The sequence below is a fragment of the Arvicola amphibius genome, chromosome 7 (genome assembly GCF_903992535.2).
Source record: "Arvicola amphibius chromosome 7, mArvAmp1.2, whole genome shotgun sequence".
In the NCBI taxonomy this organism is placed as follows: Eukaryota; Metazoa; Chordata; class Mammalia; order Rodentia; family Cricetidae; genus Arvicola; species Arvicola amphibius.
Window position 1 is genome coordinate 18,402,757 of NC_052053.1, and position 234,349 is coordinate 18,637,105.

The following is a 234,349-nucleotide window of genomic DNA, read 5'->3' on the forward strand; positions in this document are numbered from 1 at the left end:
GCCGTCTGGGTGGGAAGACTGGTTGTGCATTCCTCCCTTTGAAAGGATAATACTGTGTGTTTGGCATTCCGGATTCCCTTAGTGCTTATCTGTAAGCTCAAGAACCTACAGCAGAGTCTGTCTGCTGCTTTGTAAAGACCATTCTTGTTATTGATCAAGAACTGGAGAGAGGAGGCCCATGTCTGTTCGAGGATGCATAGTGAGTACCAATCTGAGTGTTTTCAATTTGGTTATAGGAGAGAAGGATGTTCCTGAACAGACAGCTACTACTGTGCCTCAGTGATTGGGGCCCCAAAGAGCTAGCAAAATCCTAAAGCTTTTCAGTCTCTCTAAGAAGATGCTGTTTGCCGACATGATGTTGAAAGCCTTTAAACAAAGAAGGTAAGAAGTCCAAGACAAAAACACCCAGGATTCAGTGTCTTGATACTCCACATGTCCTGCAACACAAACACTGCCATAGTACTCTGAAAAAATCAGTAGGAAAAACAAAGAGAAGGCTGCAGAATTTCTAAACTTTTGGTAAAGAGAAAGAAGGAAACCAAAGAGAAACACCAAGAACAAATTGCCGAGAGACACAGGCTGTCCTCATTGAGAGCTTCTACTTCTCAGTCTGGCTCCAGTCAAATAAATGATCAAACCTTAAAAAAAAAAGAAAGAAAGAAAAGAAAAGAAGGAAAACCCAACTCAGTGGAAACAACCCTACCCGATTAAAAATGCCCCCCCCCCAAATAGACACCTCACAAGTAAAGTAGCATATAGATCACAAGTAAGTGACAAAAAGATGCTCTTGGTTTTCTGTCATCAGGGAAATGAAAATGAGATGCCATCCCACACCCACCAGCACAGCCATACCTTATGACAGTGCCAAATGTTGTTGATAAAGGTGGGGAGTACAGGACTCTCATTCATTGCTTGGTGTGGGAAGTCCTTCTGTATATGTGTTGCTTTATTGGTTAATAACGAAGCTGCTTTCGGCCAAAGGTTTAACAGAATATAACCAGGCTGGAAAAGATATAAATAGAGAGAATAAGCAGAGTGGGGAGTGCCATGTAATTGCCAGAGGAGAAAGATGTGAGCTGCCAGAGCCTTGCTGATAGGCCATGAGCCTCATGGTAAAATATAAAAATAATAGAAATGGATTAATTTGTAATCTACCATATAAACAAACTGAAAAATAAAAACCACATGATCATTTTATTAGATGCTGAAAAAGCTTTCAACAAAACACAACATTCTTTCATGATAAAGGTCTTAGAGAGAGCAGGGATACAAGCAACATACCTAAACATAATAAACACAATATACAGCAAGCCAACAACCAACAAAAAATGGAGAGAAACTCACAGTGATCCCACTCAAATCAGGAACAACACAAGGTTGTCCACTCTTTCCATATCTATTCAATATAGTTCTTGAGGTCCTAGCTAGAGCAATAAGACAACAAAAGGAGATCAAGGCGATGCAAATCGGAAAAGAAGAAGTCAAACTCTCATTATTTACTAATGATATGATAGTTTACATAAGCGACCCCCAAAAAATCTACCAAGGAACTTCTACAGCTCATAATTACTTTCAGTAATATAGCAGGATACAAGATTAACTCAAATAATCGGTAGCCCTCCTTTACACAGATGATAAATGGGTCAAGAAAGAAATCAGAGAAGCATCACCCTTCACAATAGCCAGAAATGCCATAAAATATCTCGGAGTAACTCTAACCAAACAAGTGGAAGACTTATATGACAAGAACTTTAAATCTTTAAAGAAAGAAATTGAAGAAGACACCAGAAAGTGGAAAGATCCCCCATGCTCTTGGGTAGGTAGAATTAACATAGTAAAAATGGCAATCTTACCAAAAACAATCTACAGATTCAATGCAATGCCCAGCAAAATTCTTCACAGAACTCAAAAAAGTACTCAATTTCATATAGAAAAGAAAAAAAAAAACAGGATTGCCAAAACAATCCTATACAATAAAGAAACTTTTGGAGGCATCACAATCCCTGACTTCAAACTCTACTACAGAGCTACAGTACTGAAAACAGCCTGGTATTGGCATAAAAATAGACAGGAGGACCAATGGAACTGAATCGAAGACCCAGATATTAACCCACACACCTTTGAATCTGATTTTTGACAAAGAGGCAAAATATATCAGATAAAAAAGAAAGCATATTTAACAAATGGTGCTCACATAACTGGATATCAACATGTAGAAGAATGAAAATAGGTCCATATCTATCACCAAGCACAAAATTCAAGTCCAAATGGATCAAAGACCTCAACATAAAGCCAACCATACTGAACCTCATAGAAGAGAAAGTGGGACATACAGTTGAACACATTGGCACAGAAGACCCCTTCCTAAATATAATCCAAGTAACACAGACACTGAGAGAAACAATTAATAAATGGGGCCTCCTGAAACTAAAAAGCTTCTATAAAGCAAAGGACACAGTCAACAATACAAAACAGCCTACAGAGTGGGAAAAGATCTTCACTAACTCAACATTAGGCAGAGGTCTGATCTCCAAAATATACAAAGAACTCAAGACATGGGTCATCAAAAGAACAAATGATACAATAAAAAATGGAGTACAGACCTAAACAGAGATCTCTCAACAGAGGAATCTAAAATGGCTTAAGGAAATGCTCAACATCCTTAGTCATCAGAGAAATGCAAATCAAAACAACTCTGGAATTCCGTCTTATACCTGTGAAAATTGCCAAGATCAAAAACACTGATAACAAATTATGCTGGAGAGGTTGTGGGGTAAAGGGAACACTCCTGTAGTGCTGGTGAGAATGCAAGCTGGTACAGCCCCTTTGGATATCACTGTGGCGATTTCTCAGAAAATTAGAAAACATCCTTCCTCAAGACCCAGTAATTTCACTTTTGGGTATATATTCAAAGGATGCTCAATCGTGTCAGAAGGTTATGTGCTCAACTATGTTCATAGAAGCATTGTTTGTAATAGCCAGAACCTGGAAACAACCTAAATGCCCCTCAACCAAAGAATGGATGAGGAAAATGTGGTACATTTACAGAATGGAGTAATACACAGCAGAAAAAAACAATGACATCTTGAAATTTGCAGGCAAATGGATGGAGCTAGAAAACATCACATTAAGTGAGGTAACCCAGACCCAGAAAGACAATTATCAAATGTACTCACTTCTAAATGTTTTTAAACATAAAGCAAAGAAAACCAGCCTACAAATCACAATCCCAAAGAACCTAGACAACAATGAGGACCCTAAAAGAGACATACATGGATCTAATCTACATGGGAAGTAGAAAAAGACAAGATATCCTGAGTAAATTGGGAGCATGGGGACCATGTGTGTGGATTGAAGGGGAGGGGAAAGGCAGGGAGGGGAGCAGAGAAAACGTAGAGCTCAATAAAAAAATCAATAAAAAAGAAATGGGTTAATTTAAGGTATAAGAGCTAGCTAAAAATACTCTTAAGTGATTGGCCAGGCAGTGATTTAAATAATAAAGTTTATGTGTGATTATTTCGAGTCATGGTGGTCGGGAAACAAATGAACAGCCTCCCCCAACAATTGCTGGTGGTAACTCACATGACTGAACCACCTTGGGAGACCATTTGGCAGGCTTCTTACAGAGCAAAGCATACACTTACCATAGCATCCAACAACTTTGTGTGCCCTAGTAATTTTCCTAAGAGGCTGAAAAGCTATGCTCACACAGACCTACACACAGATATTTTCAGCAGCTTCACTCATAACTGTCAAAACTGGGGTGCAACGATGATTCCTTGCACTCGGTAAATGGACCAATAAGAAAGCTGTGATGAACAAAATGTTATTGGAAATTGGAATGTTCCATTTAGGGAGTACTAATCAATGATAAAGAGAAATGAACTTTCAAACAGTAAAAACACATGGAAGTAACAAGGTCACGCCATGATGTAAGAGAACAGAAAAGTGAAAAGCAACCTGAAAAACCCACATACTATAGGACTCTGGTTGCATGGCTTTGTCAGAACTGTAGAGATGGCCAGAGTTATGCAGGAAAGGGTGGCCAGGTGGAGCTCAGGGTACTCCTTGGTCTTTATGATACTTTATGACACTATAAATAATAGATAAGTATCACTATACACTGGTCCAGTAACCGAGTGCAATCTGGTGGATGGATGAGAAGAAGTACACGTTTCTCAGTTGTAAGTACACCACTCTTGGAAGGCTGACTATGGAGAATCTTTGCATGTATAAGGTGGGAGGTGTGTGGGGGGATATCTATGACTTCCCCTTAATTTTATCATGACCCTAAAACTGGTATAAGAATATAAAATTCAAAGAACAAAATAGACATGAAAATACCATCATTGAGTATTCTATCTTCGCTCTGCTCTTTGGAACAAGAAAAATGAAGTTTTGTAGAGTATAGTCAAAGAAAGATTAGCATCTATTCTTGGGAAGACATAATTATTACCTGCTATGGCTTTTTATATAAGTATAATTCACAAACACAAGCAAAGCTAAGTCTTACGGTGTCCAAGTGGGACACCCAGAATGCACAGCCTAAACTGAACTTCCTCATTTGGATGTCTCTTCTAACTCTTGCTTTGGAAAGGTTTCTTCATAACCACAATGGTCAGATAGTTCCCACCAAAACCACACGAGAGCACCTCTTGTCATTGACTTTTTTCACTCCTCTTCCCAGGCACACCCAGAGATGCTGCTCACAACACAGCATCCTTAGGTCACGTTACACATGCCACTCATTGAGGACCACAGAACTATAGTCTCAGAGTCAAAAAGGCTCTGAATTCCTATTAAAGTGTGAGAAAATTTCAGAAGACAAATTTTACAGGGCTGAGGTAATTTGCATGACAACAACCTCACATTCCTCAATTATTCTGGCACAGGTTGAAAGCCTTCCACGCCTGCTCTTGGACAGCTTCACTTTCCTTTCCCTTGGAGGCAACCGGCCCCTCCTCTGGACTTTACCCAAGGCCCTTGTCCTTAGTGCTAAGTTCACCATCATCCCAGGCCTCTGTGGGGGTTTACTTCCACAGATTTCCTTGGTCCCTGGAGAGCCAGGCTTCTTTCCAGCTTGCAGCCTACACCACTGCACTGGACTCTTCACATGGAGACTGTTCTAGCAACTCCTCCTATCTGAGCTGAGAGCTCTCTGACCAGCCTTACTCTGAAGCAGGAGCACTGCACAGTTTACATAAGTATCCTCACCCTTCCCACAAGTGAGAACAGCCTAGGTCTGTTTCAGCTATGTTGTGTTTGTTGGCGTTGGCGGTGGGTTTTTAGTTCCTTTCCTTGCTCCTCCCAGTTTTACAGAATTTGGACGTATCCATTGGGGTTCTCTAGAGGAAGAGAACCAATGAGATCAACATGGATGATACAGATCTAGACAGATATGTGTGTGAATTTACTGAAGTCAGCTTACATAAAAATGGCCTGGCCTCCAGGTTCTCCCACCAGCATCCTTCAGGCCCTACCTGTTACTGGGTATGGCCGACATAGCACTCTGGACAATCTCAGATGTCCCTACTTAGATCTCCTTTTTATCTACAGTAAACTTTCTCCTCTACCACTCCTAGGAGCACTCAAGTCCTTTCTGTTTTTTTTCCTCCTTAGTTTATGACGGGAATCTGGCAGCCCACGCAATCAGCGGCAACAGCAACAGTTAAGTCAATGAACTCAGCAGCAAGTTAAAGGCCAAGGGAGCAAAAGGTGAGCAATCTTCCTTCTGACACACCCATTTTTATCTAGGGTGTTACCAGAAGGTGCTACCCACAGTTGGGGTAGGTCGCTCCTCATCCATTAAGGCGATCAATCAGGGCAGTTCTTTAGGTGAGCCTCCCTATTCAGGTGGTTCTAATTTATAGGCAACATTAAGCCAACCATAATATGTATTATCTCTTGTAATACCTCTGATTCACCTTCTGGATGCCATCCTCTCCCCCCACCCACCCACCCCACACACCAAGGGGCAATCAGTTTCTTTGTTCAAGTCTGACACACCCTTGGCATGGTAAACCTTGCCTCAGAGTGAAACCTCTACTATAGTCTACTTGACCCAGTAAAACATGGAGAACTATAAATCCAAACTTAAATACAGATGTTGATAGCCAAGAATAGGCCTTTATTGAGGACTTATTGAGCAGACAGAGCCCTTTCTGGCCATCAATTCTGGACAGAGAAATAGACGAGCCTTAGAAGTACCTCCATCCTGGGAACACTCATATTATACACCCACTTGTGTTGGAGGTTAACAGCCAAGCTTCTGTTGAAGCTCCCTATGCAACTGTGGAAGGCTGCTCATTCATTGAAAATGATTTTTGCTTCTTTCCTTCTTCCCCCCCTCCCTTCACCTCCTCTGCTCCCTTATCTGCCACTCAAAGAAGTATTTGCTTCACAAATCAAGAATATTAACAAAGACTCCATACCTCAGAATCAGTGTCAGAAGGTATCATCTCTAGAGTTCATACCATGAATGTTCTAGCATTAACTGCATCCAGTCTCTGAATCCTTCAAAATGAATGGCTCCAGATTTACCCAAGACTGAGAGAAATTTGTACCTCCATTCTATCCCAAAGACTATAAAGATAAAACTATCCTCAGAAAAGATTTTATGTTGTGATGTCTTCTTAAGTGACACTCTTTAAAACTTTTAATATTTTTGGAGGAGCTAAAGAGATGGCTTGGGAGGTAAGGGCACTCGCCCAGGGTTCAGTTGAAACCACCAGCTCACCCTGTATGATCTAGAAATCCCCATTCCCGTCTCTCTATCCAAACTCTACCCTCTCAGAGAGTAACCAACAACAACAACAAAGGTACCAAAAAGTCCAGTTCCACATTCTTGGTGACTCTTGAAACTTCGTCCCCTCTTGCTACCAGCTGTCCAAGTCCTCCCGTAAGCAGCGTTCAGCTTTTGATCATACTTGGGCACAAACCCAGCTTGTGGTGCATACGTCATCACTGCTGCCCTACAGCCTATACTCTCCCTGCTTTCGTTGGTGGGGGTGGCCTCTCTGGCCTCCCTCTTTGGAGCTGGAGAACTTGCCCAAGAATGGCTTTGCTCAAATAAACTTATGGTCGTACTTTTTCAATTTGGCTTGATCTGGCTACGTGTTAGTGGAGAAAGCTATGGGGGAGGGGCCGAAAACTTATCACCCAGCCTGATGACTTGAGTTCCGTACCCAGAACCCATACAGTGGAAAAAGGAGAACCAACTGAGTGCCTGCAAGCTGTCCTCTGACTTCCACAGGCATGCTACAGCCCATCTCTGCTCTCACACCCTGTCCCCATCAACATGCTAATAAATAATTATAAAAAATTAAGTTCTTAAAAATGCCGTTTTCATAACCTTAAAGAATTAAAGGCCCTCTGTCTGTTTTTAGGAAAAGCTTCGAGGCAGGAAGGTAGACACTGAAGTTATCCATCGAAGAGCCTGCATATTATCTCTTGGTCTCTACCCTTGTTTGCAATGTGGACTAGACTCTTTTGTCTGCATAGATCACTCCCAGGGCCACTTCAGAGAACTAGCTCTGGTTTATATGTCAAACTCTTGATAAATTTCTAAGCTTACTCTGTACCATTTTAATATAGTAGCATACATAACATTTCATAAATTTAATTTATCATATATTTTAAAATTTTTGTTATGTTTTACTTATTATTAGGGCAGGCACACTTGTTCAGTGGGATTCAAGTGCAAGTCAGACCCACTGTTGGGGTCAGGCCATGAGACTCAGAGCACTGTTCCCTATAAAGCCCTCTTGCAAGCCCACACACTACAGTCTTAGTTTTTCATGCTATGAACAACTTTCAAATACATCAAATCAGCCATAGACACATATTTCATTCTAAGTAAGCCACCTTGAATTTACACACACCTTTCCTATACACATATTTTCCCTGTACATACACCTTCCCTGCACATACACCTTCCCTGCACATATGCCTTCCCTCTACACATACCTTCCCTGCATACACACCTTTCCTGCACACACACCTTCCCTCTACATACCTTCCCTCACAGCATTTCATCTGACTTGATGTTCTCTCTCCGTGTTCTAGGAGAAAAACTAAATTAAGAACGGACATTTTTTTTTATAACAGAAAGTAGAGAACAGATACATTTTCACAGAAAAAAAAAAAAACAAACTCTTGATCACATGACAGGAGATGCTTCCTTAGGAGAGTCTGAGTGGGTCTGAACTACAAGACAGCTGTCAGTTTGTAGTGGACCCATCTGGACCTGGGCTGACTGTAAGATTGCTTTCAGATATTTATAAGTGTAAGGATGTGTGATTTTTTTTCACAGAGTATCATCCATAAAATTTGACCTCTGCAATTTTAGCTTTAGAAGAAAAAAAAAGCTAGGCAAATGCATTTTTCCAGGCAACAACTGAATAAAAATAAAAGTATTTATGAGGGACTAGATGGTGATGCTTTGAACTGCAAAGCACAGTAAAATAAATGAGGTTTTTCTTGACCTCTAGTTTTTTAATTGATTCAGAGGAGAAAAATACATAGCTAACTTCATATGTGCATAATGAGGTATTTGAAGGGAGAATTAACATCCTAATAGCATGTAATTAATGATATTGTGCATGACCTCAAATCAAGAAGAAGGAAAGAGATGACTTTTGCAGTTAAAAAAAAGTAAAAAGGACAGGTTGAAGCCTTCAGTAATTATTTGGCTATATAAAGCCCAAAGCAATGAAGAAGAGTTCACAGTTCTTTTTATAGGCTCATAGTCAACAGTATTAGAAGTCACATTTACATTAAAATACGAGAACTTCTGATATTGTGGCCATCATCGTCTGTAGGTCTTCTTGGCCAACCTTGTGGAAGCGTCAAGAATCCACATTGCGGGCTGGAAATATGATTTGGTAGTTAAGAAAATGAACTAAGAGTGGGGTTCTGTGCCCAGCGTGACCACAGGCTCCTGGACATGTCCACCCAAAGACACATACACAGAGATAAATCCTTTTTCAAAGGTGGATTAACGTGTGCAGCACACCCAGTCTCTGAGGGCATACGACTTCCCCTATGGTATTTAATTTTGATGCTTACTTCTCAACTGGTAAATATGTTCATGATTTTATACCAGCTAACCATTCTTATTTCTCAGAAATATGAGTATACATAACCCCCCAATAGTGTCAAGATTCTCACACTGTCCTGCAATTATGATTGCACATATGAAATGTCTAAGATAATTTTGCTAGGTGAGAGGAACTTTTAAGCTGCAGTCCTGGTGTGATAGGACTCCAGAATGATATATGTACACTTCCCTCCCTCCCACCCACCCAGGGGGGCAGGCATCTCTCTCAGCACGCTAAGGCCTGCTGTGGTAGGTAGTTCTCTGGCTTTTGTTCATCATTTAAAATGAGCAGGTAGGTCAGGTTCTATTCCTACCAGGCCTCGGCCAGCATCCTTTGCCCAGCATCCTGTCCACCGCTAGAGATTCGTGCAGCTGCCCTGCCTAGCTCCAGTCTAAGCGCTACCCTGTCCTGCCCTGGCTCCCCACCAAATTTACCCAGGAAAGGCCAAAACAAATAGCACCACCATTCATTGACAGACATTACAAAACACGTGTTGTTTCGCCAGCAGCTCCAGCAACTCACTAACCCCCAAGGCCTCCAAAGGCGAGGTGAGTCGGCAAATAAATACTGGTTATACTTTGGGCTCTGCTACCTGAGGATCAGCACTGCTCTCCCAGGCCAAAGGTGCAGGATAGAGTTCCTTTGGGGGTGGGAGGGTGGCGCTGGCGCTGGTGCTGGTGCTGCTGTTTGACGTGCCGTTTCATGTAACCCAAGCTCTGACTCAGATCCTCCTGCTTCCACTGCTAAAAGTCCCCCAACCATAGGGCTGCTCTGCCATGCCTAGCAAGAACGAATTTCCCATTCATTATAAGAGCTTGCCTGTGGCCTCTGAGGAGCCATGGGGCTGGGGCGGCGGGGATGGGGGGAAGCGGGGATGACGACACTGTCTTTATTATTTAAAGAAAAATGCGATTGAAAAATATAATTTAGAAAAATCATTTATCTTCGGGTAGGTAAATAAATGACTGCCCAACCATATCGGGGAAACCAAGAGCATTCCCATCGCACTAGCCCGTATTTGTTTGTTAAAACCCACAGTATAATACTTTCTAATCATACAGCCCTTTACTACATTAGAGTAGGGAAGCATCAGAAGGCTTTAGCTGCTGTGATGGAGAAGGCAAGAACGTGAATAAAGCCATGGTAGTTCACTGTCAGAGAGGAAAGATGAGAGCTAGCCTGAGGACGATAACGGGGGCTTACGTCTATAAGAACATGCTTCATGTTAATGTGGCTACCTATAGAGCTTTGTGAGTAACCACATGGCAGAGCCTGTTATTCAGGGCACTTCCAGCACCCCAAGTTACAGCTAAAACATCCACGGATAAGTGTGCGTGCTCGTCAGCTAACTGCTCTGTGCCTCGGTGCTCTTTTCCGGAACAAAGGCTCGTCAGTGGCAGCGCAGGCAGCTGTTTTGAGAATAAAACAGTAACATTAAACTCTAGGAATCTGCGCCTCACAAGCACACACATATGCAGGCCAGCTACGACAAGAAACCACCTCTTTGCTCTGTGCGAGGAGGACACAGGACCCATGAAATCACTAAGGTGCGATGTAACACAAAGCCAGCACCCTGTTTCACCCCGTGGCAGGTTATGGTGAGGATGAGCCAGTCCCACTTGCTGGCTCCAGGCTCGCAGCACTATGAATGTCTCCATTCAACCACATTCAATTTAGCGCATGCTGATTTCTGCCCACAGCTCCCAAACACAGAAGTCCTTAAAGGAAACAAACAGAAGTCTGTTACGCTAACAGATTCCTTACAAGGAGAAGTTGAGCATTTTTGTTTTTCTTTTTTAAAGTAATTAATTTCATTACGTAGTATTTTTCCCATACAATATATTTTGATCATGTTCTTTCCCCTCCCCCAACTCCTCCCAGAGTCCCACCTCCCTACCAACCAACTTCACCCTCTTTCCTTCTCATTATCTCTCTCAAAACGAAAACAAAAGCAAAATAGGAAAATCAAAACAATCTAAAGAAAAAAAGAACAATAAGTCAAAAAAAATGCCAAAACAAAATACTCACACAAAAAACGAAACAAAAACACCAAAACAAGCATGGGGTCCATTTTGTGTTGGCAACTACTCCTCGACATGGGTCCTGCCCTGGTGTGTGGTTGATACAGCCGGTATCACTCCGCTAGAGAAAACGGATTTTCCTCCTCTCGGTAGGAATCAGCTGCAAATAGCTCCTTGGTTAGGGGTGAGGCTTTGTGTCCACTTCCCCTTCTCAGTGCTGGGACATCGGCTAGTTTAAGCAGTGTGGGTCTTGTGGGAACTGTCCCAATCGCTCTCCGAGTGAACAGTCCCAATCGCTCTTGGTTCATTGGTGCATCGGTCCTGTTGTGTGGACGATGGCATTTGGAGTCATCCACCACCTCTGGCTCTTACCGTCTTTCTGCCTCCTCTTGGACTGGGTGAAGTTGGGATACTGCTACCTGTCTCCTCTGTGTCTCCTAGGCAACATTCCGGCCTGTATCCTCCACAGTCACCGTCTGCACTACCAGGAGTTCCATCAGAGTCTAGCTTCGAGTTCCAGCACCCACACACACACAGGGGTTGTCCTACTCCAAGGGGAACTGGAGTGTCTTGATGTGTGATCCCAGATCCCCTGTCTCTTAGTGTCTCTGTTAACTGCCATCTGCATGACTCTGTCCCTATATCTAATTATTCCCAGCCTCAGAAAGACTGAGAGTGACAGCTAGTTCCCAGTCTTCTACTGGATGATATTCACAGTTACATCTGTTTGTTGTTACTTGGGAAACACAGAAAGGACATCGGTGAAGGTCTGGACCCACTGATCACAGCACCACAGACTTAAAAAAAATGTGATCATGAACTTGCCAAATAATTTTAAAGGATGCTCAAACCAGGGCTGGCAGGACGGTTCTGTGGGCACAAGTATTTGCTTGGCAAGCCTGACAACCGTGGCAGAAGAGAACAGAACCTGAAATGTTGTCTGACCTCCATGAGTGTACTAACACCCATACATGGATATTATACATATACACAAAAGGATAATAAAATATTTTTAAAATACATTTACCTTTGTTATAGAGATAATAACATTATTTTATAGAAACAGAAAAGTGTCAAATACAAAGCTTTTATTTTTCTAATTACTATTAGAATGTCTGTCTTGGGACACAAGAGATGGCTCAGAGGTTAAAAGTATTTGTTGCTCTTGCAGAGGACCGAGGTTTAGTTCCTACTAACCACACAGTGGCTCACAACCATTGATAACTCCAGTTCCAGGGGATCTGATACACTCTTCTCACTTATATGAGCAAACAAGGCATGCACATGATGTACATGCATTCATACAGACCAGAGCTCATAGACATAAAAAATAAATTAACCCAAAAATACCTATGTGTTTTCTGTCCACTTCACAGCTGGGGTTTGGAGTGGGAGGATGAAGCATTTATATTTAAATTATGTACACTTCAGCCCTCCACATTCATGCAGACACAACCTTAGCATCTGTCCATTCTGTGACGGCAGAGGCTGAGAGAGGTGGGAGCAGAAAGACAGCATTAATCCCCCGACAATGACAGTCACGAAGGAGAAAAAGCAGCCTCTTGAATCCAGGCTCATCTGTGAGCATGGAAGAAGAAAACAGCACAAGAGAGTGGCAAGGGAGATCCTTGCAGAGGTTGAAGGACATATTCTTGTGAAACACACTACAGCGTCCAACTTCCTTATCCACTTTCCTTGCTAAAAAAATGTTCTCGAAAGAAATGCCTGCTGGGCACCCATGAAACACTGTCTATGACAATCAATACTCAGCCGTCATTTTAAAGATGAATTAACTCCTCCAGAACCAGCTGTACTCCTCACGGTAACTGGTGCTTTGCAAGATCCTCAGAATTATGAATAGTCAGCAATCATTCAAACTGAACTTAATCAACTTGAAAACCTCTAAGACATTCTTGCAAAGGCCATAAACAGTTTCTCACTTAGCCAATCCTACAAGTTCGCATGTCAGCCAGCAGTTCTTACAAACTCATCCTTAAAAGCTTGCATTAAAATGCATGCCAAGCTGGACACAGGGTCACAAATGTATAGTCCCAGTTACGACTGAGGCTGAGGCAGGAACATTGCTTGAGACCAAGAGTTTGAGCTTAGTCTAGGCAATATCGGTAAACTACAAATGAATAAATAATCTTAGATGTATTCTCTCTTTGTTTTCAAGGCTTGCTTGACACTGCTGTTAGTAGCTGTTCCATTGCCTCATAGCTCCAGGAAAGGATCAAATGAAGGTCTGTCATCAAATGATGACACCTTTACTCTCAAGGACAATAGATAGCCTTGTTTTCTGTATTGGAGGCCAAACCAAAGTGAAGCAACCCCACTGAGGGACAGTTGGCAACTCTCTTCAGTGAGTGGAATCCAGGGACAGACTGCCCTGCGACTCCCAACAGATCAGCCTCAGTCAGTCCCACAAGCACATGTGGAGATACCCGCTTTTTAAAATATAAATTTAATAATGTATATTTACAGAGTTCTGCTATAACTTGTGAAGGAGAATGTGTTAAGGCTCTCTCAATTTGGCACACGATAATGAAGAATAAAATGCTATACAATTCTAATTCAGTTAAGAAGCAAGAAGCTAACAAAATATGTTTTAAATAAGTTCTAGAATATCTTGCAATATCCAGAAGAACCTGTTCTAGTTATATTCATGGGTGTGAAACATCGGTTTTTAGTACTTCATTAACATCTTCTCTGTGATGACATACTTTTTAGCTCTCCCACCCATGGTACAGCTCATGTGTTACTATGTATCACACTACATATGAAAACATTACAGCCACTCCCAAGACTTTAATTAAATCTTGTTAAGATCACCAGTACCAGGCCTGGTGATATGACTCACACCTAAAACACCAGTACTTTGGAGACTGAGACAGGAAGATTGCTGCAAGTTTGAAGCCAGCTGGAGCTGCATAGTTCCAGGTTAGCTCAGGCTGCTGAATGTACTGAATGAGACCCAGCTTCAAATGAAAGAAAAAAAGGAGCGAGAGAGAGGGAGGGAGGGTGAGAGAGAGATGGAGAGAGGATCAGTACTTCTGGATGGCTAACAGGGAGGCAGCCCTCCTTGCTAAGTTATCATTCTCTTCTCATCTGTCCGCTGTACTTTCCTCAGGGTTTGTCTCTGGACCTGACAATCCTAAGATGCTGTTTGTTTCATGGGGCATTTAGTCCTGCTTCTAAACGAGAGAGAGAAAGGAGAGACGAGGGGAAAAAAAGTGTAGCTCAGAGATCAAGATAGCAAAATGTTGCTCAAATCCCCAGAAGATCACCACGAGAGTCTCCTTGGACAAAGCTGTCTCAAGGCCACATTTTTCGTGCCGTAACAAAAGGTGAGATAATACAGCACTTTTTGCTTTCTTTTTATTTTAGTCATGTTTGGACTGGTCACATCACTTTGTAAAAGAGTGCTCTACTAAAAGAGTATTAGATCGGTTTTTGTCCCTACCCAAATATTCTACATAAAACATATCATCTGTGCTTACTAAATAGACATAGCTAACACCCACCTCTTGAAGCTATTTCCTTTACCTGAAAAATAATGATAATAGTTTCCTGGCATGTATTTGAAAGAGTATGGGAGATGATGCCCATGGATGTCCAGTGTGATCCAGGACATTTTATGGGTGTATGGTAATGTCTGATTGCAGCTGTTACTCTGAGATCAGTGGTAAGCTGACTGGTTGATTAGGGTTTAGGATTTAACATGCAATCACTGGAAAAATAAAATTTCAGATGAAGGATGCAATATTCCAAAGATTTCAAATTAGAAAAGACAGTATCAGGAAATACTATGTTGTTTAGTTTACCAAAACCATTACCCATGACAGTTTGGTAGTTGTTGGTAAGATGTATATTGGTCTAGAAAGGAAAAAATGGTATGCACAATGTGTTAAGGGCTTTGACTGCCACGGTGCAGATAATATGAAACCTCAAAGGTTTGGTTTGGGATTTTGTTCTGTTCTAGGTTTCTTGTTTTGTTTTGGCTTTTGGTTATATTGAGACATGATCTCGCTAGGTAACACAAACCGATCTCAAACTCGCCACCCTCCTCCCATGCCCCAGCCTTCTGAGAACTGGGATTGCAGGTGTGCACAAACATGCTTGGCCCATCGAGTCTTGGACGTAGGGTGAAGTCTGAATTCTGCTGTAGTTCAAGACCGTCCTGGTGTGTGGGGATAGCTCACTGAGTAAAAGTGCTTACTGTAGCACACGCTTGAACATCTGAATTCAAATGCCCAGGCCTCCATGTAAAAAGAGTCAGGCCTGGCTATTTCTCCGTAACTCCAGTTCTCTTGGGATGCAGAAGTACAAGAGTCTCTGGAGAGTCCTGGTGGCCAGCCTAGCTCAGGTTCAGTTAGAGAGACACTGTTTCAAGGGAATAAGTCAGGAACCGAACAGGATACCCAGCATCCTCCTCTAGCCTCCTCAGGCTATCATGGCTCTGCACACTAGCATAGACATGTGTGTAACTGAAAAGGAAAAGACGAGGTCCACCCAGGAAACAGAGCTTCTGGGGGTCTGGAGAGAAACAAAAGCAAGAGACAGTGTGGGCTGATTTATAACAAAGCAAACCTAAAAAGCTGGAGTACCATGGTAGTTGTAGCACCAGAACAGAAAACAGATTGATCTGGGAGTCATGCTTGAAGCATCAATTACAAAATCTGGCATCCAATGAAAGGCCAGGAATAAGGCCAGCCAATGTAGTGAGATGAACTTAAGAGTTTCATGAGTCTTTGCCCAGTGTGGAAGGCAGAGAACGGCCAGGAAGGACAAGACCCTCTTCTAAACAGTGGGGAATGAAGAAGGCCATTGAAAGCTAAGGATGGATGATCATGTACCACAAAGAGACACATTTACTAACGCCTCAAAATAAGATATCTAAAATTCTTCTACTCAGCCCGGTGGGGGTGGGTGGTGAGGAACGACACTGTTTAATCCCTGAAAAAAAAAATCTGTCATGTGACGATACCTAATTCCAACTGTTTCCTCATTGTGTCCACTCAGATCAATTATTTCCTGTTGCAACTGCATTAGCATAGAAATAGCCAGAAAGTATGCAGATGGGTTTCTGAAGGAAATTCTCTCTTAGTATTTTCTGACTAGCACATTTATTCATTTGAAAATATTTGCCATTTTTTCCCTTTTTAGAGGCAGGGAGAGAGGGTGAAAGGCCTCCTGGTTTCTCTTGCGGTGTTGTGCAACCAAGGGATCTGGGCTGGGTTTCAGCCATCACCAGTGACAATAGAAATCCAGCAGAAAGGCAGACTGGGGAATCACTGCTGGGATCAAGGCACTGCGGCTTTTATAAGAACAGTGGGAAAGATAATCGCCCCATTGACAAAGCCATTGCTTCTCAGCTTCAACACCAGGCATTCAAAGCTGAGCAGGAAACAGCTTCGGAAAGAAAGCACAACCTCCAACAGCCCAGAATCAACAGAGTTGCTTTCATCTCCATTTCTACTGTGTTGGTTGGTGTCTTAGCATTTTGAATAGTTTTTTACATTATCTAAATGCATTCTCAAGGTGACAGAACAGAGCAATTAGAATCCAAGACCTTCCCTGTGAATAGTATCTCTGGAAATGATTTTACTCAGAGCAGATTTTACACAGTAGCATCTAGGGATCATTTAGCATTGTTTCAAGTGAACAGTGAGTTTATTTTAAGCCACAGACACCCTTTAAGAAACGTTACGTATATTTTCTTCTAGCCGTTTTCTTCATAGCCGATCCACTTGTCCATTAGGAAAAGTCACAGAACTTTACTTCAGCTTTTAATTTGGTATCTGTTTGCCCTTAGGCAGCGGAATACCAGTCCTATAAAAGAGACCCGTTTTGTACATCTAAATTTTCTCCATGTTGGACTGGGAGTGCTTACTCTGTGCCATCCTGTACTGTTTGACTCTCCAGGTACTCACAGAAAAGAGCTTGTCTTGGGTCTCAAAAGAGACTTCAGACTTTAAAATACTGATGGAATCTTTTGAAGTTGGACTGAATGCATTCTGCATTAGGAGACGGCCATTAGCCTATGGGGCTGGAGTCAGAACGATCTGAATTGTCCAGCAGGAGCTTGTTGTTAAGTACTTTTCTAGCCGACAAACCTCTCCACCGACGCAAATAATCCCAATCAGACAAAATCAGACTGAATTAAAAGATGCCCATATTTAATGGCTGCTAGCACTCCCAGGTGGCTTCTGGGAAAACACGGAGAGGGAACAACGGAAAAGAGGAGAACACCTGTTCATTTTCTGGGGGGCAGTTTAAATAGCCTGTGGGAGTGGACTTGACCCTCCCTGGGGAGGGGCCACCTTTTGGAGAGCTTTCTTGGGGTGGTGGAGTCTGGACTGTAGCCTCTCCCAGGGGAGGGGGCTTGAAATGGAGTGTTTTGCCCAACATTTCCAATTCCTTGTATATATGGATACCAGGGGACTGGGGTGAAGCCCCCAGCTAAACACTTGTGTGGTTAAACATTTGGTGCCCACGTGGTGGCACCTTCTTCCCAAAGGAGGCTTCCAAACCTTTCACATGTGGGCTTTAGGTGGAGGAAGCACTTTATAACATCTAAAGCTTTAGCCCACTCTGGGATCTGGCTCAAGCTCTCCGCTCCCCAGTTTCACTGGGGTGTAACAACCCTTAATTTCCAGCCTTGGAACTGTACCATCCTTGCTTTCTCCACCATGGTGGGGTGTGTGTGTGTGTGTGTGTGTTTTAGTCAGAGTTCTGTAAAGGAAGGAATAGCACTGACAAAATGAATATATAATAAGATGGGATTTCTTGGACTGACATGCAGGAGGTGTCCTAGTAGCACAACAATGACCATCTCAATCCACGAGGCTAGATTCTCAGCAGTCCCAACCTGGTGCTGGAAGCGGGAAGAAACCCCTGAGAACTGCTGGTCTTTAGTTTACATTGGAATCCTGAAGAAGTTAGTTCTGATATCAGCAAAGGAACGCCTCAGCATCAGGATAGACGAGTTTGCCTGTTGGGGAATATTATTTTAAGGTGTGTTGCTTTTGTTTATGCTGCATTTGTTTAACTGTGTGAAGCTGTGATTCTTTGCCTGTCTAAAACACCTGATGGCCTAATAAAGAGATGAATGGCCAATGGTGAGGCAGGAGCAAGGATAGGCGGGGCTGGCAGGCAGAGAGAATAAATAGGAGAACCAAGGAAGAAAAGGAGCAAGAGAACAAAAAGAGAAGGACATCAGAGGCCAGCTACTCAGCCAGTCACAGAGAAAGAAGCAAAGAAAGGTATACATAATCAGAAAAAGAAAAAGCCTAGAGGCAAAAGGTAGTCAGAATAATTTAAGGAAAGCTAGCAAGAAATAAACCAAGCTAAGGCCGGGGATTCATAAATAGGAACACCTCCGTGTGTGATTTATTTGAGAGCTGGGTGGTGGGCACCCCGAACAGTCAAAAGACTAAAACATCAGCACCACTTGCCAGCCAGCGTGAAAACAAAGAGCTAAAAAGCAAAGTTCCTTCTTCTGCGTCATTTCACCTGGTCTTCCACCAGCAGGTGCCCTCACTTTTAGGGTGGGTCTTCAAACACTCTCGTCAAGGAAATCTCTCAGTGTCCAGTCAGGAGAGTGTCCAGCAATTTGGATTTCCATTGACTCAAGCTGACAGGCAAGATTAGCCATCACAGGATTTTATGAAACCACAAGCCACAGTAAGCCCTTCTCTTGAATCCTGCTTCCATCAGGTAGCCTGCCGACGTGACCAGGAAAGTCACTGCTTTACACACAGTGATGGAAACAGACAATGTCGTTCTCATCTTCTATGTTCCCCTAACCACACAGTCTACAAAGCTGAAAAGTAAAGGTTAAATCAAGGTTATCCGGCTAGCGATTAATTTCTTAATGCTAAATCTAGTGTTCCATTCATTACTCTATCTTTATTAGCTTAGAAGTCATGCTTGGCATGTAGTATAAGTTCAAAATTTGTAGAACACAGATTAGTGTCTAAGCCAAGCTATCATGGCTTCTAAGAAGCTTGTTTAATAAACCATTTGCTCAGAACATAAGGCAGGGAAAGAATTTAAAGAACTTGGATTAAGGTTGCTCTTGGTAGCTCTCATTCTGACCTCCTAAATTAAATTACAAATTGAAATGCGGCTGCTAGAACCCTGCCGCCGGTGTTGCCGCAGCCAATGAAAAGCTTTCCGTGTCTAACGTCATCTCTGGCACATTTATTCTCAGAAATGTGAGTTTCGTTTGCCAAATACTCAGGAGACACTTGGAATTCTAAAACTTGGTGTTTGCGGTCTTAAGAAATCACAGCACCAAGCTCAGAGAAGCGTGGGATATAGCTGGGATGCCAATTAGCCCTCTTCCAATTAGCACTAATTTCAATTAGTGCTGTTGAACTTCAGCTACAAATTAGGGCCTGTTCTTGGCCCTCTCAGGAACCTTATAACATTTAATCTCTCCTCCCTTCAACCCTGATCCAGACTTTGGTGAGGCCATCCCAGTGTTACAGATGATGAAATGTCAGGATGCCAACCTTCGATCGGAGTGTGGTACCCCTAAATCTATAACAACGAAGAGGAGGGGGAGGGGCAAGGATTAGATAGCATGATCAAATTTTAGTACTTATCACAGGTTAGCTAATATGTTTTAAACTTAACTAGCATTATTAGCAAGCAAATAAGTATACACTTAAATGAAAACAGATTTCAGCTGGGTTGTGACAACTGGACTTGCAATGTTTCTATATTGTCTAACAGTTCATTGGAATAAATATTGCTTGTAATTAAACCATATAGTAGTGAAAACAGTGGTTAGATTTCTTTAAAATCTATCACAGATATTCATTTTAATTTGATGCTGGGTATCTCTCATTGTCTGGGGAAACTGATATGATATTAATGATAACAAATACGTTTTCTGAAATTACTGCACCCCATATGCCCTATGTATATATTAGCTTTTTTAAATCCGCACACGATACTTTGAGTATCATGATATTATCCCCACTCCCATTTTCAATATGTGAGCATTGCAGCACAGAGAGGTTAAGGAACTTCTCCAATCTTACACAGCTCATATAAGACACATGCAAGCAGCCCACCTTCTCGATGCAGGTTCTTCAGTCCTACACCCAACAGCCATGGACTCTGGGATCTCTAGAGCCTCATTCATAGTCGAGGGGTCAAACTAAGTTTGTTTAGCTAAATACGTTAAGAATAGTGCTGGTGAATCAGACAGCAGGGTTTTATTATGGAACATGAAGATGAAACCCTTCATCTACCCCCCCAAATCTGGTAAAATTTAAATTAAAAAAAAAACAAAAATAATAAGTTAATTTAAAAAATATATAGTCTTTTCCTCTCATTTAGCACTAGAAATGTCTATGAACAAGAAGGTACTAACCAAATCTTAAAAGTATCCTTTAAAATTCCTAAAGCTAAGCATTTAAACAGTCAAGTCAAAGCATCATCACATGAGAGAAAAGTACCAAACCCAGCAAAGACCAGTCACAACAGAACAGTAAAGTTCGGTGTGTCTGAACCTATACCTCATTTTAATTAGGATACTACACAGTTTTCAAAAAGTTGAAGACCAATATAAAGGTAAAAGAAACATGTCAAACATTTATTTAGCACATTAGTGAAGGAAACAGGGGCGGCTCAACCCAGTTCCAGAGGCGGAAGCAGGAAGGGCCACCAAGCATAAACATCATAAGTGTGTTCTTTAGAGTATGTATAGACCACCTCCCAATTCATTCATGCTCAGAAATAAACAGTGAGAACAACAACATGGGTAATGATTAGTCTTTAAGACACAGGAAGTCCTGTCTCACTGTATGGTGAGCTCTCGGTCTTACAGAGGCGTTGACTCTATAAGCTTCCTTGCTGAGATCAACACAGTGAGAGCCATGCCATACTGAAAACCAACTCAGTCAGAAATTAACTTAAGTAAACATTCATCAACAATGTCAAAAGGTCTCTTTTATTCCAGATTTCTAAAAATTGCTACTTTTGGTTGTCTTAGTCTGAGCCTAAGGAATTAGAGTCAAGAAATTTATCTCAATAAAGTTCTTTGTGGTTTCTACAAGTTAGGGTAAATTCTTTTCTCCTCGTGGTCTCTAAAATATGATGTTTTTGGCCTGCCAAGTGAGAAATGAATGATTTGCAGTCGGTTAGCTCCCTGAAACATATCAGAGCAGTTCTCAGGGACAATTTTCTGGGCATCGAGTTTGCTATCCAGTACAATTGTTTTTTCACAGTGGGTCAGGCAGAACTAACAAAATGGTATTTACTCCTAACACACAGCACACACAGAAATGATTTTGGTTACACCAGTAATTTGATAATAACAACAGCAGGACCAGCCGGGTGGTGGTGGTGGTCCGTGCTTTTAATCCTGGCACTCAGGAGGCAGAAGCAGGCAGATCTCTGTAAGTTCGAGGCCAACCTGGTCTACAAATTGACTTCCAGGACAGCCAGGACTGTTACAAAGAGGAAACCTTGTCTCAAACACACACACACACACACACACACACACAACAACAACAACAACAACAACAACAACAGCAACAACAGAAAGAAAACATAGTTGTAGATACTTTTGTGACTGTGTGTTGAAATATAGTTATCACTTTTATAAAAAGCAGGAAGACTCAGTAACATGGCTGGTCCTGAATACTGAGGTCTCTAGAAAACTGAGTTTCTATTTATGTCTATCTTCTTCCAGTTTGCAAAGGCACAATTCACCAAACTGAGTAGGGAGAGAGCTAGAAGAAAGAAAGGAGGCTTTCTATGCACTCATCAAAAAGAAAGAACATGAAAAATAGTATCGAGTTAGATTTCTCACTCATTTAAATCTAAATCCTAAGATAGCAGTTCATTTTCATCCTTTCAAGGAAAACATCAAACAAATAAAAATAACGTCATTATGTGGCACTCTGATAGACGCTTCCATTGCTTTTCAGTTTGACACCATTAGATATCATAATATATTCATTCATCAGAAAAAAACTCAGTCATAGCATCCATTTGTGGTTTTCTCTTTGGTCTAGGTATTGTGTATTTCCTGTAAACTCTAGGTGAAAAGGAAAGCTCTGGAACCCTGTGAAAGGGACTGTGTTTTAGGCAGGATCTTAAAGAACCACTGGCTCTCCTCAAGATTTCCTCTTGGGGCTGCAGAGATGTAAGGACTTCCCACATCAATCGCCAAGCCTGAGGGCTATATTCAATCACACAGCATGGTGGAAACAGAAAACCAAGTCCCACAAGTTGTCTTCTGACCTCTACTGACCTCTACTCATGGTATACTAGTGTGCATGCCTCGTGGAAAAAAAAAGAATTAATATAGCAAAATGCTTTCTAAAAAATCAAAAAAAGGGCTAAAGAGATGGCTCAGTGGTTAAGAGCATTGACTGCTCTTCGAGAGGACCTGGGTTCAATTCCTAGCATCTACATGGCAGCTTACAACTGTCTATAACTCCAATTCCAGGGGATTTTATGCTAATGAACATAAAATAAGTTAAATAATTTTTTTAAAAAATATATATAAAAAAAACCACATCAAAATGCATGCCTAGGCAGATCTCTGTGAGTTTGAGGCCAGCCTGGTCTACAAGAGCTAGTTCCAGGACAGCTAGGACTGTTACACAGAGAAACTCTGTCTCAAGGAAAGAAACAAATCAAGGCCTCTGTCTTCTGAGTGTTGGGAGTAAAGGTGTATACCACCACTGCCTGGCATACACCTGAATTTTTAAAACTAGTATAATTTCTTATTCAGATTTACTTTGATTCTATATATAAATTTGATTCTTACACACACAGTCTTCCGATTTGTTGGTTTCTGTGAGAAACCACTTTTCTTTTTCTGGGCATTCTCAGAATTTGTATTTTTCTAATTGTTTATCCTCAATAAAGTGACTAACCCAAAGCCCTGCTCTTTTAAGAAATGTTGTAGCAATCACATAATTCTTTCCAAAGCTATGAAAATTGTCTGTCCATGAGGGCTAGGGATTTCCACTATCACAGACACAGAGAACTTCAATCTCTGGTTCTCTACTTTCTGCTGTAGGTCACAGCATGGAAACCCTCAAGCTGGGGAGTCTCTTTGGGCACTCTACAGTGACAGCTTCCAAGAATGGTGAGGCATAACGAAAAAACTGGTGTAAAACCTGGCTTTCATGTCACTATCAAGAGAGTCTCAAACACATGTTGACTTGTCACTGAAGAAAGTAACTGATAAATGTGTTTCAAAAGTAATCATCGTCACCACTATGTGTCTGCCCATGTGTATGATATATGTCTGGCCATGATACGTGTGTGGATGCGTGTGCAGAGCACAGATGTGGAGGGAGGAGAACAGCTCTGTGAAGTCATTCCTCCCACTGTTATGTGGATACTGGGGACCCAGCTCAGGCCGCCAAGCCTGTACCCTTACTTGCTGAGCCACCTCACTGGCCAAATGTAGTTTTATGAGCACACAAGGAGGCACTCAATAAATGAAAGAATGTTGAAAGAAGAGGGCTAGATCAGATACAAAAGTGATTCATGTCCTTAGGGCCTGTCCTTTCTATTAGACAAACTCCACATCTCTACCTAATAAAAATCTTCAAGTTAAAGCCAAGCATAGCCACATACTTGGGAGCCCAAAGTCGGAGCACTGCCACTAGTTGAGACCAGCTTGGGCTGCATGGTACCAGGTTACATAACAAGACTTTACTCAAAAGAAAAAAAATATAACTCCAAAGGTTACCATGTGACTTTATGATTTGCACTGTTTTTCCTTTTTAGCCAGTTTCTTTGTTTAGTCGGCTTGCATTTGCAGCACACGGTACTGCATTCACGGATCCACGGTGAATAGTGTATGGTCAAGAAAGACCATACCTGCTGCAGAGGTAAATTATCATTTGCTGAATCTGTTAGATGATGCTCCATTTGGTAATGAAAGGACACACCATTCTTTTTTGCTTTATAGCCAAGGCTTCAAAATCTTTCTTACCAATTTTAGACATTTATAAACAGAAATTCTGTGTCTTCAATTAGCCCAAGTACTAATATTTCTTTGACAGAAAGTCTACACTGTTTATCAGAAGCTTATCTTCAATCTCAATGTCAGCTGTCACCAACCAAGTGATGCCAAAATGAAATTACCTAGACTCACCGAGGTCAAGATTAGAGAGCTAACCATAGCGTTAGAAAGGAATCCACCAGATGCACTATCAACTGTGGGTGCAGAGAGAGTGTTTGAACACCTCCCCTTTACAGGGGATAATGTAGAATGCAACTTGAGTTCAGGGAAACTCAGGGATGTCCCGACATGTTAGAAGAGGTAATTAAACAGGCCATGGAACTGGCTTCTAGGAGCCCTAGGGTGAGAAAAATTCTGAATAGAAGCTGAAAGAGTTTGAGAAACACCAAGATTAAAGAACTGCTGCCAATTAGTGTACACAGCCCCAGGGGACCGAAAACTGGGGAACAGCCTCCTCTCTGGCACCTGGAGGATGACCGGCTTGGAGAATGCAGTGACCAACCTCGGTGACCCACAAAAGTGTGTGTTTATGGTGCTGGCCATGAGGCGAAGCTAGCCACGACCAGATCTTTACTCCCAAATACCTTGGGGCAACACAGTTTATGAGAGGACTAGAACTGTATAATGTAAGACTATTCATGAGCTCAAATTAAGCAATTATATGTCTGAACCCCACTACTGCCTCGGCAAGATGGGTGACTCAGCCAAATGTGGGCTGTTTAAACAGATCCCGGAGCATTTATACCCAAGGCTGGGGAGGTGGAAGAAAACTGTAACATAGGACAAAAAAAAATTCACGGAGCCGTTCCCCAGATTTCAGGCTTAACCAAGACGTAAGCCTACACTGGTATACATTTTTGAGATCCAAGTTTTTTTTTTGTTGTTGTTTTTCTTTTAAGTACAACTTATTAAGATGTATTGATATATTGACGGTATTTAGGTTCTGTTTTAAAGTCCATGCTTTAAATTAACTAGACATAAACCAGCCATGGTGGCACACGTGGGTGAGAAACAAGACCCTCACTCTGTGATAACAAATTAGTGGAAATGAAACCCTTTTTAATATACCATCTGCCAGAAGGAATACCAGCACAGAAAAGGCAAAACGGCTGGTGCGTTGATTTGGTGTAAGACAGTGGTCTTTAAAGTTGCCAATCGTGGGAACTTCCTGCTCTCTTTTCTCCAAAGGCTGGTACGCTGGAGAGGGGCAACCTTTGTGTTCTTCTAGAACAGCCCCTCCCCAAATTCCCCATTCTACTTGTTCAGCCTTATCTAAAGAACATTCTGGAACGTGAGGGTGCTACTTTTCCTTCCTTCCCTTTTCTCTTTTTAGTGTAGGCTCAGTTCACAGCAGATGGCCTGCAACTATCGAACACTCCCGAGACAGCCAGATAACAGACACCAGCTGGGGCAGAGAGGGGCCTGTGCCTTCTGCTCCTCTGTGACTTTTTGATGGGCTCTAAGTGCACCTCGTACTGAAAATGGACCACAGAGCTTCTTTCTTACTTGTGTAGGATGCCAGCTTTCCTGAAGTGGATACAGGAGGATTAGGACTTCAGTATCATCCTCAGTGACACAAGTTCAAGGTGAACCTGGCCTACATAAAACCCTGCCTCAAAAACACACACACATATAAATACATACATACATACATACATACACACACATATATACATACATATACACACATATCTATATACATATATATGCACATATGAGATATATGTGTATAGCCCAAAAAGGGACAAAGGATAAGAGACCCCTAAACAAGAACAATGGGAAACATTATAAGTCGAGGGAGGCTGCACAACAGGGAAGCAAGAGCCCGCTCCTCTGGCAATGTGTATAGAGAGAATCTGTGTAAAGGCAGAGTTGTTTTAGTGGGGTTTGAAGAGTGAAATACCACTAAGAAACATTGAAAGGAACATGCCAGTTACACTTGGTTAATACAGCAGCACAAAACCCTCGGCCAATGTTCTTAAATGACTTATGTCCATTAATACTCTGGAAACTCAACTTTCAGGAAGTTCAAAGGGAAATACTCTAGGGTTACCCCCAAAGGTTCCCCAGATCTCTCTGTATTCACAGAAACGACCAGTGTTTACTAACTGTCACACGGGGGGAATCCACGTCCTTCTCTAGCCACTTTCCGCTGTGTCCCCATGATGCCTGCTTAATGTCATCTTATTTACATTCCCATTCCAGGTCGATGCAATACTTCAATAGTGCTACAACGTGAGCTGGGAACCTCGTATGCAAATGCGTGCCAGCTGCCTCTGTGTGTTTGTACCCGACTGTGACAACTGGCCAGCTGTGCAGAAAGTTAAGGTTTTCCATCTGTATTGTTTATTTGGCCTTATGAATCCCATGTTAATTCTTTTTTTTTTTTTTTTTTTTTTTTTTTTTTTTTTTTTTTTTTTTTTTTTTTTTTTTTTTTTTTTGGTTTTTCAAGACAGGGTTTCTCTGCAGCTTTTTTAGAGCCTGTCCTGGACCTAGCACTTGTAGACCAGGCTGGCCTCGAACTCACAGAGATCCGCCTGCTTCTGCCTCCCGAGTGCTGGGATTAAAGGCGTGCGCCACCACCGCCCGGCCCATGTTAATTCTTGACAAAAACAAATATCTGGATATGGCATCCCCATGTTTTTCACTGGCATAAGACCAAAGATGCTTAAATGCTAAAGAAAGTTAATCCTGAAGCATGATTATAGCACATTTAACCCTGGCATTCAGTGAGAGTCACGCTACAAATCTTGTAGAGACTGTCAACTTGACCTGCATTCCAGGGATATTTTTCTTTACCTTAGAAAGAAAATTAGTGGATTGGCGAGGTGGCTTAGTTGGGAAAGTACTTGACATGTTCTCATGAAGACCTGAGGTCTGATGACAAGCACCCACTTAAAAATGCTGGACATCAGGGGCTGGAGAGATGGCTCAGAGGTTAAGAGCACTGGCTGCTCTTCCAGAGGTCTTGACTTCAATTCCCAGCAACCACATGGGGGCTCACAACCACTGATAATGAGATCTGGTGCCCTCTTCTGGTGTGTACATGTTAACAGAACATTGTATGCATAATAAATAAGTAAATGAATAAATCTTTAAAAATTATTTTTAAAAAAATGCTGAACAGCAAAGGCCTATAATCCCAGTGTTTCAAAGCAGAGGAAGGAGGACTCCTGAGACTCACTGGCCAGCTAGTTTTTCCCAGATCGTGAGTGAGTTCCAGGTTCAATGAGAGACAGTCTTTAACAACAACAGGAAAAAGGTGTGGGGATTGAGAAAGACACACAGCTTTGATCCCTGACATCCACATGTATGTGCACATGCCATGTACAGCCTCACACACACATGCACCCAGAGGAAGAAAAGGAAAGGAATAGCTCATGTTTGATAATCAGATTAAAATTGATCTCCTCAGATGTGTAACTCTTGGCAACTCTTAATTTCCTGTAAACACTGTTTTAGCTTCATACCCAATTCTCATATTATAGATTTTATTGATACAAAATTTAAGTACTTTCTTACTTACCTGTCATTCATTTTATTCACTATGGAAATCTCTATTAATTTCTAAGTACTTAATATTTTTCTAAATATCATGTCTAATAATTCCTAGAATGTAATTAGAAACTATAGCACCTGTTTTCAAATCTCTTGAACGCAGTGAGGTTTGCTTCCTAGATCAGAATATGGCTGTCTTTGCGAATCCACCATGTGCACTTAAAAACATATTGGGGTCTTGTTCAATAAATATCAACTAGGTTATGGTGGGTTCTAGTGTTATATGGATCATCTATTTAATTTTTTTTTTCTTTTACTGTTTGCTTTTGTCTAGTCCAGTAGAACCACGGGGAATATATCTCCCTGGTTTTGACCCCATAAAGTTCTTTTAGATGCCATGTTTTAAAGAGAAGATGAAAACAAACAAACAAACACAAATCAAAAACAAAACAACAAAAGGGAAAGGGAAGGGCTAAAGGAAGGAACCCCCTGTAACTATCTCCAGGAGTGTAGAATAAAGAGCGAAAGAAATGACTCACTGATTCTGCATTGGAAAGTGACATTCTGGTTTTGTGGTTTGGGCTTTTTTTTTTTTTTAAACTGGAACATGTTTACTTGACGACTGAATGCAACAATCAGGGAAAAAAAAAGAACCTCAAACGCAAACTATCAGGAGCAACCAACCCCACACTTCAGAGTTCAAGGGAGGATTCCCTCCAGGGACAGGAATGTGGGAGAGGATGAGAAAGCCTCTCCCCTCTCCCTGAGGCACCTTTAGCATCAGCAATCAGACTTTCCTCCCTCCCCTTCCCAAGGAAGGTGAGCCGCTGTCTCTTGTTCTGCCCCATCAAGAATAAAGACATTCCATTTGGCGCTTCTGTGGGCTTAAGGCAAGGATAGCTGACTCAGTAATCCTCAGGGGCTCCCACCTGGTGGATGCCATGGCATGGGCATGCTATGTCATCATGCTACTCCGTGCATGACTATTAAATGACGCAAACTGCTCATTTGCTCCTCTCTCTCTCTCTCTCTCTCTCTCTTTCTCTCTCTCTCTCTCTCTCTCTCTCTCTCTTTCTCTCTCTCTCTGTATTGCTATTATGTAGCCTCTGTCTGAGCATATAAAAGCGTGGAGCAAAGACCGGCAGAGTGCTGTGTTTAGTTCCTGCTTGACTGTGTTGACTTCTTCCCTTGGTGTCCCCGTGATGGGATCAAGTGCTGGGTTTATTTTGACCCCATGGCTCCCCTTGTCCGGATTCCAGGCTTCTCTATTTATGTTTGCCGGCTCTCAACAACCTCTGGAAACTTCTGACCAAAGATTCTACACAGAAGAAGGGACACTGCTACCCTCATCTCACCAAGACTCCAGCTCTGCTTTATGATGGCATGGCTCCAAACGGCCTTGCCTTGAAAGCCTCAGGGCAGGGCACAGGTACTCCAAAGTTCTCAAGTTATCCCAGGGTTACCTGAGCCTTTCTGTAATTTCTCTTTGAAAGAGGAAAGAAGAGATTCTACATAGAAGAGATTATCCCCTTACTTCTGACCGTTTTTCCTTATACTTTGCTTCTTCCTCTCTGGCAAGCACTGGATTCAGCTATGGCCTCTTTCTTGAGATAGCACACGGTCTGTGAGCTTAACCTTAAGGTATTGTGTTTTCTACTCATAGGAGAAGAGTGGTATGATATAGAGGAGCCAGGCATGCGCTCTAAGTGCAAGTCCCAGCATTATTGGGTCCTGCAAATGACGAAGCATGAAGGCACACCTTGTGCCAAACAGACTTTCTGTGACAGGTGTTTCAGTGTCCAGCATCCGGGAACACACTTGCTTTTAGCATCAAGGTAGAAATGTGTGTTGTCGTGTGTGTGTGTGTGTGTTTGTGTGTGTGTGTGTGTGTTAGGGGTGCGGATGGGGAGAATAGGTCGTTCTTTGCCTCTAAAATCAGAAATGAGGAGAGTTGTATGAGAACTGCTTAAATGAAGATGTAGCAACTTGCCTCAAATAGCTGCACTGTCGGCTTTCAAAAAATATGCTTATGAGTTCACATAACACTAGATCCAAAGGGCAGAAGACAGAGCAACACCCAGAGCTCATCTTCCTGCTTTACTCAGGGCTGAAGACCACACAAGCACACAGCTATACATATATGACAGTTAGGACTTCAGTAGACTGCCCCAGGGACCAGGGAAGGCAGACTTCCAAAGTCACAGAATTCCATGTGCTTAAGACATGGTGGCTCTGTAAAGTGGCTATCAAAAATAGTTCTTTACATTTCCTTCCCTCCTCTTGTGGGGCATGGGAGGAAGATACAATTAATGTCTTTCCTGGCAATTTGCAAGGATCAACGATTTCACTCCCAGTGTGGATGGACTTTTTCACAATATGTTTTGCAAAAAAACTGATTTTATTCTTAATGTTTATGTGGTATGTCCTAGCACTTCAATAATAAATACATGCTAAATATTGGATTTAATTATTTATTAATTGTTGATACATGTAAAATATTGTGAAGAAATATTAATAGTTTGGGGTATATATTTTTGTTCCTGTTGTTTGTTTGATAAGACAGGTCAACTCTGTAGTCTGGGCTATCATTAAAATCCTCATGTACTCCAGGCTAACCTCAAACTTAGGAGTCTCTTGACATGAAATCCCAGGTGCTGGAAATGCAAGCATGTACCACCACACCCGATTCCGACATTAAATAAATTTTAGGATTTAAAAGTTGAAGTATTACTAAGAATAAGACAGAATCAGCAAAAAGTCGATACATAATGAGAAATAGAAATGAAGACATATAGTTAAAAAGCTTGTGGTGGGCTGAGCATAACAAGCATACCTTTATTCTAACACTGGGGCGGCAGAGGCAGAAGGATTTCTGTGAGTTCGAGGTCTATATAGTATGTTCCAGGACAGGTGTATAGACACCCTGTCTCAAAACGAAACCACAAACAAACAAACAAACAAAATGAAAAAAATAAAACAATAGCTTGAAAGAGCAATATATTGGGACAGGCAGATAAAGAATCAAGGCTGACCTAGGTAGGTTATAGAGTGAGACCATGACTCAACTTTCTTCCTCTTCCTCCTCCTCCTCCTCCTCCTCCTCCTCCTCCTCCTCCTCCTCCTCTTCCTCTTCCTTCTCTTCTTCTTCTTCTTGGTAATGGGAGAAGTAAGAAAATATTAATGAAAACGGATTTCAATGAACTTTCGTAATTTAACATTCTGGAGATGTCTTACTGTAGATGAATGTATAAAGTCAGAAGAAAAATAGTGTTGATTTGATAGTTATTAGAAACAGGTGCTAAATCAGCCACATGGTAGAAAATGCTTCTCATTCCAGCACTGCTGAGGGCTGAGGCAGAAGGATTGTGAGATTGAGGCTAGCTTGGAAAGGAAAACCTGTTTTTGTTTGTTTTTTAAGTAAAATAAAACGGATACTAGGTGAAATCATGAAAAGTTAATAAGCTTCCTCAAATACCAAAATATGAAGATTAAATCCATATTGGGAAAAAATAAACTGAGCAAATAAATTTCACTCACTTAGAAGTAATTCTCTAACTTAGAAGTGATTATCTAACTGCCAATCCAATACACAATGAAAGCACTATAAATAAAACATAGCTGTATAAATAACGTAACAAATAACAATTATTATCATTACTATTTACAGTGCTGAAGGTGTAACCAGGACACTCTAATATGCCAGCCAAGTCCTCCACCAGAGAACAGTAGCCACCCTTAGTAATAAGCATGTCATTATCAGCCAAGGGCTCATCAGCAAAAGGAACATGTGTTTGTTTGCTCATCCATTGTCACAAGGAGGACTTCTTGGTTCTCAGCTCTGATATTCCTAAGGTCCTATATTTTTCTCTGGAAGGTCATGCCCCTGGAACAATTAATTGGACTTATTCAAGAAAAAGTAGGGTGTAGACACTGGTCCATTGAGTTGAAGTGACAAAGCCCTTTGGTCCCTAACCTGAGAGAAAGGCTCAGCTGAGAAATGTATTGTGGTGGCAGAATCCTGGGTGTAGGGATGAACAAACAGAACAACAGGCTTGCCTCCAGTGACAGTGGGGAGTCCTGTGTGTCCACCCTAAGTTCACACAGAGAAACCACTGTCTACTACAGCAGAATGAGCCTGCGCAGTAGGTGCCATCCGACACAGCAAGCCAAGGACCAGCCCTTTCCTAATGGCCTTCGGCCATGTGCTCTACTCTGGCCAGGGAGAGATAGCGTTGCCCATGATGGCTTTGCGATTGTGCTCCTGCCATGTGGCTCAGGAAAGGAAATACAGAACCAGGTTGGTTCACAAAAGTGAAAGAATAAAAACAAAGTCATTTTTTTTTAATCAACTTATATATCAGTTACACAAAGTGATTTCAGATGCAGTGTGTTCTGCCTAGACAGACATGGTGTGGTCAACACCATGCACAGGGGGCTAAAGTGGAAGGATGTCATTGCTCAGGATTAGAGCATCCAACAGCAGAAACAGCTGCTGACATGTGGACATATTTCAGCTTCGGAGAGGAATCTGCTTGACAGTCTGCTGGTCCTCTAGTTGTCTTGCTAACAGTGATATTAAGAGACAACAGACAAAAAATTATTATGGCGCATATACGTGCTCTTTGTCATTTTGAAACATGTGTTGAGTAAAAACATAAACCAAAAGGTGTCATCTGTCCTAAACACCATGCTCTCTGAAGCTTTCCTGCTTCATAGTCGAGCAAAAAGTTTAGTTCCTTAAATAAGATTCTAAACTCTGACCAGAATCTCACGGGTATCTGTACACTTGAAACGATAAATTTATCAGACAGTCTTTGAAGAAAGACGGTAAAGTGAAAGAAAAACTGAAAGAAGCTCACTAGGACTCTTGTACAACACCCTGAAATAAAGGGACATGCTGTCAAACTTTTCTTTCTTTCTTTCTTTCTTTCTTTCTTTCTTTCTTTCTTTCTTTCTTTCTTTCCTTTCTCTCTCTCTCTCTCTCTTTCCTTCTTTCTTTCTTTCCTTCCTTCCTTTCTTTGTCAGCTTAGATTTTTTCTCTATCTCTTTCTCTCTTTCCCTCCCTCCCTCCCTCCCTCCCTCCCTCCCTCCCTCCCTCCCTCCCTCCTTCCTTCCTTCCTTCCTTCCTTCCTTCCTTCCTTCCTCCTCAGTCTCCTTCTTTTAGGATTGAGACATGGGTTGCAAATACTAGCCAAACATTGCACTGCTGAGTCACATCTGAAGCCACAGTTGAGTCTGCATTTCAAACCACCATATGGGCCAGGAAGATGGCTGCATGACTAAAGGCACCAGCCACCGAGTCTGAAGACCTGAATTCCATCTCCAGGGCCCACATGGTGGAAGTTGAGAAATGATTCCCAAAAGAAGTCCTCTGATGTTGTGGCATGCGCAACCCCGAGCCCATATGTATCATGCACACACATACACAAACACAATGTAATTGAAATATTTTTCAATCATAAATTGTACTGAGCACATGTTGGCTCCCTTAGAGAATAATTTCTAGTACAGAATAAGTCCTCTCCCCACACTCTCAGCCCTTGTTTAAAGGAGACAGAACTGGAGATGTTTGGGGGAATGTAGGAGGAATGTGCTGGAAGAATTAATTTCTCAAGGTCACAGAGAAGTTCTGTGTCTTAGAATATGAGTATGTCTCTCCCACTCACAGCCTGACATGTGCTTAAAGAGAAAGGTACAGAGATCTCAGGGCGACTTAAATAATGAGAGAGTGCTTAGCTCCTGCTGCTTTTAAGATTATCACTATACCTGCTTCTATAAAAACTGTACAATGATTGACATTTAAACAGCTAGGACACCTGAGATTTAAGTCATTGGGTTCAAAATGCAAGTTCCCAGTGCCATCTGCTGATTTCATCTCACTGAGTACCGGGTTAGTTCATATGTATACACAAGAGCACAATGACATGGTCAAGGGGAAGAGATAGAAAAGACATTCTCTAGGCATACTTACATCCCGTCTTACGCTTGCTTCAAAACAGAATAAAAAGTTAATTAAAAAAAAAAAACAGATAGAAGATCTAGAAGGGGTCAGGGTGCATACATACCATCTGCATAAAAAAAAAACTTAGGCAAGTTGGACACCTGTTTTTGGCTGAATGGAAACCCAGTTTTATTCCTGGAAGACATTAGTTAATAACTAAACAATGTAGGCAATTATTGTGGGGGAGATCATTATCTTAAACCACAGCCTACGTTACACCAGGGCTGGCCTTGGTAGTATTAGAATTATCTCTGCCATAAACTCAGATCAACAAAAGACAGTTGTCTTGGTTACACATGCTACGTATCAAAATCGCTCTATTTCGCTCATGTGCTTCTCCAGCTCGAAATTGTGATTATTCGTAATTATGCTAAATGCTAGTCATTATAAATTGGCAGGTACGTATCAGCGGTGGCATGACTGTGACTCACCTTCAAGGGTGCCTGTCAGCAGGACTCTTGCGGTGGAAGGAAACACCTAAGTTGGAAAAAGTAGAGAATTATTAATCTTGAGGTGTCAGAATGCTTCCACGGATGGCCGCACTGTCATGAATATGTGGGCTATACAAGTTGAGCTTGGTGGGTTATAAAAAAACATCAAGATGGTGAGAAGTTGGGAGGGGTTTGGGTGGTGGGAGGTCTGGGAGGGGTTAAATGAAGGCATTAGGGGTAATTAAAATCAAAATACATTGCAGGCAGGTTTGCCATTCTCAATCAATGAAAATATATTTTTAAAACTACAAAACAAACAACAACAAAATAATCCTTGAGAGTCAGAATTTATGACTGATGTTAACTATTTTTAATTTTGACTATTTAGAGTTAAATAGGCATACTTATTTATTAACTATATAGTAAATATACATTAATATTTGCATAAATTTCCTTTGTCAAGGGTATACATACTTCATGTGCCCCAGCATTATCTAAAATTTTCCTTCTTTCTTTCAAGGAAGTGTTTCTCACATCTGTGGGCACATGTATGGTGAACAATCAATTTTATGCTTTTACTGCTTTGGGGGTGTTAAGGATTGAACCCACATCCTTGAGCATACCAGGTAAGTACTCTACCAATAAGCACTATCTCTGGTCATTATTTAAAAATTTTTGAGAAGGATTTTACTTCAGAGTGTTGTAAAAGGGTCGCTTGTTGGTTCCCGGCTGCTCAGCCCTGAAATAATCACACAGAAACCATATTATTGAAATCACTGCTTGGCCCATTAGCTCTAACTTCTTATTGGCTAACTCTTACATATTAATTTAACCCATTTCTAAGAATCTGTGTATCACCATGTGGCTGTGGCTTACTGGGTAATGTTCTGGCGTCTGTCTCCTGCGAGACTACAGGGCTTCTCTAAACTCCTCCTCTTTCTCCCAGCATTCAGTTAGCCCCCCCCCCTCCGCATACCTCTATTCCCTGTGCAGGTCCAAGACAGTTTTCTTTATTAATCAATAGTATTCACAGCATACAGAGGGGAATCTGACATCATCAGGCTATACTAGAACTGACTATGGCCAAGACTAGCCTGGTTGAATAATGATTATGGGTTTTCTCATCAGTAAAATTAAGATGATAATGTTATTTTTAGTGTGTTTTTGTGGTGATTAAATAAGATTATCTATAAAGTACTTAACACACTGAATCTAGCACCTCTGAAAGACTTGATAATGACTGTTATTTTCTACTCCTACTTGCAGCTTCTCTCAAGTGCTTAATCTCAACAGAGAGATCCACCCACACCACAGTTCTCAGGGCAGCTACTTCCTGTCAGCACAGAGCCTGTGGCCCAGGACAAGTCTGCACTCTTACAAGATGTCATAGCTTTGAAAGTCAAGTGAACTTACATGGAATTTTCTTGAATGGAAATTCTCCATTATTTTCCAGGTTTTCAACTATGGTAACAGAATGATATGCAGAAAAAAAATCAAACCTCTTTTATGAAAATGGATGTGCTGCCCTAAAAAACAACCGCTTCTCCTCAGGAATCCTAAATGATTGAATAACCTGAGTCTGATATGAACAAGCCTAGGCTTCTACCTGCAGTGGTCTCAGACTCCTTAGAGTTGCTAAAGGGAAAATTCTCTGTAGAGTTTGCATGGCAATTTTCTAATATGCAGGTCACTATTGAAGTCATAGCCATAAGCAATCAGTGGTGATCCAGAGAGGTAGAGAGAACGAATGTCAGAGCTGGAGGTGACTGAAACCAGGAACAACAGACTGAAAAGGTGTGGGGTCCAGAAACGGCAGAGAGCAGAGGATTTCCAGGAGAAGGCAGTTTAAGAAAGCTTTCTTTTCATCAGCCAAGAGATTGTAGTAATGGAAAGTCTTTTGAAATTTCATAATCCTAAGCTTTAACCATTGCTCAGCATTTGTGCACACAGGTTTTTTTAAAAAAATCATTATTTGATTTTTCTCTAAAAGCCTATCTTCAGAAGATAAGAATTTCTTTTCATGTCTCTTGGGTGTATTTGAAGCTCTCAACAGTATTGTCCAAATACCTGCTCCATTCATTACATATTGTTGAAATTATTATCTCTAAGCTGGACCTGGACATTTATATGCATGATATGCACAACTCACAAACATGGTTTCACATTTTTGTATTAGATACATTAGCAACATACTAAGCCAGGCTTAGCTCTGAGGCTCTCCCATTTTGAACCAGAGTTCAGCGCTGGAGAGAGAGTGAAGCTTAGGGAAGGACACTTTCTACATGTTCTCATGCTTCTCAGCTGGCTGTAAAATCTTCTGAAATCAAAAAACTATAGACCATAGTTATGGTCTCACCTATAGACGTCTTTTAACCATTGTGTTAAGCAAAATTTTATTAATATACCCAGTGAATAGTGATCAATTAAAACAATTTGAATTGTATTTAGTTACTAGCTTTCGGGTTGGGGATACAGCTGTGTTAGAGCATTTGCCTAACATGTTCCAAACCCTGGGTTCATCCCCAGCACCACAAAGAGGAGGAGGCAGAAAAGCAGAGAATGCAGAGGAGGAGAAAAAGGAGGAGTGCTGCGCACCGCGCCCCCGCGTCTGCACTCGGTGCGCTTGAACCCAGTTCACTAGATTCTGGCAAGGGGCAGAAGGTTAAAAAACACAAAGACTCACACAGACAGAGAGACAACGACAGAGGTCATCCTTGAATTCCCCAAGAATGCCCCCTTTATTGTGTTCAGGGGGGCAGATTATATAGAGATAGCCACGCCCCAGCCAAACCCACCAGAAACCACTTTCCTGCCATCAGGAACTCCTGAAGGTCTCGTGCTCAGAGCAGCTGTAGGCACTCAGATCAGGGAATTACAAGAAATTCAGGATCTGGGATCTCACTGCTCCCAACAGAGGAGGAAGAAGAAGAGGAGGAGGAGAAAAGGGATTTTTCTAGTTACTAGACATTTCAATTACAAAAATAGTTCTTCTTGGGAGCCTGGAGAGATGAATTATCAGTTAAGAGCACTGGCTTTCCTTTGAAAGGGCCTGGGTTCAGTTCCTAGCTCCCACATGGTGACTGACACACATCTTTAACTTCAATTTCAGGTTATTAGATTCCCTATTCTGGTCTTCTAGGGGAGCCAGACATGCAAATAGTATACAGACGTGCATGCAAGCAACATACCTATACACATACCTATACAACATACCTATACACATATACCTATACAACATACCTATACAACATACCTATACAACATACCTATACACATACCTATACAACATACCTATACACATACCTATACAACATACCTATACACATAAAATAAAATAATAAAGTATGGGGGCTAGGCACAGGAGGCCGAGGCAAGCAGATCTCTGTGAGGTTGAAACCAGCCAGCCTGGTCTACAGAGCAAGTTCCAAGACAGATCTACACAGAGAAATCCTGTCTCAAAAACAAACAAACAAAAAAAACAAAAATAAAACAAAACCAACACCACCACCAAAAACAATAACAAGAAAGGTATTAAAGTAAGTTACTAGTCCATGTTCTTTGCTAAAAAGACATAAAGAACTTAAATATGCTTTTCCATTAAATCGAGTAGTCTTAGGGTAACTAATAAATTCAGGCCTTCTCATTACCTATTGCTTTTAGTGAAAGTTAATTACATCCTTAAAAATATATAGAACATTCAAGCTTCTCATAAATAAATGCAGGAGAGTTAGGGAGCTCACAGAGAAGGTAAAGGGACTTGTGCAAGCCTGGTCTAAATTCAGATTCCCTAGAACCCATGTAAAAGTGGAAGGCAAGGGCCAATACCAACACGCTCTGCTGATACCCACACGCCATCACCCACAGAGAGAGACCATATCTGCACACTTACATGTCAATAATATTTTAGTTAAAAAGTAAAATCACAAATAAGTAAGAGACACCAAAGGTCTTATCACCGCAAACTTGATGAGTCTCTGCCCAGCCAGCCTCAAGGCACCGGGTGCCTACTTCATTATCACTTTTCTCTTGGATTTTAAGATCATCTTAAATCTTATTTGATTGTGCTATTTAAATTTGCTAAGGGATATTTTAAGAGAAAATTTCGATCGGGGTTAGCTAGCTCTATTGCTTTTGCTGAACAGCACATCTCTCAAAGGCAAGGATTTCAGAAAGGAGGGTAGCTAGTGCAACTGAGGGCAGGTGACCGACCTCATGGTCTTCTGAATCCTACTTGGCTTCCCAGAAGTACTAGGAAAAGCAATCTGAATGAATTAATGTATTTTGTGAATTTTAAGATGCATGGGCTGTGGGGATTAGCAGAGCCAGAAGTCTTAGAGAACTCGCCCTGCCTGGAAAGTGTCGGGAAAGCTCAGCAAAGCAGCGAGATATACCCATATTTATAATCAATCACGGGGTATGATGAAAGCTTTGTCAGACATGGGAAAGAGAATATTACTATGGAGTTTTTGGGTGGACAAGTTTAGAAACTTACATGAAACAATAAATTAGAATGAAAAAGATAAATTCACTTAGGGAAAAATGAAGCTGACGAGCTTCAGTCCAGACTCGTTCAGGAAAGCAATCGATCTTGTCTGATTCCAGGTTGTCTTTTAGGGACCCCACTGGTGCCCTCCCTATGACTGAGGCTGGTTCAAGTACCAGAATATTACTGTAAAATTCTGGCCTTGTTTTTAAGTTTACAGACAAAAATGAGTATAAGCTTTTATAAGCAGCACTATAATCTAAAACTTTAAGCACAAAACTAGAAGAAGCACTAAAAAGTGATTCTAAGGTTGTTTTAAATTTTCCTCCATGTTGCTGGGGATCAAACTCAGGGTCCGGCACATGCCAGGTGAGCACTGTGGTATTGATCTGACCTACTCATTAGAAGGTAATTACAGTCCTAATTGTTCTTTATCCTTTGGTAAATTTGATCTCTCTCTCTCTCTCTCTCTCTCTGTGTGTGTGTGTGTGTGTGTGTGTGTGTGTGTGTGTGTACAAGCATGCATGGTCTCAGGGCTTCACGCATGCTAAACATGTCATCTTTCACTAGCCTGTGCTCACAGTCCTTTGCAGGACTTTAACTAATTATTGACTAGAGATACCAATAAACATGTCTCCTGAAACAGTGGCAACTCAGTTCTGGTTAGTAACGACTACCAACTGAGCTATCCGTATTAGCAAAACAAACAAGCAACACAAAACCTAAAATGAAGATGCCTAAGTGCCCTTCAGATAAAGATTGAAGCAATTCAGAGAATGGCAACTCAAGACAACAGATCAGGAGAATCATTTTAAACAATTCAATTACTTCTAGTTATGGTTACAAATGTTTTTCTTTCCTATTACATGCAGTTTAATGTACTGCATCATAGCCATACAGATATGTAAAGGAAATGAGCAAACATTTCCTATAGAAGATATATAGTCAATATGTTATAAAAATGCGTATCTGATCTTCAATCATTAGATGATTAAGTGATAAATCAAAATTTTGAATAGAGATCAGTACAGCCAATATATATAGAACAATTCCTTAAGAAATAAAAAAAAAATAAGGTTGCCCGACAGCCCGCAACCCCTCTTTCAGCAATATTCCTCAAAGAGATGAAGTTGCCACTGGGTGAAGACACCTGATGCCATTCAGGGCAGGCAAGACATGAAACAATCTACGTGTCAACAGACAAATGGACAACTTACATAAAGGAATACTAGCCCGCCTTAAAAAAATAAGAAAATCCTGCTACTGGCAAAACATGGGTCTAGAAGGTACATGCAAAATGAAAAGGCCAGACATGTTTCTAAGTGGAATCTCACAGGCATTTACAAACTTGGCATGTTCTTTCTCCTATTAACAGAACTCAAATACACAGAAGAGGCTAGTAGAATGGTGGCTAGTAGAATGGTGGCTATCACAAGCAAGGAGTGAGTTGGGAAACAGGACTGGGGTTGGGTCAAAGAAGGCAGTCACAGTTAACTAAGTCTAGACACCTAGTGTACAGAATGAGCAAACGTAAAGAGGAACAGGGAGAAAGGAAAGGGCATGGGAGGGTGAATATGAACCCAGGACATGATACATGTATGATGATGTCTTTATGAAACTCATCACTGTGCACAACGAATATGTACAGGTTTTTTTTTTTTTTAAAGATGGCCCGATAAGATGACTCAGTGGGGAAAAGCACTAGTCACAAGAGCTAAGGACCTGTGTTCCCTCCTTGAACCCACACAGTGGAAAGAAAAGGTTAATTCCTTAAAGCTGTCCTCTGACCTCCTTCCATGCATGTGCATGTGTGTGGGCACATGCATGTTTGAAACATTGCTATTGTGTATTTTGTTGATTTGTAAGCTTCAGATTTCTCATCATTAGTTCATTAGTCAACGCTGGTGAATTTTGTAGAGTTAACAGGATGTGGTGGCACAATTTGCATTCAATGCCACCAGTTGGGAGGTAAAGGCAGGAGTACTGAGTGCAGGGTCAGTCTCGGCTCCTAGTTACTGTTCTGTTGCTGCAACAAAACACCAGGGCCAAGGCAACATACAGAAGATACAGAAGATTTTATCTGGGCTTACGGTCAGGATAGCATGACAGGAAGTGACGGGCATGGTGGCTAGAGCAGCTACATTTCACGTTCTTCACAGTAAGCACAAAGTTGGACAACTGACTGAAGGTGACTTGAGGATTGAAACTCTGAAAGCTGGCCTAAGTCACACTAAGCCACACCTCCTAACCGTCCCCAAAGAGCACCACCAATCTGGGACCAAGTGTTCGAATGCCAGAGACTATAGGGGGGGTCTTTCTCATTTAAACTACCACACCCTGTCTCAAATGAAACAAGCACAAAGCAACAGGTAAATTCTTCAAAGTTCTGTGACCTTTGGCCTAGTTGGCTGTCTTTATAAACACTGTTACTAGAAATCCTAACTAGAGGTAAGCTCTTACCACACTAAGGCATTTCCACCAATTACAAAAATACTAAAATTGAGAAAAAAAAATAACTTATTTTTCTTCCATGCAAGAAGCTATGAATGCCCACCAGCGAACCTAGGATAACTACAGAGCCCCACGTTTCACCCCCTGACTTAGCTTTGAAATAGAAGCACATACAAATACAGAAATGATAATTAGGATACTTCTGGTGCGTCCCTGTGGCCAATGTCATCTGAAGAGCGGAATTCACAAATAGATGGGTCATGTCTTAAAAAACAGTATCAGCGTATTCTACCAATTTTTAAAATTCCTCTGACTTTTTAAAGAGTGAGACATTGCAGAAAGAGTTGGCAGGAGGCTCTTGGGTGCTAAAGGAATGTTAGTTACACTTAGTGTGTTCCATGTCATCAACAGAGGGGGACAATTACAATATGCCTAAGAATCACACCTGAAGTGACTAGCAAGACTTAATCCCTATCCCAATCTTCAGCAAAGAGATTGGCTTTCCGTGTGCAGATACAAGGCTTTACTTGAGTAGTATTTCAAGCAAAAGGCGACAGTCATAGCTTCCTAACCAAGCCTGTCAGGTGGCCCAGAGCATGGCGGGGTGGGTGGGTTGGGGGATGGAGGCAGGAGGGTGGGGGTGGGGAGTGAACAGAGGGAGAGCACATGCAAAAGACAAAACCACGTGTTCCTTTTTCCAGCACAAGCCTAAATACCCTGTGGAAGTGGTCCTGAGTCTCCCTGGGGAGGGGTCAGGTCAGCGCTTGGCAGGCTGGGAGTTGGAGTCCAAGTACTTGGCAGTTCCCAGGCCAGGGGCTGGAGTGACACTTCCAACTCTTTGGATAGAGGGGTGTGAGAAGGCTGGGGTCTCACAAACATCAGTGTCCTTGAGTAGTCAGCCAATGCAGACCTTAAAGGGAAAGCAACTCTGCATCATCTTCATTAGCACACTCAGATCATCTTAATCCCATTTGCACGGTTTCCTTGTGGAATTATGAATTAGTAACATGCCAGATCATGGTATGATACTATTTATCCCTAGCTGATGGAAGTTGCTCATTTTATTTATGATAACAGAAAAATCACACACAGACAATTCCAGAAAATATGTGATGATCCCGAAAACATACACAGAAACTCCTAGAAGTATAAGCAACGAAACTTTCTTAAGTAGAAAACCTCATCCTGCTCCCTGTCCTGGGATAGCTGATAAATCCTACAAGCCCACAAAAAAAAAAAAAAAAAAAAAAAAAAAGACTCCAGGAAACAGTTACCTACATGGCTATTTACACACTTAGACCTTTAAGCCGAACTCCTATGGGCTGAACACCTGGTAAGTATATCAAGTATATTATCTCATTTAATTTCTTATGAGGTCACACACATATACGCCCGATGCTTATTTAAGAAAATGCTTTTCCATGACATTTTCCCACCTCTACCACAGTCATTGGGGCAAAACAAGTAAAGAAAAAAGGGGAGGATTAATACTAAATCTTGAAACGCTTTTAACTCATGTTTGATACATACTAAAAACATACTAGAAAGACTTGGGATTTGGGGGCCTCCTTCATGCTAGTAGTATTGCATGTAGACATTTTGCAGGCTATTTTCTTGCCTGGCTTCCTTCTATAGGCAGACAGGCTCCCCCCTTGTTAGTGAGAGAAATACACAGTGTTAAGTAATTCCATTTAATCTCTCACCAGGTGGACCTTGACGTAAACAGAGAGGGATGTGATTGAGCTTAGCCCTGCTCCCCGTGGCTGTATCCAGAGTGACGTGGGTAGTGAACAGGCACAGCTGATAACAAACTTTCACCTTTTAGAGTGCCTTTGTTCGTGATAAGGGGTAACTCCTGGGGCTCTGAAGGCTCCCTCACTCTAGAACACAGCCTTCTGTGACTGAAGTAGATCTTTTGCAACACGACAGGTTCAGGTAGCCAGGGCCTTTGAAGCTGACCAGAGGTGGGCAAAGATATTCAGCATGCTACTTACTTGATACTGTATTTTTATGAGTAAACTTTTCAAATGGCCCACAGTTAGGGCAAGAACTGTAATGTTACTAGAAATTCAACAATAGTAATAAAATTTTAATTCCAGTTTTGTTTCTTTATTAATAACAAAGTTCTGGGCTAGTTGTTTAGTTCAATTTTTATAAGAGTTAAATGTGGCTAAGAAGATTTCTCTTTGCAGGCTGTTCAATGGCTCAAACTAGACACATTGTACTATATGAAAGGACATCATGCCATTAAGTCTATAAATACATTTCATGTATACATAAATATACATACATGCATATATATAAATTTACAGTTCAAACATTTTAAGATTTATTTTATGTATCTGAGTATTTTGTCTGCATGTAAGTATACCCTGAGCGTGTTTGGTGTTCATGAAGGCAGAAAGACATTGGATCCCCTGTGCTTGGGGTTATGAATGACTGTGAGTCACCATGTGGGTGCTAGGAACCAAACTTGGGTCCTCTGCAAGAGCAACAAGTGTTCTTGACCAATGAGGCATCTCTCCAGCCATTGATTTATAGTCTTTAATACAGTGCACTTGAGTACCCAACATAGAGGGGAAAGAGAACACTCAGAGAACATGGAACATTTCTGCTTTCATTACAGAGATAAGGAAATTAAATATTCCACAGCTGAGTGATTTGCCCAAGGTCACCACACAGCAAGAAGCCAGAGCTCTGGGCTTGGAACAGGAAAACGGCTTTAAAGCCCAAGTCTTAACCAAGGTACAACACGTTCTCATTTGCAACATTCCTGAAAAAGAGCCTCTGCTACTCTTACTGCATGCAGAGTCGACCTGCACCCAACTATACTCTTAGCTGAGAACAGTTACTTTCTTAATGTCACCTAGAATGTAAGCGGATCTCCACCCAAATCTGCCTGGCTCCAGCATCTGAGCTTTTAACCACTGCAGGAGTGAGTTAGCCACAGAGGCTCAGCCTCCCAAGAGAAACGGCAGAGGAGTCCCAGGAACCTCTCCAGAAGGAAATGTGCTGGGACTTGTTGGGTGGTTCCTAGATCAGTGGCAGCCTGGCTCAGGTATGCTTTGTGATGAACAGGGACTGACAAGCAAGTTGCAAAGCTCCTAAGACTTAGAAAGGGAGGCCGTGAAAACACTAAATAAGAAAGTGATTTAAGGGTTTCCGAGTTGGTTGATAAATGATCTTACTACATCCTGTATAGGTGAAAAGGTATTTTCCATAAAAAGTTTTCATAATTTATACTAGAGAAGCATAAAAGTAGGAGCACAACTCCCAGTTACAGTTACTCTGACATAAATAGTTCATGACAAAGTCCTAAGCACCAAAATTTAGTTAACTATATCAAAATAAAATAGGTGAAATTTGATTCCATCTTTTGGTACTTAGGTTCATTTTTATTTATTATTTTATTTTATTTGGTTTTTCGAGACAGGGTTTCTCTGCAGCTTTAGAGCCTGTCCTGGAGCTAGCTCTTGTAGACCAGGCTGGTCTCGAACTCACAGATATCCGCCTGCCTCTGCCTCCCAAGTGCTGGGATTAAAGGCGTGCGCCACCACCGCCCGGCTTTTATTTTTTTATTTTTTTATTTTTTTGCTTAGGTTCGTTTTTAAGAAAAAAAAGAATATCTATTTTTGAATGAGGTTTCAATACGAATACTGGGGTATTTGGAATAGAACGGGCTCTTTAATATAGGGATTTACTCATTTTCACTAAGTATATTACTACCAATCAGTATCAGAATACTTGAATTCAGAAAATGAATTCATGTTGGTAAGAAAAATATCTTAAGAAAGGTAGAGAATATAGTATACATTATAACAACTTAGTGTTGCTGCATCAGAATCTGGAGTTGAAATTTGGGTGGGCAATGAAAACCTTGCCCAAAAGTACTCAATATTTCACATGTCCGCTAACTCATGTATGTATCTCCAAGCTTCGTGTCCATCCTAGAATGTAAATGCTGCCTAGACCATGTGTGATTATACAGACTGCTATTTGTAAGAGACTGTAGCATACTAAAATCAGTCATCCTTTAAGTCATCCATGCTTTTGTAAGGAGTCTCAGTAAACTTCTTGGTTCACCATGATGGGTGATTCCCTTTGTAGAATTCCTTATTGGTCTTCTATTGGTGCCACATCTTGGGGGATTGGGTGCTTGCTCATATCCCCTAGGAAAAGCTCCTGACACCCACCAGGAGAAGTCATGTAGAACATGACCGGGCATATACACTTCCAAACATAGGATGAGAAAGGTGCAATTCAAGTTTTCTTTCTGAAAATAGTATCATCTAATCAGAAGTGATGGTCCATGTTCGCAACTAAAACACTTTGAGAAGCTGAGGCAGGAATCTCTAGTTTGAGTCAAGCAAGGGCTACACAGTCATTTCTAACCTAACCTAGATTTAAGAGTAAGAGCCTCTTTCCAAAACCAGGACTAACAAAGAAGAAAAAGGTAGCATTTTTATTTTCCTGTGAAATCTATTTTTTCCCTCAGTACTGAGGATTGAACCCAAGGGCCAGGATATCACTCTATCATGAAGCTGCAATGGAGGTTCCAATCATCAAATGAGTGTCACACAAGTGGCTGGCCCCTGAATAGTTTTAGCCATCTTTATTTATACATAAAAAACAAACATGTTTTTCTTATACTACAATGTTAACCTCTGGCAAGAACAAATATGTCAAATATGTTTTTCCCAACTTTTACATCAAAACATCTTTAAACCAAAACAGCACTTAATTTTGTTGGCTTGGTCAAATATTGAGCCAGGTATATCCTGTCTTTACAAACTAAAAAGGTGATAAACATAGACAAACGTTTTAAATAATCCCGTTTAAAGCCTATTTACAGAAAGAGGAGTGATCTGCCTCTGATCTTGTCAGTACTGAATTAGAACAGCTGCTGGGGTCCAAAGTGACAACTGGCATCGCCAGACAAGAAACCTGAGAAGCGTGGGCTCCCAGAGATTTTAGGGGAAAATAGTAGAGGAAAAAAAGGGGGTTTCCAGGAATGATCGTATCTGTCCCATGCATGATAAAATGATACTAAAACTGCCAAAGGAATCATTAATATTATGACAATGAGGTGAGCATGAGAGCTGTGTGGTCCCAGCAATATTCTGTGTTGTCTCAAAGTCCACTGGTCCTTGCCAGGTGACACTGTCTCCTTGGGCTTTTGCTTCCTCTGGAGACCCGTTAGACAAGCACTCATATACTGGTCCAAACTAGGCAGTGTGGCTCCCAATAATAGGTTTTTATGGAAATGGAGCATGAATAGCTGCTCCTATATAAGCTATATTTTAAAATTGTTTTTATTAACATAAATTTTATGTGAATTTCATTCTGAAATTTTCCCTCATGTTATATATTTAAATGCAAACATTACTATGTCAAAAAACGATGTTCCTCTTACTTTTATTTATAGTCCGGTATTAATTTTTGCATAGTTTTTGAAAAAGAGCATTAAGTAAGATTACAAATAGAAGAGGGGAAGGAAAAGCAGATGTGTCAAAGGAGAACACAGAGTATGACTGATAGAAAAACGTATCTCAGAGTTCCTGTGGCCACACCTCTATGGTTAAGGAGCCTGGATGAAATACGAAGTCTAAGGTAAAATTTTCATTACAATTGAACATAATTACAAGGTATCTCTAGTCTTGGTATATAAAATGACATGCATATTCATTCCAGAATGTGTTAATCCCAAATAAGACCACGACCACAGTCAATTTGAAGTGAGCTTTATTTAAATACTGACCAGGTGGATAGACTCTGGTAGTTCTATGTCCAGGCTTCCAGAAGATGGCCTGAATCAAGAGCTTAAGAAGGAGAACCCAGGGGGCTGGAGAGATGGCTCAGCGGTTAAGAGCATTGCCTGCTCTTCCAAAGGTTCTGAGTTCAAGTTCCAGCAACCACATGGTGGCTCACAACCATCTGTAATGAGGTCTGGTGCCCTCTTCTGGCCTTCAGGCATACACAGACAGAATATTGTATTCATAATAAATAAATAAATATTTTAAAAAAGAGAACCCATAATTCATTGTACCACCCATCAGAGCCAGTCAGGGACAAGTATACATCCTGACGTAATTCCTGCCTGGGAACCTCCGGCACTCCTGTGATCAAGCACTTCTGGTGCAGATGGGTCACACGAATTTGTTTAGGGGACTGAAAACATGTGACTTCTTATTTCCCATAAACACTATCCTTCAGCATTCAGAAGTTGTCTGTCCTTGGGCAAGGGGCTTGCAGATCAGAGGCATTTTTGTCTCATGGATCTCTAAGGCACAGTAATTAAAAATTAAAATTTAATATTGACTGTCACAGAAACTATTAAATATGTACTTCCTTTAGGTTATAATATGCAAAAGTGAGCTGTATAGGAAGATGTTAGCCACTTTTGACGTGTGATTTTTTTCAATTTCCCTTTTCTTTCTGGATATATTTAACAGTGTCTTGCTTTGTAGTCCAGGCTGGCCTTGAACTCGTTATGTGACCTTAAAAATGTGACAACAAACTTGCCTTAGCTTCCCAGAATGTTGAGATTATCGATACAAGCCATTGCATTCAGCTTTTTAGTTGGATACGAAAATACAAATTTTCAAACATCAAATTGACATTTATGGTTGAACAGAAGGCATATTAAAAAAAATGAACATTGGCTTTTCTTATGGTCTTAGTCATTGTTCTATTACTGTGAAGAGATGTCTTCCCCACGACAACACTTAATACAGAAAAACATTTAACTGGAGGTTTGCTTATGGTTTCAGAGGTTTAGACCATTATCATCATGGCAGGGAGCATGTCAGCATGCAGGCAGGTGCTGGAAAAGTAGATGACAGTCTCAACTTGATCCCTACACAGAAAGAAAGACTCTGGACTTGGCCTGAGCTTTTGGAACCCCAAGACACACCCCCAGTGACATACTTTTTCCAACAAAGTCATATCTTTTAATCCTTTTAATTCTTTCAAATAGCACCACTCCCTATAGACTAAGCATTCAAATATATGAGTTTATAGAGGCTATTCTTATTCAAAACACCACATTCCACTCCCTGGCCCCCATAGGCATATAGCCATTTAATAAAGCAAAAGTGCAATTAGTTCAACTTAAAAAGTCCCTATAATCTATCACAGTCTCCACATTGTTTAAATGTCCAAAGTTCAAAGTCTCTCCTGAGAATCATGCCATTCTCCTAATGTAACCCTCTGTAAAACCAAAATAAAAGTCAGACCACACATTTCCAACATATAATAGCACAGGCTATACATTACCATTCCAAAGGGAGGAAAGGAAGGAGAGTGAAGAAATACAGGACCAAAGCAAGACTGGAAACCAGCAGGGCCATCCTTATTTCAAACTACCATACCTATGGTTCTAAACAGTTTACAAAATATTTTGAGAAGCCTTAATGCATTTTTTCCCAAAAATATTCTGTTGTGGAATATTTGTATACTGTGTGAGGATGTGTGGCTCTGATTGCTGTAATAAAAAGTTTAACCATCAATAGCTAGGCAGGAGAGGATAGGTGGGATTTCCGAGGAGAGAGAAGAAGAGACGAAATGTAGGCATGGAGGAGATGCCAGGGAGACATGGAAGAGATTAGACATACAGTGTAGAACAGAGGTAACCGAGCCATGTGGTAGGATATAGATTGATAGAAGCAGGTTACTTGGAGTTATAGAGCTAACTGGGAAAAAAAATCCTAAACTAAGGCCAAGCTTTCATATTAATAATAAGTTTCTGTGTCATTATTTGTAGGCTGGTGGTCCTGATGAGAAAGCACTGATGCAATGTTCACGTTGCTTGTTTCAGCATTTTTCTGCTTCTTTTTTTTATATAATCCACACAACTTAAGCATATGTTTTAGTTAGGGTTTCTACCTCTGTGAAGAGATACCATGACCATGGCAACTCTTACAAAAGTAAGCATTCAATTGGTTGCTGGCTTACAGTTTAGAGCTTTAGTCCATTATTGTCATGCCGGGAAGCACAGCAGCATGCAGGCAGGTGTGGTGCTGGAGAAGTAGCTGAGAATTCTACATTTGGATCTGTAGGCAGCAAGAAGAGAGTGACACCGGGCCTGGCTTGAGTTTCTGAAACCTCAAAGCCCATCCCTAGTGACACACTTCCTCCAAAAAGGGCATACTTCCAATTACGCATTTCTTATGAATCTATGGGGGTCATTTTCATTCAAACCACCACAGCATATAAGTTTATTTTTTCTATTATTACTCTACAGTGAGAATTTTCAAGCTAGGTGTATTGGCTATTCTTGGTTGTCAACTTCCTATATCTGGAATGAACTAAAACCTAAACAGCTAACTAGAACTGTATGGGATTTTTTTTTCTTAAATAAACCATTTGAAGTGAAAAGATTCCCCTTTAATCTGGTCTCCATTTTCTGGTGGCAGCCTATATAAATGACACAGAAGAAGAAAGCTCCCTGCATTGCCAGTTGGCCCTTGTTCTTGCCGGTAAGTCTATTCCTTCACTGGCATTAGAGACTACTACAGAATTATGGCATATTCTAAAGACCAGCTTGGGCGTTCATCCTCATAGACTGAATAACTACTGAATTCTTGGACTTTCCATTTGAAAACAGCCATTGTTGGACAAGCTGGGCCGTCACCTGTTGAACTTCCTAATACATTCCTTTCATATTGGTACACACACACACACACACACACACACACACACACACACACACACACGAAGACACACATTCTTTAAGTTCTGTTCCTCTAGAGAACTCTAGTACATATTCACAGAAAAACTGACATTTGAGATGGTCTTTTGTAGCCCAGGTCTTTAAACTCAGTATGTACCTAAGACTGAGCTTTACTTCCCTATCCTCCTGACTCTACCTCCTAAGACAATGAATGTTCCCTCCTTCTGAGGGCCACCTCACGTTCCATCTCCTGCTTTCAGGCACTGGCCAGTGCCTTTGATCTCAACAGCCATTGCGTGTTGAGACCTCAGTGGGATGTTCTGTGGGAACTTGAAAGATAAGAATGGTCAGAGCCGTGCAGAAGATGGAGGCTGGCTTGCAGATTGTTAATCACAGCTGATTCTTCAGCCCCAGCAAAGGACAGGATCTTAATACAAAATAACAAAGGGCCCTGACAGTCTTTAAACTTCTCTGAAAATCTGCAATGGCTTTTCTAGTTCAAAATTCCAAAGTCCTTGCACAATTCTCCCCCAAAACATGGTCAGATCTGTCATAGCAATACCCCACTGGACTGGAACCAATTTGTTTCTATTGCTGCCATGAAACACCATGACTGAAGTGCAAGCTGAGGAGGAAAGAGGGTTTTGGGTTTTTTTTTTTTGTTTGCTTGTTTGTTTGTTTTTTGTTGTTGTTGTTTTGGCTTACACTTGAACATTTCAGTTCATCACTGAAGGAAGTCAGGACAGGACCTCCAACAGGGTAGGATCCTGGGCAGGAGTTGATGCAGAGATCAAGGAGGGGAGCTACTTATGAGCTTGCTTCTTTAGCTTGCTCAGTCCACTTTCTTTATAGAACCCAGAACCAAGAGCCCAGGGATTCCACCACCCACCAAGGGCTGGGCCCTCCCCCATTGCTCACTAAAGGAGAATGTGCCTTACAGCTGGATCTCATGGAGGCATTTTCTTAGCTGAGGCTCCTTCCTCTGATGACTCTAACTTGTGCCAAGTTGACACACAAAATCAGTCAGTACAAACAGATTGAATTTTGGTGGTATCTACACTGTGGTCTGTGTGGGTTTCATAACTGGGTGAGTAGACGTGTGTTGCCTCTCCTGAGGAAAAGTTTTGTCACACATCAAATGTCTTCAGTGAAACTCTTAGGGTTTCTTTCTTTTGCCTCTTCCACAAATCTTCACAGACTGTCTTTTGTGGCCTGAGTTCTACCTTCAGAAGACAGTGATGAGTGATGAGCACAGAGCCTTTCAAATCCCTCTGCATGGGCATGACAATTGTTGGTGTCATTTTTCCTAACTTAGGTCACTTCGATTTGTACAGCACACCCTGTGGACCTGTTGACAAGGACAGTTCTAGAAAGGATTAATTGAACTGAGAATGTGAGCAGCACTTTCTCTCTTGGGCTACGGGCTCAGATGAAGGAAAAGTTGAAGAAAGGAAAAAGCCAGGCCCCTGCTGGCAACTGCCTTTTCTCCTTTTCCTGGCCACTGTGGCATGAACTGCTGTTTCCCGTGACACCCTCCCTGGCATGATGAATGGACACCTCTAAATCCCCAGAACCGTGAGCTGAAATAAAATTGTCTCCCTGTTTTTGTCAGGCATGCTGGCTTTGGTTCATCTACCAATCCCCTGGGGCTAAGAAGAGTGGGCTATCTCTATCTGGGCAGTCTACAAAACCTTTCTGAAAAGTCAATACCTGAGAAGAAGAACTAAAAATGATTGTATGGAATAGGAGGTGAGATTTCCACTCAGGAAATTAAGCAACATTTGAACAGAGTTGAACAATTTTTTAGAGGGATTGAGGAGCGGCCATTTTCCAGCATTATGTAAAAAGGTTTCTAGCAACCACGATTACTATTTTGCTGGTACGTTATGCAATTCCAAGATTACATCATGGATTGGTAATAAATAAGAACACGGAGTATAGTCTTGTTTCCGAAAGCTGCTGAATGTATTTTAGTGACTTAATCCCAAACAAGAGTAGCGCTTTGTGGGAGTCTGTTGTAAATCCTGGGCCTCTCCAAGAAGCTGTGCTCAGAGTAAGAGCTTAACATCTTAGGATCCTTCAGTTTTGAGTCGTCTCCATCTGCACACATCTCCGCACGATTACAACAGCGCAGAAGGCTGTGGAGACTCAGCGCTCCCCTTTGTTGTGAACCTAGAAGGAGCTGAAACATTCTTGTGCAAGCAAGCCACTTGGATAGGCTCACTGGCAGTGCATGGGAAGTTTGACCTTGCCCTCTGTCCCTGGAACAAAAGGATGACAGGAAGAACTGGTGCCCTGAAAATTGCTCTCAGCAGTTAGGAAACGTTGTGAAAATCTTAGGTTTAGCATCAGCCTCGCCGGGATCTAACAATATTACTAGTATGCAGTAACTTAAGGGTGAAACTAATTACGTGACTGATCCTGTGATTCAAAGTTACAAACTTCTATGTGGTTTCAGTGTTACTGTCTATGCAACAGCTGTAAATCTCTTCACTTAAGAGTCAGGAGTCAGAACGGCTTCAGGAACTTGTGGAACCTGTGTTATTGTTCCAAGTCTAAAATCCAGATCCAGTTCTATCAACTGCCTCATTATTAGTCAAAATGTTGAAAAACAACTTTTAACGATATGGTTCTAATACAGTAATCCGCAGAAACTGCCACGATCCCTACCTCTATTTCATATTCACGATTGTACTGAGACTATAATCTGTAGAGCCACGGAGGCGAAAGACTGCCTGTAACAGACAAAATGCCAAATACTGGGGAGTAATGGGTACTTTTAATTCCAGAATTCGTTGGTGGTGGTTACAATGAATGAGCAACCGAAGAACCTTTAATTAAGCATAGGTTATAAACACCAACTTAATTTTAACGTGCACCAATAACTTGAATCCTTTCTGTTATCCCACAGCACTTGAGGTATCCACTTACTTTTTAAAATTTAACATTACTTTCTGACGTAAGCGTTTGGACTCATCTATATGACTGACTTTAAATAACTGGCAAACTTCTAGGAAAGAAGAGAGGATATGCAAATGTACCTGCTTGTCAGGAGGGAAAACTCCTCTGAGGAGCAGGCTTGCAGGAACGGAAACTACAGACAACAAGCAGGCACTGTCTGCGATTCCTTAATTCCTCTGAAACTTCCAAGAGGGCCACTCAATCTACGTTCAGTTCTTTCCTAGCTTACAGACTGTCATATGAGAAGGTCCAGTCCTCAAATCACAGCTGTTGGATGTTTACATCAAGAGAAGCATGTCTGGGAAGACACTACAAGCTTAAACCTGCCACCGATTAGAAAGATCATAATGTCAGAGGTGCCATTTACAGGCTAGCAACCGCAGGGGTCAGTAAGGTTAAAAAAAAAAAAAGAAAAAAAAAAAAAACCCGGCACTTAGAATGTCAGCCCGCAGGACTCAGTCCGCCAGCTGTCTGCACTTCCGTGACGGTCCAGGTCCTTATTCAGGTTTTGCCGGCCAGGTACCCTCCCTCTGTACCCTCCCTCCTTGTCCCCCACTGTCCCTCACAGGTTTGTGGAGCTTCCCAAAGCAACGCGCTGGCGGTGGGGACTAGAATGCACTACCCAGGAGTTTGCTCTCCAGCCTCGCCGGCGGTACCCTAAAGCCGTGTGCCTCCGGGCGGGGGTGGGGGGGAGAAGGGGAGGAAATTTCTCCTCGCTCTGCGTCCCCGCCCGCCCGCCCTGCCCGTCCCCCCTCTCCGGCTGGTTGCCCTACTCGCTCCGACGCCGACCTCGTCAGCCTCACTTCTGCAGGCGCGAGGTGGCCGAGGCGGCGGCTTGCTCAGGCCACGGCCATGGGGCAGGGTGAGTGGGGGCGCGTGCGCTGCGGGTGGGGGACTGCCACCTTCGGCCGCGTGCTCGCTCTGGACGTCCGAGCCAGCCGTGCGGGGGAGGAGCGGAGCTCGGGGCGGGCTGCGTGCGGACTGGACGGGCCGGGTCCCCTAGAGCGGGGAGCGGCTTAGGAAAGCGGGGGCGCTGCGCTCCGCAGCTCCGCGGGGAAAGTTTGCACGGGGTTTAGTTCGTGCGCGTCGGGCGGCCAGAAGCCAAGCACTGAGGGCGTGGCGACCGTCCCGCGCCCAGCCCGCTCCTCCTCCTTCGCAACCGGGGCCGCTGCGCGCCGCCCCTTCGCCGCCAACTGGCTGCGGGCTGCAGCCGGGGCGGGGACCTGTGGCCTTCGTCGCTGCGGGCGCCCTCGGGCGGGGACCGGCCCGCAGGTGGAAGCGCCCCGGGGAGGCGGGTCCGCCTCCGGCAGCCTTGGATCGAGGCGGGCTCTGGGCCGGCTCACTCCCGCCCTGACCCGCCGGCCTCTCCCACCCCAGCAGTGACGCGCCGCCTCCAAGCCCGAGCCCGCGCAGCGAGCAGCAGTGCGATGGACCGCAGCGCTCCGGACCCCGGACCCCGCAGCGCGCCCCGCACCCCCGCCCCGCACCCCACGGGCTCCGTCGGGTAAGCAGGGGAGTCACCCTCCCGGCGGCCGAGGCCTCGGAGCGTTTCACCAACCCGCAGCGCTCTCCCTGCGGGGTCGCCTGGCTCCTGGGCCGAGCCACACGCGGCGGGAGACTGCGTCCTCCCCGGTGTCCCCGGTGTGGGGGGTTCAGTGGTTTGGGCAGGCTTTGCGACCGGGGTGGCAAAAGGCCAGGCGAATGCCAGGCGTTGGGTGAGGAGTCCGGAGCAAAAGTGGTAACAAAGGGTTCCTTGTTGAGGCTCTGGAACCGGGGGAGCGACACCTGTAAGTGCGCTCCACGAAAGGAAGGAAAAGTTCCACTGGCCCAGTGCTCAGGCCCAGAAGGATCAATACTGTCAAGGTGACTGCAAGGAAGGGGTTTTCTGTAAGCCCATGGAGGGCGCTGCAAGGTGTGCCAGCTGTCAGCCCGGCTTGACAGTTCCGGGAGCAGGCAGGGTGCTTGCCTCTGACTGGGGGTGTGTGTGTGCCTCTGGCCAATTGGTGATGCCAAAACCAAGCGCAAAGTCGCATTGGCAAACAGCTATACTTTTTTTTTTTTAAATCGTCACGTGTCTGAGGAGCGATTGGAGGGGAAGGGGATGTCACATGGTGAGTTAATATTAAATGAAGCATGCCTGCCTGCCAAATATGCTAGAAATCACCCTGTTAAACGTTTGGGTAAACAGTAGTGAGAACAGGTAGTCCTGCAAGGGCCGAGGAGAACTTGAGAGTAACCTTTGTCGTGGTGAACGGTCAAGCTAGTTGACCGTCTTAGTTGAAGACGTCCCGACATGCACCACCTTTCCCATGAGGCACCCCAGTTTTCATTTTTCTATGTTAATCAGAACGTAGAAATGCCGTAAACAGAGTAGGAACATTCCAGAAATAGGAACATTAAGGAACCGTTGACTTTGTAAGCAATGAATGAGAGTCGTTCAGTTTTTTTTTTTTTTTCTTTCCTGGTTTAAGAGTGAAGAAGTCATTTTTCCCTGGAACATGACAGGCGTTTCCTTAGGAGCAAGTCATAGCATGTTTATTCGTCAGAGGCCGTGCGAGCATTGGCAGTTGTCTAGAGGAAACGTGGAAGACTCTCAAGGCCACATGACTAATCTAAAAGATATTTAGTGTAATTCTTACGGAAGGGAAACATGCAGTGTCTGAATCCTTTTTTTTCCTCTAAATTTTGACCTTCTTCATGCTACTGTCCCTTTTGCTGTAAATCTCCACTTTTTTTTCCTTTTGGCCTTGGTTTTTTTTTTTTTTTTTTTTTTTTTTTTTACTGTTTAGATCCTAGTGTGTATCCTTCCATATACCCTTTCAATGTGTTGCTAGGACAAGCCTAGAACAAGACGTGGAAACACCTGGAGATTTGTGTAAGTTAATAATAAGTTAACTGCCTTCCACAAGACTTCAACTCTCACAAAGTAACAGAGTTGCGTTGGTGCCTTTGGTAATAGATTACTTCTCTAAAAAATACCCATGAACACAAAATGCACTTACGAATGCTCGGAATCATGATGTGCTTTGAAGTAAAATGGGTGAGTTCAGATAGCTCCGTGATGAAGAAATACACAAGGAGCTTTCTAGTGACAAGCCTAGAATACCCCAGGTATTCTAGGGAATAGTCAAAGTACACGAGAGCTCAGAGGCTAAACTTTATGGGTTCTTTGAGAGTATGCATATAATTTCTCAGTGAAACAAACGTTTTGCTGTTTCTAAAACTTACATATTTATTTATTTTTGAGTCAGATACTCTTTAGCCCATGCTGGTCTGGAACTTTATCTAGAGTTTGAATTCCTGCCTCCATCTTCCAAGTACTGAGATTACAGGCCTACACCAGCATACCTCACTGAAGAAAATGTTTTAAGGAATCTTTGCCTTAACCTTCCAAACTTAAGACATCTGGAAAAGTGCACCAATACATGAGCTACAATAATACCTATCAGCAACCTTTTAAAAAATGAGTTCCTAGTGGCCTGCCTTCTCCCACTTTCTTATTGGCATGTAATTCTATGTGCTTGTTACATTTGTTGCTTATTCTGTATTAACTTTGGATTATATATATATGTATATATACATGTATATATATATATATATATGTATACACACACACCTTATTTAAAAAGGTTTAAATTGTGGAAAAATAAGAGTATTTAGGAGGTGGCAGGGTGCAATTTTAATATAATTGTTGGTTTTGAAGGTAGGTTCCTTACTGTATAACTAATTATATCATGACTCAATAGCCTAATAGCTAGTGAGGCCTACTTAAAAGAGGTTCTCTGTTGTCTGTAATTTCCCAAGGTGCATGCTGTTGTAACAGGTTATTTGAAAGACAAATCAACGCAGCTACTATTTTACAAAGGGGACCAGAGGAAACCCTCTGTTCAAGTTCCTGAGCCAATTAGGAAAACCTGAAGTTTGAGGTGACTGTTCATTGTGCTCACTGATTTGAATAGTCTCCTGACCATGGTAAGATCTTAAAAGAAAAAAAAAAAAAACCTACATTTTAACAAACCATCGGTGTTGAATCATTAGCCGAGAGCTATAGTTTAGATATGGTTTTTTGATAGAGGTGCCTTGTTTGGAAATTTGACATCCCCCCAATAAAACAGAATTGGAGGTGGTACCGTTAACAGGTGATGAGGTCACTAGGGAAGATTAATGGAAGGGGTTGGCTGCGGGTAGAGAGTACTATTGTAAAGTGAGCCTGGCTTTCTCTACTTCCTTCTGCTCTGTTTCTCATGGTCTCCGCTGTGGTACCTGCACTGTCTGGTGCAGCCAGCAAGCCCTCACCTGATGGGCAGATAGGGCTGCCTGCACTCTGGCTTTAGCCTGTACAGCTGGAGCTAAACACAGCTCTTTTCTTGCAGAAGTACCTAGTCACAGGCATTATTTGATTGTAACTTCAGATGGACCTGCAGTACAGTATTTACAGTAACGTTGGTTGGTCTCCCTCTTCCAGCTTGCATTGTTTTTGTTACGGATTAGCACATTCAGGGAGTAGCATTATTTTAGGAAAACAAAACGTAGCCCCTTGGCTACTACTGCTTCTTTGAAACAATAATTGTGATATTGCATGCCTCAATAAAAGTTACGGTAGTTTAAGTTTTTTTTTTTTTTTCTCTCAGTGTTTTCATAGATTTAACTCACAGCATAGCGTGGTGAAACATCTGGGAGAGATGGGAGCCACCTGCTTAGAAGTTGTGATTGCCTTGTGACCACCTGCTGGGGTCTTTGCTCTAGTGACCACACCCAGTGCATTGTACCCTGGCTTCTGGCTCGCATTCTTAGTCCCTCATCAGTTTCTTAGTTCTCTTTTTTATCCTGTGTAAGTATCCACTCCTAGTCACTGGCTGCATTTCGTGTAAGCTTGGCTTTTTGACTTTGAAAATGCTGCTGAGTTTAAACTTCAGAGCCTCTGAATTTCAACAGCTTTGATTTTACTTTGAGATTAAATGTTTGTTTATTTTTCCCATGGGCTTGTTTGTCTTGAGATGAGCCCTGCTAAGTGGAGGCTGATAGCCAACTTGAGATCTTCCCGCATCAACCTCTTGGAAATTCTGCCTTTGTGTGTACTATGATACTAGGTTAAAGTTCACATGTTACTTCTTACATGGTTTAAACACACACACACACACACACACACACACAAAGAGAGAGAGAGAGAGAGAGAGAGAGAGAGAGAGAGAGAGAGAGAGAGAGAGAGAGAGAGATTAAAAAGCAAAATTGCAAAAAACAATTGATTTGAACTCAGTTCTGGCACTAGTTCCAACAGACCAACCCAATACAGAATGTAGTCAGAGTATTTGAGCCTTGCGGTTAGTTAATGGTTTAAGCTGTAAACAACAACTAGTTATGCTTTAACCAGCTCCCTGCTGATTGACTCAGCGGAGTTGTTTTCTATAAGCAGTGTGCTGTCATTTCCATAGTGAATGCTTTCAGACCCTGCTCTGATTGTAGGAGTTGTCCAGTTCTCAAATCTCTGCTCAAATTATAGCATTGTGAATTCATCTAAGTAATTTTCCTTCTGAATATTCATAGGTATCACATAATACATATCCACATATGTATGTTTATTATCTGACATCTATCATCTATCTGTGTCTATTGTATAGGTTTTCACAGAGATGAAAGTGGGCTGGTTTAATTTGTACTGTGACATGAATATTATTATCACTTACTAGTTTTCTTGATTGGAAATGCTGGGTTGGTTGGTGTGTCTTTGAAGAGACTAGCACTGTTGAGACACTGGTTGGAGAGTTGAAAGGTTTTAGAGGTGAGGGTAGTAACCAAACATGATTTTCCTTTCTGCTGTGGATAGCCAGTGTTAGTAGTTAAAGTTTCTTGTGCTCAGTAATGGGCGCAAAATATTACATAGAGCATTCCAGAAAGAAACAGTTCGTAAATGTTAAGTCACATTTCTTTCTGAGTAGTGTGATGACATATTGTGCCATCTGGAGTTATTCTGTCTTAACCAACCCAGCAGGCGAGTTTGTTTACCCACACTCTATCTCTGCTGGCTACCATTGACCACTTGATAGCCATCTTGGATATCACATAAGCCGATAAAGCACAGTAGTGTTTTAGGGTCAAGAAAACATTATTTGCTGGGTGTCTTAATGCTTGTTATTCCAGGACTGGGGAAGTTGAGGCAGGGTGATTGTCATGCGTTCCAGCCAGCCATTCTGGGCTACAGAGTGAGACCTGGTCAATAATAATAATAATAATAATAATAATAATAAATCAGGAAGAAACACTCATTTTACTTGATAATGGTCCCAATATTCCAGGATTTATGAATGAAAATTGAGATATGTCACAAATAAGTTAAGGGCTCTCTTGAATTGAGAGTACAAGGTGATTTGAAAGAGACATTCACCTCCCACAACCTTTGTTATGGTAATGCTCCATGTTCTTGTCCTTGGTACTAGCACCTCACCATTACTAGTTTATAAATTAAGCTCTCTGAGGTAGGGGTGTGTATAGAGAAATGTAGTATCGTAAGGGTTTAGAACCAGCTCCAGTTTCGGACATCCATGGGAGCCTTGGAACGTGATCCCCACAGAGAAGAGCGTGCTTATTCCCTTGGAGGAAAGGCATCCAAGCTTTGTGTCTAGGTACTCAGGACCGTGGCGTTAATCACTGAGAAAAGGCTGCATGATTGCTGACCTCAGCTTGAGACTTTATCTTTGGAATCATGTGCTTAGGCTGGCATTCTTTAACTTTCCCAGATAAGCTTTTATTTATTTTATTTTTTTTTTCATTTTTGACTTTTCAAAATGTAAATGTCAGAGTCTTAGTTGACCTTGCTTTGAAGGATCTTACTGTTGTGATTCTGAAGCACGTCTGGAATGGACGGGTTCACAGACTCACTTTTGACTTTCCTGGCTTCGTGGCAGTGGTGTTAATTGGAGGGCTGGAGACAATGAAGGAAAAACTTACTGTTTTCTTCTGCCTCTGTTTGGGTGCGTTCTTGGTTCTAAAGTTTGACTGTTGAATATTTAGCCTAAAGTTTCAGCGGAAGAACCACCCGGGTAACTTCAAAACCAATGCCCGCGCTTCCTCACACACCCACCTGTTCTGGTTTAATCGGCTTGGTCTAGACCAAGGAGTTGGCTTTGTGATTGGATGTCATCAATAGCTGATGTTGGGAGGGGAGCAATGCTATTTTTTTTAAAGAACTAAGCTTGATTTTGAGTTTCTAAAGATTCTATTCGCATTATGCATAGTATTTTTTACTTTTAAAATGGTTGCTTTTTTTCCCCTCCCTTTTTGGTTTCTTGAGACAGGGTTTGTCTGTGTAAGCTTTGGCTGTCCTAGCTAGATCCATCTGCCTCTGGCTCCCTAGTGCTGGGATTAAAGGTGTGCACCATCACTGCCTGCCTGTCCTTTTTGCGAAAGTGTATTAACTTCATCTTATACTTGGCTGAATTAACATCTATGGTCACAGAACACCAGTAGACACGGGAATATTGGAAGCAAGACCTGCTTCCAAAGCTGTGTCTTTCAACAGCATAACACACTGAGTTTACAGCTGTGTCATTTATTAGTTCTGGTGTTAGGACTAATGACTCAAAGAGGTGTTTGTTGGTTTGTTTTTGCGAGACAGGGTTTCTCTGTAGCTTTGGAGCCTGTCCTGGAATTACTCACAGTGATCGCTCGTCTTGGCCTCTCAAGGACTGGGATTAAAGGCATGCACTAACACCTGGCTCAAAGTGGTTTTTATTTCACGTGGTCTCAAAGTTCATTCTCATAGTTCTTTTCAAAATAATGTCTATATTTTATATATTTAAAAAATACTACACATTCCAGTGATTATAAAAGTATGTACCATTGGAAAGGAGGTTAAATACTTGGGCTGTGTGTTGAATCCCGCAGTAAACTACTTTTGGTAAATTATGTTTCCAAACTCACAGTAAAGCTGCTTCTCCTAGTAAATGACAATCCTTTGTTGCTTGACAAGGTGTTTATGTCTGTCATATGGCTGTGAAGTTTATTTGCAGCAAAATTTCAAAAGTAAGAGAGCTTACCAAATGAGAAGCATGAAATTGTTTCGTAAAACAATACTCAGTTTCTCCCTCAAATTTCCTCTGAGTGAGGTAAGCAGGAAACAGTAACAATTTTGTAGCATGTATTTTACACAGCAGTGCTAACCAAGCCTCTGTATAATCCACCCTTCCCTTGTTCCCTCCAAGACAGGGTTTCTCTGTGTAGTCCTGGCTGTCCTGGAACTCACTTTGTAGATCAGGTTGGCCTCCAACTCAGAGATCCACCTGTCTCTGCTGGGGTTAAAGGCGTGCCACCACCGCCCAGCTTCTTATTAAGACTTCTTATTATTCAGTTTGTCAGATTATCACTAGTTCTTATTTTTACATGAAATGATTTGGACGGGGGACACTGGGAAATTGGCTCCTGACTGTAACTACTTTGCTGAAGGAATGATCTGTACCGTGTAGGAAAAAAGAAACATGATTTTAGATACCATCAGTACTTTGGTGCCAACTTAACGTTCTGTTTATTCTTAGAACTTAAGATACCATACCTACCGCGTGGGTTTGAAGACTGTGGCCTGACAAATGGTGACCTATATATAGGTCAAGACAGGTCTCTATTTTCGTTTTTAAAATTACAATAAACAATAACCGCGGCATAACATTTACTGTCCTAGATGTCTGGATGTGTACACTCAGTTGTATTAAGCATGTTGCTATGTAGTCATCACCCCCATCTCTATAATCTGTTAAAGTTTATTTTCATTCAGCGAGAGTGGTCTGCTTCCCCCTTTCGAGGCTCCCGGCAACCATTCTCCTTTTTGCCTGTGGTTTTGACCCTACTGACCGTCTCTCATAAGTAGGATCTGATGGTCTTTTGTGACCTGCTTGTTTCGCATGGCTTCAGTGTTTGCATGTTGTATCATGTATGACCACTTCATTCCTTTCTGTTGGTCAGTAGTATGTTTGTATGAAAAGATCCAGTCATTCATCTGTGGATGCTTGGTGTCTTCCGTATTTTAGTTATTGTGAGTAGTGATGTTATAAATGTGAGTGTACAATTAGCACTTAGAGACCCAGCTTTCAGCTTTTAAATAGGTGGTGAGAAGTGGAATTGGTGTCTCATACCGTCTTCCCCTCAGCCCACTAGCCTGCTCTCCCTCCCTCCCTCCCTCCCTCCCTCCCTCCCTCCCTCCCTCCCTCCCCTCCTCCTTCCTTCAAGATAGGCTCTCACTGTGCAGTCCAGATTAACCTGGAACTCAAGATTTGCTTCAGCTTCCCAACATAGGTGTGTTGCTACCATGGGTGCAGTCTTTAAATGCCTTTTAATTGTTTAGAGACAAAGTCTTGCTCCGTAGCTCTGGCTTTTTGAAACTTGTTATGCAGCCAGAGCTGTCATCTGCCTCCGTTTACTGGGTTTCCAAGCACGCGTTGCCATGCCGACCTCTTTTTAATTTTTTGAGGAATTTTCATAGTGTTTTCTACAATAGTTATATCATCTTATATTCCGATTATCAGTAGATAAAGCTTCTCTATATCATCTTATATTCCGATTATCAGTAGATAAAGCTTCTAATTTCTTCACTGCTCTCGACAAGTATAATTTTCTGGTCATGCCTCATGCCAATAGCAGCCAACCTAGTGGTATGACTGTGTCTCATTCTGTGTTTGATTTATAATTTACACTGGTTAGTGACGTTAATGGAGCTTTCAGTTAAGTATCTTCTTGGGAGAATTAGTCTGTTCAAGTACTTTATGTGTTTTTGAAAAAAGTTTTTTTTCTTTTTTGATCCTAGGTATTCTTTGGATATTAATTTCTTGTTCTCCACCAGTGTTTTGGGGAGACTGAACTGGCTGGCACCAGTGCTTTTGCATACTGTGTTCACACTGCAGTTGAGCAGACCAGATTATGATCTTGTAGCCTGCAGAGCTGAAAACATGTGCACATTCAGATGCTCCTTGGAAAACTTGTTTGACCCCCCCCCCACCCCAGCCTCACCTATGAAGTGAAAACACGGAGTATTGATTTTTTTAATTGAAAAAAGTATTTACTTTTAAATACTGAACACAAATGTTAGTTGGCTCTAAATGATTTATACATTCATGAAAGAAAATATATCATATATCAGAGGTTTTGCAGAATAGTAAATTGGTTTTCCTTTTCAAATGAAGACTAGACTTGGCCCTTGGCAAATGGATTTGAATTTTAACATTTAGAGAATATTGGATTAATATTCATTGTCTTATATTGGCCAGACTTTTAGACACCTGTGCTAGGGAAAGCTTCACAAATAATGGCAGATGTGGTACGGTTTTCAGACGTAAATGCCCAGGAAGAAATGGATGTGGTATCTAGTTTTTTCTAATTTATTTACATGTGTGTGTGTGTGTGTGTGTGTGTACATGTGTGTGTGGAGTCACAGGTGCGCCCCTCCCACTGTGTGTGTTCCAGGACTTGAACTCACAATGCTGGCCTTGGTGGCAGTCACCTTTTCAGCTGAGCCATCTCACCAGCCTGTCTAGCATTTTGACTCTGTGTATTTTAGGAGTTAAGTCAAACTGCCTTTATAATTTCCAGAAATATTTTTAATGTTGTTAAAGATATTTCTTAGCCTTGGGCCTTTCAGTGTTCCAACTTTAGTATGATAGCTATGAGCCTTTTATTATTTCGCGACACTGCTTTGCTAAATTTTTCCCCCATCTGTTGTAATAAAAACAAACTAAAAGTATGGGAGAATGAAGTTTCCCAGGACTATTTTTAAAGGGCCAAGGGGCTCCAGTTTTGCATACATGCTCCCTGTCTGAGGAATGCCTGCTTTTGAAAAGGCTCTTCAGTGATTGGTGGGTCCTTAGGAAATGTGAGGCCCGAGCTGGGGTTGCTGGTTTTTCACAGACTGAATTCACAATGCTGCCCATCAATTTGAAGATTTAAGGATGGATTTCAGGCATCTGGAAACTGGAAGTAAATTTTGAAGTATCTTCGAGAGTGCATTAAAGAGGGTGGTGGTCTCAGTTTTCAGACAGTAAAGACTGTAAAGGCAGCTAGATCGATTTGTAGCATTGAGTGGACTTGAGGCAGTGAATACCTCTTTTCAAGACCAAAGTAGCCATGGCTTCCAGACAGTAAATTGTGTCTCGCTCTTCACTGTCATGTAGTAGGTGATATTTGATTATTTCCATGTCTTTACAGGATAGTATGCTTCCTCAGGAAGCAAACTCATAGGCGTGTTGTAGGAATTTGATAGGGGAAATGCTACTGAACTACAAATTTGGGTCAATTTCTCATTTTGTTTATTGTATAGAAAATGTGGAGCCCCATGAAGCCTTTCAAGTGTGCGGCCTTCAGGTTGTGAGAATGAAGGTCATGGCTATGACCGGAGTCCCTCGTTTGCATTTCCTATATTTACCCTGTGTTGCTTTAAATCGGACTGTAATCCTGTATTGTTTTCAAAGTATGGGATAAAATGACACGGTTATTCTTTATAATTTCCTCAGATTTGTAGAAAACATGTCATTTGGACAAATTTTTAATAGAGTCATTATTTTAAAAGAATATTTAAAAGAATTCCCTATTCGAGAAAATTTGATGTTTGGAAAAAGATTTTAAGATATTATTGAACATGAACTTGAGTTTTAATAGCTGGGGTTCATGATATGGCTGTGCATAGTGGCTCTGATCTTGTGTGTAGATCGACTTTTAAGTGCCAACACTGCTAAGTTTATCTTATAGTGTGCTGGCACCAGGGTGGAAAAGCAGTGTTCCCAGTGTGGTTAGTTTGAAAGCTTGATGCTGTCTAAGTTTCTTTTCGCTGTTGCTGTGATGAAATACTCCGATGAAAGCAATTTAGGGGAGAAAAGGGTTCATTCTGGCTTAGGGCTCATCGGTACGGCCCATCCACAGTGGGAAAGTCAAGACAAAAGGAGCCGTCGTTTACAGCTGGAGAACAGAGAGTGACGGAAGCTTGCTCAGCTCCCTTTCTCCTTTTGACTCTGTGCAGGATGTTAGTCTGTGGAAGGGCACCACCCTCGTGGTACACCTCAGTTAATCAAGATTATCCTTCAGGCATGCCCAGAGGCTCGTCTTCCAGGTGACTCTACAGTTTATCAAGTTGACAATTGAGATGAACCCTCACAAACACCAAGTCATTGACCGCCTTTGGGTGTATCTGCTAAGGCCACACCATTTCCGTTTATGGCCTAATGCCATTGCTTCTGTCTGTATGACAAGATCTATTTCTAAGGAAGTAGTTAGGATCCTCAACCCTAGGTGAGGAATTTATGGCCAGCCCTGGAGGATTTCCATCTGTCTACTGTCTGCGTGCACACGAACACATGCTATTATTTCTGCAGAAACAGAAGTCAGAAAGTACTAGATGAGCCCAGGGGGAGCAGCGGTGGTCAGAGCCAGCGTTTTAACAGCTGTTAGGATTGTGTGTCAGTTCAAATAGTCTAGAAAAACAGGAAATTGAGCTGCTAATGGGAAAATGACCGGGACCCTTCCATTCAGGGCTCACTGGATGTGCCGCGCTTCCTAGACCGATCAAATCAACAGTAGTCAGGGTCACTTTCTCACTTGTGAAAAGGGATGGGAATGACAGCAGCGTGAAATGTCCGAGAAGCAGCCTGGTGTCCCTGCCTTGTTATTCTGTGCCCAGTTGCCACTTGCTGTCTAAGAGGATGACATCTGTGTTTTCTGTCCTTCGGCCACTCTCTCTGCTCTCCGTGACTCTGGTGGATGGTTGCAAAATTCGTGAGCAAAGCCTGGCTTTGTCCAGTGCCTTTGTCCTATGTTCCTTCCTATGTGTCATCCCACATACATCCTCCATCCTAAGATGTGTCATTCTCCGTCTCCAGAGAGCAGTTAGATACTCTCGATTTTTTTTTTTTTTTTTTTTTTTTTTTTTTTTTTTTTTTTACCGTGCTTCAAGAGAGTGAAGCTGAAAGTGGCAGAAAAGAATGTCTCTAGGGGAAAAGAGGTACGTTTAAGATGTTGATTTTTTTTTTTTGTGGTTGTATGCTACCAGACTTTATCTCTGCATAAATGCTTACATACAGTACATGAATGCATGCTTGTGTGTATGCACATGTGCATACTGATACATGTGCACATGTGCGTATGCGGAAAAGCCAGAGATTGACCATGGGTGTACATGCGTGTATTTCTCTATTGCTCTCTCCACCATTTTGTTTTATTTTATTTTTTTTGCAAAGTCTTCCCCCCTGAGCCCAGAACTCGCCAGTTGGCCAGAGTGCCGACCATAGAGCTCTGGGGATCTCCCTGTCTCTGCTCCAGCACTAGGGTTACAGATGTCTGTTGTACCACATCATGCCCAGCTTATATGGTGCTGGAGATCTGAGCTTAGCCCTTCATGTTTGTGTGGCAGGCACTTCCTCCGTGACCCGTCCCGCAGCCCCCACACTTTTCTGTTTTCTCTCTTTTGTAGATTTGCTTTTGCTGTCAGAGTGTCTTCCCTATGAACTGTTTTTCCATCTAGGAAAGTGCGAACTGTGCCATCATTTCAAAGAAAAACATTTAACTCAGGTGATCTGAAAGGAAATATACTCACTTTCCCCTTAACGTCCTATTCGGGACAAATTTTCTCTCTTCAGTGTATTTCCACCTCGAGTTCACTGTCCTTTTCCATGTTTTCTTTTTGAAATACAGTCTGCTTTGGAAGGTGTGCTGTTCAGAAGGGATTCTCACCTTCCAAGTACACTGTTAATGTGTTTTGTCAAACTGTATAAGGACTCAGTTCATACAGAATGCTAAGAAAATGCAGCCCTGGGATTTGTGAAGTCTGAGAACACATTTCCAGCATTTAAGTTGAATGGTTTTGAATTTATTTAGAGAAGTTTTTAGGATTTTGGAGTCAAATTCATGATTTCAGGTACGTTTTTGATTTGCAGCATTTTGGGCTTTGCATTTTTACAGATGAGTGGACGACAGGCTTAAATTGATGGTCCTGCTAAAAGTTATTGGAATTAATTGAATAAGTAATAGCCTTTGATAACACAAATCCATTCTCTCCTCTTTTTTTTTTTTTTTGATGTGTTTCTCTGCCCTTTAAGCACATTAGAAGTTAAAATTGGCCAGCTGTAGCAGCTCATGCCTGTAATCCCAGGAGTAAGGAAGGTTGAGGCAGGAGGATTTCTGTAAGCTCAAATTGAGCTAAATGTGTAGTTTGAGGTCTACCTGTTGTTCTGAGCAAGAGCTTCTCTCCAAATCAGAGAGAGAAAGACAAAGACAGAAAAGGGAGAAGAGGCCGGTTGTCAACAGTGGGGTATTTGAAAATCGAATTTGGTCATTCATTAGTTCTTTTATAATGACTCGGTCAGCTAAGTGGCTTAGAGACCACAGTTCTGGATTCCCACAATATTTGAACTGGCTTGGATGCAAAGGTGAAGTAAATCACTGATAGTAATGGTTTGGGCCCCTACAAAGAGAAAAAGGATACCAGAGGCCTTTTGTTTCACAGACAGGGACCAAATGGTGAGCATGTCCTAACTTCCAATCTGTCCATTTTCACTGTGTGCTTTGAGAGATTTCCTATCAAGAAGCGATTTGTGAAAGTTCTGGCGCTTTGCGATCACTCCCGTCGTTAGAGACATCTGGGATGTTTTATGCATTGGCGCAAAGAGCCCAGCCCTCTGTTGATTCTAGCGTTATTCATCATGCAGTGAGATTTGGGTGGTGGGTGAGGAAGGTGTCCCGGTTTATTCAGCACAGAGCTGCTGCGCCATTGTGGCTCTAGGGCATTTTCTGGGAATGAGGCACAGCCTTGCAGGCTCCAGAAGATCCTCTCAGGGACATGTAAGGAGGACAAAGGTAATGGTGCTTGGGAGTCCAGAAGGGAGGTCAAACAGTGTGATGCTGCCAAGGAAAAGCTGTATTTCGGGTGATGCATGCATTTAAATCTCAGGATTTTAAAGGTATAAAATCATGTTTATTTTCAAAATTGTGACTGTTTTGAAATATATATACAATTTGATTTTTTAAAATTTGTGTGTCAGTTGTGTGTATTATTTTCTTTCCCTTAGCCCTTTGTAATTGGCTAACATTTTCACACTGTTTACCTCAGAAACTGGTTTCAGGGAGTTTTAAAGGGGAGAACTGTCTTTTTTATTCTACTTAGGTTAGGTCTTGCTAAATGCAAATGTCAGAATGATCAAACTTGTACTGGGGATGTAGATGAAAAAAGGGAACCAGTAGCCAAGATCATATATTCAGAGTTTGATAAATCAAAGACAACAGCTTCTGATGGTGGAGGAACACTTGCTGGCTGGCCTTGTCACTAAACAAGCAATTCTGAGGGCTTTGATCTATGGCCCTGTTGTGAAACACACAAGTGATCTTCGATTATTTGCAATGCTTTATGCACAAGATTGTATACAGCCTCTTCAAGAGCAATTTATGTAACTTGGGGGACATAGCTTGGTTCAAACCTGAAATGTCTCCCAGAGGCTCATGTTTGGGGAACTTGACTCCCAGCTAGTAGCACTCTTTTGGAAGGATGTTTTGGGTCTAGGCTAGCTGAGGTATGGATCACAGGGGTTGGCCTTTGAGGGCTGACAGAAGCCTGGTGCTACTTCAGGTTCTAGCTCTTGTTTCATGGTCCTTCCAAAACTTGAGCCCCTTCGTGACGGCCATGTAGATTCCCCCCTCCCAGGTGATAGGTATTAATATCAACACCCCTTGGGGGACAGAGTGGCTCTTACCTATAATCCCAGCACATGGGAGGTTGTGGCAGGAGGATTGTAATGAAATCAGATCAAGATCAGCTTGTGTAAGAGTGGGACTGTCTCAAAAGCAACAGTAAGACAACTTTGAACAAGCATAAGCAAAAAAATCATCACAAATCAAAGCACACTTGCAACAAAATGAGCATTTCCTGCCCCCCGCCCTCCAGCCATACCCAGGCCTCATGCATGATCATGCCGACCTCTAGTTTTACTGTTTCCTTGGGATTGGTAGGAAACTGTAATTGAAAATTTTCTCAGGTCCACACAACAAACATAAGTTAAATAGTTAGCAACACAGTGGTTAATAGATTCTGGTGCTAGCACACTAACAAAGTTGTCTTTAAAAATTATTTTTTTTAAGTGTGTGTATGTGTTTATGTTTACATCTGAGTCTAGGTGCCCTCAGAAAACGTGGGATCTCCTAGAGCTACAGGTGGATTGTGAACCATCTTGATGTGGCTTCCTGGGAACCAAACGTGGGCCTTCTGTTAGCACTATAGGCGCTCTTAATCACAGAGCCATCCCTCCAGTCCCAATAAAGTTGTCTTCTGACAGAAATAATACTTTACAAAGAACGAGATGTAAAATTTCATTCAGTTAAATAGCACGAAGATCTTGTTCCATGGTCACGTAGCCTCTTCTCAGGTAATCAAGAGCCTTGTGCCTTGCATGTGAAGCAGTGTGTCTCCTTAGAGTCACGAGCAAAAGTGTGTTTGTGTGTTGTTTTCCTTACCTGGTAATGCTGGTTTGTACCTTGCTTTAAATTTGGTAGACCATAGTACTCGTTCCTTTTCTTTATAAAGTCCCCCCCCCGCCACTTTTTATCTTCCTGTTGGCAGGCATTAGGTTTGCTTCTCCCTGCCTACCCTGCCTTTTGCTACTAAGTGATCATGATAGTACGCTCACATCTACTGTGAGATAGAAAAAAAATAGAAAATAAAAAGGCTGAGGCTGTGTTCTTGGCTGCGACTTTTGCGTAAATATCAGATTTTCATGTCATTTCTGCACCAACTCAGACCAACAATGATTAGCTTTTAGATGGGAATTATTTGAATTTGTGGGGACTTGAGTCGTAAGTTGATGTTGGGGATGGAAGCAAAAGAGCTGCTTCTCTAGTAAAGTAGGAGAAACTCCGCTGCGCTGTCCATTGGAGTGGGTAGAGTACTAACTTCTGTAAGCACGGAAATCAGGCTGTTGCTGAGATGCCGTCAAGTGCAGTACTGTAAAATCACTGTCATAGATTTTCCATCATTCTTGAGATTCTGTGTTAGCTTTGTGGTCCCTGTGGTCCATACTCAGTCTGATACTCACTCTTTAAAAAGTGAAAATTCCTAGTGCTGTTGATTCTATTTTATATTTATGGGGCAAAATTAACAGGACGCGTAGACAGTGCCGTTCTTCTTTAGGTTTAATATTCCTGCTTGAGTCAGGACAGGAAAGGGGCGTTTGATTTGTAAGTCAGGCTAGGAGGTCTGAAATTGAAGTACCTAATCATTCTTTCTTGTGTCAAGGCTGGAAAATCCAAACTGTCAGTGGCCTTGGCATTTTGGTGCAGGACGCCTGTTAGCATAGGAATAAGCCTGTTGACATACACAACAATGGATTGAAACATAAGGTAGAATTATGAATGGTCTATTTGTTCCTGCCCTAGAAAGAATAGACAGAATTGGGAGATGTTAGGAAGGCAAGAAATTAAATGTCAGGCATGGAAGTGCAGGCCTATGTCTAAAGCATTGTGATTCAGAACTCTGAGGACCCCGACAGGAGCATCTGAAGGTCCAAGTCACCCTGGATTACATAATGAGGTTCTATCTCAAGTAACAAACCTGTAATAACTTCCATTTCCCCAGATGGCCAAATGATTACCTCCATAGCACAACCCTGCTCATTGACAGTTCTGAGGATTCTTTTCTCCCTATATTTAAGTGCTGCTGGATGTTTGGTTTGGTTTTTTACCAAAATGGGTATAAAACTACAAACTATAGTTCATAGAAACACATTCATCTGTAGTTTTTTCTTCCTTATTTTTTTTTTTCCTCTAAGGATATTTTGGCAATACACCGGCATTTTCTAGTCTCCTAAAATAAGATGAACTCCTAAGCCAGACTTTATCTTCACAATCAACAACAGCAAAACAATAAAACCTTTGAGGGAAAGGTAGGGCGGAAAAGGAGGTGTTGACAGGCATGGGTATGAGGGTGTATGTGGGGGAGGCGAGAGTAATCTGGATGCATTATATACATGGATGGAATTTTCAGTGAACACAATTCAAAACAAAACAAAAAGCCCTTTGTGAAATGGTAACACATGGACAGGTGATCCTGCAGTCCTTGGTGCATTTAAAAGTGAGTCACATTCCCTTCATTCAGAGCTGCAGCCTACTGACAATTGGCTGGGGGAAGGAACCAGCACACTTGGCTCCCTGGCATTTAACAGCATTGGTTTTGGTTTCAGACAAAACTGGTCCATCCAGAAGTCATCTGGCACTTGGCAGAGGAGCTGGCCCTGGGTCTCTCTGCCTTGTTGCTGGCTGACTCTGGCACTGTGTGACCCCCCCTCCGTTGTAGAAAAGTCTAGTACCACGGAATCAAACTGTGGAAGTAATAGCGTGTACCAGGCATGTGATATGTTTGAGAAATTTCAAATAGCTGTCCGCATTATTAGAAAGCAGCCCATTGTAATCTTGTCATCATTACTGGAACTATCAGGAAGCCAAGGAGGGGCAAGGATGCCCCTTTTTTCATTTGGCTTTCCCAGGAAGGAGAGGATGGGATTTGGCGAAGCTTCCTAAATCCACTGTGAAAAATCCGTGCTGGGCTCATGGTGCTTGCTTTTGGCCTGCTAAAGGCAGAACCTACACTAATCTTGATGAAGTCATCTGCTATTTCCATGGAAGAAAGTGCTATCAGAGTGACTAGGAGATTGCCTCAGTGGCATCTGTATGTGAGCAGAGTAAGAGCGTGACACCATTGTGGCCCCCCAGGTCAAACACTGAAGAGAACATTCTTCCTATAAACGGACTCCTGCCTCTCCTAAACAAGAAGTCGAGGCATGGGGCGCTGCAAATGTGTGAAGCTGTGCATCTGTCTAGAAGCCAACTTTAGTTACTGATAATCACAAAAGTCCCTGCAACTCCTGAATCTTTGACCCCTAAGGAGATTCCGACACACTGTTTAGTGTTTGAGGAGAGCATGCGCCACGCTTGTCTTAGACATTAAAGCTATAACTCTTCCTGTGCTCTGGATTGAAAACCTTAATTGTGCCAGGTGTGGCGGTGCACCTCTGTCATCCTGGCTCCGGAGTAGCTTCGGAGGGAGAATACAAGCTTGCAGGGCAAGTCTGGGCAATTTAAGAACGACCCTGTCTGAGGGGTAAAGGTGCTGGATGACAGATTGTTTGACGAGTATACATGAGTTCCTGGGTTTTGCTGGTCTGTGGAGTCTTTACTGGGACAAATATGGTTAAATGGGTGCCCTAGCTTCCTTTCTGTTGCTGTTTCTCTCTTACTGAAAGCATCTTAGGAAGAAGGGGTTTATTTGGCTTATGCTTCCAGGACACAGCTTGTTACTGAGGATGTGAACCCCAGCAGGAACTGGGGAATGGGAGAATGTTGTGGACGGGCTTTCCAGGCCTGAACTCTGCTAGCCTTGTTCTATGCCCAGGGACCACCAGCCTACAGATAGTGCTATCACAGTGGGCTGGACCTTCCCACATCACTTGAGATAGTCCCCCACAGACACGTCCACAGACCGAGCTGATCTAGGCAAATCCTGGGAAGTCAGGTGACTCTAGGCTGTGTCAGGTTGACAGCAGACGGTAACTAGGACCATGGATTTATATGTTAAGTTGGACTTTTTTTCTTTTGACTCATTTTTGTTTGTTGTTTGGTTGTTTTAACAAGACTGTATACTAGGAATTGAACCTAGGACCTTCTGCGTGCTTGGCAGAAGAGCCTACCACTGAGCTATAGTCCTAGACATTTTTAATTTGTTTGAGACAAGTGTCTATAAACCTTTTTTTCCCTTTTTCTTTCTTTCTTTTTTTTGGGGGGGAGGGGGTCTTCATAACATATGATATACTTAGGCATGGACTCCTTAGCCCTTTAGAATTACTACAGGAACTGGGCGGCTTTAGTTGGTGTGCTTCACAAGATAATTTGCCAAGTGGCACAGACTTTAGACAGCTTCAGATGTCAAAAGAATATTCACAAGATATTTTTCAACTAAGTGATGACCCCTAAATGAGTATTTCTGCAGTCGGAATCCCACTTTTAAAAGGTGTGAGGTTGTGGTAACTTAGGTGAAACTGGGCATGGTGACCACACACACTTTTTTTTTGGTTATTTAAAAAAATTATTTTACATGCCTGCTGCAGTTTCCCTTTCCTCCTTTCCTCCCAGTCCCTCCTCTCCTCCAAGTCCCTCCTCTCATCCCCTCTCTGGTCTCACCCCTCAATCCACTCCTCTGTTTCTGTTCAGGAAATGGCAGGTCTCCCATAGATATCAACAAATCATGGCATATCAAGTTGTCATAAGATTAACACCGCCCATGTACTAAGGTTGGGCAAGGTAAGGAGTAAGGTCCCAAAAGCCAGTAAAGGAATCAGAGACAGCACCTGTTCCCACTATTAGGTGTCCCCAAAAGACCAAGCTATACAACTGTTACATATATGTAGAGTGTCTAGGTCAGTCGTGCAGGCTCCCTGGTTGTCGATTCAGTCTTTTTGAGCCCCTATAAGCCCTGTTTGTTTATTCTGTGGATTTTCTTGTGGTGTCCTTTCTCCCTCTCTTCTGAGGATTCCCTGAAATCTGCCTAATTTTTTGGCTGTGGGTCTCTGCATCTGTTTTCATCAGTTACTGGATGAAGCCTCTCTGCTTACAGCTGGGCTAGCTAGGCACCAGTCTATTGAGTCTAGCAGACTATCGCTAGGCATCATGACACTGACATTTTCCCCCTCCAGGAGTGTTTGGTTCTATGCTAGGTCTCTGGGTCATCCAGTGTATGGATTCTGGGGCTCCAGGTGGGTGACAACACCACCTTTAATCTCAGCACTTGGGAGGCAGAGGAGGTGGATCTCTGTGAATCTATATATTAAGTTGCAGACCAACTACTAGGACTTGTATAATGAGAACCTGTCCCAACCTCTGCCCCCCCCCCCCAAAAGAAAAACAAAACCAAATCCACAACAACAAAAAAGACAATGGTGTTGACTTCCCTGATACCGGTCACAGATGTCATGCCCATTTTCCAGGTGTCATATTAGCAGCTCGCCATGTTCTCTTGTGCTTAGTGGTTACATGCAACTGACATCTGGTACCTTTTCTAAAGTGGAAGCTACAGAGTCACATGACCAGGCAGTGGCCGGTCTGGAAACCAAGCCTGGATATTACATGAAACTATCTGCATCTTGGGATTGTTGCACCTTCTGCCTTGGAGAACCCCTGCGTGGAAAGGCCAGAGTGTAGCAGAGATAACCTTAAATGGGACAAAACACTGAGTTGTTTTAACTTTATTTTTCTTAAATCATTTTTATTGTAAAATTAACATGCTTAATACAAAATATTTAAAGAACTAGTGACTTTAAAAAGTAAATATTTTTGCCTTGTGGAGGTGATAATGCAAGTAACTGGCATTATAGCACTTCCCCGGTGCATTATAATCTTGCAAATTTACATATTTCGTGCAAGAAAGCTCCAGTGGTCAAATACTCTAGAGAGAGTTGGGTGAAGCAGTTTTATTCTCTGTATTCTGGGGATAGAACCATGTTTGTTAAGCAGGATCCTGATGGGAGTTACAGTAAGCAACATTTTACAAATTCATTTGATGAAACATGGGTTGATACCTACCTGGAAGTCCACATTGTTTCCAAAGTAGGTCACATAACATTGTAGACAGAATGCATGCTGCTAGATTGTTTCGTGAGCATTTAGGTTTTTTGACTGGGTGTATTTTATTCATGTTTTCTCTAAGTTTATATTGTTCAGTTACTTAAAAACCATTTTAAAATTCTGTTTGAAATGTCTGTGTAGCAAGTCCTAAGGTACCCCTGTGTGGTTTGGGGTTTTTTTTTGTTTTTTTTTTTTTTTTTTTTTTCGAGACAGGGTTTCTCTGCGGCTTTAGAGCCTGTCCTGGAGCTAGCTCTTGTAGACCAGGCTGGTCTCGAACTTACAGAGATCCGCCTGCCTCTGCCTCCCGAGTGCTGGGATTAAAGGCGTGCGCCACCACCGCCAGGCCAAGTTTGGGGTTATTTTTTAACCTTTCACCTCCTCTTGAGCCTTCGAACTGTTCCCAATGACATCATTAAGTGAAAGGGATGTAGTGAGCCTTAGATTGAGAGAAGGCCGCTTTCCAAGCCTGATGCTGTGAAGGAACCACCCACAGGTTTAATTCCACAGCTAGAATCAGAAAACGGTTGCAGCCTTTAAAAGAGTCTGTGATAGAATCGAGAGTAGGATGCCAGAGAAGGGACGCTATTGGAGGGACTTGAACTCCGGTCTGAGTGCATGTCATTGTCTGCTCCAGTCACAGGTGTTCTTTCTTCTTGGTCGTTTCCTTGGTTTAGAGTTTTTATTTTATTTTTTTTTTTTAAAGAGATTCCCACTGTGTAGTTCAGGTGGGCCTAAGCTTGCCCTCTGAGTGCAGGGGTTTCAGGTTTGTGCCACCAGCCCCGCGCAGATGTGTGCATTGCAGCCCAGTCCAGTCCAGCCATACTGCAGACTTGTGAGCACCTGAGGAGGTGTGGTTAACTCTGGGGTATAGGAGCTTGAAAGACTTCTCAACTCTTAGCCGCCTTTGAAGGGCGAAGAAGCTGGTTCTGTGGTTAGAAATGGATTCGGGAGGTACAGAATTAGATGTAGGAAAAGATGTGGGTTCAGCCTGTTTAGATGATAGTTCATTTTAAGGATAAAAAAAAATCTTTCTAATCTAATGTTCACTGATTTTTTTTAATTAATGTGTGTTTACTGAAGACGAACTTTATCATATACTGGGTTGGTATTAGCACGAACTGCACTGGTTCTGCTGTAATACATCATCGTTATATTCATAGAATAAAATCACTTTGGCTAAGTGGAATAGCTGATTCTGTCTTCTTAATAATGTACACCTTTTGCTGGCAGATGGCTTTGGGATAGAGTTGCTTATGTTTAGGCCTGACACCCTCAAGTTCATCCCTGGACCCCACAAGGTGGCAGGAGAGAACCCATTCCTGAAAGTTGTCCTTTGACCTCCCCTTGTTGTGTGGCATTCACACATGTTTTGTGTGTGTGCTCGCACACACACACACACACACACACACACACGCAATCTTTATAAACAATCTCTGAGGCATGTAAACGATAGATAATACTTTGAGTTTATATAATGAAAATCCAAATCTTTGAAATGCCAGTTACTATGAACATCAAATGGTTTTTTGCTTTTCTGTATTGGATGGCATCATGTCTGGTTCATAAGGTAGAGTGAACAGGAATGGAGACTGTGTGAATGTGTGTATTCTTCTCTGTTTCCCTGGTCAGAACTCTCCTAAGCTTGCTTTTTAACGGACTCTAGGAAGTTAGCACAGATTTTTTTTCTTGGCTATAACCCAGTATCAAAACTGCCTTTCTCAGCCTGGGCTTCTAAAGGCAAGTGTGGAGAAAGCTGGCCTCACCGTGGAGCACACACTGGAAGGGACGCTGAGGTGCCAAAAGGAAAATTCCTGGAGGGAATATTTTGTAACCCAGGAGGAGTGAGGTTCGTTGCTATGGCAGCGAGAGACAGTTAACTTTGGCTTGTTCCTTCCCTGCCAGGCTGGTTGGCTCAGTAGGCATGGGTCACGCTGCCAGTCTGACAGGCCACAGTGACAGTCATTCTTCATCTGAGGAGACTCTGGCAGGTCATCTTTGTTGTCTTCAATGTGGGCCTGATCTTCCTAGAGGGACAAGACACCTGGAGTAGCTGTATGTAAAGAGAAGAACAAAAGGCCTGTAGCAACTCTCTGAGCACACGTTCATGTAATACATGTCTGCAGCCGAGTGATTGATGTTTTGGAATAGCTACCATATCATATGATGTATGCATGATGTTTTGAGGCAGGGTTGCTCTCCATGACCAGGCAGCCCCCAAATTTGCTGGCTGGCCACAGAACCCCAGGCATTAACCTGTCTCTACCTCTTGAACCTTGGGATTGCCTGACTTTCGCGTGGTTTCTAAGGTTTCAGAGTTTACAAGACAAACCTTCTGTGGCCATGGAGGGGGGCTGAGCTCTCTCCCTAGCCCCAGCTCTCTCTCAGTTTCTGCTTAGTAAGTCCGTAGTGGATACTTGGCTTGCGATCATGGGTTCCCAAGTATAAATCAGGCTGTTTTGTAACTCATTAATTCACAGAATGTGATTCTCTGTAAGCACAGTTTTCTAGCCTGTAGCAGTCATTAGAGAAGGCTCTACCCGGTACGATGTAGAGATAATAGAAGCACACCTTGTCTGTATTAAAAAGCTTCATTCCCTTTCCCTGTAGGAAAGAAAATAAGCAACCACACAAGTGGATCTGATCGTTAGGATGCTTCCTCGTCAGAACACCTTGTCTCCGAGCCTAGGATGTCTTCTCTTACATAAGGAGTTTTTCTTTGGTGCTTTTATGCCCATCTGTGTGCACAGACCGGACACTACTCACTGTGTTCTTCAAGTCACTTTTCCCATCTGCAATTAGAAGGTCCATGTAATTTATGTATGTAGTCCTGACAGGCTCTCTGGGGGCTGGGGGGAGTCAGGTGAGAGGAGCTAGTTCACGTTGTTGCGCGCCAAGGTGCCATCATCACTCGGCCAAAGTTCGTTTCCATGAGTCTGTTTAATTAAAAGTTGTTAGGGCCATTTTGAAGGAAGACAACGTTTTTATTCTTTTTTATTATTTTTAATTGAGCTATATATTTTTCTCTGCTCCCCTCCCTTCTCCCCCCTCTCCTTGTACCCTCCCACATAATCCCCACACTCCCAATTTACTCAGGAGAGCTTGTCTTTTTCTACTTCCCATGTAGATTAGATCCATGTATGTCTCTCTTGGGGTCCTCTTTGTTGTCTAGGTTTTCTGGGATTGTGTATTGTAGGCTGGTTTTTTTTTTTTTTTTTTTTTTTTTTTTGCTTTATGTCTTAAAAACCACTTATGAGTGAGTACATATTATATTTGTCTTTCTGAGTCTGGGTTACCTCACACAATATGATGTTTTCTAGATCCATCCATTTCAAATTTCAAGATGCCATTTTTTTTCTGCTGTGTAGTACTCCATTGTGTAAATGTACCACATTTTCCTTATCCATTCTTCAATCGAGGACATTTAGGTTGTTTCCAGGTTTTGGACATGATAAACAATGCTGCTATGAACATAGTTGAGCCCATGTCCTTGTGGTACAATTGAGCATCCTTTGGCCTGTGCTTTGAACTGTCTCAAATAGGAAGACTTGGACATTCATGAAGTTAAAAAAAGAAATTAGGAGCCCAAACTAACTGTTCCTCATTGATTTTCTTCTGAGATAACCTTTAAACATCTTCAAGCACTTTAAATCAAGGATGCACTCTAAATAAGTTGGTGAGAAATGGCCTCAGGTTTATAAATAGTCTGCATCTACTTGTTGTGGAGTTATTTAATCTTCTGTCTTACAGTCCCCTTGTGCTGGATACATTTTCCTTAGACTTTGTATCTGTGAAGCTTCTAATTAAAGTTAAGTTACTATTTTTGTTTTGTGTTTCTTCAGTGGGTCTGATGTTTAGGACTGTCTCAGGATGTGTCATTTGTTTCTCTCACACATGTTCACAGGGTAGACAGAGAGCTCGTTTACATTTTCACATTCATCTTTTTATTTGATTATCCCCCCCCCCCCAACAAGGTCTTACTCTGTAGCTCTGGATGACTTGGAACTGGCTATGTAGAGCAGACTGGCCTCCAACCAATAGAGATTTGCCTAAGGCATGAGCTGCGGTGCCCAGCTAGCTGATTGTCCTAAAAACTCTTATTGTGTGAAACCCATTGCTGCTGTATGTCCTGTTCTTAATATTTTCCAGCCTTTGTGGAAATCATGCAGCTTGGTTTATTGAAACATTTTAATTTTTATTATTATCTTAAAGATATTTCTGTGTATTTTCCTTTGTCTTACTTAAAAATACTTGTATTTTATATGCAAAATATTCCCTTAAAGTGTCATCAGATATCTGCTAGAAATAAAATGAAGGTTATTCTTCTTTTCTTTCTTCCTTTTTTTTCTTACTCTAGAGACAGGGTTCTCTGTGTAGCCCTGGCTGTCCTGGAACTCACTCGGTAGACCAGGCTGGCCTCGAACTCCCAGAGATCATCCTGCCTCTGCCTTCCAAGTTCTGGGATTAAAGGTGTGTGCTATGACCACCCAGCTAAAGGGTATTCTTTTCTTTTATTTATTGAATAATTGATCTTTTAGGATTTATTGAAGTGATGGCTAAGCATACATTAAGTTTATTTTTGTTTATGTATTTGTTGCTTGGCATTATTTAGTTGTCCACCCCCTTTCGTTCTGCCAAAGATACTTTGCTTGAGGTGTCATACAGTATGTTTTACCTTTATGTAAAAATTTTTACAATGTGTGCATGATGTGTGCAGGAATATGCACGCCACAGCATACCGGGGAGGTCAGAGAACAGCTTCCTGGAGCTGATACTCACCTTCCACCTTTATGTGGGGCCCAGAGATAAAACACAGGTCATCGGGCCCACAGGGCAAGTACCTTTACTTACTGAGCCATCGTGCTGACCTCTTAAAAGTATTTTTGTAATGCAGGGTAGGCTATGTTGAAATGATCAACATTCCGTTGTAAAGTTTCCTTGACTCTTTTCAGCCATTTTTTTAAAATCCCAAAATAAATTTAGATTTGGAAATGAGAGTTGTCAGGTTGAATTCAACTTTCGTATTATTTCTGTGGTCTTGACTTTGCCTCCTCAGAAGTGCACAGGCGTATTCTGATCTGTTTCCTTCCTCTGAAGTCTTACCTCTTCGCAAAACTCTCCATTCTTTTTGTCCTTGTCCCTCCCGAGGGCTGCTCAACAAACAGTTGTCCTGAAGCAGCTTTACCTTCATGGTATTGTGGAGGGGCTTCCACCAGTGTCTGCTGGGTGGGAAGTTAATATAACCGCAGTTATTCTATTCTGCTCCAAATGTACACACTCAGAAGGTCGAGGGGGATGGATGCTGACCATCTGCTAGGCCTTCTGCGGGATTCCGGGCATTGGGAAAACTTCAGGTCACTGGCTAGCTGCTATATCGGGGACTTATCAAATTGTCATCTGTGGTAGTGGCAGTCACGGGAATCACCTGCGTTGTAGCAGATGTCAATGTTCTCAGAGTGTTGGTAAGGGACCGGTGGAGGAATGTCAGTGTCGGCACCAGAGTGATGGCACGTAGGAGTGGAGGGCAGGATGTGGACTGAATCCCACCTCAGTGTTCTACGGGATTAAGTTATTAGTTTCCAACATTACACTGGGTGACACAACTCTTTCTATGATTTTTCTGCAGTTAAAAATCTGTCTTTGTAACCAGAATATACTAGTGGAATTAGGATTAATGCCTTCATTCAAGTAGTGAATAGTACCAATAAAGATGTACAATAATAGGTACCCAGAACCTGATCAGTTACTAGGAAACTAGGAAAAAAAATGTTTATTTATTCAATATGTCATGAAATTGTTTCATGCCAGAAATGGGGGGTAAACAGTAGGTATAAAAAGGGCAAGCTTTCCTTGTGGCTAGTTTATTATTGGTTGGGGAGGTTGCCTAAGGCATGCGATGCTCATTATGGAAAGTCCAGTAAAAAAGGCTGATTTGGAAGGCCTGAAGCATCCTGGGAGTGGAAACTCTTGAGCTGCCCTTCCTCCTTCCTTTCACCTCTTCCTCTTCCTTTTTCTTTAGCTTCTTTCCTTACTTCTCCTCCTCATCTTTTGAGACAGTAGCTCAGGCTGTCCTCAAACTTGTGATCCGCCTGCCTCACGCTCTTGAATGCTGGAATGAACAGGTATGAGCCACTATGCCCTGCTCTGGAGCTCGTCTTCAAGGGGTGTAGATCCTGCAGCTGAGGTGTGCAGAGAACGTGATATGCATTCAGTCAGCTGTTAGTTCTTTCCTGGGCACAAGGGGTCTTATGGTGGAGGTGAGGAGTACTTGAAGTTGCCAGACTCAGAAAGGAAGAGAACCTAATTGGGTCTCAGCACATTAAAGCTGAGTGATGGGGGTCCTAGAGCAGTTTAGCATGAGGAAAACAACCTGGGTGAAGGCTGGTGAGACTATGTAAAATTAGCCTAGTTGTATGCATTCTCTGAAGATTACAGGGGACTGAAATACTTTGTTTTACTAGTATTTTTCTTGCTTGTGGAGGAGTAGAATCTTTTTTATCTACATTATGCTGTGTACTTAAAAACACACATACACACGTTATTAGACTTGCATCAGATTAAAAAATTTCACATTGGTTCAATACCTTCCTAATGCTGCGACCCTTTAATATGGTGGTTCTTCATGTGGTGATCCACAGCTATAAAATTATCTTCGTTTTTAGGTTTTTTTTTTTGGTTTTTCGAGACAGGGTTTCTCTGTGACTTTGGAGCCTGTCCTGGAACTAGCTCTCATAGACTAGGCTGGCCTCAAACTCATAGGGATCCACCTGCCTCTGCCTCCCAAGTGCTGGGATTAAAGGCGTGCGCCACCACCACCTGGACAACTACTTCATAAATTAATTTTGCTACTGTTATGAATCATAATATAAATATCTGATATGCAGTATATCTGCTATACACCCCTCCCCCCACAGAAAAGTTGAGAACCAGTTTTCCATGTTTGTATATCATACTTTTGTTGGGGGTTCTGTTCGTAGATTTTGAAAGTGGGTGATAGTTTCTTCTGTCAGCTGGTATGGCCTGCTGAAGCCCTGATAGTCCCGTCTCAGCTGTGGTCTTCCCAACAGAGGCCTGGAGGCTTCCTTTATGCCTCACTGGAATACATTTGCCCAGGCCCTGGTTCCTTGGCTTTCACTAACCACCTTTTCTTTTGACGTGGATTTCTGTGGCCTCCTCTAATTCGTCTTTCATCGACTACTAATCAGAAACACCCAATGCCAGCCTCACGTCTACTTCTGTTGTTTCTGTCAGACCTTGGTGTATATAGCCAAGCCACATGTTTAACCTACACTCGGCCCATTGGTTATACATGCTGGCCGGTCTCTCTTGTCACATTCCCAACTCAAATGACTACTTGATTTCACCCGAAATATTAATTATATTTGTATTATATCACAAGGGTGACATGTTAAATATTATAGAGTTTTAGAATATAATCAGCTTTTAAACTTCTATTTCCTGCTGTTCTTAGTTGATATCTCTGGTTTTTCTTGTAATATTTCTTACACCTACAAGGATATTGGCAAACCTGGGGTCCTTTCACAGGGAGCTCCTTTCCTGTCCTCCAACAACCCTAGTGTCTGTCAAGGCACCGTGGACACATGGATTCCTATTCCTAACTTTCCTTTCTGGCCTCACCTCCCCCAGGCTCCTTCTGCCCACATTCCTTTCACACCTGGGAAGCCAACTGGAGCTTCCTTAGAAATCCAGAGAATTTCACTCCTCTCTCTGCCCATGCCTTTTTCCTCCTCCTCGTGTGGAATTCTACTGGCCCAGCTCAGTTGTCCAGAGGCATCATAGGATTGTCAGCGTTGCCGAGTTCCACATTCCACATTCTTGAAGCTTTCCGGGATCCTTGAACCAATACTTTTCTTCTTCCTGATTGTCTCCAGGGTTGCAGGCTTCTACACAAGATGGCAAACTTAAGTACAAAGATCTACTCAGTTTTTTTTCCACTTTAGCACTTACTTGCATTGATTTTTTTTCCACAGGAGGCTTTCAATAATTGCTTTGTCCATAATTAGGACTTTGATGATCTAATACAGTGTACTTTTTACAAAGGAAGATGCAGTGAAAGAATTCATATTTTTGAAATAGCTGCCTATTTTAGCTCCCCCTCCCCCTTTCCCCTTGCTTTTACTTGCCAGGTAAAGGAATCTGAACATGTACTTCTCCAAGTAGCCCTGCGACTTGTTCTCTAGACCAGGCTGGACTTAAGCTTAATGATGCCTCTGCCTCCCAAATTCTGGGATTAAAGGTGTGTGCCACCATTACCTGGCCTGGATATGTACTTTTAAGATATGCTAAAAAATGATTTGGGGAGGGATGATCCTATTATTTGACAAAACTTTTGCTTGGGAGATGTAACACACACATCTCACCTTAGATAGGGACAGACCAAAGTACAGATACCACCAAAGTTTGACTTGATGAGCAAATGAGGTTTTTGTCGTTACTTAGAGGAATATGGGTGAGGGGTTGCTTGGAGGAGCAGAAATGACTCAAAGACAGTTACAGTACTCAGCCTGGGGAATCTGGAACACACAGCATTGCTTGGAGGAGCTCAACAGGTTGAAGACTGACCTTTCCAAGCGACTCAGTGGTCTAAACCTCTTCCAGGCAGCTGGTCTGGTCTCAGAGCTTTCTTTGTGGCTCAACTCCACTCTCAGCTGTTTTTGCTTATTCTGGAAGACAGGGGCCCAGTGAGTCTGGTCAGTTTCAGGGACTTCCTGAAACTATATTGAGTTGTTTACCTTTCTGTTAAGCAGCTTCCTGCAGGACGGAATGTTTTGGTCCCAGGGGAAGCTGTTATGTAACAGATCCACAGACCTTTAGCCAATTGTGGTTTTGTGATGGTTGTTTAAACATTGCTTGAAAAAATACCATAATCCTCATCCTTGGATATTTTAAGAGCCATGTCCCATGGCAGGGCCTTGACGGGCTTAAACAGGTTTCTCATGTGAGATTAAGGAAAGGATAGAGCCATGTTTTCATGTTGGGCCTCTCTTATTTCAGTGAATGTGTCCTTCCCCACTACAGTCTCCTGTTTTATTTACTTAAGAATTCATTATGCATACATTTCTGACCCAACCTCTCTGCTATGAGATCAAATCAAGTTCAGCTTCAGGGTCTGCTCAGAGTAGAAGTGATTTTAGCATAAGCCCTTCTCCAAACCAGCTTGTTAGCTCGCAAGTGCTTAAGTCAACAAAGTTAGGTTAATCAATCAAATTAATAATAAAAGAGGTTAAAAGATAAATATTGGTTCAGCTACAGTCAGCCGATTTCGTTTCTGCTGTCTTTGTGGCATAAAGTACAGATAATGAAGGAGCTTGTTAGAAAGCGATGATGTTTAAGGATTTTTTAGAGTTGGGGTAGTTTTAAATGGAAGAAGAAAAAAACCTATTAAATATATTTTTATAAACATCTATGCTTGCCTGGTTTTCTCCTCCCTCCCTCCCTCCCTCCCTCCCTCCCTCCCTCCCTCCCTCCCTCCCTCCCTCTCTCCTTCCTTCGCCTCAACTAGTTTTGGTGGGTTTTTTTTGTTGTTGTTGTTGTTTGTTTGATTGATTTGCTTTGTTTTTGTCTACAGACCAAAATGGAGGTGGCATTGTGGAGGGAAAGAAAAACTGACAGACTGGTCAGAATCTTGATGTCTTAGTATCTTCTTCCTCATCAGTGTACAAACTTTGAGATAAATGTGATTGGCAAATTCTTGGACAGTTTACTTATTCCATGTTTAAGCACTGTGTTCCAGGCTACGATTGGCCAGTCTTTATTAATACCTTATTCGACGTGAAGTTTTATGTGGGTTCTGTTAGCTACGTTCTAGCATTTGGTAGTCTGTGAGCACTACTGCTGTGTTGACCCTATTTAGAGAGGGAAACCCGAGACAACTAAATGAGGCATTGCCTCCATTGTAACTCATGGCTGATGCCTACTGGTTTATCCATTTTATCCAAGTGAAAGATTATCTTCTTGTGTGCACAGGAGAGACTTCCCATAGGGAGTTTGGCAAAGCTTTGTAAAAAGCAGCCCTTTGGGCCCTGGGTGGGGGCTCCAAGTCCTTTGATGATACAGCTTCTCTGACATGAGCAGTCCCTGCCTTCAGTTTCTTGTACCTGATATCAGGGCTGGGGGTAGGAGGGAAGGGGTGAAGGAATTTAAAAAGCAAAGTTCTTGTTACCTGTTTTAATGTCGTATAGACACAGATCTGAAACAAAACATTTTTTTTCTTGCTGGGTGGCCTTGGGCAAGTTATTTAAATCCTCATCGCCATTGGTCTCTTGCTTACAAAATGAGGTGAAAACTAATTGTGTGTCTGTGTTTGTGCAGTGTGCATGAAGAACGACCCAGACACCTGATTTTCCGTTCCCTCTCCTCTTTTTCCCCATTGAACAACTCAGTCGTGACCATATTAAATAAAAATCACTGAACAAATTTCAGCTTTTCCATTAGATTTTCTGATAATTTTCTAGGATACTTTAGTGGCCCGAGGAATGTTTTGGGTTCTGGAGAGCAAAGACTGAAGTTGACATTGGAAGCATTCTGTTTATGCTGTACTTGTTTCTCCTAGGTTTTAGGAGGTAGAGAGATGCTGTAGTAGATGAATTTGCTCACCACTTTTTACTGCTTAGCTGGCAAGGGAGTACCAAGTGTACACTAAGCTGAGAAGTAATGAGGAAAAACATCCTTGTGGATGGTGGGAGTCCCTTATGTGATTGGATAATGTTCTGTGGTGCTGTAGCTAAACCAAGTGGCTATGGTTGGGTAAAATCTTCCTCATGAGCATGTTTTATGCTATGATTTCGTGTCCTCTTTATTCCATGAGACCTCTTGTTGGGCACATTGTTTCTTTAATAAACTGAACATACAACCATGAAATCATCATTGTTGATTAAACAAAGATCTTTTATGTCAGTGTGTGTGTGCGTGTGTGTTTGTGTGTGTGTGTGTGTGTGTGTGTGTATTTTAGCCTCTGGTACTGTTTAGCTGCGCTTTAAAAATCAATTGACTTTCAGGTGCCATCTGAGTCCAGTGAAGATGTAAAGGATCCATTCTGCTTGTCAGACCGTTTGATGACACGCAACCAAATGCGTCACTTTTTGCAACCTAATTCTGGGGAAGCTGAAAGTTCAATTTTGTTTTTCTTTCGGAGTTGGAAGTTAAATATTTTGGTCTCAAGTCCTCAAGAAAATTGTCATTTAAAGGAATAAATAGTGAAATCTTTTAAATGAATACAGTAGCCCTCATTTACTTGAGCTTAGTTAAATGCATTTTATTTGGCTATGTCACAGCCATGGGAAAATATAGAAATTTAAGTTATAGTTTACTTTGTTGTTTTATGTTCAAGTGGCTTGAACATTATATTCAGTGTTCAATATATTATAATATAATATATTCAATTATAATGCTTAAGCATGACAGTGCCTTAACTTACCCATACAGTATTAAAAGGATATCATGGCTGTGACTTTAACACTCAAATCAGCTAGCAGTTTTCAGGGGCCTTTTGTACACCAGCTGCTAGACTAAATGAGACTAGACTAGACTAGACTTGTGTTTTATTTTCATACAGCATCAATCTGGGTGCTAATATATTTGTCTTACAACTTGAAAAATTCAGTGGGGACAGTGAGAATCTTGGCGGTCACAGGCTTATAAGGCGGACGCACTGTCTGAAGCCATTCTATGTCCCCTAGCGTGGTTTGTAATCACCGAAGTTGTCTCCCGAATGCTCCTCTTTACACAGGTGTGGAAAGTGCTTCCGTGTCTAGTGAAACTGCCTGGTTGATTTCAGTGTTGGAGAACAAACACGGAGCCTGCAACTAGCTAGCGACACTCCAGTTCGAGTTGATCGTCATGTCTGTTCCAGATTGTGAATTGTTAAAAACTATGACACAGATACGAACTAAGATTAAAGAATCCTGGAGATGCAGACAGAATATGGCCTGCCCACCATACTGTATAAATCACAAGGCCTGAGGGCACTGCCCACCAGTCAGTTCAGTTTTGAATATAGATTCCAAATGTCTTTTTGTAGAAGAGAGGTTCTGAATATCACACACACACACACACACACACACACACACACACACACATATATATATATATATATATATATAATTGTTTCAGTTCTTCTGTAAAGTAGGAATTCACAGTTGAAAGGCATTCAAATGTTCTTGGCTGATCTGGTTTCTCACATAATTCCACAAGTCTCAGAAGTAAAATGGTTTTGTTGTCTCATTTGTGGTACTCGATGTTGATTAAAAAAAAAATAATAAAAGCACGAGTCTCAGTACCTTTGCCTACTGTGGTAGCCAGTTTCAGTTTGCAGCGTGTGGTCCTGTCTACTGCTAATATGGGTTACAACCAAGTGGGGGCAGGAGAGCCAAGCACATGCTGGGGGCGTTTAGGTTTACAATGAAAGCAAATGTGTTTGGACATCTCAGGCCTCTGAACTATTGAATCTCAGAAAGAAAATACTGCGACAGAGGATTCTGAGTATTAAATATGTCTAGAGTTTACGTTGGAGCATATAAGTGAAGTGTTTTTTTTTTTTGTCTTTGAACTTTGAACTGTTGCTTTTTGTATTTTTGCTTTCGAACTAAATACATTCAGTTCTTGGTTTCAGTCTTAACGCGACAGTAGAAACCTGCAGGTAATTCTGGGAGCACCTTCTCTTCACATCCTGTTGTTGACTCCATCCATAGGGTCTTTCAGATAGGGACCTTATAAGCCTGATGTTTCTGGAAGTGAGAGTACCTTTTAAAAACCCGGAGTCTTAGAACGAAGAGCACTGGGAGGAAACGGGTGAGCCCCTTTGCGTTTTGGTTGGGAAAGTTGAACCAGACCTATAGCACTGGTCCCAGATGATGCGATTTTAACCCTCTATTTGGAGTCAAACTTTAGATGTACTTTTCTGTATTTTGCTGAATCCAGGATGTTAGCCAGTGTTATTTTTCTGATTTTCACATACGGCTTTACAAGTTTTAAGAAATTTTACTAACGTGTAGGTATATGGTGTGCGTGTAAGTGTAAGGTTGCACAGAAGCCTTTTGTAGGGCAAGCGTTTTCACCTGGTGAATCTTCCCTCTGGCCCAGGCTTTGTTGACTTTTGAGACACGGTTTTTCTTTTCTTTGTGGCCCTGACTGACCTCAGACCATCCCTCTAGTTCACAGCCTTGCCAAACACAGTCAGATTCCCAGTGTCAGAACTGGGGTTTGCTCGTGATTATGTACACAGTGCATTGCCACTTAGTATTTTTGTGGTGTGGTGTGCACACACAGGCTGGCTTTGAACTTATATTTGTGCTTGTACTCCCCAGTACTGTAGACCTGTACCAATCTGTGTCTTAGTCTTTAATGTTCATCTAATGGAATAGAAAGATGTAAAGGATTTGAACATGGAAGTGGGGATACTGGAGATGGAAGGATTTACATGGGATGCGGGCAGAGACAGAGGGGAGAGGAAAGGGATGGCGAAGGACCAGCTAACACCAAGTCTGTAGTAACACACCACAAGGGAACCTGCTACTTTGCATGGTAGTGCTTTTGGAAAGAGAATATTCTAATTTGTCACGCTACGTCATTCTTGACCAGTGTAACCTAGGAATATTTAAATGCAGTGGCCACGGTAGGGATTACTTCCTCTTGCTCAGAGTCAGGTGCTTCCCTCTAGCTCAGCTGGCAGCCAGTGCCTCTGCTGGCTCTGTGCATTGTGCACAGCAGCACCTGCAGCGCGACATGACACTTCTGGAACCAGACCTGCTCTGCTCTTGCCCTTGGGATTTTCTTTTAAGTAGATTAGATCTATTATGCAAGTTTTGGCTGCCATTTTCTAATTTGACTAATTCTAGATTTTCTCCCCCTTTTCATTCATTGGTTAACATGTCCCTGCAAGTCTCGTAAAGTCAGAACTCTGACAAATTGATGCTTGAAGCAAGGCACCTGTTTTTCATGGTTCTTCATTTTTCTTTAAAAATACTTTTATTTTTTCTGGGGCAGAATTGTCCCTTAAAACTCACTGTGAAACCTTGTCTGAGAGGAACTGATGTCTGACTTCCAATTAGGGAAGTTAAATAAAACTAAAGATGAATTTAGGACTTTGTTGACCTGTGGGATTACAAAGTCATTGGCACGTTTGATGGGACTGATTGCTAATATCGTCACTTCAATGGGTGACTTGTTTAGATGCCTTAAAAAACACTGGAGCGTGTATACTAACGGTGAGACTGCTGTAGTCCTCTTGTTGTGGGTACGTGAACACAGTTGGGTTTCAATTGATTAATGACATTTATAAATGAATCAATTACGAGTTTGTTAGAGATTTTGTTCTTTAGAACTGAGAATGTAACATGCACCGAGGGATAAAATTAATTACTTAGCAGTTCGTTATCTTCATTGTTTTTTTTTTTTTTTTTTTTTTTTTTTTTTTTTTTTTTTTTTTTTTGTTTGTTTGTTTGTTTTCATACTGACTGGTACTAGGAGACCCCACTAATAGCTTTGTAAAGGCCAATCCTAGATCTGAACTATTTTCATTCAGCCGAAGCATTTAATCTTACAGAAGTTTAAACCACAGAAACTCCTGTTTGTATTATCCTCCTCTTTTTTCCCCCCTTTTCTCAGATACCTGATTTCATGGGTGAAATGTCAGGTGCCCTGAATGACTCCAGAAACAGAGTTCTGGCTGTCTACACAGAAAAATTCACTAGATTAGATGGTTTGTGGTGGATAAGTATTTCTTTTCTACTTAGGTATTTTGAAAATAGTTTAGCTGAATGTTAACAAATACCACAATACTTAAATATATACAGTATATTTTCCTTTTCAACTCTGATTCTGCAGATCTTTGGCAACATATTTCTGAAAGTTTTTTTCTCTTAAAATTCAGCATATACTTTATAGTTAAAGGAAGGAAGATTGCAGATGTTGAGAATGTTTCATCTATTTTGTGTGTTGGTATCTTTTGAGGATGGCAGCCTGTGATTGTACCGCCCGCCTCTACTACGTGTACTACGGTACTACTCCTGTATTGCCATGCCTGCACTACAGGACCATTCGTGAGCCTGGCAAGAGCCTGGAGATTTAAACACACAAAGACACACAGACAGAGACATGGGTCATCCTTGAAACAGGAGTGCCCCCTTTATTGTGTCCAGGGGCAGCTTATATAGGGATCCTTAACTGTTAGTCACGCCCCAGCCAAATTCACCAGAAACCACTCCCCTGCCACCAGGAACTCCTGAGGGTCTCGTGCTCAGAGCAGCTGCAAGCATAACATGTTTACAAGAAATTCAGGATCTGGGGGTTCACAGCTCCCAACATGTGGTAACCTTTTTTCCAGTGTTATATGTTGCAGAGTTGATGTCCACTATCTAGTTGATACAGTAAGTACCACATTGTTTGGCTGTAAAAGGAAAGATCGTTTTTACTTTTTAAGAGTGTGGTGTTGTGGTGTGGGGCAATAAGCCAGCTGTTTCTGGTTTAAACAATCTCAGTGACGATTTTCACAAATGGAACAATACAGGGGATAGTACAAAATACTGTGGACTTTGTTTTATATATTAAAGACTAAACTGTAGGATTTTTTTTTTTTAAAGGCAGTCATTCACTGTGTTAGCTTTTTGCATGTGCTTGAGTGCTTTCAAAGTCTAGGAGCCTTTACCCTAGAAAGCTGGACTCAATAGGAAGAAGTAAATAATACAGCCAGCAGCTGAAGGACGGGGTATAAAGTTCAAGTCTTTCCCCAAGATTGTGCTAACAGAGTCCATGCTTAGATCTCATAGGGTTTATTTAACATTGGTTTTATTCGTTCTAGCGTGCAGTGGCTTGACATTAAAGTTAGAGGCAGGTGTTCGTAATGGTGATTTGGAGAAGTGCAGGTAGACTGTTAGCAGCAAGCAGGGATGTGTTACTAGAAAAGGGGCTGAGGACGCTAGTCAAAGAATCCCAAGCTAACTCCAAAAGAGTCCAGTTATATTTCTTTATTATAAGGAGCAAACTCACGGAACAGGAATGAGAAGTCCAACCTCAGGTGTGTAACGTGGGAACCAGAGAAAGAGAGAATGCGGCAAGCCCTGGGTGGTTTTTCTGTGGGTACCCGTATCCAAAAGTTCACACCCTAACCTGGTCCAGCCTCTTAAAGGTTATTGGCTGAAGGAGGTTCCCCATCAGCGATGGCTGGAAGACAGCGATAGAAATCCTATCAAACTTAAAGTCAGAAACCACACAGACCTTACTCTGATGGCTCTCTATTCACTAGGATGTCCCCAGCTGGTCTATGGCTATCACGTACACAGCGTTAAAATGCTATTTAGTAAATTAAAAGAGACTAGAAGGCATCAGACTAAAGTAAAAATGTGCTTAGTGTTCTTAAGAAGCTTGTGAAGCTAATTATAGGCATCCCAGAGGGAAACCTTAGTTTCTTTCCACAGATACAAATTCTCCAGTCCAAAGATATTATTTAAAATAAAGTTCAAATAAAAATAAATCAACGGCTTGGAAATAGTGACCAGATTTCTCTAAGCATTTAGAGTTGCAAAAAAGAAGTCAAAATGAGTAGGTATGAGAATAGAATCCTAGTATTAGTAACAGCTCCTGCTTGGAAGCCAGAAAATGTGTGATTTTCATTATGAAGGTTAAAGATGAGAGAACATGAACTAAGAAATTCAGCCCATTTTGTTGAGGAACAAAGCTGACAAGAAGACGGTAGTGTATATGAAGAGGGGAGGTATAGGCTGGGAGCCATTCATCTCTGGGGGAAGAAAGGAATTCAGAGAAGAATGAATGTTAGGTGGGTGTCAAGGTGTGAGAAAGCTATTTCTGCCAGGCATGGAGCCCAGGCTCCAGTCGAGGGCAAGAGATGGTGAGCACCCGGCCAGCCTGAGATATGTAAAATGTTTCAAAATGAAAGCAAACAGAAAAAACAACAACAAAGACGCTAGATATATCTGGGGGGGGGGGGGTGCTAAAGTAGAATTTCTAGATAAAATGGAAGATATTCAAACCAAACAAAACATTGAATCATGCATCAGCTGTTGATTCAACCATAGAAAGTTGAGTGAGAAAAGTTTATTGTCGGGCAGTGGTGGTGGCTTACGCCATTAATCCCAGCACTCGGGAGGCCGAGGCAAGGGGATCTCTGAATTGGAGGCCAGCCTGGACTACAGAGTGAGTTCCAGGACAGCTAGGGGCTACAAAGAGAAGCCCTGTCTTGAAAAACCAAACCAATCAACCAACCAAACAGAAAGCAGTTGATTGATGGTGCTGTACTACCTTCAAAAGGCTCGGGAGTAAGAGTTCATTTCTCCTGGCATGTTGCAAGGAAGTTGCACAAATTAAAGAAACCACCCCTTTTCATGAGGATAGTGTGAAAACCCTAAATTAAGTTACTCATGGTAAGAAAGATTATTACAGGAATTCATTAATTGTTTAGTAAGCGACTGTTTAAATCCCATGTTAATCAAATGAAAGATGTTGTGCATGGTTTCTTGTCATTTATCCCCTATGTAATAAAATACCCTAGACTTCTCTGAAATGCATCTATCTGGCTGTTTCTCCCATTTCCAATAAGTGTTGAAATCATTTCAATGCCCGAGCTTATGTTCTGAGTCAGTTTAGGCCTTTGGCAATAGAGTTATCTGAACCTGCATCCTATTCCAGCTTGGCTCCTCCTGTGCACAAGGCTTCCTCTTTCACCTATGCCTAAGAGGATGTTTTTTTGCCCAGGGCTGTGCATTTTTCATGCTCTGGGAATGTTGAGCTGTCTGCAGCCCTTTCTTGCCTCTAACTCCCTGAGGTCTGCCCTTTGGGGCCTGCTCTCATGTCTGCTGGGGCTCAACCATCACTCTTCTTTGGTTTCAATTGGGGCAGAGTTAAAGAATGTCTGGCGCTTTAGCTCCCTGGCTGTCCTCATGTGGGTCCCATTATGATTAGATTAATTGACACTGTAAATTTTATAAGAAAATAGACCGAAGATAAAGAATCGTCTGTCTGCCATGGTAATCGAGAAAAGACAGAACGATTATGAACCTGTTTACATTAGGTGACAATAGCCAATGTTAGTTTGTTTGCCAACTTAAAAAAAAAAAAGCCTTTTATGATTGCTGTCAGGCTTTAAAAACACTCAGGTGTTATTAACAATAGCACCTCCATTGAAAGGGCAAGGCGTGCAGTAACAAAATACTTAACAGGAACATTACCTTCTAATTTTGTCCCAAAGTTTTCGTAACTTATTTTTTGGCGTGGGGTGGAGGAACTGTACTGTGATGAGATTGTAAGGACTTGAGGTCTTTAGTTCCAGGCTGTAAGGGAGTGTGTGTGATCACACTGTATTAGGAATAACCTGGGTTGTAGGGTGAGATGGTTAACGCTTGGGAGGCAGAGGCAGAAATTCAAGGTAACCATATATATATTCAAGTTTGAGGCTAACCTGTACTACATGAAATCCTGAACCAGAAAATAAATAAGACTAAACAAACAAACAAAATATTCCCAACTCATGTACAGGTATATTAATCTTTCATCCAGCTACCAATTTAGCACTGATGTTATTGCCTCATTATTACTTGGCTTTGAACAATTTTTGTTCATGTCTTCTTTGCAAGTAAACTTGTCTGCCTTTGTCCCTTTCTAATGTTATTCTAAACTTGTTAGCAATAAATGAAATTGAATGCTTCTTAGAAACTCAGGTAAACTTTTAAAAATTTAGATAAGCAAAATTATGGTTTTAAAATGATAAAACCTCTTTATTTTGTTTTGTGTGTGTTTATTTTCAGACAGGGTCCCTCTATTATATAGTCCTGGTTGTCTTGGAACTCACTAAGTAGACCAGGCTGGCATTAAACTCAACAGAGATCCACCTGCCTCTGCCTCCCAAGTGCTGGAATTAAAGGTGTGTGTCACCGCATCTGGCTAAAACTTATTAGTTTTAAACTACTCAGAGTTCCATTTTAATTGCTGTGGTCTTCTATAGCTTGCAGAAGTGAAGGTATATGTTTTGACTTAAGCCAACGCTGTCCAGTAGACTTTACTTAGTGAGCTTTGAGCTTTAGCAGTTACAGACTCTGCATGACACCTGTGTCCTGACTTTGACTTTGTAATTTCCATGTTCCTACGGTGAGATAGAAGGGCAAAACAGGAGACTTTTCAGACTTTGTGGGTCAGCTAGCCTGGCAAGTAGAGTACTGAACACCAGAGAGAATCCCCCTCCAACAAGATGAACTCCAAGCACAGAAACCCGAGGTTCTCTGACCTGCACACGTAGGCGCATTGACATACACACAAAGCTATGCACACATGCTACACACATCATACACACCGTATATGAACACATATTTTAAGCAAGTAATGGCTTGGTTCTGATGACTAGATGTATCTTTAGGACTTTGTGTTATATCCAGCCCATTTTCGTTTTTAGAGCATACCCTTTCCTCTAGAAAAATACAGTACTCACAATGCCCAATAGGTCCTTCTGTTAAGGATGCTTTGATTTTAGGGACAGGAATAATCAGGAAACCATGGGGCAATATCTACAATCTTTATATCTATAAAAGACTTAATTTTCAGATAGTCAACACAATGTATGGACTTCTTGGTTGTAGAGTTACAGGTATTTCAGGTCATGCATAGGGTTTTGTAAATCCCACCACCATCAGGGTGTACCATGGTCACATTTGCAGAAAAATATTTGTGTTCCTTTATAGTCAGAACTTTTTCCCCGCATAACACCTGTTAAGTCCGGTTCTAGGCTGTTGCTATGATTGACTTTTAAAGTATTTCTTCAAAACATCAGATCTCTTTTTCTTCCTCTCTCTCTCTTTATTGTTAATTTAATGGGAGATTCATCCTTTCTTCTCCAAGCCCCTTGAGAGACTGTCTCTTGTCACTTAAGATTAAGCCATTGAGTTCCAGTTTCTTCTTATAGCGGTGAATTCCTTTGCTGTTCAGTCTAGTAGCTCATATTCTAGATTACTCATTTATTCATTGAATACACTGGGGATGGTTTGCAGCTTTTGATCATTACAACTAGATCATGCATGCAATGGGTTTTGTGTGTGTGTGTGTGTGTGTGTGTGTGTGTATGTGTGAGAGAGAGAGAGAGAGAGAGAGAGAGACTCAGTTTTCATTTCTTCCATGGAACCACCTAGAAGTACATATTATGTAATTATGCTGAATGACATAGTTAAATATATGTTGACTTTTATAAGACATTCCCAAACCACTTTTCAGGATGGTTTTACATTTTACTATACTGCATGAAATTTTATTTGCTTTGCAAACTCACCAAAAAACGGTGTTGTTCATGTTTATTTTTAGCTAGTTTAGCAAGTTGTGGTATTTTTTTCTTGATTTTTTTTTTACAGAAACTTTATTAATAGAATTAATGAAGTTTTAATTTTGGATCTCCCATTAAATTAACAATAATGGAGGCCTGTATCTCTATGCTTTAGGATTTGATGGGATTGTTAAATATATAGGTGGATTGAGGAAGTGTTGCTATCTTTACTGTGCTGGCCCTTCTGATCCACATGGATGATAGGTCTCCTCATTGAGTGGGGTCCTCTTTGGTATCTACTGCCTTGTTATTTAAGCTTCAAAATCCAGATCCTCAACACACTTGATAAGAGTTAGTTAACATCTTTTTGAAGTTGGTACTGTGACTTTTGGCTTTTGCTCAAGAAAAACAAAAGGGCAGCTTCTTCCTGGGTATTGGGCCCCTCCTTGTCTCCTTGGTCTGCTTTCAGCTTCTGCTGCAGCTGAGCTTTGAGCTTTGAGTCCAACAGGGTACTTGGAAGGGGGGCAATTGAATCAGATGCTCCTGTTCACTCCTCAGATTTCTCCCTTTTTTCTTTCATGTGGTGTATCTGTACTGGAGAAACCAAGGAGAGTATATTTGCTCATTTTATGTGAAGCCAGAGCCTGAACCAGTGTCTTTTGATGGCTTGAATCAAATACTTTTGAAAACATTAAAACATTTGTTTCTGTGATCAAGCATTCAACCTCTATATTGAGATCTTGTAACAGTTTTCTCTTGTTTTCCTGACAAGAGAATTATAATGCAATTCTTTTCCCAGCCTGATAACTCAGTTATTATTTACAGTGAAAGTATTTATTAGGAAGATTGTTTTTGGCTGGAATAGTTGTAATTAAATGCATTGTTTTCTTAAAGAAGAGAAATCTTGGTATTGTATCTGAACAACTAGTTTTGAGTTCTTTACAAACTTCCTACTTGAATTCTAGTGAAATGAAAAAAAAATCAGTTTTCTTGTGTGTGAGAAATTTGATGTTATATAATTTAAAATTGCAAAGTAAAAATGCAGTGAAAGTGTAATTTTTCAAAAGGACTGGAGAAATGGCGTCGTGAGTAAAGGTGTATGCCCACAAGACCTACTTGAGTTTGAACCCCAAGACCCACATGGTGGAAGGAGAGAACCAATTCCTGAGAGCTGTCCCCTGATCTACACATACCCATATACCCACATAGCACACTGAAATTTAAATATAATTAAGCGTTTCCTAAGGTACATGAAGAGACGTAAAAGAACTTTTAGAAAGGCAGCTCTACTCTAATGTATGCAAAGTCTGTGACTTACAACTGCTTTAAAACCGTCAACCCTGCAGTGAGGGCACTAAGGACCTTGATGTTGAAACTGGATAAACGCATTTCATCCTACCTTGCTGGCCACTCTTGAGTCTCAGGTTTGTGTAGGTATGCCACCTGCAAGCCAGCATGGAGTTCTGATTCAGTCTGCAGTAACTGACGTTCTCAGTGGGTGTTTTGCGTCGGCTGTCGCCTTGCGTGGAGATCCAGGGATGGAGCTGCATCGTTTGGGTTTTATTCAGGGTAGCTCTGAAACTGAACATCTGCAGCAACATCTGTCAGGGCTGTTCTGTTTCTTATATGGGGATATCTAAGCAAAGGATAATTTTGTGTTTGAGATAAAGGAGGGCTAGCTGATGTGCTTTTACAAAAGAGGGTCAAAGTGTTCTTGTCTTTTCTTTTTCTTAGAAGAAAACTATATCATAGCCCCCAAAGTTGTAATCAGTACTTTCTGAAGGACTGACTGATGTTTCTGTTTTGCCTTATCTTGATGAAGGCTAGGAGTCATGGGCATCATGTGGCTGTGGTAAAATGGGAGTGGAGACATTGAAGTCAGGAAGATCTGTTTGGATCTCAGACTGACAAGTGCTTAAAATCTTCCCTGTTTTCTAGAAGAATCAATTGATTTAATTCGTTCATAGGAATATTTGGTGATTCCAGCCAGAACATTTGGAAAAATAACTCCAAACTATGCCTAACACATAGTTGTACAATTATATAGAGATAACACCTTCACAAGGGGTACCTACTGGTCCAATAGTGGCAGGACTGTGGAGGGGGTAACCAGCCGCTCTTTGATAGTCTTTGAGGCTGTCTCTACATGAGGCATTCTGTATTGGGTGCTGGCAACTTGGCCAAGCCTGTGGCGGGAGAGGTCATAGGCCCTAGGAAGGAATCCATTACTTAGGTTTTGCCAAATGGACATACAGCCAAACTGCCTTCTAAGTATTCACGCTGATACCCATAAGACCAGTCAGTGTCCAGTGTCCCTCTCAGTTTGAATCAAGGAAGCTTCTTTTTTTTTTTTTTTTTGGTTTTTCGAGACAGGGTTTCTCTGTGGCTTTGGAGCCTGTCCTGGAACTAGCTCTTGTAGACCAGGCTGGTCTCGAACTCACAGAGATCCGCCTGCCTCTGCCTCCCGAGTGCTGGGATTAAAGGCGTGTGCCACCATCGCCCGGCTTTTTTTTTTTTTTTTTGCCATGGATAGTGGTTAAAACAGAGACCCACAGATTGTCAGAGTGTTGAGACTATGTGACTATTGAGTGTTCAGTCCTGAGTGGGATGTCTACATGACTTCTTCCCAAGATCCTAAAAACGTCTCACAGGAGAGAGGGTGGAATAATTTTAAGACCCAGAGGGTAGGGAGGAGCACAGTAAAACACTGTCTTCTGGATATGACATTGCTGTGGCCATTATAAACACATGGCAGCTATGGCCACCTGCACAGCGCTTGTACTCAATGGAGATAGGAAAAGTAGAAGAGGAGTTAACAGGGTCAGCAGAAGTGACAGTGGAATAAGTAATGGAAACGGGAGTGAATATGATTGTAGCACAATATATACAAGTATATCAGTATAAAATAATGTTAAAAATAAAAAATGAGAATAAAAGAAATCTTGTCTTCATGGTAATGTTAGAGCTGATAGGAAGTCCTTTAATGACTTACTTATCTAATCAGCATCTTGGCGCAGCCAGGCTGACCTTGAACTTAAGAGTTGCCTCAGCCTTCAGAGTTCTGGGAGTACAGATATGTGCCTGCACGTCTGACCAGCTCAGGGCTGTCTGCAAGATCACTTGTTTTTGCTTAGTCTTGATGGTTATTAAGGAACATGTTTAGCTTAGTTAATATGATGTACAGTCTTGGGGGGGGGGGGTCTTCTGACTCCTAGGTCTGTTTATATGTCCTGAGAATTGAGATGCCTAGTAGGTTTAGGTAAAGTTTTGTCAGGGCAGGAACCTAGGCTCTTTATAAGGTTTTTCATTTCTTAAACTTTTTGATGCATATGAATGCTATCTCAGAATGCCACTAATGTCTGAGGCCTTATCTTTATCATAAGATAGTGACATTAGGCTAGCATACACGACATACTTGGGCATTCTGAACTCTAGGGTGAACTTAGGAATTATGAAGGCTAGGTATACTGTTAAGAGAGATGGAAGACTAAGATAGAATAGGTTAAGTAACAATAGATTTTCTCAGTACATGTATAGAAGAAGACTACTATTTGACATCTGAAGTGGTATGGTTTCGATAAGGAAACAGGATCCAGACTGTTGTGTTCAACAGAGAATTCACATGAAGAGTCATTAGCTGCCTAAAAGAATGATTGTGATATCTATGGAAACACAGGTACCCTAGGGTGAGGCTAGGGAGAACACAGTCACAGAGGCATGACACTTCTTGGAGAAAGTACACAACACACACCCGTTGGAAGAAAGATGGTTTGGCTTAGACAAGTTGACAACTCTCCAGAGAATACCTGGGGAATAGGCAGTCAGCTGTCAGTGGTGTGGACAGTGGTGGCTGCCTGCAAGTTGCAGGCAAGCAGATGCCCTTCCTAGGGTGCTGGATGGTGGGGATGGGTAAGGTTGTGTGTGAGGGGGCACCTAAAGGAAGTGCTGTTCCATGTGACCTTCCAGCAAGGCCTCAGGGTAGCCTCGATAACGCAAGCAGAAGGCCTTTAGAACGTACAAGCCTGTGGGTTCTGGTTTCAAAGTCAAGGTAAAGCAAAAGGATTACGTTTTTGTGCCTGCCCATGACTGGGCCAAGGTCTGTTTGTGGATAGTGCAGGCTTTGCTGGAGGTCCCATATCCACATCCCTCGTGCCCCACCCTGCACAAGGCTGGCAGTTGAGTAAGCCTCCCTTCCGTACCCTTTGAGAAAGGTTGAACTGGCACAATGAAGTGATTGGAGCAGTGTTAAAATAATTCGCTGGCTTATCACAAGGTACTCATTAGAGGGTGGATTTGGAGCCAAGAAGCAGCAAGTCGCAACACACGGCGTCTTTCGTTTTGAAACAGCGAGGGATTATGTCAGCATATTGAACCCAGAAATGATGCGGACTGCAAGCGTGACTCAGTTCGCAGCCTTGCTCTTTGAAGTGGCGATGTGTGATGTGTAAATCTTAGGATTTAGATAATATAAATCTCACCGACTGTATGTGAAGGACACGCTGAACTTTGGTTATCACACCCCTGAGATCTGTGCGAAGCTGCTTGGGTTTGCAGTAGTTGGCTGCAGTCTTGATAGTTGTCATGGTGACGGTCTTTAGGGTTTTTGTTTAGGGGAGTGCTGTAGTTCTTTTCCTTCTCTTCACTGACTGCCTCCTCTCTCATGTAGCCTGGTAGATTGGTTTGCACCAAAATGAGATTTTATTTAGTTTATCCCAGCCATCAAATGACTTTTTTGGTGTTAATATTCTTCAATTTTCCAAGATAGTATCTTGACCTTATGTGAGTCAATTCTCACGTTGGCTTAGTGGACTCTCAAATATTCTTGGTATCTGTTCTGTCCTGGAAATTTCCTCAAATGTTGTCTACCGTGACCAGTACTCACTTTGTGAGGTTTCAAGGTTTTCTTTTTCCAGATGACAGCAGGTGCACATCACTTTTAGCCAGAGAGGGTACCACCCAGCTCCTGGTCTTCGCACTAAGAAAGGAGTGCCTCTTCCGCAGGGATTGTACTCCTAGGTAGGAGCCTGTGAACACTAAAGTACAGAAGGGACGCGGAGGCTTAGGCCAGAGCTACAGTGTGTGCTGTCCCCGAACATCTCACTTCCTTCCAGCTTGCTTGTAGGAATCTGGCAAGTGCAGTTTGTCCTTAATGGACTTCTGCAGTCTGTGTGTGCCGCAGGCTTTGACACACCCTGATCTTTCTGCTTTCTGATCAGGTATCTGTCTCCATAGTCTTCTGTAACACTGTGTTCATCCAGTTCTTTGTTTACGGTTTTCTGCTCATAAGAGAAATCAGAGATAGAGTTTTTGGTGTTGGAACCTGAGTGTGGGTCACAGAGATTCCATGTTTTTCCTGGTACCAGGAATAAAATTCTCTTTGTTTCTTCTTCTGGCCTCATTCAGTCAGCTTTGGCTCTGTCACCCTTCAGCTGTCTTCTGGATTCCATTGACAGTAGGCACTGTTTCTCCTCACGAGGTAATTGGCAAAGATCTTATAATTTGTTTCCCAAGAGAGTAATAAAGATGTGGCAAGCCCAGTGGGTCATTTCGTGAGTTTCCAGGTTGCCTTCCTCCTGTGGTTTTGATCATTTCCTAAGCTCCTGCATCTCTGGCCTGCATGCTCTGTTGATGGCTTCCTCCATGGGTGAGTTTTTCAGGGAGAGGTTCAACCCTGATTTCTGGAAGAGACTGTCAGCTGCTTTACAAAATATTGTAACTTTTTGAGACTTTTTCCAGCTGTTTCCTTGAGATATTGCTGTATTCTTAAATCCTTTCATTGAAAGCACAGATCTAGGTAAAACAGTTTGAAGTTAAATATATGTTGACAAGATATATAATGTTAGTGTCATGAATGAATGTGTCTTAGTTGGAGTTTCTACTGCTGTGAAGAGACACCATGACAAGCCAACTCTTATAAGGGAAAACATGTAATTGGGATGACTTACGTTTCAGGGGTTCAGTCCATTATCATCATGGTGGGAAATGGCAGTGTGCGGGCAGACATGGTGCTGAAGAGGTGACTGAGAGTTCTGCATCTTGTGCAGGCAGCAGGAAGTGAACTCTCACACTGAGTGTGGCTAGAGCACGCATGAGACCTCAAAGCCCGCCCCCACAATGTCACACTTCCTCCCACAAGGCCACACCTACCCCAACAGAACCACACCTCCTAATGGTGCCACTCTCTTTGGGGGCCATTTTCTTTCAGACCAGTACAGAATGTAATAGTATGTTCCATGGGGAGGTCCAGTGTCCAGGGGCCTCTCTTCTTGAGGCGTGCTCTTGAAATGCTTTTTGCTACTTGCCAAGTCAGCTAAACTTGTTCCTTATATTTTCAGAATGTAATAGTATGTTCCATGGGGAGGTCCAGTGTCCAGGGGCCTCTCTTCTTGAGGCGTGCTCTTGAAATGCTTTTTGCTACTTGCCAAGTCAGCTAAACTTGTTCCTTATATTTGGGAGCCATATATATTGAAAAATCATACGTTTTCATCCTGATAAAAGACTAGCATATTTCCTTTAGAGTAATGGTTCTCAATCTTCCTAGTATTGGGAGCTTTAATACAGTTTCTTTATGGTTGTGGGGACCCCAACCATAAAATTATTTTGTTGCTACTTTTGTTACTGGAATTTACTACAGTTATGTATCCTAATGTAACTATCTAATACATAAGATAGATATCTGATAGGTATCCTCCTGTGAAAGGGTCCTTCGATCTCCCAGGTTGAGAGCCCCAGCTTTAGAAGCTGGTGTTAAATGTAACTTTGAAATTACATATATACATTTTAATTTGTCATTTAACTTCAAATGCCACGGGATTTATCTAAGTCTAGCTGTGCATTTTCAACATTTAAGTGCCTTAGATATTGTAGATGTATATATATTCTTAGGAGTTAAAAATGACATCATATCATTCCAACCCCTTTGCAGCTGTGGTGAAGATACTGTTTACATCTATGGGAGAGTTATACACACTGGGCGGTGGATATTGTAGTCAATCTAGAAACTCAAGGGTAAGAAGATTAGAGACTGTATACAATAATGTGCTTAATAAAACATAATTAATGGATATAATCAATAGCAATGCCATGAGAAAAAGTTATTTTTATTTGCTAAATTAAATTTGGGGAAATTGCTTATTTTTATCAGTATGCACTTTGCCATGTGATAGCTCTCCTCCCTTCATGCTCTTCTAGATGTACAATAGTCTCTTGTCGGAGGATTTTGTTTGTATCCTCCAAGCCTTCTGAGAGCTTCAAAATATCATGTTGTTTAAAAAACAATTGTAAATAATTCCCCTTTAGAATGTTATTGCAAAGGAAGAATTTTAAAAGGGACGCTTTAAAGTCGTAGTTTCCCTTTCAAAATAAACATATTTGATTCCTTGATATGTGGAACCCACTTTCCCTAGAGATGGAGATGAGAAGAGCCCTAGGAGGAAGTGGGTTTAGTGAAAACTGGCCCCTGTGATAAGCATTGCTCACAATTCACTTTTGTTTTTATTGGCTCCTGCTGTTGGCATCGACTTAAAGGGCTTTACGGTTCATATTCTTTTCTTAATAATCCCAAGTCTCAAAACACTAGTACTTGTTGGGTGGGGAAAGGATTTGCGAATTTGACAAGGTCTCTGCTCTGACATACAGGGCTGACACAGGAGGATGAGGTAGCCCGAGGAATCTGTGGTATAGCGCTGCCCCTTGGCCTGGTTATCTCTGTTCTCTCTCCTTCCTTCTCTGCTTTTGGCATTGCTCGTCACTGTGCACCTGGCTGAACCCGGGAATGCGCCCTGTGGGATGAAAGCTGCTGGGCCGTCGCTGTGCCTAGCGAAGGGGCGCTGAAGTGTCACAGTTCTAAATACGGTTCTGGGACATTCTTCAGGAGTACCATCCCGATTTCTGTCTGCCCTCCTCCTGCTCTGCCGCATCCCCTTTCTGCAGTGCAATGGAATGAAGTGCCTATGAGTGTACGCAGGGTTCCTTTTCCTCAGGACCCGAGCTTGGTATAGAACACCTCGGAAACTGAAGGTCAGTTTCATTCCATGGGGTACACAGTCTTTATACTAATGCCATTTTCTTTTGTATCTGTTGCATGAGTCATGGCACACATCATTGAAGGACTATAACCACAGCGTAAGAACAGGCACTGTTTGGCACCAGGCTGAGGTTGAGAAGGCTGGGGCTTAGTTTTCTTCTCAGAGGGATTGGTACATTACAAAGTCCGGTGACTCTTTGGTTTAACAAAGAAAGCTTGCCATTGTCTTCTCTGTGTCCCTTCTGTCATTTCTAAGTGTTTATTACCTTGTCCTACGTTGGAAATCACATGAGTGGGGACAGGTTCCTATGAATTATGAGTAAGTGTTTAGTTTATGTACACGCTGTTTTTAAAATGCCATTAAAACTTCACCATATTAACACATGCACACACCCCTGTAATTTAATTGAAAATTGCTTTTCTAGTGGTGAGACTAATTCCTTCCATGCTTCAGAGCAGTTTAAAAAGCAGTGTTCTGCTAGGAGTGATTGTGCGTCCCTGTAGTCTCAGCTGCTTACCAGGTAGAGGCAGGAGAGAAGACCAGTGGGGCAAGTTTAGGGAGACCCTGTCTCAAAATCATTTATACTAAAAGGGGACCGAAGGTATTTTTTGGTGGTAGAGCATTTGTTTAGCATGTGTGAGGCCCTGGGTTGAAGCCCTAGTATCAGAAAGAAAAATAAGGGTATATGTATAGTCTCACTAGCCTCTAAGGAACAGGCAGTTACACTGGTCTCCATTGTTGAGTGTCTTCTCCATTCTGTGACATACATTGCTTTTCATGCTGTTTCTCGCTCCCATATAGGCCTGTAAGCATTGAAAAGGAATTCACATACAGCTTGCCATGGAAACCATGCTTGCTAAAGTCTCTGCAGGTAGACTGTTTTTAGAGCCTTAGTGATTTACCTTGTTCAGGATTTAATTTTGAGCACGGATAAAGATAGTTATGATAATAACGTTTTTGTTGTAAAATTGATGTCAAACTAATATAAAACTACTTGATGTTAAGTTTGTTAAAAATGGAATTTGTCAAGTTTATAACAGAGCAAATAAAAACTGTTAAGAGTTTTTGGACATTTTGAACATCTAAGACAGTTTAATTCCTCCTTTTGAAAATTGTTTTAAAGCCTGGAACTTGCCTCAAAGAAGGATAGCAGAGTTTCTCCTGGGTAAAAAGAAGTTCCATTCATCCTTCCACTTGAGTGTGGAGGGCGCCCCAGAAGGAACAAGGTGCCTCCAAGGCTGACTCATTTTCTTGGCCTGTCAGGTCCCAGTGGAAACAGTGCAGGGCCCCTGTCTCCTGGAGGATTCTGAAAGCTGATTATCTCCAGCAGGAGATAAGGTTGTTGTTCTGTTCTTTCCCCAGTAGAGTAGGGATCTCTGATTAGGAGTGTAATGGAATTTGGGGGTGGGAATGTTTATGGGTGGGAGCCTTGGGTGTGTCTTCCAATGGAATGTCTTCTCCGAGGAGGGATTCCAGGATCTCCGTGGGCCTGCAAATCCCGGCTCCAGCAGAGCAGGTCACTTAATCTTCTCCCTAAATATTTATCTTAGGCAGGAACCTGTGAATGGCAGTGTCCACAGGCAGAGTTTAGGCTCAAAAGTATTCTCTGTAGACGCAAAGAATAAGGAAAAATCTGTGGTGTGGAGAAATGGCTCAGCAGTTAACATCCCTGTCTGCTCTTCCAGAGGACCTGGGTTCAATTCCCAGCACCCACATAGTAGCTCACAACTTACAGACCTACGTGTAGGCAAAACACCAATGCAAAATAGTAGAAAATTGTTGTAAATATTTAATGCTAGAAATTTTATTGAGCCCCAAACCATTTATAATGGTTTTTTTTTCTTAAGGGAAAAGTCTTTTCCTCTCTCAGAACATATAAATGCTTATGGCTCCTTATGTACAGTTTATATAACTGCTATATAATTGTTACTGCTCAATCTGAATTTGAAGAAATCCAGGCTTAAAGCTCCCGTAGTTGGTTCAAGGTTGTTTTGTGATGGAGTCTACATTTGTATACCAGTCTTTTAACTTGGGTTGTTTCTTCATCATGATCTTATCTTGAAACAGTAGCCATTTCTAATTATGTGATGGTTGAAGCCCCCACTTTGTTCTTTCAGGAGCCAGTGGGGATCAACACTTGTGCTGCTTTCTTGATGCTCATTTGCTGTGTGTCTGTCAGGCTGTGGTTTTCTGAATCCAAGCAGGGTGACTTTAGAAGCAGTGGAGGAAGGAACTTAGAACATCTCACCCTCAAATGGGCATTGTGAATGCTGTTTCACTGATTCTGTCCCTAGTACTTCTTGTCAAGACAGCATTTCACTGTGTCACTGAGGTTGGTCTTGAAATCTTGGACTCCAGGAATCGCTCTGCCTCAGGCTTCAGGGTAGCTAGAGCTAAAGTATCTGGCAATATGCTGACTTTAAAGAAACCAGGTCTTTGAAAATCAGGAGTTGAAGGAGGATTCCAACCTGAAGTGCATAAGAGAACTTCCATTCCCTTGCTGGCAAATCATCTCCGTAGAAGACTGGAGAAGTCAATTTACCCAGTGAACTTTGCTGACCAGTAATCTCTCCCTTGGTTAATTCTAACTTTTACCTTGGAGATAGACTAAGCTTTAGAGCATTGATTACAAGTCATCTTCTAGACTTTATGATTATATAATAAAGCACTTGGGAGCTGGGATTGTAGCTTAGTAGTGGAGTGTGTGCTTAGAATGTTCAATTCTCAGCATCATTCAACAACACCACCACACACACATACACACAAACACACACCCTAAAAGTTGGGAAAATAAAGCACTGGGAAAATTGAGCACTGATCTTATCTGTCTCAATGTGTGTCAGGTCCCAGTGTATGTATTTATGCGTGTGTGTGTGTGTGTGTGTGTGTGTGTGTGTGTATGTATGTATGTATGTATGTATCTGTGGCTGCCTTGGAACTATGTAGACCAGGCTGGCCAGGAACTCGCAGAAATCCGTCTGCCTCTGCCCTCACTAGTGTTGGGATTAGACAACTGACATATAACTTTTAAATAGTAAAGAATTTCATGAAAAATTGTAAAAAGGCTGCCAGCTTGGGGCAGCAGAGCTTTTAGGCACAGTGAAAGCAGTACCATCCCATGCAGATGCTGTTTATGTAGCCATCCAGAGACCTGCCACGTCTGCTACCTTCAGCAGGTGGAGAAGGTGCATCCCAAGTATAGTTATGCTCCCAAAATCCCAGAAGAGAACCGCAAATGGGGGCTCACAGCATCTCAGATCCTGTCTTTAATGCATCTCATGTTTTGCCGTTTTCACCCTCATGCAGTCAGTGATTAGAGTGTGGGGTTATTCCTCAGAGGCAGCGCACATTGGCCCTGCTGAACTCACTTCCTTCCTGGTCTCTGACCTGCATATCTGGTCAGCAGAGCCCTGGGTGGAAGGGAACCTGGGACAGGGAATGTTCCAGGTTTTGGTTCTGTCATTCAGGAAGACACACAGGAAGGAAGCTCAGGCTGGGGTTTTTACCCCAGCTACCGAAAAAGTCATAGTGGGATGAGCCCTTGCTGGTTTCCATAGCCACATTTCCTGACCTGTCTCACCCCCCCCCCAGCCATCATAAAAATGTTACCTTTGGTCCTTCTTCCCCTGTCATGCAAAAGATTATTCAATTTCTGCTTTTCAGTTACAAGAGGTTTTATCCATGCCATTGGTATGTTCTCAGTGAAAACATATTAAATGTGATTAATTTTAATAGTTAACTTAAAATTTTTGAGAAGCTGAATATTCTAGCAAGTAGTGCGAGGTGTTGAGATCTTTTAGTACCAAATGCCAGGAAAAAAATTATATGTATTATGTAAAATTGTACTTTATATGTTATATACTATATTTATGATTATATAATAACATAATTTAAATGCATACACACATATATTAATTTAGGGACGTGTTTGAGTCCATGTATGTCTGGGATAATTTTTGGCAGCATCCTTTTGTAAGCATGGGCTACACAGGATGAAGTATATAAATATACAATGTATACGTATGTGTACATATTTATATAATTTATCTGAATGGAATGAAATCGAGATGTGGATCTTGCTGGAGACTTTTGATGGGAGTCATTGTGTGAGAGACACTTACGAGCTGATACTTCATGCTCTGAAGACAGGTGAGGAGGAAGGAAGTTATTTCCAGGCTGAGTTGTATCTTTGGGTGTGAGTTTTCGATCAAGCGCCTACCTAACACTACTAAGTGTCGCTGACTTCCAGAGAGAAGTAGAGAGTCCTCCAGAACGTTCCCCCTCGTGGTCGGGGATGTCCTGAACGAGCTTTGCTTTCACTTCTGCAGTCCCTTGTGTGGTCCATTTTCTTTTCTTCCCAACAGCCTTTCTATTTATTGCACAAGTGTTAGACCCTGGCGCATAATTTCACAGGCATAGATGAATGAAACCCTTTGTTCTTGATTAATGACAAAGACTATTTGTGTTTAGTTTCTTTCTTTATATTTTTATCTACTTCATCTGTTTCTCCTCCTGCTTTTGAATGTAGAAGAAGAAAAGAAGAATGGCAAGTTTAAGGAAAACAGAGGAAGGAAGAGGGGGTGGGGAAAGGCCAGCTGGCTCTTGTGGAAGCATTACTAAGTTCTGTAGTTAGCCCTGTGAGTGTGAACCTCCCCGTGTGGAGAGTAGCCAGTAGTCTTAGCTGAGAGCCTTCCCATTGCCCTTGATTGTTTCTTCTGAATAGCAGAGAGGTCATCTGCAGTGCTGTCTGGGCGTTGGTTAAAACAGGCTTCTCCGCTCTGCCTTTCTGGTGGGCAGTTAAGAAGTAATTAGTATTCTCACCTGGTTGGAAATCTGAATTGAAAAAAATAAAATACTAAAAATCAAGCCCTTTGAGAATCAATATTTGATCTAGTGATTAGCCTTCCCTTGAGCTCTCTCGTAGTTGTTTTGCTGCTGTTCTTGCTCCTCAAAAACGCCCTTGTTTCTTGGACAACACTCTCTCTGTTTAGCCAAGAGGAAATGCTGGATTTTCTGTGTGTTGCATTTTTGCTTTGCGTCCTTCACGCTTGTGAACTAAGTATGAAAATCCCTGAGTTCTGATGCCTTGGACAGTGGTACCATCCAGCCAAACACCATCGAAAACCTTCTTGTTTGCTATCCACTAGCTTGGTCATTTCCCATCAACTCCCACTTCCCCTCCCCCACCTCTCCTAGGTTTTTCTTAGTCCTCTCCAACCTCTTTTGTCAGCTATCTTGTTCAGTTACCGCGTTATGTGTCTAAGAGCATTTAAAAACCTAATCTTTATTATACTTCATATACACAGCAAAGTAGCAACTCTGCCCACGTGGTAAAATATTCAACTTCCAGAGCACAGGTTTGCTTATTTGCTGAGTCATACTACATTTGGTAACTTTTATGTTTCCTGATGTGGGACTGTGTTCAAATTTGTTTTTCTCTTGATGTGATAAACACCATGACCACAAAAGCAGCTTAGAGAAGGAAAGGGCTTATTTGGCTTGTACTTCTAGGTCACAGTGCATCAGTGAGGCAAGTCAGGAGAGCAGGAAGCGAAGCAGGAACCATGGAGGAATGGTTCCTGGTCAGCTAGCTTTCTTATATAGCGCTGGACTACTTGCTCAGGGATGGTACTGCCCACAGTTATCTGGGCCCTCCTCCATCAGGTGGCAGTCAAAACAGTCTCTTACAGACATGCCTCCAGGACGGTCAGATCTAGACAATTCTTCAGTTGAGGTTTGCTTTTCACAGGTGACTCTAGATTGTCTCAGGTTGACAATAAAAATTTGTTAGCACAAGGATTTTTAGGGAATACAGTCTTTGAGGTGACAGAATACGAGCATGAGGATGCCAGTGAACTAGTTAAGGTATTGGATGGACCATTAGTGTAGGCTCTGACGTTTCCAGAGTAATGACAGCAGTAAGGAAGAGGAATTTGCTGTGATCCAGAAGTCCAACTCCTTGGTGGTTGTTGGAGCTAAGTGATTAACATGAACGAGGTGTCATTCACTTGGGCAGTGTGACCCTTGAGAAGAAGAGTGGTGGCCGATGATGAGGTTACACATTAGTGTTCAAGGAGCACAAGGGACTTGGGAAATGCCAGCATTGTCTTGTCTAGAGGGGTAAGAGAGGACAGGGAAGTGTGTCATTGAGCTACATCAAGGAAAAGGCAAGGAAATAGGAGGAGGGAATCTTTAGCGAATGTTCCAGGCCTCCTGAGAAGCAGTGGTGGTCTAGGGAGTGAAACAGAAGCCTTTAAGAGGCTGTGTGGGTTGGGGCTGCTGAGAAAGAACCTAAGAAATGAATCAACTGTGACGATGTATCTTGGATCTGAAGAAAATGGAACTGTAAGTTAACGATTCTCATATTTAGACTCCGCGGTGTGATTTGAGATTCATTCATAGTCTCCCCCCCCCTCCTTCCCCTCTGTGTGTATGTGGTCATGGTTTCATGAGCTTCTCCTGTACCACATTGAAACTGAACTTCACGATCCTTTCCGGGCCCTGCCCTGTGTTGCCTGTCTCTGCGTATGCATTCCACCCATTTTCTAGAAACGTCTTAAGTCCTCTTAGTAGTAGAATTCAGGTAAGACTGTGCCAGTCCTTGCCTCTAGAACGCGGTGCCTTCATCTGCCCTCTTCCCTTCTTCCTGTTTATTTGGTGTGGCTGTTAAGATTTGCAGCGGCCACGTTCTTTTGTATTTGCGACAAGAGTGCATCTTTTGGTGCAGCCCCTTTGCTGTCTAGCAAGATGTGTTGTGTTTTATATGAATAACGACAACTTCTAGAATTCGTATAGTCAGAAAGGACACGAGAGAAGGAGCGATAGCTCCCTCAGTAAAATGCTGATGAGAGCCTGAGTTTAATACTTGAATTCATGTAAGAAGTCGCGTATACCAGCGTGCTTGTATAATCCTCGCATTGGGGAAGTAGAGATGGGCACATCCCTGGGCTCTCTGGACAACTGTCGAGCTTAGTCAGTTCGAGGCCATGAGAGAGACCCTCTCTAAAAGCCAAGGTGGGCAGCAGGCAGAGTGATGCCTAAGGTTAACCTTTGACCTCCACAAGTACATACATGTGATCACACATGCCCACAGCACAAAATAAAATGACTCCTTATCTTAAGGCAGGTCCTCCGAATTTTGATTCAAGTGTAGAAAGAATTCTTGATTGATTTCTTCATGCAGGAGTGAGCTTGATAGTGGAAATGTGTTCATGGTTACGTCTGTCAGGTTGACTTTAACACATTATATTTAACTAAAAAAAATTCAGATTTATTTTCTTTTACTGTGTTTCCACTTCGCCAACATTTCCTCATGGCCTCAGGTACAAATTTTATTACTGTCTCTGTTAAAAGTCTCCTTTCTGGAAAAAGAGAGATGATGTCCTCTTGCTGTTTACTTTATATCAAAGAAGACTTGTGATCCGTGCTCCCAAATCAACTTCCTATTTCTTTTTTTTTTTTTTTTTCTCTTCAGGACACAGTCTCAGCTGCCCTTTGTTAATTGTCTTTTTTTTATTATTTATTTTTTGACTCAGCCACCACTGAAAACCCTCAGTAAATAGAATAGGGTGAGGACTAGAATATCTGTTCAGGCTTTGTTTGTTACCATAGCAACCCCAGAGGTGATGTTGTCTCTTGTTTTTTGACCTCTTTACTCATATGAAAATGTTTGGTGTAGCTTCCTGCAGTAGCCCCTGCTGAGAGTTACCCCTGTGTCCTCTTGACTCATCATGAATGGCTTTGACCATTGTTCTTCTTTCAAGAAACAAAAAAAGAGGGGGCGAGGAGATAGGGAAACCTTATTTAATATTTGAGTACTTCATTCATGGGGTTTTCCAGAAGTTTCATGATACTGCCATGACTACTATTGCAGCTTTAACACAATACCACCAATGGGGTGATACATAAAGAACAGAACAGAAAGTCATGCCCTCAGTGTTCTGGAGGCTGGCCTGCCCAGGAGCAAGCACCAGGCCCCGCTTAGGCCGTGCACCCTCATGTGGCTGAATGCAGAGGCACAGCCTTTTGTAATGTCGTCAGTCCTCCTGTAGACCAATGAGCTTCCTCCCAACTCGGTCCCCGTCAGTATTCCATTTCTAACACCAGACTTTGGAGGAAGGGGTACAGTCACATCATAGTACTTTTGCTTTACACTTAACCTCTGCCATTTTCAAACCCTTGGTTGACGCTTCTAGTGGCAATGGAATCCTTCCATGAAAATAATAAATTTATTTCCATAATGGAACATACCGTAAGAGGGGAAATAGGTAAATGCATATGCCTGTATCTTGTGGGGAATCACATGTTCATAGCTTATGAATGTGGCCTCTACTTGCTTGGCAAATGGAAACTAGAAATCTAGAGCTTGAGGATGGAGAGGGAGAGATAAGGACTGTCCTCTTAGAAGAAATGACAACAGAGCTGGCTCTTCCAAAGAGACTGGCAGTGGGTAGATGAGGACGTATCATTGTGGGCTTCCCAGAAGCAGCTACACACAGTGTTTCGTGTGCGTCTGGCATTTCCATATACCAGTGTCACTCGTGTGTAAAGAACTTAGACTCAAGAAATATCTGTGTATTACACGCCAAAGGTTTTTAAATTTAGCAAGAAGTACTGACTGCAAACAGAGGGCCCGCAGCAATGTTTATTAAGAAACGCCTGTGTACTGAAACTGTGATGGTAGGATCCCCTTTAACGATCTTAAGAGTCATTTTGAGAATATAAAATATGCAGGAACAGAAACAGCTTTGTAGTTTGTCCATACACACAAATGCAGTGTGAGCTCAGCGCTGTGACGATTGTGGAATGAGAGAAATTACTATTAGGTAAGGACAGGAACAAAGTCTTCTTAAGTAAGCTGGGAAAGTCCTTCTGCCCCACCCAGCTAGGAATTATCGGGAGGTGGGAGTGACTTTTCTAATACTGACAAAGGGCCCAATGCCTATGGGCCTGGACTGGAAAAGACCCAGAGGCTTCCAGCCTAGAGCCCTTTAGAAGCCAGAGCGGTTCCAGGCTCTCAGGTCAAAGGCAATGGGATTTAATAACCAGTTTGTCCCCTTGTCCCTTACCACACAGAGTTGGGAATTTATAGAAGCCTTGACTGCCAACAGGAGCAAGCAGCAGCAAGTCCCACCTGCTTGTATTAGAGAGTTCATACAGGCCTCGGAATCTGGGAACCCCAGCTCCGTGGCTGCAGCTTCTGAACCTCGGGTATTGCGATCCTCAGATGTGACTTCTCTGGCTGTGGGTCTAAACTGTTGGCCGGTAAGGCCTGACAGCTCTCTGGAACTCTTTGAGCAACCAGTCCACAGGGCGTCTTTCTCTTCCCTAGGCCGCTGCAACCTCCTTTGTCAGCCTCAGTTCCCCGCCTTCTCTTGACTTCCCTCCCACAACCAGTCCCTCTCCGTCCCCTCTGCCTCTGCTCTTTGTTGTCTCGTCCCACTCCTCGGCCTCTCCTCATCATTCTTGTAGTTGTTGCTGCCTCTTCCGCCCGTGCCTTTGCCACCTCAGCCTGGGCTGTTACAGTTTCCTTGCTTTGCCACCTCAACCTGCTCTGCTAATAATGGTGACCCACAGTTGTTCAGAAAAGCTCTCTCAAAAGGAGTCTCTCCCTGTTGCAACACTAAAGAGAGCAGGGATGCTTTTCAGATGACTCACCAAGGGTGGAGCTGTGTCACAGTGTTTCTATTGCCGCGATAAAACGCGATTGGCAAAAGAAGTGTGGGGAGGAAGGGGTTCATTTCACCTCCCAGCTTTTAATATAAAGTCCAGCATTGAGGGAAGCCAGGGGAGGAGACTGGAGGAAGGAACTGTTACCTCAAACACAGAACAATGATTTACTCAGGAGCCTGTTTAACATATCAAAGCGGACCTGGCCCACAGGTTCTCCTAGCATCCCTCAGTCCCTACCTGTTAAAGGGTATGGCTACCATACCATGTCAGCTGTTCTAAACCTATACAGCCCATGGACTGGGCTACCCTTCCCTATATAATACAGCTATTTTGGCTATGACAGTTGCTTGGCTCAGGCTGTCCCTCTGGGTCACTGGCTCCTCTCTTGCTCTCCCCCAACACTCGCCTCACAGGCCCTAGCTCAGGGTCATGTTCACTCTGGATCCTCCCAGATGTCCCTGCCTCTGGCTATACCCTCCCTTTTACCTATAATAAACCTTTTCCTCCACCATACCTGGGAGCAGCCACATCCTTCCTTCCTGTTTCTTCTTTTTTTTTTCTTTTCCATTCAGGAACTGAAAGAGGCCCTAAGGATCACTGTTTACTGACTTGTTCCTCATTGCTTGTACAGCCTGCTGCCTTAAAGCACCCAGCACTAGACTAGGGTTGACTCTGCCCATAAGAGCTGGACCCTCTCACATTAATTATGAATCAAGCAAATGTCTTACAGACTTGCCTTCAGGCCGGTTCTACAGGGGCATTTTCTCTAAGACTTCTTCTAACCAGATGGCCCTCGCTTGTGTCAAGTTAACATAAAACTCTCCAGCACATACAACCTGATGATAAAGTCTAGAAAAAAAGTTAGGCAAAGGTGTTTATTCTAGTCATGGCACCGCCCCTTATGCAAATAAGAAACTATGTTCCACCAATTACAACATCTTATGCAAATGAGGGACAATCACAAGCCTTCAAAGCAGTCTGGCTCTGCTCTGGGTGGGAAAGGCTGCCATGGACACCTAGAGTTCAAGGAGGCTCAAGATAGCAAGTCTGGAGTAGGTCATCTGAAGCAGTCATGGCTGGGATGTGCCTTTAGGAGGTGAAGTTGTGCTTTGGCAATAGGCAGTTGTGGTTGCCGTGTGGTTTACTCAGGGCATCAGTGGCGTGTTCAGAGTGTCGGGTGCTGGCATGCAGGTAGTCTGTCTGGCTGCAGCTTAACTAATAATTGTTTCCTCAAGCCATGCAGAAAAAGGAAAGGGTCCAACAAGCTGTTAATCATGATTTCAGCCTTCTCTGTCCCCCGTGTCTTTGCTTATTAAAAGGAGCGCTTACTGTCAAGGCTTGCTATTAACGTTAACAATGATTTGGCAGTATTTTTACATTTTATAATGTTTAACTCCTGCCCCAGAGCTCTAGGAAGAGGTGTGTTCTTCTAATTTCAGTCTGAGAAGGCTGTGGTCCACATGTACCTGCTGGTTTTCCTTCCTGGACTTAGGTCTGGGGCCACCTCCTGATGGAAGCACCTCTAGGAAGAGGTGACAGTTATCCCCTGCGCATGAGATGTGCTTCATGGGTTTAACTTCATTCTGAACTCTTTGCTTATGACAGTAAAACCTGCGTGTGTGGTTTAATATCAGGGATAGAGAAGGTGCTTTTACTCCTGTGGCTCTGGCCAACCCTGGCAAGTCTTGTGCTGCCGGTACCAGCGACTCCCTGGACTGTCTTTGTCGGTGCCCACCCCTGCTAAGAGATACATGTATCCTGCCTTTTTAAAAGGCCAATGGAATCTGGCATCATTTCTATGGAATCGCATTAAAGATGTAGCTATTATCACACACTGAAGGGCTGATTTCCCATTTATGCCATGTGAAACTATTCCAAAGCAATGCATACTAATAAACTATTGAGAAACTATTTTCAGATTCCTCTGGATATTTTTATCTTCAAGGAGATGAAATTTTACCTTCATCATTAAATGTCATTTAATAGCATACAGTTTTTCCTATTCCAATTATTAACTATTAGGAAGTATAAGTCTTTGAGCAGATATCTACTTGTTATATTAATATAAATTAATACATTAAATTATTAATAAACATTGCCATTTTATTCCTCAAAACTGGTAAAAGAGGTAACTGTAGGCATACATAGTACATTGAAGAAGTTTCCCAGCACTGGTGCCACATGGTGTGGGATTCTTTCCACACCCTGGGTTAGGCACAGGTCAGACCCAAACACCTGTTTTCACAGAGAGATCCTTTAATAAGCAGGGAAGAAAGTTAAAGGGGCTGCTTTCTGACTCAGGCAGAAAACAGCAGCAAATGACCTTGTAGGTGTCATTCTTGAGAGAAAAAGGGGAGGGCTGTGATAGAATGGGCTAGGGTGAGGAGGTAAAGGATCTAGGGGACAAGGGAGAAGGGGAAGGGGAGGAGGGAAAGTGGGCATTTGTCTTGGTGGGGATTGGTGGGGATTGGTGGGGACAAAGGACTGCTTCTGGATTAAGAGGAGACAGATGTAGCACATAGGCAGATGGTGGTTTATAAAGGTAAAATGGAAGACCCCATGTGAGGATAAGGTGTTTAATTTTAATTGATCATGTTAAGTAGGTGAGCCAAAGGGGGCTATTGATTGCTGGGCTTCAATACTTTGATAGCTGAACCTTGGGAGTCAGCCTCAGGAGGAGGAAGTGGCCAAATAAAGGACTAGCTTCAGGAATGTAGTCTAATGGTTTTCTGCATGGCGGAGTATATGGGGGAGAAGGGCCAGAGCCATGTTTGCCATGCTCAGGCTGGCAAGAGTCCCTTCAGTATATAACAGTGATGTTTAGTGTTGTGTAACCAGCACTACTACCCACTTATAGATTATTTTATCATCCTGGAAAAAAGTCTGGGGCTGGAGAGATGGCTCCGTCGTTCACGGCTAGGCTCACTACCAAAATTATAAGAAAGTCTCCTTACAGTTTAGCAATCTGTCTCTGTCTCTGTTGTTTGACAAGGATTTTCCTGGGGGAGACGTAATAAACATATCTACTCATCCCAGATAGGGAGCCCATGACAGACTAAAGCCCACCTTGTGAGCCAGTGAGTTTTATTGGGGTTACCTAAGGGAATATGGATGAGGGGTTACTTATAGGAGCAGAAATGACTCAAAGACAGAAATGACTCAAAGTCAGCGATATCACCAAGGCCCACTCAAGCAAGGGAAACTTTAGCATGCTCTGCAGTCCGCAGGCAGTTCAGCAGGTTGGAGAGTGTCCTTTCTAAGTGACTCAGTTGATGTAAATCTCTCCCAGGCCGTTCGATTGTGTTGTGTTTCATTCAGGCAGCTGGTCTGGTCTCAGTTCTTTATAACGCAACTAGTCTAAGATTGACTCTCAGCAGTCTTTATTGCTTACTCTCTGGAGGCAGGGCCTAGTGAAGCTGATCAGTTTCAGGGACTTCCCTGGAGGTATTTTGAGTTGTTAACCTTCTGCCTCGAGGAGCTTCACTTCGGGATGGAATGTCTTTAATTTGAGAGGAAACTGCTACACAACACTTTCTTCTCTAAACTATAACATCTGTTAATGTTCCTACTGTTTTGTGTTTTCATCAATTTTTTTTTGATGTAATATGTTTCAAAGCACCGGAAATGGGCAAAGTATTGGAAATCAGCTGGTTAGTTTTTTTTATTGCTCCGTTTATGAAATTAAACCTATTGACCCATTTATTAGTGATACTAACTTGGTTAAACTTTCTAGTTCTCTGGCTGGTTTTATATTTGTCATTATGAGAGTTAATTTAGAAGTGATGTGTCTAGACAGTTTTATATAACATTAAGATATTAGTAAGATATAGTGCAAATGAAAATCTTATCAAAGTAAATTTAAGCAGTAATAAAAATCAGGCTTTTCCACGTGCTTTTCTAATACCAACAGTTAACTGACAGAAAAACTACCTCCCAAGATGTTTCATTCTGTATTCTGGAAACATAAAATGGCAAAATATACAGGCAAAAGATACACATCAAAATAACTGGGGAGTTAAAAGTGGGGTCTACATTTAAGAAATGTTCCAGATTACAAGATAAAAAGCTGTTGTCTTTTTAACTGGTTATATGGGGAAGGAAGTTAGATTGATGGACAATAAAGGTCCCGGTCAGTTGAAAATAAGCTACTGACATTTGTGAATTAGGGGAGTATGTTTGCAGATTCTCTAAGAAGTAAAGGTTCGCACCTCCAGCGAACTGCCCATAAAATGGCTGAATCTAAGTCATTTTTACTGTTTTTCTCTTTCTATGTGGCTTTCTTAAGCTTTTTTAGTTTTGATTTGCTTTGAGCAAGTCATACCTGAGTCTTTGAAACAAAGTCAGTTTGGATGATTTAATTTGGAGCACTTTGGGCCCTGAGCCTGCCTTTATCACAGTGGAAAAGAACGAGAGTTCTAAAGTCAGGTAGCAGTGGTGCTAACCCAGTCATCCAGGAATAATACCCCCTGATTGGCGATGAAGTTCTTATCCTCAACCTGTCCAGAAGCATCTCTCCAGGGAGCTGAATACCTACCTGTTTGTGAGCTTGTAGAAAAGAGCAAATGGTGATTAGGGAGCCTTGCATGAAGTTGCTGATGTTCTAGAAGCTCCGCATCTTTGGACCAGATGATGACACCAAAGCTTTTGTGGCTCAACTTTGGGTGTTATCTTGACGCGTCTACAACTCGTTAGCTTCAATTTTATTTTCAGCCACCTTTGCAAAGTTTTCCCAGCCTTCCTCAGGAAGCAACTAAATACACATTGTAAAATTCAGACTATTGGAGAGGGAAACACATTACTCACTGTGAGTGAACCTCTGAAGGGATGTGTGTGTGTACTGAAAATTCTCCAGCTAGGAAACGCCCCTGGGGAAGGAAATCTGCACAGCACAGGCAAGGTCTGTGTCTGTTCTAGACTGACTAAGTGAAAGAGCAAATTAAGGGCTGGCATGATACTGGCTCCATGTCCAGAGACCTCACAAGGTGACAGCAGGTCTCCATGAAAACACAGCGTTTCCCTTCTGTTGGCCTCTGTCCCTACCTTCTGAATTTCCACTTTGCCCAGCAAACAGACTCTGAGCACCGCCCAGGGCAAACATCAGTTGACTTCTAAATGCGGCACAAAGGTGAAAATGCGCAAAAGTGGGGTTGCTGTTGCATAAATACGAGCCCCGCGCTTTGTGGTGGTGTTGATGTGTGTCTGTCTGTGGAGCTCGTAATCCTCTAGCCTGAGCACCAAGGAAAACAGTAATCAGGTCTTCAGTTAATGTGTACTCCTTCTTTCTTATTTTGAGACAAGGTCTTGCTATGTACCTTAGCGTGGTCTGGAATGCCTGATCCTCCTGCCTCCGCCCCACTCCACTTGCTGGGAGCACAGGCTTTTGTACAACCACACCCACGTCAATGATTCGTTATTTTCCATGGGTGAACCAGGTTTACGTTGGTCTGGAGGAAAGCTTTCATGAGAAAGCTCAAAACTTTTCCATGCAGTTGACCCAGGAGCGTTAAACAAGCGATCTTTCATCTTTCAGTTGACCAACGAGTGTTACAAACTCAAGGGGAAGAACTGAATGGGATTACTTTAACTTTCCAAAATGGCTATTAGGAAGACCCGCTTGTGTTCTTTCTGTGGCATCAGGAAACACAGTGTTAACTATTTGTGCTGTGAGCTCCAAGTGGAGGGCTTAATAGGAACTATTAAGTTTTCATTATAATCCCTTGAGTGGCTATTATTCCTACTCCATTGCCCAGTTGAAGATCAAAGCTGGAGTGGAAAGAAGCAACAGCTCGAGTCCCCAACAAGCTAATGGCTATTCAAGAATCCTGCCCAGGGCAGATAGTCATCTGCTTCCTTCTTATGTACTCCTGTTATTACAACTTTCTGTTCTCAGTATAGTGATAGTTCTAGGTACAACTATGATGTATTCCTAGTCTATTTATAGATGCCAAGGTGCCTTAAGATCTGAGGTTTATGCTACTCAGCATTACTTGTGCCTTCTTGGGAAAGCCCTTATCTTTAGATGCTGAGACTTCTTTTCCCGGCTGTGTTGACTGTGCTTCAGGAAGGAAGTAGAAGAGTGTCTGCTTCAGGAAGGAAGTAAAAGAGTGTCAGCATCCTCTGACCCTTTATCTTGTTCGGCTAGAGCTCAGCAGTCTCTCAAGGAGTGGGGCTCAAATAATGGTGAATGAGCCTCTGAGAAGGTCAGGTGGCCTTCCTGGTGGATCTGAGGAGACGCTTTGTGGAGGTCACAAATTCATCTTTGTGTAGTTTTTGGCAACTCCTGGGCACTGTGCATAGGAGCAGATGGGGAGGGGTGAGACCCAGCTGCTGGCCTGCAATTTCAGTGCTGTTCTTCCAGGACATGGGGAAGTAGGTTATGTGACAACATTGAAGATTGACTTAGAAGTTCAGAGTTCAAGTTTCTTCTAAAAAACTGACACAGAGTGACATGGGCTCTCATCTGCTGTTAGCTCAGTGTCAGTCATACTACCCTAGCCCCCTGTCTCCTTATACCAGTATCTTTTACATTTGGCCCTGTAGCAGACTTGCTTTTGTGCCAACAGCCAGCTCCCAAATCACGACACGGAAACTTATTATTTACGAATGCTCAGCCTTATCTTAGGCTTGTCCCAATAGCTCTTAGAGTTTAATTTAACCCATTTCTCTTCATCTGTATTTTGCCTTGAGGCTTTTTACCTTTTTTTCCCCATTCTGTATGTCCCCCTTTCATTGCTTCCCCTGTGTCTGACTGGCTGGCTGGATCCAGGCATCTCCCTGGTTCCCTTGTCCCTCTCCTTTCTCCTGAGCCTAAATTCCTCCTCCTACTTATTCTCTCTGCCTGCCAATTCCTCATATCCCTCTCCTGCCTAGGTATTGGCCATTCAGCTTTTTATTAGACCAATCAGGTGCCTTAGGCAGGCAAGGTAAAACAACAGTATTATGTGTCAGATGCGTTGGTTCACATCTGTAATTGGAGAAAATGAGGCAGAAGGATCACTACAAATTCAAGGTATCCTTGGCTATATAGTGACTCCAGTTACTGTCTCATAAACCCAGCAAAACAAAGCAAGGCTAAAATTTAGAATTCAATTTAATACTGACTTGAGTGTGATATTTGACTTATTAGTACATTGCTATATATAATGCTAATAGTAGGAAAAATAACATGTAAATAGTTTTATATTTATAGAATTATTATGAATTGAAAATTATGCTAATACAATGATTATTTTTAAATTAAAAATATACTACATCAATTCATTTTGTTATTTGAAGGACTAAAAATAGTGTTCCTTAGATGTGTGTGTACATGCACACATATATAATTTGATCACAAGGTTTCCCAAAGGACAGTTAGTCATAATTTATATAATTATTTGACAAAAAAAGATCATGTTGATTCTCAAATCCATCTCTATTTGCAGGCATTGAATGAAGACAAAAAAGGTCTTTGAATTTAGGTTGTGATAATGACAGTTTTTTAAATCTTATTTAACTTTATGAGCATTGGTATAAAAATGTCAACCCCCCTGAACTGGAGTTATAGATAGTTGTAAGCTGCCATGTGGATTCTGGAAACTGATCCCCGAATCCCCTGGAAGAACAGCCAGTGCTCTTAATCCCTGAGCCGTCTCTCCAGCCCCAATGCCTATGTGTTAAAGGGACAACCTCACAAACATAAATGCAAAGCGAGACCAGTGATAAAAGACTTGAAGAGCATTGTGGTGCTGTCACATGATGCCTGAAAATGTTTTTTTATGAGGAGGAAACATTTGAAGGGAGATCTGAGTGACAGGAACTCTTTGAGAAGAGAATTCCAGGCCTAGAAAGCAGACACATTGGAGAGCTGTAGAACAGACCTGAAAGTGGAGCTGTGGTTTTTAGAGCACAGTGGACAGAGAAGGGAACGTAGAACCAGAGCTCTCCCATCTTGTGGGGCCTCACTGAACCCCGGGAGACGTCACAGGATTTGGGACAGAAGTGGCAGAGAGCATGGGGCCTGAGATGCCGAAGGTGTGGCATGACGTGGTAGGGTCACCTGGTGTGTTGTCGAGATGAAGTGCGTTTACATGGGTTGACTATGGGGAAGAAGGAAAAGAGAAATCAAGTAGTAGATGTTGTATCCCAGGTGTCTGCTTTTAACATGGCAAACGGAAGAGTACAGAGGTCACCTTGGGCACATTGTGTTTGAGATGCCTACTTAGACAGTTACGAAGAGAGGGCAGAAAGTTAGGGGACAATAACTAGGAAGGGTGAGACTTACCAGTGATGGAACCACCAGGGGACAGTGTGTGTTCAGTAGGACCAGGGGGACAGTTGAGGCGCGCTAGCACTCAACTGGGCAAAGCCGATTGGATTGCAGGTAGAAATCTGATTCCAGACTAGTATTTTCAGATGGGCAACTTGAAAAGTAGTCAGGTATGGACTAGAACGCGACCCAGTTCTTCAAAGCACCGGGAGGGTCAGCGTTGATAAGATTGTGAAGGACCCTCTTAGAGATGGCAAGGGTGCAGCCAGATGGATTAGGCTAAGAGCACCTGGGGCTGGGAAGTTGCCAAGTAGAAACAGAAAGCACGAATACCTTTAGAACAGATGCGTGTATTTGGTTTCCAGCATGGTGTTGTATGTCCATATGTAGTGATTGGCTTCTCCATCAAAGTATATTAAATTATCCGCTTCATTCCTAATTGGCTTTTTCCTTTCCGTATTTTTTTTTTTTTAATGGTAAGAGCATTTCCTTAGCTCATTTCCAGTGTCATTCACTGCAGGCGCCACGCTGCGAATCAGATCTCCTGTCTTACGCTCATGCTCATCTTTATGAGACGTTTGCTCTGCAGAAAGGTGGAGATAAGAAATAAAGAGGGCTTAAGAGGAACCTCATGTAACGAACGTAAGTGTGGCAAGCTGAGTTTTCCCGGGCTCCCCGTGTGAGCCGTGGTGCATGCATCTCCTTCTCCCCCAGTGATGATCAATAAAATAAAAACTGTAAAAGCCAGAAAGGAAATTGCAGAGGAAGTTCTTGATTGCTTTCATGTTTCCCTGCGCCAGAGCTGTCGTGGCATCTGTAATGTAGCAAGAAGTAACGCATCCATTAGTGGGAGTAACAGAACGTATAATTTTGTATTATTCCTGTGACTTTAATTTGAGGAGACTCCATTTGTTTTTGAGGGCCCTGGAAAAATCCTTAATTGTCGTAGAGCTATGTTTGCATTGTAAAAGGCCTGGCTGTGAAGTTCAGCCTTGCAGATTTACGTGTCACTCACAGGGTGGCTTTTGTGGTAGGGGTGGAGTCCCCACACTCCAGGCCCAGCTTCCGTTAACTTTCCACAGTGGACAGCGTGTTTGCCTTTACACCAACAGGGTAGCACCAGCCAGGGGCTTGCTGGGTCCTTGTCCTTTCGACATTCCACCGCTGACTTCTGTTTTCACATGGGGAGCTTTCTTCTAACTGTTCTATAAATAATTAGAAAGGCTTTTCTTTAATATTGTACAGATGTACTCCTCAAGATTAAAAGAGTTTAAACAGTCTGATGGGATAGATCTTAAAAATTAAGTGTCTGTGTATATTGAGATCTGCAAGCATTTATTGCTTTACGGAGGAGACAAGATACTGACTTTTGTAATTTCCGTATTGCCTGAAAAAGAGCTTTTGAATTTTGAGGGGCAAAACACATTCTCTCTCTCTCTCTCTCTCTCTCTCTCTCTCTCTCTCTCTCTCTCTCTCTCTCTCTCTCTCTCTCTCCCTCTCCCTCTCCCTCTCCCTCTCCCTCTCCCCCCCCTCTAAAATCCAGAATGATTTTGTAAGAATCAGAAATTCTTGCTTTTGTATATTTGTCAGAGGTAAGAAGTGCCTGGTGCGTGCGTGCGTGTACACACACACACACACACACACACACACAAGATAAACACTGGGCTTGGAACAGGACAGACAGGCAGGCAGTCCAGCATCCTCCAAAAGTAAATCACTAACCTGGGGCTGTGTCTTAGAGGCGTTCTGGAAGACTTGTAAGTATGTGTGTTTTTGAAACTTTCATCCTAATTTACTTTTTCCTTAACAGCTGCTTTTAAAGATGCTTAATATTTCCTTTTGAACAGTCACTGCTCTTAAATATTTTATACACGAGGACTCTTTTTTCTAGGTCAGCTTCTTGTATTATTCTGAGATAGTCACAGTTTTGTGAATTGATGTTTCTCTTCTTGACAGCTTTGAATATATGCAGTTATGTAATCTGTGCTTGTTGAAGAAGTTGTAAATTCCTTAAACTCTTGTGTGCCTATCTGTCGTTGTTCCTTACGCTCATGGCTCATGTAGACATGGTATAGAGGTCCTTTGAGATTCTGCCGGGCGTTTCAGTAAGATAGCTCTTACCTGGGTCTCAACAGAGTAATTGCCATCTTTCAGTGTGCACGACAACCCTAGGAAGCTTTCGCTGCTTTCCTTTGGATACTGTGAAGTAACAGACTCCGAGTTAATAAGTTACTTGACAGAGAAATTGAAACTGGAGTGGAGGCGCTTGTTTCTCAGCGGGCTCGTTTCCCTGTAGTAGACTGATGGGAATTTTCTATCTTGACCTTCCAGGTAGTGAGTAAAAAGTGTATGTGGTCAGATTTATTTGAATTAAAATTGAAAAGACCTGGAAGCGTAAAGGATGGAACAAACGTTAACGCTGCCTCTTCGGACTTTTGAGTGAGAACAGTTGTTGCAGAATTTCTCACGGGGCTTCTGCCTTTTGATTTACGATTTTGTTTAACGTAGCAGCGCAAGTTGGTTCCTCTCGGTGCTGTGGTGCTGCGTTTTATATTATGTGAGAGCTGAAAGTTTTTTTTTAAAAAAATCAACAGCTCCGGGGTTTGGACTCAGGGTCTTGCATGTGCTGTGCTGTGTCCTTAGATCCATGGGTGCTAAAAAACTGATTCTCTTACTAAGGACCTTACCAACCTACCGCTGAGATCCTTGTCTGGTATCATATAATGGTAGGGAATGGGACATTATCTTTAATATGTGGGAGAAGTCTGAAATAGAATATCTGCTCATAGTATGAATGTTTCTTTCCGTTGAAACTCCAAATGGTTTGAATTGGAAAAGTTGGTGACTGCAGATGAGGCGGGGTTGGAGAGATGGCTCAGAAGTCAAGGGCCCTTTCTACCCTTTTAGTGACTGGGTCTCAGCACTGCTGCCAGGCAACTCCCAGCCCCCTGGAACGCCAAGAGGATCCGCCACCTTTGCCAGCCCTTCTTTGGTGCCTGCCCTTGTGTGGTATATCTCCACTCAGACACGCACACGCTAATAACAATCAGTCAGCCAGCAAAAATCCCAATGAAGAAAAATGTGAGTTAGCATTGTCTTGTGATTTTCTGTGTCGCTTCCCCCAAATACAGCTGGTGGTCGTATGCATAAGTCTTCCTAGTGCTGAGATTGGTCAAACCTTATAATAAATTAAAAGCAATGATTGCTTAGGGGAGATATTGCAAATTTTGAGATTACAAGTTCACTTGTTATAAATCTAAAGTCTGGGGAATTTTAATCAGTCGGATGAAAACAGGTATGCACACATATCAGAGGTTGTTTCTAAATACTTTGTAGAAATCCAACTACAAAGTTGAATTTTAAATTACCCATAGAGATCAGTGCATGAGATTTATATTTTAAAAATTGTACTTACAAAGAAATCCATTTACTTATAAGTATCATACAGATCAACAGAAAATGCATCCTCATCATTTTATTTAAAAAACAATATATTGTTACTATCACTGGCTAATTGGTATGTAAGCATACACTGTGAGGATTAAGGAAACAAACTATTTGTCCATGTAGCGGATGAGGTCAGACGGTCAAGACTAGAAACAGGCCTATTTAATGATGTCATTAGTAAGGAAGAGGAAAATATGTTGGCTGTCTTGTGGAGTCCCATTAAGACCACGTTGTTTGGAAAGCAAATTACAGAACCATGCAGAATCAGGCAAAGAAACTGAGCAATGAAACTATTCAACACAAACTCACTGCACAATCATTCAATATTGAGAGTATAATTGTGTTCTGTGTTAATATTTGAAATACACTTTAGGCTTCAGAATTAAGTTTTAAGTGTGTTTCTAAGAGCAATTTGAAGTTTATCTGTGAATGAAAGGTTTAAATCCCCTCCTTTGACTATTAACCTTGTCAGAAGAAAAAGGAAAATAACTCATATGAAGATACCATGGGGTTGTGGGTCCTTATGCCATGTGGAGTGTACAGTTCAAAACACATTGTCCCAGAATCACCCTTCTCCTTTCCATGCTGTGGGTTGGTACTGGGCTCTTCTCTTATGTTAATTTCAGTGGCTTGCCAGAACTTCTAGTCTCCGGATCCGGTTCGGTTCTGTTTCTTGGAGTAAATTGTTTTTTGATTTCTGCCAGATCCAAACAGTGCACATGCACGCTGGGGGCCTGCTTTGCCTCGGAGCTACACCCACAACCTGAGAACACGTGTGTTAGAGCTTTTAACCCCGAGAAAACATCTCCTAAACTCAGATTTCTGGTTTGTCTTTGAGGAATACTGCAGTCATCTCTGCGGTAAGAGCCAAATCCAAACAGAACTATGTGTCCTCGAAGAGAACCTCTGGAAAATTGTTTCCCCTCTTGTTTAAACAACAACAAACTACACAGCATATAAAGTTGATGACCTGTCACACGTGGTTTGTTTAGAATTACTGAAGGTTATCATTTTCATATTGAGTCTGAAAGGGTTTAAGTTGTTAAAGATAGCTGTAATTCCTGAAAGTGACACACATACACACACACACACACACACACAAACCCATAATACATAGTATTATCATAAAATAATAAAATAAGCATTACACCTTTAAAGAAAAATGAAGGTTGCATATTTTGCATTGAAGAAAGGTGGGAGAAGAGTTTGAAAATACAGTTAGGAGAGTATAAATGGTGTTCATTAAATTCTGAGGCAAAACATTGGAGCAATCTTTCTATAAAACCATTATAATAAGCACACCTGATCTGATTTTGTTTGTTTGTTTGTTTTTTGAGACAGGATTTCTCTGTAGCTTTGGAGCCTGTCCTGGAACTCGCTCTTGTAGACCAGGCTGGCCTCGAACTCACAGAGATCCTGCTGGGATTAAAAGCGTTGTGCCACTACCGCCCCCGGCAGCACACCTGATTTCTGTTCAACACCACAGGGACTGTGCTGATGAGGATCTTGCCTACTGTACCTTGGCGCTCATGGTAGTTAATGAACTGCATCTGCATCTGTCTTATAAGAATTCTCGGGCTAAAATGGCTGAGTGCTTTCTAAGACCCCGAGCTGTGGCGGCCACTGCTACTCAGCACGATACACATCTGTGCCCTTGTTTCTAGATCCACCTCTTTCCTCAGGGGACATTTGTGGGAATGAGTATTCCATGTGTTTTGTGTCATCGGTTCTTCTTTCAAGGGAGAAAGAATTGCAGTAGATGTTTATAGTGCTGCCTTCTGTGGATACAATATGGTGGTTGGGAGGGCCAACAGATGAAAACAGCTTAGTTTTCCTTTATCTGGAATGATTTAATGAAGCCTGATGGATCATGAAAACGTGGGTCTATTGAACTTTGCTTAGGCTGGGTATGGTGACCCATGCCTTTAATCCCAGTACTTGGAATCAGAGGCAGGCAGGATCTCTGTGAGTTCGAGACTAGCATGGTTTAGAGTAAGTTCCGGGACAGCCAGGGCTGTTAACCAACAGACAAATAAGCATAGATCTTTCCTAGTGTATACACATTAAGTGCTTTTCTTCTGGTGAGATTCACTTAGGTGTCCTGTCATAGGAACCCGGGGTCTGCGTCTGTTCCCTTCCGTGTGCTGTTTGCTTTCAATGCCTTACTCAGCTGGCGTTCAGGTCTCAAATCGAAGCTTCACCTGGCCCAGGAACTCAGAATGGGGAATGTAGTCCCTGGATGGCATGGAGACAAGAAGATGCCTCTGGAAGTGACTGCCCTAGGTTAGAAATCTAGATCTGTAGATGATGCCAGCAAAGAGATTCTTCCCTTGGGAATTTGTTCCTTATTTTGTAAAATGTGTCGAAGACAGTAATTCACAATGTTGTTATAATAATTACTTTAGTATTCATAGAGGCTCCATTTTAATGGACAGTTTGGGATTTATAAGAACAATTACTTAATATTTTAAAATAGTAGACATAGTCCTTTGAATGTAGGGAATGTGACTGCTTTTTTACCCAGAGCCAGGGCAGGGGCTTAATTATACTTGTCTTGTGTGGTCTTCTTCACCTCCTGTTTCAGTTCCTGTTATGTGGGGTTACGTTTAATTTTGTACAGTTACTTTAAAAATAAAATACTTGACCTGTCTCCCAAGAATAGAAAATGTAATTGTTAATTTTTCATGATTGGGTGAACGCATTTGAAATAAATTTCCTTGGGAGACTTGCCAGACTAATAGTATATGAAAGTAAAACGTATGACTTGGGATAAATAGGAGGAAGAGAAATATGTTTCAGTGTGATAGAAATGCTAGGAACCCTGTTGGTTGGTTACATTTGGACTGCTAAAGAGGTTTATTTTGTGGATGCATCCTTTCTATTTAAAACAGTGAAAAGTAGTTTTTCGTGTAGGTTCTTGTCTAAAGTGGCGAGAGAATATTTGACAGTAAATGCACCAGAACCTTATCCCATTGTGCTCTTAACAAGAAAGAATTTTTTAATTTGAAATTGTATACGTTGCAAAATATATGTGTGTGTGTGTTATACATATAACAATAGTTCATTAAGCTGCTTCTTTAAGCAAATGAAAATCACATGTTTTTCATGATAATAGGTTAAGTCAAAGTCTCACAATACTTATTAGACTCAGCGGACTTCCATTTGCTATTAAAAATCTATTTATCTTGAATACTCAGAATTGTAATTTACCATTAGTCTTTTGTAAGTACTTGCTGTTTCTTTGCTTCAGTGTGTGAGCAGACCCCTTTGCCTTGTTTTTAGTGTTGTGCTTGCCATAAAGAAGAAAACAGCAATAATTATGGAAGCAGTAAAGCCAGGGCTTTCTTGGAGACCTTTGCTAATCCATATTCTTTGCTAATGTTCTCTGAAAAAAAATACGTGGTTTTCAATTTTATTGTCTTCTTCCAATGACACACTAGGAGTTTTACAGTTCCTCCTGCATTGAGTCGTTGTATTCACTATGGGTTGGACCGTATGTAGGAGAATGAGTTTTAAAGTATGATTTTATTAAATGTATCTTGATCAATATGAACGTATAAGTAATAGAAACTGTTGCTGCAGACTATTTCATCCTCAGATAAAAGGACTGTGCGTGTCTAGAGGAATCAAAGTGCTGGTTGCCGGGGAGATGCACCTGTGTATCTTGCTGCTTCCTCGGTGGTGGTTTTATTGAGGTAATCGCTGGCATTACTTCTGGCATGTGTGTTCTCAGGAATGAGATAAGAGTCAGCAGGTTTTAGTCCGCAAGTGTTTGCGTGAACTTAAACCAAGTTTTTGGTTATGATTCCCTGAGAATGTGTCAATGTGTCGTTCAAATTCTGTAGCAATTGTATATGTAGAAATATTGTATAAGTCCCTAAATTTTAGTTAACTAAGTTGATCATAAATTCCCTTACCCTGATAAAGCAAACCACATGTCTGTAGAGTCCCCAGTTGGGAGACTATGTCTAGTTTACATGTACAAGCCTACTGAATTTCATCCAAATTCTGCTTCTCTCCCCCTCTCTCTCCCTCTCGCTCTCATTTTTGGTTTGGGTTTTTGAGCCAGGGTTTCTCTGTGTAGCCCTGGCTGCCCCAAGTCTCACTCTGTAGACCAGGTTTATCTCAAGCTCAGAGATTCACCTGCTTCTGCCTCGCACCTGCATCTGCCTCCCAAGTGCCTGGATTAGACGCATTTGCCACCGCTGACCTGTTTTAATGTCTTAAACTATGAAGACTGATTTTGCAATATCAATAATTTTGAATTTATTAAATATCATAAATATGCAATACATAAAAGGCTGTTCCTATAACAGCGAAATAAAATGTTTTAGAGAGACATTCTACAGTGACTATAAAATGGATGATCCTTAAAAGCTTTGAGATCCATGGAAGAAGACAGAAACAAAAATCAATGAAATATCCTCAAAAACAAATATATAGATCCAGAAAGAACATTAGTTTTGCCTGGGACTGTGCAGGGTTAGGTTTAGAACAAAAGTTACCAGAAACGAACAGAATAAAGTCTTTTAGAAATTATTTATATGTGTGCCCAGAGACCAAAAATGGGCTTTGGATCTCTTGAGGCTGGAGTTACAGGCATTGTGCCATGTAATATGGGTGCTAGGATCCAAAGCCCTTCAGTCTTTCAGCAGAGCAGTGAACGCTTGTAACCTCCAAGCCATCGCTTCAGCCAAAAAGCCATCCTACACAAAACAAAAACACACAGATGCCAGAGGAGGAATGTTGACGATCCAATGCAGCCTCTGAGTTTAGAAAAGAAAAAGGTGGAAGCCTTCGTGGATGAGATCAGATTTTTTATTTTTGCAGTGCACAGTGGTTTATATTACCTGAGTTTAATTTTTATTTTTTCATTGGATGGTGTTGAACATTATTTTGTGTGCCTAGTTGCCAATTTCAAACCTTTACTGTTCTAAATTCAGTTTTATTATTCCCCCAATTTGTGTGTGTGAGAGAGCACACATGTGTATGTGCATGAGTATGACACTGCACTTGCACGGAGGTCAGAGGGCAGCTGTGGACAGTCTGTGCTCTGTTCCATCTGAGGCTCTATGGATAGACCTCAGGTGGTCAGGCTTGCTAACCTTCCTCATGGCTAAGATTTTCAAACCATTTCCCTCATTTTGTAATTGAGATACAATTGAACTTGCTTCTTACAGTTTGGCAGGGTCTCTGTTGATTATTGTTGTGTCTTTTGTCGGTTAGTGGAGATTTTTTCTCATTTGTGAGTTATCTTTTCATCTTCCTAACAGGGTCTTTTGCATAACTAAGTTTTAAATTTAGTTTTTAGTCGATTTACCAAGTATGTAAAGTTGTTACTTATTTTTAAATCTTTGCTGACTTGTGCTTGAGAACCTGTGTCCAACCTGAATGCCTTCCCTGGTTTGTTTTCATGTAAACACTTAGAAGTTCGTGTTTTACATTTATAACACTGGGTTCATTTGTTACCTAGACTCTGCTTTAGATTTTACCAGGCTCTTCTCTTTTAGTTAGTCTTTGTCAGAACTTTTAGATAGGATAATTATTCTAGAAAATTACTTCAAGGGGTTTGCTTTTTTCTTCTGATGTGATTGGTTTGATTTATCCCAGCCTGCACCACTCCCCAGCACAGATTTAACACAATGTAGAGCAAAAACTGGGTGCTGTTTAATATTTACCCAAGTCCGTATTTGATTTTTGAGATTATGACTTTAAAGTAATTTTTTTCTTTCACTCTTTGGTTGACTAGCCTATCTTCCTGCTTGCTTAGAAGATAGTTTATTCCTACTATTTATTACACACACACACATTAATAATTATAAATCTCACGTTTAAGTTTTAGAATTTCTTACCTATCATGCTTTTGAAAACTAATAAGATGCTTGGACTAAACTTTGAATGACTTTGTATGACTATTACTTTGCATCTGCATGTTATGTCAGAATATAATAAAAATTTGTGTGCATTATTTTGTCTTTGATCAGTACATTTTTCTTGCATCTTGCTCAGTGACATATTCACCTCTGCAACAGTGGAGGTAGATGCCGCATAAATAAAATCTTTTATTCTTAAATTTTAGTGTGCTTTTGAAAAACCTTAGTTCTCCCTGAGTTTCTATTAATACAAATCTGCTACCAACCAGATTTTATTACTTTTAATTAATTATTAATTTTAAATTACTCTTCTATTTTTAAAAGTTTTTATTTCCTTATTTATGTGTTTTACCTGAATATTTATCTATATTCCATATGTGTGAGTTACAAATGCTTGTAAGCTGTCATGTGACTTCTGGGAATTGAACCTTGGTCCTCTGGAGGAGCAACCAGCACTCCTAACCAGTAGGCTATCCCTCCAGTCCTGATTGTTACTGCATTTTGTAGAAAGTTTACTTTGATATTATGGAGCTGGTTCTCTCCTTCCCTCTTTATGTGTGCTCTGGGGAATTAAGCTCCTTTGTAAGTCTAATAGGGCAAAGGCTTTTACCCATGAGTCATCTTGCCTGCCCCACTTATTGCCGTTTTAGACTGACTTTCGGACACTTCCTGACTTTTCCATGTACATCATGGAAGGCGTTAAACAAGGTACAAAGGAAGCTTATGAGAGGGGTTGTCACGTCCAGCCACTGCTGACATTTATTTCTCAGGGGGCAGAAACGTGTGACTGGAACTTGATGATTGGAAGACAGTTCAGCATTTTCGTTTGTTATAGAGAGAAATCATTAGTAGTTTTTGTACATTCCCTGAGGGATGAAGGATGGCTTGTGGGAGAGTGCTGATATTCGGGGTGCTGAAATATAAAACAGTTACGTGTGGGAAACAACCCAGAAGATGCTCAGAAGTTTTCATTTAAGCTTGTCAGCGGGTCATCTTTTCCTGGTGTGTTTGCCCAGTGGGAGAGAGGCATTTGGCAGTGGAACCTTTTCCAGATTTCCAGTTCCTGGGAACCCCAGAGCAGCCCCATAAGTGTCTGAGGACAGGAATAGCTCCCACGAGGAGGAGTAAGTGCTGTCCTGTGACATTGCCTGCAGACTAGCCCAGCCACTGTGCGCTCATCAAGTTCTGCAGATCTCGTGTCTGAACAAAAGTCATGTTCAAATCTTTGAATGTGGTAGAACCTGTGAGCCTCTAAAGTGCTGTATTTTAGAAATGATAACACAGTGACCGTGGGCAGTGCAGCCAGGACTTTACGACCCAGGAGTCTTCGTGCTGTTTGCCCTGCCTTCCAGGGGCACAGGGGTCACTGTTGGGGAGGCTGAGGTTGCTGCACATCTGGAATCTGCTCTGCTGCATACACAGCAGGCCTTACTTAGTTTACCCGTATTAAGGTTAAGTAGTTTGGTATTCATTTGTGGTCATACCCCATTCTGGGTGCCTTGGGACACATTTCTTCACTTCTCTATGCCATACTAAAGTATAATGGCAACCGCCTCATGAGATTAAATAAATGTAAAATGAGAAAGAAACCGTCTGTGCAAGGCTTAATGGCAGATGTTCATGGATTTTACTCTTTTCTCTGCTGTGACTTGGCCTTTGCTCATTCATTGTTTGGGTTGGTTTTGTATGACTCTTTGAGCTATAGCTGTTGAGTGCCCTAGAATTAGAACCAGAAATCTTAAAACTCTGCTCCACTGGTATCCTTAGGCATCAACCTTCCCCTGCAGAAGCTCCCCTGTTAGCCCTTAGGACATTGGTGGTGTGAAGATGTGCTAACACATCAGGAGACACTTAAGACAGTTTTTCTTGGTACTGGGTAGATTTATGTCAACTTGAACCAAGCTAGTCATTGCAGATGAGGTAGCCTCAATTCAAGGAATGCCTCGATAAGATCAGGCTATAGGGGATGGAGAGATGGCTCAATGGTTAAGAGGTCTTGAGTTTAATTCCCAGCAACCACATAGTGGCTCACAGCCATCCCTAATGAGAAATTGTGCCTCTTCTGACCTGCAGGTATAAACACAGGCAGAACACTATATATAATGAATAAATGAATTAAAAAAAAATAAAAAGAAAGACCAGGCTATAGACAAACGTGTTGGGCATTTTCTTAATTAGTGACATGGTTTCTGAAGGTCCAGCCCTTTGTGGGCTTTCTGTAAGAAAGCAGACTGAGCAAGCCATGAGGAGCAAACCAATAAAGCAGCACCCCTCAATGGCTTCTGCATGAGCTCCTACCTCCAGGTTCCTGCCCTGTTTGAGTTCTTGTCCTGATTTCCTTTGATGAACAGTGATATGGAACTATAAGTCGAACAACCCCCTTTCTCCCCAACTTTCTTCTGGTCTTGGTGTTTCATTGCAGCAATAGAAACCCTAATGAAGACAACTCCTCCTCCTCCTTTCTTCTCTTCCCTTCTCCTCTCGTCCTCTTCCTTTCGTCTTTCTACTTCTGCTTCAGCCTCTTGGACCACCCACATCTAGCTAAGATAATTCCTAACACATTCAAGGGTTTCCTCTTGAGAATATTGGATAGCACTGTTTTGTTCTATATTCGTGTCCTTTATTGGAATTTGTTGTTGATGCTAATTGGGTAGGTGCTTGCTTTGGTGTAGAGAGTATCCAGTCTTTGGTGTAGAGAGTATCCAGTCTGTACTGGGACAACCTTCAGGGAACTGTCATTCAAACCCTGAATAATAAACAAGTGAATGCATGAGCAAGATGATTTCCAGTAGTAATAGACATGATGAGGACTGTGTCAAGTTGTGAAGTGATTTACTGGGTAGGACTGGGGTTGGCATCTCTTTTGAGAGGTCTGAATACTTCAAAAAGGAGGTTTATATTTTTTTATTATATTGATTATAATAAGGGCTTCACTGTGACTTTTTTTTTACATGCATACAAGGTATTTTGATCATCCTCTACACACATCCCACATTCCTCCCTGCATCCCTTCAGGAGAAAATGCGCCCCCACCCATCGCTTCAGGAGACAATATTTTATCTAAAGTCAGAATAAGAAGTAGGAATAAGTGATTTACAGGACAGTGCTTTGGAGTGTTGGGGGTGAGGAAAGCTGTGGAAGGGCCTCAGTTGTGAAGGGGCTGGGTCTGGTTCAGAAAGGGAAAGACAGCACTAGCCCAGATGCTCAGTGTGCACTTGGAAGGTTAGGAGGTGTGGGTTGCTCTAACCCTGACTCTGCTGAGAGAGCTTGGAGAAGGAGTTTGGCCTTTGTAAGATTTTAGGTGCTGTTGCTGGTGTTCTGAAAGGAAATGATTGAATTCCGAGGGGACTTTAAGGCCAATGAGACCACTATAGGACGCACTGTCAGTGCAAGAGAAGCCAGGGGAGGCCCAGAGGTGTGAAACAGACTGATTGACATATGAGGAAATGATTCCGACCGTTGTGGGAAGAACGGGTTCTAAGGGAAAGGAGAGACAGCAGGAGATGTACCAGCACTTTGAGAGGATGACTGAATTATCCAGATGGCAACAGAGGATCTGGAGCAAGGAACATAGGTTCATGATGGGATTTAGACAAAAAGCCTGTGGGATTTGGTGACAGATTGCAAGTAAGCAGAAGAGGCTAAGAGGAATCAAATGGGCTTAGGAGTTTTGCTTGCATTAACTGAAGGGTTAATGGGATTCATTCACAGTGTTAGGGAGAGGTTTGTGTAAAAATGGACATGGGGGTGAAAATTAATTTGGGGGTTATGTACAATTGGAGACACACACACACGGTACATCCAAGTGGGATTATCATGAGATTTGGGGACAATAAGGAAGAGCTCAATAGACAGGTATGGGTTGCAGATGTGAATTTGAGAGCCATGCACATGTAGGTAGTAGATAGCATTTAAAACCATGGAGATTGTTGAAGTCATTTGGGAATACAGATTTGAAAAGAGACTAGCTAAGTACAGAAAACAGACAGTAGGGTCTCTGTCATGGAGAGTACAGCAGCCAAGAGTATGGTAGTGGAGAGAGGTGTGACAGAGAAGGAGGAAGGCAGTGGATTGTGCTTTCACCAAAAAGCCCCTGGAGGGTCCCTGGTAGAGAGCTTGAACAGCCGTGAAATGTGGCTTGGATTGTTTGGCTTAGACTTGGGAATGCAATTAGTGCCCTTGACAAGACAAATGTCAGCTGAGTCACTGTGGCGGTGTCCCCTTCTGTTGCCTTTCCTTCGTGCCTGTCAGAACCACATTGACAGTCCTTCCAGTGGGAAATTCATCTTGCTCTCTGCCGTTCATGATTCTCCCCAGGGCGTAATGTTATATCCACCATGGAACAAATTTTAACTAAATCTGATCTCCTCTCATTATACGTGGATGGAGAAATGTTAACTTTGAGAAGAGATCGGTCCTCAGTGTATTATGAAGAAGCATAGGTTTTGGGACTCAGAAACACTGCCAGTTCTTTGGAATGAGGGATTCACTACCTGCATTGGGAGACGCATGCTTGCTAGCAGCTTGTGCTGGGAAGGTGGAAGCATTGTTGCATTTGGGTTTTGGTTTTGGACCGCACTGATTCAGAGGCTGTCGTCATGAGTCGTATTTCTATGCCTGTGTCTTTAATGGCAAAGCTAAATCTGTAAGAACATTAGGCAGCATAATAAAGTGGAGATGAGCTTTGAGCTGAGAAACTGCCCAAGGAGCTGCTGAATCTCAGATGACTTTCTCATTTTTTTTCTTTGAAATGAAGAAGAGACATTTGATTTTAATTCTGTCATTTTGCTGAGTGTCTGTTTCTTCTTCATCTTTTATGGGTCTCAGTTTTGACTGTCCTGGAGTTAGGATCCTACTGGACACAGAATGTGAAGTGTTGGTAGTTAGGATGGAAAGAACAGCATTAGTTATAGGATGCCAGCAGAAATATGCTGATGTTTTGGTATTTTAAAAATGTATCATTGGGTGTGATGATTAGTTAGACTTCATTTAGAATCGCCTGAGAAAAGTACTTCTGGATGTGTCGGTGATGGTGTTTCCAGAAAGGTTCAGCTGTGGAAGGAGGGCCTACCCTGATTGTGGACAGTACCATCCCAGAGGCTGGGGACCCAGACAAAGTAACAAGACATGAATACTGGTGTTCATCTCTCTCCTTGACTCCACGACTGTGGGAAGGCACCATGTGACCAGCCCCTCTGCTGCCACAGATAGTGCCAGTTTTTCTACTGTGCCTGCACCCTGATGGACCCTCAGACTTAGGGCCCAAATAAACCTGTCTTTCCTTCCCTTGATTCTGTTAGGTATTTTTTTTTTTTTTGGCACAAAAAAGTGATATGCTAGGTATTTGGAATTAGAGCTTCCTTTATGAAAATCATTACGTAGTGCAGTAATTTGGGCCGCTGGAATAACTCAGGTGGTACAAGCACTTGCTGCCACACAGGCATGAGTTCAAGCCGCAGGATTTACTTATTGAAAGGAGAGAACTGACTCCTGAAAGCTGACCTCTGTGGCGTGTGACCTCCCCACCTTTTCTAAGGAAATAAATGTCAGCTTTTCAAATTCAAAAGAAATAATTTCACAGTGACTTACTGTCATGCTAATTTTAAGGATTAATTTTCCATCTAGTCTGGGGAACTTTTTTTGTCTAAATACATTTTTATTTCTTCTCTCTCTCTCTTTTTTTTTTTTTTTTTTTTTTTTTTTTTTTTTTTTTTTTTGGTTTTTCGAGACAGGGTTTCCCTGTAGTTTCTAGAGCCTATCCTGGAACTAGCTCTTATAGACCAGGATGGCCTCGAACTCAGAGATCCGCCTGCCTCTGCCTCCCGAGTGCTGGGATTAAAGGCGTGCGCCACCACCGCCTGGCTTATTTCTTCTCTTTTGTACATTCTTTTATCCCTGAGATTTGCCAAGGAGAGCTGCTCTGATGATTGAGCAGAGGGGACCGCACTATGCCACTGGTAAAACTATCGTGAAAACCCCTCAGTATTCTTTAGAAGGTTTGGTACACAGCTGGGAATCAACCCTATGATGGAACTCTTTTCTAATTGCTAAGTGCCATGAATTTGATCCTGAGCATCAAAGTCAGTCAGCCAATGGGTTGCGGGACTGTAATGATAATAATTATTATCTTGAGATTTATGTTTATTATTTTTATTTAGTATTATATGTGTGTGTCCGCATGAAACAAGAAGAGGCTGTCTATTGCCCTGAAATTGGAGTTAATGGGTTGTAAGATGCCAGATATGAATGAGAACCCAGCTCAGGTTCTCTGCAAGAGCAACAGATGCTCTTAATGGCCATATCATCTCTTCAGATACGAAACTACAATTTCAGTACGCTACCGGAAACTAGGGTCTGGGGAGATGGTCAGCAATGAAGGTACCTGCTGGTGACACTTAAAGGTTGGGGTTTAGATGCCCAGAATCGTACATGAAATTCGGGGAGGGTATGGTGGTCTGCCTGTCATCCCAGCCCCAGGAAACAGAGGCAGGGATCTCAAGAGCAAGCTGATTATAAAAACTGCACAAATGAGAGGTCCTGCCTCAGTAATGATGCGGTAAGAGCAATGGAGGAACATTCCTGCCTTCAACCTTGGGTCTGTGTACAGAGACCTTTGTGTGCATCTGCATCTACACATGCACACCCACACATGGTAAACATGCCTGCATATGCATGCCTCACAAAATAAATGGTAATAAAGGCTTCTATTTGTAGTTATTAAATACCTGTGTCTGGTTGTCTTCTTTCTCTCTCCTTTCCCTCCCCATCTTTCTTTCTTCTTTCCCCATGACTAGAATTTTCTGCGTTTACATAGCCTATAATCTGTATTTGACTCTTTTTACTTGGCTTGGGTGACATTCAGTTCTTCTGCCGATTCTTGTCATGTCATCAAAACATGAACCGTGGGAGAATTCAGCAGGTTAAACCAAAAAGCGCTTGAAATTTTCTGCTGATAAAGGAAAGGTCCTGTAAGTTAAAGTATTGCAGCTATTTAAAATTCAGGCCAAATCCAGGCCTCCTCCCGGTGTTCTTTTCATAGATCAGACTGTGGAGGATGGAGTAAGTGAACCGGAGAGACACACCCTCATTTTGTGAATGGGTCCCCTTTGGAGCCAGCACTAACTGGCAGGACGCGCTTCTCCTTTGCCTTCAGGGGCTGAGTCACACTCTCTACTCTCTCAAGCTCACTTTGAGCCACCTCCCTGCTCTCAGCCACTTGCAGCTGTCCTGGCTCAGGTGCTTAGAGTCACCCATCTGCTTGGTGACCTTTTCAAAGTGTGTATCTTTACACCTTCCTTTTCGGGTTGTTCAACCCTGTGAGAGAATCTTAGTCTCAAGGACTTAGTCTCCCAGGTGCCTCCGTGCTCCATTCCAAAGAGGAGACGAATGCTTTGGTTAATTGCAACAATAAAGGGGGGGGGACTTGAAGCTATTCTTCATCGCAGTTCTATGTACGCAGCAGCTTCCACCAGCCTGTGGCTTGTCCTCTTGGTTGGCTTATGTTAATGATTAGAGGTGGACTTTCATCACTCCAGGTGCCTTAGGATGCAAGGCAGTGCTCTCACACACAGTATCAGAACTGTGGGAATTTATTGGTGGGTCCAGTAATACTTCTCTGGACTTTGAAGGGTTGTAGATAGAAAAAGCTGTGGACCCCTGAGGAGAGCGGTACAGATGGACCTCAGGAAAGCACCGCACAGGGCTGGTAGGGTGAGCCTCGATCTGTTTATTAACATAGGACTGGTAGAGGCTTTGGGGATTAGATATACCATGTTAAGAAAGGGGATTCTGAGTTCCAGAGACCTGAAAGAAATGCCATTGGCAGAAGTGGGGAAGCTTGGAGTCTTTTCCGATTTCTGCTGTTATAGGAGTAATTTTTGATTGCTGTACTTTCTGATTAGTTTTTGCTTATGTGTAAGGAGACTATTGACCTAAGCATATATCTTGATACTGGGCCACTGTATTGAATCCTCTTATCTTTTCGACTGATTCACTGACTTTTTGTCTCCATCTTCTGTAGAATATTATCATAGTGTTCAATTCTAAGAAGTACTGTTTGCTTTTATGGCTCCATTTGCTTTCTCTGCCAGAAATACAAATAATTTCTAATAATTTCTCATATATTTAGATTTCATCACCCAGATCCCGTGCATTCATATTTCCCATACTTAAGAACCCTTTGCTTCTCAGGAGAGTGAGATTCTCTTGTGCCGACTCTTGGCAGAACTGTGCACGGGTAGCTTTGATCCTTTTCAGACTTTATGGTACTTTTGTATATCCAACAGCCCCGTGGGCCATGCCCTTGGAAACTCTCATTGGAATCATTCGTTCTTAGGTCTCCTTTCTTGAATTAGGTACCATAATTGTCTGTTATAGAAACTATGCTTGTGATATATGAGTAGTCAGTTTCTACAGATTAAAATTTAGAATAGGGTAGCATTTTTCTTTGTAGATTAAAAAGATCTATATATAGTAACCATTTTAGAATTTTATTTTTGTTGCAAATTATAAAAGAAGCCTTTCCTAAATATAAATCTGATGATATAACGAAAAGTTAAAGACTAATTCTTAGAATAACTTAGTATGCAAAGAACTACTTCTGTCTGTTGTAGTGTTTAAAGATGCTTGCGTTTATAAATTGTAGATTTTGAAAACACTGAGTTGGAGGATGGTATATGTATCTTGTGTGGTTCTTACACTTTCTTAGGAAACATGATCTTAAAATTTATACTTTTTTTCCTGAAAGGAAATAGTTTTCTTCCTCTCAAAGCAAATAGTTTTGAAGCGCTATTTTTATGTGTAGAATGTTTTACTGCACATATGACTGTGCACTGCTGGCATGCCTGCTGCCCACAGAGATTCGGGAAGGGTGTCACAGCTCCCGGAACTAGAGTTACAGGTGGTTGCTAGCTGCCATGTGAATGCTGGAAATGAATCCCAGGTCCTTTGGAAGAGCAGCCAGTGCTCGTTATCTTGGAACTAGTTCTCTGGCCCTGCAGTCATTTATTATTTATTTTAAGATAATATTTTTAAACCTTTAAAGTTAATTTTATTTAAATATTTAAAAAGTGATCAGTTACAGGTTTTTTTCCACATTTTATTTTTTTAAAGCTCATCGCACCTGTCATTTGGTTCTGTAGGAGTTGTTTTTAGGATGCCCAAGTAGCCCCGTTGTCCTTTTGATACTGAAAACATTCATTAGTATAATTATTTGTGAAAGTTCATTATAGTCAATTTGTAATTTATGAAATAACTGTGTTACTCTTCTTGTTGTGGCAAAACACCTATGGAAGCGACTTAAGGAACTATAGTCCGTCATGGCAGGGGAGGGGAGGCCGTGACATCCTTGGTCAGTCAGGAGAGGGATGTGATCTTGCAGGCTCCATCTCTCCTTGCTTTTTTTTTTTTTTTTTTTTTTTTTTTTTTTTTTTTTTTATTTTTTTTTTTTTCTTCTTTATTTAAAAATTTCCATCTCCTTCCCTCCTCCTCCCCCCTCCCTCCCCTCCTTCTCCCCCTTCCCTCCCCTCCCCTCCACCCATACCTCCCCTCCCTCCCTCTCAAGGCCAAGGAGCCATCAGGGTTCCCCACTCTATGCTAAGACCAATGTCCTCCCAACTCCCCCCAGGTCCAGGAAGGTGATCGACCAAGCTGAGAAGGCTCCCACAGAGCCCGTCCATGAAGAAGAATCAGAGCCCAGAGCCATTGTCCTTTGCTTCTCAGTCAGCCCCCGCTGTTGGCCACACTCAGAGAGACGGGTTTGGTCGCATGATCCATCAGTCCCATTCCAACTGGAGTTGGTGATCTCCCATTAGTTCTGTCCCACCGTCTCCATGCTTTTTTTTTAAATTTCATTTGATTCCTCCTCCCAGCCCTTGGGATGGCACCACCCATAGAAGGATGGGTCTTCCTCACTCGGATAAATCTTTCTGGAAATACTTTCACAGGCCTACCCATAGGTCTGTCTCTCAGGCAGTTCTACACTTGATCTTACTTTTTAACCAAAACACCAAGAAGTTATTCCTCATAGGTGGTTTTAAGTCTGCCCATGCTAACTGTGAATGTTAACCAATTGCAAGTCTGTTCTGTGTCAGCTTGACAATCAAGCCCTGTTTAAGCCATAACCCACACTCATGGTCTTCCAAGGCTCATGGCTGTCTCATAACACAAAAGGCATTTAGTTCATTTGTAAGAATCCCCAAAATATTAACAATTCTAGCACTGTCCAAAAGTCCAGTGAGACCCAAGGTAGTCTTTTATAATATATATATTTTATATTTATATAACTTTATATAAATATATATTTATATAATTATATATATAATATATATATAAAACTGAGACCTTTCATAATAAAAATTGTTTAAAAACTATATTATCATTTCTTCCAATATACAATGGAATAGTGTAAATAGACACATTCCAAAGAGAAGGAATAGAGGCTAAGAAAGGGGAGGTTGTGCAAATACACTAGCAAACTAAGCAGGTAAAACATCAAATCCGCAGCTTCCTGTCCCTGTGGTGGTCTCCTCTGAGCTCTAGCAGACTTCAGTCCTTCGCTTCTGCTGTCTACAGCATCCATAGCTTCTCAGAGCAGTTCCCCTCCATGCCATGCCTGCAGCTTTCCTTAGTGGGCATCCAATGGTACTGGTATTTCCAACATACTGGGTTCTTTGCTGCAGTTTAGGCTTTATCTTCACAGTGTCATACAACAGTGTTTCAAAAGTAGGGAACCCAACTTTGCCTGGCCTCAACAGCTTCCTGAAACCATGGTATAAGACACTGTGATCCCATAATTCTTTCATTTTACATGCTTGTAAATCTAGCCTCTTGTGGATGGTGTTCCCAAGTTCTGCTGCCAACTCAAGATATAGTCCAGACTCTTCTTCCACAACTACCTTGGCCTTTGTGTTCTGTGGCAGGCAAAACTAGGAAGATAACTTTTTCTACGCAATTGTTTATGAGCAGGGAGTCTGTGCAATAGGGGAGGCTGTCAGTGGCATTTTCAATTCAGGATCTCTCTTTTCAAATGAATTTGCATTGCTAGACGTTGGTGCCATACATAGGAGTCTTGCCCTCGGGATATCTTTCCTGTTACACAGTAAAGAACCCACAATTTCTCTTTAATGACATGAATTAATCTCTTACTGCTTTTTAAAATCCCTTTCAATCTTGTCTGCATCTTTCACCATACTCAAGTTCCTTTCCTTGCTAAGCCGCACACTTTCTAATTTCGGCTTTGTCTCTCATAAACCTCAGTAAATAGAGCAAGCAAATACTAGACCACGGTCTCGATGTTTTTGCTGCCTTGAAAATGGCTCTGCAGTCCATCACAGGCCGCTGCCTTCAGCCCCACTCAGGTCTTCTAGAATGCAGCCAGATTTCACAGAACACAACACGAATGGCCTCTAACCCAGTTCCTGATAGAGCCCTGTTCCTCTCAGAAGCTTCTCGACAGCCTAACCTTTGCGGCCTGCATTTCTGCGGGCATTCTGGTCTTCAGAAATTCTGAATGACCCGTTCAGTTCTGCTCATAGCGTTCTTGGGCTTCTTTCTAGCCTGCAGTTCCTCAGCCTTCCATATTCGATGAAGCCGTTTTACTGGTCGGTGAGCCATAGGTTAGGCAAGTTACTTTGTGGTTTTTAATCATTGCAATGAAGTGTCTGACACAAGCAATGAAGAGTGTATTTTGGCTCCGGATTTGACCCAAAGTCTACCATGGCGAGGAAGTTGTGAGGTTGGGATTCTAGAGCAGTGGTGAATGCCAGTGTTCCCTCCCCTTCTCCTTTCTATGAGGTCTGTACCCTAGCTTTCCAGTCGGTGGTGCCCACATTCAGGGTGGTTCTTTCCTGCCTCCGTTAAACTTGTCTGAAAATGCCCACCGGGTAATAGCTATGCCCAGATGTGTTTCTTGCAGTGAGACAGTTCATTGTTCAGTGTTAGGAGGGAGCGGTAGCAGATACAGCCACTTACAACTTACTTTCTTCTTTCATGGAATTAGAAATTCAGAAGGATGATCTGGTAATCAGGAAAAAAAAGGGAAAAAGATTGTTAGATTTAGGGATTCAGTTGCATATGCTGCATCCGTTCAAAGAAAAGTTTGGTGTACATGTTTGGAAGCAGAGGGTAAACTAAGATAGACTATAATGGACAGATAAGGTTTATCTGGATTGAGAAGTAGGGCATCCTAGAGTGGAAAGAACGGCAGATTCGGGAGCCATTGTGAGGTATATAGTACAGTGAGTAGTCCATCCTGAGACATTGTTAATGTAGCCGCATCAAAGACGAGAAATGATATTCTTAATGTGTTAGGAATGAGAACATTTGCTAAACCACATGAAGGCCAGTATAGATTTTGTTGTCTTCTTCTAAAAGTGTATATTCATTACACATAGATAGCTCGGGTCTTCATCAGGACGTTTTCATACACGCATAGAATGGCATTCGCACTCGGCCCTTACCTCCCTTCGTCTCCTCTTTCCCCTCTCCTAGTCGTCACCGCCATTCCCATAGATAGTTGTTTCTACTTTTAGGTCGTGTGCACAGAAATGATTCTGTGTATCTGTATAAAATCTAGGGTCCACGAATGAGTAGAAACAGGCACTATTTGTCTCTCCAAGACAGAATTCACTTAATATTAAAATCTTCTGTTGCATATCAGCTTTATTACAAATGACATAATTCCAGTCTACAGCCGAATGAAATTCTGTTATGTGTACCTATACCTGTTTTCTCTATGCATCCCTCTTGATGGACATTTAACGTGATTTCACAGTGTGGCTCTTGCGCAGTAACTATCCTAGAGGAAGGATCTCTGTGATACGTTGACTTACTGTCCTTTGAGCAAACACCCGGGAGGGGCACGCTGGGTCACACAGTCCATATGCTGTGTTTTGGTTTCCCCCGAAGCTTCGTACAGATTTCCAAAGTGGTTTGACCAGTTTACAGTCATACTTACTGCTCGTAAGGGCTCCTTTTCCTGCGCGTCTTAGCCTCATTTATTCTTATTTTTTTTTATTAATATCCTCCATCCTGAGTAGGAGAGGTAGAATCTTACTGTACGTTAGATTGTTTACCTGATGACTACTGATGAACATTTTTGTGTGTTTATTGGCTATTCATATCTCATGCCTCTCAATTAACAAATTCGGATTTTCTCGGATTTGAAAATAATCTCAATTTAGACTTGGGAGTTTTATAAAATGAGATAGTATTAGAAAGCGTCTTTGAAGATATTTTATTTTCCGGGTTTTCTTTTCACCCCAGGAGGAAACCAAAAGCGAAGGCACCCCTTCCTCCTGCTGAGACGAAGGGCATGGGTGTTTCTTCTTCTGAGGAGCCAGGAGGATCGACCGCTGTCATCGCGGAGGGAACTGAAAATATGGTCGATAAAGACATTGACCTCTCGGTGGTCCTGCCTGGAGACATTCTCAAATCTACTACTGTTCCTGGCAGGTATGCTGCAGTCGCTAAAATACCATGAGCCCACTTCCTTCTGCCACCATTGAAACCTCTGTGATGTTATGTCTTCCTTGTTTTTTTTTCTCTGACAAAATGCATCTGCTGTTATTCAGTTGTTACCTTTTTTTTTTTTTAAAGTAAGTGCTAAAATAGTAAATCTCTCACAGCGCTTTAATGTCAAGGCTATGCATTCTCAGTTCAGTGATTAAGATTTGGGATTTTTTACACATCTCGTTCTCTATTAATAAGTGTTAAAAGTAAGCCTGTCCTAATATTCCATTTGCAAGTCAAGGCTGGAAAGCCAGAGCCTGCAGCACACAGTTCTTCCCTCTCTATTCTCCTTTCCTGTTTTCCCTTCAGGCTGCTGCTGCTGGGATGAGGAGTTACTTTGCTTATAATGTAGCATTTTCTTACCACAACAAATAGATTTGTATGCAACATTAGGGATTTTTTTTTCCCAATTTACTGCTTTAATTCTGTAAACCTGGGTGAATCAAGTAGAAATAGAAAATCAAACTATTGAACTAGCAAGGAACCAAGATACAATGTAGGAGGCTGGTAGTTTTGAATACTTTAACACAAACGTTAGGAGAATAGGTCAAAGCCCCTGGTAATTTTCCGTTTCGCCCTGAAGTGGAAAGTTACATGAACTGTATACCTGACCACACTCACTTCTTACCTCCACCCTTGTGTTGTATCCAGTAGCGTGTGTTAGCAATTGAAGCTGCTTGACCTTAGCATAGCACGAATCTGCACATGTGTGGCACAAGAAGTAAGCATTGTGTTGTTTATTGCATTCTAATGCTGTGGCTTTCTGTAAAACCCTCATTCAGCATAACTGCAATTTTAGATTAATTAAAGTCTTATGTAACACTCTAATATTATAAAAATTGATGAACATAAAATAAATTCAGCCTTAGGAAATAATTATTGACTATGTCTTATAGTCTCCTTAAATCTTAGTCAGTTAGTTTTTTTTTCCATTTGTTTTTGTCATGGCAATAGTTTTAAGGTTTCTTGTTTCTTCATGGAACCCTATTTATGAGGTTGCTATACTTATGAACTATCCTTGGTGGACTCCTACCTGTGACTGCACTCTTCTGGGGAGGAAGTTGCACACAGTGACCATCACATCAGTACTCTGACATCATAGCTTGACTTAAACAGCAATGGGAATTGCTGTAGCGGAGGCAATAAAGTGTATTTGCAGCAATTAGGTTTTCCTGCTTTTCTCTAAGGTGTACAGATAAGGCTGGTTTCATCACCAGCACGCCTTTCTTTTGGGATGCCCCAGGAATCGACTTGGATGACTTGAATTTATTCGTCCTTTCCTTTCTAGTCTAAATTAGAACTGATTTTATAATGGCCTGTCTTCTTATTTTTTGGATCTGAGTTTTCTTCATATATGACTTGAAGGTTTCGAATCATTTTTTTGCTACGTGTGTTCTTACCAGGACCGTAGATCTGTTCACACCTTTTGCCTTCTAGCTCTTTGGCTTCTCCATTCCTCAAGCCTGACTAAGTTTCCATCAGTCAACTTCTGTGTGTGTCCGAGCCCAGCTGTTGTTGATTTGTGATACTCGCTTATCTATATGTTTTGTGCCTGAATTGCTAGGATTAAATAACATATATTGCTAGGATTACAGGAAGTGCTATCACTGGTTGGCAAATAGTCACCCTATTTTTTACTCGTGGAGAGATGATGCTGAGGTTCAAAGCCAGCATCGGGCAAGTTCTGTATCACTGAGCTGTACCCCCAAACTCTTTTGTATAGGGACCTGATTTCTTTCAGCTAGGCTCTCCCCCTTTATGGCTCCACACAGATTCCTCTCCATTTGTGCAACAGTGGCAATTCAATACGAAATCAAGGAACCATGGAGGAACCGTGGAGATCGGGATATGTTAATTTCTCCTCTGAAATTAAGTAGGCTTGTCCTTCCCTGCCTTCTTTTATATATTTTAAGCCTTACCACATGACTCTTTGTTCTTTGACAGGTACTTAAAAAAAAAAACAACCCAGTACCCATTGAACTTATGAACACCACCCCAACCCTCCTCAGGACTTCCATCTCTCCTTTTTCTCCAGTCAGCTTATGTAGGCTCACATAACACTATATACAAAACATCCTGATAGCCCAGAATCACCCGCTTCATCTCACTTCCACACTTTTGACTCTTCATGCAGTAGAACGTACTGTTTCGTGCTATGCTTTCTACATATTTATCTTAAAAACAACAAAGATGCTTTTTGCCTTTAATGTGTGTGTGTGTGTGTGTGTGTGTGTGCGTGCATGCATGTGCTTGCATGCATGGTGTATGTGTGCCTGTGTGTGTTCCTGCCTGTGCATGTGGAGGGCAGAAGAAAGTGTCAGATCCTCTGGAGCTGGGGAACCAACCTTGGGTCCTCTGGAAGAAGAGACTTAACTGCTGACCCATTCTTTCCAGGTAGCCACCGCGGTAGGAATGCCCTGAAAGGAAGTGTCTCTAACTCTCTAAAAATTTTGTTTAGGGTTCAAGTTTTGTAAGTTGGAATTTATTTGCTCTCAGGTTTTAATGTAGCAGCTTGCTTCTAATCGTCTTACCACCCAAGAGCTAACCGTGTGTGGTCATGTTTTTGAGCCTTTCAGATAGAGCACTAATGGTGATTTGAAATGTTGACGGTACAAAGCCACTGTGTGATTTTGAGTCTGTGATACTTCCTTGCAATACTTTTTAGGTATTTTCCGAGTATGCTAGGGATGTGATGTGTGATGAAAACTGTCATAACAGTTCCAGGAACCGATGAACCATTATTTTAAAAGGTGATAATAAGCACAAAAGTGTTCCGAATAGAAAATTTAGTCATTTATTAAGAGTGTTAGCTAATGGGGAGACTTAGACTATCATCTCTTTGTAACTGTAAAAGGGAAAAAAAATCTTATGGAAAGAAAAGAGAGACTGCCCCAAACTTCAAAGTAGAAACGCCTAGCTAGGAATCACACTCTGCTTCACGGCTTACTGTGACCTCGGAAGCATCAGCTGACCGCTCTTGGCTTTTTGTGTTAAACGACGAGAGATATTTGACATAAAACCTGTGGCTTATTCATGCTTTGGCCAGTGCCACTAAGAGCTACTGGTACAGGGCAGATCAGCAGCCAACTCAGGGCATTCACAGGGAGTAGAGTGCCACCTATTGGAAGTAAGTAGACTAATAAAAATGACAGGCGACACCATTGCGAGTCAGTTTATGTTCAAAGCAGTTACGGATACCAGAACTCAAAAGTTCACAGGTAATTGTGTTTATTGAAAACTGTTAAGTAAAACCAGGTCTGTAGCCAGCACCTGGGAGCTAGAGGCAGGAAGATCAGAAGGTCATTCATCTTTAGCTAAGTAGCAACTTTGTGACCAGTCTGTAAAACATGAGACCTTATTTCAAAAGGACAAGTAAAATGACAACAGAACATCACAAGGGTTCTTCCAGGCTGGTTTGGTCATTGCCCGAGGTAAGGTCTCTATTGCTGTGATGAAACACCGTGACCAAAAGCAACCTGAAGAGCCTTACACTTCCAAACCGCTGTTCATCACCAAAGGAAGTCAGGACAGGAAAGGAAGCAGGGCAGGAACATAGAGGCAGGAGCAAATGCAGAGGCCATGGAGGGATGCTGCTTATGGGCTTGCTCAGCCCGCTTTCTTATAGAACCCAGGATTGCCAGCCCAAGGATGGTACCATTCACGATGGCCTGGGCCCTCCCCCTTCCCATCAATCGCTAATTAAGACAATGCCCTAGTGCATGTCTACAGCTGGAACTTACAGAGGCATTTTCTTACTTGAGCTCCTCTCTTCTCAGATGACTTTAGCTTACATAAAATTAGCACCACAAGAATCCCACCCCCTTTTGGTTCCCTTTTAATTATTTTCCATGCAGTGACGGGCCCTGGTCCTCGGCTATGAGTTTTCATTTGTTGTCAGCATATCGAGAACTGAGCTGTGTTTACAGGAGTCTCTTTGCGCTGCTCTGTTACTTTCTAACGAATTCCTGCTTTCTCTGCTTTTCTGCTTCGCTTCAGTTTCCTTCTGCCGCCCTGCCTACTTCTAGTAGACTTAGTATGGAAACTTAAACAAAAAGGGCCTCTGTAGTGACCTTTTCACCTCACCATTGAAGAAGGAAAGCATAACATTTCCTCAAAGAAGCAACATAGTACTTACAGAACTTTTAGTATGAAAAAAGGGCTCAAAGACAAGCTCTGACGTTTCTCCTGGTAATTGCAGACTCAGTCAAGTTAATAACAAAGACAAACCACACCACAATGGTGCGTGTGTGCGTGCGTGCGTGCGTGTGTGTGTGTGTGTGTGTGTTATATTTAGTAGATATATTCTTTTTTTGTTAGATTGTTTTATTTGTGTTAGGATGTGATGATTTGTGTGTGTTGTTGCTGTTGAGACCAACAGGACCTTGGCCTCTAACCCAGGTTGGCTTTGAATGCAAGTGTCCTCTTGCTTAGTTTCTCCAGCTCTGGAAGGTGCATGGCAGTTGCAATAGGCTTCTTTTTAAATTAAAGGCTCTCTCTCTCTTTCTCTTTCTCTCTCCCTCTCTCCCTCTCTCCCTCCCTCCCCCCCTCTCTCTCTTTCCCTCCCTCCCCCCCCTCTCTCTCTTTCAGACGTGATTCTCTGTGTAGCCCTGACTGTCCTGGAACTCACTCTGTAGTCCCAGCTGGCCTTGAACTCACAGAGATCCATCTGCCTCTGGTTCCCAAGTGCTGGGATTAAAGCTATGTGCCCCTATCTTTTTCCTTTTTAAAATAAAGGTAATTATTTATAATTTGCTGTGGAAATAGCATTAAAGGTGAATGATCAGGTAAACTACAGTATGAAATGATGGCTTTCAAAGAAAAAAAGACTTTTTACTCTTCTTTTGTTTTTAGTGTTAGTTATGAAACCGTTTCACAGTTTATCAATGACCTGTTCAAATGTTAACTGCCCTCAGGTCTTGCTGGTTGTGTTCATCTCTTGGTTTCTCGTAGTGTACTTAAGTGCCCCTTAAAGCCATAGTGAACTGTGTTCTCTGTCTTGGATACACAGTAGCCAGCGCCCTTTCATCCTCTGTCTGCATAGATCTGGCTCAGTTGTTGGTGTGCATTCAGAAGGCAGAGAAACAGTTCAACACAAAGCAGTTTCGAGGATTTGTTGAAATTGCATGAGATTCATTGTTAGAGACCGGGGAAGATCTAAAAACTTATCAGAAAGAATCTTACTTACTCTTATGTTGCTTAAAATACATCTCTCCACTCATTGTCATCTGTTCCTGTTTTCTAGAGTGTTCTGTTAGCACCCTTTATCCCTGAGTCATTACTAAGGGCAAACACTCCTTTGCTCTCAGCTGTCCCAGATTGAATGAAAAATTACCTAGGCACCCTGTTGGCAAATGACCTTGTTTAAGCATGGGCAAGCTTGGCAATCCACCTATGTCATTTCTGCAAGTGTGGCTGTTCTTGGAGCCCTTTATTGCATCGTGACCTGTATCTTTTGATGTCCAACTGGATCTTTAAACACAGAAATAGAAGCTCTAACCATCCGTTATCAAAACCAGGTTAAGATTACTACTACTCTGTGTCCCAGATACAGAAGGGTCCCAGAGGATGTAGGGAGGATTTGATGAAGCCTTTCATCTCTGCGGTAAAGTCTTAACACAAAGCAGATAGGCTGTTTTAACCATCTGTTTCAACACCGTGGACACTACCTTGAATCATGAGAATGCTAAGATGTAGTTAGAAACTCTGGATTGGAGAGCCAGAAAAATCTTAATCCAATGATTATTATAGCTGTTGTGTATAATATGATTTCCTAACCTCCTTTGGTTCAGTAATAATGGAGTAATAGCTTTAATCGTGGATGCAAGCTCAAATGAAATAATAGAGAGAATTAAATACAAAAGGTGATCATTTGTTTGTAAAAAAAAAAGTTGGAGATCTTGTAGAGATTCCTTCATATCAAAGAGAGTTTCTAAAGACCTTTTTTTTTTTAACATTAGCTGTTTTAAATTTGTTTAAATATGCCTTCCAGGAAATCATTATATAAATGTCTAAGTATTAATAATAATATAGAAACAATAATAATAGTAACATTGCATCTAGGTAGTGTGATTAATCAGAATTCACAGCTGTGTGGAGATGATGGGGAGAGGAGGCCAGTGCGCATGTCAGTCAGTCAGCGTCCATTCAGTGCACATGCTCCTGAACCACTTCACTGATTTGCTTTGAGTCTCAGATGCTCCTGCCTTGGGCTACAGGAAAATGGTGCTTTCCCGAGGTAATCTGTGGCCAAATCTGATTGCTAGCTGTCGTCAGTCACATCACATCGGGACAGTTATTCCTAAACCGAAATTGTTGTCTTTGACAAAAGTACTTTGGCACTTGGCTGGGCTACTCTCATGTATGTTGCAGGATTTTATGTTCTGTGGGAGCGGTATGTGACTAGCAAGTCTAGCTGTGGCCATCGGACGTGGCCCCTGCTTCAGGTTTGAGTGATATCTGATAGTGTTGTGGCTCCTTTTGGGCAGAGCTAGACTGTGATTCCTACCCTTATGGTGCAGGAAGACTCTGAGGTGTGTTCGCGTCAAAGGCTGAGGTTTCTCTTACATGTTTTAACCATTCGACCTTGTCTGAAGGTATACTTGGGAAAGATACCAGCCCTCTTTACTGTTGATGACACAGCTTTGTAGAGAACAAAGCTGCCACACAAATTTGCTAAAGTTTTCAGTACATATCTTTTTCTAAAGCATGTGGCTTTCCCACCAACAACTGTTTCTCCATGCATCAGCCACTGCACGTGGATCTCTCTCTCTCTCTCTCTCTCTCTCTCTCTCCTCATCCGCTCGCTCTCTCATCTCCTCTCTCTCTCTCTCTCTGTGTGTGTGTGTGTGTGTGTGAGAGAGAGAGAGAGAGAGAGAGAGAGAGAGAAAGAGAGAGAGAGAGAGAGTGTGTAATACTGCTGTTCAAGCAAAATTGCCCAGGAGGAAATAGGAAATAACCATACCAGCATTGCCTTTGTTCTGTGCCTCCATTCAGGTCCTGGGAATAAAGATGGCTAAACTGGGTCCTTTGTGAGAGGTGACCACATCCAGGTGTCCATGGGTCCTAGATAAGGTCTGGGTCAAAGTGGCCAGAGCCCCCATCACAATTCCTGAGGATTATGTAATTCCCTCTGTAACTTTATGTAAATTCCCAAGTGTTGTATTGACACGGGGAGCTGAACGGTGAGTTTCCTAGCTTCATTTCCCTGTCAGGTTTCCTGCAATCCAGGAGCTAGTTTCAAGTTGGTTTGAAATTAGAATTATTTCAGTTATTCAATTAGAATTGAAATTAGACAATCATTTTTACTGGTATTCATATTTACCCCAAAATGAAGGGGTGATTGGTCACAGATTTTCCTAATGAAAAGTCCACGAAAGTCCCCTCTGCCCATAAAATAAGAAACAGGACGCAGCTGAGCTTGGTGATTGACACCTTTAATCACAACACTCGGGAGGCCGAGACAGGTGGCTCTCTGTGGGCTTGAGGGCAGCCTGGTCTACAAAGTGAGTTCCAGGACAGCCAGAGCTCCACAGAGAAACCCTATCTCGAATAATCAAAAAACAAACAAATTAACAAACCAAGAAACAACAACAAAACAGGAACTTTGTGCATTGTTGTGATGATTTTTGTCTTAAGTGTGAAAGGTTCAGGATTACCAGGCGTTTGAGGAAAATGTCATACAAAAGATTTTAAGATTTTATAATTTTCCTTTTCCTAAAGGGCTGACAATTAAGAAAGGCAAGACCACAGTGTTCTATTAATGTGAACCGGGCAGTAGTGGCGCACGCCTTTAATCCCAGCACTTGGGGAGGCAGAGATAGGCCGATCTCTGTGAGTTTGAGGCCAACCTGGTCTACAGGAGCTAATTCCAGGACAGGCTCCAAAGCTGCAGAGAAACCCTGTCTCGAAAAACAAAACAAAACAAAACAGAAACCCCCCAAAACTTAACTGTGTATCAGCAGATGGTACCCATGGAAAGGGGACTCTCAAGCTGAGAAGTACCCTGAATGCCACGCTGGGTGTGCAAGAATCCTGTGGAAGTTTTTCCTGCCTAGAGGTCAGCCCTGTATTCTCCTGTCAGCCATTAATTGTTAAAAACTCAAACATTTACTTCTATGGCTTTACAGAAGGACTCATAAACTTTTTATATCAAGGACCAGATAAAAGTATTAAGCTTTGTAGGCCATACAATGTACAGGCCACCCCAACCTCAGTCTGCCTCTGTAACAAAAAAGCAGCCTGAGACATTATATTAACAAGTCATAATAGTGACAAGTGCAGTATGCCCTAAAAATCTCAATTTTCAAAGCAGGCATAATGGCACACAGCTGTACTCCTAGTACTAGGGAGACTGAGGCAGGAGAATTACAAGGCTGAGGCCCAGTTATGGGTACATAGGGAGTTGTGTCTGCCTAGGCTTCCAGCAGATTGTCAGGGGGCCTGCAAAGGGTAGTAGTGGTCCGGTCTGTGAAATATAGCGTAGGAGAGCTTTTAGGACAGGCATGGCACAATACCTGTGCAGCGACAGCAGAATCTGGGGAGAATACTGAGTATTCTGTGAGTAATGTAAGAACCCACAGGGCTTGTTAGAATTTTGGGGGTCCTCATATATTTGTTCACAAATATATATGACACATACACACACACTTTAAAACCCAAAAGGAGGTATTTTATTCTATTAGTGCTTTGGATGTAGCCTGTTCATGAGCTGAGGACTGCAAGTTCTAACATGGAGGACTGTGTTATAAACCAAGTAACTGTCCCTGGGTGAGGAAAGACTCCTACAATTTATAATGTAAAAACCCGGCAAATAAAAATATGTGAACCAGTCCTATTCTCTAAGATCTGAAACATTCTAACCACCACCTTTAGTCTGCTGGGATTTTGTCTTCCTAATCATGAGATGTTTAAGTTGCTCTCACAACTCTTACTTTGTAGCCTTGCTTTATGTCTTGAAGACAAACGGACTGGGGTAGGCTTCTCCAGACAGTTAAGTTGTACAGTCTGTTCAGGTGGACTCTAAGGACCATCCTTCCTCCTGTCTTACAGTAAGCCAATGATGGACTTGCTCGTGTTCCTCTGCGCACAGTATCACTTAAATCCGTCAAGTCACACAATTGACTTACTGTCTGCCAAAGAGAATCTCATCAAATTTAAGCCAAACACACCAATAGGAATGCTGGAGGTAGAGAAGGTCATTTTAAAGCCAAAATCTCTGGACAAGAAGAAGCCTACACCAATAATCCCAGAGGTAAGAATTCTATCACAGATTTTGATGTTCATATGGCTGACATAGTCAGTTCATTTTTCTTAAGTCAATATTTATGGTTCGTCATAAATGAAATAAAAATTAGATTTCTGATCTGACTTTTTAGAATATGGTTATCATGTTTCCCCAAACCACTGTGTTATCTGCTGGTTATCCATTCTTGGGTCAACTAGAATTGGGGGAACAATTTAGATATCAAATGCTCTAAAAATTGACAGGATTGGCTACATCAGGATCTGACAGTAATTCATGTTTAAGTTATGCTTTGAAATATTTTATATTTACATGATATTTTAAAAACCGATAGATATTTAATATATTTGACTTCTATAAATTTTGTAAGTCATTAATACAACATATCTCAAATCACGATTTATTATCTTTTTTAAAAATAATTGGTGTGTGTGTGTGTGTGTGTGTGTGTGTGTGTGTGTGTGTGTGTGTAGTAAATGTTCAGGTGGACGTACAGAGGCCAGGAAATGATAATGAGTATCCTAACCTTATCATTTTCTGCCTTGTTCCTTTGAGGCAGGGTCTTTCCCTGAACCTAGAGCTATTGTTTTCTAGCTACTCTGGCAGCAAGTGCCTGTGGTTCTCTTGGCTCTGACCCCACAATACTGGGGCTGAAGGCATGTGTGAAACCACGCCTGGCTTGTTCCATAGATCACGATTGTACAATACTATTAACCACTGAGCCATCTATTCAGATCCTTAGTTGTTTTTAACGTGTGAATTTTATCCAGAAAGTTCGAAGCATGATAATGCTAATTTATTCTGTTAATATTCTTACCATTATTTATTTGTGTATTTGACCAACCCAGGACTTCATATTTGCTAGACAAACATTCCACCAGTGATCTCATGTTTATAGAGCTTACTTTACTTTTCTTTTAAAATTATTCTCAAAAAGTTACTGCTATAAACAGAGGTGTATACATTTATGACTTTGAAAAATACTTCAAAATTTTTTATTTGATAAAATATATAAAATTTTGCGTACTGACTTGAATACATACATTCTTATAATGTCCTCATTGCTTATAAGCATTTACTAAAAACGTTGACAAAGATTTCATTATAAAACTTTGGCTTTAATATTTGATTGAACATTAAATATTAATATGTCTGTCTTCTGTCTAGGTCTAAATGTTCCTGCTGTATGCAATGCTATTGATCTATGTTGGAGCAATTTTATTTATGTAGCAAATAGATTAACAGTCTCGGGCCCTTGGTTACATACAGGATTTTAGTTATATGAATGAACATCATTGAGGATCTGAAAACTGGATTTGTTTAGTGTAGCTACTTATGACAGAGTTCCATATTTAATGGGTTTAATCCAGTTACATCAAAATAGGGAGACACTTGAATGAGTGCCAATAATTTTGGAATTGGTAGTATGTCTAAGTAAGGATGATTTTGATATTCTTTACTGTTACGTTAGAGCTAATTGGGGCAATAGTAATATAAACAAGAAACGTCAATGACAGTCTGTAGTATTCTCTTACTTAAAACTGACCATGTGCCTGGAATGATGCTAGACTTTTAGTGTGGTTGATCTGATTGGTTCTATTAGAAGAATAGTATGTTTTTAAATACTTTTTTTTCATGAGCTATTGACACCGTATTACAAGGCAAACATTCTTTAAATACAAAACAACATAAACATAGATATTATTATTGTGTACATTTGACAATGTGAAAATAAATACTTTAAGACAAAATGTAAAATATTAGTAACACCACATATGAGCCTTTGTCCTTGTTTGATATAAATATGCTCAATATTTTACTATCAAGTATTTTAGCTGGGTGGTGATGATGTATGCCTTTAATCCCAGCACTTGGGAGGCAGAGGCAGGCAGATCTCTGTGTGTTCAAGGCCAGCCTGGGTCTATAGAGTGAGTTCTCAGATAGCCAGGGCTGCACAAAGAAACCGTGTCTCAGAAAACTAATAAAAATAAAACAGTTAAATAAAAACAAACTTAAAAGAATTTTGAATTTGCTGTGCGGTGGAGGTGCATACCTTTAATCCCAGCACTCAGGAGGAAGAGGCAGAGGCAGGCAAATCTCTGTAAATCCAAGGCCAGCCTGGTCTACAAGAGCTAGTTCCAGGACAGGCTTCAAAGCAGTGCAGAGAAACCTTGTCTCATAAAAAAAAAAAAAAAAAAAAAAAAAAAAAAACCAAATAAAATACAAAAGAATTTTGAATTTAATTTAACTGTTAAAGAAACAAATTGAGCTAGGCCTGGTGCATGGCTGTAATTCCAGATACTTAGGCTACGACAGCAGGATCACAAATTCAAGACATACCTTGGCTATGGATTGAGTTCAAGTCCCGCCAGGATGACTTAGTGACACTCTGTATTAATATGAAAATTGGAAAGAGGGCCAGGTACATAGCATAGTAGTTGAACACCTGGCTAGCATGAATAAAACCTTAAATTCAATCCCCGGGATCATTAAAAAAAAATTAAAACAAAAAAACTGAAATTTTTCTTTTCTTAGAATTTGTTTTAAAGTTAGGACATAGCATTAATGAGAAGGAAAATTTCCCACCAGGAGAAGAAAAGGATGGAAAGGACTTGTTTGTTTGCTGAAGAAGTGGAAGCCTTGAGTAATGTGTCACTCCGGGTAGCGCTGCTGAGAATTTGTTGCAGTAAACAATCGTGGTGTAGCTATTTAATTCCCTTGTTACAGAACCCATTGTTGTGGTCAGCTATTCTAGGTAATCACTCTAGATGCATTTGAAGCAATGTCCTTTTAGTAAGTAAATCGTGTTGTAACTGTGGCTTTAATTTACCTTCCAGAAAACTGTCCGAGTAGTGATCAACTTTAAGAAAACCCAGAAGACCATAGTGAGAGTTAGTCCCCATGCACCGCTGCAAGATCTTGCTCCCATTATATGCAGTAAATGTGAGTTTGATCCCTTGCATACAGTGTTGCTGAAGGATTACCAGGCTCAGGAGCCCCTCGACTTGACGAAGTCTCTTAATGACTTGGGACTAAGAGAGTTATATGCCATGGATATCAGCAGAGGTAAGTAGACTGTTCCCCATTCCCCACTTAAACAATTTGTGTGTGTTTGTGTGTTGTGTGTTTTGTGTAGTGTGTATAGTTAGGTGCTCCCAGCTTCATAATGCCCGTGATTTGATGGATCAATCATATGGATGGAAAGAGGATAAGAAGAAAAAAAAGTTGAATAGAAATAAGTAAATCAAACCAACTGTGCAATTTAACTTCGTAGCAGTTACTAAAATGGGAAGAAAAACAGATCCTCTTGACTATCATCACATTTTATATTTTGGTAGCTTTTTTTTTTCTTGTGGTCAGGTTTCACCAGGATGCTTAGCTTGGGCTTAATCTTCTGAGCTCAAGAAATCCTCCTGTTCCAACTCATTCAGGAGTTTAGGATGACAGTCTCGTGCCACCATGTCCTGCTTTGGGTGGAATTTAACTTACTTTCTTGTGCCTTTTGGATTTAAATAAAGTAGATACTCCCGTGCCAGCCCATGGCCGTTCTAATGAAGGGGTGGTGTATGTATGAAGACTTAATACAGTTTTGTATGAGGCTTTCATTGAATTCTTTTCTTAGGTCAGCACCCAGAGTGAAATTGCATAGAAAATGAATCATAAATACTCCCCCAAATTTTCGAGATAGCAGAGTTTTCGTTCGTACAAAGAGGGGATGCATCAAAATGTGGAGATCTCAAATGAGGTTGATATCCACCCTCACCCGCCCCCCATGCCTGGTAGACCAAGGCAGCTTTAGATATTCAGTGTGAATCTCTTCCATTCGAGGAAATGAGGGTGTAGTGGAGGACGCAGTTAATGCACACTGCACAGAGAATTTCAGACATTACTCTGAGGGTGTGGTACAGTGTAATCCTCAGACTGCTGTTTTGAGTCAGTGATGTTTAATACTTAACGGACATTATCATCACAGTCATTTCCCCTTTTTTACTCCCTCTTGCTGTAGCCCCCTCTGTCACTGCCTCCCGTAAGCCATCTCTCCAAGGTAAGCTACACTAATCAGTAGAAGTTGCAAATTATAATACAGAATTGGATCGATTAAAACTGGGATTCTAATCTTTTTTTTTTTTTAACATTACTAACACATATATCCCATAAGAGATCTTAACTGAGAAAATCTTGGGGGTTTATTTTCCTAAAAAAAGAATTTATAGGTTCCCTCTTTTGATTTCCGGTTCTAATGATAATAATTTCACTTCAACAGAGTGCTGATCAATGATGTCATTCTAGAACTGGCCGTAATAGTATATAGATCTGTAATTCATTTCTTAGGGGGCATTCAAGGGTTCCAAGTTCGAGGCCAGCATGAGCTACATACATTTTTTAAAAATCCCATACACTAACAACAATATGGGAAAATGTATTGTGCAAAAAGTGTGGGAAGATGAATTTGTTCCTCTCACATGGGGGGAAATGGTTTGGGTAGGAGCCTGCTTGGACGCAAGCGTGGACAAATCCTCTGGTGGTTCCTTGGAAGGGTCTGAACCGCTTCTCACAGAGTGCTGTTGGGACAGGTGGGCATTGCTCTTGAATCACAGCATTTTTTTTTTACCTTTTGCCACCGTTTAATTTTTTTATGAGAATTTTATAATAGCATGAAAATTTTATGTTAAAATTAGCTTTAAAAGGCTTATAAAGGCATTTAATACTATAGTGTAAAAACTGTTTCATGTTAAACTCCCAAAAGGAAATACATAAAATGTTTAATAGTGATTTGCTTTGAGAGGTAGGTCTGTTGAGCAAGTTTTTATATTTCTTTATGTTATAGGATTTATGACATATATATTATTTTCATAGGAACAATTTGGTTAAAATTATTTGATAATAGAATTTAGGAATCTTTTTTTCTCTATTAAAAAAGAATCGGCTCGGATCTCTAATCTGTCTGATTGTTAACTACCCTGCCTAAACGCAAAACTTGTTAAACTGCATGTTACCAGGCTTTTCTCATTAAGTCCATGGGAGCAAGTGTATGTTGAGTTATTTTTAGTTTCTATTACAGGCTAGTCTAATCAAAGGAGTTAAAAATTTCTATCTTAAAATATACCCTGGCAGAGAATCAGAAACTAGGCTCTTAATTCTGACAATCCTTTGGCTATTAAGCCAGGGTAGCAAGTTTCGAGGGAAAGATACCTTTATGTGTCTGGATTCTGCTTCTGGGATAGCCAGGAAATAGGAACAAATTGTCTTTGCTTCCTTCTAGAAATGGTGCTTATACTTGGCTTGCTCCTGACCACATTACATGATCTTCTTAGGCTCAACTTCAAAGTGTTTCATACATTGATCGCTAATGTCCCTTTTAGCCTGGCCTTCAGTGTATGGGATTTTCAGAGGCTTAACTGCTGTGAACAGAACTCACCACGACTGGACTTGTGGAGCCAGGAGAGCTCATTTTACAGTGTCAGAGTCCAGCCAGTCAGGTCAATCCAAACCCGGCAGATGTTCTTACCCCCACCCCCTCAACTCCTGACTTGGTGGAGTGTCATCAGAAGCCTTCAGACTGTGTGGGGGACTTTTGATCTCTCTCTAGAATCAGGAAGTTGCAGTGCTTGAGCCGAGTTCCTTAATAATGGGAAGTCTTCACGTGTCTTAATGTTTAACTCAGCGATCTGCCACACAGCTTTATTTGAGGAGGGCTGACCTGCTGTGTGTGTGTGTGGGGGGGGTACCAGCTGTCCCAAAGGAAGCATGATTTGACATATTCTGACCATACTCGCTGAATGGCTCCATGAGTTCCCAAGTTATTCAAATCTGGGCACTTGAGTCCTTAAATGTAAATGGAATGCTGGGCTTTGTTTTACTTTTGTTTTTATTTGTCACACCGCTGGCTAACCTATACCAGTGGGGGAAAATAGCTCAGAATGAAGCTCTCATTTCCATCTTCACAGAGGTTTTCTCAGAAGTAAAGCTTATGAAGACCCTTTAGCCTTGCGGCAATGCCCATGCCCTTATGGTTCCTTGTCAGCCTTAGGAAGGCCCTTGTGCAGTGTGCCCTACTTAATTCGTGTTGGAGTTATTGATGTTTCAATTTCTGAAATGCAGTTTTCCTTTAGTGTGTTACTGTGACCGATTGCACTAATATGGATTGCGATATTAGCTGCCTGCTATACTTTCCTTCTCGCTGCTGGGATAAAAAACGCTGTGACCAAAAGCAACTTGAGAAGGAAAAGGGTCCTGTCATTCAGGGAGGCCAAGGCAGGAACTCAAGCAGGGCAGGAACCTGGCGACAGGAATTGAAGCAGAGGCCATGACTTTCTCATACAACCCAGTATCACCAGCCCCAGGATGACACCACCCACAGGAGGTTGGGCCTTCCCACATCACTTATTAATCAAGAAAATGCTCCACAGACTTGCCTACAGGCAATCTGGTAAGGGAGGCCTTTTCTAAATTGAAATCTCCCCCTGCTTTTCCAGATAACCATAACTTGGGTCAAATTGACACACACTCCAAAAAAAAAAAAACAAAAAACAAAAAACTAAAACAACCCAAAAAATGTAACCAGCTCACTCTCTCTGCTTCTCTTCAGTAGTAGGGACATTGTCACCATTTGTTTATTGTTTAAATACTTATTTAAATAAAATCATTTAAGATTGTACATTTACTTCTAAGTCCCATTTAAGCTTTCTCTCAAATGTTTATGAGAAGTGCTTTGTTTTAAATATCATTAAAATTGCACTATGATTTGCATAAACCTCTCATGTCTTTGTGGAAGAGATATTTTCCACAGCCCCCCACCTTTGAATTTATAATTCTTTTGCTAAAGACAGCAAGTCCTTTTGCTCCATGGCTCATCTCATAGTCTCTGTCTTCCAGGGTTGGCCCCATGCACCCTGTGGGTATAACTTCACCTACTGTTCTGTTCCTCTCAACTGACTATAAATCAGAGACTTGTCAGGCTTGGGTGAGCTCATTTGTGGCAAGGATACTTCATAAGCACCGAATGATGCTTGCCTGTAGTTCCAGCACTGCAGGAGGTAGAAGAGGAGAATTGTGCAAGCCGAGGGCTGCAAGGCCACCCTGAGCTGCACAGAGAGATCCCTTCTCCGGGAAAACAAAACACCCTTGTTAAATAGTGGTTTGCACTTCCACTTAGAGACACATTAATAACATCACTAATCATCAGCCTTCGCTGTGTGCGTCTTAAGGAACCGAGAAAGGGTGCTAGTCTTCTGCAATCCTCCTTTTAGCTACTAGCATCCCTTTTTTTAACCTCGTGTGTATGGATGTGGCGGGCCAGTGGGTTACCAGCGCAGGAGTGTGTGCATTATGACATGTATGGGGCATATTGTTCGTTGTATGTATTCCACCTCATTCGGGACCGGGTCCTTACTGCTGTGCATGCCAAGCTCAAGGGCCCACGGGCTTCCTGGGATTCTCCTGTCTGATTTCCATCACACAGTAGGAGTGCTCAGATTATAGATGAGTGTTCCCTCCTTCAGCCTTATGTGGTTTCAGGGAATCCGAATTCAGTTCCTCATGCCCATGTGATATGTTTCACTATATAGATATTAAATTGTCCTACATTTTGCCAGTACAAACCATTATAGGATGGCTAAGTCCTTTGGTATGATTCCCACTGGACTGTGGTAACTTTCACCCTGAGGTGACGAGTTGTTTGTATCTCCTTGCTTTATACAAACAGCAAATCAGCTAATTCAAAGCCGCATTGGTTCCTTTCAGTGGGATACTGTATACTGGGACACAGTGGCCTTGATGCTGGCTTGGCCCTTGGCTATTAATCCTTTCCGTTGACATTGGGAAACAGGCTTTTTTGGGGGGTGGGTGAGAGGGCAGGGTTTTAAGGAAAGATTCTGGATACAGCCTTGAAATTTGATGCTCGCCATTCTAACTAATGTTCAATTTTAGCACTGTTAACCTTTGTGGCCTGGTAATTCTGGCCCTACTAGAACTACTAGGTTAAGAAAATAGCATTTATGAGACATTATTTGGCCCATTCTTCCCTCAGTGCCTGGGGGAGATTGCTTCTGAACCCTTGCAGTACCCAAAATCTGTGGAAACTCAAGTCCTTGATTAAGAATTGCCCAGAGTTTGCAAATAGCCTATACCCACCTACCTGCTCCTATGCCCACCCACCCACCCCCTCCTATGCTCTAAGTCATCTCAGGATTACTTGTGACACCCAGTACCTTGTAAATGGTCATTATAGTGGGTTTTCAATCAGGATGGATGGCAAGGAGAAAGAACAATCTGTATGTATTCAATACAGGTTTAATTTTATTGGAGCATTTTCCATGTGTGGCTTGTTTGGTTCCCTTGAAGCATACTTGCCTATAGCGTGGCAGCTGTAATTATAGCGGCTCCTGTTTTTGAAAGTGAAATAACACTTCATGGTTGTTTAGCTCTGACAAAATTGTGTCTGAAATCAGCAGAAGGACAAGCTGGGTGGGACAAGCATCATGTGTCACTGTGCGGTAGCCTTCTTACTTTGCTTCTGGAATACTGGTCTTGATACAGCTTGTGGAGTTGAGTTTACTGCCTAGCTGTGCCCTGGCTGTGTGTTGATTCCTTCAGCTTTCCTTCCCTCTGGTCTACTGCGGTGACTGTATTCTTTTGTCGCTTTGAGACTTGGAGGAGGTATATGCTGCCTAGCGAGGGGCTGTTACTGGTAATGTTTATCACCCCAAATGCCTTCAAAGGGGAGACTAGAAAAGAAACATTGGAAATGAACGTTACGCCCATGGAACAAAGAGGAAATGGTTTTTCATCTTTTTCAGAGTCCTGCCAAGTATCACAGACCCCAGACATTATGAAGGAGAAAGAAAACCGAGGGATTTTCAGCTTTTTCCAACGCAGTAAGAAAAAACGGGAGCAGGTAAGCATTCTCATGCAGCATGTTAAGATTCTTACCAAGTATTTTTTAAGGTGGTTTTTATTTTGATTATAAAAAGCCGTTACCTTCTGATTCTCCTTTAGACTGCCAGCGCGCCCGCGACCCCGCTAGTGAGCAAGCACCGCCCGTCTTTTACAAGGTCCAACACCATTTCCAAACCCTACATTTCCAACACACTACCCTCGGACGCGCCCAAGAAGAGGCGCGCCCCGCTGCCCCCCATGCCCACGTCGCAGGGCGCTGGGCAAGGCCAGGAGAGGCGAGCTTCGTGCGTGGTGAGATCCACAAGCGTGGACGACACCGACAAGGTGTGCTGGGTTTGTTTGTTGTTTGTTTTCTTTTTCGGGTTGATGCATGGAGGTATCTGTTTTTCTCTATCTTTAACTTGTCCTTCTCCACATCCACACAGACTACTGAGAGAGAAACGGTAGTGGAATAATTACCGACAAGGTTGATAGGAAAAGGTTATGGATTCTTGGGCCGTAGTTTGAATAAATGTCACTTTTAAGAAGCTTCCTTCCTCAAGCTGTTGTGTGATCTGTGAATTTCATCTTGCTTTACTCCGTTCTCCTCTACACTGGTTGCATATTTCAGGGATGAGATGTATATCTTCAGTACATACCTTTTAAACAACCACAGGGCTCTGTATGTTCCATTCTTGGGTTTCTAGCCTTTGGTATCTTCAGAGAGTCTCCAGGGGAAATCCTAGTGTCTACTTGATCTATCAATGTTATTTAAAAGAAACAAAACAAAACAAAAAAAAAAGCAAGCCTTTTAACAGAATATGCTGCCATTTTACTTACATTGTCTATCCAGAGGGGATGATGTGCATATAAGCCTTTATCTCTATCTACAAAAAATTATTTATTTTAGTACGGGGGTGTGGTGTGTGTGGCACATGGAGGTTAGAGAACTATGTGAGTGTGTTCTGTCCTTCCAGCATGTCAGTTCAGGGATTGAACCTGGGTCATCAAGCTTGGTGGAGGCCCCTGCCCCTTTACCAGCTGAGCCACCTCGCCAGACCACGTCAGTTTAAAATAAAAATATTTAATGCTAAAATTTCCCTGAATATATCTTTTTATGAGATCGATTTATCTAAAAATATCCACATTTCCCTTGCTTTATTCAGTGGGGCATAAATGAGATTTAGGTAAATATGATGAGCCATGACACCATCTATGCTATTATTTATATAGTCAGGTAGAGCCATTTAAATGACGTGAACAGCAAAATGTGTTTTGAGTTACTTAGACACTGAGAGGTGCTCCAGTATTGAAGTTGAGGGATTTTATTCCCCCTGTTGGATGGTTAGCAACTCAGAGAAATGAACTCTTTTTAAAAACTTAGTATTTTCTTATCTAAGTTAATGCTGTGGCCTAAAAATATCATCTTACAAGAACAGTGGTGTGGTCACTCCCAACCCCGAGAGAGTCACTTGCTGACAAAACTTGCAAGGTGTTCATTCTGTATTTGGACGGTGGTTCACAGAAAAGGAGCGCTCTGTGTCTCGTCACAAATGTGTTTGGGAGCACAGTAGTTAGGTGAAAGACTCTGTTCGGATTGATTTCAGAATGTCAGGGGTAGAGCGTGCTTGGGCTTGAGCAAGACCCAAACTGCAGCTGGGCAAGGAAGAAAGGACAAGGCTGGTCCTGAAGACTCCCTTTTGTGCTGTAGCCCCTTTATACTCCTTTATAGGAACAAGAACCTTTCAAAGATTGTTTTCCACTTCAATTGCCTTAAAACTAAACTCTTATATGCTCGTGTAACTTTCAGGCTAGCCTTCCCTTATGTACAGAAGTTACGTCTAGCCCAGCCGTCTTCATTTAGGCCATCCCAAGAGCTGTCTGTGTGCTTCCATTTCCAAGGAGTCTGGATCGCCTAACTAGCGTCTGCCTTGTGCATGTCTGAGCCATGCCACCAGCGACCTCATGGAAAGAAAGCTGGCTCCTTTGATTCTCACCCTCTGCTCTGTGACCACCTGGTGCCCTGTGTTAAGTAATTTTTTCTTATATATTGCCTTTGGCAAATTACACATCTTTTTGCAATTTTCCGATTATTTTGTCTTTTGATCTGGAACATCTGGGTAGTTCTTTGATGTATTGTTCAACAGGAACCAGAATTATTTGTTTTTCCCTAGAGGAGCTGAAGAACCATTTTTTGTTTATTCATTACCAAAATCCTTAACGATTAAGCCGGGACTATGTTTGCCTGTGTGTGTCTACTCATGTACACACAAGAACTCGTGCCTTCTTGCGCATCTCGGCACTAACTGCTTAGACTTATGGCCAGATTTTATGCGACTAATCACCCTTCACTTTTAGCTCTTTCTTCATTTTTTTTTTATTTAAAAAATACTATTCCTGGTTTTTTTTTTTTTTCCATTATCCTGGTCATACCCGTATCTATGATCTTAAGTCTACTTACTCTACTCTTTAAGAAAGGCTATTTATTCTGTTGAATTCGTGAGTGGATTTCAGCCAATAGTGGATTGAGTAATGCCCCTCTTAAGAGTTGTATTGAGGTCCTGATTTAACCAGGTGCAGATTCTAAGGTTTCGATTCCATTAAATGGCCGCTGGTGTGAGTATTTTACAGGCCTGTGGCTCCTCCCTACACCCATTGTTCTTGTTTCAGAACCAACCCCTGTGCTTTCCTATCATTTCTTCTCACGGTGCCTTCTGGGAAGAAGAATCCCACTTGTATTGGAGATCATTTTTTGGGGTCTCAAGTTCATCTATTGACTGATCGTAATTTTCTTTTTAAACTTCTATTCCTTATCAATTTCAGGACTCTCTAAACTCTAAGAAGTTTAATGAGTCATTGTTGCTCATGTAAATTCTCACTTCTCATCCTTTCAGAATGGAATGATGCCACCTGTGTCTTCTGTTGTTCTCCACAGAGTTGATTCCTAATGAAGAATGTTCTAAGAATAATCATTACCTTCTCTGGACTTGTCCTGTGTGGTTTAATTTTAATTTGTGTGTGGGCATATAGATAGGATACTTACATAAATCATAATTAACTCGAGTTAATCTTGTTTCTATTCAAATACTTGTGAAGTTCAACAGAACATGTCTGTCTATGAGTGAATGTTACTTATTTTGTTGCTATTTTGTTTTAAATTTTAAGTAAAAACTATAAAATACAATAAAATAATATACATATACTTGAACAATTTAGTTGAAATTTTAACAAATGTTATGTTTTTAGTCACTGAAAGTGATAACAATGAAATACAAAAACATAACAGAAAGAAAAAATATGTATGGCCAAAGCTTCTATTGCTTGTGATGCAGTATGAACCACAAGGGTGTGCTGTTTAACAGAAGTACAGCATTCTAATTTTTCCATTTTTACCCTCAAAGCATCTTTAAAAAAGGAGAAAATGTTGAAATGATTATATCATGTTATAAATTCTTACTTTGTTTGGTAAAGTGACAGGAAAGAAAACTAGAAAGATAAATATTAGTAATACATGAAAAATATTTATAATGAATGTTTTCATTTTAACCTTTGGTTCATTTTGGTTCCCTTTTGAATAGTCACTGGTCTAGTGGTTACCTTTGTTAGTCAGTGCTTACTCTAAATGTTTCTGTTTTTGAAAAAAAATTATTAACCATGTTTCTTCTACTTTTGGCTTTCCATAATTATTAATTTGCCTCATTCTTACAGGACATTTCTCAACATTGGCAAACGGTGGCATTTGGATAGTGATTCTGGAATTATATTACATATATATGTGTGTGTGTATGGGATTCTGGAATTATATAATATTTCATATATATGTGATTCTGAAATTATAATTTATATAATGTATGAATCTGCAAATATATAATACTATACATATATGCTGAAATTATTCACATAACTGGCTGTTGGTTTTCAATATAATTTTGACAGTTGCTTGTGCTCTTCCCAAAAGCGATCATTAAAGATCCAACTTAACAAATATTCTTTCCTGATCTTTGTAGGCTTTCCACATCGCATGTTCCATCTAAAGACTTAAGTTTGACTGAAGCTCCATTTAAGTCAGGGCTATAATGTCATATTTTCTGTTCATAATTTTTTCTGTACACTTAGGCATGATTTTCAGCCCCATGTAATTTTTTCCATAAAGGTGAATGAATATATTACATTCTATGAAAATGTTCATTTCAAAATGAATTTTCAGTTGGAAATTTCCTAGCAGTTTTTCCTGGAACCATCTGAATGTTTTGTTTAAGCAGGCTTTTTCCCTAGTGATTTGAAATCTCATTTGTGATATAAGGTACATGGTATTCAGCCTTCATTATTGTATGTATGAACAGTAATACTGTATTCCTATGTCTAATGTGCGTAGCCATATATAGTGGGGTTATCAAGTGCAATGGTATTGACTTAAATTGAAACTAATATAGAATTTTGGAATTAAAGCTAAGTGTAGGAATCTGATTCCTGTACCCTGTTTAGTGTCTGTTGAAAACAGATCACCTTGTCTCTTGGGCCCGCTAACCTCTTTGCCTTATTTATGTTTCAAGGGGAAGTAGAAGGGTTGAAAAGAAATGGTTGGAAGTCTTGACCTCAGAATTCACAAAGCCTTTGGAGAAGTTTTCACTTTGGTGTAACTCTACTGCTTAGAACCCTAGGCATACAGCCCTCAATAGCTTTCCCCTGCCGCTAGCACGGTATTTGACCTCCTTTGGGACAGGGCTGTGGCTGCAGGCACAGACAAGGCACAGTATCTACCGGCTGTTTCAGTTGCTCTCCGTTTACATGCTGCTACAGAAAACATCGAAATGTTGAGAAACTGAGACTTCTTGCCATCTAATATTATGCAAGTGAAATTTAATACCCAGAGTATTAGTTTTTAAATAGCCGGCATATTTTAGGAGTGCTTCACTTTCCTCTTTTACCCAGTTTTATCTCTTTCCTACATAGTTGGTTTTAAAAGCAGATGATGTCCTGATGAAGTAAGTAAACATCTGTTTTTATTTTACTCGGTGAATTTTAATTCTCGTTATTTTATGCAGAGTAATTAAGGCATTCCCCTGTTGTAATAGATGATGTTTATAGATTTGTACTCGTTAAGAAATATTCCTCTTTCTGCTTTTTTGGTTCAGGTTATCATGTACACTGTATTTCTCCTCCACTCTCCTCTTGTATTTATTGTACAGAAAGTGGACCCCACACATAGTTCTTCAGTTGCCTAGGAACAGTGGTTGCCATGGCATTTGCAGTTTGATATACAGAGTACATCTGGCTACACTTCCAGAACTATGAGTGGGTTAATTCATCTGAAAAATGTACTATCACACTATAATACTTCATCTTTGGCAGGTATAATGCACATTATTTCGTTGTAAGTTTCCTAAGATTTATTAACTAATTAGCCACTAAAAGTAAATCTACCACACCTGCTTATGGGTTTATTTTTAATATTCCAGGCAAAGTTCTAAGAACAGAACTCAAATAATCTACACAAAAGACCCTATCAGTTTTCAGTCCTGCTTCAAACCAATAAGCAAAAGTGAAGTAGTGAGGTAGCAGGCCGCATCCCACCACCTGGCTAGCTTTACACCTGAAATAATTACATAGAAACTGTATTCTTTTAAACATTGCCTGGCCCATTAGTTTCATCCTCTTATTGGCTAATTCTCACACCTTGCTTTAACCCATATTTAGTAATCTGTGTAGCACCACAAGGGGTGGCTTACCAGGAGAGATGTTAACCTGTCTTTGTCTCGGAGAGGAGAGGCATGGTGTCTGCCTGACTCTGCTTCCTTTCTCCCACAATTCTGTTCTGTCTACTCTGCCTACCTAATTTTCTCTCCTATTAAAGGGCCAAGGCAGTTTCTTTATTAACTAATGAAAGTAACACATAGACAGATGATCCTCCTCCATCACAAAGGGATCTGCTAATTATAAAGGTTTCAACTTTAAAGAAAAATAATATTCAAAGAACAACAGATTGACCATTAGTAGTAGAGTACACCTTTTTTTCTCTTGTCTATCAGTGAGTTGTAGACTACACCTTTTTCTTCCTTCTCTGTCATTGAGTTGTAGACAGAGTCCACGATTCTCTTCCTTGTCTCTCAGTGAGTTGTAGACGGAGCTTACCATTCTCTTCCTTGTCTGTCAGTGAGAAAATAACTAAACTTTGCACTAAGGTCTCAGCAGAGCACCGAAGTCAGAAATTCGAGGTTGGCTTAGCTACTTTCGGGTTGTGGTACATTAGTAGACTTGGCTTCCTCTACTAAGCAGCATGCTTCAAGAGAAACCACAGACAAAACATAGCCATAAGTCTGTAGGGAGGGCACATGGATAAAGCTCGCTTGACAGCTTTGGTTTCCTGTCCGGGCTGAATTGAAATGCCCCCTAGTTTATAACTTTGGTTGGTGCTTCCTTCTGGCATAGGTTCTGAGCTCAGTTAATCTGTAGTTGGTTTGTTGTCTTACATGTCCCTAAAAACATGTCTGCCCAGTTCATTGTAATTCCAGCGACCCATGATAACCACATTTCTTCTCCTTTACTTTGAATCTGAGGCTCTACTTTCTTCTTGTTCATCTTTGAGCAGCTGAGCTCAACTCTCTTGGCTTAAAAATGTTAAAGCCAAGGATTGTCACTAATCAGCCTTGATTACATAAATATATTTCATGAATGATGAGAGACAGGACTGTAAACACTGCTTTGTTTCAAGAGGAGGAATGTGAAGTCTGTCAAGGGCATAACATAGGCCTTGGAATTTGTAATAGTTTTCTTTGCACAGAAAAGGGCCAGTGCAGATGTAAATGAGAGGCTACTAAACCCCGTCGTGTCCTGTGTCATCTTAGTTTTAACTTGTTGTCCTGTCTGGTTCTTTTTCCCTGTCGTTTTATTTCCATCTACATTTTCATCTCTACTGAACTTCTCCTTTGCTGAGTTTTCTCCTCTAAGGGATAAGATTTTGTAACTAAATTTCCCAGAATCTCCGATTTCTTGTGTTGCGACATGTTGTAAGTTGGGCTTTTACCTGATGAAAGTGCTCTGTGGTCAGCCATAACCAGGACCCAGTGCCTACTCCTATGGGAATTCTGAGACCCAAGGAACAGTAGTAACGTAGAAGGCTTAATGCGTAGCATCTCGCTCTCTGTGGTCCCTGTAACACAGGAGTCCACACTACAAGCACCCCCACATTACTACTAATAAATAGAGGGTTTAAAGTGTGAGAAAGGTATGTTCACTTACTGAACTTATTGAATAGAGGAATCGAATGTGATTATTAACCAATAATAAATTTTTTTCTAGATACGTTTGATGCAAATCTCATGACCAAATCAGCCTCTTGGAATTCCATGGGGGACAATAACTTTAATCAGACACAAAAGCCACAGACTATTGGTGGTGATACCACTCGGAACACCTGCTAGTTGATCTAGTTCTTATCTTATTGGCTTCTGTCATAGACTCATTTTAGAAGATTGGTAGGAGTGGTGTTAAAATTGGCAGAGTAGGTGACTGCTTGCTCGGTGTGGGTTGAAGAACTGCAGGCCCCATACCTAACGCCTTGTGTTGCCCCCTGCTCAGCACAGCTGGCTGGTCCAGGATGTGTCCCTTCTGTTTCTCCACTCCTTCACTTTGATAGCATAATCTGAGTTGATCCCGACAAGGTAAGACCTCCTGAGCTTTTAGCGAGAACTCTGGATATGGACTTGCATAGAGAATATGGAAATAGAGCACACGTAGTTCTAGGCGCTGCCTTTGCTCAGAGAGGAAAGGAGTAGAGAACATAGGTTGGGTCTTTGAAAGAAGGTTTTCTGTAGTTCACCAGAAATAGCAGTTTATTTTTTAAACTGCTTCAGTGACATCCAACGTAAGGCCAATTGTGTTTATGCAGGTGAAAAAAATTACACATGAGAAAACATAGCAAAACCTCAAAGGGATGGCAGTGTTTGTTAGACTTTACAGCAACTTTTCTTTATTTCACCTCCATTTAGACATTGTTTATATTTGACATACAATTATACTGATTTCATTGTCATAGGAGAAAAACTTGTTTACAGAGCTACCTACTTTGAAAATTTAATACTTCAAATTCCTAAAGTCCGTTTATTATGGCATAATAATGATCTTCAAATTAATGATATTTAAGCTCAATTTGTGTGTCTTAAGTTGTAAAATTATTTTAGGGATTTTCCACCAAGAGTTATCACCTTGGTATATTTGGATAAGCCTAATGTCAATCACAAGATATTTAATACATTTTTATGCTGTTCAGTAGGTTACCCAAGCATAATATGAATCTGTCCTATAGAAAGGAAATGCATTTTAAGACTAAAGATCATTTCAAATTGTTGGTTACGTCCCCTCTAAACCCACCACTCCCCAAACATGAAAATATTCTTGGAAGCAAATATAATCCAAGATTTTGTAATAAAACATTTAGCATCATTGGAGTTGGGCTGCTCTGTTTCTGACCTTTAAAAACATTTTTCCAGCATTCTTTCTGATTCATGCAGGGTATGCTTGACTGCCCCATGTTATGATGTACCCACGATGTTAATGTGTAAGCTAAGAGTGTCTCTAACGCTAGTCCTCAGCGAAGGTGGGGAACTCTGCTTAATTGTGCTTTCTGTTAGCTCTCATTCCATTTGAGTGAGTACATTCTCGTCCAGATGTGGTTCCAGGTGGACTGTCTGCCATGATTTTCCATCTGGCCTTACCGCTTTCTTTCACCTGCGTGTTCTCATTTTCCTTGTAACATTTCGCTTTTCACAGGTCATAAAGTTTGTGTGTTGCTGTTTCAGGTGCAGGACTCTCCAATAGCGCCTAGCCTTACCAGTGGCTGTAACCAGGACAAAGAACTGAGTAGCTAATGATTATCCAAGGCAGGTTCTCCTGTGGAGTTAGAAACCCGTTTTCCTCAGTTTGAAAACCCTTTAGACTTAACAATAACTTAGCCCTTCTTTTAAAAGTTCAATCATAATTTGACTGAAGGAAACGAATTTTATTGTCAAAACTGAAGAGTTGTAAACAGTTAATTCGAATCAAACATACCTATGAAATTGTTCAAATGTCTATCCTATAGTATACATTTATCTACTCATTGCTAAGAATTGACAAACTAGTGTTAAACCTTAACTTTTACTAACGTCTTTCATGTTAGGAAGGTGACTTAAGAGTTAAGATTTTCAGGCAATAAGCCTGGTATAAGCAATAATCGTAACATGGGTGCAGAACATGAGCACTGTTGGGTTTTAGAGTTGATTCTAAAACAGATTCCACTTCCCTCTCACCAAATCTAGATGATTTTTAAATGCCCCCATGTTATATCCATAACTCTCTTCCTCATCTCAGTAGCTATTGTTTTCTTATTTACAGAGTAACGTTCACAGCCTAAAAATAGATACATGTAGTAATGCCAGTTACTGTCTATGTAGCAGGTACTCGTACTATACATGCATGATGCCTTTTGAGTAAACCTGTTTCCTTTTGACATAATTTTCATGGTTAATGTGAGAGGGCTGAAGTTTTTAAGCCAATAAATGGCATGTTTCCTGGTTGAGCCCCCGATACTACTCCAGATCCCCTTTGTTAGGAAGTATTAGAGTGTATCATCTTACAAACTGAGAGAACACTCTGTAAGCCTCTCTTCATTTCAGTTAGACAAGTTAACAATCCTGAGTAAATTGATTGGTCACCAGTGAAGCTCATAATGTGTGTTTCTTAAGCTGTTGCAGTAGTTTGTAATGTTTAATATTCTTGGCTTTGGAGCTTCTCCAGTCTTGTGTTTCACATATTCAGCATAAATATATAACAATTTTCTTGGCTGGACAAGCTAGTCATGAAATACTGAAGTCTTCTGATTTGTACGCCCCTTTCCATGAAAACCTTGACCTAAGGATATATTCAGTAGATCAAAGACTTCTCTTCTTTGGGGTTCTTGGGTTTTCACCATGTGTTTTAAAAAGTAGTCCTTAGTCAACATAAAAGATCTCCAGATTTGACTCTATGGCTTTGCCTTTCTTTGACTCTATTTTTACCGACTAGTTCTTTGCTCAGAAAACTCTTTATGGTCACCAATCACCTCTTGTCTCCCTGTCTTATAAGACAATAAAATATATAATCTACTTTTGCAAAGGCTAACACTAATCTCATTCATCTGTCACTGAAATATGTATTCTTGTCATCATCTTATTGCTGATCATCTAAAGTCGGAAGTCTTATTTGTTCAAAATTCCTGCCTTTGGGCCATTTGCACCAATTCTCACATTTGCGTATTTTATCACTAAAGTTAGTAAGTTTTCGTCACACTTAACTATATAGACTGTGGCTATGATAGGCCTTTAAATCTAGCCTTTGCGCATAGACTGTGGCTATGATAGGCCTTTAGGTCTAGCCTTTGCACATAAACTATAGTTATGATGGGCCTTTAGGTCTAGCCTTTGTGACTTAGTAACAATAACATTCTTCCCTAGTGTCTTCTTTCTTACCACCCTTGATCCAAGTTGCGTCTTTAGGGATTTGTGTTTCTTTCTATCTTCTCGGCGGCTAACGATGTGACTTCCACAGGATAAGGCTATAAAACATTTCCTAGGATGTCTGTGTTTTCCCCATCAACTGGCTTCATAAATAATACTGAAAAAATTTAAACCATTTATAAAACTGCAGTCTATCTCATTTTGATGTGTTTTAAATTCCTTATCCCTAGAAATGTAAATATCACGTGTAAAAATACTGACTTGCTTTTGCGACCTCCAGCCTGATAAATGAATCTTTGCGTATTCTCTTTGAGTTAGAGATAGGTTGTATAAATTTTTGAGCCTGTGTAGAAAAATTTCTCCCTTTTTTATTCCTGTCATCTGCTTTATTATATTCCTCTGCCTCACATTTAAGAGTTCTGGCTGTAACCACATACTCTTGCCTGAGAAAAATCATGTCATGACTGCTTTTATCAGGTGATGAAAGAGACCCCCTCAGTGACATTGATAGGGCATGCCACCTAGAGGTGAGAGACTTTATTATACAATCATGGAAGCAATCAGTCAAAGCTCCAGGAGCCTGGGACCAGAAGGCAAACCACAGTATCTCTTGCTCCCTCATCTCAGAGCTACTTATGGATCATCTACTGTATTCTCACTGATGAACCCGGACTGCAGTGGGAAAGGCATGTCACTAGGGCTTTGCCAAAAGAAGTAAATTCATCAAGAAATAACATCTGATTATTTCAGCTCTGGGGTAAATATTTTAAGAAGTGAAATGTCAGGTTTTTTTTTTAGAATTTGAGCTTTGCCTGATGATGTCTACATTGGGTACCTTTTCCTGTATAATATGGCGTGTATATCAAAATCAAATTGCATGCAAATTTTCACCATTTGCCTGTGTTTGTTGTTTTTCTCTACAGTTCTTCGTTTTTCCTTCCAGTTACCATATGCCACAGTTTAGTTCTTGAAGTAGTTTTAAACACTAGAGCCAGAGCCCTTTAAAATACACATGTGGAGGTACTCGTTCTACACAGTCATGGTCCCGGTAGTGTTGCTCAGCTACGGAGGCCTGGCGTGGGCCTCCAGTTCCCTGTGGCTGAGGTAACAGATGGCAGTGAGCTACCAGGTGTCGGTTGGTACTGGGAACCAAACTTGAATCTTCTGCAAGATCAGCACATGTGCTTAATAGATGAACCATCTTTCTGGGCCCTTAGCAGCTTCTTCATAGTTATCTTCTGTGGTGGATAAGGTTTGTTTGTTGTCATGACAGTTTTTTACATCCTCAAAGAACAACAAGCTTTGTTGTGCCTTGAACACCCTGGTGACTTGAGTAGGCACTGCCTCCTGGCCAGGATGGACAGCACTGCCTGCCAATCTCCCCTTGACTGACCTCAGGAGAATTTGTTCTTTTCATAAGACACGAAATGAAAGTTTCAGAATTCAGAGGCATCAGTAGAAGCTTTTAAAACTTTATATTGCACTAAAAGTGGTATTTAAATACTACCAGGTCCTGTATTTCCTTCTCGGTTCTTTGTCACAGGAGGTCCTTGAATTATTTCATAAGTCCATTAAGGATGCACTTCTTGGATGCCCTCCCAAGGGGTCTGATTGCAATACTTAGTCAGAATTGACGTTAGTGGTTCTGAATCCAAATGTGGACTTGGGTGCACATCGTAGTTTGTTTCTTGCAAGGCTATGGAGAGGTCTCAAGCCTCGTGGAGAGAGGAGGTTAGTAGTGTTTGGTAAGGGCTGGCTTGGGTTTGGCTGTCGGTATTTTCCCAAGTGGTGTGGCTGTTTAGTTATTGGCTACCTCAGGGAGCACGGCAGATACACTGTCCTGTCCCCTTTTAAAGACTGGGTAGAGCGATTTCTGTAGCCAAGTGTCTGCTGCAGTAGATGTCATTGCTCCGTCCCTATGAGATGTCTTCAGAATTTGATGCAGGGCCTAAATCAAGCCTTTCTATTTTATTTTCTTGCCTTGTCTTGGGAGGTTAATCTGGAAGAATCTTTTAAAATTCTGAAATAGTAAATTTGTTAAATTTTTCTTGATTAATAGCAAGGTACAAAGATTGAAATTTTCTTATGAATTTGTTCATTGCCCTTTAATGTACTTAATTATTTTGTAAGATTTGATTGACCCAAGATAAATGCATGTATTCCTAGTTCAAGTTCACCTCAGCTTCTTACTTAGAATAATTATAAAACTTCTATGAGGCAGACATTGGTCTTGAAATACAGCAGTGGGCATAAATGGAAAAAAGAAAGTTTCTCCCCTTTTAGTCTTTTGGAAGGGAAATTGACATTGAACAATTAATCCAGCTCTGTAGTATGCGAGAACACTATTAAATGCTAGTCTACAGGCATCAAGTGGGGGAGCAGGTGTGAGCTTTCATTGAGGAGGTGCCACATGAGAAATAACCAGCAGAGAATGGGGGCTATGATCCTGTGTTGTCAGAAGAGAGTTCTAGACCCGGAGAACAGCAAAGGGGACAGCAAGTAGGCAGTGTGGCTGATCTGAGTCAGCCATCTTTGAGAAGGAGATTATTAGAGAGATCTTAGAGCCATGTTATCACTTAGAATTTTTTTTCTGGGCCAACAAAAAAGCCATCAGTGGATTCTGAGTAAAGGAGCTCACTGTGCTGTGCATCGTATCAAGAAAGGCCTTTCATTGATGAGAAGTGGCACAGAATGAAGTCCATTTAGACAGTTCTCAGTGAGTCAGAGAGCGATAGATGGCATCTGGGTGCTGGATGTTAAGGAACGACCCAAAAGACCAGAGGCAGTGTGGGTGGAGAGAGCAGGTGAGGGGGTTGGAAGATGGGAGCACAGCTGTCTCTTTGCCGTGGCTTGTGAAGACTGTGAGGGAAGCAGCTGTGGGGATGAAGGCAGAGTGGCCGTTGTCAAGAGCCCAGGTGGAGACATGCCAGCATCAAATATCCTCAAAGCTTTTAGTGGAGCTGGAAGAGTGGTCTAGGGTTGGAGGCCTGAGTTTGGGATTCATGATTATGTCAGGAATACTTGAAATCCAGAGAACCGTGGGGGTGGCCAGGAGAATGAACGTTGACACTTAGAATGAATTACATAGTGTGGGTGAGCCCCACGGGTGTTCTTCAGGAGATGAGCAGTAAGGAACAGCAAAATGGAGTCGCTGTGGTGTGGGGCTGTGGAGAGTAGGGAGCGTGGCATCTCAGGGGTAAGGCGAAGTTTGAATAGCCGCGCTCATCTGTGCTTAGCGCTGCACAGGGCTAGTCAAGGAGTGTGTTACGTGACGATCACTCATGGTCAAGTTTGGTGATTTTTTTTTTTTTTGCAAAAGTATTAATGGATCTAAAGTTTTTGTTTTGCAAAAGTACTAATGGATCTAAAGTTTGGAAAATTTTAGTTGGGAGGACTCTGGTACAAAATAGGAGGTTGAACTATATATACATGTCTGCGAACCAAAGATGGTGAGCCAGTTGCCCGGGAGACATCGGCCATCCTGCTGGGTGATGCTTGTCTTAGGGTCTGCTGTGGGGCAGGTGACCTCAAAGGGCTTGCCCCAGAGAGAGAGAGGAGAGAGAGAGATGAGGGGGGGGGAGAGAGAGGGAGAGAGGGGAGGGGGGAGGGAGGGGGAGAAGGAGAGGGAGGGAGAGGGAGAGGGAGAGGAAGGGAGAGAGAGGGAGAGAGGGGAGGGGGAAGGGGAGAGGGAGAGAAGGGAGGGGGAGAAGGAGAGGGAGGGAGAGGGAGAGAGAGAGACAGACAGAGAGAGAGAGATGTTTCAAGCTGCCTTCTGGCCTCCACATGTACAATGTAGCACACATGTATTTGTTAGACAGGTATGCATGTGCACATATGCATACAATACCCACATACACTAAATAAATTTTAAAAATGTAAAGAGCTGGCTCAAATCTAGATTTTTTTTGTACTAAGATATACATGAAAAACGTAAAAATCTACATGTGTCATGGAAGTGGAAAGGAGGCCATGTGTGAAGGGGATGTGTATTTATGTATGTATGCACGCTTGCATGTATATAGGTATGCATGTGTGTTTACATTTTTAAACCAATCAAGTATTTTAATTTTTGTGGTTTTCAGCATTTTATTTTTTAATGTATTCGCTACAATTAGGATGTTCTTGAATAAATGTGTTTTAGTCGATTCTTCTCCCCATCCTGTACTCTTTAGCCGAGTCACCTTCACCTTCCCTCGTGCATCCTTTCCGTTCTCCTTTCCAGTTCAGTGTCACACGTAGATTTTTTCTTGCATGTTTTTCATGTATGTCTTCATACTGAATCAACTCTTTAATGTTGTTTTATATTCATGTGTGTGTATGTGTGCATGCATGCCAGTCCAGTCCCGCATATGCATGTGTGCTATGTTGCACTTGTGGAGGGAGGTCAGAAGGCAACTTGCACAAGTCGGAAGTCTCTCCTTCCACCGTATAGATCTCAGGAGTCTCTAACTTAAGTCATAGGGCTTGGCAGTAAGAGACTTTACCCATGAACCCATCTGGGGACCCTAAGACAGCCCTTACTATACAGTTACCTTCCCTTCCCTTTTTCCATCGTGTGTGTGTGTGTGTGTGTGTGTGTGTGTGTGTATTCATGTATGTGGAGAGGTTAGTGGTAGGTATCTTACTGTTTTGCGCTCCACCTATATTTCTTTGATGCAGGGCCTCCCGCTGAACCCAGAGCTGCCCAGCTGGTTTGACTGGCTGCCCAGGGGGACTTCATTCACAGGTCTCCTTTCCTCGCCCCTCCCCCCCCCCACAAACATTGGGGTTACATATGTGCGACACCATGTGTGGGTTTTAAGTTGATGCTGGAGATCCAAGCTCAATGCCTCAGGCTTCTGCAGCAGTGCTACCCTTTGGCCCACCTCTCCAGCCCTTTCATACTGTCCTTTGCATCTAATAATTTCTCCGGAATTTTCCTCCAAAATTAGCTTTTAATTATGTCCCTTTGTAGTCTTGCACAGTGTAGTTTCTGTGTCAGCCCCGTCCTAGGCTAATTTTTTTTAAAAGAAGGGCCATTTGTTTTTGTTTCTTTATGTGTCCATCTCCTTGTTTACCATCTGTACACGGCAGATGCTCCACAAATACTTTAGGACGAAGGCCGTTGTGGTGCGTTTTTGTATTTGACATAGTTGCCGTGGAGGTCAGGGCCGCGCCTGAAGTTTGTTCTTGATTGCTAAATATAGGATTCTTTGGCCATTTTGTTTCCTACAGAGATCGATGGACGGGATCATGGTGAGGACAGGGTCACTGCAGCTCAGTAGCTCGTCAGGAACTTTGTCTCTGAAAAGAACAAAGCGAAAAGCACCCGCCCCACCTTTGAAAACACCCCTGCAGAACGATGACAGCAGCCTTGCGTCCGATAATGGTATTCTCTTGTCTACACTACATTGGCTTTGTGTTCTAATACAGTCAGTAAAGCAGTAAGACATAGCTTTTTGTTTTTCCCCTTTCTGAACAGGCTTTCACTATATCTATATCTATCTATATATATATATATATCTAGATATCAACATATATATAGATATTTATATCTATATATATCTATATATAGATATATGATATCTGGATATCTATATCTGTGGCTGGCCTAGAACTCCCTAATCAGTCCAGGCTGGCCTCAGACTCAGAGATCTGTCTGCTTCTGTCCGTGAGAACTGAACTGGAATTTAAGATGTGCACTTTGCGTTCTCTCTCTCTCTCTCTCTCTCTCTCTCTCTCTCTCTCTCTCTCTCTCTCTCTCTCTCTCTCTCTCTCCCTCTCCCTCTCCCTCTCCCTCTCCCTCTCCATCTCCCTCTCCACACACACTTCTAAAATAGCCTGATTATTATTGCTTAAGTGCTTCTGAAAAGTCTGCAATGAAAAATGGCAAAATTATACCACTTCATTATCGTAACGAGTGTGCGAACAGTGTGCAGATTAATTCAGAAGATACTGCAATTCCGGGTTATACGCCATAGGGATGGGGATGGAGGGTGGGGTGCATGTAGGTCATTTCACAGCTGCGTGGTTTAAGTTCATTTTTCCTGGATTAAGTGATAGCAGGAAATTCCTCAGGAGTCGTTTCTCATCTGAGTGTGACTGGTTATCGGTTGGTTCTCTTGCATCTTTCAGCCCTGCTTTCGGAAGATGGAGTTGCTCCAGACAGTGCTTTGGAAGCAGACTCTCCTGAAGTGCTGTCCAGCCCAGGTATGACCCCCATCGCTGCACACTGCCATTGTGAAGGAAAGAAATGCCTTGACATGAGGAATGAATCTAACCGGAATGCTCCTCGTACTGAGACATTGGAATTCTTTGACCTCTTTTCCCCCTTTTGGTCTATGAAATGAATTTATTTCCTCCCCTGGAGATCAGATGCCAGGATAAGAAACTGGCAGAGATGAAAGTTCCAGTTCTAGAGCTGGACCCTGAGTGTTCTCTCTGTTTTCCTTATGCACTGCCTAGTGGACAGTTAATAGCCTCCTTCTAGGTAGGGACACACCACAGTGGGGAGATTCTTTGGTATATTTCAGAGACTTAAAGTTCAATACAGTCTCTTTCAACAACCGCTTCAGGTATGAATTCAGCATTCACGCTGTCCTACTTTCGTGATGAATTGATTTTTTTCCCATGCAAATACTTTCCACAACATAGCCCACACTGTGGATTCTCCCCAAGTAAATGAGGTTAAAAAATAATAAAAACAGTTTGATCTGTTTTTAATATTTCAATAGTAACTACTTAGTAGCTTTTGTAAGAAGGACTAGGAGCTGCGTGCAGTGGTGTGCATCCAGAATTGCAGCACTTGGGAGGCTGAAGCGGAGGATTCATAGTACCAGGCCACCCTGCCTTAGGAAGAAGAAAATACTAAAGTACATTAGCATGGAGATGCTGCCAGATATGAGTACCTAGATTGTCCCATTTTTAATCACAAAGTTGGGTGCGTTTAGGAGTCGCTGACCTTGAATTTTGACTCTTACATGGTGCTTAGGAATTTGAGATTTTTAAGTCATAGAAGAATCCTGTTGATGATTTAAGACATTGCTATTATATAAGTAGTAGTGCCTTTTCTTCTCTTAGAACAGTCTCAATAAGACCATCTCATTCTACACAGGAAATTTATCAGAGACTGTTGCCAACATAAAATATATTGTGGAATTGGAAGGTTTTGACGTTTCGGAAAGATGGGCAGGCGCCTCAAACTTTGTTTCATGTCTGCTTCTCGCTTTCCCTTTTCAGAGCTATTCCATGGGTCAATGTGAACTAACAGCACCGGCTTCCTACTGCGCCCTGAATGTCTGCTTGCTTTGTATTTAACTCTCTTGTCTAAGTGCCATTTCCACAGACTCTCCTTCCTTGGCAGATGGCTCCCCTGGGCCCCGGTTCCAAAGCCAGGAGCAGTGTACTGTGCCCAAGCCGGCGGATGAACTCTCGCTCTCTGAGGTCCCTGCAACTCCAGAGGCAACTGTAGATTCCTTGACGTGTAGGTGCTCAGGCCTTGACTGGCTGTGGCTTTGGTCTATGCAGAGGAAGGTGCCATTGAGTAGAGATCAGTTTACTTATTATACTCTGTAAAACCTTTTAGAAGTAAGTAAGTCTCTCCACCTTTGTGCAGGTTTGAAATGCTCGGTTTTCCTTCACTGTCTAAATAAGCAGGGTATAGCAGGAGAGGAATCAGTCACTCAGTGGCTCTGAGGATCACTCTCTGGCTTGCATTGTTTGGAAGGGCTCCTTGGACTTTATTATCTCCCATGAATATATAAGAGAATATTTCCAAGTATTCTTTATTGAACTTCCCATGTGAGCTGTGTGACTTATGACTGATTTTTTTTCTCATGTTATTCTCTAGATGCCTTTTCTCTTTTAAAAGTAGGGTTATTTTGTTTTAGGATAGAACAGCATTATAGTTGAATAATATTTGAATCTTCTCATAAATGTGCTCACTTTTTAATGACTTCAAAAAAAAGTTCCTTATCATTTCAATTTAGTCGTTTAAAAATAGTACTCTGTCACATGCTCCTTGTGATAGTGTAGAGTTGTTTGCGGACTTTTAAGTTTTTTTGGGGGGGTGGAGATTCATGCCAGGCCTTATGCTAAGGGGGCAGGAATCTCCCACTCTGTTATCATTAAATATCTTTTAATGATATTTATAATGGTGTAAATTTAAAATGAAATGTGCACACTCATTTTTCCTATATGACTCAACAAATATTGCCATGGGTATTCTTTTTTTTTTTTCAAGAAAAATTAAAGCTCACACACACACAAGACCTTCAGTGTTAGAGATTCCTTCATGGTAATCACCTCCAAAGGGGAAATTACTCAAATATTTCTAAGCTGTAAACTGGACAATTAAGTTTGAACTCATCCATAGTCATAGTGCACTACTGACTAGAAAGAGGAGTGTGTTTAGGGTTGATTCAATAGAGATATATTTTACCAAAGGCACAGTATCTGTCAAGCAGTTTTTCTATTGTGTTGATAACCAGGAAAAACACCTGGCATATGAAAAGACATATTTAAATGTTAAGTTTAGTAGTTTGACAATTCAAATGCAGCAGACACATTCCTTGAAATATTAAGTTGCATTTCATCTTCACGTGTTTCAAACTTACTTAAATTCAAATTCCTTAACTTTTTGTGAGTAATCAAGTCTCTGTGAAGGAAACAGTCAGCTGTACTAACCACCAGTGCTTTCTGTCTTTCTTTCCTTCCTTCTTTTTTGAGACAAGGTCTGTAGCCCAAGCTGGCCTGGAACATTCTTTGTAGACCAGGCTGGCCAGAAACACATAGAGACCCACCTGCCTTTGCCTCTCCAGGACTGGGATTAAAAGTATGTGACTCGACTCCGGCTCATATTGTTTTTCAAAGATCAGAAATTGACACACGTTCCTGTCTAACACTAAAATTCAACTCCTGGTATGGTTTATGGGTGGTCTGTCCACTGGAGCAGTGGTATACGACCTTACTGCCCTCTCTCCAGGTAAAATTGAGCTTCACTCGGATACACTAATGTAAATGGAAATGTTCAATTTGTTTAAGCAAAAGTCTTGAGCCTCATGGGTAGCTTGACTTTCACAGTTAATGTTGGCAAGGACGATGAGCACTTTGCTGCTGGAATGTCTCCTTTTTTGACCTGCTGCCATTGGTTGTTGGCAGTAAGAAATAATGATAAGCAAGAAATTCTTGCAGGATGAGATATTACCCAAAACCGTTGAGAAGGGCTGCAACGCACATTCGTATGGGTATGGGATAAGATTTAAATATAGTAAGCGGTGGGGGCGGCTTTAGAACATGGAGTGTAACATACTTGATTTTACGTTAAGCTGAGATGAAGAGAAGTAATGTGAGCGTGGCTACACGCTTGTGTGTGTGTGTCATACTTTGTGGAGCACAGGAGAAAGCATCAGAGGAAGTTGCTTCAGCTCGATGTACTAGATTCTGCCTGTATTTCCCAGCACTCAGGGGTACAAGAATTTGAGGCCAGCCTGGGAAACAGAAGATTTACCTTAACAACAAAGGAAAAATGAAGCGAAATTAGCAAGAGATCCCAAAATGGTAACAAAAGCTGGAACTGGGTCTGCTACCTCAGATTTGTAATTCTAGCTACTCTGGAAGTTGAGGCAGGAGGATTGCACGTCTACGCCTCCCTGGGGTACAGAGCATAGTCAAGGCCAGTCTGGGAAACTGACGGGGAACAATATTATAACATGGCTGTGCACATAGCTCAGTATGTAGCAGAGTCTCCCCTAGCATGTGTAAAGTTAGAGAGCTAGTAGATCATATCTAAGAGGAGGAAAAAAATCTTGAGTGAGAATAAAAATTAATTTGCAATATTTGATCTTTGTTTTCCATTATTAAAAATTACACTAAGCAGTTAGATAAGGGACTCTTAGTGTAAATTGCACATTAGAAACTCTTAAAGAATTTTCACAATTCTTGACCCCAATCATAGGATTCTAACTTAGTAGCAGAATGTATATGAGCATCAGGATTTCCAAAGGAGACCCAGGTACTCTCAACTGCAGTCAGTGCTGATACCTGCTGAGGCAGTCCGAGGGCATACTAGTAGGCAGTACAAAAATGTTCTATTAAATCTGAGTTTCAAATTGCTAATTTGTTTAATTCACATTATTATTGCATGCCTCTAAAGTTACCTAGTCAAAGGTATTGATTTCTAAATGCAGTTATGTGACATTTGTAAGATTCACCTTCTGTGACTAAAGCTCAGAGTGACAGAATGTGGTTCTAGGATGACATCCGTGTGAGATGGTGTGCTTCCAGGAGAACATCACCATTCCTTCTTAGAAAAACATTTCACTGTTAGTTTGGAGCCACGTTTTAAAATGCTAGCTAATTATTATTATAAATACCCCCTCCTTGCTAGATTGCTTATGATGAAAAGGGCCGGTTAATATTTAGGATTGTATCTGCGTTTCTTTGTAGCTGGTGTAAGCTCTGATTATAGTCTTGAAGAGATAGATGAAAAAGAAGAACTGGGTGAGTCATCCAAAGATCAGGCCGGAAGTAGTTCTGTGAAATCGCCTGACGTCCCTTCGGAATCTACTGATAAAATAAATTCGTTGGAGAATGATCCTGACTCAGCCCTCAGCCTTAGCGATGGAGAGGCCTCTCCAAGCTCTAAGGGACAAAGCCAAGAAGGCAGAAACACAGAGGGAAAGTAAGTAGTTTTTAGGCCACAAGTGGTGGTGGTGGTTTGTTTAGTTAATGCTGTTGTTCTGAGAGAAAACTGGTATTTGAAACTTAGTTATGGTTGACCATTTTGTTTAGATTCTATCTCTCAAACTGTCCTTGATAAATCCTTACTAATAAGGTAACAAGCTACATGTGTGTTCAAATGAAACCCAGTTCAAGAGGCATAGTATCCCCATGTCAGGAAACTATCACATAGAGTTAAAATGTTTCCGTCTGTTTGTTTGTCTATTATCTGTTTGACCCAAATAAAGCATTGACTTTTGACTTTGTACTGAATGCGTCTGAGGGTTTTCACTACCTGGACCGTGAAAATACTCCACAAATTAGAAGGAGACTCAGCCACCAGCGTTGTTTATAGTCAAGTTTGAGGTGCAAGCAGTACTGTTCACCTGACTCAGGAATTTTTCAAGCACCTCTAGTCCACTAATCCTGTGTTTGAATTTCAGTGCAATGAATAAAGATGAAATCAACCAACATAAGCTGTCTTCATTAGAGCTTTACCAAATTTGCGTGGGATTGTCTCCAAATTAAACTCTTTAGTCAGCAAAAAAAAAAAAAAAAAAAAAAGTCAGTGAGGTCAGTTCACATCCTTCTTTTATGCAGTTGGTTCTGCCAGATGCGAGACTAAAATGTTCCCTTTCGTTTCCTTTTCTCTTTTAAAAAAATCGCTCTTGACAGCTAAGTAAAGACATTCATTTGGAAGACATTCCTTTCACCAAGTCTCTCGCATCTTCCTTTGCAAAAGGACAAGTGTACTGAAGCCAATGTTTCATGGCAGCATTTCCTCTGTTATATTTTTTTTTTGCTCTCAAAGTTCTAATATTTGGCAGGAAAGGGTGATTATTTCAATCCATCTGTCTTTGAAAAAAGTATTGCCTGTTTTTTTTTTTCATGGTGTGTTTGAATAACCTCCACATATCATATACAATGTCATGTCTTCCAGAGGGCCAAATAATCCTGTCATATATGATATGAACAATGAAGACCCAGTATCTGGCCGTATTAGAGACTTGAAGACATTGGAACCAAACCAAAAGCACGGTGAGTGTTAGAAACCAATACTGATGGCCAACATGATGTCATAGACTATTCTTAAAACATGCTGAATAATTTTTTTTATGCGTTGGCTCCTTTCATATCTGTCTCATTTATGAATATTTTGTGAACTGTTACTCTTGAAGATACTGTCTCACAGTAAGTGATGGACCTAGGATTTGACCTAGGCTCTTAGCTGTCATGTCTGCGCCTTATGATGTTCCACCTTTGGATGCTATCGATTTAAATCTCAGGTCTTAAAGTTGTATTCTTCTGTGCATCTTTTCTGTGGCCTGAGTTCCTCCCTGTTCCCCAATGCACATTTTTACTTTGTACTCAAATTGCCACACTTCGGATGGAACTTGCCTGCCCAATATTCAAGCCTTATAAGTAGGCAGCATCATTTGCCACCATTTCCCCATTCTTTTTCTTTTTTGTAAGATTTATTTATTTATTATGTATACAACAATCTGCCTGTGTGCCAGAAAAGGGCACCAGATCTTACTATCAATGGCTATGAGCCACCATGTGGGTACTGGGAACTCAGGACCTCTGGAAGACCAGTCAGTGATCTTAACCCCTGAACCATCTCTCCAGACCCATTTTTCTCATTCTTACACCCAAATTAAAGCAGTTTCTTATTTTGCTCATGGTGTAATTGGCTTATTTCTACCAATTGGTGTAGGATCATGCTGTCCTTGTATAGTAAACTATTTCCATCTACTTCATCCATTCAGTTCCTGTCAATACCCTTTTTCTGTTTTAACTTTGTTACTTGATTACTGCAAGTCATGCACTTCAGTATTCCTGACTTTCCAGACAAGTCACACAGTGTTAGATCAGGGACCTGAACCTATGACTTCCTGGGAAATATTTGTAGCACATAACAAAATACCAAGACACTTTATATCAACATGAGATTGAACTTCAGAACATAATAATGCTCAGGAGAGAATTCAAGGAACGTCTGACAGTACATTTTAAGAGAATGAGAGCAAAGGTGTATGAATGTTTATTGTCCAATCTGTGTTAATTGAAAAATTCATAATAGTCATAGAAAATAAACACAGGCACATATAATTCATATTTGGAAGGAAATAATTCCAATGTTGTTGTTGTTAGGAAATATATAGAGGAAATGGATAATGCCAACATTATTATTGTTGGTGTTGGTTTTTTGTGTGTGTGTGTGTGTGTGTGTGTGTGTGTTCGCCTTGCATATAGTACAGAATGTTATAGCTAATGGAAATGTGCTTATATCTGATTCGTTTTTTTCCATTCTCAATACTCTTGTGATACTGTATTAAAATGCTCTAAAGCTCTTCTTGGTTTTGATTTTCACTGCATGCACCATTGTGGCAATAGTGTGCCCATTGAAAACCATGATTTTATAACTGATTCACTTGGGAGTCAGTTTACTTATTTATTTTGCAGTGCTAGGGTTTGTATACAGGGTATTGCACACAGAGGGTGGGCATCTGTCACTTAGGTAGATCCCGGTCTTCAGAGCTCTTCCTTAAACTTGGGCCCTGACACAAGCTTTAATCTCAGTTCTCAGAAGGCTGAGAGTAGCCCTGGTTAAATAGTGAGACTATCTAAGGGTCAATCAGTCACTTCCTTTTTTATTTTTTTACTTTGGTAGTCACATCAGTGAGGCTTTGACACCAGATGATTGCTAGGTTCGTTGCAAGTATACCTCAGTAATATTTTCTGTCATGTACATGTACTTTGTAGTGACCTTTGTCAACTTACAGGTGATATTAAAAATTAATTTATATTATCCATAAAGTATGTTTAAACCACCATTGTCCCATTGTAGAAGTCAGTGTTAGTTATGAATAGAGGGAAGGAAAGAAAGGTAATGCAATAGCTACCTTCTCCCTTACTGACATTCCTTGGGAAATGTTGCAGCCATTCACGGGCATTTGGTGAGCATCATGGCTAGATGTAAATGAGGGTGGGCAGCTGATGAATTCAGTGGTGGGTCTAGGCTGTCTTCTCGGCAGTCTTTGGGAATAATTGTGTCTTGTTGAAGAGAAATAGTGAATAATAAGTCAACTCATTGAAAATATGACACCTGAAATTCAGAGTTTTGATACCAGTAAATTAAAGTTGCTTATTGGGGATTTATACAAATAGTTCTCACACTTAATTATTTTCTCTTAGAAACAGCCTATACTATTTTCTGTGCATTACTTGCCTTTGTGTAATTAAGAAGCTGAAAATGGTATATAACACCTAAATCATCCAGCTGTAGATTCGGTGAGCCAGATTGAAAAACTGAATCCGCCTCCATTTTAACATACATGCTTGACAGTATTTTTTTCCTCTCAATAGTTCAAAATGAAATTATGGTCTGTGCCACAAATACAGATTATGTGAAAGACGGACCGAGGAAAACAGAAACCACCATAGAAGGCAAAGCCCCAGAGAAAGCTGTGGACGTGGAAGCTAGTGGACTCTCAGGCTCTCCTGTGTGTAGAACGGATCATGCTGCACCATCAGGACCAGATCAGAAAATGAATCAACCAAGCGTAGAAAAGACAAAAATGCAAGATGCAGCGATTCAGGCCACCCCTGCCTGCAGCAGTTTTGATGGGAATCATGCAGACCATAATTCGTCTGACCTCAAGGTTGATGAGAGTGTGCAGACTTCAACTAGCAGCAGATCAACCCAGTACTCATCCTCGGGTCTCCAAGATTCTGTAAATGCCCCAAAGGCATCCAGGAGTCCCAGCACCCCAACACATGTCCAAGATAGACTCCCCATGAAAGAGCCAGCTTGTGCGTCTGGCAACGATGGCCCTCTGTCTCCTGTAGATGGAAGTAACGAGGTTCCAGCTGCTCTTTACCAAAAGAATTCTCCACTTTACAGACAGGACTACAGCCCCAAGCCAAAACCATCAAATGAAATTACAAGAGAGTATATCCCTAAAATTGGAATGACGACATACAAAATAGTGCCTCCCAAATCCCTGGAGATAGTGAAAGCCTGGGAATCGGAAACACTGGAGGATAAAGATGGCCAAGAGATGCATGCTGTAGGGCAGAAGCATGTGCTTGAGAATACGAAAGAAACAGCCATGCAAACAGAAGAAGCCCTTGCTACTTCCAGAGGCTCCCAGGAGCCTCAGCCTGACCTTAAACCAAAGCCCAGCCCAGGCACAGAGCGCCCTTTGCAGAGGACTCTGAGCTCACCTTCTGGTGCCGAGAACCCCCTGAAACCTCCCAGGGTGACTATGGACACTGGCGGCATTCCATTTGCACCAAATTTGGAAGACATAAATAATATTCTGGAGTCAAAATTTCGAGCCCGAGCTTCAAATCCCCAGGCCAAACCAAGTTCATTTTTTTTGCAGATGCAGAAGAGAGCATCAGGCCACTATGTGACTTCTGCAGCTGCTAAGAGTGTCCACACGGCCCCAGGGCCTACCCCCAAAGAACCAGCAACCAAAGAGGTGCAGAGGGAATCACGGCCCCCTCCAGAGCCAATTCTTTCTCCCTTAAGTGAAAGGACTTATTCTGCTCTGCTGTCCAATATTTCAAAAACTGATGGAATCATCCAGAAGCCTGCTGAGATCTCTCCTCCGCCTGTAGCCCCCAAGCCTGTGGCTCTTCCTCCTGAGATCTCTCCTCCGCCTGTAGCCCCCAAGCCTGTGGCTCTTCCTCCTGAGACATCTCTTCCCCCTGTATCCCCCAAACCTGTGGCTCTTCCTACTGAGACATCTCTTCCCCCTGTAGCCCCCAAGCCTGTGGCTCTTCCTGGTGGTCAGGGGACATCACTAAACCTGAAGACCTTGAAAACTTTCGGGGCCCCACGACCCTACTCCAGCTCTGGCCCCTCACCCTTTGCTCTTGCTGTGGTGAAGCGGTCACAGTCGTTCAGTAAAGCGCGTCCAGAGTCACCCAGTGAGGACTGCTCTGCCCATCCTGCAGCTGACGGGGAGGGTGAAGAGACACACACAGTAAATAAACCTGTGGTGGTTTCCCAACACGATGATGTTGAGAAGGTAAGCCTTAGCTTTTCCAATATAGATAATCGGATTCCAGTATGACTTGGTTAAAGTAAGGGAGAGCCCATTTTATACCAATACTTTGGAACATTTGTGTATTGCTTAACTTTGAACTAAGATCTTTGGGAACAGACTTGACGTACATAAGAATCTGACTTTTTTACTCTGAGAATTACAGTGCACTCATATAGGTAGAAGGTCATTGTTACGTAGCTGTTTTGTTAGCAAATATGTTAACATCTCATTATTCATAAGTATGTATAATTGCTGAGTGTAAAGCATTGACTATTCTCCTGTGCTTTACTTTTTTTTTTTGTTTTTTGTTTTTTTTTTGTTTTTGTTTTTGTTTTTTTTGTTTTTTCGAGACAGGGTTTCTCTGTAGCTTTGGAGCCTGTCCTGGAACTAGCTCTTGTAGACCAGGCTGGTCTCGAACTCACAGAGATCTGCCTGCCTCTGCCTCCCGAGTGCTGGGATTAAAGGCGTGCGCCACCACCGTCCGGCTGCTTTTTTTTTTAATTGTTTGGATATTATGATTTACTTTCTCTTTCATCCACTTTTATAGCAGTATGTAATAGCCAAGTAAGTAGTTTTAATTGAAACAAATGGTGTCAGAGACTGGAGGGGCCCAGTGTGTCTCAGTTGTACATTGCCAGTCACATGTGTTACCCCTCCGCTTACCAAACATATCACATGTAACTTAATTGAAAATGGAAGTGGCTTTAAAATGCAGTTTTCTTAATTATTCATTATGTTAGTTCCCATAACATACATGTAGATCAAACTTCCCTCCAACCATGGTAGTTTTTTTTTTTTTTTTAAAAAAAAAAAAAAAGTCCCGTTGATGTGAATTGTCAACTAAGTCTCTTGCTTTCTGGATTCCCGTAAAATAGTCTAGGGAGGCTCTGAAATTCACAGTGTGATTCATGGTAATCCACAAGCAATCTTGAAAAAACTACAGTGTGTACTCTGCTCTGGTAGTGTTTAAAGAAGACTTCCATGTTTGTGCGGCAGCTCCAGGAGCGCTTTATACAGCTTTTTCAAACATTCCTAGACTAAGAGACCAGTGACCCTGATGCCAAGTAAATATTTTCTTTAATGCCGAGGCAGTATTTATCTTGAAGACTATTTCCTCATCCATTAGACATTTATGTTTACTGGTTTCATCCAACATCAGGGCATATGTGTGATAGAATGATGAATTTTGGACTTGGAGGTAGAGCCTGCCTTTTGCCTGAAATGTATCCCATTCCTAAATGCTAAAAGCTTAATTTCGTTGATGTAGTTTTGAGACACTGCCTCAGCTTTATTATTTAATTAAAAAGTAAAGATAGGAATTTGACAGTTTGAAAAAGACATTTTTAAGATTGCTTGATATAACACTTCCAAGTTACATCAGTTGCTAAATATTTGTTCTTAAGAGGTTTAATTGATTTTCTGAGTATTTAGTTTGGAAGTTCGTAACATTTATTTTTAATCTAATGGAGGAAAACCCTAGTCAGTCCATGGTTCTTGTTGCTTCTAGAAACAAACAAGCAAACAGAAAACCTCAGGCAGTTAAGTGTAGTAGAGACATCGATATTCCCCTGTTAAATGGCACACTGGATTCTAAAGTATGAAATAGTTGGTATATTCAACAGCCTTGTACATTTGCCCAAATATGTTAGAACCATGAAAATGGGTTGTTTTTCATTTGGTGGAATTTTTTTATCTTGTGTTTTGGCACTGGTAGCCAGTTCTGTGTTGGCAATATCAGTGTTCTTTGATTTACACACAGTAAAATTGCCACTTTGTTCATGAAACAAAAAAGAGGTAGCATTTTTCTTCCACAGCTTCCTCTGCTGAGAAAGGAAGGTATGGAGTTCATCTCCCAGCTAGGTTCCACCAACAGAGACACCTGAGTGAAGGGCAGAGATACAGACCTGTGTTTGTATTATTAGCACAGCAAGTGTGGTCTTAAAAGGGCTCTTGATGACACAGTTTGTAAAAACAGGCCTTTCTTCCCCTGGAATTCATAAAAATACCCTGCATTCATTTTTTTTTTTTTTTGCAGAAAAATAAACCTGTACCAAAAGAACAGAGTTCTCAAATGCTGACTCCAGCTGATGGCCCATCGTTCACCCTTAAGAGGCAGAGTTCTCTAACATTCCAAAGCTCTGACCCAGAGCAGGTTCGGCAGAGCTTGCTGACCGCAATCCGTTCTGGAGAGGCTGCCTCCAAGTTAAAGAGAGTAAGTTTTCCCTAGCAGATGGGCAACAGCGGGTTTATTTTCACCTTGTTAAACTGAGTGGGGGAGGGGGATCTTCTAACACTCAAATTGAACAGGAAAGATGCCAGAAATTATTTTTTTATTTTAGGAGTCATCTTTTGAAGTATAAACTGAAGGATTTCAGAGTCTTCCCATACATAAAAACGTGTCAGTTTCTTTCCCCCACTCTGTGGGCCAAGTTCAAAATATGACTGCGTTCATTATTGTATATGTAGAAAGCTAACCTTGACTCTTATTTTAAGAAATTATGTTAGCACCATAAGAATCTCTTGAAATGCCCCCCCCCTTTTCCAGAAAAGGTGGACTTTTACTAGTGGGTACTTTTATGTTTGCAGTCATCTCTCAGTGGTCAAAGTAATTATTGTGTGTGACTTTAAGGACAGTTACGAAAAAGACCCTCAGCTATAGTAAGTGGAGAGGAATCTAGAGAATGCAGAGCAGAGCTCACCCAGGGTCCATATTCAGAGTGCCTGCCACAAGATACGGTGCATTCTTTCTCAGCTGTAGGAAAGAGAGCAATGATGGGGGCGCGATTCCCTGGACAGAGCGTGAGCGTCACAGGCGGGTCTCACCTCTCCGCCTTCATCCCCTGGGAGAGCACAAGACAGGATGACCAGCCGAGAAGCCCCTCAGCATGGAAGTTCTGAGTCCACTGACTCACTGGGGGTTTTATGTGTGACCAACCTTCGCCATGCAGAACTGTACAGGGCAGTGTCTCTGCGTGCATGCCTGCATGTATGCCTGTGTGCGCATGCACATGTGTGCATACGTGTGTGTGTGTGTGTGTGTGTGTGTGTGTGTGTCTTACTGTTGTTCCAAAAGAGTTGGCACTTTCTCCTGGGCAAACACTGAGACAAAGCAAAATAGTAAGTGGTTTCAAGAATGATAGAAACATGAAGGAATAATGCAGAGGACTTTGTAGATTATATATAAGTACCAAGGCAGCAGAAAAGTCCATATAGATTTAAATATTAAAATTAATATTTTATCAGTCCTCACAAATATCTTTGTCAAGGGGGAAATCTGCTACTGTCAATAGGTAACCCATTCTCGTTTATGAAATATTTTCTGTTCTTTATCCAGGAAGATACAAATGATCCTCAACCAATTACCACCAATCTAAGATTCCTAAATTCAGTAACAAACATTTTTCTAGATATCAAGGGCAGTAAGGTGAATAAGCCAAGCCACTGCCTTCTTTATAGCCTGGGCCCGAAAAACAGTGTTGCATTTATCCACAGGAGAACCTGGTGTCTACACAGGTATTAAACATAACGCTTTAGGAGTGAGCAAGTGCATACACTCACCAGTTCCTGTGGACACATTGCAAAACACTGTACGTTGAACTGCAGATGTGTTTCAGGCCAGCAGCAGGATACTTAACTGGTGGATTCCTGGGCCTGATTTGGCAAGGCTTTCACATAGTAAACTCTCATAGCTTCCAGAAAGAACTGGATCTGAACCAACAGAAAAGGGGGCCTAAATGATGCGCCTGTAATTGTATCCTATTTAAAACTCATTACTTCAGATTCTATTGAATAGAAAACTTTATCTCATTGAGTAGGAAGTTATTAACAGCTTGGAGCCTGTAGAGTGCCAACTTCTATGATTTTTTTTAATGAACATTTCATACATAATCTATTTTAGTTCACGGAAAGTGGTTAAAGGAGCTAGTAATACTCAGTCTTTAGACTCAGTGACCAGCGTTTCAGCTATAGGAAATGTTTTTAAAAAATTATTTTTGTGTACTAAGGCTTACATATAACCATGCTCATGCGTATCTTTTGTAAAGTTCCAAATAAATATAACTCTGACTCTAAAAATAATACACAGTAGTGTTTTTGAAGACTAGAGCATCTTACTGGAACATTATTTTAGATGTTCTTTGATAGTTCTTGCATTTATACACTGTATGTTGAGCATGTTCCCCACCACTCCTGCTCTTTCGCTCCTCTGTCTGCTCGCCATCTCTTAGCTTCATACCGTCTTCTAGACAGCTTTTGCCTTGCCTTGCGCCTTTGAGACTTTCACGTGAGGTATTTTGGTTACATTCATTTCCTCGCCCCATTCTTCCCCATCTCCTTCTTATCCTTTACAAAATTCTACGTCCTTTTTTTTTTTTTTTTAAAGCCCACCAAGTCCAGTTTGGTTGCTCACGTCCTCTCGGGTGTTTGGCTAACTACAGACATGTGGTTAACCCCTCAGGGAGTCGCACCCTTCAAACTGACTTTCCCATTGCCAGCAGATGTCAGTAGTCAGTAGCTCCTCAGCTAGAGGTGGGGCCTCATGCAACCCCATGTGTCCAGAAAGCAGTTCCCTTGTATTTGTCCACTACGTCTGACTCTGATTCTGTCAAGATCCCTGAACCAGGGAGGAGGAAGAGACGTTGTGATACAGATGTCCCTTTTCTGGATGAGCATTTTGGTCGTCTTCCATTTATATCTCTTGACCAGACATGAGTCTGTGTGAATTGCCATCTCCTGCAAAAAAGAAGCTTCTTTCATCCTCACGAGAGATGCACTAATCTAGGACTATAATGATAATCATCAGGAGTTGGTTTAATACTGTCTGTAGCAGAATGATAGTGGCAGGTTTGCGCCTAGGGCTCCCTATGACCCGTCTAGCAAGAGGATTGGGGGTTCCATGGACTGGTCCGGGTATGGGATTCCCCTTATGGAGCAGGTTTTAAATCCAATCAGAAAGTGGGTGGCTACTCCACAGCATCCATTCCATTCTTGTACCATTGGGCATGCCTTGTAGCACATACGGACTCATCACTGGCTTTGACAGCGTATGCAGGTCCTCCAACAAGCTCAGGTCAGACGCAATCTGAATATGGAAAGGGGAGTTGGCTCCATGTTTACCTGTATCTTTGAACTTAAAATGCTCAGTTTAGTTCCAGGTACCAACCTGGCCATGGCTCTGGTTCCTGAAGAGCAGGGAGCCTTCATTGGAGTGGCTACCTTGCATTAGGACATTCCGTTCGTTATGTGATTGTGGCTGTGAATGTACGGTGATATTTACTGTGGTACATCTCTGGGTTTTTTCTATACCTTACTCCCATTTACTTCACAGGTAGCCATAGTTTGTCTTCATACAAAGCTTTAATTAGCCTAGCACAATATTTTAAAATTGTGTCCAGTGTGAGGATTTACCCATGAATCAGCCAACTGTTCATAGAGAAGGGAGTTAAAGTCATCCATTATTGTTGGTCAACTTTGACACAAGGACTTTGGCTGCTTTTGGTGCTTTGCGTTGTTCAAAAATTGCTGACAGTCGGGCATTACATCGTTATAAATAGAATATGGCTTTGAAAAATCGAGTCTAAAGTAAATTTGTGTTTTATACTTCATATTGTAGATTGCCTCAGAATGTAAAATTTCTCCTTGGCTGGATGGATATGTGGAAGGAACAGGAAGTCCTTCACAGGCTCGCTAACTTGTGTTGTTTAATTGCTTGCCTTTTATTCTTATTTTTTATTGCTTGAATTGAAACAAAGGATCACAGACAGGTTGACAGTTCTCTCTAAATGCGTTCTGTGTGAAAAAATAGGTAGTGTTGTGTTTCATAGTTCAAATTTTGTGGTTATTCATAAGAATTTCTTCAATCATCAAGGACATAGAATGAAGAGGCTCATCAGTGAGTTCTTTTTTTTTTTTTTTTTTTTTTGGTTTTTCGAGACAGGGTTTCTCTGTAGCTTTGGAGCCTGTCCTGGAACTAGCTCTTGTAGACCAGGCTGGTCTTGAACTCACAGAGATCCGCCTGCCTCTGCCTCCCGAGTGCTGGGATTAAAGGCGTGCGCCACCATCGCCCGGCTCATCAGTGAGTTCTTAAACATTAGTTTTTAAAAAGTAACTTTACTGTAGGTCTGGAGACATGGCTCAGGGGCTAAGAGTACTGTCTGTTCTTGCAGAGGACCCAGGTTCCATTCGCACTGCCCTGTGGCTACACAGAACTGCCTGTAACTCCAATTCCGGTGTATCAAATGCTTTCCTCCCACTTCTGTGGATGCTGGGAATGCACATAAAATAAAAATATTTTTTTTTTCAAAAAGCAATTCTATATTGTAAGTTAATTATGTGCATAGTTCAAGTCAGTATTGTTTTAGTTTCAGAATGTTTCTTAAAAGTTGTTGTATCTCATTTAAGAAATAATCTTTAGCACTAGGATGTGACAGGCACCAAAAGAAGCTTTGAGATAAAGTGGGGTCCAATAGACAGGATCTCTGATCCTAGGGTTTATAGATTCATCGAAAAGAATATTAATGATATCGTCTCATATTAATATAGTTTTAAATATCAAAGAAATGATTTTTTTCTCTTGTAAGGTAACTTCTCTTTATTTGTTTATTTTTTTGAGATAGGGTCTGATCTATCTATTGTAGCCCAGGCTAGTCTTGCATTCACAATCCCTCTGCCCCAACTTCTCAAAATGTAGGTATGTGGGTAATTACATCTGGCATATTGCTATATAACCTTCCAGAATATTTTGTTAGTGTATTGGGAAATCTAGTTTGTACAATGGATTCTTCTGGAAATAATTCATAAACTTCTCTGGCACTTACCATCAATGGTAGACTATGCTATTTAAGACAATACATTATTTGACTGTTTTTTAAAATTAGCTTCCAAAATATTGGACTTCTGTATGAGGTTTTTTATTTCACACATGTTAAATTTTTGTTGATTCTCCCCTAACTTCTCCTTCCTCTGCCTACTTGCTCTCCAACCCTGACATTTCATTCCACTTACTATATATACTCTTTGTTCTCATTTTCCCCATTCCCTTCCCTTAAAGGACCCCTTCCCCCACCCCTCGCACATTGCTTCTTATTATTTTAATGGCCTTGATCCTTATTTGCCTCACCTGGTATCCTGCTTAGGTTTCTTCTGCTGTTTAAAGATCATGACCCAAAGCAACATGGGGAAGAAAGGGTTTATTTGTCTTACAGGTTACTGCCCCTCATCAGGGAAGCCAAGGCAGGGACTCAAGGCAGACCCTGAAACAGAGAGCACGGGGGAACATTGCTACTGGCTCTCACCCCCAAGGCTTGTGTAGCTGCTTTTTTTTTTTTTTTATGCAACTGAGGGCCACCTGCCCAGGAGTGACAGCCCCCAGTGGGCGAGGCTCTACCTCATCAGTCATTAATCGAGAAATGCCACAGAGACTTACTTGCCTCTGGGCCAGTCTAATGGAAATATTTTGTCAACTGAAGTTTCTTCTTCTCAAGTAGCACAAGTTTGTGTCAGGTTGTCAGAAAACTAGCCACTATACCTGAATAGGCATAGTTAGTAGTCAGAAAACTAGCCCCTCTGCCTGAGTATGCATAGCTAGCGGTTAGTCGCTCGGTGCGTGTGTATGTGAGATCATACGGCATATGTCTGTCTTTGTGCCACTCGTATTTTACTTAATATGGGATTTTTCCAGTTCTAGACATTTTCCTACAAATTTCATAATTCCATTTTTTTATTGCTGAAATTCCTTTGTGTATTTATACCACATTTTCATTGTCTCTTCATCTGTTGATGGACGTCTAGGCAGATTCATTTTCTTTGTGACTGTGATAAACAAGTGTCCTGAGAATGTGCCCAGGTGGGGTATAGTATAGCTAGGGCATATGTTTCTTCTTTCTCTTTCTTTCTTTCTTTCTTTCGGGGGGGGGGCGGGGGGGGGGGAGGAAGGAAGAAAGCCGACAAGAAAGAACTCACATCCATCCCTCCCCCTCCTCCCTCCCTCCCTCCCTCCCTCCCTCTCTCCCTCTCTTTCTTTCATTTCTTTTTCCTTCCTTCCTTCCTTCCTTCCTTTCTTCCTTTCTTTCTTCCTCCTCCTCCTCTTCCTCCTCACCTACCTACCTTCCTTCCTTCCTTCCTTCCTTCCTTCCTTTCTTTTTTTCTGGTTTATTTTTTTTTTATTTAAAAATTTCCATCTCCTCCCCTTCTCTTCCCCCTTCCCTCCCCTCCCCTCCACCCATACCCTCCCACCCTCCCTCTCCAGGCCAAGGAACCATTGGGGTTCCCTACTCTATGTTAAGACCAAGGTCCTCCCAACTCCCCCCAGGTCCAGGAAGGTGATCAACCAAGCTGAGAAGGCTCCCACAGAGCCCGTCCATGCAGAAGAATCAAAGCCCAGCGCCATTGTCCTTGGCTTCTCAGTCAGCCTCCACCATCGGCCACATTCAGAGAGTCCGGTTTGGTCTCATGTTCCATCAGTCCCATCCCAACTGGAGTTGGTGATCTCCCGTTAGTTCTGTCCCACCGTCTCAATGAGTGAACGCACCCCTCACGGTCCTGACTTTCTTTCAAGCCCGCATGTTGATTCCACAGTGGCTTTACTGCTTTGCACTTCCAAAAGTGGATAAGGGTTATTTTTCTTTTTCCCCCGCATCTTTGCTGTCATTTGTTGGCAGTGTTTTTTTTTTTTTTTTTTTTTTTTTTTTTTTGAGGGTGGCTATTCTGACTGGGATAAGAGAATCTCAAATTAGTTTCAATTGCTCTGATGGCTGGGGTATTTGAACATTAAAAAAAATCATTATAGGTCATTTGTATTTCTTCATTTGAGAGCTGTCCAGACCATTTATTGGCTGCCAGTTTTGTTTTTATTGTGAATACTTTTTGAAGTTCTTTTTTTAAAGCTGTTGAAGTTTTAGTACAAATACAAAATGAATAACATTTTAACGAAATCATGCTCACTTTGCTACTTCATTTTCTCTCTGATATTTACACCATTAACTGCTGCCCCAAAGGCTCACACAGCAGAGCATAAGATGTGCAGGAAGATATGCAAATATGGATTTCCACTGCTCAGTACATCCAGCTCTGCCCTGACCCTGCAGTTCAAGCAGAGGACTCTGAAAACAGAACATTCAGTATGGAGTTGGGGCTGAGCTGCGTTTTCTTTGCTGTTCTTTTAAATGATAGATAACAAGGGCTACTGAGTATATGAGTAGACATGAGAGAGAGAGACGGTAGACATACGTGACGGTTTCTTGATTAGGATCCTCTGTTTGCAAGTGTCCATCGTGAGGTGCAGGTGCAGTTCTTTCTATATTCCAGTATTAATCCTTCTGACTGCGGAATGGAACCATGGCATTGGTTGCTTCTTGGTGGACACTGAACTGGGTTCTGTTTATGACGTTCCAATGAACAAATTTTATTGGGTGAATACTGAAAGCCTCCACTGTAGTTTTTTTTTTTAATACATCTGTTTCTTATAAAGAATTACGAAGGGCATCAGTGGCTTAAGAGCTCTTGATGCTCTTCCAGAGGACCAGAGTTCAGTTTTTAGCACCTGTGCCTTGCAGCTCAGGAAGGCTTATAACTCCAGCTCCAGGGGACCCAATAAGCTTCTCCTGGCCTCCACAGGCACACACAGGCATCCCATACCCAAACATCCCAACACACGCATACATGTCAGTGAATTACAGGTGGATTTTGAGAACTGTAATTATAGCATGCATTACAAAGGCAATTTTCTCACGCAGAAAAGCTTCAGGATTAAAACTCAGCAGTGGAAAGTCATTGCTGTGGCTTTTTATACTGGAAAGTAGCCCATGTGACTAGATGACTAAGTGGGCTTAGGTGAGCGCCCTTGCTTTGGTGGCAGCTCTCCTTAGGTGTCATTACAGGTGTGTGGCTTCATCTGCTCAGCTTCATATTAGTTGATTAAGCCGCCCAGGGAAATTCATTACCACAGAGAACCAAATCTTCATTTAGTGCCAAGCAAGAACCAAAGTGCAAACAAAAACATATTCTTTCTCTCCTTTGCTCTACTCACAGGATCTGTGGTCATTCCTCTGCCAGTTCTTTCTTACTCAAAGATAGCAATTCTTGTTTGTAAATCCTCTCTGCTCAAATTGCAATGTAGAGATTGTTTTCTTGTAATATTTATTGTATTTTACATGGGACGTGTGTATTTACTAGTCATGATCCATGTTTTTTTTTTTTTTTTTTTTACATTTACATTCTCTGAGTCTTTTTAAAAAGACCTTAGAATTCCAAGGCATTTGGAAAACTTGTTTTTTTGTGGGGAGGGAGGAAGGGTCTCCATCTTCATCCCATTCTGGCCTGGAGCTCTTCTTCCTCAGTGTAGGAGAAGCTGCTTGTTTGTTCCTGGCTGCCCAGACCCAAAATAATCACACAGAGACTGTATTATTTACGACACTGCTTGACCTATTAGCTTATGCATATTTCTAGCTCACTCTTATATCTTAAACCATTTCTATTATTTTATGCTTTATTAAGAGGCATGTGGCCTGCTGGCAAGTTTCCGGCTGGGAGCTTTTGTCTTTCTCCTCTGGCGGCTACATGGCTTCTCCCTCACTCTGCCTACTCTCTATCTTTTTCAGCCTGACTGTATTCTGTTATTAGCCAAAAGCAGCTTCTTTATTTATTATCCATTAAAAGCAGCAAATATACAGAAGGACCTCCCACACCATTTCAGTGTCCCAAGTGCTGGGATGGCTGTGTATACCATCCTGCTTAACTGTCTTGAATGGTTGTTTTTTTTTCTTCTTCAGTGCTTTGCAAATAGAATACTCAGGCATTGAGTTTTGAAGGTTGATTGAAGCTCCCTGTAAAGCCGATCCGTAGTTCCTTTGTTCTAGGTCTAATAGTCCCATGCATGACAGTTGGCTCAAGTCCTTACCATGAAAGAATTCTTAAAGACCCAGTTTTGGTGGTGGATGCTTTTGTTTTAAATATATAGAGAATTGGTAAGAGAAGGATTTCAAACTACTTTCTGGTATTAGTACAAAATTGTAAAATTTTGCAAAATCCAATTTTTTTTCTCATATTTTTTCAAAGCACTTCTGAGAAGCCAGGATTCATCTAGCTAAAACTGCACTGTGACAGCTTGGCCTGCAGTCTGTTTGTGCTCTTGTCTTTTCTGTTGGCTTGGTAATTTTATAAAGACTAAGATATGTTGATGGGTTATTTAACTTGTTTGTTGTGGAAATAGCAAGTCTCTCATTTTCCGTTTCACGAGAGAGTGAGCATTTATTCTTAATTATTTGTAAATCATTGAGTGATCAATACTGAATGCTAACGTTTTCAGTTAGGCAGAAGTTATAATGTGATAATTGTTAAAAATTAGACAGCTGTCCCATTTTATAAAAACTGACGGGAACAAAATGTGTTTCTTCTTCTTAGGTTACTGTTCCGTCCAATACAATAGCTGTGAATGGGAAGTCAGGACTCAGCCATGCCGTGTCCTCTGATGCCCAGGACAGTCGCTAATATTACCTGCTGTGACACACTTTACTGACCAGCTTTCTGCGTACAAGGGATATCGGAAGATGTATATTCAGATGTACATTAATATATGAATCTGTTCAAGAATAAGCATTTGTGTTATGGATTTAATGCCAAAAGAAACATGGCTAGAATTTATAATTTATAATAACGTTTGGTCTTTTTGTCATAACTAAGTAGTGCTGCTTTAGAAACTAAACAAGGTGTAAATGACTTGTTTTTTTCCCCACTGCTGAATAATCACAGCTTAGTGATTTTTTTGTTTTATTTATGTACCATGAAACAAAGGTGTAAATTGAGATTTATGGACATATTGTATGACAGGGAAACAGGCAAGCACAGACTAACATTTACTGCCTCCACGTTAGACTGTAATTGGAAATATAAATTATAATAAAGCCTTTGGCTGAAAGATATCAAAAACTAGTAAATCAAATAAATAATGTTCAGTTATTTTTATTGAAGAAAAACTTCATATGAGACTTATTTTGTGCATTCTTTAATTACAAGTGAGTGCCAGATCTATAGGAAATAATAATATTACTTTTTAAATATATCACTTTAACCTTTAGTAGTTAAATTGCACAAGGAGATTTTAAGATGCTTTCTGTATATAGTTACGATGGTGTTGCACAGATATTACATATTTTCTAATGCCAGAAGTCTTAAAATATTCCTATGAAAATTGTTGATATATTATTATGGCAGGTATTTCCCACTTGGTATATCGGGAGAATAGGGGCTAGTTTATGTCCATATTCTAAACTTTAAAGACTAGTTAGAAGTTTACAAAATGTTGATTTAATTAAAATAAAATGCTGTATTAGTCATTTATGAAGCTCAGATGCTAATTGTCTAAATAATAATATATATTTTCCTGAAAGCCAAACTGGTTAAAGGGAACAATACTTGATGTGTACTTGGCTTATAGTGATCCTAGAGTCTAGAACACATTGGTGTTCTGAATTTCCGTAAGAATTTAATTGCTCATTTATTCCAGGGACTGTTCAAACAGCCTGACACTGTTTTGAATCTTACTAAAGATACTGGGATATCTGCCATTTTGACAAATATGAATTCTTTTTCCATTTAATAAAAGTGAGTTATATGTTTGAAGTCTGTTGTTTCCAGTGTGGTTTGTGTTAACTAGCATATTTGAATAACTCATATGAAGAAAACGCATTTTTTTGAAATTTTATGTGTATGGATGTTTCACCTGCATGTCTGCTTGTGCACCGTGTGTGTGTGTGTGTGTGTGTGTGTGTGTGTGTGTGTGTGTGTATGTGCGCGCGCACAGTGCCTGTGGAGGCCAAAAGAAGACAGTTGTGAGCTGCTAGGTGGGTGCTGGGACTTGAATCTGAGTCCTTAGCAAGAGCAGCCAGTGCTCTTAACTGCTGAGCCATCTCTCCAGCCCTGATGGACATGTCTCCATCAACCATTAGCGTGCACACAATAGCACTGGTTTCCATTTATCGGGCTTCCCAGGGAATAGTGATGCCCTGATACTCTGACACCATCACAGAAAATACTTAAGCTGGTTCCTGCTGCTGCTGCTGCTGTTTCTTTATTCGACGCCTGAGATTGAGAGCCTTCTACTCAGATAATTAGGTTCTATCATTTTAAATCAGTAGAGAAAAGAGCAGGCTTTTGAAAATGAGTGTTTGGACAATGTCTACTTGAGGAAAAGCATTTTTTTTTTTTTTACTTCAGACTATATCATTAATGTCTTTGGGTCCGACTGAAGGCTTTCAAAGTAACATCTGCAAACTTAGGACGTAATTGGTGCTTCCAGACCGTAGCATGTGAAAACCTGTTTAAAAATAGATGATGCTGTCATAAAAGATGCGATGAATCTCCAACCTTTAAGATGCGAAATGGAAGTTGCCAAGAAGGCACACGGAGCAACGTGGTTTAGGTATGTAAAGGGGTTAATTTGTTAGCAGGATTAGGGAATGTAAAAGGCTAGAAAGCATGGCAAATAATTTTTTTCCATTATTAGTCGCAGAAATAGTAGAAGTAAGAAGGAAATATATAGGTTACCGTCTCAGCAAGGCTGTAAGAACCAAAGTAGTAAACATCAAAAATAAGGAGCAACAATGGGGCGATGTCTGACTGTTGGTAGGAAACGTGCTGTACATCAGAGAGGTCCCTTGCTTATGCCCTCAAAATTATCCAGCATGTAAAGGGAGACATCAGGAAGATGTGACAGCTGCGTATGCATCCTTATCAGTGTTCCGCACTGGGATATATTCATCATAGATCATATACAGTCCTCAGTCAAGCTAGAGTCCTGGGTTAGCGCAGATACAGAAAAAAAAAAGTGAAAAAAGAAAGTTGTAGAACAGGATGGGTTTCACAGTAACAGTTCCTGAGAGTATAAACTATGATCAATGATTGTGTGCATTATAGCTGAACACGTAGAAAAAAAAAAAATCCTCCCATGCTGCTAGTGGTTGGTCACTTACAGGAACCGGATGAGGAAAGCCAGTGAGAATTGTGGGAGCCATCAATTGTGTTGCTGTGTTTTATTTTAGAACCCGTTGTTTGAAGACAAAGACATCTTCCACCGCAGGTTTTAATCTACAGAAGTAGTTTTAATCTTTTATAGAGGTTGAATGGGATGGGAGATGTGCCAGTCTATGAGTCGTTAAATTGGGGATTTTGAAAAGTCTTGCCCACGCTGCTATAGAATGTGTCACCTCCTCTCAACTGATTGTCCTCCCCCCCCCCTCATTTCCTCAAGATGATAATGAGAACAGAAGACAGGAATAACAGAGAAGCACCTTCAGATCCTCAATGTTGAATGTTGAAGAGCTATATAATGCTAAATCGCTAGGCATTTCACCCTGATGGGTTCTTTACAACATTTTAAAATTATAACTTGGATAAAAGATTTTTATTAATGTCTTGGGTCCCCATTATTTCTCTGCCGTTCACGCACACAGTTGGCCCATGACTTGGCAGGCATTCTCTGTACAGATACTAGACCCATTATTATACCTGTGGAAGCATCTGGTTTTGTGCCTAATACCAAGACAGAGGTGACATTGTACTGGCTCTGAGACATCGCGAACATTTTGGTCACTGGACCTATGCTTGAGGCACTGCCCTGAGAGATCTGGGAGCAGTCCTGAGGGAAAGATCAAGGGCAGGGAGAAAGCAGAAGTGACTGCTAAGTCTGGCTCTCTGGCGTGCGACAGCCCACCCCAGACCAATGACATCACAGAACCTCCCTCAGCATGACACTGAGCTGTGCCATAAGAACTTTGATGTGGTAGTAGATGAAATGCATCATTTTAAACGTGATCTGGTGACTGGAACCGTGTTCATGGATGCGTTCAGTCTGTTCTCCAGTCTCTTCAAAGGCTCTTCAAACTTATAAGTTGACAAATAAAATACAAGATGTCCATGTAAATTTACATACCTGATAAATGTCCTCCAATATGAGTAGTTCTGTGTAGTATCGGGGACACATGTCTTTATTATCTAAAATTCCATTTTAACTGTCCATCCTGTATTTCATTTTGCCAAGTTTGTCGATACTATTATTTCTTTGGAAATCTGGGAAGAGTGAGAAGAAGCAAGAGTTATGTGGTCAACTAAAGAAAGCAGAGGACACGACAGGTCTAGGCCCAGCTGAAGCAAGGCACGAGCTTCTATTACAGAGTAAAGGAGTTCAACCTGTGAGGTACTGGATAGCTCCCCATCAAAGGAATCCCCACATCATGAGTGGGGAAATGTTCACTGATGAAGAGAACACTTGAGTGACTCCGTCGAGGGATTGTAAATAGCTACGAGCCAACAGCAAATCATAAATTCTGCTAATGTCCCCATTATCCTCGGAATTGTTAGGATATGGCTATTACTAAATTTATGTGGTGGCATGGAGCTATGACTAAATGATTTTGAACTATTCACTATATTTGAAGTTACTCATAATAAAGTCAGTGGATGAGTTACTGAGCCCCACTCCTGCTTCACGCACAGGAAAGTGGAGAGGGAATTAAGTTGTGGCCATTTGTTTCTTTTCTAGCAACTCTGAGTGTTACTTGGGTCCGAATACATCATGAAAGGCAAATGGTGATTTGGTGAAAGCACCTTTTGGAAGATTGTCGTGGTTCAGTCCTGGAAGTGTGCACTCCGCAATCTGATGGGGAAGGATGCAGAATAAAATTTGTCGAGTGTTTCTTGTGCACCATTTCTTAGGTGATACAGATGTTGTCATTCAACTGACACAGGATGCAGAGCAGCCAAGCAGCTTACCCAGGCTGCTGCTGGTGCTAGATCCATCATGGTGTAGCAGTAGAAAGACTCTATTAATTATTAATACTCTACCTCCTTACACTAGCTGTTAAGCTCTTAGTCGATTTCCAAGCTTCATTTTGTGCAATGAACTTAACTTATAGATTATACCCTTAACTCTGGTAACGTGACCTCAATGTCCTATCATTTGCTAAACTTTCTCAAGTGTGATCTACACACACTTAAAAAGCCAAATGTAGCTGGTACAAGGAGAAAAGAATCAGAATAAAATGACCAGTCGCTGTATGCAGGATGTCCCCTCAAAACAATTTCCACTGAAACACTAGGGTGCTAGCTAATGTTGACAGTCAATTTGACAGGATGTAAAACCACTATAGAAACAAATCTCTGGGCTTGTCAATGGGGGATCACATAGGTTAAGTTAGTTGGTGGTGAGAAGACCTGCCCTAAATATGGGCATGGCCCTTCTATCAGTTGGTATCTTAGGGTGTATAAAAAGAAGTAAGTAGCAACTTTTATCCCCTTCTTCTGATTAGATGCAATGTGACCAACTGTGGCCTGCTCCTACCACCATTCTCTCCCTGTCAAGGATCTCTGTAGCCCCTGGAAGTCTAAGCTAAGGCAGCTCCCCCTTCCTTAAGTTGATTTTGTGAGGTGGTTTTTTGTTTTGTTTTTCACAGTGAGGTAAGACAAGCATTAAAAGGTGGGAAGTGGGTTGGCCATGGTACTGTTCATCTGTAACCCCAATGCTCAGGAGGCTAATGCAGGAGGGTCACCAGCCTGAGGCAGCCTGACCTTCAAAATTTAATGCTCCTAGTCAGTAAAAATTAAACAGTGAGACACCCAGTCACCAAACCAAAATATCAGCAGCAGCAAAAGACCCAGATAGTTTAAGAGAGGATGTGTTGTACAATCATCTTATGCCATAGTGAATGTATTAAGGCCATCGTGGTGAATGAGTTCTCAATGCAAAGGGAACAGCCCTGATCTAGTTATTCTTTTGCCAACTTGTCACAGACTAGGGACATCTGGAAAGAGGGAACTTCAGTCGAGACAATGCTCCCAGCAGACTGGCCTGAAAACGAGAGACTATAGGGGCATTTTCTTGATTGACAACTGATGTGGGAGCACACACCCCACTATGAGCAAAGTCATGCCTGGGCTGGTGGTCCTTGGTTGTATAAGGAATGTGGTGGAAGCTGGGCCTGAGAGCAATCCAGTAATTAGCATTCCTCTGTGATCTCCTCTTCAGTTCCTGTCTCCAGGTTCTTTCCCTGGGCTCCTTCCCTGGCTTTTCTTAATAATGGACCCTAAACTGTAATATGTAATAAACGCCTTCCTGAAGTTGCTCTTGGCCATGAAGTTTAGCACAGCAAACTGAACTAGGGCCGTCCCCTTGCTCATGGGATGGATCACTTACTCTTCTGCATTCCCTACTGGAATAACACAGCAGCCCTCTCCTACTCATACTAATGCCATGTTCTTTTATATCTCATTTTCCAGAGCAGTGAACCAGGTTATCTTATGTTATTTCAATTTTAAAATTATTTATTTTTAAAAACAACATGCATGATATTAGATTATTGGGTATTTTCCAACTAATTTAACTTTGTTCTTCTAAAAAATTTATTTGTTTGTTTGTTTATTTATTTATTGTGTATACAGTGTTCTGCCTGCATATATGCCTGTAGGCCAGAAGAGGGGACCAGATCTCATTTCAGATGGTTGTGAGCCACCATGTTGTTGCTGGGAATTGAACTCAGGACCTCTGGAAGAGCAGTCAGTGCTCTTAACCACTGAGCCATCTCTCCAGCCCCTTTAACTTTGTTCTTTATAAAGTAGCTAGTCTTTGATATTTCTGCTACAGTAGCAGACAATGAACTATGACGTCAACATTTCTCAGTCACCCCATATTCTGCGCTTTTAAAGCATGGGTGGTTGAAAACTTGTAGTAGATATTGTGCTACATCCTTAATGATCATTAATCCAGTAGCTCATATAAATGTGCTCCATACTTTCAAGCGATGGTTCTCAACCTTCCTAATGCTGTGATGATTTAATACAGTGCCTCATGTGTGCTGACCCCCATCCATAAAATTATTTCATTCCTACTTCATAACTGCAGTTTTGCTACTGTTATGAATCATAGTGTAAATATCTGATATGTGGAAAGAGTTATTCGACCCCTAAAGGGGTGGAGACCCACAGGATGAAAACCACTGCTTGTAAGAAACGTGGCCATGACCTCAAGGAGTTCGGAAGCAGTTTCACAGAGAGGAGGCACAGAGGCAGAAATGTGGAGTAACACTTTTATGTTGCAGGAGGTATTCCATAAGAACCCTTGGTGGTTCACAGACGCTGGGAAGGCTTTAGGGTAGATAGATAGAAGCCAGTGGTGTGGCTAGGAGGAGGAAGGTATTGAAGCTGAGCGTGTGAGTCAAGCTGTGCATGGTGTCCTGAGTGAGTTTCACTAACACAGTGCACACTGTCCTGGGTGGGATATTAGCTGGTGCATTTGGAAAACACACACACTGACCAGTTCCATTTTCTTAGGCACATGAGGGGTAACTAGGAAACAGAGACGGCTAACACAAGATTCTAGCAATCCAAAAGGACTTACATAGTTCATGAAACGGGATCATGAAAGAAAGTCGCACTGGCAATACAACTTCCCCATCTCCTCATAGCTTGTCTCTTTCTTTTTGGTATTTGGAAGAGGTTTATATATTCTTAGTACTAGCCCATTATTAGTTACGTAAATTTTAAATATTTTCTTCATGTTTATACCTTCTTGTTTCAAAAATTTTAGTTAGCTCAGATTACAGTAACTGGAAATATCGATATATTCTTTCACAATTAAGGTTTTTTTTTTTTTTTGGTTTTTTTTTTTTTTTTGGTTTTTCGAGACAGGGTTTCTCTGCAGCTTTAGAGCCTGTCCTGGAGCTAGCTCTTGTAGACCAGGCTGGCCTCGAACTCACAGAGATCCGCCTGCCTCTGCCTCTGCTGGGATTAAAGGCGTGCGCCACCATCGCCCGGCCAATTAAGGTTTTTTTGAAATTATCTTTAAAAGATCCTTCAGTGCTCTTGGGTCAGAAAGGGCATTTGATCACATTTAATTCTGACAATTTTTAGATTTTCTGTCTTAAAATTAAGGTCCGATGTCTGCAGTATAAAATAGCAATTCATTTTCTTTATCTCTAGATGAAAAAACCATTTCTGAAACTCCGGTGTTTAAATAACCATGATTCTCTGCAGAGATCAGAATGGCACTTTTGTCATGGGTGATAGTCCCTAAATGCGTGCCTCTTTGGAAATTCATTTCCTCTGTTCCATTGATTAAGATAAGCATATCTCAATTTATACTTCAGGGGTTGATAAATATTGTCTTGATTACTACCCTTATAAGCACCCTTCATATCTTGCAGGGCCGGGGGGCGGGGAGAAGGCACTCCTTCCCTATTAGAGATGTTTTGGCTAGTCATTAGTTTTTTGGTCTGCATAAGCTTTAGCACCTAATTAAGAAGAGAAGGTCAGTGTCAGGGAAGATAGGAATCGCTCTAATTTCCTAAAACGGTTGGTCAATGGTTCAGCCGATATAAATACCTTGGCAAATGAGACGGACCTGAAGAGTGGCTAACATTTGCGTGTATCTGTTTACTTCTTTGGAGCTTGTCTCCAGCCCTCCACATCCTGCTCTTAGAAACAGACATCTGTAGTCTTCATCAATGGGTTCCCTTGACGAAGGGCTTCCAGTCCAGCCTATATCATCCTGGCAAGACCTTAGAGAGAAGGGTAGGAACAGGTCAGGGTTCTCCGTGTGTAAACCCTCCTGCTGGATGTCAGCTACCTCACCGAGAGCAGGAGCTCTGTTGAGTCTGCCTTTCTCTGGCAGCAGCTGGCCTTTTGAGATTCCTTTAATCGCTTTAAACCCTCTTTGCCTCTCTAGGCTAGGGATGGTTTTTTTCTCTTCGCCCTTGCTAGTCCTTGCCTGTTTTCTTGTCCAATAATTGTTATGTCACTGAACTGCCTCTCTGACACTTTCTACCTTGTCCTTATAAGGACCATTGTTGATACTGACAACTCAATGTGCTCACCTATTTAGGAGTCTTCAAGCGTCCTTTAGAAACTTTGTAATACTTAAAACACACACACACACACACATACGCACAGACAAAGGAAAAGAAACAGATCAAATGCCAATTGACAAGAAAACGAGTATTTGAATACTGTGGCACATTTCTCAAATATAACGTTATACAAACAAGCAAATTAACTGATTATTGCCACAGTCAACAGCACAGATATGCTTGGGTAAGCAATGTTAAAACCTTTTAAAGTAAGAAAAGAAGTGTGTGTGTGTGTGTGTGTGTGTGTGTGTGTGTATGAAAAGAACCTATTCTATACAAAAGTCTTATTTAATTTTTGCTTGAAAAAAAGAAACGAAATTTTTCAAGTAAGTAATGATAAACACCAATTTTGCAGAATGATAGACTTGTTTTCCCTGGAAGAGAAGGAAAATTGTTCCAGGTAGGTGATGTGTTATTCTTTCTTAGAAACTGGATACTGAATTCAGGGGGAATCACTAGCAAATCAATTAGTTTAAAAGTATGTACATAATTCGTCTGTTTCAGCTAAAATTTTGAAGCTAGCTTAGAAAGTCTAGACTTCCAGGCTACCAAATTTAAAATCTTTTTACTACATAACCCTCTGAAGTGTTTTGTTTGGTTTGGATTTTGTAACATAATGATAAATCATAGGCCAGAAACAGACAAAAACAAACATTCAGAAATTAATGATCATTTGCCCAAATCCAAGTATCAATGGTGGGAATTCTAACCAAAAGCTTTGGCAGTGATGATTCAAGATGAAGGGAAGGAAAGAGATGTAGAGCTGGGGAGTCATAGGATTCTCAGTGGGAAACAAGCGAGGACCAAGTATGAGGCCAAGAGTGAGATCCAGGACAGATTCGCCACTTCAGAAGCTTGGGATAACTGAGACTTACAGTCCATGAGGATGGTATGGTGGCATCAAAGTCACTTGATGTCATCTTAAGAGCTAAACTTTAAGTGATCTGATTCATCTCAATTCCTTGAGCTCTTACTCAGTTTGTTTGTGTAGTAGGAATTGCACATGTCTTAAACTGTGACATTTCAATGATTTCTAATGACACTTCCAATAATGGATTATACTTCTACAAAGTCAATTACATGTATCTAGTTGCCATATATAGCTCAAGTTGTTTATTATGTGTGTTTGTGTGTGTGTGCGTGCATGCAAACCATTAAAATATATAAGACATACCAGCTTAAAAATTGAGACTATTCAAAATTAGAACATAAGCCATCAATGTTTTTAATACCAAACATTCTTCAACTCTCAATACACTTCTTTAACCAACACTTGTCTTGAGTATGTAAAAAGATAGTCTATTTCTTTCATGCAATAAAAATAACCAATCTTATTAGTGAGTTTGGGTGAAGTTAATGCTAGAACTCTATTTATACAATGATTTTTCAAGTTTATTTCCTATTTTTATCATGTCCTTCAACTGCAGTATATTTCAGGGCTGTCTATTTTTAGTGCACTCAAGTACCATGCCATGGAAAACCCTTCACACTTCTCTATATAATCATAGCAGTCCTGGACTGCACCTGCTTGGCTGACCTGGCCAGTCTCGGGAGTCTTCTAGTTAATGGGGGTGAGTATGATGCCTGTGATATCACCAAGAGGAGTAGCATCAATATTGCTTTTAGTGTCCAAATTGATTTCTCCTTTTACATAATGTTTTATTTTTTAATACAAAGTCTCTTGATTATATTTGCCCTTTAATCCTATCCCCTAACCCCAGTTTTTCTCAGATCCACTTGCTCCTTCCTCACTCAAAATATCTTTGCTGTTAATGCTTTTTTAGTTTGGGCTCCGTTTTGTTTTTTAGAAGAGACCATCTTAAAACAGATCTCCTGGTCCCCTGTCTCTTAGAGTCTTTTCACCTCCTCTTCCACAATGTCACAATGCTCCCTGCATCTTCACACAGAGCGACTGTCATTGTGGTATGTGCTGTGGAACGAGCCAGGGTGGTTATGGAGACGGAGGTCTCCTCCTCCTAACCACCAGCCTGTTGATGCCCTCTGTCGCAACAACGAAGCCCACCTTCAACAAGCGCTAGCAGCTGGTCTTTTCATTTCTTCCCAGAACTGCTTGTTTTCAAGACAAAGGACCCTGGAGCCTCGCAGAGAATTTTGCCTGAAGCAATGAATCCGTATGAAATGAAGGGATGCTTTCTTTACACTTTAAATGGCCATTTACAAAGGAGAAGCAAAAATGGAACTTATTCCAAGAGTGCTTGCCCAGCGTGGTGTTCTTGATGGTAAATTCTGTATTGTTATTAATTGAGAGGATGTGATCTACCAGAGAGATACTAAAAATGTGGAGACTCGTTGACCAGTTGTAGCAGTGCGCAGCATGGCTTATGCTTGGTTGTACGAAACTGAAAAGAATGCATAAATACCTATATTGATGATGGAAGCGACTGTGACGCTCTGTGCAGATGGAAGCTGTAGAATGACTTGGACTCCAGGGATCCAGTTTTTAATCCATTTATCAGGAGACCTCATCTGAGTTACTTAATATGACAGTAAATTTTCATTGTTGGCTTGGGCAGACTTAGAACCACTTATGACATCCATGAGGCATCTTGTCTCTATGCATCTTTGAAGTTATCTTCAGAAGGTGAACTGTCCAATTAAGACCATTTCTGAATGTGGGTGGTACCATCCATGAGCCAGAAAAGTGCAGAAAAGGAAAGACAAAGTCTAAGTGCTGGTTCTCTTCTTTCCATTTTTTGACAACCGTCAAGTGAGGTGACACCTGGGAACCCACGCTCCCACAGCCATAATGACCTTAGGAATGGGGCTGTGCAACCACGGACTGAATTCTCTGAAACTGTAAGACAAAACAAATCTTTCTTTCCAGAAGTTGTTCAACCAGGTATTTCTTCACAGAGACACAAAGGTCTTCAATATACTTCTCAGAACTTCAAGTCCTATATTCATAAATCTAAGGTACTTAAGGAAACCATTTTCCTTTTCCAGAAAATCTATATGCTGATGATATTTCACTTGAGCCCTGTGATTTTAATAATGACATTCTTAAAGAAGCCAATTGTAAGGTAGATGTTGCACCTTCTTTCTCAAAGTCTGGGTTCCCTGTGAGGGACAGGATTTCTCTTTGAAGACTTAAAATGAGTGTGGTGAGGTGACTGGTGTGAAGGAGCTCATTTGCGAGGTAACGAAGGGACAGCGACTCGTCACTGCCAAGTAAGTCACATTTAAATTCCCTCAAGCCTTGAGAAATAATGTGAGGGAAAAGAGCAAAAAATAGCGCGGTCATTCCTTGGAATTAGTTGACTCCCGGGCCTCCGGAGAGCACCTCAGCTGCGTGTTCATCTGTATGCAAAGAGAAATATTAAGGATCACCTATATTTGGCACATGGCACGTTTCAATGCCCCAGGTCAATCATGGTATGCTGCGACTTTCCGGAAGGAGGCGCTGCCATGCCCACTACCTCATGTACAGCAATAGACACACGCTGGAGATTCTCCCTGCTATACAGAAAATTGCAAGGGCTCACTGCCACGCCAGCCCAACCGGAGTATAACGAGAGGCAGCTGGGTCTGATTGAAACCATGGCGAGGATTGAGATGGGCAGAGCTGCAGGACTAGGAGGCTAATGAGCCCATATTCCTGCCCATAGGCACAGCTGTCCCGAAGCATTGTGGTCGAATGACAGCTCAGTCTCTTGGGAAAAAAAAAATCTTTATAATGCATTTCGGTATCATGTCCCATTGTCCCAGTGCCTTTAGTCTCATGAAGTTCTGGAAACAATACAAACCCATACTCTCTTCTATTAATCTCCATGTTGACAGATATATAAAATAATACATTTACAGAAATGTCAAAGATGATGAGAGCCTCCTAGTTAGATCACAGACAGGTATGATATCAGCCACTACTCCTAAAGCTCTGCTTAAGAACAAATCCAGAAACAAAGCTCAGCTGTCGCCAAGGTAGGCTGTGGGGTAACAGAATCTTCCTAGAATATCTGTGCCTTATTCTATCTGTCTGGGAAATGGGAAACAAGCCCCTTTTATAGGGGTCAGACTTTGCTCATCTTTCTGGGGCCTTATGAAGGGAGGGGAATGGAAAAGTCTCTGGTGGAATGTGGTTTCAGGTATGGTAATCTTCCAGATCTATAACTTGCTTTCATTAATAGAATTCATTTTTCCTGAGTCGTAAGATAAAATTTTACCTTACATTTCATAGATCATGCCAGAAGTTGGCCAACTATTTTAAGCTGAAAGATAAACATCAAAGAGTGAGTTCTGACACAGAAGAAGTAAGGAAGTAGAGAACTCGCATGCCGGTAGAATGATGCTTCTTAGTTTACTAACACTGTTTGTTCTACAGTTCAGTTCATGGATACTGTCTTATGTAATGCTCTCCTTCACTTGCCAGCTGACTTACACTTCTGGGACTTGGGAAGGATGAACACACGTATTTGAGTGTTGTGGAGAGAGAGGAGTGGATGACTGGAAGCCAGAGCTATGGTGCTTTCCCACGGATGTTCATCCTTGTGAGTTTCTGTTTGCAGCTGCTCTCAGCTTTATCGACCTCACATGGAAGGTGAGAATATCCATAGGGGTTTCACACTGGATTTGAAGGATGGAATGGGAAAACATTGGTAAAATCACTTAGGACCTAGAAAGATCTAGAATAATGTTAGCTACCCATGGCTCTGATCAGTCACACATTGTTTTCATCCCTCTCTAGTTCTTGTGAGTTTTAAGAAGTGGTTGAATAATGGGATAACTTGCCTCCTCTGAGGAGTAGGCTAGGTTTCTGTGTCCATTTGGCTGCTCATTTCTACTGCTAATCATCATGCAAACCCATGGGGGGGGGTATTCTCCTTTGGGACCCAAGTGGCAAGAGCACAGTCTGTCTGATCCAACTGAAAACTCAGTTTTTGCTTGCACTTGAAAAAAAACTGTCGTGTTACATTTCTTATAGTGGTTTTTGGTTGTGGTGTAGCCTTTAACAGCTGAGCCGTTTCTCCAGCCCCGTGTTGTTTTTTTTTTTTTTTTTTTTTTTTTTCTGCTGAGAAAAAGTGGGTTGTGTTTAGGGACTAAAACACTCTATCCATATTTGTTTTATGTGCACGAGTGTTTTGCCTGCAAGTATGTCTGTGTTCCATGCATGTGTCTGATGCCTACAAAGGCCAGAAGAAGTTATCAGATGTCTTGGACCTGGAGTGGCAAGCAGCTGTGAGCTACTATGTAAGTGCAACGAATTGAACTCGGGTCCTCTGGAAGAGCATCTTAACCACTGAGCCATCCCTCCAGTCTCTCCATGTTCATGTTTAGGCTATAGAACTGCTTTGTGAGTAAGCCCAAAAATTCAAAGACGAGTCTTTTACTTTAGTGAGCAGCACGCCATGAGTCAGTATGAGGAGAAAATATTATTATCTTCACAATTTGTGAATGTGTTTCAATAACCTGTTATCAAGTAAATATGTTCTTGTACATAAAATGAAGATAAATATAAAAATATTTTAAGATGTCACTCCTAATTCCATGACCCAAGGCCAGCCATTGACAGCACTTAGGTACATGAGCTCTTTCTCTAAAATATTTTGACTGTTCACTAGCTGGCTCTTGGCATGTTATTTAGTTTCTCTAAGCATCTGTTGCTTCCTCTAAAGACTGGTGCAGAGTCTGGGATCACTGTGCAGAGCACTGAGGTAATGTTTAGAAAGAGTCCATTGTGGGGTCCATAATGAGCTGTCAAAGCCAGCCTCTGTTATTTCCAGCATTTCTATCATTCTGCTGTAAATAGAGAAACTACAATTCAAGGAGGAAAAGGAAGGCCACTAATAAACCACTGTACTTGGGCTTCTGGAGAATAAACACTCCTGGAAGTCTGGTTTCTCATGTGTCAGTCGAGAGCGACTGAATGCGCTGGATACTGTGGAGTGATAGCTAACTCCTTACAACAGGCTGATAAGCAGGTACTACCATTGTTTTTTGCTATTCCCGTTATACGAACTAGGACATGGAGCTGGCAATTATGTGACAAAAGAAAGATTTGATTGCAGTGGCCTATTTCCAAAGTCCAGATTGTGTCAATAAATCTAAGCAAGCTTAATATTTACCAGGAATATTTGTAAACAATATAGTAAAAGTCAAGCATTGTGATAAGCACACAGTATGAAATTCCTAGAAAAATTACCACACAGATAATTACCAAGAAAGCAATCAGATCACTGGCCTATCAACTTACAAAGACAGACACTAAAAAGAAATCCCACACTAGCTCAGAACTGAGTATAATAAAAGATTATTTACTTAGGGGTAAACTCACAGATCACAGTCATCTGCTCAAATGGGGAACAACAATAGAATCACGAAGCCAGAAGAGAGGCCTGACGTGCGCTTTACACCGACATTTTTAGTATAAGAGGCCATGTCCAAGTGGGCGGGTAACATAAAGGCTACTGGCTGTAGAAATTCCTACAGCACTTCCCTCTTTTGTTTAAATAAGAAAGTTCTAAGCCTAATACAAAATTATATACAATACGAACAAATATCAGGTATAAAATTAGAATTACAACCAGCATAAAAAATATCAAGCAAGAAACATGTGATAAACGTTTCAATAATTATTCTATCCTAAGTAGTTTAAGTCTTCTTGGCCAAGAATAACTTGGCCAAGTCACGAGAGGAAAGTCACTACAACCATCTAGTCTTCCACCCCATTGAAGATCTGAGAAGGGAAATAATATCACTTGAGCAAGCAGGAAGTGCAATCAAGCACTAGTTGCTCCTGTACCAGCTGTTCTAAAGCCTGCAATTTATCTTCTGTTAATGGCCACTGTTTAACACATATTGCTTTCTCAGTTAACCATTTTAAAAGTAGAGCTGTTGTTACCTCTCAGTACCCTTTGACATGGATTCAATTTTGTCTGTCAAATTAAGGTTACCCTTTTCAATAGTATCAATTTTTTTTCAAGTAACTTTTGATTTTTGATGGTATTAATCCTCTCAGCTAGCTGTTCATTATTAGTCTGTAAAGACTGTATCATTTCTAGAAGTGCCTCATTCTCGGCTCTGTTATCAAACCATTTTCCTAAGGCTATAATATGAAGAAAAAACTGAGTCCCAATATCCATTAAATGGATGTATCACAATAACCATATAAGCCTTACAGAATACAATCCATAGTATTAGCAAAGAAGTTACTAAAATTTTTAATGGTAATATTGTCTGCTATTATATAACTTTTGAGTTTATTGATTTATTAATTAATAAAATAGTTACCTGTTATGAGGGCTGGTAAATTGTTTTGGGTGTAATAATCTTTATTGTCCAGCAGGTGTCGTGGTTGCAGAGTCATGACTAGTGACTGCACAAGTTGTGGTGCCAGGCACCGTCCAGCACTGCTTTTTTTCCCTGCCTTAGCACTGGTTAAATACTGAGAAATATGCTTCGTTTGACAAATTAAAAGCAATTAAATTAATTCTGTACATGGAGCAAGGAAGCCAGAACATAGGAGCACAGAGTACAAACCGGAAACTGTGCAAGTCACCATGTGGCAGGCATGTGGCAGTGTTGGGGGAAAATGTGTGTAAGGTTGGGTAATTTCCAAGTCACCGCATGCTCTTAGCTCCACTGTGGCAGGGATTATACAAAACAACAACAACAACAACAACAACAACAACAACAACAGAAAACTGCTTAGTAGGTAAATGCAAGTCAAGTGGGGAGGGGTAGGAGACTTTCTGGGCTGTGGGCCGGTTAGGCCTTTAAGTTGGTCCACCACCTAGGTGTGGAGTTTGGATCCACATGGGTGCCAGATGATGACGGATGTTAAAAACAAATCCCACACTAGCTCTTAATTGAGTTTAATAAAGAGTTATTTACTTAGGGGTAAACTCACAGATCACAGCCCTCTCCTCGAACAGGGAACAGCAACCAAATCACACAGCTGGAAGAGAGGCCAGATGCATACTTTATATCTGCATTTATAGTAAAAGAGGCCACACCCAAGTGGGCGGGTAACTTAAAGGCTACTGGCTGTAGGAATTCCTACAGGAAACTTATGTAAAATTTTCACCATCTATCCAGTTGGCCACACATGCCCATTTGATCACAAGGTCTCTTGTGTGGTTCATTTCTCTTGAACTTTGTAAGTAGCTAGAAGTCACTGGGCAGCAGGCAGTGTATTTGGAGAAAATGGCTTATTATTCTTGGAAGCACTGTACTGCAAGAAAGAGTTTGGCATTTGGCAAGGCTGTGTGTACACAGCTGTCTCTCAGATGGTGTGGCTTTGGAAATACAGATGGGCATGTCAAATCCTTTGTTTCCTTTCCCTTCCAGTTGAATTCCAGAACGTGTTTTTTTGACACCACTGAATACTCATCTACTTATTGATTCCTGCATAGTATTTCACTGAGTGGATGTAGACCTAGTTAAATCTCATGCTCCCTCACTTCTTTACTCAGTTAAGAAAAAAAAAAAAACAGGGGTGGCGTGGAGACGTGCCTTAGAAGTAAAAGCGTGGACTGCTTTTGCAGAATACCTGAGTTTAGTTCCCAGTACCCAAGCTGGACAGCTCCCATCTATCTGAAATGGAGGATCCCACATGAACACCTGCACTTATGTGCACAGCCCTTTATAAACAAAATTTAAAATTAAATAAGGAAAGAAAGCTATCAAGAATCTACAGGACTGGACAAATGATAAAATCATCAGCTGCAAACGTTTGGAAAAAATTGCAGTGTTAGATGTTGCCGAGGAAAGTGTAAATTGGAGCAGCCCTTTAAGACAACAATTTGGCAACATTCATAGAGAACTATAAATGTTGTTACTGTTTGACACAACTCCTCCATTCCTAGGAATCTAACCTAAGGCAATAATTAAAATGAAGAATGCAGAGAGAATTCAAATAGAGTGTTCATTATAACTGAAATCTAAGGAGTCATATGGTTGTTCAACAAAAGACAAATAAATAAACAGCCATCAAATAGTTTGCTCCCTCCCAAAGGATAAACATGAACTTTTCTAAAACAGAAAAATTAAGATCTAAAAATCAGAACATTGAAGCTGTACTTTATCTCTATACTTTCATTGTACCATTAAAGATGAATCAACCGGGAAGCTGCTTTGAATAACTGAAGCAATGATTTTGCCTTATTGTTCACTTTTATTTATGTTTGTTTCCTGATACAGAGTTTTACCCTGTCTCTTTGGCTGCCTTCAGACTCAAGACAACTCTTCTCTATTGGTCTCCTACATGCTGGGATTACAGTTGTGAACTGCCATGCATGACTTTCAGTGTTCTTAGTAAGAATACAGACTTATTTTTTTCCTCATAAATGCCTTTTGAAAATTGTGTAACAAAAAATACAACGATTGATTTAAAATAAAATATGGGGGTTAAGTTGTCTTTGTCTTTAGTAGAGAAAGCAAATCTTCCCTTGCCCATGCCCTTCCACAAAACTCTTTTAGTGAAGCACAGCGCAAAGGAAAGGGCTTGTCATTCTCCTCCAAGGAGAGATGACATGCTCACTACCTACCCCGGGAGAAAAGCCCTGAGATTGATGCATTAGATACATGTCATGGCTTTGATGTTACTGTCAGAGTAATTGGTGATCTTGCTCCCTTCCTTCACAACCACCCAGCTGCCACCTGTGACCATTAGCTCTTTCTCTTCACTGTTGGCTCATTATGACCTTTTGCCCTTTCATTTCTATGTTGTTACTCGTAGTTAATTCTCTAACACACATTTTATTCTTACTGTGGCCAGGTCTCTCTCTCTCTTTTCTTTTTTTTTTAACTTTTTTTATTAATATTTTTTTGCATACCAGCCTCCCTTCTCCCTCTCCCTTTCTCCTGCCCTATCAAGTCCCCTATCCCAGTCCCCATCCATTCCTTACCTGAGGAATCAACAATTCCCTCAGGGAGTCAACAATGTCTGGTATACCAAGCTGTGGCAAGACCAAGCCTTTCCTCCCTGTGCCAAGGTTGAGCAAGGTATTCTACCATAGGGAGTGAGCTCCCAAAAGCCAGTTCATGCACTCAGGATAAGTCCTGGTCCCATTGCCATGCACCCTCCAACAGATCAAGCCACATAAATGTCACCCACGTTCAGAGGACTTAGTTCAGTTCTATGCAGGATCCCCAGCTGTCAGTCCAGAGTCTGTGAGCTGGTCTGGTCTCTTTTAAATATGCCCTGACTAACTAACTACATTTTCATTTTCCATACTTGAAATAATTAAAAGTTTACACAGTTCTAGTCCTTAAACAGCACTTGATTGTCCCCCAAAAGGGTAAATGATCATGGTTTCATGTCACTGAGAATCTCTTATTATTTCTACCTTCTACTAAAATTCCCCATTGCATACAAAGGGGTCCTTAAAATTGCTTAACAATGCGTTTTACAGGGACACTTGCTTTTCCTTAGAAGCCGCTTAAGATCCTTTGATCAGAGCCTTTGATTCCTCATGCAAAATTCCCTTTCCTATTGTTCCCCACTAACTTATCTGTTATGCAAAGTGCAACTTCATTGTAATCTCCTTATCCTTACTGAGTAAGAAGAGCTTGGAGCCAGTCTTGCGGCTCATCACTAGTGAGTGCACACTAAGATGTTAGCTTGTCTCCTGCACCCATCTGTCTACTCCAAGCCTACCTCCATTTTACTTTAAGAACAATGATTGTTCATTTAAGATGTTTAACCCTTCCTGTTCAGTTAAAAGAAAAAGAGAGAGAGAGAGAGAGAGAGAGAGAGAGAGAGAGAGAGAGAGAGAGAGCAAACTAGTCAAAACCAGTGAGTGACCCACCAGCCAGTAGAACTGTACCCCTCTCTGGAGTCTGATAGTGATCCTTAAAGAGGAAATGAATAACAACCTTAAAGAAATTGAGGAAAATGCAAAGAATTGGAGTAACTCAATAAATCTCTCAAAGAATGTCAAGAAAACTAAGAAATACACAAACAACCAGTTGACAAAAGCAAACAAACAAACAAACAAACAAAAAACCAAAACAAAACCTTTTCAAGACCTGAAAATGGAAATAAAAGCAATAAAGAAAATACAAACTAAGACAATTCTGGAAATGGAAAATCTGGGTATTGAGCAGGAACTATAGAATCAAGCATCACTAAGAGAGGACAACTTCCTGAATAAAATACCAGTAGCACAGACACTAAGACAATTAATAAATGGGATATCATGAAACTGAAAAGCTTATACAAGGCAAAGGACACTGTCAATGGTACAAAATGGCAGCCTACAGAATAGAAAAAGATCTTCACCAACTTGGCTTCTGACAGAGGGTTGATCTCTAAAACATAAAGAACTCAAGAAACTAGGTATCTGAAAAACTAAATAATCCAATAAAAAAATCAGATACAGACCTAAATAGAGAATTCTTAACAGAAGAATCTCAAATGGCAGAGAAATCCCTAGTAAAATGTTTAGTATCCTTAACCATCAGGGAAATGCAAATCAAAATAACTCTGAGATTCTATCTTATTCCTGCCAGAATGGCTAAGATCCAAAACACAAATGACAACTGATGTTGGAGAGGATGTGGAACAAGGGGAACACGCCTCCTTTGCTGGCGGGAGTACAAACTTATACAGCTACTTTAGAAATCAATATAGCCGTTTCTCAGAAAATAGAGAATCAATCTCTCTCAAGACCCAAATATACCATTCTTGGGCATATACACAAAGGATGCTCAATCATACCACATGGACACTTGCTCAGCTATGTTCATAGCAACTTTATTTATAATAGCCAGAATGTGGAAACAACCTAGATGCTCCTCAACGGAAGAATGAAAAAAGAAAATGCGGTACAGTTACACAATGGAGCACTATTTAACTGTTAAAAACAAGGACACCAAGACATTTGAAGACAACTGGAAAGAACTGAAAGAGAAACCACCCTGAGCGAGGTAACCCAGACCCAGAAAGACAACCATGGTATGTACTCACTCATGAGTGGATATTAGATTTAAAGGATAACTTTGTTACAATTCAGACTCAGAAAGCCTAGGTAACAAGAAGGGCCCTGGAGTGGGGGTGCATAGATCTCTCTGGGAAAGAGAGACTGGGTGGACTGGGGCTGCATAGGGAAGGGAACTTGTGGGATTAGTTTAAGGGGTGGCTGGAGGTAGAGAGTACTGAAAGATGACTAGAAAGGGAAAGTATTTACAGGTCACGTAGAAACCTGACGCAAGGGAAATGCCCACGAATCTACAAGGATGACCCCAGCTAAGACTTCTAGAAATGGATATGTAGCCTGAACCAGCCATTTCCTGTGATAAGATGCATGACTACCCCAGTTGCCATCAGAGGGCCTTTATCTAGTAACCGATGGAAACAGATGCAGAGACCCACAGCCAAACATTAGCCTGAGCTCAGGGAATCCTATTGAAAAGAGGGATGAAGGATTGTAGGAGCTAGAGGTGTCAATGACATCACAAGAAAACCCACAGTAACAACTAACCTGTCTCGTAGAAACTCACAGAGTCTGAACCGACAACCAGGGAGCCTGCATGTGACAGACCTAGGCCCCCTACGCAATATGATAGTTGTGTAGCTTGGTTTACTTGTGGGACTCATAACAATGAAAGCAAGGGCTGTCCCTAAAGTTTTGGTTGACTCTTTGGAACATATTCCCCATACTGGGTTGCCTTGCTTAGCATTAATACAAGGAGAGGTGCTTAGTCTTACTGCAACTTGATATACCAAGCTTTGTTGATACACATGGGAGGCCGGCACCAAACCCAGGTTGAATGAATTAAGGGGACGGGAAGATAAGAGGAGGGAGTGGGAGGAGAGGAAGGAGAAGATGTGCTTGGGATGTAAAATAAATAAATTAATTAAATTGACAAAGAGTGATCTGCCTTGTTTCTGTATGAGTAAGCAAACATAATGTATGGAGATATTAAGAACCCGAAAGGCCTGAAGTCATGATTATTTTGATGATAAAAATGAGTAGCAATAAAGTGAATGATATGTTAATAGGCAACTCATGTTGATGAAGAATTAGTGCGGGAAAATAACTTCACTTGTGTTATTTTGATATATGGGTTTGCCTGTAGTAGTCTCATTGGTGTAGCATATGAATCCACATAAACTGAGATGCTTTAGAAAGCTCTATTTTCATCTTTAAAATGGTATATTGACATTAATTTACAACATAATCCTTAAGCAAATGCCTGTAACACTGACACTGAGCCAGTGAAGTCAATGAGACCTCTGATTCCCACGAGTCAACAGTGGGGCTTTGCTTAATGTAGCGTTCAATCATTCATGTCTCATTTCTGTGGAAATGCTTGGAAGTTTTAAAAAATATCTGTGGTAAATTATTTGAGGGTCTAAAACATTTTACTGTTGCAAATTATAAACCCTCCAAAATGTTTTTACATAACTAATAATTTATTCTGGAAGACTCAAATCACAAATCATGGTATTATTTTCTTTGTAGGACCCAAATTTTGTATTAAACTGTGGTATTCATTTTGTTAGTAAGTGATATCATTCAATAAGCTAACATGATAATGTTTTACTTATAGACATTATTATAAGGTATATATATATATATATATATATATATATATATATATATATATATAAATGGGTATAATTCCAGGGAGGCAACTATTTGAAATTTCACCTGGCTGGCTGACACAGAATATATATAAAATTAAGAAATATTTTCCATTAGGAAAATAGCATTTAAAATTACAACTTCCAAGATATGTCTTTACAAAAATAAAATCTAAGAAATAAGAGATAAACCTTTAAATAACATTTTCATATGACTACCAAATTATTCTGGAAGACTCCAAACCCAAATTATGATAGAGGTTTTCCTCACCACCCCTTTTGGTGGCCACACTTTCTTTGCCATCAGTTGGAATTTCAGAGGGCTATCAATCTTTACTCAGCAAACCCAAGAGTCCTGGTGGTCTTAGCTGAATCAGGATACAGTAGAATCTCATAGACATTTCCATCCTATTTCAAGTATAACAGGGATTCTTTCCTTAAAAAGGCCGGAACAAACAGAGTAGCACAGTAACAGTGATGCGTTTTTTTCTCTTGATTATCCAGAGTGTGAACTGCTCAAATTTGTCATGGTTAGAACACCATTGTGTGCCCTGGTAAAAGAATTCCTCCTTATTTTTCATTTTTTAAATGTGTTTATTTCATTTTTGGTGTTATTCTATCAGAGCACAAAATGAAAGGGCAGAAAGAAAATAATCAGCCAGTGAGTCAGAAACTGTAATATGAACACTGTACCTTAATTTCTAGCACCAAGTCTCCAGATTATATATTCTATGAGAGTAGAGAGATCCATAGACTGCTCCCTGAATGAGAGCATAATGCTTTTCAGGACAACATTGCAGACTTCTAAATTGTTTACCCACAGGTAAATCTATCTGAATCTTTATTAAAAAGCAGTATGTGCAAATATCAATGAATCCTTTAAACATTAACCTAGGGCCATACTTGTTTCTCTATAAAATTAAATCTAATTTGAAAATTGTGTCATGTAAACAGAAACAATAGGTATTTGGTTTCATGACCTTGAAGAAAATAACACGAGATGTAATCACAGAGAAACAGTTACTACTGCTATTACTACTACTACTAATGTTTTAAAATTAAATAAAACCCCAAACAAGCAAAATTACAAAACCAGAATAAATATCCACTGCAAAAAGAAATCTTGGTGCTTCTTGCAACTGCAATCTGGTAGTTATCCAGTATAGAAAACTCAGCACCCAACAGTTCTTGCCCCTGATTACAAATGGCATCCAACATGGGGTGTGGATCCACATAAGACCTAAAAAAGTTTTAAGAAAGGGTGATTATGTTTATACGAAAACAGAGCCAACAAAAGCTTCATAGTTCATGTTTCTCATACAAGGCATGATACAAATAATGTGTCCCCCAACTAGGGCCTGCAGGCTCAAACTAAGCTGCATGGCAGGTTCCTGCAGTCTCTTATACAGGCTACAGTACAATGTCTCTCAGCTGCTGCCTTTGAACTTGAGTTGCAAGCACCAGCTGCTTTACTCAAAAACTGAACTATAGGCCAAACAGTTTACAATTAATAAAATTTTCCATTCTGTAGGGTGCCTCTTAAAGCTATGAACTGTTTCCTTTTTGATACGGAAGCTTTTTAGTTTCATGAAATCCTGAGTGTTGAATTTTAGGCTTTAGAGAAACTCTTAATGAACAAAATTGGTGAACTTTAACTTTTTGAAGTCTCAGTGAATATTTTGAATGGGTCTGTGTGATCAAAGATTATCGGAAAAAACAGTCATCTCTTTGAATATTTATGCATCTAATTTTTAATCAAACAAAAGTGGAAATTTGAATTTTTTTCAACTTGTTCTTATTTTTCTTTCTTCAACCCTAGCAGTTTGTTATCAGGAAACAGATCACAGACTAGAAAAGAGTCACCCAGTCTTCATGCAAGTGCGTAGATGTTCTGTACAGATATATTTTCCTAAGGGCTTAGTGTGGAACTTGGTGGTAGAATGCTTGCTCACCACTTGAAGGCCGTGAGTTAAAACAAATCATTTCATGAGAATCTTAGCTCCAAGGTTGCTTATAATTAATTTCAAACTTTCTACTTAATCCTTCTCATCTGAGTTATTCCTTCAGCAGCCTAATTTTTACCTCTGAAGATGATCCAAGCTTTCCAAGCAAATACAGGGTCTTTCCTCTCTCCTGGAAGAGACCACTGATGTTCTTGGAGGCAGAGGTGGTATGATTCAGGTGTTGGCTGCCATTCCATTTCACAATGTCTCCGTTATTGGGGAGAAGTTTATGGGGAATTCTGGAGCCAGTCTTTTGGTGACCAATACTGACTGAGGACCAAATCTTTAAAGATTTTAGTTTGAGCAGCTGCCACAGACCTCTTACATAAATGACACAGTGCTTTCAAAACAAAGCTGTGTTTCATGACTTCAGAGGAGAATACTTGCCTTTTGGACAAAACTATATTTTGCAAAAACTTCCGCAGTTTGCTATGCAATTCACTGCATAATGGATCCAACTTTTCCAAAGAGGATTATGACAGAGAGTTCATGCAACAGACTCTTCATACAGTAATAGACATTCAACAAGAACTTTGAATTTTATTTAAGTCTCCTGAGTCATGTCTGTGTTAAAGAGACATTCCCAAAGAGGTGATGGTTTTGACCACTGGGTGTTTTCCAATCTTCTCAAACCAACACTAGACCAAAACAGAACTTCAGTCAGTGAAGCCTGTGATCCAGCTGACCACCCCAAGCATACGGAGGGATGAGTACTGTGGTTTCAGGGTTGTTTATGCAACAGCACACACTCAGAGTTTGCTTTTCAATAATTTATAGTTCCCGAAATGGTGACAGCGAACAGTAGTTGTGTTAGCACTCAGACACAACTGAGGATCATTGGCTAGCTGAAGATTTATTGCAAATTGATCATGGGCAAGTATCATAAGAATGATAAACTTGGTTGAAAGTGTTTAGTTTTCTCACGGTACACTGTGACTTTAGAAGATTGTCCTGGCTTCAGGGGTCAGAAAAATGACCGACTTAATAAACAGATAGAGGAAAAAAATAAAGATAATAAATACAGTCTAATAATCCATCTATGTATCTGTGTATCAATGTATGTATGTATGCATCTCTCTTTCTCTCTATCTCTCTATCTATCTACTTATTTATTTTCAATTAGTTTTCGCTAATGGAATCTCAGTGGGTATACAAACCACACTCAAAGAGTCACATGTCTCTCTAACAGGAGATGAAAATGGCCAACACAAAATGAACTTCAATGGTGATTTGGAGCTTGTTTGTTGTCTTTTGTTTTCGTTCTTTAGTTCCTAATTTAGTTCCTAATTCTTTGACTGTGTTTTTTTTTTTCTCTCTACAATTCTTTTGCTTATATGATGCTTTTCAATTTTATCTTTATGGGATTTCTGTATGGCAAAGTTGTCTTTCTGCATCTCTAAATGATTTTGTGCCTTTTCTTTGAATCTACTCTTTTTCTGTTCATTTGTTTTTGTTTATTATCTTTCATTTTTTCAACACCAGTTTGCTTTATAATGAAAGAGAGAGAGAGAGAGAGAGAGAGAGAGGAGAGAGAGAGAGAGAGCAAGAAGATGTGTGAATTTGGATGTTTGGAGAGGTGGGGAAGGTCTGGGAGGAATTGGGGGAGAGGAAACCATAATCTGAATATACTGTATAAAAATCTGTTTTCAATAAAATATAAAAAAAACTATTTTTTTCTCATTGGGCCAAGCATACAAAACAGAATCATATCTGTGAGTTAGCAGATATGTTATTTGACGCTATAGGTTCTTATTATATCTATATTTGCTAGATGAGAAACGAAAGTGCAGGAACCTGGATCCAGAACACAGACTCATGGACCCATAATAGATTTTTAGAAGGAACAGTTTCAATGCCCTCTGTCAACCAGGGTCAAGATCAGTCTACTGGGGTAAACATGTTTCAAAAATAATGTAACTTTGAAGGTACCATTGCATGAATCTCTGAGGGACAATCTTCCTTACTGCATTGTGATTGTCATATCACTTTTATAGAGACCCTTTTAATCATTTTCTATTTTCTACTGCTTTTTCGGGCTTTTATGAATTTTATCTCATAGTGTATATTCCAACAACTTTGCTTTATTCTTTGAAAAAAATATCACTTTAGAGAAGCATGATTATTTGCATCCCACATCCGGGTCACAGGTTCTGCTTGAAGAAGCCTACCTTGGCTTCAGAACTTCACTCCACCCATCGCTAACTCCTTTACAAGTCCTTAAGTTTCATTTTAATACTTTCTTCCTTCTCTGCTGTTTCAACTCAGCTCAGACCTTCAGCCTGTTTCATCTGCATTATTGAAATGCCTTTTCAAATTCTTGTTTCATACTTGAGCCAGACTGACTGATCTTTACAAAACAAGCATTACATCATGCAATTCCCATTGCCTTTAGGAACCCAGCTATTGCCACCTAACTGTGCAACTCCAGCCAAGTTTCTTGTTCTCCATACCTCAGTTTTATCATCTGTAATCTTTGGGCCAATATCTAGAATATGTGAGTGACTGTAAAATGATTTTGTGCCTTTTCTTTGAATCTACTCTTTTTCTGTTCATTTGTTTTTGTTTATTATCTTTCATTTTTTCAACACCAGTTTGCTTTATAATGAAAGAGAGAGAGAGAGAGAGAGAGAGAGAGAGAGAGAGAGAGGAGAGAGAGAGAGAGAGCAAGAAGATGTGTGAATTTGGATGTTTGGAGAGGTGGGGAAGGTCTGGGAGGAATTGGGGGAGAGGAAACCATAATCTGAATATACTGTATAAAAATCTGTTTTCAATAAAATATAAAAAAACTATTTTTTTCTCATTGGGCCAAGCATACAAAACAGAATCATATCCGTGAGTTAGCAGATATGACTGTAAAAGCAGAGACGACTTGAAAAAACTGAGGACTCCATAGTCAACCCTAGAAAAATGTGATATGATTTCAAGAATTACTATGTAGAATGCAGTTCAAATTCCTCTAGAGTGTATTCCACAAGGCACAGTGTCTTCTCCTCTGCTTTCCTATCTCCTCTCTCCTTTAAAAATGTTGTTTTTAAAGCCTGGTCTACAAGAGCTAGTTCCAAGACAGGCTCCAAAGCCACAGAGAAACCCTGTCTCGAAAAACCAAAAAAAAAAAAAATGTTGTTTTTTTTTGTGTGTGAGTGAGTACCTGCATGTATGGACACTGCACGTATGCTAGGTACCTGAAGAGAATAAAGGAGAGAATCAGGGGGTTGAATTACAGGCCACTGTGAACCCCATGTTTGGGCTGAGAACTGAACCATGGTCCTCTGCAATAGCAGCAAGTGCTCTAAATTATTGGGCCATCTCTCCTTCTTCTGTTTGACCTTCATCATGTCTCAGGCCACTGTCTGTAGAGCACCAGCCAAGCTCTTGTATATCTTACAGAACTACTTGCTCATTTCTCTAATATACTCTTGAGTAACTGGTTTTCCACAGTGATGAAAACTCACTCATTCTTTTGCTTCATGGTCCTCTCCTCTACAAAGACTCTTCTGAACTTCAAACAAGAGGGAAGTCCTTTTACTAGATGCTCATTGGTGTGCTCTTAGTGTGTTCATAGGGGATGTCCACCTGTGTGCTCTTAGTGCATTCAGAGGGTTAAGATGAGACACCACAAACTGGATGGATTGCAAACAGCCGAGTGCTATTTCCCACTGTTCTTGAGGCTGCAGCTTTCAAGATCAAGGCACTAGCAGGTTCATTGTCTCTTAGAGGTGGGCATCCTGTCTCACAGATAGTGCCTGGCTGTTAGGGCACCAATGACATTCATGGTGGTTCCATGCTTATCATATAGTCATTTTCCAGGCCAGTGCTTCCCAGTAAAAGAACTTTGAGCATTAAGATTTCAATACAAAGATTAGAGGGAACTATGAACATTCAGAACACAGTAAGAACCGTAAATGGGAACAAGTCAGTTGTATCTGGTAGCTTCTTTGTCTCATTCACTTATTTTCCAAATGAGTTTTTCTAAATTATAAAAGTTATTTATTTATTCATTTGTGTGTGTGTGTGTGTGTGTGTGTGTGTGTGCATGCGCACCAGGGAATGCATGTGGAAGTCACAGAACCTATGGAGGTCTCTTTTCTTTCTCCCAATAGTGTTGGTTCCAGAAATCAAACACAGGTCCTCAGCCTTGGCAGCAAGTGCCCTTCCTAGCTAAACCTTTTGCCAGCCCCTCTACAAGATTCTTGAATGCAGAATTTCCTCACTTCAGAGCCTATCTTGGTAACTGAAATATAGTGCACTTTTAGTAAATGAAGGAACAATAAATAAATAAATGGGTCATACATGATATGGTAAAGCTGTTATTGAGAAACCTAGAAAGAGCAAACCAAAAATATTTGTGAATTTTATAAACATTTTTCCCTTGAAATACTCAAACATATTATCAATATATAAGCAAATGATGAATTTGAAATATAAATCTTATATAAGATGGCAAAATTTAAACAATGCATATCACATGTTTATGTAGATATACTCTAAAATATATCTAGTGATATGAGTAAACTATTTTGACTTTTTGGAAAAATGAAATTAATAAGCTGAACACATTTCTAATTATTTCTTTCCTTCCATCCTTCTTTTCTTTCGTTTTTTTCTTTAATAGTTATTATCTCTGTTTATTTTACTTTGAAATGAAATTGATATTGACATATTGGTTTGTGACATGGGGACCTAGATTGAAACACACTGTGAAATATAAATACATTTTCATTCTCCAAGGCAGATAATCTTTAAGATTTGAATCCAGAGAATGGAAGATCATTGACTGTGTATCTTATTTGTACTGTGGGACAGTGGTCTTGCACTCTGTAAAGATTTGTCATTTGTATTGGTTTAATAAAATGTTTATTGGCCAGTAGCCCAGCAGAAAGTATAGGTGGGGTGACCAGAACAAGAGAGTTCTGAGAAGAGGAAAGGCTCAGTTTGCAGTCATCACCCAGACAGATCAAGAGGAAGCAGAATGAGAATGCCTCATTGATAAAAGGTACCAAGCCACATGGCTAACACAGACAAGAATTATGGGTTAATGTAAGATGTAAGAGTTAATTAGTAAGAAGCCTGAGCTAATAGGCCAACCAGTTTATAATTAACACAGGAGTCTGTGTTTCTTTGGTACTGAACCGCTGTGGGATCTGGTGGGACAGAAAGTTCTGTCAACATATTTGTTCTTCCAACAGAGGCCAGATGACAAAACAGAAAGACATTTGACCAAGTGTCAAGAGAAAACTCCATGTTCTAGGGTTTTTTCTTTTCTTACTTTATTTTTCTGTTTAAAATATCTTGTAACTGTATCAATCAGTATTTCTGAGGTCCAGAAACCGAAAACAAAGACATTAATAAGTATAAAAGAAAGACACATAGCATCATTATGGGAAAGCCTATGACCATGGAGATATCCATGGAGTGCTAGCTTTGTCAGTCCTATTTAGGGGACCACTTAACAAGATGGTCTCCTTTTCTTTTTCACTGACTAAACTTATATCAGTACTTGGTATAAACTGATACCACTTTGAGCATAATCAAAAAGAAAAGAAGTGGATCTTATGTAGAGAAACTCAGAACAGATTTTAAAAGATAGCATCTCCAAAACTTTGATCATGCTTCCAAGCACAATCCTACTCAGAATTTCATGTGCTTAGGGACTAGTTGGGGATCTCTTTAAATTGTAGCTTATGATCTAGTCAGTAGGTAAATTGTCTCACTGCTTCTGAAATTTCTCTCAACTTTCCAAGCTGTTGATAATGTGAATCAGTTAAAGAGGATCAAGTGAATTGAGGCATAGATGGAACAAAAAAAAAAAAAAAGGGGCTTCAATTAGGAAGACTTGATAGAAGATGCTTTGAAGGATGGGTAACAAAAAATGAAAAGAAATTTTAAAATACATTTAAGTACAAAGAATATCCTATATAGGGTATACAGGTGTAAATAAACAGTGTAGATGTGAAAAAGAGATCACATACTGGAAGAATCATGCAGCAAGAAAATCAGTTTCTAAGAAGAGCAGAAGTCCAAGTGGTTGATGATTAAGGTCTGAACTACTTCAGTGTAGTCACCTAAGTATATGTAATTGAGCTATATGAAAGGCATATGATGAAGAGAGCTTCATGAAGGCCTGGAAAATGAGAATGAATAAAAGGAGAGCTGAGCCGTTGTGGCTGACGCCTTTAATCCCAGAACTCAGCAGGCAGAAGCAGGAGGAGCTCTGAGTTGAAAGCCAGCCTGGTCTATAAAGTGAGTTCTAGGACAGCCAGTGCTACACAGAGAAACCTTACCTTGAAAAACAAAAGAAGTAAAATAATAAAGTCAAAGAAAGGGTATATTTTAATCCTTGCAAAGCAGACATGTAGACAGCACACCCTTGACACTAGAATCTGAATAGCATTTTTAACACAGTTTGGAAAATCCTCACTTTCTGGTATAGAAAAGATAGCCAGATATCAGCTCTAACAACAATGAAGCAAAATGGAATATTTCAAACTGTTTAAATTATTTTCTTAAAGAAAATTCTTCCACTGCCGGAGATCTTGAGTGGCCTTCTGGTCAGTCATCAGGAAGCAGTTCTGCACAGAATTAACGAACTTGGCTTCCATTTTGGGAAGGGAACCCCTTTTCTCTACACTTTTTTGCATTTTTTACCTAAATGTCTTCTACAGAACTTGGTACTGCCATCGGCTCAAGGCCACAGGAAAATTAATCAAGGACTTAAACTTCTAGATTGTGAGTCACCCCTCCAAAATCATCTTTTTTCTTTATAAACTAACAATCTCAGGTGATCTTGGGAAAGTGATAGAGAACTGGCTAACACATGATCTAGAAACTTGTTATTGCTTCTTAGTTTTTTTTTTCTTTATTGGTTTTTTGAGACAGGGTTTCTTTGTAGCTCTGGAGCCTGCCCTAGAACTTGCTCTGTAGACCAGGCTGCCCCAAAGTCACAGAGATCCGCCTATCTCTGCCTTCCAAGTGCTGGGATTGAAGGTGTGCCCCACCACCATCCAGCTGCTTCTCAGTTTTAAAGTTCATTATCTTTAAATGATGCATATGTTTCTATTTTAGTAATAAACAAAAAGCACCTTTGAGAAATAGCATTTTGCCCTTGTTTTATGAGTCTCTTCAAGAAATTTCTTATCTTGTTTATAAATTCCCTTTGTCTGGTCTTTAAACTGGTTATTACTTTTAATAGCATCAGAAGTGCTGCCAGGATGATCTCACGACAGGAAGCCCCTAACCTTGCTCTCCCACAAAAACACTGGCTTTGAAGCAGCAAACTGTCCTCAGGTCCCTTATGATGATGCCAAAAATAAGCTAGGAAGCTGAAGTAATAATCAAGCACCAATTCCACAAGGTCACAAACAGCTACGTGGACAGGAGGAAAAAAAGCCATTTTTTTTTAAATAAGAAGAGGACTTGAAGTTGAGAGGAAGATGGGGTAGGGAGTACTTGGGGGAAATGGAGAGGGGTGGGAGAGGATAGAAATAACAAAAATATGAAATGTAAATATATGCATTTCCAAGTGATAAATTTAAATTATTTTTTAAAAGGAACAGAGGCTGAGAAAGAATTATAGAAGAATGACTGTGGCCAAAGTGTGTGACATGTATGTATGAACATATCATGAAATCCATTAATTAGTACAACTTCTATATACTAATATTTTAGAAACAAAAAATAATTTAAAAATTATTCAAAAGAATTATTAGAGAGAAAAGAAAACAAAAGCCACTTGATGTCATCTATTCAGCTACTCCTCCAAGTTGATAGAATTTAAGTTTAGAAGGAAGATGAAGACAAATGGAAATAAGGTAACTCCACACTAATGCAGGGTTAAGTGTAATAAGGGGTCCTTTTTTAACGGGGATTCACAGCTCACAGTTCTCTGCATGAATGGAGAACAGAAATGGAATCCAGGAGAGAGAGAGAGAGAGAGAGAGAGAGAGAGAGAGAGAGAGAGAGAGAGAGAGAGAGAGAGAGAGAGAGAGAGAAGAAAAAATAAAAGAAACAACACAGAAAGTAAGACTATTACAGAGTCAAAAACTTCCAGTAATTTTAGAGTCAAATAACAAAAAAACTGAATTTTTTTTACTGCATAATTCATCAAATAGAAAAAAATTAAGGAACTTAGTAAACTATCATTTCAATTACTGAGAGGAGCAAAAACACCAAGGGGCCGAAAAATGTAATGAAAACCACAGGGATTTGGGGACTTGTGAGGAAATCGTCAAACAAAAAACAAGATTCAGAAGTTCCAGTACGTGAAGAGAGACAGAAGGAGAGAGATCTCATTTGAGAAGATAGTGCCTGAAAACTCTCCAAATGTAAGGGCGGAAATTAAGAAGCAATATTGACAAATCCAACCAGACACAGTATACAAAAAAGGTCAAAAATCAAAGGCAATGAAAGAGGTAATTTTGAAAACAGCAAGAAAAAATTTCCACAGCCTATAAGAGACATGTCTTATATGAGTAAAAATAGAATCATCAGAAAACATTACAGGTCAGCAAAATGGAATGACATTCTTAAAGAAAATATAAATAAGAATGCTATGTAAAAACATATTCATAAAAATAAATGGAAAATAGTGACTTTTTTAAGTTGACAAAGGCTAATGAAATTTATCCCGAGAACTGCCTTAGGAGAATTACAGAAGTAAGTTCTTCCATTTTAAATAAAAAGATGTTAGATAGAAAACTCAAGTCATATTAAATAAAAAGTTCCATGCCAAAGAGACTATACAGACAAATACAGAATCCTGTAATGTCATACTGGCCCCACACAGATCTAGGTACAGAGTATAAGAAATAACTCAAAAATCATCTTAATGGATACAAATTACAAAGGTTATGCTTTGTGCCATTTATAACATAATGTAGAAGGAGATGTGAAGGTCAGGTCTTATTATTAATATAAATTATTACAACTTTACGTATTTTATAGAAGAGCAGTGGCAACCACAGAGATATCATTTTTAGAGGACACAAGATGGAAAATGAACAAAGAATCAAAGCTAAAAATCAAAACAAAAGAATCAAAAAATCTACTAGATGCAAAAATAGACAGAAAAGGAGATAAAATCACTATATGAAATATATGAAAGGACAATCACAGTGATATATTTCTTTCTACCAGTAATTACTCTAAATTCATAAATTAAAATTTTAAATGATAAAAACTTGTAAGTTTTAAAATTATCTTCGACATATTTGAAGCATGAATCCATCATAAAATTATTAGATCTAGCTAATTAACAGAGACATTACTTTATATTGTTATCATATTTTTAATGTGTGTGTTCATTAACTGCTGCCATCTCACATATGACAGTTACATCCAAGTGTGTGCCGTCTAACTGTAGGTATGTTTTCTTGGGCCACCATCACCTGTTTCTTCCTACACTTACCTATTCTGAGAAGCCTCATGAACTTCCTTCATTTTTTTCCATCCTTCCCCACCCCCATTTCCTTCTTTGGTTATGTGGCTTTCTTTAGCCTAACTTTGAGATTAAAGATTTGTCTTCTGATTGATCAATTGGTCTATGCATTCCACTTGTTGAGTTTTGAATTTTACTCATTGTAGTTTTTCAGTTCTAACTTTTTTTGTGATGGCTATCTTTTCCAGAGAGCTCAGTTGATCTGAACCTAGTGACTTGTATGGTCCGAGTGTCTCTCAATAGTCCTTACAGTTTATATTCTTAGGTCAGGGGAAGCCTGGTGAATCTGATTTGTTTCAGGAACTTCCCAAAACCTTTTAAGTTGTTTCCCTTATGAACTTAAGGACCTTCCAGGTAGGACTGGATGCTTCACTTCCAATAAGACCGTCATGTGCCAGGCAGTGGTGGCGCATGCCTTTAATCCTAGTACTCGGGAGGCAGAGGCATGCGGATATTTGTGAGTTCGAGGCCAGGCTGGTCTACAGAGCTAGTTCCAGGACAGGCTCTAGAAACTACAGAGAAACCCTGTCTCAAAACAAACAAACAAACAAATAAAACATTAAGAAATATTCATTAAAACCATTTGCTCATTTTTATTTTGTTTTTCTTTAAGCTTTTTATTAGTCTGCCTCTTCCCATTTGCTGCATTATGAAAGCAGCTTCTAATTCATCAGCTTACGCTGGGGAGTTGGGGGCTAGGAGTGTAATTTTTAAAACACACAGAAATCTGATTTTTTTTAAAAAAATTAAATCTACTAATATCACCAACATTACTGAAAACATTAAAAAATAATACCATCCAGAATTGTTCTGGGTTAAACTGTCCCCCTACCATGTGTATTGAAGACCTAACTCTCGTTACTTGTGAGGGGCCTTATTTTGATCTTAGGTCTTTGCAGATACAGTCAACATAAAATGCGATCATTGAAGTGATTATTATGTCTGGCCTAATAATGGATGAGAAGGGAAGTACACCTAGCAGGAACATCTTGTTAAGACCAAGACTGGAATCAAGCCAAGAGCTGTGAATGTCAAGGTTTATTTCTGCCTTTGTCTAAAGAGGAGAGGCAAGAAAGAGATATCTCAGTGGAACTAAACTGCTGACAGCTGGAACTCTGATGTCTAGTTACCAGATTTGTGTGAGAATACATTTGAGTTTTAAGCTTCCCTATTTATGATACTCTGTTGTTTCAGCTTTATGAAATTAATACCAGAGTTAATAAAGTTACCGATGATTCAATACATTTCCAGATTAGATCACCCTATGAATTTGTAAAAGTATTATTATTATAGCTATGCTTTTTTTCTACAATTTTACAAGGTACTTTGTTGCCATTATCAACATCACTCTCTCCTGAGCTGTGGTCGCAAAAGATGGCTGCAAAATTAAGCAGCCTCTCAATAAGCATTGTCAGGTGCTTATGACTGGATGAAGCACAATAGGCAAAATTAGGAATAATAATGCCTTTCCTCAAGAAAACACCTTAATACTAGATCTTATACAATAGTATTAAGGAGAGACGATAGCACAGACTGCATACCAACAAGAGGCCTGATCAACGTGGTCATCGAAGGACTGAAATGTCAGCTGATTTGTCTCACAGCTAGTGCATACCAGAATCGAGATGCAGACTCAAGAATATCTGTCTGTTAACCAACTCTGCACATTCTGTGTTTTCCTACCATCTCTCTCTTCCTCTGTCTGTCTCCTTCCTTTCTTTTGCTCTGAAAATAGTAAGCATATTGCTTTGTTTTTTCTTTTTCCTTCCTGTCTTTGTGTGTGTGAGAGAGAGACAGAGAAAGAGTGAGAGAGAGAGAGAAAGAGAGAGAGAGAGAG

At 41.2% G+C, this 234,349-nt stretch overlaps 1 protein-coding gene across 7 annotated transcripts; it reads left to right on the top strand.

Moving 5' to 3' along the window:
• Positions 1-53,990: 53,990 nt before the first annotated feature.
• Positions 53,991-199,775, top strand: Cobll1 (cordon-bleu WH2 repeat protein like 1). Of its 7 annotated transcripts, XM_038336456.1 has the most exons (15): positions 54,005-54,128; positions 143,048-143,236; positions 152,342-152,543; positions 155,372-155,600; positions 156,541-156,579; positions 161,333-161,430; positions 161,532-161,756; positions 177,098-177,251; positions 177,998-178,072; positions 179,226-179,345; positions 182,309-182,543; positions 183,522-183,619; positions 185,951-187,623; positions 189,677-189,853; positions 199,039-199,775. In XM_038336456.1, the coding sequence occupies exons 1-15, from the start codon at positions 54,052-54,054 to the stop codon at positions 199,123-199,125; spliced, it is 3,678 nt and encodes a 1,225-aa protein (XP_038192384.1). In that variant the 5' UTR covers positions 54,005-54,051; the 3' UTR covers positions 199,126-199,775. The 7 variants fall into 7 exon arrangements, with proteins under 7 accessions (XP_038192382.1, XP_038192384.1, XP_038192378.1 ...); XM_038336454.1 differs by lacking the exon at positions 179,226-179,345 and having other exon boundaries at positions 53,991-54,128; positions 185,948-187,623; XM_038336450.1 differs by lacking the exon at positions 179,226-179,345.
• Positions 199,776-234,349: the final 34,574 nt, after the last annotated feature.

Excerpts from the sequence above, each read along its gene's own strand:
- Cobll1 (XM_038336456.1), top strand. The coding sequence starts at position 54,052 with ATGGACCGCAGCGCTCCGGACCCCGGACCCCGCAGCGCGCCCCGCACC. Across the intron at positions 143,237-152,341 it reads TCTACTACTGTTCCTGGCAG|TAAGCCAATGATGGACTTGC; the intron begins GTATGCTGCAGT and ends CCTGTCTTACAG. Across the intron at positions 187,624-189,676 it reads AACACGATGATGTTGAGAAG|AAAAATAAACCTGTACCAAA; the intron begins GTAAGCCTTAGC and ends TTTTTTTTGCAG.